The sequence below is a fragment of the Siphateles boraxobius genome, unplaced genomic scaffold, assembly GCF_051911475.1.
Source record: "Siphateles boraxobius isolate OS27281-9 unplaced genomic scaffold, OSU_SipBor_1 22, whole genome shotgun sequence".
NCBI lineage: Eukaryota > Metazoa > Chordata > Actinopteri > Cypriniformes > Leuciscidae > Siphateles > Siphateles boraxobius.
In genome coordinates, this window is record NW_027508833.1 from 18,699,994 (window position 1) to 18,988,351 (window position 288,358).

At 38.8% G+C, this 288,358-nt stretch overlaps 9 protein-coding genes and 1 long non-coding RNA gene across 28 annotated transcripts; 5 read left to right on the forward strand and 5 right to left on the reverse strand.

Annotated features, from left to right (window-relative positions):
- Positions 1 to 2,074: 2,074 nt before the first annotated feature.
- On the reverse strand, positions 2,075 to 105,994 carry mipol1 (mirror-image polydactyly 1). Of its 3 annotated transcripts, none has more exons than XM_077238951.1 (14): positions 105,872 to 105,994; positions 82,756 to 82,847; positions 64,977 to 65,061; positions 64,280 to 64,359; positions 59,565 to 59,778; positions 57,838 to 57,970; positions 54,716 to 54,821; positions 50,975 to 51,104; positions 46,987 to 47,020; positions 36,545 to 36,715; positions 31,021 to 31,128; positions 21,519 to 21,610; positions 9,773 to 9,955; positions 2,075 to 2,621 (listed from the first exon to the last, which is right to left on the reverse strand). In XM_077238951.1, exons 2-14 carry the CDS (start codon positions 82,763 to 82,765, stop codon positions 2,555 to 2,557), a joined length of 1,413 nt encoding a protein of 470 aa, XP_077095066.1. In that variant the 5' UTR covers positions 82,766 to 82,847; positions 105,872 to 105,994; the 3' UTR covers positions 2,075 to 2,554. The 3 variants fall into 3 exon arrangements, with proteins under 3 accessions (XP_077095066.1, XP_077095065.1, XP_077095067.1); XM_077238950.1 differs by having other exon boundaries at positions 21,510 to 21,610; XM_077238952.1 differs by lacking the exon at positions 64,977 to 65,061 and having other exon boundaries at positions 21,510 to 21,610.
- Positions 105,995 to 107,245: 1,251 nt separating this feature from the next.
- Positions 107,246 to 142,730, forward strand: tyro3 (TYRO3 protein tyrosine kinase). The gene is made up of 19 exons (XM_077238940.1): positions 107,246 to 107,574; positions 109,253 to 109,436; positions 127,654 to 127,754; positions 127,865 to 128,035; positions 132,133 to 132,219; positions 132,367 to 132,482; positions 133,740 to 133,920; positions 135,593 to 135,735; positions 136,553 to 136,691; positions 136,900 to 137,026; positions 137,301 to 137,395; positions 137,484 to 137,579; positions 137,799 to 137,879; positions 137,992 to 138,084; positions 138,475 to 138,596; positions 138,688 to 138,797; positions 138,926 to 139,085; positions 139,616 to 139,752; positions 140,791 to 142,730. Exons 1-19 carry the CDS (start codon positions 107,517 to 107,519, stop codon positions 141,209 to 141,211), a joined length of 2,622 nt encoding a protein of 873 aa, XP_077095055.1. The 5' UTR covers positions 107,246 to 107,516; the 3' UTR covers positions 141,212 to 142,730.
- A 933-nt stretch (positions 142,731 to 143,663) lies between these two features.
- Positions 143,664 to 167,316, forward strand: mgaa (MAX dimerization protein MGA a). Of its 8 annotated transcripts, XM_077238942.1 has the most exons (26): positions 143,688 to 143,811; positions 143,904 to 144,044; positions 150,983 to 152,135; positions 152,422 to 154,216; positions 154,684 to 154,756; positions 154,850 to 154,960; positions 155,053 to 155,172; positions 155,281 to 155,373; positions 155,466 to 156,127; positions 156,281 to 156,575; positions 156,770 to 156,960; positions 157,156 to 157,260; positions 157,349 to 157,385; positions 157,806 to 158,224; positions 158,669 to 158,891; positions 159,080 to 159,382; positions 160,979 to 161,281; positions 161,825 to 162,609; positions 162,718 to 162,878; positions 163,070 to 163,115; positions 163,256 to 163,375; positions 163,466 to 163,577; positions 163,959 to 164,540; positions 164,655 to 164,780; positions 164,875 to 164,997; positions 165,084 to 167,316. In XM_077238942.1, exons 3-26 carry the CDS (start codon positions 151,048 to 151,050, stop codon positions 165,968 to 165,970), a joined length of 8,760 nt encoding a protein of 2,919 aa, XP_077095057.1. In that variant the 5' UTR covers positions 143,688 to 143,811; positions 143,904 to 144,044; positions 150,983 to 151,047; the 3' UTR covers positions 165,971 to 167,316. The 8 variants fall into 8 exon arrangements, with proteins under 8 accessions (XP_077095056.1, XP_077095060.1, XP_077095061.1 ...); XM_077238941.1 differs by lacking the exon at positions 143,904 to 144,044 and having other exon boundaries at positions 143,664 to 143,811; XM_077238945.1 differs by lacking the exon at positions 143,904 to 144,044 and having other exon boundaries at positions 143,664 to 143,811; positions 163,070 to 163,109.
- A 3,028-nt stretch (positions 167,317 to 170,344) lies between these two features.
- mapkbp1 (mitogen-activated protein kinase binding protein 1) lies at positions 170,345 to 225,609 on the forward strand. 4 transcript variants are annotated; one of them, XM_077238954.1, is made up of 31 exons: positions 170,375 to 170,814; positions 175,330 to 175,421; positions 188,192 to 188,254; positions 189,274 to 189,331; positions 193,728 to 193,898; positions 194,147 to 194,284; positions 194,502 to 194,684; positions 196,545 to 196,562; positions 198,866 to 199,026; positions 201,147 to 201,336; positions 202,672 to 202,809; positions 204,567 to 204,751; positions 204,986 to 205,077; positions 207,815 to 207,940; positions 208,024 to 208,094; positions 209,713 to 209,834; positions 213,600 to 213,675; positions 213,777 to 213,888; positions 213,964 to 214,027; positions 214,114 to 214,236; positions 214,330 to 214,463; positions 214,645 to 214,691; positions 215,805 to 216,035; positions 216,427 to 216,551; positions 216,964 to 217,103; positions 217,208 to 217,393; positions 217,470 to 217,545; positions 217,663 to 217,952; positions 219,887 to 220,936; positions 222,262 to 222,347; positions 222,453 to 225,609. In XM_077238954.1, exons 1-31 carry the CDS (start codon positions 170,701 to 170,703, stop codon positions 222,705 to 222,707), a joined length of 4,917 nt encoding a protein of 1,638 aa, XP_077095069.1. In that variant the 5' UTR covers positions 170,375 to 170,700; the 3' UTR covers positions 222,708 to 225,609. The 4 variants fall into 4 exon arrangements, with proteins under 4 accessions (XP_077095071.1, XP_077095070.1, XP_077095073.1 ...); XM_077238956.1 differs by lacking the exon at positions 196,545 to 196,562 and having other exon boundaries at positions 170,345 to 170,814; positions 214,642 to 214,691; positions 219,887 to 220,765; XM_077238955.1 differs by lacking the exon at positions 196,545 to 196,562 and having other exon boundaries at positions 170,345 to 170,814.
- LOC143746822 (uncharacterized) lies at positions 213,570 to 215,907 on the reverse strand. Its single transcript, XR_013206618.1, has 2 exons — positions 215,788 to 215,907; positions 213,570 to 214,177 (listed from the first exon to the last, which is right to left on the reverse strand). It is a non-coding gene; the product is annotated as an uncharacterized LOC143746822 (long non-coding RNA).
- jmjd7 (jumonji domain containing 7) lies at positions 223,774 to 239,233 on the reverse strand. 2 transcript variants are annotated; one of them, XM_077238978.1, is made up of 9 exons: positions 239,207 to 239,233; positions 238,968 to 239,038; positions 237,960 to 238,113; positions 237,617 to 237,870; positions 237,450 to 237,506; positions 236,751 to 236,846; positions 236,556 to 236,632; positions 236,244 to 236,403; positions 223,774 to 225,849 (listed from the first exon to the last, which is right to left on the reverse strand). In XM_077238978.1, exons 2-9 carry the CDS (start codon positions 239,014 to 239,016, stop codon positions 225,761 to 225,763), a joined length of 936 nt encoding a protein of 311 aa, XP_077095093.1. In that variant the 5' UTR covers positions 239,017 to 239,038; positions 239,207 to 239,233; the 3' UTR covers positions 223,774 to 225,760. The 2 variants fall into 2 exon arrangements, with proteins under 2 accessions (XP_077095093.1, XP_077095092.1); XM_077238977.1 differs by having other exon boundaries at positions 238,968 to 239,058.
- Positions 239,234 to 239,347: 114 nt separating this feature from the next.
- On the forward strand, positions 239,348 to 241,987 carry tbpl2 (TATA box binding protein like 2). 3 transcript variants are annotated; one of them, XM_077238974.1, is made up of 8 exons: positions 239,356 to 239,375; positions 239,516 to 239,631; positions 239,957 to 240,321; positions 240,608 to 240,695; positions 241,043 to 241,134; positions 241,280 to 241,450; positions 241,569 to 241,663; positions 241,767 to 241,987. In XM_077238974.1, the coding sequence occupies exons 2-8, from the start codon at positions 239,587 to 239,589 to the stop codon at positions 241,841 to 241,843; spliced, it is 933 nt and encodes a 310-aa protein (XP_077095089.1). In that variant the 5' UTR covers positions 239,356 to 239,375; positions 239,516 to 239,586; the 3' UTR covers positions 241,844 to 241,987. The 3 variants fall into 3 exon arrangements, with proteins under 3 accessions (XP_077095087.1, XP_077095088.1, XP_077095089.1); XM_077238972.1 differs by having other exon boundaries at positions 239,348 to 239,631; XM_077238973.1 differs by having other exon boundaries at positions 239,348 to 239,631; positions 241,283 to 241,450.
- A 551-nt stretch (positions 241,988 to 242,538) lies between these two features.
- atg14 (autophagy related 14) lies at positions 242,539 to 253,225 on the forward strand. The gene is made up of 10 exons (XM_077238971.1): positions 242,539 to 242,995; positions 243,610 to 243,672; positions 243,754 to 243,796; positions 243,915 to 243,996; positions 245,739 to 245,976; positions 249,499 to 249,731; positions 250,976 to 251,093; positions 251,262 to 251,352; positions 251,429 to 251,514; positions 252,341 to 253,225. The coding sequence occupies exons 1-10, from the start codon at positions 242,703 to 242,705 to the stop codon at positions 252,636 to 252,638; spliced, it is 1,545 nt and encodes a 514-aa protein (XP_077095086.1). The 5' UTR covers positions 242,539 to 242,702; the 3' UTR covers positions 252,639 to 253,225.
- A 179-nt stretch (positions 253,226 to 253,404) lies between these two features.
- On the reverse strand, positions 253,405 to 271,383 carry fbxo34 (F-box protein 34). Of its 4 annotated transcripts, none has more exons than XM_077238966.1 (3): positions 271,158 to 271,383; positions 260,193 to 260,346; positions 253,405 to 256,543 (listed from the first exon to the last, which is right to left on the reverse strand). In XM_077238966.1, the coding sequence occupies exons 2-3, from the start codon at positions 260,282 to 260,284 to the stop codon at positions 254,452 to 254,454; spliced, it is 2,184 nt and encodes a 727-aa protein (XP_077095081.1). In that variant the 5' UTR covers positions 260,285 to 260,346; positions 271,158 to 271,383; the 3' UTR covers positions 253,405 to 254,451. The 4 variants fall into 4 exon arrangements, with proteins under 4 accessions (XP_077095081.1, XP_077095080.1, XP_077095083.1 ...); XM_077238965.1 differs by having other exon boundaries at positions 271,109 to 271,351; XM_077238968.1 differs by lacking the exon at positions 271,158 to 271,383 and adding an exon at positions 263,071 to 263,431.
- A 1,233-nt stretch (positions 271,384 to 272,616) lies between these two features.
- lgals3b (lectin, galactoside binding soluble 3b) lies at positions 272,617 to 284,524 on the reverse strand. Its single transcript, XM_077238975.1, has 6 exons — positions 284,312 to 284,524; positions 283,074 to 283,091; positions 277,154 to 277,498; positions 274,699 to 274,787; positions 273,524 to 273,692; positions 272,617 to 273,248 (listed from the first exon to the last, which is right to left on the reverse strand). Exons 1-6 carry the CDS (start codon positions 284,507 to 284,509, stop codon positions 273,090 to 273,092), a joined length of 978 nt encoding a protein of 325 aa, XP_077095090.1. The 5' UTR covers positions 284,510 to 284,524; the 3' UTR covers positions 272,617 to 273,089.
- Positions 284,525 to 288,358: the final 3,834 nt, after the last annotated feature.

Consider the following 288,358-nt stretch of genomic DNA (forward strand, 5'->3'; position numbering starts at 1 on the left):
AAATGATTTAAACATCCAAGTTGATTGTACTTAAAAATTTAAGGCAGTTTTTTTACAGTAGCCCTAGCCTATAAAATATATATAATTTATTACTCAATGGCTATTTACAGGTTTTAAGAATAAAGCATTTGAAAGATTAATGCAAAAAAAGCCTTACCATGAAATTCCACTTAGGCCTATGTATTATGATAGCAAATAAGAAGATTCATAGGCAATGGCAAACTGGCCTAAACAAATATTTATACACTGTAAAAAAACATTCATGATTTGTTATGACAATATTTTTTTCTTTTATCAAATCAACTCATTTTTTTCCTTTATCAAATCAACTTTGACAATTTATATGGTTCAGATAACATAACATTTTGGGTTTTTGTTGATTAAACCAATCTCCTTCATCATATTAACTCAATTTGTTTATTTCAATGAACACAAAATTAAGACATCCATGTTATTTAGGCTACTATTTTAAGTTAAACCAAAAATATTTTTTTTGCAGTGTAGCCTATTATTAGCCACACATATAGATTTAAAGTTATGTATCTCAGTCAATTTGATGGTTATCCGATTCAATAATGCATCATTTTAACATCAAAACCAACACACATTTATCAGCTCGATTAGAACCTGGGAAAAAATAACTAACTATATTTGTATAAATAAACAACTATGAGAAGGAGAGAAGCACACAGAGAAAAAGAGAGATCTTGAAATAGTTGGTGTCGTTATAGCAACCGGATCAGTGGTGCTTTTCTCTGAGGGTCATTCAATATGTGCAGCCGAAACACGGTTTTAATTAAAGCGTATAAAAGTTTTTTTGTAAGTCGATGATCACGCACACTGAATTTGGGGGGTGGTAATGGGGCATTTCACTCCACATGCCACAATAAACACAGACTCGAGGCTCCACAGCCACATATCAAACAAGTCACTTAAAACACGCACACCTCAAACAAATCATTTAAGAATGCACATCTCAAAACAAAAGTTTTCGTCTCGAGGAAAAAAAAAGTTGCACCATCAAAGGGCAAGTGTTGCCCATAGGGATGTGTGGGGACACCCAGGTTGTGCCATCTCCACGGTAACCTATAGGAGGAAAATCGACAAGCTTGTCCTGGTGTCTGCGTTTATTTGAGGGGAGGGACACTCAGCGGCACGTCTGGCCTAAACAGCCTTTTCTTTATTCACCGCTGCATCTAACATATTTCTGATTACATAATCGATCAGGCTGAAGAACAGCTCTGCTGAAGGACGGACAGGGAAAGACAACATAAACCATGCTTATATAATTGTTTGGGGTATCTAGTTGTTGGTAAAGGTCGACAGATCTCTTTAGCCCATTTTATGTGTGTAAATTATCAGCATGCAAAGGGACTCACATCAAAGAATTCAAAGAATCATCAGAGTAAAAAAAAAAAGTATTTTATATAGGTATTTTAGTAAATATTTTTTTTAATAAACAGATCTGTCATTCCCACAATATACTGTATATCTGATTTTGTTCTTCAGAAAAATATTTTTGTGTTTTTTTTTAACTAAATATTCAGGTTATGAATTTAAATGGTTTTAACAATAAACAACATACATTTAAGAACATATTAAGAAGTATTGGAATTAAATAATAATTCCAAATATTTAAGATATTCAACTTGAATTAAAAAGCATTATTTACAGGTTTGATAGTTATGTTTAGACAAACATGTTTTTGTTGTTTTGAAATCATTTTAATAAGAAAAAAACACCTATATATATATATATATATATATATATATATATATATATATATATATATATATATATATTTGTCATCAAAAAGACTTGTTTCAAATGAATTCAATTAAAGAATAAAAAAACATTTTGGGGTCATGTAAACCAATTAAACAAATAAACGATATTCTCTATAAGTGGACTGCACAATTTGATTTGATTATTTGTAATAATTTGATGGATCTATTTGATACTTTCTATTTTCAATATCTAATTGATACGGACAAAATAAATGTATCATCAAACAACACTGAACAAGCTTTTCATGTTCATAAATACTGATTGTGTTGATTGATACACAGTATACTGTTGTTTTAACTCCCTTTATTAATTTAGGAAAAAAATTCAAATATCTATAGTCTATAAACAAATTCAATAAAATAAAATAAAAATCCCAGCTTGGTCCAAAAATAGCTGGCTTCATATGGAGAAAAAAGAAGTGTCAGTACCTCACAAAAGTAATTGTCCAATCAAATTTCCCTTGTTTAACCAGACTTAACGTCACACTGTAAGTAAAAATCGACCGAAAGGAGAAGAAAGAAAACCTTTGGATTAGTAGAAAAACTACTGGCAGCAGTAGTTTCATTGGTGACTGCGGAGAGAATGTGGTTAAACATTTACGATGGCGTTTCTGAGCATGGGCTGGAATGAGAACAGGGCTGAGAGAAAGGACGCCACTCCAGCCTGTGTTTGCCCAGGCCAGGCTTCGGCTGTTTGCTCAGAGTTAAACGCTTCAGCCTGGTCACCAGATGTGGCCGTCTGCTAGGGTCGCCCGACGGCCAGTCAGTCAGATGACTTTTCGGACGCTGCCAGTGCCCACTTTCTTCCGTAACACCTCCACCAACCGCTCCAACCTGAGAAAGGGAAAGGAGAAATATGTGAGTAAGTGTGTAAATGAAAGAAGAGGAAGACAAATGCAGGCCAGCTCTTGGCTGTTTTCTTCTCACACAAGGGCGCTCTTTGAGGAACGGAAAGATACGGAGAATGGATGTAGACACTTCTTAAAGTGGGTGAGACATCCATGCTGGTGTCAATGCCCAAATCCTCCAAATATCCGCCTGCCTTTACTCCGGCAAACAGAAGCCCATGTGTGGTGTCATGTGATTGGTCGGGGTGAGTAAACCTGTGCTTATGAGGGTGATGATCCCAGATACTCTGTGGAAATGGAGGGAGATCTAGATGGGTGAAGGGATTCTTTGGGAGCAAATGAATAATGGGGAATGAGAAAAGACCTGCTTCTCTCCATCCAAACAAATGCTGGTTCTGCTTCAAAAAGACACTCTTCTGAATCTCTGACATTACTTAAAATGATGTGATAAGATGGAAAATGATGTGATGATAAAAATAAAAAACAATGAAATCAGACCTTTTAAAATATATAACAAAATAAATTGAAAGTCAGTTACAATACCTAAAATGATTTGAATTAGATTGTTTAATTTATATATATTATTAGCTTGAATATATATAAAAAAATCATATATACAGTACATGTGTGTGTGTGTGTGTATATATGTGTGATTAAAATACATTAAATATAAATTAAATGTCAACAAATCTCAAATTAAAGGTGAAAGACAAAATGAAAACTGTGCATAATTTTCAATTTCTATTAATATAAATTATATAAATAAAAGTAGATTACAATTATATTATTAGCTTGAATATTATAAAAATAACACACACACACACACACACACAACACACACACACACACACACACACACACACACACACACACACACACACACACACACACACACACACACACACACACACACACACACACACACACACACACACACACACACACACACACACACACATATATGATTAAAATAAATTAAATATAAATTGAATGTAAGCAAATCTCGAACTAAAAGGTGAAAGACAAAATGAAAACTGTATGCAATTTTTAATGTGACTGCTTTATTTTATACAAAGCATAAATGAACTAACTAGATAAGTGACTGCATTCACTTTTTTTTCCTATTCTCAATAATATTCCGAGCCATTTTTTCAGTACTTACTCAGTGATCTAAAACCCAGACTTGGAAGTTAAAAATGAAATTAATTAATTATATAAATAAACATAATGCACAACAATAGCAGTAAGGTTGTAGAGAACTCAGGATTGTTAAATCCAAACATTTTTAAATAACAAACAAACTAGGTATTCACAATAAAATTGAGTTCAAGCAGGCTTACAACAACAAAGCGAGCGCTAAAAACAGAACAGCTCTATCAGAGCTGATAAGATGTGCTTAGCATACCCAGTGCTAATATTGTGAGGTTTCTCAGTCTTATCAAGTGAGCATATGGGAGCGGTCTGACCCAAGCCTTACTCCTGCCGAAGTCTCCACCTGTTTTCCCGTACAGAGATATCGAAGAGCAGCCGCAGGACCATATGTATTTCTCAGAGGCTCTGTGGCCAAGAGAAACGCGTCACGTTGGAAGGAAAGGGGGAATGATGAGGGGGAGGGGATGGTTCAAAACCACAGACTAATATTTATAAAAGGTCATTGTTGCTAAATGAACAGGCCACGCACACAAGCATATATACATAGACAAGCAAACAGCCTTCATATCACACATACACACAAACATGCAGACAGACACCACAAAACTGTCTCTCTCTTGCCTCCATAAACATGCACGGAAACACCTTTGCCCCTTGTGTGCAAATTTTTAGCGGTTTAAATATATTCATTAGCCTCCCTGTCATGTTTGCACAATTAACAGGTCTGCCTTTTTCCGTGGCAGGATCTCCAAGGTGTGCCTGCGGGCTGGGGAGGATTTGGTGAACACTGTTTGCAGAGAGTGGCCGTAAACCCAAACATACACGCGAGGGAAGAGCCGGCAAAAGCGCAAATCCCTATTAAGAATTCACAGAGTCGCAAAACCAACAATTCCAGCTCAAATAACACAGAGTAAACAGCAGCCGTGCATAAATTCTAAACAACAGCACGCTTTATGTATGGCACGACAACATATCCGTGTTTCAATGCAAAAAAAAGATCCTGTTTGTAATCTATAATTATCCCACGACCAATGCCTGACAAAAACCCTAACATGAAAGATCTTGCTTATAACTCCAGCGAACTATAGATGGATTTTTAGCATTGCACAGGAAGAATGGCACAAACAAACAAAAAAAAAGGGCCACTGAGGAGGGTCAGCCCTCGCTGTGCCAGACAGAAGAGCCTGCGAGACTGCACCGTGATGGGACACACAAGCCGCAGCCCATTTGTGGGCCGTCGGGCCAATGAAAAGGTCCTTTGTGTGCTTCTCATGGCCAAATTTGATTCAGCAGGTCATTAGACATTCAGCTCAGCTCCTCCGTCAATGGGCCTGCAGGAACGGCACTCAGGTGCCACATTCTGACCCGGCGCTGGGCTTCCTCCTCCCCTGGAGGCCGATCGCATCACCCCTGCATTCTTCTCACAGCCGTGCGACGAGGCCCACGTCAGAGCGGCTTCCCACAGGCCGCCCGGAGCCTGGAGAGTGCAGGGCATCCATCTGAATGTCAGCTAGCGGTCAGGTGTGACCGGTGCTGTTCCCTTCGCCTACTGCGGACAATCCCAGTTATGTATGCATGTAGATGCTCACACTCATGTTATCCTTTGCTCTATAAGAAAAAAATTGCAGTCACCTCAACCCTAAACATCATTATTGCGAGGACTCACTGTAAAAAAAGAAAGTAGTAAAAGTTGTTCCAAATTCTGTCACATTTACTCACCCCATTATTTATTGGGGGACTTTTGAATGATATTTTTTGAATAATCTTCACATACTTTTGCATACAGCTAATAATGCATATTCAACTAAATATTGTAACTTTACGGCTTGTCACTGGGACTACCCTCAAAGGGATGTCGTTGTACCTTATTTACCCCTGAATGGTTCAGTAGTACCGTAAGGTACACTTTATTGCCAAAAGTATTGGGACACCCCTCCAAATCATTGAATTCAGATGTTCCAATCACTCCATGGCCACAGTTGTATAAAAGACTGCTTCTACAAACATTTGTGAAATAATGAGTCGCTCTCAGAAGCTCAGTGAATTCAAGCGTGGTACCAGGATAAGTTGCCATCTTTGCAATAAGTCCATTCATGAAATTTCTATTTCTATTACACGGTCAACTGTTTGTGGCATAACAAAGTGGGAGCAATTGGGAACAACAACTACTCAGCCACGAAGTGGTAGGCCACGTAAAATCACAGAACAGGGTCAGCGCATGCTGAGGCGCACAGTGCGCAGAGGTCTTTCTGCAGTCAATAGCTACAGACCTCCAAACTTCGTGTGGCCTTTAGATTAGCTCAACAGTGCGTAGAGAGCTTCATGGAATGGGTTTCCATGGCTGAGCAGCTGCATCCAATTCTTACATCACCAAGTGCAATGCAAAGCGACGGATGTAGTGGTGTAAAGCACGCCGCCACTGGACTCTAGAGCAGTGGAGACGTGTTCTCTGGAGTGACGAATCACGCTTCTCTGTCTGGCAATCTGATGGATGAGTCTGGGTTTGGCGGATGCCAGGAGAACTGTACTTGCCTGACTGCATTGTGCCAAGTGTAAAGTTTGGTGGAGGGGGGATTATGGTGTAGGGTTGTTTTCAGGGGTTGGGCTTGGCCCCTTATTTCCAGGAAGTCTTAATGCTTCAGCATACCAAGACATTTTTGACAATTTCATGCTCCCAACTTTGTGGGAACAGTTTGGGGAAGCCCCCTTCCTGTTCCAACATGACTGCGCACCAGTGCACAAAGCAAAGTCTCATCAAGTGAGCGAGTCTGGTGTGGAGGAACTTGACTGGCCTGCACAGAGTCCTGAACTCAACCCGATAGAACACCTTTGGGATGAATTAGAGTGGAGACTGCAAGCCAGGCCTCCTCGTCCAACATCAGTGCCTGACCTCATAAATGCGCTTCTAGAAGAATGGTCAAAAATTCCCATTAACACACTCCTAAACCTTGAGGAAAGCCTTCCCAGAGGAGAAGCTGTTATAGCTGCTAAGGGTGTGCCAACTCCATATTAAAACCCTATGGATCAGGAATGGGATGTCATTAAAGTTCATGTGCATGTAAAGGCAGTCCTACCAAAACTTTTGACAATATAGTGTATATATTACTACTTTAAAGTACTAATATGCACCTTTTAAGGGTAGATCATGTACAAAGTTGTCCTTTTAAAGATTCTCCCCCAGTGGCAGAATATAGATACAGATATAATTTTTGCACAAAAAAAAAAAAAAGATTTTCTGAGTGTACACAGATATCAAGCTCTTAGATAGACAAAAAATATATCATTGCATAGATTCAGAAGTCTTGGAATATGGCGCACAAGTCATTCGGACTACTTTAATAATGCTGTTTTTGGAGCTTTACAGCGATGGTCATTATAAACTGCCCTTGTACAAAAACAGAGCTTTTCATAATTTCCTATATAATATATACTATTCAACAACAACAACAACAACATATAGGCTTGAAACGACGTGAGGTGGAGTAAATATTGACTGAATTTTGTCTTTGGGCGAAGTATTCTTTTAAATGGACAGTTCACCAAAACTTTTGATCATTTATTCACTCTCACGTAGTTCAAAAAGCTGTTTGACTTCTGAGAAGAAAAATGTCTCAATGTTTTTTTTTGCCTATGCAATTAAAGTCAGTTCAATTCCAACATTAGTCAAAATATCTTCTTTTGTGTTCCACAGAAGAGAGTAAGTCATGAGGGTGAATAAATGATGAGAGCATGATATTTTTTGGAATATTCCTTTAAGAAATTATTTGGCACTAAGTCAGAGCCTCAAGCAATAAATATAGCATGCTGATTCTCAGAATACATAACTGGTAACTTGTTAACTTCCAGTAATACTACACAGAGTCTCTTCCAGTAGCCCTGCACAGGGGTGAAATGAGAAGTTGGACTCAAATGCTGATTACAGTAGTGACTCACACATCTGAAGCTTGCACTGTGGACGCCACATGGTCAGTACACAAACAAGCTACTCTGACACACACTTGCTGTCTAGGTAAGGACAGTAGCACCGATCAAAGCAAAGTGCATTGTGGGATTTAGAGTTTCATGTCATGCAGCAGAGGCTGCGTGATCTTTCCTCTGTAAATGGAAACCCTTTTAGAGAGGCATGTGTAAACAGTGCACTAAAGTTCTCTCATTGTGATGGGGTGGTGGGGGGTTCTCTCTGTGTTTTGAGCACCCCCTCAGCTCAGCATCTCCACCCCCTTTGGTTAATTCATCATGTAAATAGATCAGCAGGCCAGCCTGTGTTTGCTTTACGTGGGGAGCCCCCTATGTGAGCGAGACAAGAGGGAGAGAGAGAGAGAATATCTACCAGACAACCAGTTTTTATAAATGTATATAACAGATCAGGAGACCAAGGTTAGGGAGACAGAGAGAACAGGCTTTAAGAACGTCCAGGTGCAGGAACATCTCCCAACAGGAAGAGCTCACCTGAAAATTATTGAACGCAAAATTGTAATTTTTGAAGAATGTTCATGCTCTTTTCATTGGAATGAAAGTGAGTAGGAACAGACACTGTCAAGCTCCAAAAATGACCAAAACGATCAATACAAGTATCATAAAATGAGTCCAAATGAGTCATGTGAATTATGGACATAGTGCACGAGTCATATGGACTACTTTTGTAATGCTTTTTTTGTCATTTGACAGCATCTATTCTGTACTCATTCACTGACACTCTTTGGAAAAGAGCAGCATGAACATTCTGGATAACATCTCTTTTTGTGTTTCACAGAAAAAAAGTCATACAAGTTTACAACGTGGAACTAATGAAGGGTTAGTACAAAATTGTCAACGAGTGAACTAACTTTTCTAAGAACCCAAATTAAAATAAATGAATTAAAAGTCAGTCTTAACAGTCTTCAGTGTCACATGATTTGGTGCTCAATAATTAATAATGGTCCTTATTATCAATGTTAGAAACAGTATTTGCTGTTTAATATTTTTGTGGACTTTTTTCAGGATTGTTTGATGAATAGAAAGAACAGTTTTTGTAAATGTCCTTACTTTCACTTTAGATCTATTTAATAATAATAATAATAATAATAATAATAATAATAATAATAATAATAATAATAACAATATATGTCATGATTCCTGTCTTGTGTTCCCCTTTTCATGTGTGGACTTTTGTTGTTTCCTGTTTTGTGCCATGTTTTGTAGTCCTTTGTAGTTTTTCTTGTTTATTAGTCTTCTCAGGTGTCTCTGATTAACCACGCCCCCTTGTTATCTTGTTTAGCTTGTTTGCCTTTGTATTTAAGCCCAGTGTCTAGTTCAGTCTTTTTGAGTTCTTAATGTTGTGATGTTGTATGTTGTTTGTCCCGAGTCCTGTTCCCGAGTCTGTCCTGTTCCCGAGTCTGTCCTGTTCCCGAGTCTGTCCTGTTCCCGAGTCTGTCCTGTTCCCGAGTCTGTCCTGTTCCCGAGTCTGAGTCTGTCAAGTTTTGAGTTTATTTAAATAAATACTACTGCACGTGGATCCTGCTTCCTCCCAGGTTTCAACCGCATCGCTACAATATATATATATATATATATATAAATAATGATGTCTTTACTTTCATTTTAGATCTATTTAATATATAATGGGTAGTGTAATTTTACCAGCATTGCCCAGCACGGCTCATGTCACTGCAAAACAAAACAAATTACATAGAAATGTCATGTTGGCGCGTTATTTAAGCGGACTTTGCTCCTCCAATGAGCATGAGCAATACATGAGTGGAGCGTTTGCATGGGCCAGGAGCAACTGAGCTCCGCACATACATATAGAGGAATATTGAGCAGAACGTCACACCATGCAGTGATAACGGCTAGATCGAGAGTGAAACCTGATGATGAACACTGAGAGGTTCATATTTTCGGTGGCCGAAATTTCAGTGCATCCCTAATATATATATATATATATATATATATATATATATATATATATATCTAAACCTTGCGACCAGCAGTGCACATGTCTGTACCCACCTCTGAACTTTTTCATTGGCCTCCCTCTCTCTCTCCTGGGCCAAACACAGTTGGGTCTGAGCACTCTGATGCTCTGATGTCAGTTGCTGCAGACGGTACAGCAGGGGCTGAATCTGGCTCTGGCTTTGGTTTGAGGTGACCGGACTGTCCGGACAGGTCTCATCAGCCTGATGCTGCAGCACACTGAAAACACAAAAACAGTTTTGACAAGTGTAATTAGTGAAATAGTGAGTGATTGATTGGATGTATCAACTTGGATCATTAAAAGAAGTGTTAGCGCACTTTATATCAGTATTGAAAAAAATCATCCCCAACAAAAGTTGTTGCAGTCGAGCACATTTTTTTTAGTCTGCTCAAGCTGTCTTGTAAAAAGCATTATAACACCCCTTTAAATACATTAAAAGGGCTACATGTAAGTTTTTTATTTTATTTTGTTATTGAAGGGAAAGCACGCAGCACATAATTACATATTCATCTAACCGTCGATATATATTATGCACATTTTCCCCTGCACTAAGTGGAAAAAAGTGGAACAAGTGCACAGATTATGCATAGTCCAAGGTTTAACTTATACAATAAACAGCAAAACAAAATCTTTAATCATTAATCTACATTTTATCAACAAAACAAACATTCTGACAAATGCAGGGCCAAAATAGTTTGATTGTTTATGAATTCAATAATATGAACTAATATTAACTGAATTTGTGACTGTTTACTTCCAGGTAATATCCATTTTAATCCATATAAAAAAAGAACAAACCACATATCTTTGTTGTCCATCACAAACTTCAATAGTTCTTCGGGAAAGACAATAATCAAAATTACAAGAACAAGAACAGTATTACGGCTGAGTGACGGTGTAGCATCAGGCTCATGTTTCATAAACCAGGAGGAAAAATGCCAAAGGTCAAATTTCTAACACAAATATGAAACTTGACCCAGACCAAGAGAGTGCATGCTTGCAGTTTACCTGGAGGTGTGGAATCATAACTCTATATCAATAGACACATCTAATATTCAAATGGAATGTCAGCGCAAGAAACGATATCTGGGGCTAATAATTCCTCGGAATGTCAGTGGAATATATTAGCGCTCTCACAGCGCTGCATCCAACTGGAGGTGAAATTCAGACAGGTGTTTTTCAACGAGGCGTGAGATAACGAAGGTGAAAATAAAAACAGAGGGGAGAAGGCCAAGAATGAGAGATACATATCAGTCTAACTAACGTGCATGAGTGTAGATTGTGCCAAGGAAACCCTGAGCTCCCATGAATCATTCAATGTTGAAATGTCACTAATTGTCACATTGAGCTAACACAAAAACAAATCAACTTCTTTAGAAAAGAGGAGTTGAGGAAATAAATATTTCTAATGAAACATAACGGTGCTTGCATGTGCAAAACAATTCCACCACAAAGGTAGATTGTTGCCAGCAATATCTACACATGGCATTTATGGTTCAAGTGATTATGCTCAAAAACAAAACAAAAAGCCTAGAACTTTCATGCCAATGTGCAAAGATGGCAGCAAGCGTGTTGTTTGCTTTCAGAGCTGCATGCGCCAGTCAAACAATTGCCATTGTGATGAATAGAAATGCTACCAGACTACTTTCTCCAGGTATTATAAACTTCCTCGGGTGCTATGTACTTACTTACTGTACATCTAAAAGATTCAATTGTCCGTCAAACGAAAAGTAATTTCACCTCTCCTCAACAAGCCGCAAGACAGATATAATTTTCTGTGCTTAAAAACAGCTGTCAACAAACTGCAGAGGAATAATATGCTTTAATATGACACAGAGAGCATGGGGATATCAATATCAGCTCTAAATAATGATGACACCTGCTCCTCTTTTCATTCAAGCAGAAACAAGATGAATGGCTGTTATAATGCAGACAGGTACACAGCGCTCACCTGCGACCACAGACATACAGAAAACCACAGCGATATTAAGTAGGCATTCATTTTAGCTAGGGAAACAATGCATTTGGTACAATGCCCCGATTAGCCGACAATACAAAACGTCTGTCTGACTCACATGCTTCCATGTGTCTAATGACAGAGACATCATGATTGATTGCCAGTAGCTTTTGTCTTTTGTGTGTGTGTGTGTGTGTGCTGTTGCCCTACAGTCATATTACTCATTCAGTTTTGCTAATTAGTTCTTCCATGTCAGGATCTTCCTTCCTTCTTTCTTTTTTTTTTGTTGAGGTAATCAATTCTGATGCGATATTGATGGTCGAGAAAGTGATGTAAAGTTGTGTGCTTTGTTTAATTAAATGCAAACATATTGGGTACAAAGGTCCAATGACAGTGACAAACAAGGGCAGAGAAGCATTGCCACACTATGGATTATCTTATCTAAGCCCGGCTACCACTTCAGACACACAGCCGCTTCTCCGTTACACGGCTTTCCATCCTGGCCCCCAATTTATGAGAATCATTATAGTTGGATATATGTCGTACAGTATGTTCTGCTCAGAGGAACTGAGATCCTAATGTGACGGAGTTCCATAAATAGCAACACTGTAAAACATTTTATGATCAATAAGTAATGACAACGTGTTTTTACATTGCTGTAACTCATCAAAAATAAGTTACGCAATGTTATACAAGATTCAATTAATTTTAAGTCAGTTTAATGTAATTTAAGCTAGTGGTTGAATTGGGTACTGCAGTGCAAATTCAAAATATTGAAAAGAGTTGTTTCCCCCGCCCCCTCCTGCTCAGACTCGATGCTCACGCGGGTTGCCAGATTGAGGACACGCAAAACAGGAACGAGCACAATTGACAATGGAATGCGAGGAGACTTGTAAGTTGATATCGCGTTTTAATATGCTCCCGTTCATAGACAGATTTTTAGATCGGTGCGGAGACTTTTTAGATCGGGTTTGTTCGCTGGCTTCCATGGCTGCAATATGCTGTGCAATATTCCGCCAACTGGCAACCTGTGGTGGCGAAATACTAATGGGTAAACTGGAAACATGCGGTATCGCACAGATTAAAAGAAAAACAGATATTCCGACACGGAACGCTCATTTCAAAGTAACATAACTGGCTGTAGCATTGGTTTTTAGAGAAACTAGCATCTTTTCCTAAATATCTGTAAAGATATTGTTGTATTTTTATGCATTAGTTCAGTTGAAAACTTACATACAGCCTCTTTAAACATCCAAGTTGATTGTACTTTTTTTTTTTACAGTGCACATAAACTCAACCTGTCTAGTACACAGTTATCTAAATAGAAGCTGTGATGGATGTGCGAAATAATGTTTGACGATACTACATGGATTTTACGGTTATATTCAGTGTTGGTTAAAGTTACTTTTATAAGTAATGCATTACAATATTGAGTTATTGCCTAAAAAGTAACTAAGAAACTAGTTACTTTTTATGGAAAGTAATGCGCTATTTTTCTTTTGCGTTACTTTTTCTCACCTGAGCTGGGCTTGCTTGTTTGTTTTCTAATGAAAAAAAAAAATTTAAATGCAAATGTTAAGGTCCTTTTACACTAAAAGTAAAATGACACAGGAGAAGAAAGTTCAACACTCTTACTTCATAAAACATATTTAACAAATAAAAAAACAAAAATGTGATGTTTATCAAAAAGTCATTTTTGCTTATTGTATATAGTTGAATTGAATCATCGAAGTTCAGCAGCAAAGACATTGGTTAATAAAGTGAGATTAAATACATAAAATATATTTGTGTTATTGAACAAATTTAATTATTGCATGTTTGCATAATATTCTGAGTTTTCATTTTACTGTTTTTATTCATTTTGAGCAACACTGAATCTGTTTTTGTGCAAGTGAGATGAGTAAATACATGTTTACATTTAGTCTAGAACTACAATAACCATCATGTTCACACGGCACACAATGGCTCTGCACTTCCACTCGATTTCTCTCAACATGGGGACAGGAGAGGTGTAAGTTAATGAATGAGAAGTAATGAACTTGCATTACTTATTTGAAAAGGTAACTCAGATATTTTGCTGTAAATTTAAAAGTAACATGTTACTTTATTCGTAACTTGAAAAAAGTAATCGGATTACGTAACTCACGTTACTTGAAATTGTCACACCTTCAATATAAGTCAATGTTTTTTTTTTTTCTTCAGTTGTTTTATTGTCCACCAGGAGAAAATCAGTATGAATAAGTTTCATTCACAAGATTAGGGGTTTGTTTAACTCACTTATCTTAAGTACACTAAAAAGGGTGTGGAAAAAGTTTCATTTAGAAATTGCTAGTAACTTTTTAAAATTTTAAATCACAATTAATTACAAAGAAATGGCAAGAAACATTGAATTACACGAAACATGAAATTTTGAAGTAGAAAGACTTAAATCGTATTTTCTTGTAAAACATAGTTTTTTTTTACAGTGTACTGTATAAGCAAAAGTAATAGGGACTTAGCAAGAACCACTAATAAAATAAATACTTATAATTCAATGTATTCAACCAAACATACAGTATGCTACTCGTTTAACATGGTTATGTTTCTCTAGTTATAAAGGCCACCCGACAGGCAATCCAAGCAATTTGTTAAACATTAACCAGAACCGTAAGATACCTGATCCCATGGGAGGGATCCCAACGAACCTGCCCTCTAACTCTACAGGCCAGTTAAACATTAACACAGCCACAAAATGCTATCAGATGGGAAATGTAAAATACCCTTTTAATAGAGAGTACTTATCTACAGGCAAAAAAAAGTACATAGAGACCGCAGCCAAGACTGGGACAGACAGGTGTCTATGGCAACCTGTGGTGGATATAAACTAACTAGCGTCCACATCCCACTTTTAACCATTCCTCACACCAATCACTCATGCTGACAGCTGCTGATAAAGCCATGGTAGTTTCTACACCTCTCGTTCCCTCAATAAAAAACAGAAATATGAAACCACACCCAATGGTGAACAAAAAAAAACAACAAAGTTTTGATCACTCGCTAATGAATTTTTTGCCCTCTTTCATTTTTTCAATTTCTTGCGCTGAGCCTGGGCAGGAACGCTGCTGTGCGTTTGGATAAAGGAGCCACTGTTTGCCGGGAGGGGTTCCACGCAATCTACAAAATGTATTTTGCTGCACAGAACGGCAAAGACGGCTAATGCAGTGGACGCAGTTTGCTCTGTTTTGGGGATAAAGTCTGTTAATGCCACAGGCGTTATAAATATCACATAAATTCAAAGTTTTCATCTAGCAATGTGGCATAACTACTGGTGTTATCAACATCCAAGGATTTCTCAGAAATAAGTAATTTCAGCCCAATGGGCGGGGTTTGAATGAAAAGGGGGAAACATAAGAAGAATGGAAATAAAGGCCACTGAAAAATAATCAGTTCGCTGAGAAATGAATGATTAGAAATCTCTGTAAAGATCAGACAATTTGCTGCTATTTTACCTCATAAATAAAGTTAATAATAAACATAAATATAAAATACCAAAATGAGAGAGAGAGACTCCGCAATAGACTGGCTCAAATCTGTTTATACATATATGAATACTTTCGTTCTGTAATGAAGCATTAAATTGATCAAAATGACAGTAAAGACATTAACTTCTATTTCAAATAAATGCTGTTCTTTTGAACATCCTGATTTTTTTTTAAATTACCGTTTCCACAAAAACATTAAGTAGTTAATATTAACTGTTTTCAACAGATAATTTAAAAAAAGATTTTTGGCAGCAAATCAGCATATTAGAATGATTTCTGAAGGATCATGTGGCACTGAAGACTGGGGTAATGATGCTGAAATATACATATATAATTTTGTAATAAATATTTCAAATCTATAATGATAATCTAAAAAAACAATCTATAAAATCTATTTTATTATATATGACCATATAAAAGTATATAATGTAATACATATTAGCATCAACAATAGGAGGTAATGTTCTTGTAATGCAAATCCATAGTAAGATTTATTTATGGATTTCTTCTAACTTCATAAAATATTAAAATATGATATCATAATAAATGATATAATGAAATGTGTTGATGTTTTGCTGAACATATCAAAGTACAAGGATAATTCATTTGCCTATTCACAAAGAAAAAATAAACTGATCGAGCTCTTTGGCTTGCAGTGTAGAGAAAAAGTATTGAAAAAAGAGAGCTCATGTATGTGTACGCTGTATTTACTAATGACTATTGAGCTGTTGACAGGTTGATCTGTTAGCATGTGTGATAATGAGTGATCACTGGGGAGTTGGGTCGTATGGGGTGTTAATACATGTCTATCCAGCGCTGCCTCCTTCCTGGCTGACGCTCAAACAAAGCACCTTAAACTCACAGTCTAACCTCTCCTTCACCGGTCGGCCAATGATAACCTATTAAAACAACCCACCCCAAGTGAACAAAATTGCCTAAGTGTTTTTCTTCATCAGAGGGGAGCGTTGCACTATTCGGAGCAGGCTCTATCAGAGCCAGAGGTTCACACTGCAGGCATTTTTTCTACCACCCGATTCTCTCTCTCATCTGTTCACAGCCCTTTCATGTGACATAGACTGTCTGTTATCCTAAAAGACACAATGGAGGCGGTCGGGCAATCCTGAGAGCAAACACACGCAGTCATACTCTGGCCTTTGTTGGGCCTGGAGGATTCTCCTTTTAAAGGTTCAGCGCTGAAACCACATTGGCAGGGGCTGCGGACCAGCGCTGGACACCCTGACGCTCACACAATGCAGATTGTCTGGGGAAATACAATGTGTTCCTTCTCCTCCTCCTGCTGGGACAGACAAAAAAAAAAAAGACTACAAGAGTGAGAACTCTTCTCAGAGTAAGTGAGTTTGGGCGTGAAGTACCAAACTGAGTCAGCTGAGCTCCATTTACACACCAAAATAGGTATATATGATTATGCGGAGATTAAAAAGTTCCTCAGAACATTAACGATAATTCAGATAAGCAAGTTAGTATCAGGATAATTTCTAAAGAACTAGAGAATAGTTAAAAGGGCCGTAAAACATTTGGTAACCCTTTCTGGTTCAATTTGTTAATATTAGTCAATGCATTAGGTATCATGAATTAGCAATGAACAATACTGTTACAGTTTTTATTAATTTTGTGTCCGGTAAGAAAGGGTACAGTAAATGGATAAAAAGTGACAGTAAAGACATTTATAACATTACAAAGATTTCCATTAAGTTAATGTTTCTTTTGAACTTTCTATTCCTAAACTAATCCATTTTCCACACAAATATTAAGTGGCACAACATTGATAATTTTCTTGAATATGTATTAAAATGGTATTTTTTTTAAATAATATTACTGTTTTACTGTGTTTTTCATCAAATAAATGCAGCCTTTGAACAGTATTCTACCATTGCTCAGTGGTAATTTATGTCTGTCCATAAAACGTTGACTAATGTTAATTTATTGAATTAAAAAAAATGTATTAGTACATTTTTAACAATTTATAAACATTAACTTAAATTAATAAATGCTGGGTCACTTCAGATTCTCACCAATTTTTAACAAAATGTTTTGCCTCAATCTCTTATTTACTGCTTATTCATAGTAAGGTAGTTTTAAGTTTAGGGAGTGGGTTGGATTAAGGCATATAGAATATGGTCATGCAGAATAAGGCAATAATATGTGTTTTATAAGTACTAATAAACCACCAATATCCTAGTAAAAATGCATGCTGCTAATAAGCAACTAGTTAACAGTGAAAATTTGACCTAAACTACAGTGTTACCAAATGCTGTAATAAACTAAAAGACATACTTAACAAACTGAACCTTATTTTAAATTGTTACCGAAAGTGCTCCTATGGCACGATCAGGTGGTAAAACCCTTTTGGAGTGAAACACAAACATGAAATCATGCACAATGAGATGCGGAGGGGATTAATAAGATGTGATGAATGCAAATGGAAGTCCTTGATACACACGGATATACGTCTCGGTGAAACCGGACGCAGCTCACTTAACCAGCACGACCAGTTTATGAGCCAAATGTATTTACTCCATATCATCTATCAAAGCCGTCCTCACTGGCAGATAAACCCCAAGTAAAGCAAACAAGTCCTATGGCAGCAAGACAAGAACCGGGGAGGGCGGGTCTGCGGTAGTCCATCACGACCACTGGGAACAGTTTGATTTGGTTATTTAAGACACCGACTATCATTTTGAATAAAACCTTAAATAAGCATAGAGTTCAACTCGCAGGCCAAAACAATCAGATGTTAGGTGATGCTGAAACATTTGCGGTCGGTACCTCTGGAGACTTTTAAGCTCTAGCAAAACAGCTACGAGGATCTCAATGTGGACAGACCTCTGACAGCGTCTGCAGGAGACATGGCTCGAGATCATAACTTCACGAACGCTCCAATCCTTGAGAACATGAGTTTGCGGTAATCTAATGACTCACTGCACTCAACCCGAGCAATTTATTTTTCCCTGGACAAAGCAAACTAAACACATAAAAGCCAGTTTCAAATGTACATAATCTGTTATAAAACTGGACGGTGATCAGACTAAATGCATGATGCATGCTATGATTTAACTTTTTTTTAACTTTAGTTAGTGTGTAATGTTGTTGTTTGAGCATAAACAACATCTGCAATTATGGCACTCAAAGTTCAATGCAAACAGAGATATTTTCTTTAACAGAAATTGTTTTTTAAGGACTAAAACAAATGGCTGGTAGGGACTACAACGAGCTTCTTCCTGGGTTGGTGACATCACAAACCTAAAATGTACATAAACCCTGCCCCCGGGAACACACAACAAAGGGTCTGAGGCAATGTTGGGCTGCTCTAGAGGAGAGGAAGAGTTGTTGTCGTCGCTGTTTTTTCACACCCCGGAAAAAGTTTGTCCTAAGGCTGATGAACATAGAGAGTTTAAAATGTATTTTTAACACTGTTCCTGAATAGTTTAACCTCAACCTCACCTCGTTTGTCTGTGAGCTGCACTTTTTACAGAGAACAGCTTCCAGAAAAGAGTGCAATGCAGGCTATACGCACAAAAGCTTCTCCTGGAAGAGGTATCCATTCCCATTTTGCGGGGACAATCTGTTGTTTATGATCACAATTTGTAAGTTTGTCTTTTTACTTGTAGTTGTGTTTTCTATTAACAATTCCAATTATAAGCTTTATGTAGTTGCTATGCTATGATGTAAACACAGGGTAAAGCTTTGCCTCTGCTAGCCTGCTAACTAACATTACAGTAGTGATGTAGTGTTTACTTTAGCTTTTGTAAGCTCTTGATTTTGTAAGACTGTTCACCGCCCCATAAGAAAATGATCCATGATTTTATGATCGATTACTGTTTGTATTACCATAGTATTCCAACAAATATGATTAAATGGTGGATGACATCGTATCTATACGAAAATTAATTACAACAAAAAAAACATACCACTCTGACACGTCCTGTGAAATCCGTGGTTACGAAGTCCGTGCTTGAAATCCGTTCAGCAAAATCCTCTTGTTCCTTTACATTGTCATAGATGTAAATGTTAATTAACAATGGTGTCAATTTCAAAACATTTCGAGCCCGATTCAGACCGAGTAGAGCTCGCGGTTATGAAGGGGCGTGACATTTCCCGAACACGCGCTAAGCACTCCCAATCACAACACACTGGGCCAGTCAGTCACAGCACTCAACCAATCACAGCACATTTTGTATTTCGGAAGGAGGGGCTTAATCGAAAACGACCTGACTGGGGAGAGAGGTAACTCTGTTAAATAAAATAAATAAATTTATATATAAATTTATAAAATAATAAACAAGTAAAATATTTGAAAAATAATGCTTTTTTTGAACAATCAAGCACGAAACCATATTCTAGTACACCAAAAAAAAATAATAAAGACTTTGTAAAAGGACATAATAGGACCCCTTTAAGGCCCTAATATACCTCAAGCAAAATCTTACTGTGCGTTCACAACGCCGCCGGCGAGAGCGTCAAAGTGGCCGGAAGTCATTCATTGTCAATGAGAGCCGGCGGCGAGCTCCGGCGAGAGCGGCGCGGCGCGTCTTGGACGGCGAGAGCGGCGAGGAGAGTTGAAGTCAGGTCAACTTTATGGTAATAAGCAATGACGCGGTTCGGCGGCAACCGGCGGCAACCAAACGGAATATAGAGGTGCTCCGTTTGAGAGGAGTCCAGAGAACGCAGTCCTGTAAACTTTGGTTCCGACCACTTAGTTCCCAAGCAAAATTGAGGAGGTTGATCATTTTAATTTGATAAGGCGCGCAACACTATTTATAGGCAATATTTCCGCGCTAGAACGCTTGTTTTTCAGCGGGAATGCAAATTATAATAGCACTTAACCATGAACACAAAAGCCACACCACACAAATGGCTTTTAATTTGTTTATTTTATTAGCAAACATGTCACTATAATTGTTAAGTTTTTTCCATCGATCAAATTTCTGCAAAAATAACGATCGACATGCTTGTTTGCTTTGTGGCCCCTTTAAATACAGTTGTAAAAAAGACCACGCGTTCGATCTACGTCAGAGCATCAGTCCACGAATCTTTCCACGGCGTCGCTGGCAGGGCGTCGAGAGCGAATTTTGCCGCTCTCGCCGGCGGCGGTGTGAACGTACAGAAAGAACACACAGGTATGACATAATTTTGAACAAAATCAGGCCAAAACTAAGTTCCTTTGCTCTGGCTGGTGAACACATTCATACAACCATTGGACTATGGTGATGATGTAATAGATTTATGTGGATCTTAGGCGCTGCCTTCTTTGACATGGAAATATTCTCCAGTTCATTTCTTTTGTTCAGTCCATTGAGGTCATACATGAGTATAAACATGAACACATTGCAGAACTGCTTTATAATAGAAACTGAAGTTGTACTTCTAATTGAACGAGACACAGAAACATTTTAGTGTAAAGCTGCTTGTTTTAATGCAATCTAACGTGCTATATAAATACACGCAACATGACTGGAATGCTGAATTGCAGAGATTGTGCAAACACATCCACATCACTATGATCAGATGGTTTCTTAACTGCTGTTTTCTCAACAGTGTCATTTTTTTTTTGTGCATTTTTTTTCTTATTGAGAGGCAAGCGTGCAGCTCATATTTACATATTCATCTAAACACCGCTCTCAGCAGCGTGGGCGATGTCAGGATATTTTCTAACAGTGATCCGCTGCTCAGGTATTCCAAACATCTTTTTACCCCTAAGCGAAGAAGGAAAAAGAACTTGTCCGTAAGCATATCGGGGCCTTTTTACTGTTGACTAATGTGCTTAGGTGAACAATGGTACATGTAGCCTCAACCTCAAACTACCACTACTCACAGACCTTACGCATATTGCACACAAAAATGGAAGGTTCTCTTCAGATTGAAAGCTTCAATCTGGCAAAATCTGTAAAAAATTTACCAGGTGCCATGTTGCAACAACATACACAGGCTATATGAAACTATGTGACATGCATAAACCTCCAGAATCCACTGTTGATGGACTGGACCACCTCTAAAACAAAGCCCATCTGGTTCCTCTACTCTGGAATGCCATGCAAAGGTTTTCCCCTAATTCCTGCACTGAAATCAACATTTTACCCATAACCTGAATTATTACAATCCTCTAGTCTAGATAAAACACCATGTCCTGCACCTCTATTTATTTGCAAATTCACTGAACACTTAAAGCATGTCACAGCAGGTTCATGCTCCATTACAACTCAAACAAACTGTACAATGCATCAAATGAGTCATTTAAGGAGTTGTTACTGTGCAGTGTAAGGTGAGGTGGTTCACCTGTGATACCTGTGTAGGGTTTGCAGCTCTTCTTCCAGTGTGCGGCTGAGCACCAGGGCTTTATCTCGTTCTCTCTGGGCTTCCTGAAGCTCCTCCTCAAGCTGTAGAGATTGAAGAAATGCATGTCAGATCATATAAAGCTCTCTCACAACACATTGTTCATGTATGGACAGCTCAAATGACAAAACTAAACCTTTAATAAAGACAAAGAAATAGAAAAGAACTAGAGTATGGCTGATATAGGTTTTACAATTGGCTAAATAAAAAAAACAATGATACAAAAACGAATAAAATAAAAAATGAAAATAAATAATGCGTAAAAAAATTGTTTAAATTAAATCATACACAATGTTTCTTAATTATTCTTTACTTTATTATCTACTAACTAAACCTCCAAGAAGCACAAAGAAAACTCCCTCGAAAACAACAAAACAAAAAAATAAAAATGCCAATAAAATATTTTTAAAAATGAAAAGAAACAACGCATAAAACGGACATGATTTATAGCCAGTGCTGGGTCTAAAAACGTTTGAATATTTGGCGATTAATCGGCTGGCGGATTAAAAAATACAAATACTAAAATATTGTAACAGCAAGGAATCAAACCAGATAAACAGAAAATGTCACATGCCCTGTGCTTTCGTCGGTAGGTGAGAGCAAAAGTAAGCTAATATGCAAGCTCAATTTCACACAAAATGTGTGTAAAATGCAATTCATAACAGCATTGCTGTGCGGGCGCTATGGTGAACATTAACGTAAACTGACTTCTTCTATAGAAAGGTTTCTCCTTCTACTGTTTCGTAGAGTGTACTCGTCTAAAGATTTCGTTAAGTTTTTTTTATCCTCAATGTCAGACAGATAACCATCTGAACTCCAACTGAACTTCATTCATTCGTTCATGTGCACACAAGGAGAAACTCACACTGAGGGGGATCCAATTGACTCTATTGTCTTTTAACTCAGCACCTACTCAGCAGCGGTGTGTCGTGAGACCGAGGGATCCCTGAGCCAGTGGGTGTGGGGAAGGCCGGGTAAACAAGGTCTCCTACCTCTCATTGCCTAAACCTGTGGCACAATAAAGCCCTTGCTAATGACCTGCCGTTGAAACAGATGTATTGATGGGCTCATCCTTTCAACAGCTGGGTGAGGAGACAGACACAATGGAGGCTGTCTAAACAAACATGACAACCTGTGCTACTGTAAAGTCCTGCAATATACTCCCTGAGAGAAAGACAGAGGACAAAGACAGGGAGAGATAAACGGAGAAGAAAAGAAAAGAGAGGGGTTTAAAAGAGAAGGAACTAGAGGATAGTTCCGTTAAAAAAACTTTCAAAAATGAAAAATCTGTCATTTACTTTGCCACAGGTTTTTTCAAACAGAGTAAAAAAATATTTTTCAAAGTTGAAAATAAAAGATTATTGGGGTAATATATTTTACTGGAAAACACTGTCCGTTTTTCTACTTCAATATTTCATGTTTAATTTAATGTGTTACTTGCTGGTTTCTTTGAAATTGTTTTTTTTTTTAAATTGACTAGCAATTTTGATAACGACTAAGGGTGTGTTCATACGTGTAGTTCGGTTTGCTTGGTTCATTTGGTCCGGACCAAAAACCCCCAAAAACATTTAGTGGTTCACTTAGAGTTCAGACTAGCATTTTTTTTTATCACCGAACCAAAAGATAGAGAAACTAAAGCCATAGGGATATGTTCACAACCTCATTGGTCGGCTTTTATAATATGTGGGCCATTCAGTTTTTTTTCTTGGACCGTAAACAAACCTGACGCTGCTACAAATATGAAACTAATAGCTACTGAGGAAATACAGAGAATTAAATAATCACATAAAAAAATAAAATACCAACATATTTACCAACTCATCGAAATCATGAAATAATCATGTATTAGACCACCAGATATTAAATGTCTTAAATGCGGTTTTATGATAAATACAGACAAGTTACCATGATCCCACCACCAAAAGTAATGAAATGTGTCTGCTTTCCTATTAATCACATGCTCATCGCGAGCGGGTTAACAGATGCATACATTTATGGTATCAGAACAGTCTGAACTGCAACCGTTGACAATCAATAACTATACAGTAAAATAATAAACTAACTACGACCAATTATCTAGCCCTCTAAACATGAAAATATATTGCTGCATTCTTTGTGGCGAGGAAAGTTTGTATAGGTTAATGTGTAAAGTGTGCCATTCAAACTGTGACTGAAACAGTTGCTATAGCAGCCTAATATTAATGCAAGAAAACCTATGCAGTAATTGTGAGTTTTTTTTAAATATTCTAATTCTATTTCATCATTAAAATCTATATTCACATTCATCTTGACTGAGGGGTCAAAATAATCCTGGTGAGGGGGTGACATTTTAAGGTAAATTATGGCCTGTTCTTCATTAAAAGTTATTGTATTACTTCAGAAAACCCGAAATATAGAGCAAGTACATCAAAGAGTCTCCTTTTGTGTTCCACATGATAAAGAAAGGCATACAGGTTAGGAATGACATGCTGGCGAGTAAACAATGACAATATTTATATTTCCTTGTTGAACTATTCATTCAAAGGAATGCAAGACTTGGAGTTATCATTAGCACTAGAGATGAATGACTCTTTAGTAACTTTTGCTATAATCTGGGGTTTGTCAAATTGAGGTGTGTCGTTGATAGGCTTGAAATTTCAAGTTTACTTCAGAAACACAGGAATGCTGTCCGTGCCTTATCTTCGGGGTGTATCGTAAACTGATAAACCTTTAAAGGTTTCATCTTACTGGACGCATTGTCTGCAAAAAGCATTCGGCTTCTAGGCACCTGTTTGACATCGAGCAGTATCTTATCAAGATGCATTGGATTGGGGAGTTTCTTTTCTTTACTAAAATCAACCTGCAATGCTTCACTGCAACGTGAGCGCAGTGCACCGTTATACGCCTATGAAAAAAATCTTCAACTGCAGAGTAAAGACACATAAGCAAATACAATATTTGCATGTTGTAGATAAGTATGCGTGCATCCTAAACACAATGCATGACTGCAACGGAAACAGGCCTATGACTCGAACACCAGTGCATTTAAATCCCTCTAACACTTACCCATGAGCACATGCAGCTTCCGCTGGTTCTCCAATCATTCTAATTACTGGAGTGCAGGTCTCGAAAGTCAAAGAGAACATCAAAAAGCCTCAAACCTCTAAAGTCAATATGTACTTTTCTCCAACAGGGAGGGGAGCTCGACTTCAAAGCGCAACTCTTTTAATCTTATGTATTTTATCAGCATTCATTACAATATTATCCAAATTAGGTTCCCAGAGTAACGTGTTAACCTGTAGAGATTAAGCCCTGCAAAGGAGGGTCGCAGCCTTGACCTTTATGAGCGAGCGTTTGGTGGGGCAGAGGTGGGCTGGTCGTGGCCTTTCTGACCCAGTGGGGAGAGGAGGATGTGATGGAGGTTATCAGCGGTGTCACAGTCCGCTCTGTCGCTGACTGAAGCTCATTTAAAGCAGCACGGCCCGTATCATGTCAGAGGTCACCCAACGCTTTCTTGCTCTCTTGAAATAAATATATTATAACAGGGTTCGACTTCGAACAGATACTGTCAAATAAAACTTTTGTTTTTTGATTTTCAAGGACTACAATCAGAGATCTCACTTATCAAACAATATCTTTATTATCTTTCAAATTCTAAAAAAGGTAAACGGATAAATAAAAATAAACCATTAAAAATAAAACGGTACAAATAAAGTGCAGCACATGCAATGACTGTGGTAACTTTAACAATTGAAAGGATACTATGACAAAGATATTGCTTTACTTATTCAAAATACATGATTGACCTGAAGAATGAAAGCTGTATCATATACTTTGGGTACTTATATCCAGAATAGTAGTTGATGAAGGTGGTTTAACACTCATAGCCATGCAAAATGGCTCTATATCTATATCGGACGGGCTGCAGCATTAATATTGCGTGAATTTTTTTTTTTAATCAATAAAATGAAACTTTAATTTCATTTTATTGATAATTTTGGGCTTTTAGAAAGCAGGATGGATTCTGATTTGCTGTCATCGTTTTTATTGTTCATTAGCTGAAACAAAATTGTTCTGAAAGTGATTCTAACGATATAATTTTTCTGTGCCATTATCGTTATAGTTGTGGTGTGGACACTGCTATTCTTTTGTATTTAAAATGATTTTTAGAATTATATCTTCATCATTATAATTATAGTTATCGACCTTGGTGTGAACGGGCCTTAACTGTGTGCAGTTTCGATATTATATATATATATATATATATATATATATATATATATATTAAAACATTACATTCAGTTTGCACTTAGGTATATTCTTTAAAAGCATATTATTTCCGTAAAAAGAAAGAAGTACTTCCTTGGGATTCCTCGTGTTAAAAATACTGTTTGCTTTCAGATTACACTCAGATGTCAAGAATGCACTTCTCTGACCAGCTTCTAATAAATGCATAAAAGTATTTGCTAAACTGTTAAGCAAACAACTAATTCTTAGTCTAACTGTTATGAAAGATTAAACACTTTAACACATGTAACACAAATTTGAACTGGACCATTTCATTATAAGGACTAATCCTGTGAAACACACACCCCTTCTCTATTTCCAAGCCTGTCACCTGATGATGTGTGATCAAACATATTCAGCTGTACAGGTCAGAGACAAAAGACTTGCATCCTCGCCTGACAACAAAAAGGCCAAACGCATGAGATCCCTCCTCCCCAGAACACACTCATAAATCTCTCTCGCTTTAAATCGCCAGTAAGACTCACAACTTGTACAACTAAAACATCCCCAAAGAATTGAATGCTCAGAAAGAGATCTTTATGAGGAACCTCCATCATTTATTAGATGTGGAAAAGAACCAGGAAATGATGCAGGCCAGATTTTAATGCATGAGCACCAAGGCTCAATGTGTCCACAGCTTGTGTGTTAGGCCATGGCTCCTTAAAATAGTGCAATTTACTCGTTCTATTGTCATGTGGAAGACAAAAGGAATCATTTTGAAGAATGTCCAGGTTTATCTATAGGACGAAATAGTCAACATGGACTATCAAAGTCGAAAAAGCACCATAAAAGAATCATAAAGATAGTCCATTTAATTCAGAGGTTCTCAACCAGGGGGCCGGGGCCTCTGTAATCTTCCTTGGGGGCCCAATAAATCTTAAAATTACTTTAATTAATAATCTAATTTAAAAAGCAGAAAAAAATACAGATGTAAAACATTAAACTAACATAATATTTTTAAGTTTATTTGTTTTATTACAACAGGAGTACCAGAGGTACATTTCAGCTTATATAGGAGAGGGCCGCAAAACAATTTTACTATTTTTAACTACTTTACTATTTTTAAATATTTTGGCAAATTGGTGACTATTAGTATGAATTTGTACAATGTAAAGTGTACATTTCCATATGATCTGCTTAGACCTTCTTAATTTTTTTTGTACAAAAATAATTTGTTTTCGAAGAAAATGCATACCAAATTGTCACCTTATTAGTTTTCTCATGAGATTAGGTCAAAGGAGCTTTGAATAGTCTTGGGCAAAGAGGGCCTTGAAGTCCAAAGGTTGAGATTGAGAACAACTTATATAACTTGTTCACTATATTCAGAGTTAGTTCATTTAATTAAAACATGACAAGATGTTAGTTTTAATTCATTGGTATTAAATCTGGCATGATGAGCCAGGTTTGAATGCACACACGTACAACGCACACACATTTGATTCTCTTTTGTGTTCCATGGAATAATTTCAATATTTTCCATTTAAAAAGAAATTTTTGAGGCATCAAACAAACATCAATACCATTACAAATAATTAACTAAATGTAATCTCATCCATAGTTGTGGTCCATAAGTGTCACATCAAATGCAGTCATGTGATCAGCTAAAGATAAAAAAGAAGGATTATTGCCAATTACAAACATGCCAATTATTAATAATTAATTATTTTATTTTACTTTATTGAGCTTTTATTCTGGCAGAAACATGCAGGGGGACCCTATCGCTTCTCTTTGTTGACATTACCAATTTTGCAAGATGGGTGTCGAGTTCCCAAACGCAAATTCTAACTGACTCAAACATACAGCACTCGCAGAGTAGCATTTACTGTGAATCAAAACTGAAAATGAACACAGTGCTGCGCTCTGGCTTTACTCTGAAACATGCAGCGCATCAGTCTATATATATATTTAAATATATCACAACCGTTGCGATTTGATGATCGCACAAAGCCATAACACATTCTCTCTCACAACCATGCATTGTCAAAATTCATAAAAAAGTTCAAAGCAACTGGTGAGTAACACCATTCCTACGTCGCTTTAACATTTTTCCATTTATTTAGTAATGGTTTAAGGTCTTTTCATGATTTCAATCATCATAAGCCCAAACAAATTCATGCTGTTCACACTTTTCAGGTCAGAAAATACGTAAATACGTAAAAATCAGATCCCTGAGATGAAATCAGTAAGGGCCCCGCAGAAGAAGTTAAAGGTGAGGTCTGGACAGAACGATGAAGGCCAAGAGAGTGATGGGGGCAGGAGCAGGCGTGTGAGATCCCTTCACTGCTGTCAATGCAGAAGAGAAAAGCTGCAGAGCAAACACAGGTGGTTCAGAGCGAGGACAGAGCTCTTCACAACGGCCCCCGCGAGCCTGTCCACATCCCCCACTCAGCATGTAGAGGGACTTGCACGCTTCAAACTAAAACCAGCCGACAAACGCACATATACGTTGCATCTCTATAATTTGAATGTAAGCTAATTTGAAATATTACAGACTAACTGAAACATTAAAAAGTCTTTGTCCCTTAAATGAACCTTGTTTCCTGTCAGGTCATTCCCAAAAAGGTTTTACCTTTCTTCTCATGAAATTAGAAAACGAAATTGGTTCACACAAACCTGCTTTCACACATTTCACATTCAAGATTTCCCATTAACACATTCCCGCTTAAAAAAAGGCCCAGATTGATTTGACAGACTGCAGAATAGATTTAAATATCTGTTATGCCATTTAAGTTATGCGTTAAACGGCGCTTAAGTCATAATCAAATGAGCTAAAATAACTGGTAAACACACACACACAAGGGGTAAGGATGCAAACAGATTAAATGTGCGTTTGAGAATTATTGCACCTTAAACATGCACATCCTTATATACACCTTCTGGCTGTATTAGATTTTAATTAGACATTATTTAGTCTGTTTTTGTTATGGGGACTGTACTGTAGGCCATTTTTTTTACTGCAGGCAATTGGCCACCACAAAGATAGCAAAGCCTGACCAACAATAACGCTCTTATGGTTGTTGAGCAGGTTCTTTTACATGCGCTGAGGTGAAAATGAGACTGAAGAGATAAGACAAGGAATAGCCCGGGGTGCTATCAACTGACAAAAGTCACGAGCCAAAAAAAACCTTTGCAGGTGCTGTGCTGTTCTGGTGAAATATGATGATGAAATGACAACAAACGCTAAATACGCCCCTAATTTCCATCTTAATTGAAAAGAAAAACAACTGGCCTATCTTTCATAATTATCTTCCATGATAAAAAGAACACCGGTTAACATTCTCTAAAGAGTCTGTCGATTAAAAACCTAGAAATTAATCATCCAAATGAAATCCCTGAAAGTTAGTGTGAGCTAAAAGCTAAATATAAAGATTTCAGAAAAGTCTTTGCTCATCATCTTAAACTCAAATTTTTTTTTCACCCTGAAGATTTTCTCTGGCTTTCTTTAAAGTAAAATGTCAATCGATAAGTGGAAGTCCTGTTCATTTTTAAATTGTTTTGTGGATATGTTCCTGGCACTGTTGACTAATTTTACGACAGCTGTTCCCATTTCGTTTTAAATTAAAAACCCCGCTCTATAATCCCAGGAGTCAATCTATAATTAAGGGGATTTATAGAAAAACCAAGTGCTACATTAATAACAAAATTTAATATATTTCTTAATAAGCCATCAGCCGAACAGTCTTAAATGTGAAATATAATTTTTTATTTTTTGGGGGAAATCTTATGTAAAATTGCTTGGAGACAGACTGGACTTTTTACCAGATTATAAATAATCATTATTTTTTATCTACTGGTAATCGTCGCCATGTGGCACAGACGAATCAAAGCATTTTCACACCACAATCCACATCATCACATCTAAATACAAACAATCCAGTATCCATTTGTTCCTCATCATATGATATCATGAAGTTGGAGTATCATTATCACCAGTTTTGCCCCTCACCATTGGTTTGTTTCTGTGAATCCGACAGCAAATGTTCATCATATGGCTACAGTAACAAAGCAAGTGATTACAGGCCTAGAAAAAGCCTAAATAAATATCTGAAAACTATTTCCTTGAACCACTTTTTAAAAATGAGTGCTAAATTTAACACAAAAAATTAACAAGGTAATTTAACATTTATAGTTAGGAATACATGAAAATAATAAAAAAGTAAATAAAAGTAATTAATAATAAATAATTAAATAAATAAACAACAATTTTTTCTCTTTTCTTGAGAAGGGGTTTCACCCAATAAAACTATCAAAATTTTATATTAGACAATCTACGTCTAACAACTGACGTTTGAACTAGTGAGGTGTATCGATCAAATGTCAGTTGTTGGACAATTAGTTGACTAGTCGACCATCAAAAACCTTTTTTTATAAGCCATGAGCTATTTAGAGATGGTACACTATTTCACTACCATTGCACTGATATGTATGTGATGAATAAAACGGTGTAAAAACTGTTTCACCATGAATGCTAATAATAACACAAGCTCAACCTCCCCTCTGACACCTGCAGCCCATTGGGCGATGACGATGAGGTTAAGTGGATGATTACAACAAATGCAGTTAGTGTGTGAATATATCCAGCTAAGACGCAGGTTAAGTCAGTGTGTTCAGGTACAGGTCCGATCCTGACTCAGCACCCCTGCTGAAATCAGCCCCCTTGCTTGGCCAAGTCTCTCTCAGTGCATGTTTACATAGCTCTATCTAATGACGGCCCTTTTACAGCACTCTGCATTAAACTCAAGGGCTCTGGCTGCATCAGATAAATACAGCAAATCAAATAGGCCCGTGTTTGCCCTGCGTCTCCCTGACAGACCCGCAGTGAGGCATCGCAGCACACTGACCAGCCTGTGTCATCCTAAAACCCTTTCAAACAGACACCCGCGGCCACCAGTCTATCGCTGTAAATCGCTGGAAAACAAGAGCAGGAGAGAGCAAATAGAAGTTAATGAATGATACAGTGGAGAGTGTAATGATGGGCTGATAAAGGGTCCAGGGGTGACCGTGTGCGTGTACGGGGGACTGCTCGTACGGTGAAGGTCGGATTCGAGGATGGTGTTGTTGGCAAACACCCCTGGTGTGTTTCGGCAAGCGTGTGCATTCTGTGAAAGCTGGCGTGGGCTAACCCGAGGGCTCGTGACATTAATTTCCAGAGGCTTCTTCCCACGCGGGAGGTGTGTGTGCGCTTTACCTTGCTCGCTCGTTCCCGATTGTTTTGGGCGGCCAGGTGGCGGGTGCTGTTTGCAGAATTATGGCATGGCTCTTTCACACGAATAAGCTCTTGTTCCAGACGCTTGCACTGGGAAAGAAAGAGAGAGAGAGAGAGAGAGAGAGAGAGAGAGAGAGAGAGAGAGAGAGAGAGAGAGAGAGAGAGAGAGAGAGAGAGAGAGAAACGGGATAACTTGAATGCATTAAATCACAATTTACACAGATGATTAGACAAGCTATAGGAGGCTTGCTTTTACACCTGGTTACATTTGCATTAACCAAACAAGCCAAAAATATGTCAAATTAACTACTGGTGATCCTACCCAGTCACTTTCCCTGTTCGTTTCTGTAGAGTAGGATCAAACACATCTAAAAAAGACATCTCTGATGTTTCTCAGAAATTTCCTCTATGCATTGTACTATATTATATTTACATTCCAAATAACTGGTTAGATATTACATTCTTACAATCTTATGATCTATAATTAATCGTTTTACGAGGAGTAGGGGTCATTTTATTGACAAAATAATTTAAAGTGCAAACACTGGTGCACAAATGATTATAACTTTGTTGAAAGCGTTTAAATAATATTTGCATTAAAGTTGGCTCAAGAATCCTGTGAAAACCAGTTGCATTGCCACATGGAAAAATAGTGTATGTAAGCCTGTTCTATGAGAGGTGAAATCTCTGCAGGGTAAAAATCTACATTCTCAGTTATGACTATATTTACTGTAAGAACCTCAGCACATGCTTGCTGATATTACTCTCAGTTTGTGTCTGTGATCCCTGGAGGGACAGACTCATTTGTGGTATATTTCAAATATAAAATCACTTTCTTTTATGAAGAAAAATATGTGTGCTGTGGAAGGTTCATACAGTGGAAAGAGAAATAGTTTCAGCCACTTGAGTAACTCAACAGCATTGATATATTAGGAAAATGCACATTACAAAAGACTACTTGTGTTTAAGAGATGCCAAAAGAGTTTTTTGGGGTTTCATTATAATTATTATAATTATTATTTGCACGTCAAAGTAAATATTATACAGATAAAATTAATTATATGTCAAACAAATTTAGCAAAAATAAATAAATAAAAATAATAAATTAACTATTTTTAAGTACATTTTTAAAATGTAAAAAATGTTAAATTACGCATTTTCCCGCTAATAGCACTAATACTTTAATTGTATGTTAATGCAAAATTTATGTGTGTGTATATATATATATATATATATATATATATATATATATATATATATATATATATATATATATATATAAATAAATAGCCAGGGGATGAAAACTTTTTAAATTTGATGTTTAAATTAAAATCAAGGTAAATTGTACTTAAAGGGGAACTTAAAGAAAACCAACCTTGCAACATGGGGACTAATGTCCCGGTAAGTTGGAAATAGGAAGTCTCGTGAGAAGCAAGAACGAGCAAGAAACACAAACTGCTTTACGGCAATTCGACATGTTGTGAAATTATACGCCCCACAGCTGTAGGGGGAGCTCGGGGGAGAAAACTTGCGATAACAAAAGTGAAAATCAGCGAAGAAAAGGCTAGAGTTGCCAAGTAACCCCTTTAATTTTAATCACAACACACTGGGCCAGCTAACCAATCTGAGCCCATTGGGTATTTTTGAGGGACTGGCTTCATAGAACCCGGAAACCATCAGATCGTTTTTACAAGGAGGGACAGAGCAGTGTATAAAGGTAAAATATATGAAAAATCATGCAATTTTTTAGAAAACGAAGCATGAAAACATGTTATAGTGCACACCACAAACATAATCAAGCCTTTGAAAAAATGTGTTTTACCACCCCTTTAACAATCAAGGGGACATCAACTTTTGAACGTGGTCATTTTTATAAATTCAGCAATTTTGTTGTCTTGTGGACTATATGTAAACAATTTTTATGTAAAATATCTTATTCAGGTCAGTACTAAATAAAACATTACATGCATTTTGTATGATCGCTCTTATTTTATATATATATATATATATATATATATATATATATATATATATATATATATATATATATATATATATTATGTGGTTTTACATGTAAAGTGGTGCAACTAATGTTGGTGGTACACTTTGCCCTCAAAAACTATTAAATGCTAAAACTATTACAAATACTATTTTAAAATTTTTCAAGTTGTTTCACTCCATTGAAATATGACAGCTTACTGAGCAGAATTGAATAGCACAAGTGCCTAAACATAATTCCCTAACCACAAAGCCTATGTCCTCTCCTCATTTTTCCTTAGAATATGAAACTCTCCGGCAGACTTTCATACAGACAGATTGAGAGACAGACAGGCACTTTAAACATACACTGTTTTGATCAGCTCTTTGGTGGGTATTATTGTAAGTAGGCTTGTTTTCTACCAGTCCATATGTGCTCCTCTCCATGTCCACATTCCAGGATCGACGGACACTTACCAGGAATGTAAACCATCCTCACGGCCTGACAAGTCCCAATGTTTCAACATTCAGCAGTCTCAAAGAGTAGTGCCCGCGCAAACAAGCCTCTCAGCCACCGACCCCACTCCTGTCTCTTTCCTCTGCAGACTAAAATAATACCGCTGCCGTCCAGACAAAACACACAGCTCCTCTTTAGTGTCAGCTTGAGTTATGGTTCTCGGGCAGCAGATGTCTTTTAGGGGGAAACGTATTTTAATCAGAATGCACCACTGCGGTGACGCAAAAGGCCAACACTGCAGTCAGCGCCCCAAAAATAACCAGGACGAAATGGAGCGTAGGAAGTAGGAACAGACACATTAACCTATTTTAACTTTTTAATCCACCAATTAAAGTCTCAGATGTTAATATTAAACAGCACAAAAACACAAGAGTAGAAATAAGAGGTCTGAACCACGTGACAGCATGTTCTACAAGCGAAAAAAAAAAATCAGCGGAATAAGATCTCAAGACAATCAGCTAACCTTAATTCACCATGAGATGCGACTCAATTTCCTCTCTCACTTTAACATCAGCACTCTATCAAGATCAAGAGAAATTCAATAAGCGCTCAGCGCAGGGACATAAGGAAGCAGATCTTATTCTCTGCGTTAACTGTGAGGAGAGGAAGGAAGTGAGAATAAGATTTATTTCTTCCAGCACTTATCTAGCTTTTCGTATTCCGGCATGCCAAAGGGATGTGGCGGCCCTCTGCCTGGAGCCGGGCTCTAATCCCTACGAGATGAGGAGAGAGATGGGTGGAACGGCAGGGGAGGGAGATATCCTTGAGGATAGAGAGAGGACCCATTCCCGTCTCAGAGGGATTAGGCCTGGGGTTTTTGCAACTTATTTCTGAAATTACCCCACAGATTCAGGTTTTTGGCCCCAATGAAAAGCCTTCTAGGGGACGTTTCGCGGCCAATTGCTGCTGTTTTTGGGCGGAGTTGGAAGAGTGACACCTGGCCTTCTGTTCATTTCAGAGAAGTTGACACAGGTTGTCATGGTTGAGCTGTCACTGGCTTTCCGCCTGCATTTATCTGCACGACAGGATTTATTTTATGAATCTGGCCTACCTCCAATAAAGGACTCAGTCGATCAGAAGAATCTGAGCAGTACAAGTACATTTAAAATATATACGGTGCAAAATCTAAACATAAGGTCTCTATTAAATTTTTTTCTTTTCACAATGCTTAAGTTTTTTGGAGGACTTAAAACTCCTTATCTTAGACCCTCTTATATACTTTGGACATTGAAAATTAATTGCTATAATTTAAACTTAATAGCATATAATTTAAAAAATGTCATTAAAATATACACTGCCCGGCCAAAAAAAAAGTCGCTGTTTGGATTTAGATGGTCAGGTGTTCAATTTCCCCATGTAATCAATCAATTATATCCCTTAAAACTAATTTTTAATCACCAAAATGACATATTTAAATGATTTTTTCCCTGAAAAAGCTGGAATGTAACTCTACACCCTTGCCTTACTTACTATACCCGGTTCTATGAATATGTAAATTAGCTCTGCCCCAACCAGCTCAGAGATCCACTTGTTGACGATCACATGTTGGCCTGATTGGTTACAAGGTAGTTTGTGACGTCAGAAACACCAGCGATTTCAAACCGCGTTTTTGAGACAGTCTTTGGTTCAATTTGCACATGGTTTGTCTTAAAGCATACATATAATAATCACTGCATTAATGATACAATGATGGACTTTAAAAGTCCCCCTGTGGTGAAAATGAAACTTTTAAAATGAAGCTTTTAATGTTGTGTATGTCTCTGTGGTGTTATTTAAATAGATCAAAAGTGACAGTAAATACATTTACAAACGATTTCAAATAAAAATAATAAAAATAAATGTTTTTTTTTACCTTTTATCCAACAAAAAAACAAGTTTTTTTAAAAACTATTAAGCAGAACTGTTTTTAACACTGATAACAATAAGAACTGATAATAATACGAAATGTTTCTTGAGCAGAAAATCTGAATATTAGAATGATTTCTGAAGGCTGGAGAAATTATGCTGAAAATTCAGCTTTAACATCACAGAAATAAATTATATTTTAATATATAAGGAAGACAGAAAGCATTACAAACAAAAATATTCCTGCAAATCCAACCATAGAAATATCAGAGCAGATTATAACTTGCAACCACCTACACAGATTAATTTACAATCACACAAAGAGTTTTCATCGTTACTCTATATGCTTTTATCTACACTACATTTCGTAGCAGAAATTCCACTTTTATTGCCAGAACCCTATTTATTTTTGGCAATATAAAAGAGTGTTGTATCACTTTCCAAAAATCCACTTCATATCCAATAAAACTGATTACAGTAAATTACCAGTCTGAAACACTGTTCATTTCTGAGTGTCACAAGTCTGGGAAATCAAATAGTCAGAAAGGCCTCAATGACCTGTACCATCACACCTGATAAAAGTTACAACACACAGTATCCACTGACCCAAAACAACACCGGAAATGACCGTTAGATACAATTACGTGTCCAAATAATGAAATCAAAGACATTATATAACACCAATTATGTAACGTAGGCAATATTTATCAACAAAGAAATCCCAGCAAATACATACACTGCCCCACACTTGAACTCTATGATGAAGCTGAATATCTGGATGTCAATATTTAGCTACCTGCTTGTTTGTTTTCATTTGATTGAATTATGTGTGTAGGAACGATATACCAAATATTTGAGGTTATGCAGCAATATTTGTCCCTACATGTGAATTAGGTAGCTGGTGTGTTGATTCTTAAATCAGTGCAGGATCTGTGAATAAACACAGATGTATGTGCTTTAATAGACCAATAATCAAAGTCATCTCGCAGAGGAGTTCAATCGCAGGAGGAGGAGAGATAGTCAATATTTAGAGAGTCGTATTTGATTTTTTTCTATGGTGTAAAGGTTTCTGGCTTGGTACACAACTACTGTGAGTGGAGTGTTTAGGACTGGTGTGGGTTAGGATTGACCCTTTGTGGAGAGCATGTACGTGTCGTAGGTTTGTACCCTGGTTATAGCAGTGTCTCTTTCCTCTATGACGGCTTTCATCTCCTCTGAGGTGATCTGGGAGCGACGCTCTCTGGCTCTCTGGATCTGCTCGATGATGGCTGCCCCGCTCTGCTCGATAGCGAGGGCAGAGTCCGCGCTGTTAACCCTGTTCAACAGCTCTTCCAGGTCCTGACCAGAACATACAAATAAAATCACAGTTCATCAGCATTTGATCATGTATTAAGAATTATGAAATATTAATTTCTTCTAATTGTTCCTTATCACTGGCATTGGCATTTGAATCGTGTTTCTAGCATCTCTGATTAACAACTGAATTATGGCTAGTCATTTACAGGAGAGGTGTAAAACTCTCTGTCATGATGCAAAGCTCTTCTGAGTGGTTGGAACAATAGATTTAGAATAGAACAATAGAATTGAACCTTTAGACAAAATCTAAAAATATGGTATTTGCATTTTTTGTTAAGTATTATATTTGATACATCAAACTTTTATATAAGTGAGATATAGTGAGAATGTGGAGCTCATACCTGAACATCAATTTTATTCAGAGGTCCGGAATGAGCAAAGATTTGCAATTTGGTGCAGTTGTTAATACAACCCCAAATCAAGAAAAGTTGGGATATTTTGTAACATGCAATAAAATCAAGAATCTGTGATTTTGTTAACTCTATTTAACTGAGAAAAGTACAAAGAAAAGATTTCCAATGTTTTCACTGAACAACTTAATTTTATTTAGTAAATATAACGTCTCGGTTACATATGGTAACCCTCGTTCCCTGAGCGAGGGAACGGAGACGTAGGTCATGACTGACCAATAGGAATATCGCTAGAGAGGCCAATCTACTTCGAGTGAAACTAAACAAGCCAATACACATTGGATCTGAGTTTTAATACTGCAATAATTTGCATCAGCTGCGCGGCCTTGCAGCGCAGGTATATAACGATCAGCTGCTGCGATTCCACTTCAGCATTTTGCTTCAGCAAACCACCCCAGTGCAAGCACTTCGTATGCTGACTACACAGAGTGAATCTGCAAGCCTCTTCTTTACCTCTCCACTTTCAGCAGCGCAAGCGGTCTTCTCTTCTCTCTTCCCTTTTTTTTGTTTTTTGTTTGTTGTTTTAAAAACTGAGCAAAAACAAAGTTTTTGCTGAGGAGCCAAGCCTGATAAGCTGGCCGCCCCGGTGGGTGGCAGCAGATGTGGTGACAGGACCTACGTCTCAGTTCCCTCCCTCAGGGAACGAGGGTTACCATATGTAACCGAGATGTTCCCTATCGGTCAGTCACTTTGACCAAGGTCATGACTGACTAATAGGAATCCCTACCAAAGGGCCACAGCTGCTGCATCCCATCCAGCACCTCGTGCAACCCTCTTCACCTTCTTGCCTGGAAGTACAATAGGAGGAGGCTTACACAGAGTGTACCTGTCACTGTTGTTCTGTGATAATCCATACAGTGAGATATTGGATAACACTGGGAAAGCGTGCCCTTTCTGTTTAGGAAAAAGAATGCTGCGGAAGCCACTTCTTCAAGGAGTTATGTGGAAAATACATATGGACTAGCCCGAAGGTTGTACAACATATGAAATAATGTGTGACTTAGCCCAAGGGAAAGACACGGGCTTCCGATAGGAGCAGCCATGGAAAAATATACACATATGGGATCTCTGTAGGGTCACACATATGGAACCCAGCCCAGATCCGGTTCTCAAGGATTCAGGGGATAAGGGCCTGACGCCAGACGCTCCGCCATGTCCGGGCCGAGGGGTTTTGGAGACTCAACAGGTTTTTACTCTGGAGCAATAAGGGTTCACAGTAGGGTGCAGCAAGCCGACAGAGCCGGACCTCTCTGTGCTTCTACCCATTTAGGGTGAGAACACGGGAGGAGACCGGCTCTACACGTAGGCTATAATATCTAGCGAACGCGTTAGGTGTCGCCCAGCCCGCAGCTCTACAGATATCTGTTAGCGAGGAGCCATGTGCCAGCGCTCAGGAGGATGCAACGCCTCTCGTGGAGTGTGCATGCAACCTGAGCGCTTGTGCTTGGTAAACCAAGGCGATGGCATCCACTATCCATTGGGCCATCCTCTGCTTGGAGACAGCCTTTTCCTTCTGCTGGCCTCCGTAACAGACAAAGAGCTGGTCTGAGGTCCTGAGACTATGAGTTCTGTCCATGTACAAATGCAGAGCGCGAACGGGACAGAGCAAAGTCAGGGCTGGGTCTGTCTCCTCCAAGGGCAGCGCTTGGAGGTTCACTACCTGGTCCCTAAAGGGAGTGGTAGGAACCTTGGGCACACAGCCAGGCGGGGGTCTTAGTACTATGTGGTTGTCACCCGGCCCGAACTTTAGGCACGATTCGTCGACCGAAAATGCCTGCAGGTCCCCTACCCTCTTAACAGAAGCCAGTGCAACCAGTATCAAAGTCTTCATGCAAAGAAGCTTTAAGTCTACTGATTGCAAAGGCTCAAAGGGAGCATCCTGAAGTGCTCGAAGCAGCAGGAAAACGTCCCAAGAGGGTATGGAGGGGGGTCGAGGAGGATTTAATCGTCTCACCCCCCTAAGAAACCTGACGACCAGGTCGTGCTTTCCAATTGTTTTGCCGTCTATGTGGTCGCGATATGCTGAAATAGCTGCAGCATGTACTTTGAGGGTGGAGGGTGACAGCCTTCGCTGCAACCCTTGCTGCAAGAAGGAAAGCACAGACCCTATCGAACATCTTCGGGGGTCTTCTCGGCGAGAAGAACACCATTCGACTAACAGGTTCCACTAGGGCGTAAACACGTCTCGTTGACGGCACCTGTGCTGAAGTGATGGTGTTAAGTACCTCTGGGGCTAAGTCACCTAGAACCTCCGCGTCCCATCCAGGGACCAAACATGGAGTTTCCAGAGGTCTGGAGCGGGTGCTATAGGGTGCCTCCTCTCTGAGTCAGAAGATCCATCCTCAGAGCAATGGGCCAGGGAGGGACTGTCACAAGGAGCATGAGTTCTGGGAACCAAGTCTGGGTGGGCCAATAGGGAGCCACCAGAAGGACCTGCCACTCGTCCTCCCTGACTTTGCACAGTGCCTGCGCAAGTAGGCTCACTGGGGGAAATGTATATTTGCGGAGGCCCCGGGGCCAGCTGTGTGCCAGTGCGTCCATGCCGAGTGTTCCCTCGGTCAGGGAGTTAAACAGCTGGCAGTGGGAGGTCTCTGAGGAGGCAAACAGGTCTACCTGAGCCTCCCCGAACTCTCTCCAGATGAGCTGAACCACTGGGGGTGGAGTCACCATTCTCCCGGAAGCACAGCTCGTGATAGCTCGTCGGCCACACAGTTGAGCAAGCCGGGGACATAAATGGCTCGAAGCGGCCTCAGATCCTTCTGACTCCAGAGGAGGAGATGGCGGGCGAGTTGCGATGATGCCACCCGGTGAGTGCCGTGATGCAACGCCCATCTCGGGACACGGCCATGAAGCCAGTGCTGAAGCGGTCTCATATGAAGCAGGCCGAGCGGAGTTACCCCTAATGCCGCTACCATATGCGCCAGGAGCCTCTGAAAGAATTTCAGTGGGACCGCCGTCATGCCTTTGAACGTGTTCAAGCTGTTCAGCACCAACTGAGCGCGCTGCTATTTGAGGCGCGCTATCTGTGCGATCGAATCCAACTCCATACCGAGAAAAGAGATCCTCTGCACAACTGACCCAACTGGCTGAGGTGCCTGAGCACGAGGTCCCTGTGTTCGCATAGCTGATCTCGAGAGTGTGCTAGTATGAGCCAGTCGTCGAGATAGTTGAGGATAGTTGTTCTCTCAAGGGAACAAGGGCCCCCTCCGTGACTTTCGTGAAGACACGGGGGGACAGGGACAGTCCGAAGGGTAGGACTTTGTACTGATATGGTCGACCCTCGAACGCAAACCGCAGAAACTGCTTGTGTCGAGGAAGAATCGAGACATGAAAGTACGCGTCCTTCAGGTCGATCGCTGCAAACCAATCTCAGGGATGGATGCATTCGAAAAATGCTTCTCTTTGTGAGCATTTTGAACGGTCGCTTGTGGAGGCTCCGATTCAAAACTCACAGATCCAAGATCGGTCGTAACCCACCACCTTTCTGGGGTACAATGAAGTAGGGACTGTAGTCCCCAACCCTCACATCGACTGGAGGGACCGGCTCTATCGCGTCCTTCACCAGTAGGACTGCGATCTCCGCACGGAAGACATGGGCATCGGCTGCTCTCACGGTAGTGGAGTGGATGGCCCGAAACTTTGGGGGACGCCGGGCGAACTGAATCGCATAGCCGAGCCTGATGGTCCGGATGAGCCAACGAGACGGTCTGGGGAGCGCTAACCAGGCTAGCATGGACCGTACAAGCGGGACCAAAGGGACCGTAGGCATACCCGGACTGGGGCAGCGAGGTGGAACACAAGGACACGGCTCGGGAGGCTCTCTTTGAGAGGCGGCCCGTAGCGGGGTGTGAGTGTGCTGTGCAACACTTACCTTGTTCCACGTGGTAAGAGGTACAGGAGGAGGCTCGGTTGCGTTCTCACACCGCACACTGCTGCCCGCTGGCGATAGAAGAGGCGGATGAGAGTGGTAAAGATTCTCTCCTCCCACAGCTCTCCAGGCCCTCTTCAGACCCAGAGATGAAGGAACTGCTCTATTATTGAGAATTTGGGCCCCAATGGTTTTGAGGCCAGCTGTATAAACACAAACCGAAATTTTTTCCACCCGGCCCTCTTCCAGGCAAGGGAGTGGTGAGGGCACTGTCTCCTGGACAGCAGTCCCATCCATCTCCTTCTTTGCGGGGGCCTGGACGTGCGGGGCGGCCTGTCTGCGACTTGTTCCACGGCACCGTTTAGGTGGAGGTTGCTGCTGCGGAGCGGGAGCAGGGGCAGATGCAGTAGGACGCCCCTCGCGACGAGCAGACTGAGGAGCCGCGGGCGGTGGGGTAGAGGCAGCAGCTGACCACAGCGGCAAAATGTGTTTGATAGCCTCTGTCTGCTTTTGTACAGTCTAGATCTGCTGGGCGAAATTCTCGACCGGGTCGCCGAAGAGGCCGGTCTGGGACACGGGGGAGTTAAGGAACCGGAGCTTGTCGGTCTCCCTCATGTCGGCCAGACACAGCCAGAGATGGCGTTCCTGGACCACCAAGGTGCACATCACACGACTCACTGACCACGCGGTGACCTTCGTTGCACGAAGCGCAAGGTCCGTTGCGGCACGAAGTTCTTGGAGAACTTTTAGATCATGACCACCCTCGTGCAGGTCCTTCAGTGCTTTGGCCTGATGGACCTGCAGCCACGCCATGGCGTGCTCGCAGAATAATGGCAGAGGCAGCTTTCCCACAGGCCTTGTAAGCCTCGTTGAATAGGTCCGACGAGAACCTACAGGCCCGGGAAGGAAGACACAGTTCTCCGCTCCAAGTGGAGTTAGGGCACAGCTGCATTGCAGCGGCCCGCTCCACTGGTGGGATACGCGTGTATCCCTTTGCTGCCCCGCCATCAAGGGTGGTGAGGGAGGAGGAGCCTACGAGACGGTTTCTGCCAGTAAAAGGTGCAGTCCACGTCCTCGTGAGCTCCACGTGCACTACCGGGAAGAAAGGCACGGGGGTGGATTGCTGAGAACCAGCGCGCCACCCCGAGATACCAATCATCCAGCCTCGAGGGCTCGGGACATGGTGGAGGGTTCCACTCGAGCCCGATCCTGTTGGCGGCCCGGGAAAGCATGGCCATCATATCTGGGTCCGACTCGGGCACCGCTGGTCGTCGTGGGGAGCACCAAAGGAAATGACTGGTACACACATCGAGGATGGTCCAGCACGTTCGGTTGGTAACTCGACTGGCTGCGGAGTGTGAGAAGGATGAGGGTTCCTAGTGGGTTGGTTCCCTGAAGGAAGCGCACTCACCGTGATCCTTAGGTCTCCCGCGTCACTGTCCGAAGGCAGATGCACGAGGACTCCGCCCCTTTGCAGGAACGAGAGCCTTGACTGCAGCTCCGCGATGGTCATCTTCCCACAATGGGTACATGACTCATCCACGAACGCTGCCTCAGCGTGTTCGAGGCCCAGACACACGAGGCAGCGATTGTGACCATCCCGTCTCCCCAGGTAACGACCACATCCAGAAACACACAGATAGAACGTCATCTTGAAAAAGACACGAACTATCTGTGTAAGCTCTTTTAGGGACTGCTCTCCTTGGTGCTGAAGCACGCAGGGGAACGGTCACCGTGAACACAGACAGGAATGTGCACCTGTCTGTGCGCTGCTCTCTCTCGCTGGCCTTACCAGCCATAAAAACGGCTGCTGAGTGCTCTCACTGCGGACCTTACCAGCTGTGAAAACAGCCTTTTTTGTTTTTGCTCAGTTTTTAAAACAACAAACAAAAAAACTAAAAAGGGAAGAGAGAAGAGAAGACCGCTTGCGCTGCTGAACGTGGAGAGGTACAGAAGAGGCTTGTAGATTCACTCTGTGTAGTCAGTATAAGAAGTGCTTGGCTCCAAAGCAAAAAGCTGAAGTGCAATCGCAGCAGTTGCTCGTTATATACCCGCGCTGCGAGGCAGTGCAGCTGATGCAAATGTGTATTGGCTTGTTTAGTTTCACTCGAAGTAGATTGGCCTCTCTAACGAGATTCCTATTGGTCAGTCATGACCTACGTCATAGTGACTGACCGATAAGGAAACAAATTTTTATTTTGATGGCTGCTACACACTCCAAAAAAGTTGGGACAAAGGCAAAATAAAAGTGAAAAGCTGACAGAATATCCTGGTTAAACTCTTTTGAAACAGTCCACAATAAGTAGGTGAACTGGTAATAGGTGAGGGTATCGTGAATGAGTGCCACATATCATGAGAGTCGATTGTTTAAAGATTTAAGTTAATATTGTGTCCAGTTTGGCCCTGTAAATAAAATGGTATTATTTTTTGACAAAGTGTGTGCGGTTTCGTTTTAAGTACCGTTTCAAGAACCATTTAAGTACCGGAACCGTTTAAAAAATACCGAGTAGGTACTGGTATCAGATAAAACCCAAACGATACCCAACCCCAGGTATCGCGATACCCAGCAATTAAAATCGGTATGATACTAAATTGTATTAGTACCGGTACTTTAAGAGTGACAGCACTCTAAATAATAAGAGCAGTATTTCTTTAATTTGCGTCGATGTGTGACAGCCGGAGTCAGGATGTGTGTGCAGAGCTCTGCTTCCACTGTTTTCATTCACTAAACAACAGAAAGCAGAACAGTAAAATATACACGCACAGCGAAACATGCATGCACGAGAAAATAAAGCGTGGGACGTGCTCGCGCTGCCGGCTCAGACCTGAGGGCACACACACACACGCCTTTCACACAGCATGCGCTCGCGACTTCAGTTCTCTTTCGTGGATTATTTGGATTGAATAATCAAAATTCTAGGTAAAAAACGTACGTCCTGGCAAGTATTCACGTAAACACAGTCGGGTATGTCTTAGGTAAACGTAAACCGTTTGTAAAAATAAATCGTATGTGTTCCATTGGATAGCCTACATGCAGGTCTTAAAGGGCCAGCAGCCTAATATTCTGTGTAAGTAATGTTAATGAAACAAAAGAAAATAGACAATCACCAATGCTTGGCTGAATAAATGTAACTATTTATTAAGAATCAGTCTATAGTTCATTTATAGAGTGAAGACTTTATTTCTTCAGCTACAGCACTAGATCTATTTAGCAGCATTCAAAAAAGAAATGAAGCACTGTTTATTTTATTTGTCTCTTATAGTATTTGTCATATTGTTTGTAATTTGATTTTTGCTTATTTTTAATAACAAAGATACAATTAAATTAAATATCTATATTGTAATTATAAAATTACATTTAAAAAATATTAAATAACTTGTTTCATGAAATAAGATTTTGGTCATCCCAACCTGTTCAGAATTGTGAAAGGTTAGCAAATGTTAACATGATTGATAATAATGTCAATGTTGCAAACATCTTTGTAAGGACGTACACACTGGCACTTGCTAATTATTATTATTTTATTTAATAAACGGGAGGGAATGGTCAAAAAGCAGGGAAGGAAGTTTTTTTAAATTAATTTATAAAACAATGAATTGTAAGTTCTGTCATATTTTTCAGTTACTTTTACTCTTTTCATTTTTTCCCCATGTTATCGAGGTATTTTAGTCTGGTATCGTATCGAAGTCATAATTTTGGTATCGTGACAACACTAGTGTGTTATATGATTAGAATGTTGTGCTGGTTTTAAAATAAAGCACAGCAATGATATTTGAGAGTGTTTCTCCCTTTTCAGGAAAAGTATCGAAAAAGTATTGAAATCGAAATTCTTGACTTGGTATCGGTATCGAAACAATAATTTTGGTATCGTGACAACACTACAACAGAGTGGTTTCGTAGACACCGTATAGTGGATGTGTTTGCCTGCCTGTCTCCTACTGAAAATGTATGGCCCATCATGAAAAGGAAAATCAGACAACGACGACCATAGACTGTTGAGCAACAGTTCTCAATTCCCAAATGATTAAAAAGTGTAATTAAAAGGAAAAGTGATGTGACACAGTGGTAAACGTGCCTCTGTCCCAACTTTTTTGGAGTGTGTTTGCAGCCATCAAAATCAAAATTTGTTTATATTTATAAAATACAATAAGGTTTTTCAGTGAAAACAATGGAAATCTTTTCTTTGTACTTTTGTCAGTTAAATAAAGTTGAATGGGAATTACGAAATCACAGATTCTTGATTCTATTGCATTTTTACAATTGTGCCAAGTTTTCTAGATTTGGGGTTATATTTATATGGTCAAAAATAATATTATGATAGCTTTTAAATCAATGAGATCTTTATATCACTATAGCAGACTACTTATAAAATATAATGTATATAAATATCATTTGTCACTCTTTATCTCCCAATAATATGTTTAAGTAAAATGATTCTTAAATGCTTAGTTTTATGATTATGCAATCATCATCAATGATGATTGAGAGATCATCAAATAATATATTTTCTTTCTCTTTGTAGTTTTATTTAAAATGGTACAAGATTATACTATTCAAATCAATGTGATAAACGAGCTAGGCAAAAGTAATCTAAAAACAAACACAAAGTAGTTCTGATTATATCAACTTAAATGTGTAATGTAATTTTTTCAGTTACTAACTACAAAATTTTTACATGTAATTTGGAATCAATAACCGAAGGCAATTTGTAAGCACTGTTAATACATTTAAGATGATTTTTCCTAAAAAAAAATTATAATAGATAATGGATGATCAAGTAAACCTTAGTTGCTTCAGTCAAGTATGTGTCTATATTAAAATATTACTAACAATATTAAAAAATTTTCTTAGGTTTACATAAGAAAAATCTGTAAAGATTTCACAGCAAAAAGCCACGTGAATCGCAACCTGAAGGGGGAAGTTTTAGATTTATACTAAAAGGCCTTTTACTTGCTAAAAAGTATAAACTAACAATCGTACACAATCTACTACACACCCTCTGTTGTTTTCATCAAAGTTTTGATCATGTTGAGCATTTTGAGATCTTAGAAATTTGGGTAACACTTTACAATAAGGTTTTATTTGTTACCATTAGTTAACTACATTAGTTACCATGAACTAAGAATGAACAATACTTCTTCAGCATTTATTAATCTTAGTTAATATTAATCTCAACATTTACAAAATTTTTAGTATCCAAAGTTGTCTCTGTTATCATTAATTAATGTACTGTGAACAAACATGAACATTTTCATTAACTAATATTAACAAAGGTTAAGGTTGCTGTAAAACATATTGCTCATTGTTTGTTTATGTTAGTTAATGCATTAAGTAATGTTAAAAAATGAGCAATTGTAAAGATCACTCTAAATTGTAATGTGGACTAAAAATGTGTATTGTAAAAAGCGCAATACAAAAAATGTGAATTGAATTGAATTAAAGTGTTTCTGAATTTTGCGCATTAAATATAGGCTAATACAGCAGGCTTTAGTTGGGTTAAATGTGGTATAGTGAATCACTCCTGAAATTGCAATGGTTAACTGGTAACTACAACAAAGTTTTGCAAACTCACTACTTTGAGCAAGAAACATACTCTAGATGGCAATAACCACTCATTGAAATAGTTATTTTCGATGAAAGAGACATCAGTGACTGGAGATTTTAACATCCAGTAAACAGCTGTCAATAGAAGCACATTTCAATGCAAGTCTAAGGGTATGATTTGATTATTATATTGTCCACCAGGTAAAAATCATACGTATGGATTGCTTAGAAAAGTACTAGAAAACCACTCCTAAGCTACATGATTTAAGATATCCTTCATGTTAATGTGCAATAGATGCACCGAAAATTAAGAAACCAGAGTGAGCATCAAAACAAGCCTTTCCTGTGGCTGTTTTTTCATTTAAGACAGTTGGACAAAAAGGGTACACAGAACAATCAGAGATGAAATTCTCCAGTGAGGAAGGCTTACCACATCGCTTTCTTCAGGTTTAATATTCTCCATTCTAGAGAGAGATGGAGAGAGAGAGAAAAAAACGTAAGAGAGAGAAGTAGAGAAATGAAATGTAGTGAGCTTCCTGAGTTTCCTTTATGTCACTCTGCAAAATGAGATCACTTCCCAAATCCAGTAATTGCATTCTGTGGGTTTTGGTATGAAAGCAGAAGACACACTCAGAGATATTAAAAGTGCCACCCGCTCATGCTGTTATTCCACTGTTATGCCCATTCTGCTCAAAACTGACAGCGAATTGTTAAGTTATTAATGTTTACTACTTTATATGACTATTGGGATCAATTGTTCATATATGTGGGGAAACGTGGAGACGGATTAGGCCTGAACCTTTTGTGCCACACCTGCCATGAGCATCTTTATAAAGGCAAAGACAACAGTAATTATGGAGCCAAATGCCTGGAGACACACGGGTCACAAACTGGTGGAAATATTTATGATTTTTAAGGTTTTTCATATATGGACCTCTATAACAAATGCACAGTCACAAAGTTTGCTCATGGCTAATGTGTAGATCAATGACACGGGAAGTAAAATCTTGAGGTTTTGCAATAAATGTATGAAATGGGGTCCAAAAGTCTGAGAGCACACCTTTTTTAAAAGAAATAAACAAAATGATATAGGATTTTGAGGGGGAAAAAACATAAAAAATCGAATATGTATAATATTATTTGAAGTTTAATTAGAAATATTAAAAAAAAAAAAAAAAAAATAATAATTATATAAACACTACGATCAAAAGTTTAGGGTCGGTAAGATTTTTTTTTGTTTCACTGATTTTTAATTATTTTTCATGCTCACCAGGGCTGCATTTATTAGATCAATGAAGTAAACCAGTAAAATTGTAAAATATTATTATAATTTAAAATAACTGTTATATATTATTAACTGTATATTAAAATGTAATTTATCTCTGAGATGAAAAGCTGAATTTTCAGCATCATTACTCCAGTCGGTAGCACTTTACAATAAGGTCCATTAGTTACTGTAAGTAACATGAACTAACAATGAGCAATACATTTGTTACAGTATTTATTAATCTTTGTTAATGTTAGTTAACGTAATAAAAATACACTTGTTCATTATTTGTTTATGTTAGTTAACAGTGCATTAACTAATGTTTACAAATACAACCTTTGATTTTAATATGAACTAAGATTAATAAATGCTAAAGAAGTATTGTTCATTCTTAGTTCATGTTAATTAAGGTAGATAACTAATGTTAACTAACGAACCTTATTATAGAGTGTTACCCTTCAGTCTTCAGTGTCACATGATCCTTCAGAAATCATTCTAATATGCTGATTTGCTTGCTCAAGAAACATTTCTTATTACAGATGTTGAAATATAATATTTTTTTTCGGAAACCGTAATAGCTTTATTCAAGATTATTGATGAATAGAAAGTTCAAAAGAACAGCATTTATTTAAAATTATTTTGTAACTTTTTTTTGGTAACTTTTTTAACATTATATAAATGTCTTTACTGTTGCTTTTGATCAATTAAATGCATTCATGTATTAATTCCTCAAAAAAGAAAAACATACTGACACTAAATTTTGGAACGGTATTGTAAATAAAAAACATAGGGTCTCTTTTGGACTTATATATTCATTTATTGAGAAAGACAGCAGATGAATGGCAGAAATTCGCTCTGCTGGTGCGATGCTCCTTTAAGAGCAAATCGAATTCCTCCATCAGCCACCAGGCAGAAAAAACAACAACCCTCCACTCATTTACAAAGGCATTACATGGATCTCCATCCATTATAAAGGTACATACTCATTCACACAATGGACCCAAGAGTGACCTCTGAAAATAAGGGCTTAGAACACGTGCATCCATATTTCCCAAAAGATAATGGGATTCCACTTGGCTATCAATTATGATTTTTTTTTTTGAGAGAGAGGGGCCAGAATAGAGCCCTCGAACGCAGCAAAGAGAGGGACGCGATTTTATAATTAGATTTTGAAGAGATCCGGAAAATGCATTTCATGCCTCTCAATAATTGCGGTACGTTTGAGAGAACTATCAATAAATCATGAGGCAGACTGAAATATTAAACAGGGTGTAAGGTGACGAATACCCCTGGAAAAGGACATCAAGCAATAAAGAACACATCTGTAAATACATTTTTTAAAATACCTGTTGTTAGGTTCTTCGCTGACGTCTACAAAGCTATTTTTCAAAACCACAACCGGTTTTAAACCGGATATAATTTCTCCCATCCCCTGGAGGGCGGAGGGCAATATTCGCTTTGAAAGGCCTATTATCTAACAACAGCACCAGTTAAACATACAAGGAAGAAGATCATATTAATTAGGACCCAGCAGGCGGGACAGTAAACGGTAAATATCCACAGGCCTAAAGCACATGATTGATTTCCTATACAGTGGAACTTCTGACTGACATGACTAGGATGAGGGGACTCCTAAGAAATGTCACACCCCTCTGATATATTTCCAAACCAGTCGATATTGGATTTCCCCTCAAACCCTTGTCTGTTCATTCAGCTTGTCCTCTAGCAGGAAGAACAAAGCAGCTTCCCATCACAACGGTGGGTAAAGCTGCATGCCTCGCGTGCTTCTCAAACTCTTAAATCCAATGCCTTTAAAAAAAGATGAGAAATCTTTAAGGCACTTGGACTAAGAAGTGTGGAAACAAAACCCGAGGCTTTCTGTTCATCACCTCACAGACGCTTCCAGATCATAAAATGTATGTTTTTGAGTTATCTATTCATCATCGATAAAAAAAAAAGTTTAAAAAAGTAGTACTTTTATATCATAATGTAGTAGTATCATAATGTCACCAAATATAATGCCTTTTCATGACTTAGATTAAGAGAAATAGATAAAAAGAGAGAAATGAGTGTTTTATATTTTGAACTTTGTATGTTTTAAACTCTATTGACTTTATGAGCACTAGGTCTGGGTAATATATTGAATATTTGCAATAAATTAAATATTATTTAATTTTGGTAAAATAAAATATTGCAAAGATTTCACAGCCATTGTTTGTGTACCCATTCAAAAATGCTTTCAAACAGTAAAACATGGAGCTAGCAACACCAAGGTCATGGGAATGTATGAACTGATAAAATGTTAACCTTGAATGCAATGTAGGTCGCTTTGTGTATTAGTGCCAGCCAAATACATAAATGGAAGTTATATGCTTTTACACTACCATTCAAAAGTTTTAGGGGGTTTTATGTTTTTGAAATAAGTTTCTAATGCTGAACAAGGCTGCATTTATTTGATCAAATATACAGTAAAAACAGTAATTGTGAAATATTAAAATAAAATGTTTTCGGTTTGAATATATATTAAAATGTAATTTATTCCAGTGATGACAAAGCTGAATTTTCAGCATCATTAATCCAGTCTTCAGTCACATGATCTTTCAGAAATCATTCTAATATGCGGTGAAAATTCTGTGACTGTAAAAGTATTAACAGTCAATTTAATTTGTACTTGTTGAACAAAAATATTAATTTCTTTAGAAAAAATTTAATGACCCCAAACTTTTGAATGATAGTGTATTTATGAAGACATATATATGACATAAAATTTCAATAAACACTATAGTTTAGCAACACCGCCCAGCCCAAACACTAGGCCATGGCTTTATAATGGAGCTCATTCACATACCAAAAATGTCTGTGTAAATTGTTTGAATTTTTTAAATAGATAATATTCAAGTCAAAGTTAAAACACTAATTTTACAAGCAATTCATTATGCTTTTTTTTTTTCAATATAAATAAGGCCCAACGAGATATCAGCCTAATTTGAGTATGATGGCACTTGAGCATGTGAAAATTGCAAATCGAGATTATAGATTTTCATTATGTGAGGATCTCCTTTGAGAGAAGAGAAATGACTAGAGCAGCATGAATGTAGTTGGACAGGCTGAACTGAGGGTCTGTTTTGGAAGAGGTTTGAACAACACATACTCCAGCGTTGCCTCCTGAAGCTTCTTGGCCCGAAGTAAAGCTTCATCCCTCTCCTCGTTAGCCAGACGCAGTCTGGCCATCACAGCCTGGTCTCTCTCCCTCTGAGCCTTATAGATTTCCTCGACTAACGCTGAGAGAGAGAGAGAGAGAGAGAGAGAGAGAGAGAGAAAGAGAGAGAGAGAGAGAGAGAGAGAGAGAGGTTTTTATCCTGGTATTGCACTCCAGAGCTCCAGCTGCACAATAACAAGGCTAAGCTCCTCGGGAAAGAGGTTATTGCAGTTGAAACACTATGGCATAAGTATTAATAACTCTAATTGAGCCTTATTTTGAGAAGACAGTTTCCCCTGGGGAGGTGTGTGTGCATGTGTGTGTGTGTGTGTGTGTGTGTGTGTGTGTGTGTGTGTGTGTGTGTGTGTGTGTGTGTGTGTGTGTGTGTGTGTGTGTGTGTGAGTGCCCAGAGCAATAAAAACAGCAGCAACACCCTGAAGTCAGAGTTCCAGCCTCTTGGAGACTGTGGATACATTTTATTTATGAAATTTCAGCATGGAAACACTCTGGTTTATCAACATTGTACGGGAACAGTGAGCAATTACACCAGGCTCATGGATGTCAGAAACCATCAGAGAAATATCCTCATATAGGAGGACAAACATGACTGTGTTTGACCTGCAGGGCTCAGAAGGTCCTGACGTATGCAATTCCAAAACAATATTGGAAATGAAGGCCCCTAGTCAATGTATGAATGACCTAATGAACAAACAAATAAGCAAATGAACAAACATATGAACAAACAAACGACGAAGGAACAAAAAGGTCCAAGGGCATATGACGACAGAGTCTCCAAGCAACAATAGAGACAAAGACCGCAAGCAAATAAAATTGACTGAAATAAATAAATGACTGAATGAATAAAGGAACACACAACCAATGAATGAATTAATTAATGAATGAATGAATGAAGGAACGAACGAATGAATGAACATAACCAATGAATGAACGAATGAATGAATGAATGAACGAATTAATGAACAACCAATGAATGAACGAATGACTGAATGAATAGAGGAACACAACCAATGAATAAATGAATGAATGAATGAATGAATAAAGGAACACACAACTAATGAATGAATGAATGGAGTAAACGAACGAACGAACAAACACACAACTAAAGAATGAATGAATGAGTGAATAAAAGGAACACACAACCAATAAATGAACGAATGAATGAATGAATGGAGTGAATAAAGGAACACACAACCAATAAATGAATGAATGAACGAACAAACAAACAATCAAATGAAGGAACACACAACCAATGAATGAATGAAGGAACACACGACGAATGAATGACTGAATAAAGGAACACATAACCAATGAATGAATGAATGAATGAATAAAGGAACACACAACCAACCGATGAATGAATGAACGAACAAACAAACAAATGAAGGAACACAACCAATGAATGCATGAATAAAGGAACACACAACGAATGAATGAATGAATGAGTGAATAAAAGGAACACACAACCAATAAATGAACGAATGAATGAATGAATGGAGCGAATAAAGGAACACACAACCAATAAATGAATGTATGAACGAACGAACAAACAATCAAATGAAGGAACACACAACCAATGAATGAATGAAGGAACACACGACGAATGAATGACTGAATAAAGGAACACATAACCAATGAATGAATGAATGAATGAATAAAGGAACACACAACCAACCGATGAATGAACGAACAAACAAACAAATGAAGGAACACAACCAATGAATGCATGAATAAAGGAACACACAACGAATGAATGAATGAATGACTGAATAAAAGAAAACATAACCAATGCATGAATGAATGAATGAAAGAATGACTGAACGAATAAAGGAATACACAACCAATGAATGAATGAAGGGACACACAACCAACTAATAATTGAATGAATGAATGAATGACTGAATAAAGGAACACACAACCAATAAATGAACGAATGAATGAATGAATGGAGCGAATAAAGGAACACACAACCAATAAATTAATGTATGAACGAACGAACAAACAATCAAATGAAGGAACACACAACCAATGAATGAATGAAGGAACACACGACGAATGAATGACTGAATAAAGGAACACATAACCAATGAATGAATGAATGAATGAATAAAGGAACACACAACCAACCGATGAATGAACGAACAAACAAACAAATGAAGGAACACAACCAATGAATGCATGAATAAAGGAACACACAACGAATGAATGAATGAATGACTGAATAAAAGAAAACATAACCAATGCATGAATGAATGAATGAAAGAATGACTGAACGAATAAAGGAATACACAACCAATGAATGAATGAAGGGACACACAACCAACTAATAATTGAATGAATGAATGAATGACTGAATAAAGGAACACACAACCAATGGATGAATGAATGAATGAATGAACGAACGAACAAACAAACGAATATAGCTAACAAATATAAATGTCTAATTGAGACAAACAAATGGACAAATGCGAACTAATGAGCAAAATAATCCATGAGCATTTCCAAAGCATCATGAACAAAGACCACTAGCAAATATAAATGACCGACTGAACGAACAAAGGAACAAAAGGATTAACAAACAAACATGTAGAAATGAATAAATGAGCGAATAACAAATGAAATTAACTAACAAACTAAATGATCCGTGAGCCAATTTTTAATGAAATTTTGCCAATATAAATGACTAAATGGATGAACAAAGGGGTTAATTAATTAAAATGGAAAAAAGACACAAAAGAATAAACAAAATAATGAACGGACAAACAATGAAGGTTCAAAGAAATGAAAAAACGAAGGAAAGAACAAACTACTGAATAAAAACAAATAAAGAACTAAGCAAAGTATATTCAAACCTCTGATTTTAATTCACGCAGCCAACCTGACCTGCACCAAATTTAAGAATTGAGACAACAATTTGGTAAAATCCAGAGGATTTGGGCATTACCAAACGGTCCTTGGCACCATCTCTAATCTCACCGAAAGCGGCACTGTTATCCATCAAACCACATCAATTCTTTCCTGAACGATAAACAGTCATTCCCACACTAAGCCACTACAAAGTTCACAAAGCAAATCAATATTGCTAGAATTTGCTGATTAAACATCTCCAACCTGAACCATACAAATCAAATTGAAATGAGGGCGGTGAATACATGCATTATCATCACCTTATTAAATGAAAAATTTGGCTGCCTAATTGTGTCATATATGTCACGTGTCAAGTATTTTAGTTTAATTAACAAACTGTGAAATGGCGCTTAACTGCTTAGCTAGTTAAGATCAACCGAAAAGTGAATATCGGCTAAATTTAAATATTTGTTCAGCAAAGGTGAGAAGCGTGTAGATTTCATTGACAAAATAATCAGTTACAGAGAGGAATGATCACTCCTGATGAGGGCGCTTTATGTTAGACATATTGGTTTATGTTTACAAATGTCAAAGTGTGCTTTTCCCGGGTTTTCCTGACATGTACCAACTAATTAATTAAAAAGTGTTTATCTTCGACTGTGTTGGAAGGTCAGACATTTACATTTAGAGATCGATGCAATCTCAGACCTCAAATAAAACGGTTTGATTGTCTGAAGAGTATAAAGGTAAATTTGCCATATTAAACACGTCTACTTATTCTTCATTCTCTCCAACCATTCCTCTATCCATCTCTTCAGCCCACAGTACCTGCTGCTCTCTCGCTGGCTCGTGCCTCCAGCTCGGTCTCCTGTAGCTGAGAGTCCAGGAGCTTGGTTTCCAACTCTTTCTCCTTCAGCGCCAACTTGTCCTGGAGCTACAGATACACACAAAATATTGATAATGATAATAGAGTGACATGTTTGTGAGTTTAGCCTTATCACACTGATGAGGTCAACAAAAATAAATAAACAACGTACCTGCTTGGTAGGTAAACAGAAATTTTTGTTTTGTTCGTCTATCAAAAACTGTATTTTTTTTTTTTTGAAAATATGAAACTGCAAAACTGTTCAACATACAAAAACTTTAGGATCGCCAAGTCATTTTTTTAAAATGTTTTTTAAATTAGTCACTTGTGCTCACAAAAAAAACGGTAAAAATAGTAATATTGTGAACTATTATTGCAATTTAAAATACGTTTTTATTTTAATTTATACGACTTTCCAGTCTTCAGTGTCACACGATCCTTTAGAAATCATTCTAATTTGATGATTTGCTGCTCAAGAAGCATTTCTTATTATTATCAATGTTGAAAACCGTTGTGCTGATTAATATTTTTGTGAAAAATGTTTTTAAAAAAAAAAAATCAGGATTCTTTGATGAATACAAAGTTCAAAAGAACAGCATTTATTTAAAATTCAAATCTTTTGTAACAATGTAAATGTTTTTCAATTTATTCAGTCCTTGATGAATAAAAAAGTATTTATTTATTTCAAAACACTGACCACAAACTTCTGAATGGTAGTGCATTTTGCAGGAAATAAAGGCCGCTTTTATATTGTGAACATTACATCTATTTGTAAAGTATAAATACCATATATGTTATGGCAGAATTTGAAAAAACTAAATGTATGCTTTAAAAAACTAAACAAATTTGTTATACATTTGGACAGAATCCTTTTAACTTCTACATTGCTGTAATAATTAGAGTCATCGTAAAATGTCATCACATATATAAGAAGAATTCAGATGCAAAAGCATTTTTGAATAACGTTTTTCTTTAATATTAACATTTATATCAATATCAAAATCAGGCTCCTATGTATAGGTTTCTACCCAAGTACCTGCATTTCTGAATGGGCTGAGGCTGGGATTGAGTGAGTTTGAAGTGAAAGTATTTGATGAGATTATACTATGTGCGGAGAGCATTCACTCAATATTATTATCTCATTTTTGACAGAGGTGGCTTTTAGAGGCTTTGGCATGGTAGGTCTTCATACAATATATATATTGTTTTACTTTGTAATATATATATATATATATATATATATATATATATATATATTACAAAGTAAAACATTGTAATGGTTCTTCTAAAACAGGCTTCATTTTATTTAGCAGTAAATACGTTTTTTCCCTTCTGAAATTCACCTACTTGCTTGCTTAATTTCAACAACTGCTTAGTTGTGTCTGTACTCCGTCTCATTTGTTACCATTAAATTGCATTATTTATATTATATCCCCCCAGCCATGGTACCCTGGCATATAGCAAATACTTGTTATGGTGCAATCAGATCCTGATAGATTAAATAAAATCCTGCCATCACAGGAATATAAATAAATATCACCCATTGGCCACCCAGCATTTATTGAAAAGCTCAAATCAGTCAACCACAACTTCATAACAACAGTCAAGCTTTTGTATTTGTACCACTACTTTATATAATTCAGGACGTCTTCTATAGAAAAAGAGGAACTGTTGTGTCTTGGCTGTAAATCTGGATTGGTGATATTTTACGAGCATCTGAATGATAGATTTAACCTCCTGTCTTAAATATTTTCATCCCGATTGTTTTTGTCCTCAGGGACTTTGAAAACATGATGTGGCGAGGCCAGAGTCCTCAAAGGGCTCTCTCAGATCACTGCCAGCAAAAACACACTCTTGGGACATGTTCCTGCCCCTCTGTCAGGAGTCACAACTACTTGCAAACCATGGACATCAATCACAGTCGTTTCAGAGGGTCTCCCCCTCTCTCCGGCCCCTTAAACTCCAGATGGGTGTAGATTTGCCAAAGACACTAATACAATTTCAAGGCTCTATTTCTGATGTTTCTGAAAGGACAATGATGCAGCAAGAATATAAAACAGAATGAAATGCAGACATCCCACCTCTCCCGGAAGGTCTGGGAGTCTCCCGTATATTGATAGCGGCTCCCTGATGCTTGCAAATTATACAATATCCCGGAAATCGCCTGTTTCCACCTGGTATTAAGATGAGTTTTTGGTGAACCGATCACAAGTTGTCAGCCAAGACACATTACCGTTATCACATGTTTCAAATGAGTCTTCTGTGACCACTTGCATTCGGAGACCCTACGTTACACTCAACTACATCACTTTCGGTGCATGAATACTATTGAATAAACAAACCCGTGTTATATGGCTTACACTAATGAATAGGCCTAAAATAGAAGCCTATAATTTAATATTATGGTGGGCATTAGGTGCTAACTTTGCTGGGAATTTGGTCATTTTTCCAAGTACTGCACTACCCACAATCCTGAAGCAAACATCACCAATCACAGAACTCACTGTTACAATGGAAACAGAAATTGTTGCAATCAACACAGCATTGAGTTTCAACCCAATGCCGGTTGACTTGGGAACATTAGCTAACAACTAACTAGCTAACTAACTACCAAGAGTTAGTTAGTTAATATGGGATGTATCGTTAGGACACTAGCGCCATTAGATAATAAGACGACCGATTGAGTGTGAAGTAAAGTAGTACATCCATGATTGCTAACTTAAGCAGGGCTACTAAGAAAAGGCACATGTGAAATAAATTTAGCAAAATGTGTTATGATGTGCATCTAAGCCCAGCCTGTGTTGAGGAACCGTAAAGGGCAAATCTGAAAACTAATATCATGATCCTGCCTGACTGATAGAGTTTCCAATCCAAAAGTCTTTGAATGCGGCTTTTGCAACTTTTACGTTGTTGCAAGCTGACTGAAATTAATGCAGCCAAGTAACAATGAAATATGTTGAAACTTTCAGAGTTTTAAAAAATCTTTCAAAAAGGACAGGACTAACCCTGAATTTCAGAAGGAGCTAGTCTAAATGGATAAATGGATAAGCTGAAATGAAATGAACTTCTTAATGTGTGAATTCACCTTCTTATTGAGGCTTCTAAGAGAATCCAGCTCCTTCAAGAGGAAGGCAATGTTTTTCTCTTTATCCAGAACTGGCACTTGCTTTTTGGAGTCACTGGTAACTTTGGAATTTACATGGTCCTCATGAGCATGCCTTCAGAAATGACAAAAGTTCATTAGAAACGCTCTTATATTAGACTCCCAAACGGGCAACAAAAATGAATCACATTCACATTCAGACATTCAATTATCAGATACACAAGGGATGCGGTCTCCCACTTTCAAGAATATTACTGTGACTTATTTACTTTGAGATATTAGTCAAATCATACAGTTGACCTTTAAGGTAATATTAAAGTATTACTGCACTGTATTGCAGGGTAAATTACTTCCCTCTTGTAGCCAGGAATTCGATTCAGCTCTTATTAAGGAGGCAAAGAAAATGCATTGGAATCTATATTTATCACAGGACGATTCACGCTGTGATATAATTAAAATCATCTTACAAAGGACAACAATGCTAAAAGTGAATATTACTGCTATATATACATTCTTTAAAGGCCTTCTCAATAGTAAGAGACAGGTGAAACTAAACAACTGTTATTAGAGAGAGAGAGAGAGAGAGAGAGAGAGAGAGAGAGAGAGAGAGAGAGAGAGAGAGAGAGAGACATGTGCTTCAATGTTATTATTTATTAATTAATTCAATTCATTTTAATTAGTTCGTTCATGTTTTTTTCATAATATTGACAGTAGTAAATGAAACACAAAGTCCTATTAACAAGTAGGCTATAGGCCTATCAATAATTATTTATTTGTTATAGCCTATTATCTGCAATAATTACGAAAACCCGTGCAGCAGGACTATCAATTTATTTATATAGGCCTATTCAGTTTAATTTTCTATTGACTATATAGGGCTATATACTTTGTTTATTAAAATTAAACTGCATTTTTCCATTGATTGTGAAGTTAGACATCGAAAATTGCAGATCAAGCGCATGGGCTGCATTTTTTTTCTTGTTATGAATTGTATCCTATTTTCCGTTATTACAGTTAACTACGCGAAGTGATATGGAACTGTAATGCGGTCAAACCTGCCTGAAACTACTTTAGCCGTGCGTTTCCCTGAAAATAATTGCACACCTTAGAACGTTCTCAACCAATCAGAATCAAGCATTCAACAGCCCTGTAGTATAAATATATTAGTGCTGGGCAACGATTAATCGTGATTAATCGTATCCAAACAAATAAAAGCTTGCTTACATAATATTTGTATGTGTACTGTGTATAATTATTTTGTATATATAAATCAAATATATAAACATTTGTAATAGCTGCTTATTTATATTTTAACATTTATATAAAATAGAAATAACTATCTAAATATCAAAATACAAAATAACTCGGTTATAATAAATATTAATTCATTAATTATATATATATATAATTTATTTATAACTATACATTACTAGAATTAATCATTAAAAGTAGTAAGATCATGTGAAAACAATGAAATATACTACTGTAGGAACATTTACTAGGAACATAGCATTGGAGAAACTAAAATCAACTAAAGAAAACTATCAAAAAACAACATAAAAAGCATAAACAAAAAGGCTGAGGATGAAAAAAACAGCAAACTAAAATAAGAATGAACTTTTCAGTGCAAAAGATTCAATTTTGATTACGCTTCAGGGTAACCGCCTGTGTTGGTGTGTGTATGACAGCAGTCTCTCTCTTCTCCTGACCTCAGCGCTGCAGACCCTGCACTGCTGACGTGAGGTGTGTGGACCGGACTGCTGGCTTTCCCGGTAATATCCTGCTCCTGCTGTGCTGCGGGGCTCTGTGGAGATTGTCTCTCCTCCTCCATGATTCTCACTTCAGCTGCAACTGGGCCTGGCACGGGTGGAGGTGGAGGGGGTCTGAGCGGCAAACCTTCTCTGGGCCTTGGAGTCTTAGATACTGCGTGAAAAAACAGAGCAAGAAAGAACCAAAACAACACAAAAAGAGCAAAAATTATTACCTAACTTAACTTTAATAGTACCCCCAATTGCTAAAATGCTCAATAAAAAAAATAAAAAAACATCATTAAAGTAGTCCTTATGACTATTGCACTACATTATTATTACCAAAGTTGGACTGTATTGACTATTGATTTGGCCCAGGTATACAATATCACGGATGGTGGGGGATTGGGGTTAAAAGAAAGTTTGGGCACCTCTGATTATTATCATTATCATACCTTAGCTCTCTGAGTATTTGGCATGGTAATGGATATGACACTAGCCCATTTCACATATACAGTCTTTACTGGTAAATTAGGTAATAGATCATATGTGAACAGGACCTTTTCAAATATACCGGTAAATTGGTTCCGGCAATTTACCAGTAAGGGAAGTTGTAACATTACCAGCAAATTACCGGTATATGCGCTGTGTGAACGCAGAATTAAATATTACCAATATTTTGCACGTATGAGGCTAGAACGCACTGACGTTAGATGTGATTTGGGCCAATCAGAAGCCGTTGAAAGAGCAACGGCTGGGTTATTCATAAAATTATGACGCAGATGACGTGTCTGATCACCACTGTAAACAGTCTTCAAATTGGAGTGATACCGAAACTAAAACGCTTCTCCTTGTCCGGACAGGTGAAGAGATTTGTCAACAACTTTAGATGTCACTTTCGGTTAATTTTATTTTGTTGCTTGTGTGAATAGTACATTTTTGAATTTAGCGATAAAGTCGTTCTGTCAATTTTACGGTAATTTAAAGTACGGGACTTGCTACTGCCAATACAAACACGACAAGCTGCTGTGAGCATGTAAGACATGCTGCTGCTGTACAATATAGCGTGCATGAATGACCCAAAGCAGATCTATACATGTGGAGCTGGGGAAGGTGGAGGGTCTCTGGAGGCTCACTGCAACTGCTAAAGCAAATGCTGACCAAGTATATGAAGGTTCAGCAGCCAGCTCATTGGCTACTGATACATCAGGAACCAATCAGCTGTGCCCTATAGAGAAAGATGTGACTGCAAGCAGATTGAGTTAAGGACCTATCAGCCTGCGCCATCTAGAGTTTCATGACAGAACTATGTATTTGTCATTCAATGAAAATATTCACTACTGCCATTGCTCTTAATAACCTTATCCACAGAGTCAGATTTGGCATGCTTTGATTGGTTATGAGAATAATTAGAACAAATTTAATTTGGGGTCCTCGACTTAAAATGTAGTGTGATAATTTTTGCCTTGCCATGTCTGAATAAACACAAACATACACGACTTTTAAGCTGCAGTTGAGCGAAGATAACCAATGAAAAAAGAGACAACAACAACAACAACTTCAGCTTTCCTCAAACAAATTATTTATATTTTATGGAGCTTTTATTTATTTTTGGATCTGAACAGAACCTGATCACTACTCGCTTTCACTGTGAAAAAAGGAGCATAAATATGTGAGTAAATGATAGCAGAATTAAAATGTTTGGGTGAAAATTCCTTCCACAGTTTCTTTTATCCAACACAATTACAAGCTAGTGCAAAAGTGCAACAAATAGTGATTGTTCTCAAACAAGTTTTCTGAACATTCACCCTGTATGCCATTTGTGGGCCAAACAGATAATCCTGCCACAAACTAATGCAATTGGTTGTTTCAAGGTTGGGATGCTCAAAGAAATAAAGCATGTTTTAAAAGCTTCCACAGTAAGTACACCACTCAGAGAAATCATCTGACTCTGCATATTAAAAAAGAGAGTATTTTAACATCCAGAAAAAGCATTGGAAGCCAAATGAAAAGAAAATCCCACAAGAAAGACGTTGCAACCATAACACATAAGACTTCCATTCTATTGCTGTGAGATTACAGTCTGACGGTTTGAAAGGCGGCTCTGTTGGTTGGTTTGCGTCAGCTCTCTGAAAAGGAAACTAGGTCTGGCCGTCTTTCACGAGGGAATGTGGCGATCCATGCCGAGTGACTGGCAGGAGGGGGAAACGAGGTCTTCTGTCAATGTTTCTGTAGCGCTCAGGGCCAGAGATGCAGGCGGAGAGGCAAACACAGAGGCCTGTCTCTCTGGCAGCTTTTCTGAAGACGAAAGCTGTATGTAACCCGGATTGTTTGTGATCAGAACTGAAGAGCGACGGCCCTTGTATCAGAGACATTTTAAATGAGTGCAAATTTGTGATGGCAAAACTTGTCAAGATACTGACTTTAAAGATACAAAGGTTGAAATTGTAATGTGAGAAGCAAAGGGTGTTATTAAATGTGTAATTTATGGTACAAATACAGTTATAGTGTCTTTCAAACAGGTTCCTGAACAAACCCCATCTCTGCAATTGGTTTGCCAAACAGCCCCCAAACTCATGCCATTGGTTGAGTCAGTGTTGCTGGGTTGGGCTGGTCGGGATGTTCAAACAGAACAATGTTTTGATAACGCAAACAAAGCCAAAATGTTTAAACTTTTCAGTGGAATCCACCACCAAATGGTTTCATTATATAATTTATTTATGAAAAAAAATTACACACTTCAGCTTTTACATCTACAAGCAAATCAAACAGATAGTGGCGCTAAGTGCATGCACAGGGTCAAGTGCTACACAAAAAAAGCAGAGTGGCTGTCTTCCGATGATAAAATATACATAAATCAGTTCAACATCAATGCAATTCAAATTGAGCAAAACTTAAACACGGAGTGGTTAAATCAAAAGCATCAAAAAAGGGGGAAATCATTCTGCGTTAATAAATGCGTTGTGATGCTAGAGTCTTGCGACCACGATGTCCAAAAAGCTCCAGCTTAGCCGCCACAATTATTTAGCGAAAGGTCAGGTTTTGAAGTCGAGATCAGGGAGGTCTGCCTCATGGCTTTGTTGCTAGGGCTCTGCTCTCAGGATTGCTGGAGACAGTTATTAGTATTCCCCGTAAGACTCACCCGTGCAAACACCAAATTCAAACCATGAATAATAACGCCAAACACACTTATAGGAGCCCTTTGTCACACTGCAAATATGCGACTTTTGGATACATTGTTCCCTAACCTGGGTTACTTCTTTAATTTTATCTCCTTCTCTGGGTGTCTCTCACAAAGGTAACTGCCCCTGAGAATGTGTATTTAAAGCGTCATTTCCCTCACAAATGGGGTGAGCGAGGCTTTTAATCTAAGTGTGCAAAGTAAAGGCCCATTTTCTATGGGAACCAAGCGAGAAAGGACTCTCGTTTTAAACCCATCACTAAGAGCAAATTCAGAACTGAAGAATTTGCTCCCTTTCGATTCACAAGTGTGAATTTGAATTTAATTGGCCACATGAGGTTGAATTGGAATGACAGGAAGAGGAATTTACTGAATTGTAATTCAAAGAAATTCAAAACAGTCCAACTTTTGTCCAAATTAACAAAATGGGAGAGATCCTGGATCGAGATTATTTAGATTTTTTTTTGAATTTGAGGTTATTCTGGGTAATTAAAAAATGTTCCATAGTGGACCATACAATATATGTAAATATATTAAATATAATAATAAAAAACCTTAAATAAATATAACTTAATTAAATATAACTAATATCAATAACAGAACAGAAAATTAAGATAAATAAGCAATTAAAAATGAATTAACACTGATTTAAAAAGATTGAATATGTTGTGTGAATTGTGTTAATTTCTTTGAATTTCCTTCCATTTTAATTAAATGCAAATTTGAATTCTGAATTCTGCTTGCTGCCTCAATTCAAATTCAGTTCAAAACCAGGAACGTAATTAAAATTTAACAGGTATTCTAAGCTCAATTCTGAATGGTGCACAACATCATGAAAATACATTTAACGTGATAAATGGAGCAAAAAATGACCAGACACTTGTATGGCCATTTGCTCCTTTCACAACTGCTAAAAGAATACAACTTCCAACAGTCTCGTGCCATCTTACTAATGTCTGTCACTAATAATCAAACACAGGCTGATTAACCGCCTGCAAAAAGATTGAAGTGTTTCACCAACAGCCCAAATGTATATTTGAGCAGTGAGGCAGAATAAATTTGCATATCAGGAGCGTCTGGTGAAGGGTTGGTAAATACTCTGTTTATCTCTCATTGTCATTCCAACCAGTCTATATAAATAGTGGCTTTTCCACAGCGTTATGGCCTAGGTAAAGTTATTATCAGCCCGGCATTATGGAATAATGTAAACAAATGTTTACGTAGATAAATAAATAAATAAATAAATAACATTTAAACTGTTAATGCATTATATAGAGCATTTAAGCAACGGGAAGCTTGCAAAACAAGTGTTTAGTCATGAAAACAGACACAATCTGGCAGGAAATGGTTATAACACTATTATCTACATAGTAAACAAATGAGGCAAGATATTGGCATTTACAAAGAGTCTTATAACTGTGAAATGACAAAAAGTGATATATTTTTGTTATGACTTTGGATTGTAATTATCATGGACAAATTTATGACGTATTACCTTGTATGAGTTCTTCTTCCAGGGCTTTTGATAAACTCTGACTTTGGGATGTAGCTGAGGTAGTTTCTCCTAAAGAGGATCTGAAAACAGATGCAAAACAAATACATGAAATCAACACACTTTTTTTTTTCCTGGTCTCCTTCGATATCTACCAGCAGTGTACTCTGTCTGACACACTCAGGTGAAGACAGGTACAGGATATTGACAAACTGTACATCAATGACACTGCTTTGAAGGACCTGCATGTTTTGTTTCAAAGCGCTGAGTAAAGCTAGGACATGAAGCAGATATCAAAGACCTTCAAGAGTTCGAGCCCAAACAGGACAGAGCTAACTCTTTTTACAAGTCATAAATAATAACTTAAATACAAAAGCCAGCTCAGTACTGAATTGCTTCGAAAAAATTAACATAAAATCTCTCAATGCACAATAAACTTGCAAGCATTGCACCTATAATCAATTTACATTTGCATTCCACTAAAGATAAACAAACTAAACTAGCAGCCGATTTTTAAATATTGTAACACCGTTTTGGATTTAGAAAACACATCTCTGCGAAGATATTACAGCGTGTAATCATCGCCTGCAATGTAAACTGATAAACATTTCGTACATATTAAAAAATCGTCCTTAATTGTAACATGTGAAAGAAAGCCATTGACAAACACTGTAAAATGAGCCGAGGAAGGCATCTTTACCCAAGTTGTGGTGTGGTCTCTGAACAATGGTGCTTTACAGGGGACGGCAGCCTTTGTTTCAGTTCTTCATTGACTTTAGGATTAGCTGGAAATATATAGAAGGGATATGATTAATTTCACTGGCAAAAAAAAAAAAAATGCTTTTCATCACAGGCTCGAGCTCACTTCTTTTCCAGTAGACTTAGAAAGGTTAGTATTAATTACAGCCTGTCAATATGATCTCGGGGTGCTTGGTGGAGAGCAATCTTTAATAACCTCTGGAGTAGAGGCAGCAAAACAAGACAGGCGGCTTTTAATTTGCCACGTGAAATTATGCTTTAAGACTTTGCGAGGTAAAGCACTGGTACACAGTGGATGAGATAAAGACAGTTTATGGAGGACTAATGAACGCGGGCAATTAACAAAGCGTAATCCCACCATGCAATCATTTTAATGCTTTTAGCTATCAGAAAAGTAAACAGCCATTTAATACAGCTCAAGCCATATCAGATCCTAGTCAGAAACCGCCAATTAAAGCGCCATCTACTCAGGTGTAATTAAATAATGGTGGATAATTTAGTTCCGTGAACGGAAGCTAATTCATAAGCAAGCAACAAACAGACAGGAGGCAATTAGCAGGAACGCTGACATTCAAACGGCAGAGCCTGTTGCTCTCTGGCGGTGGAGAGCTACCCTCTAGTGGTGGAGCTTCTGAGACAAGAACACACCAGCTTACACACATACACTCTTACAGTTTCACTTCTGTCAACCGGAGGTGCTTTGTAGAGTCACATTTTCAAACCAAATGAGTGCAGAACCTCTTCAAGAAACAGTCGGACTGAAACCAGCAAATGCAGAATGTTGTTATTGTGTGTTTTCCTGGTTGGTTATTTTTTTGGGAGGAATCACTTTGTAGATAAGGTAAGGAAAACCTCTAACAACTGAGGGTTTTCCGACAAACAAACAGACCAAAAAAAAAAAACACTCACAAAAAGCAATTACTTGCCAAAGCAATATTTTACAGCTTAACATAATCTACAAAAAAAAAGAAGAAAAAACTGTTTCCCTGACATTTCATATATTATTACATCTCCCACCCCGGAAATGTAAAAATGATCTAATATTTTCTGTTTGAATCCTTTATCTAGATATTCTTGATCGAAACATTTAGTACTTTCTGTGCTGAACTGCTCTCATTACCTTTGGGGTCAGTAAGAATTTTTTTTTTTTTTTACAGAAATTAATTCTTTAATTAACTTTATTCAGCAAGGACACATTAAATTGACCAAAAGTGACATTAAAGACTTTCATAATGTTACAAAAAAATCTATTTCAAATTAATGCTGTTCTTTTGAACTTTCTATTCATCAAAGAATCCTGAACAAAATGTATAACAGTTTCCACAAAATAAATGTTTTCAACATTGATAATAATCAGAAATGATTCTTAAGCAACAAATCATAATATTAGAATGATTTCTGAAGGATCATGTGACACTGAAGACTGGAGTAATGATGCAGAAAATTCAGCTTTGCCATCACAGGAATAAATTATATTTTAAAATATATTAAAATAGAAAACTGTTATTTCAAATTTTAATAATATTTCACTATATTGCTCAAATAAATGCAGCCTTGTTGAGGATAAGAGACTTTTAAAAAACATTCAATAATCGTACAAACCTCAAACTGTTGAACAATATTGTACTTATACTGAAACAAGAAATGGTGGCATGGCATATCGAAATATTCTTTTTTTTTTAAAATAGCCAACATCTTCATATCAGTGAACTATGATTTGCTACTTGCTATATTGAAATCAACTTGCTCAAGATTAGACAAATGATTGCAGGTAATATTTTCCTGTTTTGGAAGAGAAACACTGCCACTCATGGAAGAAAAGGTTCTATAGAACCTTAAAGAGTTCTTCTGTCAGGTCATTTTATGGATTTAGTTTTGATAAATTAAAGTTTGATTAAATTGTATGAATTAAGCAGCTTTTAAAACATACTTTATCACTAGAGTATTATCCAATCATTTAAGACATTTCTCCATTTACAGAATCTTTAAAGGGTTCTCTAAAATTTAGTCAAGAACCCTGGGGTTCTATATAGAACCTTTTTTCTAAGAGTACACTAGAAAAGCATATAAATGAACACAAAACACATGGACTGAAATCCATAAATCCAGATATTTTTTTAAAGATGGTATAGCACAGGACAAATAATGATCAGTTTCTTGGTAGAAGGAAACAAAGGTCATGAAACCGGTATAGGGGATGATGGACAGCCTGAGAGAAAGTTGGCAGAAGAGAGCTAAGAAGACATAAAAAGTGAGTGCTCTTGGGAGGTTGTGCGCGAGGCGGGTGGGGGTGACCCCTGGGGCAGATGCCAGTGGAACGTTATCCCCGCGCTGTAAGCCAGCACACACAGCTCACACCGCTCACACGCTATTCAGCTCAGACACAGTCAGGCGTGAACGGACAACTGGCTTTTTGTGCCAAACACCACAGGGCTCCATTAATCTCAGTGATAGACTCTGAGCGGGAGCTGGCCCCGCGCACCGCACTTTCACAGAGAAAGAGAGGAGGACGAGGATGAAGAAAGACCAAAGATAGTAGGTATGGCTAAGACGCCTGGTAATCCTTTAACACTAACAAGAGAAAGCAGCTTTGGGAAAAGACAGAGAGAGGGAAAAAACAACACAAAGCATACAAACCTGACCTTTTGATGTTCACATCATTTTCGGCGAGACGTGTTAAACAGTTCTCCGAAAAGAGCGCTTTACCAAATAAATTTGGACCGATTCATTGATTGACACCGTTTCCTGAGAGAATCACCCCCTAGAAACTTAATGAAACTGATACTATCCAATAATCCGATATTGAAAAACAGGGAAGAGCTCGTTCTGGCTTAATGAAAGTTTGAATTGTGCTGAGTGCAATAGGAGGCCTGTTTCTTTGCGGCTGCCGCTCCAGATGGTGAATTAGCATCGCATCTACATTTTCTACATAATCTGCAGGAGTTTCATGATAGATTAATGAGCTATTAGCCTTGGTGCTCACAGGGAAGTGCCGAAAACTACATTCACGCCAAAGCTTGCAGAGTGCAACATGCTACAATGAAGCCAATGACCAGTCATTGTATATAAACAGTGGCATTACAGCTAGATGAGGAGCTGATTCAAATCAAATCATAGTTTAATCATTGTTTATGCCTCTGCAATTTTCAACGAGCTAAAATAATTACAAATTTAAAAAAAATCACAAACTTGATAGTTAAATGTAGCCAAAGCTAAGTTACAGTACTTATTTAATAAGTGTGATTTTTTTGAAAGTTAAAATAATCCAGAAACTAAAAAATATGGAAACTAGAATACACGGCACACCGTATCTCTGTCTCAACCAATGGTGTGAGTTCAGGGATAGGGGTTGAGGGATAGAAGAATATACAGTTTGGACAGTATAAAAATCATGTCTATGATAAGACCCCATAGAGTTTGGAAACCCAACGCGCGCGCGCGTGCGTGCGTGTGTGTGTGTGTCAAATACAATGTGAAAATGTGAAAGTCTAAGGCTTTGTGTCCATTAGAGTCACATCTGAGAACACATCTGTCAAACGTGAAAAAGAGGACTATATAATTTTCATCAGATAACATTGAATATTTCATCAATATTCCTTCACAGGGATAAAACATGAGTAAATAAAGAAACATTAATAGGTTAGAAGCACGCATCAAATGTAAAAGCTGCTCAAAACAGCATTTGCCACTTAAAGCCACTTTATCCTTCCTTCAAACTTTTCTCATTTCAATTTGTCCTTTGCTGTCGCTCAGTGATCTTCATTTTCCTGTCTTGTAGACTTTAAGCTAATTGCCTCGGTGGGTTACTTATTATTCATGTACAATTATTGCAGTGTAATGTCTTTAAATCCTTTTAAATGACCATTCATGCGTCGCATTCATTGAAAATGCCTTTGAAGTCTGTCAAAGATGGAATTCTTCAAAAAGAAATGTCTAAGCCCAATTTCAATCGCTCGATGAGGGGGGTTTGGCGCTTCACTCTAATATAAACTAAATTCCATTAATTTTTTAAGCTGCATTTAATGCATTTCCTCCGCAAAAAGTTTCCAGATTCTTCAGGCTGTCATTTGTATTCCAGCTGACTTTATGAATATTAATAACAGTGTTATCCTGATTAAACGGGCTTCATGCGAAATCCCCGTGAATCTACGAGCTCAGGATTCTCGTCTTACTGATTCTTTATGAATTTTGATACGGACATTAATGTGGAGAGAGTCTTAAAGCAGGTTTAATTGTACAGCATGAAAAAGGCAGACATGAACTGATTTGATATGGATAAACAGGCTCTTTTATATGGGGAGGTGCACACAAGCACCTGGGAGCACCCCTCCGTGTAATTTGATTGTCACGGGCTGTCGTGAAGCTTTGAATGGTCTTGACTTTGCCTGGATCAAAAGATTTTATTGACTCGCTGACAGATATTAACAATAGAAACTGTTTTTGTCAATCAGTTACATGTAGGCTGATTCTATCTCACTGAAGGACTGGCGTTTATTTTCTATTTCCCAACTGTTAATGCTGAGAGCCATTACTGACTCACTGAAGGAACGTGGAATGGAGAAAAAAAACCAACTTCATATTTAAAAGTTGAAAAAGTTCAACATTAAAATCATATATAAAATGGGATTCAAATGTCTGAGGCCACTACTGAAATTGCTTTCATTTAATAATAATAAAGTTTAAAAAATATTTGGCCATGCAGGTATATAAGTATAAATGTGTTTGTATGGGTATATGGGGTGTGTAAATGTATGTAATGCACATAGATATGTAATTATGTAGGTATATATAGTTTTCTTTAAATATAGGGGTTTATACGTATGATATGTATACGTATATATTATTAGTATGCATTATCAAGTATTTTATTCATTCATTTTATTTTTCCTCATATGTGTATATATTCATATATTTATGCAGTCAGTCACATACTCATTTAGTTTCTTGGAGTACAATATGTATGACTTGTACTATGAATTAGGACGGGGGGTGGGGGGGGGGGGTTGTTTCTGACACTTATTGAACATATTGTGATTGTTATTAATGTTTCCCTGTTTACGAAATAAAAAAATAATAATAAAAAAATATGTCCTAAAAATAAAGATTCTTAACTTCATGTTAACTAATATCGTTAAACAATGTAAAATACTTCTAAAGCATTTATTAATCTTAGTTTACGTAAGTTTTTGCATTTACTAAGACATTATTTAAATCAAAAGATGTATCTGTTCATATCAACGATATCTAACAGACCGGAGCTTACTTAAATTAACAATGAACAGTTATATTTTTATTAACTAACATTAAAAATGATTCATAAATACTTTAATAAAAGTATTGTTCATCATTGTTAGTTAATGTTAGTTAATACATTATGCATAATAAAACCTAATTGTAAAGTGTTACCAACAATTATATAATAAATTAATAAAATAACTTAGTTTATTCATATTTACTAATCATTTTTATCCATTTGCATGGTGTCAATCCTTGAATCTAGACTGAGATATTATACAAACTATAACTATATTTTTACAATTCAGACAGTACAAATAAAAGTTAATGATTCTTCAAATGCACCTTCTGGATGCTGAGAGCATAGTTAGGCCATTCAACATATGTGGCACAAACAAACTTTGGACAAAAAACAACTTTGTAACCTGATTTCATATTTAGCTCAAATCCCAAAAGAGAAATTACTCAACAATTCTCAACTTGTGGGACTCTTAACTAAAAATATTGATTGGCTCAAGTAGATGATTAACCAATCCCAATCAAAGATAAAACTTGAGGGGGTTTAGACTGAGCTTGTTGGACCTTCAGCAAACAAACCCACTCAAAATGGGCTATAAATCAAAAAGATTGTGTCTTACTCGGAAAGGTTACTTCTATTCAGTCACATCATCATCCACAGCGACAAAACAACACATTTTAATTGGAGCTCTAAATCAACCACAGTCAAGAGTGAGACTTTTTCAAGGCATCCAGATTTTACTGGAGACATGCATAGAATAGTTTTGTAAAAATTCCCTCCGAACACTCTACTGCCAGGTGGTTAGTTAAAAGATTAACTAATCAAAATCAAATCAAAATCCTCCAGGACAGTCGATGTCACTTCATTGAAGGTCTATAATTACACAGTCTCTCAAATGAAAGCATAATTCCTCGCATTACTTGAAAATTCTCCAGGTAGGCCTTATGTTTCTTAGATGATGGAGACGTCTAGCAGGGAGAGTGGGATCTGTGAAGCAACGTAAAGCTCAGTCTCAGAGCAGACGCAGTGATAATTGAATTGAGCCTGTGGGAATGAGCTAGCGCTAGCATCTCAGATCTCTCTGATGGATCCGTCCTCGGCCATGATTCACTGATCCTTTTGCATTAACGGGGGAGGAGAAATGACCCTCCAAATCTGCCAGGATGAGTGCCTCAATTTCCCCATATCCAGCTAATTTGGGTGCGAGAGAAGTGTGAACCATGCTAGGAATAAAGAAAAAGCATCCCCCACCCCATAACTGGCTTTAAACAGCACTGCTTTTGAATGAATAAAAGCAGGCAAAATGCCCCCCAAGATGTGCAGTAGGATAAAGCCTGAATGCTCTGTATTGTGCGTTTGATCCTGTCAATTATCAGTTATTATGACATGAGTGATATGATTCACAAATAATTCAGCCTGGCATTAAGGCTTCACACAAATACTATCTGCAATCATTACATAAGATACACTGAAAATACGATATTAAAACGATATTTGATGTTATTTCTCTGGCAAAACCTTTTACAGTGCCTGCATGATTATATTGTTCTATCTTTTACTGCATATGATAATTCATACTCAGAAAGTAGAACTGAAGAAGTGACATTCATTACAAGATGATCATATTTCAAAATGCACCAAAATGTTTTGCATTTTGAGACTTTCAGTTGAATAAAAGAGTTGATTTTTTTCCAGTCATATATTCCGTGTTAAAAAATCATCTTTGTCTCATTCTCGTGAACCCAATGTCGTGTATCGTTTCATCTCGCGAGCTAAGTGTTTCGTTATACCCTAATAATAAATATACGCATGTTTCATCTTATATATAATTCTGTGCATTGCAATAGTGAATACAGTTTTATTGCTGTATTCACTATTGCAATGCAATAGAATGAGCTATAAAATGAAATCAACGTTGTATTAATCATATCATATTTGGAAATGGTGAAAATTTAATGTCATTCTTTGCATTCATGAAATGACCTTTGACCTACAACCTCAATCACCCATTCAGACCACAGAATGCTGGTTTTGTATTAAGCTCTCTGTTATACTGCCACCAATAACCTCTTAATATAATTCCTAGATTCCAAACAACCAAAAATTCAGGGGTCTACCAAACTCAGTGTATGGTAACATATTTGTACCAATACTTCTAAAACATTAGTTTTACGCCAATGCTTTCATTATTCAGAAAATGATTCATTTCAATCCACCTGGAGCAAATTTTGCAGCTTTCGACAGCTTGATTCACTGACAAAATCAAGGTTGTCACAGTTATTCATCAAAAAAATCATTTTAAAAGGTCTGTATTTGTAAGCACTTAGACAAACAGCACATTTCATTTCAATTCTACAATTCGATGTCAAGAGTGAATATTTCAGCGATTGGATAATTCATCTGCTGAATGTAACCTCAAAATTGGCTGTGTAAATATGGACTAAGCTGAGATTTGCATTGGCTAACATTTGGGAGGGAGAACAGAGTTATTTAAGGATGAGCTTAATGCAGTCAAAGGAAGGGTTCGCTTTCTAACACTGTTACACACTCACAGTTTTTGAGCACAAAAAGGCAACTCAATTCACGTTCTAACTAACGTCTGATTTTTCCCTCAATACTTATTTAAAATCAAAAATATTTACTTTCCTGATGTATTTCCAACAGAGGCGTTCCAAGTGTCATGATAAAAATAATCATTTCATTTGTCACCACCCTTGCTCATGCACCGATCAAAACAAAACACTTCAACCGCATTCCTTTCCACATACGGGTTTAAAAGCATTTTAACTTGGGCACAGAAACATATAGAAAACAAAGCCTTATTGTGGCAAGAAAGATTGTGAAACTAGTGCAAGGTGGCGTCACCAGCCGTGAGACTGTTATTACTCATCGAAGAGACGCCAAACAGGAGAGGTGGGGCTCAGGGAACGAGTCAACTCAAGGTCAGCTGTCTTATGAAAGACATTCCGGCCAAGTGTTTCGCCTTCTCGACTCCGTGTCGTTTCTACCGAAAACTGCGCAAGTTTCGACTCATTATCTTTCTACGTACAGCCATTCTCCAATAAAAATGGACAGATTATAAACTGCTTGCTGTTTCCTTAGAATGAATAGAATTGCTATGAATAATGGCTAAATTAATCAAATGTAATATAGTTTGTATGGATTAGGCATAAATGCAGGTTATGAAATAAAGTGTAATGTGTTTTCATGTGTGATTGATAAACCCCAGTACAAAATGTTGTTAACCACCTTATAAAATTATTAATAATTAATGTAATTACTAATTCAAAAGCAATTTCAATTTATGATTCCCAAATAATACAATCCTGATTAAAACATTATAGATGAATGAACTATAAAACTAGTTTAGCAAATGTATTTTTTAAAGTTGGAGTCAAGTTTCGGTCAACTAAAAAATAACAATTCAAGTAACACTTTGAAGAGGGAAATTGAGTGAATGTAAAAAATCTGTGGAACTAAATAATAATAATTAGTTGAAGCTACATGAAATTATTGTGTGCTATATATATATATACATTTTTTTATTGACATGTTTTGCACATTATACACTGCAATATCTTTATATTACCCATATCTACATTTACGGTCACATTTTTTTATTAACTACTGATTTTTTTTCACTAACTCAAAATGATGCTGAAGACATAATGGTATCGGAAACACAGAATTTCAGTTCTTTAACAATCAATTTACCTTGTCAACCATATATCCACCAAAATATTTTAGTAATATGAGCTGATAACCCAGACAGATGGATAAATAGGACAATATTTGGCTTCTTTTATGTTATCATATCAGCTGATAATCATATCCGCTTGGATGATAGACATACTTACAGAGATGTTAACCTTCAATATGTAACTAGTCACTGGCCATTAAAATGCCCATTTTGGCTATTATTAGCCATTTGAAAAATATTCTGAAAGTTTCTTATATTGTTTGAATGAGATCAATTCATCAATATTACTTCATGGTTAAACAGTAGTAATAATTGCTGTAGTAACTGGCTATTTTGGTGGAAACCTTTCCACTGTAATTTTTGTAAGGAGAATGAGAAAAAAAGGCAAACTACTCAGGTTCTTCAATTCTACTAATGACAACACAAATATTCCCATCATTTCCCTAAACGCCCATCAATGGAAAAATGTTCATATTAAGCAAAAATGTAACCCTAGTTTTTTCAAAGCAACATTGAAAGGGCTACAAAATCCGTTGTGATTGCTGAGCATGTTACCTCAGCGCCCGGCGCTAAAACACACACATAGCTACTAGTGCGAGGTTCCTCAACAAACACATCTTCCTTTGTTCAGGAAATCCTTTCTCCAACACGGCCTGCAAAGCTGAACTTTTGGCAATGCAGAAGCGTCAAATCCAAACAGAGCCTTTCTCTTTTTTTCAACCTTAAGGATGAGTGATGCTCGTGGTTTCGACCGGTCCTTCAAACAAACCGGCTTTAAACAGCGGGAGACTGAAGTGAGAAAACACTCCAGGACATTCCAGGGTTCTTTTCTAACTGGAGAACATTGTGGAACAAACAAAGTTCATATAAATGAGTGATATTGGGATATTGCAGGCACTTGGGCGACGTCGATGCTACTGTGGGACACATGCGGAGAGGCTTGTGGGAGGTATTGTGTGTTCAGGGATGTACATCACTGCAAATATTTACAGAGCAGCTGATGTAAAATAGGGGAACCACATGACTGTCTCTTCTCCAATACATGCTCACGTACATGTGCGCAGTTCAAATCTACGCCAATCATGCTCTTCTCTAAAGAAGGAACAAGTTATGAAGAACTTAGCACAAAGAGGACTAGCTTCACTGACCCACAGCTAGGCCCGCATGGAAACCGTATTTCTGACCTTTTCTGTGCTGATCTTGAGGGAAAATTAGTCAGAGCTCTATACTCTTATTAGCAGCTAAAAACATTATCAAATTTGACTATAATGAATAGATAAACATGCAAGAAATACAGAATTACGTAAATGACAGGCGGAAATCTGTGAGAGCGTATATGGGAGCAAAGACATTTTAATAGACTTTAACACTTTTAAAGGGATAGTTGTCCCATCCATCTATCCATCCAATGGGGTCCATCGACTCTTTGGTTACCCACATTCTTCAAAATATCTTCTTTTGAGTTCAGCAGAAGAAAGAAATTCATACAGGTTTGTAAGGGTGAGTAAATGATGACAGAATTTACATTTTTGGGCGAACTATCCCTGTAATGGCAGGCCATTAATAAATTCTCCAACTCAAGTGCCAATCATCTACTCCAAATGAGTGTTTCTGATTGTCGCAGGTTTATCTAAACATTCCCAAGATACAAGTGCGTAAAAAAGCAGTAAAAATGCCAGTCTGTGAAAGTGGCCGGCCTTGTTCGGCCGGCCTCCTTTGAGAGAGTGAATGTGTTGAAAAGCCGAGGGGAGGCCGGGGCAACAGGACCAGGCACTCCGTCCTCATTACCACTTGATGTTTGAACACAGCCCACAGGAGTGACCGTTTAAATTGCTCCCTGTTCAAACAGTTTCCAAGCATCTGTGATTCACAGCAAAGTAAGCCTTGTTTGTTTTCCTCTCTGCTTCATGGGCCATCACTAGGTCGTCTGGAATCCTGCTCGCAACTGGGTGGCAGGAGTGTTAGCATCATTCGAGCGTTAGTCTGAAATCACAGTTCTTAAGAGTTCATGGATCATCAGAGACCCTGTGATACTAACTCTAACAGAATTAGATTATTTCATAATTACAAAAAAACCAGGGGCCAAAACATTCACTTACTGATTACCAAAGATTAGTTCAAATAAGCCTGACAATATAACAAGATTCACTTGCAGTAAAAACTTCAATGGTAAAACTTTCTTCATATCTCTATAACGGGTTTTATAGTGTTTTGACATGTAAGTAAAGCAAGAGAGTTACAAAATCATTGAAAACACACACACACACACACACACACACACACACACACACACACACACACACACACACACGTCTATATTACTAACAGGGGACTATCGCTCTACACTGGCCAAGAGGGGACTACTGTTTCTGGTCATTTTGAAGAAACAAAAATGACATACAAAATTTTCACTTCACACACACACACACACACACACACGCACACGCACACACACACACACACACACACACACACACACACACACACACACACACACACACACACACACACACACACACACACACACACACACACACACTTGAGAGATGTGTCATATTTCTCCCCAAAATCAAAAGTAAAAAAAAAGAAAATAGATTTAAGAAAATCATTATTTATAAAATCAAATAGGAAAAAATGTTCAGTATAAAAAAAACATTTTTTATGACCATTAATATTATTTTCTCCTAAATAAAAAATACAACAATACAAAACTAAAACTATTTATTTAAATTGTCAAGTATTTTTACATTGACGTATAACATAATTTTTTTTTTTGCTGATTAAAATAAAAAAATAAAGAAAATTCTTACAGCTATTTTTAATATACTACACTGCGATGAGAAAGTAATTAGAATTACATAAAGTACATAAATAATTAATGAAATATTAACATCCATTACATTAGAGAGAATTTGGAAAGAAAACGTGCTTAATTGAAACAACAAAAACAACAAAAACAATTCTAATGATCTTCATGCAAAATATAATTTCTTACTTTATCTTTTAATTTTAAAGTAAAATATGACCTGTACATGTTTTCATAAGATTGACCCAAACATCCACAAAAATTCCTCATTTCGAGACCCTTTCAAGAGATGCCAAACTCTCGTTGGGTTTTATAGCTCGAGTCTTTGTATGTTTGTGAGTGCGTTGGCCTTTCTACTAGGTTTGTTTGGTTTCAGATCACAGTAACCAGGCTTCCACAGTTAAGCAGTGCCCATCCTAGGTCTATTCCTTAAACCAACACAGAAACACAAAAGAGGAGGACAGAGCCCTGAGGAATCCCTCTGTCACTGGTGGACCACCCACTTAGGGAGCAGACAAGCCTGTTCGGCCACACGGCACTCCATTCTAGGGATTTTGAACTTCAATGGGACCCACAAGGAAGCCGCGAATGGGTCGCCAACGTGCCTCTTGCTCTCGGTGAAGCCAAGCACGGCTGAGAGGGAGTGAGACGTGATATCAGGGTGGGTGGCTGTCGGAACAGCCGAAGAAGACCACACTGTACCGGAGTAAACAGAGGCGAGTTGATGGGACCAAACAGTATGTTTCCTGCCCGGACGGCCCGCACAGGGGGAGGGTTATGTGACGGGTTATGTCAAAGGTCGATCAACCTGCTAAGAACAAAGCTTGTTGAGACTGTAGCCCTATTTCTGCTCTTGTAGGGAAGGCCAATTCAACTCCATAGGGAACTTAGCGTGTTTGTTATGATGGACTTGGTGTGTGCATTGAATTTGGACTGCAAAAGGACAGTTTACCCATGCAAGAAAACAATCCACCATCTCAGTTGTAATAACACAACCCAGCCTACAGCAGTCAGCTTATCCCAAACTACGTCAGACAAATAAAATCAGCAGGGTAACAGACACAAGAGAAACAGTCTCATTGGCGTGAAATGGAATTTGGGGTCAAAGATGCATTCAACCTTATTTTACTGTTCCATGCCACTATGAAAACAATCTCAATCTTCAAGAAGGTGAAGCAACTATTCAATGGCTGATATTGATATCTAAAGAGCAAGGAGATCTAAGACTGATAAAATTTAGCTATATAGCTATATTTCACTATTTAATAAGATGTAGCCTATACAATTGCTGAAATTTGAACACTTATTTTGTACACTACAAAAAAAAACTCATATGTGTATTTATAATCCATCTAATGACACTGCTGTTGGTAGATTGTGGATTGTGGAACAAAGCAGCACTAAAACTTTCATTAATTGCCAGCCTTTCAAAGATATTGGCCATGAAAAATGTCAAAATGTCTCAAAAAGCCAGATATATAACACATATTATAATCATCTCGCATATGTAATTAATGTCAAAAAAGTAATAAATAAATATAAAATTATTTAAGATTTGGACACTTTCAAACTTAAAAAAGTGAAATTAATGTAAAGCATTTGAAGTCTGTTCAAAATATCAGATCTAATTAAATTTTATTATTATAACTTAAAGATATGTTATACTAGCTGCAAGAATGAAAAAGTATATGCCTGCATCTGATAGTCCTTCTAAAGAAATATCACTTTTACAAACCAATATTAATGTTTATTTAATGACAGTTATAAAACACAGTTTGATTGACAAGTGGTTTATTTATTCAAACAGCACCTCCCTCCCCTATTTGTCCCACTCCAATTGTTACGGATCACTACAAATAAGTACAATTTTATGATTCATGACATACTTTTATTGGCAGAGCAAAAATAAAAAAAAGAACCAACTGCAAATGTCCTACATTGACATTTTTTCGTTTATGTGTTAAAATCTTCTGAAGGGTAATCATGGAACAACAGTTTTAAAAAGTGATTGTTTTGCTATTATTTACAACAGGATATGCATTTTCATGGATTTAAATAAAAGATTTTTGTTATAAGAGACAATAGAAACAACTTTGTACATCAAAACCACTCCTTTCCTGGTAAAAAAAAAACTTGGCATCAATCAATTTGTGTAATCTGAACATTTTTGACAAACCAAACATGTCAGTCTCTGAGTAACATTTATTTAAGCCACGAAATAAACGTACTTCCATAAAATAAATATAATGAACTACGCAAAAATCATTTTGAACATCTCCAGCATTTTTTATAATTACCCAAAAATCAAACATAATTCACCCCTCACGCATGTTATCGCATCTGTCAAAAACTTAGGCTGGCTGTTGGTTGTAATATTAGAACTAAAAACATAGTTCATGGGCATGGACATTCATGGAGATCAATCATTTCACTGAATAAATAATTATATCTTTACAATCCATCTTTTTTTTCAAATGCACACTATTTGAATATGACAATAATGATGTCTGTCAAAAAATAACATGCACAATACAACCATGGTTGGATTTACGCAAACCACACTACCGGATGATCGCTTTCCAAGAAGAGGAAGAAAATGGCGCCCTGAGCAGCTTCAACATGTTGTCTATTAGAGACAATAACATGCATAATACATAACGCACACGAGTATAAATTTGTTCCTTACTTGCTGAAATTGAATTGGAATGATCTGGGAAATGAGAGAAATACTTCATACTGCATACTAAAGAGAATAAACTGAAAATGTATTGAAAAACTTTACCCGGGATAATGAACATCATTTAGCATGTGTTGGTTTTTTTGACGGACATTTTTTATGCACAAACTAAACATTCTGATTCTGACATTCCTGATTTAAATATTATGTTCTACTCTCGACTGATCTTTTTTTCATAATTTTGACAGTAGATAAACTGTTAAATGACTGACCTTGAGATGAGTCCCTGTAGTCATCCAATTAGATTTTCATATGCTGATGCTTGACAGGTGATTTTTATAAAATGTAGTTATATAACTACCTTCTCAGTTTAAAAGATTACATCAATTATCAAAGTTTGATAAAATGTTTAATTTTCCAATAAAATAGGATAAATTTACATGATTTGTTACATTTAATTATCCCTTAGCTGACTCCTATTCTCTACTACACTCGCAAACAGTGCTGATAATGCTAATCAATCCTTATGTTCATATTCATGATTGAGAAACATTAAATTGTCATAAACACTTAACTAAATGGAATTAAATCAGCAATGTTCTTCTTGTTTTGGAGGAGCATGCACATTGTCATGTTGATGTCGACTAACTGCCACTTGAATCTCCAGTGACTGAACACACTTTCTCAGTAAAGGATAATAACCTTAAAATAAACAAACATTTAAGCTAGCTGAGAGCATAAATTGGGTGTGTTTAATGCTTCATGCTTATCTGATACTAAGGAGGAAGTAAATGGCTTCAATACAGGTGATTGCAATGTAAAACTTCACACAAAAAATTCCCGACAGATCATATTAATGATCGTAAAATATATGCTTGTATCTGTGAGTGGCAGACATAATGTCTGAGCCCCAAAAAACACACAAACCCATAAAATCAGGCATGCAGCCATATAGCCACAGGCGCATATGAAGACACGCTTGGTGTCTCTGATATCAGGATGCATGCTAAGTAGATCCTGTTCCAGGTCTTGGCCTCCACCCATCACTAGGATGTAACTCTTTGGGTTGGGCTCTTCTTCTGCAGGATGTGTCAGCACATCAGAGAAACAGCTAGCCTGGCATTAACTCTAAAAAAACAAACAAGCCACGCAGAGGTCATGCCATGAAGGATCGAACCTCATCGGCAGCCTTTACAGTGTTTGAGAGTGAGTGACTGATGCTCATATGAGGATCGGCGAAGCTTTCCACCATATATGCACAGATTAGACCATACAAATAGTGACTAGACAGGGCCAATGCAAAGCATAAAGGGGAAGCAATATCACTACACAACTAATTAATTATACATGCAAAGTATAAAATTTCTGTCCAAGTACTCTCTGCCGTTCAAAAGTTTGTGGTTGGTAAGATTTTTAAAAGTTTTTGAAAGAAGTCTCACCAAATCTGCATTTGTTTGATCAAAAATACAGTAAAACGGTAATATTCTGAAATATTATTACAACTTCAAACAACTGTCTATTTAAACCCCTTAACTGTCAGTGCCCTTCTAGCGAGCTGCTTGACGTCCTTTTGCCTTTTTGCCTCATATTACAACATTTACGGCACTATTTTATAATCCAAACTTATTCTAATCTTGACAAAAAAACGTATCATTGGAAAAGTCTGAGACTCAATGTTCCATATATGGTGATTGTTTTGTTATAGAAGTGATATTTTGATAGAAATGTATTAATTTGTGACAGGAGAACGCAGCAAAGAAATTGATTTGAATGTGGGTGACACCCGGTGGCTATTTTTGGTGCATCGCCTAAACAGAATCTCATAGGAACTTCAGTTTTTGTGATATCAACTTCAAATTTGGAACACAACATGGAAAGACATGGCTTAGCATATGGCATATCATTTTTTTAGTACAGTACATTTGCTTTATAATAAATTTAAACTTCTATAACTTTTTTACACTTTCAATAATCTGCAGAGTGTCTTCTAAAAAAAAAGTGATGGTAGGTCCATATTCCAAAGCAATCATGAATTACAACCATTTAAAGGGACAGTTCAGCCCAAAATGAAAATTCTGTAATCATCTACTCACCCTCAAGTTGTTCCACACCTGCATGAGTATCTTTCTTCAGCACAAATTTTGAAGATTATCAGTAACTAAACAGTTTATAGGCCCCATTGACTTCCTAGTATTATTTTTCATGCTATGGAAGTCAGTGGAGCCCATCGACTGTTTGGTTACCCTGATTCTTCAAAATATCTTATATCATCTTTTTTAGTGTTCAGCAGAAGAAAGAAATTCAAACATGTTTGAAGCAACTTGAGGATGAGTAAATAATGACAGAATTTTCATTTTTGGGTGAACTGTACCATAAAGTTTGGATAGTGCATTAAAGGGGGTGATAATTACGGTATTTAAAAATGTTATTTATTCCTGTGATTCCTTTATTCCAGTCTTCAGTGTCACATGATCCTTCAAAAGGCATTCTAATATGCTGATTTGCTGCTCGAGAAACATTTCTTAATATTTTTGTATTACATTTTTTTCAGGATTCTTTGATTAATATAAATTTTGATCAATTTAATGTGTCCTTGCTGAATAAAAGTATTATTTAACCTATTTAAAAAAAATCTTACTGAGCCCAAACTTTTGAACGGTGATGCAGATATTCATAGATGCATGCTAAAGAAATGAGGTGTTACACTAACAGCAAGAATCAACAACAAAAATCCAAAGGTTCTTCAGACAGGGTACCATGTTAATACCGTATTCCATAGTATTTACAGTGTACCATGCAAATTTGAATATGGCAATAATTTAGTGTCATTGTATTATCATCTCATACCACAGGGATTTTAGTATTGCCTGTAATTTGTAGGCTTTTCTAAAAACTTTAAAGCTTTTTAAAGTTGACAATCCAAATATAAATATATTTCTTTGGACCCTTGATACTTGGGTGTTTTCAGAAAAAAGACAATGAATACTAATTGCAATATTTAAGCCTAATATTATGAAGAAATACCATAGCACTAAGCAATGAAGACAATGTTCACGGCCATCTGATATGATAAGGATGCCCTCTAGTGCACATTTTTAAGAATGCACTGTCCTCCAGTGGTATGAATATATTGGTCTCACATTTTGAAAGTTACCTTATCAGTAACAAATAAAGATACTGTCCTATTATATTCTCAAATTCAGTTCTTCACTAAGATTCAACCACAGCAAAAAGCAAAAAGACAAAGGACAGCATTCTCACCTCTCACCTCATTCACACTCACCTCTGTACATATCAAACAGTGAATCCTTCAGTTCTTGTTTTTGAATCCATGACAGCTGATGCAGCTCCTCCTCACTCTCTGAGCAGCTCTCCCTTAAAATGAACAGAGGACATGTATCAATAACTCATTACTGTTCAAGTACTTCAATTCAAGTACTTGAGCTCAGTGTTTTGGTTCTGGTCATATGTTTAGTTCTCAATGTGGGTTAGACTAATCTTTTCTACAATGTCCTTATGAGCTCAGGGATTACATACCAAAAGCGGTGTGTGTGTGTGTGTGTGTGTGTGTGCGTGTATGTGTGTGTGTGTGTGTGTGACCAGCCCAACAATTACTTTATTTTCTGCAAAAAAACATCAAAGTATTTGATTCTGATTTTGATTTATTGGGGTATGTATCACCAGTTACAAAAATATTAAAGGTTAAAATTAGCAGATTTTTATAGGTTACTTTAAATTTTACATTAGGAAATTTTTTAAATAATAATAATAATAATAATAATTTTATAGTTATAACTTTTTAACTATTTTTTAAAATATAAACATTTAAATGGTTGCTGTCATAATAACATGATGTATTTAATCAAACATCAAATATTGAAGAACAGGTGAAGTAAAAATACAATGAATATACAAAATACTACATATATTTAGCAAAATGCTCCTCTCTATGGTTAATTTTTCTAGCCAACTATCGAGTTTATGGACATTGAATAAATTTTCTGAAGTAAATGTAACATTAAATGACATTGTTTACAAGCTGTTTTGTTTACGTGTTCCCTTACGAGAGGTTCTCTCGTATTGCGTAAGTTTAGCTTACGCTACGGGGGAAAGATTCATCTTCTCGAGAGACTGAAGCCAAAAAATTATCCTTAATTTTGTATTCCTTGTCAACACAGTGCAGCAGCTAGCAGACCTAGAGCAGGCCATCTCGCATGTTCATTGGCTGCCCTGCGGCAACTGCTGCAGCCTACCAGTGAGCCCGGCGTGACGTCACGCCCAATGAAGGGCGCCCGCGCCTTCATAGCGTCACAGCCCGCCAGAATGGGCGTGGCCTAGTGTATAAAAGTAGGGGCTGTAGGCTGAATTCTCTGATTTTTCGTCTCTTCAGCGAGCTCTTTGCATCGCTGGATTTGAGAGAAGCCACCGCCGCCGTCGAACAGCGAACAGCCAGCTTAGGACAGCGCTGAGGAAGGCCGTCTTCGCCACCTTCAGCCATCCGTGCGAGCTACGCTATCCGGCGACGTATCCTTTTTGCCTTGCAAAAAAAAAAAAAAATTCTAAAAGAGCAGCGAGCGTCTTTTTCAAGATGCCTCGCACTTCCTGCGGCTCATGTAGAGCGTCGCTCAGCGCCGGAGACCGCCACCTGATCTGCGCTCTCTGCCTGGGCCTGGAACACGCAGTGAGGAGCTTCCGCTGTCGACCCTACGGGCTCGACTCGAGGCGTTTAACACCGCAGCAGTCACTCCGCCCTCTGTGGGACCGCGCAGGAAGAAGCGCCGTTCCCTGAGACAGCCGGAACCTGTGGCCACAGCAACGTGCTCGCCGGAGAACCTCCCTCGAGCCTCGCCTTCGCCTTCTCCGCCTCTCCTCACTGACGCGCAGCTGCCGCTTACGAGCCTCACTGCCGTCACATCAGAAGATGAGGCCGAGGACCGCAACGAAGGACTGCTGCTCCATCCTGGCATCGGACAGCGAGGAATGGTCGCTTCATTCCGCCACCTCGTCGATCCAGGAATCTACCCGTACCCGCGCTGGAGCTGATGCGGAACTGATGCGCCTGCTGACACAGGCTGTTGACCGTCTAGGGCTCGAGTGGTCGCTGCCAGAGGAACCCGCGCCGAACAGGCTCGACGGCTGTTTCCTTCAGAGTCGCCGCCGCCATACAGCTTCAGCAACTAGACCCGCTCCATTCCTGCCGGAACTTCATGCGGAGCTGACGAAATTGTGGAGTACACCTTTTTCTTCAAGACTTCAGTCACAGGCATCCGCGTCGCTCTCCCAAGTGGACGGCGCCACAGAGAAAGGATACACAGCTATTCCCCCTGTGGAAGAGGCGGTCGCAGCGCACCTTTGCCCGCCCTCTGCGAGATGGCGGTCACGGTCAGCCCTCCGTCTAAAGCCTGCAGAGCCACGTCCGCCTTGGTCGGCCGCGCTTATGCCGCCTCCGGCCAGGCCGCGTCTGCTCTACACTCAATGGCTGTGCTTCAGATCCTGCAAGCCGACCTCCTCCGTGAGTGGGATGAGAAGGGCCGGGATCCAGCTGCGGTTACGGATCTGAGGAGTGCGACGGATCTCTCTCTCCGCGCCACCAAAGCCGCAGCCCAAGCCATCGGACGAGCCATGGCCGCGTTAACTGTGACAGAGAGGCACTTCTGGTTAACGCTCGCGGATATGAGGGAATCTGAGCGAGCCACCTTCCTGAATGTGCCGCTCTCCCCCACTGGTCTATTCGGCCCAGCGGTGAATGGGATCGTTGACCGCTTCTCTGAGGTGCAGAAGACCACGCAGGCCATGAACCTCTTCCTGCCGCGACGCTCAAAGCCCGAAAACCGTCTTTCTGACTGCACTGTCGTCAGTAAAACGTGTGGGGGACCTGCATGCGCTGTCTATCAGCGCGTCGTGTCTTGAGTTCGGGCCGAATGACTCTAAAGTCATCCTCAGACCTAGACATGGCTATGTCCCTAAAGTGATGGGCACTCCATTCAGAGCACAAGTTATTTCATTGTCAGCTCTCCCAGCATCTGACAGCGAAAGTGATGTGAATCTCCTCTGCCCTGTCAGAGCGCTGAGGGTTTACATTACGCGCTCCACTTCCTTCAGGCATTCGGAACAGCTTTTTGTTTCGTTTTGATGGGCGGACCAAGGGTCTCGCCTCCTCGAAACAGAGCATGTCCAGATGGATAGTGGACGCTATAGCAGCCGCTTATGCGTCGAAAGGTCTGTAATGCCCTCTGGGCATCAGGGCTCATTCCACGAGAGGCATGGCCTCTTCGTGGGCATGGTCCAGTGGAATTTCTATCCATGACATATGTGTAGCGGCGGGCTGGAGCTCCCCGTCTACCTTTGTCAGGTTTTATAACCTAGAAGTTCCTGCCTTGCCGGCTAAACTGTTGTCAGTTTGAAGGAGAGGTGTATTCTGCCCAGATCTCCTGCTCAGATCACTCTCACATGACTCAGCTCTCCTGGTTGAGCTGCACTAAGTAGGGTATGTGCCATGTGCCTATACAGACCGGCGCGCTGCTCTGTATTTCCTACGTCTGCTTATGTACAAGTGATGGCCCGCGTGGCTGGCCACCTTATTTTTTCACTTATGGGGTTCCCCTGAAATTTCGGGGTCTCATGGTGGATGCAATACGAGAGAACCTCTCGTAAGAGAACGATACTCGGTTACTAACGTAACCTTGGTTCTCTCTAGAGAGGGAACGAGTATTGCGTAACCGGCCGTGCTCGTGCCACGAGCGACTTCGCTTCAGTCGACGAAAAACCAGAGAATTCAGCCTACAGCCCCTACTTTTATATGCTAGGCCACTGCCATTCTGGCGGGCTGTGACGCTATGAAGGCGCTGGCGCCCTTCATTGGGCGTGACGTCACGCCGGGCTCACTGGTAGGCTGCAGCAGTTGCCGCAGGGCAGCCAATGAGCACGCGAGATGGCCTGCTCTAGGTCTGCTAGCTGCTGCACTGCGTTGACAAGGAATACAAAATTAAGGATAATTTTTTGGCTTCAGTATCTCGAGAAGATGAATCTTTCCCCTCTTAGCGTAAGCTAAACTTACGCAATACTCGTTCCCTCTCTAGAGTACCGAGTATCGTTTCTGCATTTGAAACATTGTTTGAGCGATTGCATGAGACATTATACAGATATCGGAAAGTTCTTTCAACATGCCATCTGTACAGTGTACATTTTAGGACATCCTCAGACCTCAGTCATATGACGAAAATGCATCATGCCTCAGGATAAAAGGCTTCAGCCATCGGAAAAAATGGCATCATGCCTCAGACTGAAAGGCTGTGTCCGAAATCGCCCCCTTGGCCTATACCTTTAAATACGGCACTATTTGAGGGGACAGACATTTGTAGAGGTGTCTGAAACCATAGTGGATGTTATCGAGTGCACTCATTCAATCCCACAATGCACTGCAATAACAAGTGTTTAAACGATGTATGCTCGCTCAACGGCTAGAAAATACCCATAATGCACTGTGAGAGTCACCCTATCCTAACCCCAACAAGAAGAGTTAGGATGGCAGGAAGTGCAGCAGATAGTCTTACCTGCTGGCAAAACTTGCCCATGAAAATGCATTATCTGGAAATGTACGTATAACAAAAAATGTTTACCACCACATTACGATGTACTTTTTCAGTCAGTGAGGTCCAGATTTTGTAAGTCGTGTCATACATGTCAATTGGCGAGTAAACCCAATCAGAAAATCCTGCCTACACCACTCTACCCTAATTTCAGTTGTAAGTGACTTTTTTTTCTTTTTGTAACATAATAAATGTCTTTACTGCCAATTTTGATCAATTTAATGTGTCCTTGCTGAATAAAAGTATTAATTAACTTTTTTTTTTTTTTAATCTTACTGAGCCCAAACTTTTGAACGGTGATGTAGATATTCATATGCATGCTTAAGAAATGTGGTGTTACACTAACAGCAAGAATCAACAACAAAAATCCAAAGGTCCTTCAGACAGGGCACCATGTTAATACTGTATTCTTTAGTATTTACAGTGTACCATGCAAATTTGAATATGGCAATAATTTAGTGTCATGGTATTATCATCTCATACCACAGGGATTTTAGTATTGCCTTTTCTTGAAACTTTAAAGCTTTTTATAGTTGACAATCCAAAAATATATGTAGATTTCTTTGGACAATTGATGCTTGGCTGTTTTAAGAAAAAAGAAAATGAATACTAATTGCAATATTTAAGCCTTATATAATGAAGAAATACCACAGCACTAAGCAATGAAGACAATGTTCACGGCCATCTAATATGATAAGGATGTCCTCTAGTGTACAGATTTAAGAATACACTGTCCTCCAATGGTATGAATATATTGGTCTCACATTTTGAAAGTTACCTTAGAGAAACGCGACGCACTTGAGCACTTAACTGTTGACTGTGTTGGACAGTTGCCCAAAGCTAAATAGGGACAACAATATATTTTGACCAACATGTGCACTGAGATTTGTTTCCACAAGGCTGTTCCATTATGCACATTTAAAAGCTATGGTTGTGGTAAAATAACTGCTCAAATTCTGTACTACTTTGGGATTGACAAAAGCAATTTGGACAAGTGAATATGGGTCAAACTTTACTTCTAAGTTTTGTAAGCAGTCTTTAGAAACGCTTGGTTAAGCCCCCAAATGTACACTGCATATCACCCTGAATCCCAAGGTGCACTCGAACGATTCCATCAAACTCTCAAAACCTTGATGCATCGCTACTGAGTGGAAACTGGGAAAGACTGGGTTGAGGGTCTTTGTTTCCTGATGTTTGCAATAAGTGAGTATGTGCAAGAATCCCTCGGCTTTAGTCCTGCTGAACTTGTGTTTGGTCAAACAAATCGTGGCCCACTAAATCTGCTAAGAGAACAATTGCTGAATTAGAATTGTAAACCCATATCTGTCGATGATTTTGTCACTTCTATTCGTGAGATGTTGCATAAAGCCCTAAGAGACTTGCTAAGCTTAATCTGTATAGTGCTCAGACTAAGATGAAGGGTAGTTTCGATAAAAAGTCTGTAAAAAGACTGTAAAAATAAAAACGTTCGTCCTGGCGATTCTATCATGGTTCTACTTCAGACTCTCGGTTCTATATTACATACATAATTTTCTGGTCCTTATCTGGTCAAAAGAAAAATAAATGAGACTTAAAACGCCCATGTGTGTCCTCTATTGCCACTGTCGGTGTAGTAGCAAACTAAACCCCCAATCGCTCCACGGCACCACAGCAAATAAAAGGCTGCCCACTGCTCCGGGTGTGTGTCTCCACGGTTTGCAGTGTGTGTGTACGCTACTCACTGCTCCTAATGTGTGCACTCTAACTTGTATGGGCTAAATGGAGAGGACAAATTCCGAGTAGGGTTACCACACTCGGCCTTCACATGTCACTTTCACTTTTTTTCTTTTTTTTACAGAATGAATTCACAGAAGCATGTAATAATGTAGACAGAGGTTGAGTATATGCTGCACAATGGACTGGCTGCGTCCAGCTAATGTCCTTGGAGCTCCCTTGCTTGCTTGTCCAAAAAACCTGATAATTTGCAATGATTATTAGAAGGTCAACAATTTCACACCGGATAGTTATAGGACCTTAGTTATAGGAACTAGCCACCAGGGTGGTCGAAACTCTAAAGTGACATGTTGTTGTGAATTTTATTTTGACGGCGCTGCAGAATTTTTTTTTGGCGGTGCCGAGAACGCCAGACCCTGAGCACACAGCGCTCCCATTCTCAGACTTCATTAGTTTACAGTCTGTTTAACAGTCCTGTCAAATACATTATTAGATAGAACTGTTACACAAAGAAAATAAACAGTATATGAAAAAGTATTACTGTTTCCATGGAGTTGATCCCCAATGTTACTAACAATCATGTTTGGCTTGGTCCCCTCAAAGTCGCATTGGAATTTCTCCTTAGCGTAAAGGTTGAGAGGTCAAATCTATCACAGTTTTCAATGTTTTTAGAGTTAGTTTGTGGAGTAAATATATACTTATATAGGCTATAATCTGTGTGTGTACACTGTTTTTTTTTAAATGGTGGGGGCCGTTTTTTTGCGTGCGCCCGGACAATAGTTGTACACTACATTACATCACTGGTAGTTGTTATTGTGCTGGGTTAGAACTTACTCTGAAGTAGGAGCTAATTTAGCTCCCCCGATCGTGCCCAGATTCTTTGGTGCGAACACGCCAAAAAGCTGGGTATTTCCAACATTAGTTCTAGGAACTATGAAAGGTTCCTCCTCTGCGAAAGCACCTATAGTAACAAAACCTGACTATTTCCCCATTCCCAGAATGTAGGACTGCGTAGGTAGAGTTGGTTTAGCGAACTATGTTAAGAATTCAGTTCTGCCAAAGGGGTTTTGGCAGGTGCCCCTTACCTAACGTGCTTCTGAAATTAACGAGCTTCCTATAGTATAGAATGTGAAATGCACCTGCTATATTTCAGCATATGATGCATCAGAAACTGTTGGATGTGCCAAACTGTGAAGTGTATCTGGATGATACTGTGGAATATTCAGATAACAAATCATGTAAAAACCCTTGAAATGGTTTTCAAATGCCTAACTGCTGCTTCGTTGACACTAATATTGCAGTCTTAAAGTTTGCAGAAGGAATTGTTATGTACTCAGGTAAGCAGGTAGGTCAGGGAGTGGTTAAACCTGTTGAGGCAAAAAATTCCGCCATACTTGAACTCCTTGTACCCTGTAAAAAACGAGAATTGAGACGTTTCCTAGGTATGAGTGGGTATTATCAAGATTACTGTCCCAATTCATTTGCCCTATCTCTCCTCTAACAGACCATACAAATGGAAGGTTTTTAATGGACTGTCAACTTGTTTTTCATGCTGCCAAAGACCTTTCTCTGCTTCAAACTTTAAAATGCCTTTCAGACTACAAGTGGATGCAAGTGGTAAGGGAGCTGGTGTGGTACGATTTCAGGAGGATGAGTACCATATTGACCATCCTGTTTCCTACTTTTCTAAAAAGTTCTCCAAGACCCAGCAGAGCTATAGTGTAATTGAAATGGAAGATTTGGCTCTGTTGTTTGCTCTTCATTATTTTGATGTGTACTCCGGGAGTAGCTGGCATTCCTTTCCCCTAATGTCAGGTTCCATATAAGCGATTGTTAAAGGCCCACTGAAGTGCCTTGGAACATGCAGCTTTGTATGATGCGTTGACGTAATTTCCACTGAAACAGGAAGCTAAGCCAGAACATATTGAATGGCTCCTCCCCCTTCTCAAATTGCCAGTAGCGTTAAGTTTACCTCACAGACCTCAAGTCGTACTTAAAAGTAGGGCTGGGTATTGACAAAAATTTCACAATTCAATTCGATTTCGATTCACAAACTTGCAATTCGATTCGATTTCGATTCCGATTCAATATTGACTATTTTGGATATCAGGTAGGCTACAATACATGCAAATGCAAATGCTCAAGGAAAACAAATCTCTTAACTAATGCTGTAAACTATGGGAGTCAGTTGTAGCCTATAGCTTCATTAGCCTACGTCTATATTGGCATATATTGAAGGTAAAAATGAACTGATTTGTATACAAACACTTAAATTACACTTTTATTTATTTTTTTAATAAGAAAGTTATATGAAAAATATTTAAATGGTGGCTGTCATAAAAACTTGCCAGATTTATTCAAAAATGCATTCAAAATTGAAGAACATTAAAAATAATGATTATGTTATATGGTGCATATATTTAGCAAAATGCTCCTCTCTAGAGTTAATTTTTCTAGCCAACCAACGAGTTCATGGTCACTGGATATGTTTTTTCTGAGGTAAATGTGACGTTACATGACATTGTTTGCAAGCTGTTTTACTGACGTCTTTCCACTTGGGCTGGGTACCGAGTTCGGTACTTTTTAGGTACCGACCGAATTGCCTCGATACTACCGAGTATCGAAACATGTCTTGTTTTTCGGTACCAAGTTTCGGTACCTAAGTGGTTAAACTCGTCAACGTCAGTGAAACAATAAACATGCAGCATGATTGGCTGTGGCGGAAAAACACTAGTTTACGCGGCTGCCCAGAGACGTGCCTCGTCGCACGTGAGGCTTTAGTGTGTGTGTGTGTGTGTAAGCGTAAGCGTTCAACCCAGATAGATAGAAAATATGTGGAAATGATCAAAAGTGTACCTATGTACCCGACTCGATGCCATAAGCACACGATGCAATATTTTCGACAAGATAATTGCTGCCAAGACCGGTAACACGGTAAATCTACACTTAAAAGCGCACAGAATACACTCGAGAGTAGAAAGGTTATCCGCCTTCGACTACAAGAACTGGAGCGCGTCACATATAAACCAAAACTCAGCGTATAGGATACTTGCCTCACAGACATGAGAAATAGTTCTATATATGTTCAAAATATGTCAACTTTTAAACGAAACAATTAGAAATAAATAGTTTGATTACCTAATCCATATAGGCGCGCGCGTGTTCACTACTGCAGGGATGACGAGTCAGCATCGCAAATTCGCAATAATCATCTTTGCAGCCAACACGTTTAGTAAACACTTATTCATTAATAAACAATTAAAATATCTCCTTGCTATCGTTTCCCGACATATCCATAATCATTAGGGTACTTTTGCCAGTGCTTTGCGCAAGCTTCATGTGTGCTGAGCGCGAGGCATATATCCCGCACCCCAGTAGCCTATATTTAATTCAATTCACATTTATTTGTATAGCATTTTTCACAATACATATCGTTTCAACGGAGCTTTACAGAAAATGCATGTGTCTAAATTACAATTTAGAGTGATCTGTTATCAGGGGTGACTGTGTGTAATGCATTTCAATTAATTTTCATTCAGTTTCATTGTTAAACAATGCATTAAGTTAAGGCAGAAACAATGAGCTCATTGAAGTAAAGAATACATGTTGTTAAATGTTTAGGAAAACAGAAAACTTTAGCATTGGTGCTTTTTTACAGACTCAAAATATGAGTGTAAAAAAGTCAACAAACTGAAAAAATAAAAGTTTTTTTTTTTTTTAGGTAATGTTATATTGATAAAATTGGTATCGAAAAAAGTATCGTTCAGGAACCGGTATTGAAGTCAAGGTATCGGTATCGGTACCGGTATCGAAAATTTTGTTACGATACCCAGCCTACTTTCCACGGTTGAAACGCTGATTGAGCGATTCCATCTAACATAATACGGATTTCGATAAGTTGTACTCTATCTTTTAACACACTTTCAGATGCTCATTCATGTTTATTTTATGCTGTAACTGGTATTATTAAGAGAGAAGAGAAGAATATGTGCGCTCCTTGTTCTGCGCCAAAGCAATCTCACGCCACAGCACCAATAAGGTATTTATGTTTTTGAATTTCATAAGAATTGTACGTAATTTGAAATCTGAGACTTTGTTTCTTATCAATAGTAACAAAACAAATATTATTGCGATTTATTGGATGGGATGCACACTGTGCTCTATGCATTCATCTACTGAAAACAGGATGACTAGCCTAATCGATTCCTTGGATTAAAGAATCGATATCAATTCGTAAAAATGAGAAAAATGAGAAATCGATATTTTTTTACCCAGCCCTACTTAAAAGCACGTTGGATTCAATAGTAGAGGTGTGAATAAATTCTAGCCATTTCATTCTTAACAAACATATAGTTGGAAAAAGGAATAAAACTCAACCGTTTGAGCAACCAAACTCACATCTCCAACCCATATTGTTTCGTGACGTGTCGACAGTCAGTTTGATCAGGTGTTTTTTATAGCATGGGGGCGGGACGCTTTAGATTCAAGAGAGCATTTGATTGGACAGAAGATGTGATGAGAAGCTTAAGTCCGCGGTGATGTCATAAAAATCGGAAGTGAGAGAATGTAAGTGTCAGGTTTTGGGTAAGGGGAAGTAGCGAGGACTCAAGTGCAGGAAACAAGGGCTTTTTATTAATAATAAAAATAAAACAAAATACAAAAAAAAACTACCCCGAGGGGGGAAACAACACTGACTTGACAACACACAGGAGGAACACCCGAAGGGGTCATCGGAGGACTGGGGTCTTGGCAGTTTGTGAGGTGAATGGGAGGTGGGCCAAGTGGCGGAAGGCCACCCTCCTCTACACGGTTATATACATACCCCACAAACTGCCAGTATACCCAGCATTCCCACCTCCCAGGCATGGACAGGCTCATTAAGGCTGTTGTTGAAAATGTCCTTGAGCACTGCGTCACTGATGTTGAGCCCCTCTGCTACAAAAACGAACTGGTGAGCAAACTGTCATGAACCTGGTATCCTTCTCCTTTACTCTATCTCCCTCTGTTGGTCATATTTGTTATTGCATCCTCGTACACACACTCATTCACACTCATTATCTAATTCATCTCCAGCCGTTTCTCATTATCCCATCTGTTCCTCCTCTTCTCCGCACCTGTTTCCCACTTTCTCTGATTCTACTCCCTATTTCTAGGCTTTCCTTTTCCTTTGTTCTTTGTCAGATTATTGCCAAATGCTGTGTATCTACCTGCTCATTGATCCGGTGGTTTTGTACTCTGTCCTGTCCGGTCTTGTCTTGTCTCGTCTGCTGTCAGAATTATTCAGATGACACTGTGCTTTGCCTCTGCTTATCCAAAGCCTCGGTAAACGTGAGTGGTCTTCGGTTTGGCGTTCCCGCACTCTCTCTACGGACCCAGCCTGTCTCAATCATCTGGGATTCCTGTTTCGGCTGAAGCCAAGAATTTCTGTTTCATTAATTGAGAGACTTTTGTTACATTTACCAAAGACTGTCTTCTGTTCAAGTTTTGCCAAGCGGCCACCTGTGTTGTTACTCCTGAACTGAAATTAAAGAATAACAGCTCACCTTTGCGTTTGGGTTCTCTGTTCACTCACCTGACAGAATAATCTGACCAAGATGGACCCAGTGAAGGACGCTTCTCTTCAGTCGGCACTCGAGATCCAGGGAGCCATGCTGGGACGACATGAGGATGAACTGGCTGTCACTCGTCATGCCATGGACTCTCTCGCGGCTCGCATGTCAGAGATTTCTCAATAGCTTCATCATCTCCGGGTCGATTCATCTCCGGCAAGGAGTCATGACGTTCCTGAACCTAGAGTGAAAAATCCGCCGTGTTATTCCGGTGAGCCTAAGGAGTGTCGATCCTTCTTAACCCAGTGTGAAGTTGTCTTTTCACTACAGACTGCCACGTACGCTAATGATCGCTCTCGCATCGCCTTCATCATCTCCTTGCTGACTGGCCGTGCGCGAGAATGGGGTACAGCTGTCTGGAGCTCCGAGGCCGAATGTCTCAGCCGATATTCCTTCTTCAAAGAGGAAATGTTACGTGTCTTTGACCGCTCTGCTAGTGGCACGGAGGCTTCCCGGCTTTTGTCTTCTCTCCGCCAGGGGAGGAGGACAGCGGCAGATTTTTCTATTGAATTCCGAACCCTGTCTGCTTCCTGTGATTGGAACGAGTCAGCTCTGGTAGCCCGTTTTCTCGAGGGGCTCAACACCGACACAGGACGAGATCCTAGCCCGCGAAAGCCCTACTCAACTGGACACCCTGATCGACATGGCCATTCGAGTGTAGAGGCGTTTTGAGGTTTGCCGCCGCAGCCGCGGTTTTGATAGGTCTTTTCTCTCTGCTTCTCCGACCCCCTCAGCTTCCTCCGCCACTGCCGAGACCGAACCCATGCAACTGGGAGGGCTGCGTATCTCCGCTGTTGAGCGCCAACGCCGCATTTTGGCCGGGCTGTGTATGTACTGTGGATCTGCCTCCCATCTTGTCGCCACCTGCCCGGTAAAAGCCAGGGCTCACCAGTAGAGAGAGGGTACCTGGGAGCGCTTCTACCCTAGACCCTCCGCCACGCACTCGCACTACTTTTCCGGCCCATCTCCATTGTCCAGGAGTTTCCGTCTCATGTGTGGTCCTTATCGACTCGGGCGCCGAAGGCAATTTCATTGATGAGACCTGGGCTCGAGAGCAGGGGATCCCCCTCATTATTCAGAAGGAATCCTCTCCTCTCCACGCCCTCGATGGTAGTATTCTCTGTCGAGTGCGATATTCTACTGCCCTGGTGAGTCTCACCGTCTCAGGCAGTCATCAAGAGACAATTTCTTTTCTAGTTCTACATTCACCTTTTAATCATGTTGTTTTAGGCCATCCCTGGTTAGTTGAACATAATCCTCAGATTAATTGGTCTAATGGCTCTATTCTTTCTTGGAGTTTGTCGTGTCATGTTAAATGTTTGTTGTCAGCTGTTCCTCCTGTCTCTTCTGTTTCTGTTTTTCAGGAGGAGCCAGGTGATTTGTCAGGGGTCCCGGAGGAGTACCATGATCTTCGAGCGGTCTTTAGTCGTTCCAGGGCCACTTCTCTCCCTCCCCATCGGCCGTATGACTGTGGCATCGACCTTCTTCCTGGCACTACTCCCCCTCGCGGGAGACTCTATTCTCTCTCTGTCCCACTGTCAAGAATCGGTATCCCTTGCCGCTCATGTCATCTGCCTTCGAGATCTTGCAGGGGGCCAAGGTCTTTTACTAAACTGGATCTTCGTAATGCGTACCATCTGATTCGCATCAGGGAAGGGGACGAGTGGAAGACGGCGGTTTCCACCCTCAAACCAATGGCCAGGCCGAACGAGCAAGACTATCGGTCGTATTCTCCGCAGCCTCACGTTGCGTAACCCTGCCTCCTGGTCTGAACAGCTTCCCTGGGCTGAGTACGCCTTTAATTCCGCACCGTCCTCCGCTAAAGGGTTATCCCCGTTTCAGTGTTGTCTTGGTTACCAGCCCCCGCTATTCTCCTCACAAGACTGCGACTCTAAATTACCATCCGTCCAAGCCTTTATTCAGCGTGCTAAACGCACTTGGAGAGGAGTTAGATCTGCTCTTTGCAAGTCCCGTTCCCGTACCCGACGGTTTGCTAATAGGCGTCGAGTCAAGAGCCCTCGTTATTCTGTGGGTCAGATGCTTTGGCTGTCCTCTACTAATCTTCCTCTCCAATCCTCTTTGCGTAAGCCTGCACCAAGGTTTGTCGGTCCGTTCCGTGTCCTTGAAATTCTTAGTCCTGTCTCTGTCAAGCTTAAGTTATCCGCTAACCTTCGGCGCATTCACCCAATCTTCCATGTGTCCTGCATAAAGCCCGTTATTCGCGCCCCTGGTTCGTTCTGTCAGGTTTTGGGAAGGTCGAAGTAGCGAGGACTCAAGAGCAGGAAACAATGGCTTTTTATTAACAATAAAAAATAAAACAAAATACAAACAAAACCTACCCCCAAGGAGGAAAAAAAAACACTGACTTGACTTGATAACACACAGGAGGAACTTAACATTGTAAAGTTACGATGACGAACCAGTACAGGACTGCAAACACAGGGAGAATAAATAGGGAGATCAAACAAAGCAGGTAATGAGGGAGGACAGGTGGGGCAAATTAATCAATAACCAGGTCACAAGATGAGAGGGGCTAGAGCAGGGATGGTATAACTCCGGTCCTCGAGGGCCACCGTCCTGCACAGTTTAGCTCCAACCCTGACAATATTTTTTTTTGTAATCCTGAAAACATTGATTAGCTTGTTCAGGTGTGTTTAATTAGGGTTGGAGCTAAACTCTGCAGGACAGTGGCCCTCGAGGACCGGAGTTGCCCATCCCTCGGCTAGAGTGACAATCGACAGGAGAGCACATGACACAATAGTGCAGGGCCATATGTAGCAAAATAAAGTGTTTGGAACATTTCATATAGATTTTTGCAAATGATGTTTTTTGACTTCTTCAGACCCTATAGTTTACAAAACTACCTGTTTCCGATTTTTTCCCGGGCTGCTCAGGCCCAGAATCCAAGATGGCGGATATATCACCAAAAATTGCAAATAATCGCCTTTTTAAACATTTCAAATGGATATATGTTAGGTATATCATTATATACATACATTTTCTAATTAATTGAATGACTTAGGTAATAAATATGACCATGGGTGATGTTTGGAAGTTTTCCTCTCTGTCCTGCAGTTGCCACGCCCCATTTTTCTTTCACTCAGTTCCCCATCCTGTTCACCACACCTTCAACTAATTAGCTCCAATCAGCCACAGACTTTATTAGACAGCACCTGTACACACAGCCCTTTCTCTTTGTTCATGCCACATGGAAGAATCTTGGTGTGTTGCTGCTGGAAATGCTGTGTCTCATGCCTTGTGTGCGTTATTGAACTCTGTAAGTTCCATACGTTTCTCTTTTGATGTTATGTTAATTATGAGAAAATGTGCACTACCTTCCTTTCAGTCTGTTTAAATGTACTGTTAGATTGAACAGTTTATATTGCTCATGTGACTGTGCTAGTTGTAGAATAAGTGCATTTGAGTATTTATAGGCATTATCAGCTCTTTAATTACGGGGCAGAGGGAATTTATGTATTGACTTTGTTTGTAGACTACCTAGCTAACATCCTGCATTCTAAGTTCTTATACAAAAGTTTGATTGTCATTCAAATGGATTGTGGCCTTGTATTGTGGCATTATGTAGCTAATTGTATCCCAGATCCTTTCCCTCCTAGAAACCACACATATACAAACATACCAAATAAAGAAAGACATTGTGTAATTAAAGTGACTGGACAAGATTGTTCTTACCGACACTTCCACTGGTCTCAAGCCAGCCACCTACACATCCCTCTCAAACCTCCTTTTCATGGTCCTTCGAGCCGGAGCCATTGACGACCAGTGGAGATGCCCAGTCTCCTTGCCTTCGTTACTTCAGCGTCCTCATCGCCAAGCCCTGCGTCCTGTACGCTATGATGACTAGGTCATGGAATATGGTCAGCGGCCACGACAACCTGCTGAAGCACCAGAGCCACCACCATTTCACTCTGCAGACATCTGTGGTGTTGGACCTCAGTATCAACCACAGAGTCTGAGGAGGATGAAGACCCACCTCAACTACCCAGCGAGGAGGATGAAGAGCCGGAACCACCAGAAGAGCCTGAGCCAGCAACAGAGCCTCCCTCACCTGTCTCTTCCGGAAGAGCCCTAGCCCCTGAGTACCCATATGACCCTCATGTAGCCCCAATTCCTGACCCTCAAACTGAGCTCCTACAGCAGTTACTAGAAGTAAGAAATCAAGGTAGACTAATCCAGCGCTGTATGCTTGGTAAAGGCCACTCCTCACGGTCTCGTTCAGGACCATCCCCTGAAAACCTTGGCCCTCATTTAGTAGCATCACAAGCCAAGTATGCTGCAATGCCACCCCAGGCTACCACAAGTGACTAAGCCCTTTTCTTCCCCACCTCGGCAGCACCTTTCTTATCCACCTCCTGTAACATGTGCCCCTGCCATTCAGCCCTTAGTTCAGTCCTGGCAGCACACGAATCCTTCTGACCATAGTCAGTTCCCTGCCACCTGTCAAGTCCCAGTCTCACGTAACCCCTTGCTCCCAGCCTACATGTCGTCACCTCAAATTTTGCCTAGAGCTATGACCCACTCTGCCCAGCCAGCATACCAGCCTCGCAATGTGCAGCCTCACCACTTTACTTCTGCAGCCCAACCAAGCCATTTAGCTCCCCCTTCAGGCCGACTGCAGTCATATAGCAAGATAGAAGGTCTCTCATTCCCTGATCTTACTAGAGAGGATGAAAGCCAGTATATGATGTTGAAGATGGCCCTATCCAACTTGTTGGATCCAGGAGAGTCGGAGCAGTATAAATATCACATCTTACTGGATCACTTAAAGGTAGATCAGGTGAAGCGGCTTGCTTTAGCTTATGTTTATGCCCATGATCCCTACACTCGCTATTCGGGCCCTAGATGAGCATTATGGCCAACCCAGACAGCTTGCTCTGAGAGAGCTCCAGGCTATAATGGAAATGCCTGCTATCCAGATAGGTGATGGTAGAGCCCTAGATCAGTTTTCCCTTAGAGTACAGGCCTTAGTGGGTCTCCTCCAGTCAATGGGCCATGAAGGTCTTTCTGAGCTTGCCTGTGGCTCACATGTCGAGCGGCTATTAGAGGAACTACCCAGTGAGCGTTTTTGTCAGTTTAAGAGAAGCATGATTTTGAGCAGACCAGGTTCCTATAACCTCCAAGATTTCTCCTCCTGGCTGCAACAGGGAACCCGCTGCCAGCCAAGAAGGGAGAGAACCTTTCAGCCCGTCCGACCAAGGCCACCACCCTTTCACCCATTCAGAGCTACAGCTATACTTCATGGTAGCAAGACTTCCCAAATGACTCCCCTTAAGTCCAGATAGCTCCTCCTAGAGCCAGTCAGTTCCTCCCCCACACTACATCCACACGCTGTCCAGTGAGTGCTTACTGTAACTCCCCTGAACATCACGTCAGTAAATTCGTGGACTTCCTCCAGCTCACTGAAGATCAGAGAACTAGTTGGATACAAGGACAGAAACGCTGCTGGCGGTGTGCATGAGACCACTTTGCAAACCAGTGTGATCTGAAGGGATGCTGCAACCAATGTAATGGGACATATCTGCAGGTTCTATGCAACATCAACCAGAAGCAAGTGCAGAATTTCTACCTAGACCATCCTAGCGATTGCAATAAAGTGCTGCTGAAGGTAGTTGAAGTGACCCTACGTAATGGGAACAAGTCCCTAGACACTTATGCCATATTGGATGATGGGTCAGAACGTACGATTCTTCTGCATCCTGCCACCCAGAAACTCCAGTTGGTAGGAGAGTCTGAGAGCTTGAAGCTGAGGACGGTGAGACAGGATGTCCAGACTCTAAACGGTGCCGCCGTGTCCGTCACCCTCATTCCGAAGGCCCATCCAGAGAAATCCTATGCCATCAGGCATGCCTTCACTGCTGATCAGCTTTCCTTATCCGAACATTCTCATCCTGTGAAATCCCTCCAGCAGTGCTACAGTCATCTCTGGCAGATTCCCTTGAAGCAGCATAACGTAAGCCCCCTTCTACTCATAGGAGCTGATCATACTCGCCTTATCACTCCAACACTGCCTGTAAAGTTAGGCCCCCCCGGAACCCCTGTAGCAATCAAAAACTGTCTCGGCTGGACGTTACAGGGCCCTGCTAGAGATATTGTTAGCTCTCCCTCCACCAAGTGTCAATATATCTCCTTTAAATGCCCACCTGATGACATCCACCACAATGTGCAAAAACTGTGGCAGCTGGACACAGTACCTCCGAGGAACACAAAATTGGTTGTACGCTCTAAACAGGACCAAGATGCAATTCACCAGCTGGAGACTCAAACCCTCCGAATTCCTGTTGATGACGTCCTACGGTATAAATACTTGAGTGACAATGACTGACTGTTTTGGAACTCTTCAATAATGAAACAAAATGCAGATTTTTTTCTTCATTTTTTCCAATTGTTTTGGCAAATGATCCAATAAATATTTTGAAAATAGTCTGTGTCTCACTTGTCTGCCTTATTAAGAATACATTCATTAAAAAGTTGTACATTTTAAAGCCTTTATAGAAGTGAAAATATTATATATTTTATTTTCTGCGATTTTTCTGCATATGTTGTCTGCCATCTTGAATTTTGGCACTAAAAATGAAGAAAAAATTGGAAACAGGTTGTTTTGTATTCAGTGGGGTCCTAGCAAGTAAAAAAACACCAGTTGCAAAAATCTATATGAACCGTTCCTAAAATAACACAATTCCCCACACTACAAGGAAACACGTGACAAGCCATGTGCTCACACCAAACATGACATAAAACACAAGCACAGTGTTTTTGTCCAGTAAAACAAATCATAAGCCATGTGCTCACACAAAACGAGACATGAACACGCAATGAGAACACTCATAAGCCACTAGTTCACACAAAACATGACAACATGAAACCACACAGCCAGTGTAAAACACAAGCTGCGTGCTACACAGTTCAAGATAAAAAAATTACATGAAAGCACATGAAACAAGGCACACAGACAAGACAAACAGGAGTGTCAGGGCTCTGTCACAAAACTGAGAAATAGACTAGACAGAAGAGACAGAAACCTGACAGTAAGTTTTCAATGCGTATATCTCCTAAATGCGAATTTTGTCATTGTTTTGGAACACACCAGTTTATTCATAACCTTAAGTCTAACATAGTCATACTAAAAGCTAAAAAACTAAAATTTTGACTTTAGGGGGCCTTTAAGGTGGTCGCTTGCTGTCCAGGAATATAATCTGGACATTCGACACACGAAAGGCACTGAAAATGTTATGGCGGATGCTCTCTAGACTAGAGTATAAAGAGATTTCTCTATTTGTCCCTTGTACCTTCCTTTCCTAATGTAAATGGTAAGAGTGAAAGTATTTTACTACAAACAAACCCAAGTTTGTATTCTTGGTGGTTGGGGTGTTACCGCGTACGTCCTTTGTGGTAGTTTGCACATTGGATTGCTGCAGAGATGCTAAGCTATTCATGCATGACGATGAGTGTTACAGTAGGGCTGCCATATAACATACGGATAACATGTCACATATCCTATCATGCTCTCACACGTTTATTTTTTTTCAGCATTTTGGAAGAAGTAAAATTTACATATGTGGTTTCAACAACCAGATGCATTTAAACTTGTCCAGTTTTGTCTGGAATGTATCTCAAGTGGTTTGAGTGATCGGATTTTGATCAGAGAAAACGTATGAGGTGACCAGGTGTAAAAAGGCCCTAAGAGGGCAGGAAGAGCACTGCTTCAGGGAGGGTCACTTCTACCCTATACCTGACTTGTGTGTTGCAAAAGCTTGTGTTGTCCTACTGAATTTCAAATGGTGTGAAAGGTATTAAAAGGTATTGTTTCTGTCTCTCATATCTGCAAATTGTCTTTTTTTTTTAAAGCTGTGGGGAGATGGTGCCATTTTCTTTTCAAAAATAAATGTTTATCCCTGTTTTTTGTTTAGTTATGGAGTAGAGGGAAGCCTTATGTTGATTTCTTATCTTTTGTATGTATTTACAATGTATTCTTACTATCTATTCTTATCTTTTTATGTATTTCTTAACTTTTTTATTTAGTTCCCCTCTTAGTAGTTAGTTACTCTTTTGTTTGTTGTTTTAAAACACTGCTTCCATTTTCTTTGTATGATTAAAAATAAACTAAGTTTGGGCAGAGGACTGAAGGAAATCCTTTACATTTTCCGTTTCTTATTTTGGTTTAATTTTTACATGTTACTCTGTATCCCAACCCTTGACTGGGGGGGAGGGGAGGATCGTAAGATAATCTACTGTGAATTCCTGTGCCTGACGAGAAGCTAAATCATCCATCCATCCATCCATCCATATTTTCAATCTGCCTGTCCAATGCAGCTACAGTGTAATATCATACAGGTATAAATTACTTTTTAATTGATTATTAATTTGTTTAATTAGGGTTTGACACAGTTCAAGATAAATCTTTTCATCTTGCTACTGGAGCTGCCAGCCAGTTAGCTAAGTTTCAAATAATTATTAAACAGCAAGCACAAACTATTCAAAAGTGACAGCCTCTGACTATACAAAGTCTTCCGCTTCATGCCTGCTGCTGTTTCTAAACGTTTCCACTTTCCAATAATACCACTTAAAGTTGACAGTGCAATATCTAGCAGAGATGAAATTTCACGAACTGACTAATTGCAAAGGTGAAATCCTATCACAGTACCATGCTTGAATACACTGAGCTCTTCAGAACAACCCATTTTTTCCCACAAATGTTTGTAAATGGAGCGGTAGAGGTGCAGATTAAAACACCTGAATTCAATAATTAAGAGGTGTGTCCTAATACTTATAGTGTAGACCTATGTCAAGAAACTGAAACTTTGAACCCGGCTTTATACAATGTTCAGATTTCTGTAATGGGCATTTATGTACATTTATAAACAATATTTGCATAATAACTAAATAATGCCACATTTGCATATTTAAACACAACATTTCCGAAAACCTGTAATACAAAGCAAGTGTATTAATTACTGTGATTAATCAATTGGGGGAAAGTATGGTGATATACTGCTTATTAGTTAAATAAATTTCCCATTTCACCTGTGGTGTCTTGCCTTAAAGAAATATAGCACAATCACACAGTTTATGTAATAAACTACACCCGTGGATACTCAGTCTGCTAGAAGGCCAGTGTGAATGTGAAGGGAAGAAAGCTCTAGCATCATTTGTTTGCAGACTCCACTTTTTTGATATTATATATCTAATAAAATAGTCACAGTTCAAATCATCTAAAGTCCTTTCTGTACCACTGTTTTTGGAAGTCTTACAACCACATAAGCATCACAGAATCATCTGACCAAAACATAAATACAAACAAATAAAACACTGTCTTTCAACCGTCTACGAGACCAACCTAAATGTTAAAAATGTCTCTGATGTATAGGAGACAAGACTGTGGCTATCAGCTGACATTAACAAAGTGTGGCATCCAATTTCTGTTAACTAACATCGTTCCATACACTACAGACATCTTGCTAAATGCACAATAAATATATGTACTAAATTAAAATCTAGACCCCAGGAGCAATACGTTTCAGCCACATCATTGATATTTGCATTATGTCTCACTATGCACATCAATGTAACTGTATAATGACTAAGATGCCATCATACTCACTTTATAGACAACTCATTCTCCAAAGATGATATTTTGTGTTTTGCCCTCTGAAGTGCACACTGTACATCCCGTGCCATGCTTCTGATATTCATGTATGTGTTAGTGTGTGTAGAAAGCCGGCGTTTTCTAACTGGACACCGTATACTTCATCTCAGTTTGCACATCTCATGAATACGCAAGCAACATGATCCATGTGAGAAGACAATGGCTGTGTCTCAAAACCACATTCAACAGGAGTAACTGTGGATGCAAGGGGAAAATGTCTGAAAGAGATGTCCAGGTACTAACCCAGATTGTATCCAGAAAACATAAAACCACAACTGCCCAGCTCACTCTAGAATTAAATGTGCACATTGACTCTCCTGTTTGTCTAGAGCTCCACAGAGTCAATATTCATGGACGGGCTGCTATTGCCAAACCTTTGCTCACTCATGCTAATGCCAAATGTTGGTTTCAATGGTGCCAACAGTGCAAATCTTTGGCTGTGGACAAGTATTGTTCTCTGATGATTCCACCTTCACTGTCTTTCCCACATCAGTGGGAGTTACGGTGTGGAGAAGCCCTAAAGAGTTTTAACACCTGGACTGTTGCTGCTCAGAGTGAAGCACAGGAGTGGATCAGTGATGGTTTGGGCTGCAATATCATGACTTTCCCTACTGTACTTACCGAACCATTCTGGAGGACCATGTGCACCTAATGGTTCAAACATTGTACCCTGAAGGGAGTGCCGTGTATCAGTGTGATAATGCACCAATACACACAGCTAGTGACAGATCTAAATAGTTTTGAGCCACTTTGAGGTGTTCTGGAGGAGCGAGTAAAAAAAACATTTTCCTCCACCAGCATCACAGTGACCTGACCGCTGTTCTGGAAGAGGAATGGCTCAAAATCCCTCTGGCTACTGTGAAGGACTTCTATCAGTCATTCCAAGACGAACTGATGCTGTTTCGCCGCAAAAGGAGGCCCTACACCATACTAATAAATGATTCTTGTCTAAAACTAGGTGTTCGTTTCATTTAGCATGTTAATATCATTGTGTTCTAAGACATTTGTGCAACATCTAAATACCAGGTATATTAATTTATGATGATAATCATTTAGTTACATTGGGTTTATATGGGTCAATGATATGCAAGGATGTCTGATATTACTTTTTTAACATTTAAACCATTTCTCAATGTGCCATTTTCATATTAATAACATTGGCACAGTCATAAAGGTGTCACAGTGACAAATGGTCAATAAATGGTCACAGTGATATTGATTTAGTGGACAAAAGCTTTTCAAATAATATTTTAAATGAGATATGTTCACTGTTTATATGAACAATACATTAATTAAATCGACTAATTAAAAACTGTTTTTTTTATTAATTGCATTTTTCAGTTACAAAAAATAAAAATGATACAATCTATAAGGCTTTAAAAAAAATACCCAGTTCCATGTCATTGACCCATACATCAAAGTACAATATAATTATTACCAAGCACAAGTGCCGAAAACTGCTGTCTAGATAGGCAGCACACTACGTGTTGAGACACGGCCCTTGAATCCATCCAAACCGATCCAAAATGCGACGCACAAGTATGCCTATCACAGTAACACATTACTAAAGCCGGTCTCTTTCAAAACAGGTCTAATGTGTTAACGTACTATTAACATTTCAAGACAAGTCGTAACTAGTCAAAGAAAACGTTACGGCGTAGTGCTTTCACCTTGGTGCCTAAATCCCTCCTTGACTGGCGTCAAAACACAATCATCGGTTTTATCTACTTCAAATTCATTAGTCATTCAGTGAAAGCATGAATAATAATGCAATGAGACATCAATAGGAGTTGTCATTGAAATATGGCCCGTTTTCGGACTTACCATGATATAAGCGCTATAGGGTCGGCTGCTGGTCGAACAGGATTGTTTCCTAAAAGTTTTGGAGGGGAACTTCCTACTACAGTGTGCGCAGTCAAGCTTCATTCCGGCCCAGCGGGACAGACAGTGCTGAGTTTGACCACTAGAGGCCACTAGCTCACCGGTGCTTAACACCATGATACCATATGATAAGATATGATGATATATGAAGTTTGGAAACATTTAAGTCTTTTATGCTCATCAAAAATACTAATAAACTAAATATTAATAAAATAAATATTATTACAATTTAAAATAATGGTTTTCTATTTTAATGTAGCCTACTTTAAAATATAATTTATTTCTGTAATGCAAGACTGAATTTTCATCAGCCATTACTCCAGTCTTCAGTGTCACAGGATCCTTTAGAAATGCTGATTTATTATCAATGTTGGAAACAGTTGTGCTGCTTAATATTTTTTTTATAACCTGAGATACATTTTTAGGATTCTTTGATAAATAAAAAAAAGAAATAAAAAAAGAGGTGCATTTATTTAAAAATAGAAATCTTTTGTAACAATATACACTACCGTTCAAAAGTTTGGGGTCAGTCATTTTTTTCTTTCTTTTTTGAAAGAAATTAATACTTTTATTCAGCAAGGATGTGTAAAATTGATTTTAAAAAAAGTGATAGTAAAGATTTATATTATTCTGAATTATCATGTGACACTGAAGACTGGAGTAATGGCTGATGAAAATTCATCAGGCATCACATCAAATTAATTTTGCATCACAGAAATAAATTATATTTTAAAGTATAAAGTATTAACATATAAAACCATCATTTTAAATTTGAATAATATTTCACAATATTACTGTTTTTTTCTGTATTTTTGATCAAATAATGTAGGCTTGATGAGCATAAGAGACTACTTTCAAAAACATTAAAAAATAATAATTGTAATAGTTATTGTTTCAAAACTTTTGGCCGGTACAGTATATCTATCTATCTATCTATCTATCTATCTATCTATCTATCTATCTATCTATCTATCTATCTATCTATCTATCTATCTATCTATCTATCTATCTATTTATCTATCTATCTATCTATCTATCTATCTATCTATCTATCTAGCCTTTACTACAACATATAAAATAATATTTAAAAAATAGCCTGTATAAAAATCAATTATTTAACTTGGCAAAAAGCATGCCGTCTTCATAATATAATATACGTGGAAATACATTCCTTTCATCTTCAAAAAGTTTGAAACCCCCTGCTGTAAATAACAAGTTGAGGTTTTGTGCAGGAGTGACGTGCAGTGTCGCCATGTGACCTACAGGGGGCGCTTATTCCCGACTCTGCGACTCCTCAGATGTTTCCTGCTGTTTTTCGTAATCGAGCTACTTGCATTGAACGATGATCACCGCGTTCTCACGAGCTCTGTGAGGATTTATCAAAACAATGAGAAGAATGCCATTTATACCGGGTTAACTACCGAAACATGATGTATTAAATGCAAGAGGGTGATTTTGAAGTTTTGAAGCTTCTGTGAAGTCTATGAATATAATGGGATTTACGAACACCTAGTTATTTCATTAATCAGCGCTGTTCAAACTTTCTCAAGGTGAAGGAGAAAACAGCTCTTTAACAGAAGATGTTATAATGGGGCTTTCTCTTTGGATCATGATCTTGTTATTGCACTTCAATGAGGGAATTCACGGTAAGTTTGTTGAACTAACGTTAATCGCAGAGTTTGTGAAGTGTTTCATTAAACTTATCAGCTTATGTGTTGACGTGGACACAATGTTTCAAGATAAACATCGATGTAAAAGTAAATGGGACGTTTATTGTTAACACAAGCAGGAAGTTCTAATAATACTCTTTTATAACTTTTAGCATAATAATATAATTTTGTGAAATGCCGAGGATTGACAGCATTTGTGTTTACAGATTCAAAACTAATGCAGCCTGCCCAAACGTGTTTAAACCAACTCAGCATCTCTGGTTTTGTTCATGTTGTGGTCGAGTGCAATCAAATATTTTTAATAGTTCTAAAAAATATAAAAAAGCCACACTATTTGTTTGTATCATTATTTAACCAAATAAACGTTTGATTTGCTGAGTAGCCTACTGTGGATTGATTCAGTGCCATTATAGATAGACAGACAGACATACAGACAGGTATGGGGATTGGTACCGAAACCCGGTGTTGTGGCGAATTCTGACCCCGCCGTAACCGATACGAATATCGTTAAAGTAGCCTACCGGATGGATAAGACAGTATCGGTAGTAGCTAATTACACCGTTAAAACCTTAACGATACCTATCGCTAGACAGGTAGCCTATGCTATTGATTGTAGAGTTACATCATAAACAGGATACTGTAGTTTACCTCTTTCCTGGGGAATGAATGTGATGTTTGATGGATATGTTCTGGCCAGCTGTGTGTTGTTGTCAGTCACAGTAGATCTTTCAGACACCTGCAGCATGCATGACGTCTGCTGTTCCACAATCAGAGCTTGCACACTGACAGAGATGCCAGAAATGGTCCCAGTACAATAGACGTCTTAGAAAAATGCACAAAAGCCCGTTGAAGGAAATATGAAACTTATTTCCACATTTTTGGGGCGTAGTTTACATATTGCTCATGTCTTGTTCTGTTCTGTTTGTTGTTTTTTTTGATAGATGACATTAAGAGGCAAAAAGCCACAAACAAAGCATGTGATGTAAATTGTGTTTGTTAATTAAGAAAACACTATGCATTTACAATATAGGCTAATGTGAAAAGTTTGGGTGCACCTACTCAATAGATAGATAGATACTGTAGTAGATAGACAGACAGAAGTTTAGTTGTTATGAAAAGATAGACGGATAGAAGTTGAGTTTTTATGAAATTCATATGCACAATTTACGTTTGCACATTTACATCCATACTTTTTTTTTTCTCTGTAGAGAAGTGTACAGTATTTTTTTCTCTCTCAGTGGATTCATAAGATTTCCTGACAAAAAATGTTATGTAACTTTTATGGACTTTTAAACAGGAACAGTTTTAAAATGTGATTTTTACCTACTAGACTTTTATTCAATTTAGTAGACTGAAAAGGTCCCAAAGAGTAAATTACATTGTATCACTCAAACCTGGGCGAATTGCGTGCCAGTCACAGAGTCGGTCATAATTAACAGCTTATTGATGATTTAAAACGTTATCATCCAACATGATGGCATAAGGCATATATGCTTTCCAACTAATGTAAATCTATTTTTATAGTATAGAAGTATAATAGTAGAAGTTTATCTCTGTTTACATATGTCCCACATTGTCCCGCAAAATCACATCTGCTGTCCTGCAACAGAGCAATAACCAGATGGTCACCCTAGTCAAATTGTGTGTCCTCCAGGGGTACGGTTCACCAAAAACCCTTCCAACCAAACGGTGACTCAGGGTAACATGGCTCGTCTGGGCTGTGCCTTTGAAGGTTTGAGTGAACCTGAGATCATCTGGATGAAGGATGGAGAGAAGATCTACAGCACTGATCAGATGTACATCACACTGGATGCACATCATTGGGAGACCTTCCACAGGTAGGACGGTGTGAACCTGGAACTCTGCCCTTGTCCCTGATGTTGTTCAGAATTGTTTTTGCCAGTGGTCAGAAATGAAACATAACTTTTTAAAACTGTTTGCAGGGAAGAACTGAGACATCAGACAGTATGAAGTGAATGTTGAAATTGATTAAAATATATTGTCATATGATCTACCAAATCTCAGATTTGATAGTGTGCAATTATCAAGGTTGTTTACTAAGGCAAGTGCCACTATCCAGTCCCTCCAGGATTTCGCTGGCCTTTTTTCTGATTGTTGCGGCCTAAAATTCCTGATGTTGCGGCCGCTTTTATAAAAAGTTGTGATGAAAGTTGCAATGTTCTTTGGCATTTGTTTTTATAGGTTAGAACAGCAAAGGTAGATAGATTTTTACTTAAAGTGCTCATATTATGCTTTTTTCCTTTCCTTTATTGATATATCTTTTTTTTGCGCATGTTATAGGTGATAGGAGGTGATATACTACAGTACATTAACGTTACCTCTAAATTACCATTCATTGTATGTATAAATATTAGGGGTGGAACGGTACACAGACGTCACGGTTTGGTACGATTTCGGTAATAGAGTGAAAAGCATGAAATGCAGAAGGCATTTTTATAAATGTCTTAAGCCTTGTATTTGTAAAATAAGTTTTATTACTAAAGGCACTGAACCAGTTTATTTTTATTACACTGACAATAGTTTTATATAATTAGTTTATTAATTAAATTAATAAAAAGACAAAAATACCTTGAGATATGTTTGGTAATTGTACCTGATTGAATTTAAATTTAATTTGCTATATTTCAGATCAATATATTTGTTTTCCTTAATTTTAATTAACCTTAACTTTATTCTCATCTGAATTATAAATAATTGATTTCCGTATAAAATAATACTACTATTAAAAACACATTTGATTTTCTTTTTTAATCAATGTAGAATGTGTAACTAAAAATAAACAGATTAGTGCTCCGACTCTGAGGACAAGAAATGAAAACCAAAGCAAAATGATCAATGTCCAAAAGATGGCTGTTTTGAAATGAGGTTGGATAAATGATTTGGTTTTAAAACAGTGTGTGTGTGTGTGTGTGTGTGGTTGGGGGACAGTTGTAGGTTAGCCTACAGTTTGACAAGAGTTTAGACTGTGACAAAAGCACAATGTTATGTTTTATTGCGAGTGTACACAAATATAAGTAAACAATTTGCAGTTTGAATGATGTCCTGTTGTGAAAAAAATGACGGAGCAGCCTATGTTTTTATGTTTCCACTGTTCGATCTCGCTCGCGCCTCTCACACACACACACACACACACACACACACACACACACACACACACACACACACACACACACACACACACACACACACACACACACACAGTTCGATCCGTCTCTCTCTCTCTCCCTCTCTCTCTCTCTCTCACTCTCTCACTCACACACACACACACACACACACACACACATAGTCCGATCGCGCCCGCGCCTGCCTCTCTCTCTCTCTCTCTCTCTCTCTCTCTCTCTCTCTCACTCTCTCTCTCTCTCTCTCTCTCTCGCTGTTTTTGTAGGTAAATGTGAGACGTTGGCAGCACACATGTCTGCTGCGTCTTCTGAACAAAACAAAGAAGTGAGTTTGTGCTTCGCAGGAGACCGCGATGATTGGTCAAAGTTGCAGAAAAGTTGCGGTGATTGGTCAAAATTGCAAGGCACACTGAATTCACGGGGATTTGTTGAAGTTGCGTTAATAGTTGCGATCGCGAAATCCTGGAGGGACTGACTATCTGTTTCTAAAACTAGTGTTAGAGATTTGAACACATAACACACCTAATGACGCATGTCTTGTTGAGAAAAGGTGTACCAAGTGATCAGGTTTTTTATGCCAGGTAGGCAATAAAACACATTAAAAATCCAATAGATGTACATTAAAGGGGCATTTGGCAACTATTGGTAAGTTGGAAATACTCTTTGGCCAGTGGGAAAGATTGAGAAAAACTTTCTCTGAAATGTATTTTACACTATTTGATTTATTTATTCAAAAACAAGGCAAGGATAGGCAAGAATATCGGTAAGTTGGAAATAGGAAGTCTCGTGAGAAGCGAGAACGAGCGGGAAGCACAGACTGCTTTACGGCAATTCGACATACACCCACACGCCGCCCTCAATGTGTATGATGTATTACCCACCTTGGTAGACATGGCTCCACACGATAAAATTGCCCGGCTCCGATAATAACAAATGCACATGAGCACTAGTAGAAAGGGGGAGGAGGGTGCTGCAAGTGAGTTGTGAAATATACGCCTCACAGCTGTAGGGGAATAGGTAGAGTTGCTGAATGCCCCTTTAAAGGTAGGGTAGGCAACTGCAGACTGGCTAGCAATAGCAAGCTAGCTTTGAAAGCATGAGTTCCCACCCTGCCTTCATAGCTTCTCCAAAGCCACGCCTCCTTCAAAACACATGAACACACACAGCCAGAGCAGAGTCTGCAAAGTGTAACTAGACGAGTCTCAGCACATAATATTACAATAATAATGAATGTGCACAACTTAAAGTGCTTTTACTTGTACCACCGGACTGCTGCAGATTCCTCTGCCATTGACAGTGTTGGCATAGAAACGCATCTGAGTTTGAGGGCATGAATAGCTCCAGGTAGAACATCATGGGTTGCCATCATGTAATTTCGGTTACAAGATGGCGTGAACGCAGCATAAGCTCATTGTTTTGGTTCCGGAGGAACTGTAAAAGTCGGCTGCTGTTTGTTTGTTGCGCTCAATGACTGTCTGTCTAGCATGAAACGCGCTGATGGCGTGTGATGTCTGCGCAAGCAGGGTAAGCAGAGGTATGGAAGTACATATGTTGACAGGCAGGTAGGACATCCTATCATTGCATTCGGACCGTAATCCGAATGCAATGATTGTACAATTTTTTTTTGGTTCTGTGTCTTCCACGGAAGATAAATGTGTGTTTTAATATTTAGACCACTTCTTATATGGATTGCTATCAGGATGTGAAGAGAGTTTCAATCAGTAAAAAGTAGGGTTGTTTGAGATGCGCCTTGCCTCGCCTGAAATGTAGTCGAGAGTAGGCGGCTGCAGTGAGAGGAGGAGTGAGAAAAGCGCAGGCAAGCCGGACAGTTCTCGCTTCTCACCGTGGATCTGACACCTGCGAGATCAATGATGGATATCGCGGGAGTCACGCTCGTGCACAGTGTTGCTAATAAACTGGATGTAATTTAAGTTCTGTTGCTTTAATATGAAAATAAATATAATGAACAAGACACCCAAAGTACTTATTATTTAATTCAATTCCAAATAAGTGTTTATCAATAATTTTTTCTTTAATACAGACATAGGCTATGTGTTTTTTTGTTTTTATAATAAAATGACATTGCATAACCCATAGAGATCGAACTGTCCGAGAGTTTGGGAATATTCACACATAACATATACACATAAAACATGATATCCGAGTTTTAAAATCAAACATTTTAAAAGAGAACAATACATCACGATTGTTCAAACCAATCAACATTAAGCTGTGTCGTCAGCAAGTCGTTTCCCATCATGCTTTTGATCACCGCAGTCGGTGGAGAGCAACTGCGCGCGACTGCAGAATCCGACACGTGCGCCTTGCGCTCGCGAGAGCTTTTTGACACACGTCAGCATGACATCAGAGCATGGCGGACTGTACTCGGACACATTTGTAACCGGCATGCATTACGCGCTGATCACCGGTGATCGGTTCTGCGCAGATTTTGCTCATCTCAAACAAGCCTAGTGTTTCTAAAAAAATTGCCTACCCCATCTTTAAAGGAGGGGCTGGAGCCATAAAGACACCATAATGTCAAAGAGACTTGTGGGTAGAGTATTTTGGTTTGGGCAAATAAACACAAAACAAATCTTTGTCTTTTACACTTTTTGTCTAAAAGGGAGCTTGTCCAGTTGTCATGACTGTGGCCTTAAGGTTGTGGCTCACACCATGTCCTAATCGGACGCGATGCGATAAGATTCAATTTGTCTGTTCACACTAAACGCGACGCGAGATGCATAAAAATCAATCAAAACCCACAGCCAATCAGAACAGCGTGTGGGCGGAGTCTCACAGCAAGTGCACAGCACCAGAGAGTAATCTTTTTTTATTTATTTTGTATTTATTTATTTTTTTTGAACAATATTAGTTTACAAACCAAATAGGGAACAATACAATGCCTATTACAAAATATACACTTTTCCATTCATAGGTCCATCCTAAATGTCCACCTGTGTATATAAATGTCATACAATAACATCAAAGAAAACAAACATTCAATAATCATTGTAGAGGGAGTGCAAGGAAAATAAATACATAAATAAGGTTTAAATCTTACCAAACTTAAAAGGAAAGAGACTCATACATTGATTTATACAGTTCTCCAATGGTTTGATTATCTTTGGATAAGTGTTTTAAAGATTCTAAGTATTTTTTTTGCATTCCTTTTTAAAGTAATTTAAAGAGGGTTTACTGTTATTCCACTTACTTTTGTGTATATGGTATTTACCCATTGTAATAATAATATTCAAAGTGTATAACAACTCTTTTGAAAGACCATCAGCATAAATCAAAACCTGAAACAATTTCAGTGATGGAATATCGTCGTTTATATCAATATTTAACCAACTGAAAAGATCCTGCCAGTCCAGAGAGTAATCTTGAAAATTGCAAGAAAATGGATAAGTAGGCTACGAAATCAAATTCACAAATATTACACCATTTAAACATTATTCAAATACATAGGCTACTGAGTTACTAAAACAATCTTTGTCAAATAATACACTTGGTTGTTGACAGTTTGAACGTTCTTGCTTCCATTTGTTTAATTTCGAGATCTGAGGTGAATTATCCATTGTTGCTTTTACGGCTACAAAGCCGTATATTCAAAGTCACATTATACGCTTTTAACATTAAATAAAGCACATAAACAGTACCTGAGATTATCATTGCCACACATAGAATCGTCGCGTGTCGCCGTCGCGGCTGGTTTGGAAAAAAACTCTGATTAACATGGAAAATACCTTTTATCAGTATCATTTTTTATTATCACAGTTTGGGAGCAGAGCTAAAATACCAGGGGCCTCATTTATAAAACTGTGCGTAGGATCCTTACTAAAAGTGTACGTGCGCCAGAAAGCCAAAAATGGCATACGCAAAAAAATATTCAGACTTATAAAACCGTGCGTACGCCAGAACCTGCGCAAAATTCACTTTATAAATCCCAGTTAACGGAAGATTGTGCGCACATGCGTCTCCTCCCCGAAACAACCATATATAGAGCTTACAACGCCTAGTTTTACAATGCATATCCTCATCTGCGTATCATTTGCATATGATTATTCATCCATGTGATAACATGTTTAACGGTATAACACATTAGGAAAATATGAAATACGGATTTGCTGTCACATTAGTTACATTAATAAAAATCATTTAGTAGCCTATCCTTGCCTTGTTTTTGAATAAATAAATCAAATAGTGTAAAATACATTTCAGAGAAAGTTTTTCTCAATCTTTCCCACTGGCCAAAGAGTATTTTTAATTGATTTATATTTTTAATGGAAACATATAGACCTTGTGCATTATTTGCACGAAACTATTTTCTCAGACAATCTGCTATTATCATGATAAGCAATTATCTATGTAGATAAAACATTAAAACACAGCATGCCAAAGGAAAATAGTTCGAAAGCATTGCATCCACAACATCCATCCATCCATCCATCTTCCTCCGCTTATCCGGGGCCGGGTCGCGGGGGCAGCAGTCTGAGCAGAGAAGCCCAGACTTCCCTCTCCCTGGACACTTCCTCCAGCTCTTCCGGGGGGACACCGAGGCGTTCCCAGGCCAGCCGGGAGACATAGTCTCTCCAACGTGTCCTAGGTCTTCCCCGGGGTCTCCTCCCAGTGGGACGTGCCCGGAACACCTCCCCGGGAAGGCGTCCAGGAGGCTTCCGGAACAGATGCCCGAGCCACCTCAGCTGACCCCTATCGATGTGGAGGAGCAGCGGCTCTACTCTGAGCTCCTCCCGAGTGACCGAGCTTCTCACCCTATCTCTAAGGGATCGGCCAGCCACCCTGCGGAGAAAGCTCATTTCGGCCGCCTGTATCCGGGATCTTGTCCTTTCGGTCATGACCCAAAGCTCATGACCATAGGTGAGAGTAGGAACGTAGATTGACCAGTAAATCGAGAGCTTTGCCTTACGGCTCAGCTCCTTCTTCACCACAACAGACCGGTACATCGACCGCATTACTGCAGAAGCTGCACCGATCCGTCTGTCAATCTCCCGTTCCATCCTTCCCTCACTCGTGAACAAAACCCCAAGATACTTAAACTCCTCCACTTGAGGAAGGATCTCTCCACCAACCTGAAGTGAGCAAGCCACCCTTTTCCGACTGAGGGCCATGGCCATGGCCATGGATTTTTTGCATCCACAACAAATATTTATATTTATTGAAGATAAAAAATGTTGTAACTTCTCAGTAATGATTTCATGTAATTTAAGTGTTTAACTCCATTAATCAGAATGGCATATTTAATCTAAATGTTTACATTAGAAGTAAAACATAGTTTAAATCATTGTTTTATTTATTTAAACTGTATATTTAATAAAACTGTGTATTTAAAAAGTTTTGCCACTGCAAGCACCACTTCACATTTTCTTCTGGAAATGTACATTCTAGTTTAAACTGTTATTGTGAACATGGACTGTATTAATGATTAGGACTTAAGATACGGTTTTAGATATGCGTCAGTTTCACTAAACGTCCCAACGTGCTCGCTGGCGCGGACATTTAAGAAGGGATGGATGTTTGCTTCATGTGATAGGCTTGGTGAGTGAAATTATATTTGTATTTTCTTTCTGTATATAATTTTCTTTAGATTTTCTGTCCAAAAGTGACCAAAAAGACATTAAACTCCAGCTCACCATCGGTGTCGCCAAACTGCTCCATCTCCAAAATGTTCGTACGCATGGGTCAGAGTTTGCGAGCAGGTGCACACACTTTCCCGTCAAGTTTGTTTTTATTAATCACAACTTGTGCGTAGGAAGTGGCGTACGCCTCTTTCAGGGCCTGTTTTGTGCGTACGTAATGGTTATAAACGAGGCCCCAGAACAGTTGTTTGTGCTTTTTTTTGTTGGATTTCACTGCAACTCTTCATTACAAATTCATTACTGTCTGTACGGTAAAAGACACCAATGTGAATACACTTTATCAAGGACTTTTTTTATCAAGTCTAAAATGTTTGTTACTGTAGCCATTCTCTGACCTTCAGAGTTATACAAAATTATTTTCAACCGTGTCCGTTTGTAAGTTAATTCTTGAGCACAATGTGAAATTGGACGTGAATACTATGTTTTGTGAGCGAACAGTGTGCCAGGTTCTTGTTTATTGATTCCTGAACTTAACCAGGATAGTTTAGGATATACTACAATTCAAAATTTGGGGGCAGTAATAGTTTGTTTTATAAGAAATTATACTTTTATTCAGCAGGGATTTATTACACTGATCAGAAGTGACAGTAAAGACACTTACAATGTTTCTATTCATAGTAGAAAAGTGAAAAAAAAAGTATTAAGGAGGTCAAAAATATTAAGGAGCTCAACTGTTTTCACAACTGTTATTATTATTGTTAATTATTGATGATAAGAAATGTTTCTTGAGCAATAAATTAGCATATCATAATGATTTTTGAAGGATCATGTCATGTGACACTGAAGACTGGAGTAATGATGCTGAAAATTCAGCTTTGCATCACAGGAATAAATTACATTTTAGAATATGGTTAAATGGAAAACAGAGAAAACCTCAAACTTTTAAATGGAAGTGTAGCTCAGTCAGCTTTTAAAAGCTCGGTTACCTAACGTAGCTCGGTTACCTAACGTAACCTCGGTTCTCTCTAGAAGAGGGAACGAGTATTGCGTAAGTACAGCTTACGCTACGGGAAAGATTAATCTTTTTGAGATATTGAAGCCAAAATTTATCCTTAATTTTTGTATCCATTGTCAACGCAGTGCCGCAGCTTGCAGACCTTGAGCAGGCTGTCTAGCGTGCTCTTAGGCTGCCCTGCGGGAACTGCTGCAGCCTACCACTGAGCCCGACGTGACGTCACGTCCAATGAAGGGCGCTCGCGCCTTCACAGCGTCGAAGCCCACCAGAATGGGCGTGGCTTAGCGTATATAAGCAGGCTCGGAGGCTGAATTCTCTGATTTTCATTGACTGAAGCGAAAAAACGCTCGTGGCGCAAGCACGGCAGGTTACGCAATACTCGTTCCCTCTTCTAGAGAGAACCGAGGTTACGTTAGGTAACCGAGTACCTTCTCTTACGAGAGGTTCTCTCGTATTGTGTAAGTATAGCTTACGCTACGGGAACCCCTTGTCAACGCCGTGCGCGTGAATTCAAGCTCGTTTTGCCACCTTTCAGTTATTTCATTTTCTGCAGCTTTCTGAAATGCCAGTATGTGGGGATTCTCAAATGAAGAAGTGGTCTGTGCACTTTTCAGAAGCCCTTTAATGAGTGGGGGTAGGCTAGAGAGTGTCACATATGACTCCCCACTCAGGTACACTGTAGCACATTCGAAGGGTTTTAGAGCTCTCTCCAGCTCTTCCAGGAGGCTCCATTGTTCTGGCTTGAGGTCAAGTTAATGCTTTGATCTATTTGTGATCCCTGGGTCAGACAGACATGCCGTTATAGGCCATCTTTGCTCCAGCAGACGTCTGATCATGTAATATGTGCTGTTCCACCTCACACTTACATCTTGAATGAGGCTGTTTTCTGGCTGTCCCATTTGTTTTTGCTTTACCTTCAGGTTATTGCTGGCAACCTCACTCTTGTCAAAGTGCTCCACCAGGGACCTTGCAGCACCAATGGCCTTTTGAATATGGGTATTCTTCTTCATAGCATGGTTCACAATTAGCTGCAGAGTGTGACCAGAGCAGCGGACGGAAGAGATCCCATGTTTTTCTTCTAGGATTTTGAGGGCACATACAACGTTTGATGCATTGTCATGAACTATGGCAAGTATTTTATGCAGAGGAATTTCAAATTTGGCAACTGCAGTTTCAATCCATGATGCAATATTTACGGCTGTGTGCCTCTCTTCAAGTGGCATGGTGGTCAAATTAAAGTTCATGAGCTCCCATTCATCATTTATGAAGTGGCAGGTTAAGCCCAAGTATGCCTCTGTGGCCATACTTGTCCACACATCTGTTGTCAGACATATCATGGAGCTGCAGGACAGCGCATCTTTGGTTCGCTGAAGTTCCACATCATATTTCCTCTCCATCATTTTGGTGAAACATGTGCGTTTGGGTAGAATGTAGCCAGGTTGGAATGTTGCCACCATGTTCTTGAATCCTTCACCTTCAACGATGGACAGTGGTCTCATATCTCTCACAATCATTTTCAGGACACTGTCAGTGAGTACTGCTGCAAGTTGTGGCGTGCAGTCCTTCCTGGGAAGGAATTCAATCAGACTACTTTGCCTGCAACTGACAAAAAGAGGAGAAATACACAATTAGCCTACTGATGTAGAGAGCCCATTCCTAATATCCTGTCTGGGCATCCACCTTAACCTTCACATCAATATATCAGCCTACTTTTGTTAGAAGCTCATTAAGTAAACTGTTAAAAGGCATTATGTATTGACAATCTAAGCATAAGTATCTAATTTCCATTGGCTATACCATATTTAGTCCTAATCTAATCCTCTATTAACAAACATGTATGTATTCATTACATAAATTGGTTATTTGCTCTGCCTTAAATTAATACATTATTATCTAACTGTAAATTTGTATATGTACATTTCTGAAATGCATAACTGATAACATCACTCTGAATTTTAAAGTAGAGATGCATGCATTATCTGTAAAGCTGCTTTGAGACTGGACTACCCTGCTATGCTTAGCTCTGCTTAATAATGAATCGCGCGGAAAGCAGGCAGGCATGCACTATCGGGCCCAAAAAAATCAAGCCCGAACCTGCCCGAGCCCGTTGTGTCCGAGCCCGGCCCGACACATTAACTGTAATTATGAGCCCGAGCCCGATTTAAACCCGACCATTTTTTAATACATGGGTCTTTATAATTGACGTTCTCAACTACTTTCTACTTTCTCCCGCCCGCAACATTTATGTTTTGTCCCGCTCCCGCCCGCAAATATACTTTTTTTCTGTAACGTTACCTCCAAATACTCGGTGTGTGTATACTTACAGATACATACACAGAGTGAGTGCATTACCGCAAGCGCTCCATCAAATCTAGTCCCGTGCCGCACTCTTTTGCGTTGGGAGTGCACGTCTCTAGATCAAGGACACGGCCCGAGGATAGTGACGGGAAATATCGGCCCAAGTTCGGGCTCGGGCAGAGAATCTATGCTCAAGCACGCAGCTATGCTGCTCGCGTACACTAATACACATTACACTTGCGTGCATTACGGAGTTTAAAACATAAACATTACTGCCAAAGTCTAAGTAGCCTGTTTAACATCCAAATTCAGTCATTGTACGTCTTAAAGCGTTAATACACGTCATTTCATTAATGTCCATATACTTACGTTGTCTTTTCCTTTTCTGTGGACGCATCTTTAACTCCGATGTGTTTTCTTTTTAGGTGCTTGTGCATCGTTGTTGTGCTCCCGTGATATGCAAGTGAAGTTCGACAGAGTGAACAGACCACTCTTTTGTTACCAGATGGCCTGAAATACTCCCATACTTTCGAAGCTTTTGGTCTAGTGCCAATTCTCTGACTTAATTCGGAGTCTCCTGCCTCTGCCATTTTTCATATCAAAGCAGTGAAGGCGGGGGGAGGGGGAAGAAAGAGAATAGTAGACAACCAGCAGGGCGCGCGCGCCCTCAGCACGCGCAGACCACACAGTGAGCCGTTTGAGACGGGAGACCAAAAATAAATAGGCGGTCAATATTTAACGTTGACTAAAATAATTGCCATAGACTAATTTTCATGGTCGATTACGTCGACTAGGTCGACTAATCGCGGCAGCACTAAATATAAGCGCAGTAAAAACACTCAGAGTGGCGATGCCGGTCAATGTATAAGCATATAGCACATAACCTGATACAGTGCAGCTCAACCAGAAGAGCTAGTCACATGAGAGTAGTTTGCCAACGATAGTACCTGGGCAGAACTGACCTCTTACTTAGACTGATAGTAGTTTCGCCTGCAGGGCGGGAACTTCCAGATTGTAGAATCTGACAAAGGTGGACGGGGAGGCCCAGCCCGCCGCCACACATATGTCATGGATAGAAATTCCACTGGACCATGCCCACGAAGAGGCTACGCTGCAATCGCATCTATTATCCATCTGGATAGACTGTGTTTCGAGGCGGCGAGACCTTTGGTGCGCCCACCAAACAAAACGAAAAGCTGCTCGGGGCGCCTGAAAGGGGCGGAGTGCGTAATGTAAACTCTCAGCGTCCTGACTGGGCAGAGGAGATTAACATCACTCTCGCCATCGGATGCTGGTAAAGCCGATAGCGAAATGACCTGTGCTCTGAACGGTGTGCCAATCACTTTAGGAACATAGCCATGTCTAGGTTTGAGGATGACTTTTGAGTCATTCGGGCCAAACTCGAGACACGCGAGCTAACAGACAGCGCGTGTAAGTCCCCCACATGTTTGACTGATGACAGAGCGATCAAAAAAACGGTTTTAAGTGATAAGTATTTTAGATCCACAGAGTCTAAGGGTTCAAAGGGGTATGCTTTCAGGGCCTCGAGGACCAAAGAAAGATCCCACATAGGACTTGAAGGGGGTGCGGGGGATTCATCCTCCTGGCTCCTCTGAGGAAGCGGATGATGAGCTCGTTCCTGCCTATCGACTGGCCGCGTGTCGATTCTGAGAACGCTGTGACGGCTGCCACATAGACTTTGAGCGTGGAGGGGGACCTTCCCTTTTCCAATAGCTCTTGAAGGAAACTGAGAAACCGCGGAACCCCACATTTCAGTGGGTCAAGATTTTTGTCTGCGCACCATTTAGAGAAAACACAGATCATTTAGACGCGTAGAGCCTTCTGGTAGAAGGAGCTCTAGACTGCGTGATAGTGTTCATTACTGCGTCTGGCAGGGCAACGGTTAACCTTTGGTCAACCATACGTGCAGAGACCAGCGCTCTGGATGGGGATGCCAGATCGAGCCCGAGCTTGAGAGAGGAGATCTGCTCTCACCGGAATTGGTCACGGGGCTGTCTGTGACAGCCGCGTCAGCTCCGGGAACCAAGTCTGGTTCTCCCAGCGCGGGGCTATGAGGAGCACTGATTGGCGCGTTTCCCTGATTCTCTTGATCACCTGTGGTAACAGAGATACTGTGGGGAAAGGGCCAGCGCGTCCTCGTTCTTTGAAAAGAACTTAGGTCAGTGAGCGTTGTCCTGTGACGCAAATAGGTCGACTTCCGCTTCAGACTTCCAAACTGGACTGTTTGAGGGTGCAGGGACCATTCCCCCATGGGAACATTGTTCCTGGACAGTCTGTCTGGGCCGTCGTTCAGATGGCCTGGCACATGCGCCGCTCTCAGTGAGCGCAGGTGGTGCTGAGACCAAACGAGGAGGCGTTCTGCCAGATTGCAGAGATTTCTGGATCTGACACCGCCCTGGCGGTTCACGTAGGACACCACAGACATGTTGTCCGAGCGGACTAGAACATGGTGGTCCTGTATAAGCGGGAGGAAACGCTTCAGTGCATTCTCGACCGCTATCATATCCAGACAGTTTATATGGAGGAGTTTTTCCCGGTCTGACCACAGGCCAAAGACTGGTCTACCCTCGAAGAGCGCGCCCCAACCCGTGTTGGACGCGTCTGTCGAGATGACCTTCCGGTATGAGACCCTCCCCATAACCACTCCCCGCTGGTACCAGTCGGCCACTAACCAGGGCTGCAGAGCTGTGATACAGCGGATTCATACGTAGCAAACCCAGCTGAAGTACCGCAGCAGCTGAAGCCATGTAACCCAGCGTCTCCTGGAATGTTTTCAGAGGGGCGGTGCTGTCCTTCTGGAAAGACGCGGCCAGTTGCTGAACACAGCGCGCGCGCTGAGTTGACAAGCGGGCCGTCATAGCCACGGAGTCCAGTCCTATTCCTAAAAAGGAAATTGACTGACTGGGCATTAATGAGCTCTTGGTCCAGTTGATCGTGAGACCCAGGCTTTCCAGGTGACTGATACCCCTTTTCCACCAAGGCAGAGCTGGTGCTGGTTCGGAGCCAGAGCCTAGTTTCAATTCGGTTCTTTGGTTTTCCACACGCAAAGCACCAGCTCCGAACCAGGAAAAGTGGTTCTTAAGTAGCACCAAATCATTGCTGGTCTAGAACAGAGCCAAGTAAGAACCACTTGCGTCAGGGGCTGGGGGCGGGGTTACCGTGACCAACAAGAGGAATAGAAACTTGTGACCGCCATTTTTAAATAGCAGCTAGTCGAGCTAATAGCAGCTCGATTATAAATATCCGTCTATGTAAGTTACGGCGAGCTGCACAAACGCGTTGGACTCCGATGTATTTTGTAAACCCATGAGCATCCATAGTATTGCAACGTCCGTTATTGTTGATGGCTTGTTCGAGATGCATCGGAGCGGCGCGGACCGATCGGAGCTGCGGGAGTGTTTGGAGAACATACGACTCCTTGTGCTTTTAGATCGCTATCGCAGTGCTTTGATGTCATGCGGAGATCGATCTGCGAGAAGCCGATGCATCTCGAACAAGCCTGGCGTACTGTTTGGCGCTACCGCACTAGCGTTGCTGGGCAACATGAGACGTATACAGTGTCGTAAGATCTGGCTCTGTTGTGGCTCTCTAGCCGGTGGAAAGGCAAATCGGTTCTTATTAAGCTCGTCAGTCGAACCCACTCTGAACCAGCTTTGGCTCTGGCTCTGAACCAGCACCCGGTTCTTGTTGGTGGAAAAGGGGTATGAGGGGCACAGCTCTGTGAGACAGTATTTCTGACTCTGATTGTGCTAGAACCAGCCAATCGTCCAGATAGTTCAGAATTCGCATGTCCTGATTTCTCAAGGGGGCGAGTGCCGCGTCCATGCACTTCGTGAATGTTCGGGGTGCTAAGGACAGACCGAACGGCAGGACGGTGTACTGATAAACCTGTCCGTCGATGGCGAATCTCAAGAATGGCCTGTGACGGGGTATTATCTGAATTTGAAAATAGGCATCTTTCAGATCGAGAGATATAACGTGCGCGAGGAGTTGTCTGGTTGTAATCATTTTGAACAGTCTTATCATAAGAGCTTTGTTCTAATGTCTCAGATCTAGTATGGGTCTGAGACCCCCGTCCTTCTTGGGCACGAGAAAATAACGGCTGTAAAAGCCTGACTCGCTCAGAGAAGGCGGCACCGGTTCTATGGCCCTTTTGCACAGCAGTTTTGCTATTTCTGAGCGAAATAGATGTGCTACTTCCGCATTCACTGTCGTCGTGGTCCGTCCTCGAAAGCGTTTATATGTGCAGCTAGGGGCAGAATGACCTGCAAGTTCTGATCGCCGCGCTGTGCGGACTCGAGAAATTGGACCGGAGGAATGAGCGTGGCGCGTGCGCTCTCTGTGCTTGAATGGGGCAGCTCGCTGACAGCAATAGCAGGCTGATTCATGTATAGGGTCCCGATAGCTGTGAATGGGGAGCGCTTTACAATCACATTGTGATGCGCGAGCGGCGCCGTGGGCGGCGTGTATGTTAGTAAGCGTGGGCACTCGTCAGCGGGCACGGGACTTACATTAATAGCTTGACCGGAATGGGGCTGCACTTTGGGACGCGCATCTAGCGCCGTGGGCGAAGTGCATGTTAGTAAGCGTGAGCGCTTGTAAGCGGGCACGAGACTTACGTTCATATTCTGACTCATGTAAAGCTGCACTTCGTGGTGCGTGCGCGGCGCTGTGTGTGAACTGCTTGTTAGTAAGCGTGAGCGCTTGCGAGCGGGCACGAGACTTACATCCACAACCTAATTGATATGAGTCTGCACTTTGTGAAGCGCGTGACTTGGCCGTGTAACAGAGCGGGCAGAAAGTAGATGTAGGCACGGACATGTGGGCACATCTCCTGCAGTTAACACTCGAGCGGCATTTGCCAGCTTTATGAGAGTGGGCTCTGCGGGTGACACGGGGAGTGCTGTGTTTGTGTGTAGGGGTGAGCACTGTGGTGTGAGCACTATTTCTACACTTAAAACACCGTCGGCATGAGCCGGATAACCAGACATTATGCTCTTTCTGAAATTTCTCTGGTTCGCCGTAAAAACAGCGGTTGTGTGCAGGCGAGCGGGTTGTGTTATCGACTTGTTGGCTGCTAAATAACTCACTGTAGTAGCCTGTGTTAAGGGGACTGACAGGGCGAAAAGCTTTGAAGGTGGTCCAGCCGCAGCAAGACCCAACCGTCTTTTCTCTCTCACTGTTGCTAGGAGGACTTTGCTTGCTCAGGTTTCAGTGTGATCTTTGGCCGTGGCCCACGTGGGGGGTGCGGTCTGCTGCGGTTAGCTGAGCGCTATCTGGGGCGGCCACCCTGTCGCTGCGAAGATTGGCTTTACTGTCTCGGCCGAACTGGGCGCTGTGAACTGCAGCGGAGCTAGCGCGACGGGGCAGGAACAGATTCATAGCCTGAGAGGTTTTCTGAACTTCAGAAAAACGGTCGACGATTCCGTTCACTGCCGGGCCAAAGAGACCAGAGTGGGAAAGAGGAGCGTCGAGGAAGGCAGCCCGCTCAGACTCTCTCATGTCAGCCAGCGTTAACCATAAGTGTCTTTCTGTGACAGTCTGGGAGGAAGGGTGCAGGCTTGGCAGCGAGCGCTCTACGGCAGTGACTCTGGAGAAAGCAGCCATCGAGTCTGTTGTGCACGGGCTCCTTGGGCGGCGACCACTCGAGCCCGAGGCGTTCAACGGCCTGTGAGAGGAGGCGCATCAACTCAGCGTCCACTCCAGTGCGGGCCGTGCCGGATTCCTGGGTCGAGGAGGCGCCGGAGTGCTGAGAACTCGACCATCCCTCACTATCAAAAGCCAGGATAGAACAGCTGTCCATAGCGGCGGGTCTTTCCGCCTCATTGTCAGACGGGGGGGCAGAGCGGGCCGTAGCTGGCGGCTAAGCGTCAGTGAAGGGCGGCGGAGAAGGTGAGGCTCGAGGGAGGGACTCCGGTGAGCGTGTCGCAGCAGCCGCAGGCACCGGAGGTCTTTGGGAACGACGCTTCTTCTTGCGCGGTCCCTCAAAGGGCGGAGTGACAGCTTCAGTTTTGCAAGCTTCGAGTCGAGCCCGCAGGGTCGACATCAGAAGCTCTTCACAGTGCTCACATCCTCCAATAGAGAGGGCAAGAGCAAGAGAGCGCAGGTAACGTGGCGGTCTCCGACGCTGAGAGGGGCTCTGCACGAGCCACAAGTGGAGCGAGGCATCTTGAAAAAGATGTCTCGCGCTCTTTTAGATAGTATAGAAAGGATACTCTAGATCCAGCGATGCGTAGAGCTCGCTGAAGAGATGAAAATCAGAGAATTCAGCCTCCGAGCCTGCTTATATACGCTAAGCCACGCCCATTCTGGCGGGCTTCGACGCTGTGAAGGCACGAGCGCCCTTCATTGGATGTGACGTCATGTCGGGCTCAGTGGTAGGCTGCAGCAGTTCCCGCAGGGCAGCCTATGAGCACGCTAGACAGCCTGCTCAAGGTCTGCTAGCTGCGGCACTGAGTTGAATATGGATACAAAAATTAAGGATAATTTTTTGGCTTCAATATCTTGAAAAGATGAATCTTTCCCGTAGCGTAAGCTATACTTACGCAATACGAGAGAACCTCTCATAAGAGAACTGCATTTTACATGAAGACCACAATAAATAAATACAGATAGGCCATATAAATCAAAATGTATAAAACTAACTAACTCACACACACAGCAACCTTTGGAGATCATTTACAGCTTTCTGTTGAGAAGTCAGGTAAATGTATCCCCTATAATGCAGATGTAATGCAAGCATTAGTAACATGAGCTTGCTTTGCTGAACGCTGTCAAGGCTGATAATCTCTTGCATGTGTCGTGACGCAGTCCAGTTGCCTAGATCTGTTTTAGGCCATTCTTAGACTAAACACAGTTTGGGTGGAAATTTGCTTTTGAAAGTGCTGCCTTGCTGTAAGATTAGGCTAAACAGGATAACAAACGGTAGAGAGAGAAACTGGCTTAGTGAATTATATAGACGTCACGTTTCCTCGCTGCATGCCTTGCCGCCTGCATAATCTATAAATGACTAGTTTCACCTGGTGGGTGTCAGTTGTAAACAAATGTATGTGTCATGCATTTCTTTTATGCGAATGCAATTCATGCCTTTGTTTGCGCAACTGACCTTTGTCTACATAAATCTTACCACTCTTAGACTGACTGGCTCTCTTCTAGTTGTAAAACTTGAGACTGATGTGTCATTATACCATGATCCTTATTACTCAAAAGTTTTGGGATTTGCTACATTTCTTAGTCTTATGTCATGTCAAGTCAAATTACATTTAAATAGCACTTTATACAAATACAGATTGTTTCAAAGCAGCATCACGGTAATAGACAGGAATATAAGAGTAATACGGTTTTTCAATTATGAAAGGAATACAATTTCAGCCGTAAAACAGCTTTAAAAAGATAATAGTGTCATTATTCAGCTCAGTTTAGATAAAAATACAATGTGAATGTTGCAAATATGTGAACATTTGCATTTGAGATTGAGGCACATTTGTTGAGCAGTGTTGGGGAATGTTACTTTAAAAGTAATGCCTTACAATATTGTGCTACTCCCTAAACAAGTAACTAAACTACTTAATTTCAAGTTACTTTTTATGGAAAGTAATGTGTTACGTTACTTCTACATTACTTTTTCGAATGTTTCATCGTGTTTTCACAGCTCGCACAGCTCCTCTGCAGTTACTCTCAATTTCTCTCAACATGGGTACAGGAGAGGTGTCAGGCAATTCATGGGAAAACAAAGTAACTTGTGTTACTTGTTTGAAAAAGTAACTTGGATATTTTGTTGTAAATTTAAAAGTTACGTGTTACTTTACTAGTTACTTGAAAAAAGCAGTCATTACTTTTTCTCATGTTACTTGTAATGCGACCCCCAACAGTACATTTTATTTTGGTTTCCATCAACATAAGAGTGTGTAAATGACACAATTTTCATTTGTGGTTGATTTAACCCTGTGAAGAGTGCCTAATCTGAGTGTTTCTTTGTCTTCAGTGTTAAATCCGTGCAGCAACAAGACGCCGGGAAGTACTGGTGTGAAGTTGAATATCACGGCACAATCCTTTCCTCTGAGCCTGCTTGGATTGCAGTAGAAGGTATGTCATTTTCTTCTTCTGAATCCTTTAAGTAGTGTATTTTCCTGATCATATCTTGTTCCTTTAATTCAAGTATTACACTTTTTGTCTCTTTACTGCTCATATTTTAGGTGTCCCTTATTTTGTGGAGGAACCAGAGGATGTAGCTACATTTGCAGGGGAGCCCTTCAACCTGACGTGTGCTGCATCAGGTCCTCCAGAACCTGTGGTGGTGTTGTGGTGGCTGGGAGACCAACAGAAGGGTGATTTCATGCCCTCCCCCTCAATTCTCTTTGTTAAAGGTGAGAGACACAAAGGGCCTGTCCCAATACCCACACTTGCGTTCTTTGCATTCGACCACTTGTCTAACTATGTTTCTGGTATTTGGACAAAGTGTTCAAGTGGGCGTGAAGACCGCAATTGTGTGTAGAACTTTTGATTAACCGATGGGGCACACTTACAACATAGTGTTATTAAAGGGGTCATATAATGGTACATGCACTTTTTCAAGTTGATTGTACTGAAATGTGTGTTGGCAGTGCCTGTACAAAACCATCATATAATGATAGAAATCTATCCAGTGTTGTTGTTTTAATCTCCTTATATGTTTTCCCCTGCCTCAAATTGAGCCGTTCAATTTGACGTCACAAAATCGGATGCCCCTCCCACGATTGTTGATTGACAGCAGCGTTTCAACAGATCCCTGCCCTGAGCGAGCTGTCAGTCATCATAGTCCGTCATTGTTGATATGCTGGAGCAGAATGGCGTCTAAGCGATTGTGGTGTTCTGTTCTTGGGTGTAATGACGAACACAGCAGTAATTTTGATGTTCCTAAATCCGAACCGCTGAAGACACAGTGGCTGAGTTTTGTTTTCGAAGGGAATATTCCCCACAAGCAACGTCAATGCTTTCATGTTTGCGCGATTCGCAAATCTTTTCTCACCAGACTGCTTTATTAACGAAGGAAGTAACTTATAAAGCTGATTTTGATAAGAAGCTGCTCCTGAAAAAAGAATCGTTACCAACTATTCATGTCTCCCTGCTGAACCTCCAGAAAAAGTAAGTGTAAAATTTTATTAACCTTTATATTAATATTTGCAAATCGCTTCACGATGAATGCGGCTAAGGTTTACACTCAGGGTACATACGGCATGTTTTCTATGTAGGCTACGACGTTCTCAATATAATTCATAATCCCACGTTTATAATGAACAACGCGTTATGGTTACTGTGTTATTACAAACTGAGTACGTATAACTTGCATCAGTAAACACATGGCGTTCGTACATCTCACTAAGTTACTCTACCCTGCCAGTACACAAAGATAGATCAAAGTGACAATATAATAACCAACCATTCAGAAACGTCATGTTCGAGCCTTAATTGTCGAACTTCTTCGGGCCGTCATCTTGTTCCGACTCCGGTTCAAACGGATACGGTTGCACAGATGTGTCCTCCTCAAAGACTCCCGCTGCCATTTTTTTCCTAAACCCTCAACTGTTGTCAAGGAAACACTCCACGTGCGGTGTGGTCATAACGCTGTTATGAACGCCCGCAGAACAGAGGGGCGGAGTGAGCGAAGCTCATTATCATTTAAAGGCATATGCACTGAAATGGCGTGCTGAAAACAGAGCTGTTTTTGACCAGGTAAAATTAGTGTTTTCTTACAATACTAACAAAATTTTTTAATTAAAGTATATTACAAACTTTTCATTTAGACCCTAAAGAATCAAATGAACTTGTATGAAAATGGCATTATATGACCCCTTTAAAATGCAAATATTGTAAGTAAGTTTTATTTACACATTTTGATTACTATCCACTTTAAGGGGGCTTTCACACTGGGCACGTTTGGTATGGTCCGAGAGCGATTGTTCCCGCTGCCCACTGCAGCATTGGTCTTGTTTCACTGTCATTAGATTCTGTAAAATCCTGGTGCATTTGTGCTCATCTTACATCATCACAAATGTGCATTGTGCATGATAAAAAAACAGAACGTGGGTCAATATATTGTGTTTTGTATTAATTTCATGCTATTATGCGCAGCAGAGTGAACGACACTTGGGTTTGCTGTATGTGCTTCACATGAAGGCAGCTTTCTACAGGTTGCAAACGGAATCTTTTGAGGAGGCAGTGGATTGCGAGCCATTCATTTGCTGCTCTGATTGAACTCACTCTGCATGATGACACTAAAAAAATTATCCCATGCATGCGCAGGTTTCTTTACTTCCTGAACAAGTGTGCACCCAAGTACGAGTTGCTTTCACATTCACAGCTCCCCAATGGTATTTGAGATTGGCATTGTGTTTGATTATAGTATTGAGAAAATAATGTGACACAAAAACAAGTATATAATGTGTTGTCACACTACACAACTACCTGAGATACTCTTACGCTACTGTAAATTTAATTAAGTTAGTTACTCCCCAATACTGCTCCTCTATTAGATAACTCTCCTCTATTAAAGGAGATTTGTTTGTTTGCTCACAACAGCAAACAGCTAATTATTCAGTAATATATTAATCACATTATGAATCATCATGTGAAACATCTAAGATTCCTATATCCTCTTTCAAATCTTCTGTGAGATGATATATGTCATGATTCCTGTTTTGTGTTCTCCTTATCTTGTGTGGTCTTATGATATTACCTACTCTGTGCCAAGTTTTGTAGTTTTTTTCTTATTGATTAGTTCCTGATTGTTCCCAGGTGTATCTTGTTTGCCAATCGACCCTTGAGGGTATTTATACCCAAGTGTTTCTCATGTTCTTGGTCTGGTGTTGTCCGTTTGTTGGATGTACTTTTGGGGATGCTCATTCTGTTATCTGTTATCTGTTCTCTGGTTGCTGTGTTTTTATGTTTATTTTGTTATTAAACTATAAAACTGCATTTGGATCCAGCTCTTCTTTTGTTTTTTGAGTTCACCCAGGGTTACAATATATTTGGCAGCTAAAATGTAGAACTGAGTCACTGTTGCTTTCAGTGGATTGGGTGACTTTGCAGATAGGGGAACTGCGTGATGTTTCCAGTGGGGCAAGTTTGTGCTTACATGTAAATAGTGTAAAATTGCATGGAGTTGTGAGACATTTTTAGCAGAAGGGTGACTTTGTGGATATTTTTGGTCTCATTTGAACTATCAAATTGATTTGTTTTTCTCAAACTCTTACAGTTTTTTTGACAGAACCAACAAAATATCTTTTTAACAAATACATTTTGATATGTATTTTGTGATAGGTGTCTGATACGTTGTTTAAATTTCTCATGTTCTTGTGGAGAAAAACCCTCCTGTTACTGGATAATGTCAAGGCCAGTTTCCCACCTTGCTTTTACATTTTGTAACTGGATCTCTTGTTCTGTGAGGGAATGCATTATAGTAATCAATGCTGCCAGTGTGGTAAAGCCCAGTAAAGTAAACTTTCCATTTTAACAGCCTATGCTTAGAAATCATTGAGTCATTAAGTCTGTGTCATGTGTTCCTATTATCAGCAACAAAAATAAGTTTGTGACTCACTCAGAGTTGAAAACTGTTTTTTTTGCTTTGTCATTATATAAAACAATGTGACAGCTGTCATGTCCTTGTTCATGAGGCTAGATGAGATATGAGGAAGTTTTTTGTCTAATGTCTTTGATTTATAAAAAAAACTCTCTGATTCACTATTTCGATTTATTTCAACACTTTGAAAATGTCAATATATATAATTAAATGATATTTTACATATTCATTTTTGGGTGAACTATACTTTTAATGGATGTTTTTTATTAATATGGAAATATGATTTTTTTAATGAAATTATACTCTAAAAAAAGAACTAAAACTGTCAGTACATGGCAGTAAATGTCTAAATGTGTACAAGTAATTGAGTCTATCATTCATTCGTTTCATTCAAATGGTTGATTCTTCAGGAATTAAGTAAATGGCTCTTTTTATGAATGGGTCATTGAATCACTGGTTCATCCGATTGATTTGCTCAAGATTGATTCATTTATTGTCGATAGATTCACCAGATTGATTATATAGGCTATACAAACATTACGCAGTGAGTTGTTGCCCTGCTTAATGTACTTCACCAATCAACTGTATGAAATATAAGATTAACTGCATGTGTGTACTATACTAAATGTACTTAATATTTCATATTTTGTATATTTAAAATATATAAAATATAATATATTAGTATTTTAAGCTATATTTATTATAATCGTCATAAAAACTATGTTACTTATTTTAATGCAAATATATATTCTCTCTTTTGTCCCCTTTAGATTGTAGGATGAAATGTGACCCAGGCATGTTCTTGACATGCTTCATGATATTCCACCCATTTAATATGCATTTTTGCAAACTTATTTGCAGGTGAAGCACTGACCACAGCGATTTGTTTTTTATTTGCTCAACCAGGTGTGAATGACAGTATAAAGTTTTACTGTGAGGCCAAGAACGCTCGAGGCATCTCCGTGTCCCGCACGGGCACAGTGCACATTAAAGGTGAGACATACCACAGTGTTTTTTACTTCCCACTCACACAACTTTTATTGCTGTAGTTCAGCGAAATTGCATTCAAAAGAAAAAGAAAGAAGATAAATATATGTTGTTGTTATAATGTGTTTCTTTAAATGTGATTGTTATGTTCAGTCCGTCCTGATTCCCCCCGGGATGTCAAGGTAGATCATGTGTCTGATCTTAATATAACCGTAACATGGAGTCCAGGTTTCACAGGGCACTCACAGCTTTCCACCTGCACTATACAGGTATGCTACTATATAGTGTTTGACATTATTGCGTTCCTTTTTCTGTTCATTTCCTTGTGGTCTTCCTATAGCCTTACAGTCTTAGTGCTTGATTAATAAAGGAATAGTTCACGCCGAAATGAAAATAATTGATTTACTCTCTTTTCATTCCAATTCCGTATGACTTTTCTCCGCCTGTGTAACACATGGCAGATGTTAGGAACAGGAAAAAATGTTTTATATATGGTCTACTTTTAACCAGACCCTCACTACATCTGGGCCAGATGCATAAACTTAGCCACTATGTTAAGACTGTGTCTTAAAGGACAAGTTCAGTATTTTACACTAAAGCCCTGTTTTAAGATCGTTTCTGATGAAATAGAACGGTTAAGACTGAAATTTGGACAAATGCTGCTGTCCCGAGAATTTTCGGTTTCTGTATTAGCACCCCCCCACCTACACAATGGTTTCATAGGGGCACTGGAACAATCATTCATAAAACGTATTAAACTTTAGTTTACAAAGATGTGAAACTCACCGAGTGGTCTGGGGTGTTCACTGATATGCTCACACAAAAATCGCTGCAAAAGATGCTTTCCAACAGGTTTTATCGTAGTTTTTGTCCAACTCCATTGACTTAAATCAGGACAAAAACTATGATAAAACCTGTTGGAAAGCATCTTTTGTAGCGTTTTTTGTGTGAGCATATCAGTGAACACCCCAGACCACTCGGTGAGTTTCACGTCTTTTTAAACTAAAGTTTAATGCGTTTTATGAATGATTGTTCCAGTTTGGGGGGGGGGGGTGCTAATACAGAAACCGAAAATTCTCGGGACAGCAACATTTGTTCAAATTTCTATCTTAACCGTTCTATTTCATCAGAAACGATCATAAAACAGGTCTTTAGTTTAAAATACCAAACTTGTCCTTTAAGAACTAATTTGATCAACTAAAAATTAGTCAAGAGGTAATTTTCTTACTTTTCTGATTCAAATTAGACCGATCTACCTTTTTATGTAACTGTCTTTAAAAAGTCAGCACCAGTCTTGAAGAAAATAATTAGATGACTAACTTTAAGACTAGTCTAAGCAGTTTATGCAACCGGCCAGAAGAGCAAGTCACACTGCTCTTTTGAGAAAATATTTTGCATGTAAACAATTTTTTGGGATCTCTTTAAAAAGAGTTAGCAAATGTAGTTTTTTTATCTAAATTCTCAGGATTCAAATCTGTAAACTTAAAAAAAAAAAAAATTGAATATCTGCTGTAATCCATTTCTAGGTGTCAAAGGGATCTGGAAAGAAGGTGAAACTTCCTGATCTGGATGTTGTGGTTCCTCCCTTCCAGCATGTGTTTGGGGGGCTCCACAGTTACTCAAATTACAGCGTGAGAATCCGGTGTGATAATGAGGTGGGCTCTTCCCCCTTCTCTCCCTGGGTGGACTTTCACACTCCAGAGGCAGGTATGTGAAACTTTAGATAAGGTAATGGTGCTATGTATGCATGTGGTTTCTTTCTATTGGTCAAATTAACATAAATGGCTTTTTAGCTTAAACAGCATTGCTGTTGATGAAATTACAGACATTTGCATTTGCATTCATGCATTTTGGCCAGACACTTTTATCCAAATTAGCTTACATTGTATTCAAAGTAAACATTTGATCAGCTCTTGCATTCCTAGCAATAGAACCCATGACCTTGGCATAGCTAGTTCCATGCTCTACTGTCTGAGTTTCAGAATGGTAAGGTTCCCACAGGCATGAACCTGCAAATATCAGGGAACTCGAAAGTTATTCTAAATGATTTAATTCTGTTTAATTATTAAAATATTTCTTTGAATATATTTCTTGTTCTTTATGAGTGCAGTTTCTATAAAAATAAAATTTGGTGATCTGTAAGTTTCTTGATGTTCAAACACCCCGTCCAGACTATAAGTAAACTATTTGAAGGTAGAGTCCCCTGAAATACGTGTCCACTGTTAGAAAGTTCATAACTAATGTTAACGTTTGAAAATGAAGCCTATTTTTACGGGTATTTAAGGGACCATTGTGACATGACAATTACAAAAGTATTTTTATAAATGTTTTGGTTACACTGTATTTTGATAGACATTCTTCTAAATATAAGTAGGAAGTAATTCTAAGTAGTAAATAACTTTGCAACTACATGTCAGCTAACTCTTATTAGAATACTAGTAGACTGTTAGCTTAGGGTTCAGGTTAGTAGAATAAAAGAAAGTTGAAATGTACTTGCGAAGTTAATTATAGTCAGTAGAATGTCTGTTGGGGAGCATCAAAATAAAGTGTTAGCAAATATTAAGCAGACGGTCTACTAACACTCTAATCAATGACTGCTAGTTGACATGTAATTAAAGCGTTAAAGTTCTCTACAACATGGTTGCTGCATACGTCACTAAATGACTTGGTTTGGATCAAGGAGGACTATTTAAAGATGACATTTAATTCCAAACTGTGGTAGTTCTAAGTTCTGTGGAGGACAGTCATGAGCGACTAACGTTTTTAAAATTCCTTCGGAAATAAAATCATTTGCCGTTCTAACCAAAGCTTTGGTGGGTTGGAAGTAAACAAACAGCCCAGAGAGTGGGTTCTGGCCAGATGCCTAGGGCAAGGGGGTTTGGAAGGGGAGGAGCTGGTGGAAGAGGTTTGAGGAGCAGAAGGGGTTTCTGAAGTTGTCCCTGTTTGCATGTTTGTAAACTGGTAGCACTGGCAGCAGTCCAGTAGATTCCAGGCTGAGTGGTACAATACGCCATTGTGCGTGTCCCCAATCCATATCAATGCACTGCTGCCACATACAGAGTCTAATATTCCGCCACCTAATGGCCAAAGCAGTCATTGGAACTATTTTAAATGGATTTGGTTTACTTGCGCTTTGTTTTATTTTTCGTTTTTATCCACTATAAATAAGAGAGAGTATTGCACTCCTCTCCACTTAAAATCCATTCCACAGATTCTAGAGGTTGTTTCTCCTCCAAATCAGTGGAAAAAATGTGAACAAATTCCATCTGGGCCTGGCCGTGACATCATTTATTGTCGTGCAGAGGCGCTTGACACGTACTTTTGTCTGTACACTGGTAATTGCTCCCTTTTTTACTTTATTCATATCTTTCATACACAGCACCATCAGCAGCTCCAAAGAACTTTACCTTTGAACTTAGTGAGCAGCAACTCACTCTGTCCTGGGCAGCACTGGAACAGGAAGAGCTTTGTGGAAGGTTACTGGCATATAAAATGCAGTGGAACCAGGGAGGGGAGAATCAGGTACATCATTATAAAGGAAGACACACTTACAGTGGACATTTCACAACAATGACAGTTATTGACCTGAACTGATTCAACACTGAATCTGTATTGAGCTGGATAATGACATTATTGTCTTCTGAAAATGAAAATTAAGTTTTTACCAGACTGATGAATTTTGGAACATTTCACACCTAGAACATAATGTTCAGTTTATTACAAGCACATGCTGCAGTTATGTCGTCTGCCACTTTAAATACTCAAGCTTTTTAAAGCAGGATGGATCCTGATTGGCTGAAAAAAAAAAAAATCCTTCTCCTGTGTCGTTATCAGTACAGTTGTGGTACACTATTCATATAGAATTATAATAATTCTTAAAACTTTATAGTTATCATTACAGTTATTGTCTTTGGTGTGAACTGGCCTTAACTGTTCCAGTTTATTACTGTGAAGCTGCTTCGAAATGATCTGTATTGTATAAAGAACTACATAAATAAATGCGACTTGACTTGAAATATGCTTGATCATAGGAAAAATATGAATAATTATTTATGTTACTGATAAGAGTAAAAAGAGCTACACTAACCACCCTTAAAGGGATCGTACAACCCCCCCAAAAAAACGTTTTGAAACGTCAATGTCTGAGCCTGCGTGTTGCGTAGCTGTCAATGGAGAGTACAGAACTGGCTCAGATTTTATAAAAATATATCTTCATTTGTCTTCTGTCTTTTGGGTTTGGAACGACATGAGGATGAGTAAATGATGACAGAATTTTAATTTTTGAGTGAACTAAACCTTTAACCTTTATGCATATAATTTATGATTTCTGTCTCTATAGGATCCCTTACTGTTTAAGGACAACATTGCCCGTCTCTCGGGTGCAGGCCGATTCTTTAACGCCACCTTCCAGGTTGCAGCGTGCACAAACGCAGGATGTGGCCCATGGAGTCAGCCTGTTCTTGTGATGCCCATGTCAGGTTTGTCCACTCTCATTGTCTCCCTTCCTGCCTCTTTGAAATCAGGATTTCTGCAGTCACTGCAGCTTTTTTTGTGACAGCATTTACTCATAATGCAGCGCTCTAATAGCCTGTGTGTGTTCATTAGCTGCTCATTATGCAGGAATGGCGTAGCGTCAGGCACTTTTGAGCAGAAGTGGTGATTAACACTCCCGTTGTGTCCTTTCAGCCACGCAGGCTCAGACCCAGAGGGGCCACATATGGGTGGGGCTTCTTTTCGGCCTTCTTGTGGCCACCATGGTGGGACTCCTGTTGATTGTACTGGTACGCAACAAAGGCAAAGAGACCCAGTTTGGGTATGTGTTTACTTATGTTTTTACATTATTACACCCTATTTGCTGCCCAAACCACACATTTTGTCTGAGCTAGGACTGAAATCTGGTCTCTTAGTCTGTTATCTGTCCTTTCACAGTCAAGTTTGGATCAACTATGCTTTAAAATCAATGAAGACTGGACTGGAGTTTGTAGTCCAAGAACTTGGTCCATTTTTTAAGTTCCATCCATTCATGTTGTAGTTTGTGTATTTTGCTTTTGTTAGGCAGTTTTTTTCACATTTTGGTTTGTTTGCAGGTCTGCATTCGCAGCTCCAGGAACAGAAGTACCAGTTTCCTTTACAGCTGCCAGGTCCTTCAACAGGCAGTTCCCTGAGCTCCCCGAAACCACATGTAAGTGCATGTGTGACTGCACCATCATTGACATCCCACAGTATTTGTTTTACAGAAAATTATGAATTTTGACTCTGTATCCCTCTAGTGGACAGTTTAGGAATCAACAGTGATTTGAAGGCCAAGTTACAGGATGTTCTCATCTCTGAAAGGCTCTTAACTCTGGGACGAATGCTTGGAAAAGGTACATTATGACCCGGATGCTCATTTTAGTCTCTTTTTGTTCGGACGAGACCTAAAGTTATCTGCTTTGTGTACCAGTGATCTAAATGATTGAAAGAATATATGCTGTCTTAAACCTCACAGTGCATGTCTACCACAGGGGGTGTGGTAAAAATCGATTTTTAAAATTGATTATACTGATACAGTATACAGGGGTCACAGTTTTTACCTTGTTTTCTAGGTGAGTTTGGCTCTGTGAGAGAAGCTTTTCTCAAATCGGAAAATAACTCTGGGCAGAAGGTTGCTGTGAAAGTCCTAAAAAGTAAGTGTACATCTAAAATGATTAGTTTAAAGAACAGTTGGATGCCTGTGGACCATGGTATTGGTGTTGTCATTGTTTTTATGCATTCATGGATCTCTCTGTGCTCTTACAGCTGACATTAACTCATCCAGTGACATTGAGCAATGTCTGAAAGAGGCTGCCTATATGAAAGACTTCCATCATCCCAATGTCATTCCGCTTGTTGGTTAGTTGACACATTTTCCTTGCTAGGCCTTTGGCTCAGAATCTATTTGCTTTAACATCCCTTATGAAAATTAACCATGGTTTTACGACAAACCAAAAAAACATGGTCACTATAGTTAAACCATGGTAACCACAAATGAACCTTGGTTTTGCTACACTAACCATAGTTTAACCATGGAATTTGTTGGAAACTGTGGTTATACAATGGTTACTACACTTTTACCACAATAAAACCATGGTTAATTTTTGTAAGGGATATGGGACAAATTCACATCAAGGCTAATCGCTGAAGTGAGGTCAATGCAGTGTCTTTTCATTTTGATGTGGATATTATCAAGCAGGACTCACTAGAAGATGTTACTTCAACATGGTTGTGAATTCACTCCCACAGGTGTGAGTTTGCACAGGAGAGCCCAGCAGCGGTTACCTGTTCCTATGGTGATCCTGCCCTTTATGAAACATGGAGATCTCCACACGTTTCTTCTCATGTCACGCCTCGGAGATGAACCATTTGTACGTTTTTCCTGTCACTTCCTGTCACTTCAGATTTATTTGGTCCATTCCTCCATGTAAATGTTTGTTGATGTCTCTTGTTTTTTCGTAGAACCTCTCTCAGCAGATTCTTATCCAGTTCATGCTGGACATTGCTCGAGGGATGGAGTATCTGAGCAACAAAAACATCATCCATAGGGATTTGGCTGCTCGCAACTGCATGTGAGTTTTTTTCCAAGTCAGCTCTGGGTAAAAGGAACATGATTCACTGATCATATTTAATGGGCATGTAAACTATCCAAATGATGAGTAACCTTTTATCTTCCCCTCAAATGAATCTTTAATTTTAGGTTGAATGAAAATATGAGCGTGTGTGTAGCAGATTTTGGTCTCTCAAAGAAAATCTACAGCGGCGACTACTATAGACAAGGGTCTGTCTCTAAGTTGCCTGTGAAGTGGATCGCTTTGGAAAGCCTGGCAGACAATGTCTATACAACACAGAGTGATGTGGTAATGAACACTATTTGTCTTATACATTATTTCTTTATTTCTTTAATATTACTAGGTGAGGTGATGTATTGTACTGTAAGTAATGGATAATGTACAATTATCTTATCATTACTGCAGAATAAACCATGATAGGGTGAGCCAGACCCCAATGGGAAGCAACATGGTTATTTACTTCATAAATAAATGATTATGACATAGGCCTATTGATTTAAATTGAAATGCTTTTATCATGAGAGATAGACAAGACCACATTGTTAAATAAGTGATACAAAACTAGCACAGATATGTAGAAACAACCAGTTTCTTGGAATCGGGACAGTCAGTTATACAGTTTAGTGGTCATTATATAAAAATAATTGACCACAAAAGGATCAAACAGAATTTAGTAACCCAGAGAGTCATGTAATAATGTACTACATTAAAATCACACAATTTCTGAAAAAAGACATGCTTATAATTTCTTTACTGGGTTTACCACATAGCCCTTCATTGTTACTGTTCCTAGTACTGATGGGCTGTTTTTTTTTTAGTGGGCATTTGGTGTGACCATGTGGGAGATCATGACTAGAGGTCAAACGCCTTACCCAGGGGTGGAGAACTCAGAAATCTACGAGTATCTTATCAAAGGAGAAAGACTCAAGCAGCCTCCAGATTGCCCTGGTGACATGTAAGTTTTAATTGTTTTTATAATATACAATTTCTTAAATACATTAATTTGGGGGGAAAAGCATCTATTTGATCAAAGTCTGCATTTATTTGATGCAGAAAATACAGTAAAAATAGAAAAGACGGTAATATTATTAAATACTATTATAATTTGAAAACTTTTCTATTTTAATACAGCACTGTCATGTCAAAAAATTATGTTTTTGAAAGAAGTCTCTTCTGCTCACTAAGGCTGCATTTATTTAATCAATAATACAGTTAAAACCATAATATTGCAAAATATTATTACAAATTACAAATTTTCTATTTTAATTTAAAAATGTAATGTATTCCTGTGATTCTAAAGCTGAATTGTCAGCATCATTACTCCAGTCTTCAGTGACACATGATCCTTCAGAAATCATTCTGTTATGCTAATTTGCTGCTCAGGTAACATTTATTCTTATTGATGTAGTGATGCTGAAAATTCAGCTTTGCATCACAGCAATAAATTACATTTTTAAATGTATTAAAAATAGAAAAAATATTGACAATGTAATTGTAAAGCTGAATTTTCTGCATCATTACTCCAGTCTTTAGTGTCGCATGATCCTTCAGAAAATCATTCTAATAGGCTAACTTGGTGCAAAAGAAACATTTCTTATTACTATTAATGTTGAAAACGAAAATATTTTTGCGGCTTAATATTGTTTGTGAAAAACCGTAGTACATTTCTGTCAAGATTCTTTGATGATAATAATAGGAAGTTCAAAAGAACAGAATTTATTTGAAATAAAAATCTTTTTTAATGTAAATGTCTTAACTGTCAGTTTTTATTTCTTCAATTTAATGCATCCTTGTTGAATAAAAAAATATATATATATATATTTATGTATATATATTTATTTATTTTAAATAAATCTTACTGACCACAAAAGTTTGAACAGTAGTGCATTTAATACTAAAGTTGCAGAACTCTCATTTGATTGCTATGGGCTTCTCAAAACCACAGCAATTTTAGGGATTCATTCAGCTATTTACCGTATTTTCTCACTTCCAGTTATGAAATCATGCACAGCTGTTGGTCACCTGTCCCAAAGTGCCGTCCTAGTTTCCAACACCTCATTGACCAGTTGGAGCTCTTGTGTGCGAAACTGAATCCAGCTCCTGTAAAAGAGCCGTTGCTGTATGTGAACCTGGAGGGAGAGGATGAAGAACAGGCCTCTGGCCCGGGCGCAGATGGCGGGACCCGTAGTAATGAGGATCCCTCTTGGGGAGTACCGTGGCAGTGTGCAAGAATAGAGGAAGACGAAAAGGACTGGCTAATGGTGTCATCGGGAGCTGCTTTTGCTATTGGTGGAGACTACAGATACATCATCGGCCCACACGGCGGCGGTATTGATGAAGAGGGCAGGCGCTCTAATGATGGCCTGTCGGAGGATATCGGGGACGAGGAAGAGGACATCATCATTAATGTGTGATTTGTGTTGTCTCTCCACCCCAATGCTTACATAATCTCGTAGGTAATGATCGCACAAGTTGTAAAGACTCTTGTAAAAGAACAGTGAGTCCGTAAAAACATTCCTGAGTTGTTTTACTCGTGAAATTCCAGGAATAATACTTAACATGAAAAACTGTTATCTAGGCTAACTCTTGAGGCATGATATGGACATACAATCAGCTGCTAATACTTTTAGAAACATGATTTGACATGTTTATTTCAATGGTAACTATTAATTATGACTGTAGCAAAGCCAGTGTTTCAACAAACGCAATGTTTAGAGTCAGATCTGTGATTTACGAAGTGTAAAATGTTATTGTTAATCCTTGTGCATATATGTGTCTTTGCTGGTATATTTCCGTCATTATTTGTGTGTTTTGTATGTGTGAAGTGTCAATCATGTCCTGGGACTCACATATTGTTTTATAACAGTTCCTGCACATTTGTTACATTGCATGAAGAAATTCCTTTGGATTTAAAATGCATACTATGACATTAGCTCAGACTGTCGGTTTTATGCTTGTACTTAAATTAATGTTCCGGGTTAAATAGCCTAATTATTTCTATGAAACAGTGTTTTTTGCAGCAGGGAACCCCTGAAAGATTTGTCATCTGTGTCACTGCTGAATAATTATGCAGAAAACATTGCCATAGATAATCATTTTAATCATCATTTTGCATCATTTACATAGAACAATTATACTATAGACCTCCATTTTTGTTTTTTTGCGGGGATTACAGTATTTTCTGTGGTTGTTTCATTTAAACCGGAATATTACGCTTTACCTGTACAGCAAACCCTCATTAGAGCATTTTGAAGGTGGGATATCAAGGGACTTTAGGTTTTATTAAGTGCAAGTTTCATTTTCCTTTTATTATGCAGCAAGCATTGCTGCATATAGAATGACAAGCAACAAGAATGAGCCTGTTTTTGCTAATTGTGTTTTTGAACCTGTTAATAAGTTGTGTGAAAGATATCTTCAGTGTTTGTTTTTAAAATCAGGTTTAAAAAGGTTTAAAACCTTTGTATTTCACTTCATCAGTGTATGGCTGAAACTCAGTTTTGGAGTGTTAGATCATGTAACAAACATTGTCATATGTGTTATGGATAAATCTGATGTATCATTCAGTGTTCTTAACTCTTGTAAAGGGCTGTCTGCTTATCTCAAATCAATGAAATGGGCAAAGAAGATGATGTTTGCATGTGAAATACATACCATGAAGTTAAAACTTTATTCCAGGGAATTACAGCAGAAACCGAGACAGACTAAATGGTTTTATTATGGTTAGAGCTATACAGAGTTCAACAGAGAGTAAACAATGCCCTTAATGTAAGCAAAATGTGGATTTTTAATCCTTAATGTATAAATAGCTAGAATGTTGCTCAGAAATAGCAATGTCTGAGCTCTATATGTTGATCGTGTGGGTGGTGCTTACAACTGTTGTTTTCCATTTTATTTCAGAAACTGTAAATAAAACATCTATTCTAGACCTAAAAATCATCAGAGTTGAAGTTTATTGGAGATGTGGTTTTAAAGGACAAAGTGAAAACGATATAACATGCAATGTCAAAAATATAAAATATTTAACAATACAATATTACATATTTTTAAAATTGCATTTTGAATCAAATCATTATATCATTGGCATGTGTAAGCTACATGATTGATAATTACATCATAATTTGGAAACACATCTAATCAGAACTACTGAAAATTCAGCTGAGAGCCAACTGAATTGAAAGTCAGTTTATCCAGTAATTAGACACAAGTTTACTTCACATATTAGTAATAGTGAAATTTCATTTGTAATGAATTATTTTATTGAGATGGTCTGCTGTCACATTTTCCTGCTGCAATTCACCAAATACTAATGTTCTCTCCAGGTCAACAAAATCCTAAAACGTACTGTACATAAATAGCCCGAAGACAGAGACAAAGAGGAAATAAGACAGGAGATGTAACATGCCTCGTGTTCGGGCTTTGTTAAACCCCTTCAACCATTATACAATTGACTGTCCTCTGAGAATGAAAACAAGTAACGTCAGACAAACGAGTGGAGAGCATGTTCAATGGAGCATTGTAATAAATAAAGCTTTTGACGGCAGAGCACTGAAAGAGAGGGTTTGGCATCACCATGAACAAAACTTCCTTTGTCTCAAAAATCCAGTTGTAGGATTCTTAAGATTAATATATGATGCATCTTTGCCTCGCTGTTCCAAATCAGACGTAAAATAAAACATTTTACGCAACGACTCTTTTTTTATCTACGATTTTCGTCATTCGAATAAAAACCGACGCAGTGCGAGTCGAGGCAGCCATGACGTAAACAAAGGCGTTAAGTAAACGCATGCGCGATACAACCAACGATTCTCATCAGTCAGAGCAGCGCCTGCGCACAGTAGTCACACGAGCGCGTGCAATGTTTTGAACGGCGACGTGCTGACGTCACCCCACGCACGTAAACCTCGGAGGGTGAGACGCACGGTGTAATAATGTGAGAAGGGAGAGAGGAAAAAAAACAACATTAACGAAGACAGGAGAGAGAGTATGCACAATATGCATTACATATTGACAAAAGGTAACAGTCTAATCCGGATGCAGCTTTGTATGTAACAGTAATTGCAAAAGTTCGCTGAACAAGGGTGTTTTTCGTTGTTACTTCGTGGCCAGAGCAGACCATCTCTCAGCGCGCTTCGCCCGCCATTCGAGATGTTTCGACGTGCACGCGCTATCCGCGCCAACTTTTAGATCTCGGGCCTATTAGAGACATGCGCCATCGACGAATATTTCTCGACGCCTGTTTCACAAAAGGTGACTGAAACTCAATTTCTTGACTTTGAATGGACAAATAACATTTATGCACGCCGGTGGTTGCCACGTGTACTCACATGTGAATTAGGTAAAATAAGCAGTCTAGTAATGTTGTTATAGTAACGTGCGCCTTTTCGGTAATCATGCGCACGTTGCGTAATAAATGCGTTTGACGCTATTCTTCAAGTTTTGATTATCATAGATGTGTATTAAAAATGAGACATATTTTTTTCAAAAGCATGTGGCTAAAGTGATGTCATGGCGTTGACATGCATATTTTTTATTATATTTGATTTTATGCATAACAATACGTTTGTGACGTTGCATAAATAACTAAATTATAAATAATACTTTTTTGGTGTCTTAATTGCGTCTTTGTTGACATAAATTGAGTTATTTTAATACGTTTTAGAAGGTTATGCAGCAGTCACACTAGTCTTTAAGCATGAGGTAGCCTATTATTTCGAAACCATATCATTCTAGTGCTTCCATATATTATAACTTTAAAATATTATTTTAATAATATTTATATAAAAAGGTACCCATATTTTACTAATAATGCAGCAAATCTTAAAATATACTGTCTACTCGAAAGACGAAACTGTGTGTTTGCTTGCATTTCTGCTTTTTCGTGTATGCATATGGAATGTGTAGTGACACACCCACCTTGGAAGGTGCACAATAGAGTTCTATAGAAAATGCTTAAATAATGCTTACACGGAATGAATATTTGAGTTATAAGTAGCCTAATGAAAGTTATTTAAGTTGCATAGATTCTATCGCCTCACGAGTTGAGATCACATGACAAGGAAAGTTTTTTGCTATGGTCACGCCATATCGTAAATACCATAGTCTTGAGATGACAACAGGTGTTCTATTCACTGGGGTGGTGTTTAAGTCCAATTTTCTATGCCCTTCCCTCGCTAACTACCCTCCATCTTGTTCACTCAAATGTATGGCATTGCACAGTCCATGAGTGCCCACTACTGGCAGAACCCTTGCAGTGTGTTTAAATGAAACACCATAAGCCCTTGATCGTTTGGAATCCGCAGTGGAGCTGATTTATTATTTACACTTTTTTCCTTATGAATTTGATTTATGCACCATTCTCTAGGCATGTATGCTTGGGCTGTTGGAGAAAATATGCAAATTTACACATTACAATAACAATACAACAAACTATAGTAGTCAGCTTAAGGTAGCTACATGTATTATACGGATAAATTAGGGATGTGACGGTGAGGATATTTTCCCACCGGTTAATCGACGTGTGACAATACCGGTATCACCGGCGGGGGCTTTTAAATCACTAATTTAAAGGCAAACGTAAAATGCGCGCGTTTGCAAGGGCATGCATACATGGTGTGGTCGTGCGGAGTAGCACTGTTTTATTATTGTGCTCTGAATTGGCGCTAATTTTAAAACGAAACTAATTATTTAATTTTTTTACATGCGGCAGCACTTCACTTTCACTTTAGCGTCAATTCATCCTTCGCAGGGAGTTTGATTGACATGCGATCTGACCAATCAAAACCCACCATTTTTGTCCGACAAAGCAGTCAGAAGTAGATTAACATCGGTGGATTTGAATTTGGCTTTAAAGGTACAATATGTAAGAATTTTGCAGTAAAATATCTAAAAACCACTAGGTCAATGTTATATATTTTGTTTAGTTGATTACTTACAATATCCCAAATATTTCCAACTATTTGTAAATCGTGAGAAAATTGCGATTTTAACCAAGGAAACGGGAGGTGTGAGGAGGGGTGAGGAGTCGCCAGTCAATGACGTCATATCCGCGTTACCCTCGGTTTCCGCCAGGTTTGACCTCGCACTGCCATAGTAACCATGGCGAGAGACTTGGACAACTGGGTTATGCCCGTTATGCCTAGCAGTACGCTCACGCTGTTTTTTTTTTTTCAAACATTATGGACCATGGCAAGCAGACTTTGAGACAAAAAAAGGACTAAAAAGAAGCTCATCATCTTTCGGGCTCCACGTCCGCGACTAACTTCAACTTGACAGAGACGCGAGTGTTGCATGTACTTTATTAGACAGGTGAGCAAATGTACATAAAACTAATCAATGTTATTTAGTTCAACATGATGAAATGTTAGAATATGATCTGTATGTTATTCTAATGTTGATCTAGCTTAGTTAGTCTCATACAGCCAACAAACAACCTAACTAGCAACATTCAACACACTCAAATGCAGTTTAGTGTGATAGTGTAACTGTTAGAGCAAGTGAAACAGCGCTGCCTTACCTCAAGTTTAATTCGTCTAATAAACTGACCTGTGTGAGTATTAATTCAGCACTTGCGTGTAGTTCGGTAGAATGAAATGTCCTTATTCCTTTATATCCGCGGGACTCGCGTTGTGTTTGGCGCTTGTATACTTCTAGCAATCGCGCCCTGCTTCACACCACAGTCATGTTAAAAACATCAATGTATTCACTCATCTATAAAAGATCCATCAGCTTGACGACAAGATCCATAATTCAGCTTAATGTGGAATATACGTCATCAATATACGCCTTTGTTATTGTTAGCGACCCCTGGTGGCGAAAAATCCTGCATATTGTACCTTTAACTGAGGCAATCTGACACGACACATTAAAGAGCCACAAAACGGTAGGCCTATTTATTGTGTAATTGTCTTTGACTGACCAAATTTGAAAGTTCAGACTTTGATTCATATTAAATATTAGGCCTACCTGCTCGGTCCTGTCTGTCAGCGTGTTGTCAGTGGCCTCTATTGTTCACTGCTTGAGAACATGGGTTGAATCCGATATCGCCCCCTAAACCCTCATTCACCAAGTTAGGCCTATTCCCTACGTTAGTCCACTAATAGCCTACTGTTCAGTTCAAGGAGTGAATGAAAACGAGCGAGCGATTTCGGACAGCCGTTGAGCGTACATAAGCTGTACACTCGTTAGTGCAGTGCAATGTGCGAATGAATAAGTGCACTCAGTAATGTCCACTATGGTTTCGGACACCACTAAAAATGTCTATCTCCTCAAATAACGCCCTATTTGAGGGTATAGGGGGCGATTTCGGGATTCAGCGACAGTGTGTGGCGTGAGAGTGGCATGGCTTGTCTTGCAACAGTAACTAAAGGGTCTTTGCGAATGACTTGAATGGTGGGTTCGTTATTATTCTTAATGAAAAACCCGAAAGAGAACTCGATACTGACGCTCGTCTTTTCTGTGGGTCGTGTGTGTGTGTGTGTGTGTGTGTGTGTGTGTGTGTGTGTGTGTGTGTGTGTGTGTGTGTGTGTGTGCGCGTGTGTGTGTGTAATAGGCAGGACTTAACGGATACTGTGTAATTGCGTAAAATATTTTTAACGCTTTAAACTTTTTTTTTTTTTTACAGTGTTGCGGTGGGCAAGTGGTGAAACCGGTGTTGCGACTGAACACCGTGTAACACCGGTAACACCGACTACCGTAGCAAGCCTAGGTTAAATGTCAAAATAAATTAAGCGCAATCTGCTGTGAAGTCACATTGACGGTTCTTTTTGGTTTTTGAATCCGCCTGAAGTGTATTGAGTTGGCTCACTCCCTCTGTCAAAATCGATGGGTCGAGGGTCTGTCCCTCGCCCACGCACTTTAAAATGGTGGTGGGGATTCCCTCAAGGGGAAGTGCTTGGAGAAGTGTATGTAAAAAAGTGGAGTTAAACTCAGCCTGGGAATTATGCATTTCTTTGGCAACACTATCAACGGCTAAATTAATCTGATGCCGTCAGGTGGTAAAGCTGTCACGTGGTACAGGTAGGAGCACTCAGAAAATTCCCATTTTACAGATTGAAATTATGAGCTCTACAATCATTTGAACACTTTTTATAAGTTGAAATTTCTTAATTGCGGCAATTACAACATTGCGTGAACGCACATTTTAACACTTTCTATTTGGTACTATGTAATACTGAGTAGACTGTGAGTTGCCCCTGATGATTAGAAAGAAGAAATCATGTTCATTAAATGATTTCTGTGTGCCAGCTTTGGGTTAAACAAATCAATTTCTAGCACATCTTTGACATTTTTGAGGTAAAGTAGCATTACCCACAATTTGGCAAGCTTATTCTAAAAGGGTAGTGAGTGTCATTACACAGCACAAAGACAATGGGTTGTAACATGGACATATTTTAACAATAAAATATGAGAGTTTGGGCTAAATTGTTACTATAGTCACAGCCAGCTAAAGGGCATACAGCAGAATGACTAGCCTATATCCACAATACAGCACAGCCTCAAGGCCTTATTGATTTTATAAAACTTACTAAGCTAGTGGTTATATTTTTATTATTAATTGCCTAATAATTTTATTGAAACGTCATTTTAAGCAAATTAATTGCTTGACATGCTTGCACTATATATTATAGGTCTGAACATTGAATAAATTATATGAATTTGCTTAGTCTCTATCCGCAGGGAATTCATTTAGTGAGTACTGCATCATGCGTTTTTTGAGATAGTGTTTGGAATTTTAATTCTTTTGGAAAGCTATTTAGCAATTCTGTCAGAATTTTCCCAGAAGCCCTCCATCAAAATTTTTTTGTGTAAAAATAATTCTGTTTATCACTATGTTTTCAATTGTTTGTTAGGTAATTAACTGTCATTTAGGGTATCATATGATCAATGTCCTCCTGTTTTAGTACTTCAATTTCTTGATTAAAATATTCTGTATCAGAAGAGCCAGGTCGTGTCATGTCACAGGTAGGACAAAAGATTAACCGGTGTTGCAGATAGAATGCTCAGTTGAGGTAACATTCATAAACGGTGAGTTTAATCACAAGTTACATGAAGGTTTATGCTCTTCAAGAATGAACAATGTGGTATCAATGAGTTTGCTGGTTGTTTATGAAAAACCTGGTCCAACTGTGCAACCTGAAATTAGAAAGGGCAATTATGTGGTTTCTGTAAATGCTTATAGATAATTTAGCCTGTTATGCATGTCCTTGAAGGTTTTGTTTCGTGGCAAATTTAATACAAAATATCAGTATATTATCTGCATGCTCAGTGTGGTGTGCACCTACTTTAGTATCAAATTGCTTTTCAAGAATGTTTTGTCTGGAAACTCAGTCACACTAAGTATTGTTTACATGAAAATGTTTTTAAATTTCTCTTCACTAAAGTAGATCCTTTTTTATTCTTAATCCAGCGCCATCTAGTGGCCCCAATGGAATTGCAAGAATAATGATTGTTTCCAAAGAGGTTTCCCTGTTTATATGCATACATCATTTTACCCCCACTCTTCTATTCAGTGTACATTAATGAACAGAGACCACAGAACTTCGGGGCAGTTTACACAACAGTTTTGTTTTTTAACTGAAAACTTTATGCGTTTTGGTCATTAATTAACACAACAACAGTGTTTTGGGGGCCAAAAAAAGCAAACTTTTGAAAACGGGTTTCAAAGTGCACGTGTTTGAAAATGAATACCGTTATTGTCTCCGTGTAAACTACAAAAACGCAAATCTGTGAAAACAGTGACTTTACGAACATGTGTATTACATGTTTATTCTATAGGCATGCGTGTTCGGGTGCTAGAATGCGTATGTTTGCAGTCTTTCTTTACGAAGTGACATCACCAACATTTTTTGTTGTTTTTGCGGACCCTAACCCTTAAGCTCTAGCATTTGATGACAGTGGAATTTATTTTTTTCTAAACGGTGTCTACCATTGTTGGATTAACTAGTCAATTTTGGGGTGAGTAGTCACGACATTGGTTAAGTCGGAGCCCCTTGAGATGAGATGCTGTTCGAAAATAGTTACACAAAGGCCCTGTTTTTACCTGGTATTAATGTGTTTTCGGTGATCCAAGTGGTCGGTTGAGATGCATTACCGTTTCCACTTGATCATAACATACATCTCCTGTAACCATTTGTGTTCAGATTTGTCAAGACACCCCACAGAGCTCTTTATCAGTTTTGCGGGAGCGTCAAAGGCAGTGCGTGAATACTACTAAGCTTATGAGTGAGAGGGAAAGGAAGCAACTATGAAATACGAAAATATAAGGAGGGCAGCTGGTTTTTTTTTTTTTTGTCACCACACATCCTAGAAATATCATGTAAGGTGATCTAGACGGATAGCGTTCCTGCTACAAATCCAATGTGGTGGTCACTTGCGTTTTGTAGATGTTTTGTAGATGTTTTAGAAACAACTCGCTCTCTTTTTGCCATGGACACGTGTAACAAGTTCAAGGTACCATGACATTTTCTTGTATCAATTCCCCTTATTTAGGCAACAGATCCTCAGTCAATGCTGCATGTACCTCCATATGTTTACAGTTCATTTTTACTTCAATGTAACTAAACACCAAGGCTTTTCATTTACCGTTTGTCCTTTACAGACCCAGAGATGGAGGTAGACTGTTTAGGACAGGTACTCAACACTGTTCATGAATGGCCATCTTCATGCAAAGTTCCAGTCCTTAACCTGCCTATAATTTCCAAGTGTCATGAAGCCTTTGAAGTGTTTGTTAGGACTAAACTGTGTAGCTAGGTGGCCTTACATGAGCAGAGTTGAATACCTCTTATCCAGTATTGCTAGGATATACTTTGTCTTGCCTAGATGACTTGCCTAGATGTCCTCACAAGTATTACCTAGGCTAATCCAATGTTTAGAGGCCTGTGATGGATAACCACAACACTGATGTAGTCCATAAAGCACCATACACTACACACCAGTATTCTTGTTCAGACATTTCTCTAGCAAGGTGTAAACCTTTTGAAAACAGACAAGGTAATGCATTTTTGGAATTAAATTGTTGTCTTATGCATACAGGCCAGGCAGGGATGCAACTTACTAGTAGTTGAATAATCTAGTGAGTAATACAAATAAAAACTGTTTATAATATACTTGAATGTTAATCTTTACAGTTGCTAGTTGTGAAACATGCTTTGACCATGCCATGTCGCGTATGTCTTGTTTTTTTAAAGGATGTAGACATGAAATGCCCTGAGATGAGAGGGTCAGAAGCTATCCAGATGACTTCTTAACTCCCATGGAAGATACAAAGCAGCAAGGTGCAATGGTGCTTCATGAAGAGGGCATGACTGCCCCAACACTGGCTCCTCCCACAACCACTCCCCCTTCCATCTTTGTTGTCCTCAAACAGTTGCAGTCTGGTGATACTGGAAAAGACAAGAGCAGTCTGATGGCTATTAGTGAGGCAAATAAAATGGTGAATTCTTCAATCGGCTCTGCTGTAACAGGCATTCATCCATCATCATCTACATTTGCAGACACCAACAACAGCTCACAGTCAGAACACTTACCAGCAGATGCTAGATGTAAGGGCATCACAGTTACACTGGACAACAACAGTATGTGGAATGAGTTCTATAGGTGTCAGACTGAGATGATTCTGACCAAACAAGGTCGTAGAATGTTCCCCTATTGCCGATTTCGTCTCTCTGGAATGGAACCTTTCCAGAGTTACGTGCTGGCAATGGATATTGTTCCAGTTGATAGCCACAGGTACAAATGGAGTGGGAAAGGATGGGAAACCAATGGGAAGGCTGAGCCTCATGTTTCACGTTTGTTTGTACACCCAGAATCCCCTGCTACTGGCCTACACTGGATGCAGTACCCTGTTTCATTTTACAGACTGAAACTTTGCAACAATTTGGACCAAGAGGACCATATTATTTTGCACTCAATGCACCGATACCTTCCTCGACTTCATGTCATACCTGCAGACAAAGCCACTGAAGACATTCAAGTTGACAATCCCAACGTTATAACTCTAAGCTTTTCTCAGACTGAGTTCTTTGCAGTCACAGCCTATCAAAACCTTCGCATTACCCAGCTCAAAATTGACTACAACCCATTTGCCAAAGGTTTCAGGGAGGATGCAGTCAATGCCCGTTCATCCAAGGTAAAGAATGGTATGTCCACTGAGGAAACTGGGAGTGAACTCAAGCTAAGCAGGGAGATGACAACCTTGAACAATTTGAAAACCTTGTTTATGAAGAGAAATGCTGCTGTAAAGGTCAATAAGGACCAGGATGACCCCAGCCATACAAATGGAGAAAAGAAAGTTGTTAATGGGGATGCTCCTAAAGTAGAAACAAATGTTCAAGGTTTCTGGTAAGTAGTTAATCAACATAAATTTGTCAAACGGAAGCAAAATTTTACTTTAGTTTGAATTAGACTTACAAACTCAATGCAACATACTATATGCAATGTGCGAACGCTGACCAACGTATTTTCCTGTTATGTGCTGTAGCTCGAAGTGTTTGCTTTCACATCATTTTATAGTTTGTTTAAGGCCCTAGGCAACATATAAAACTATTTTCAGATATGGAACATATTTGCCAATTTTGACAAATGTAAACTTTTTTTCTATCTTATTTTCTTATCCTTTCTCTGACAGTAGTAAGAAGCGCCCATCGTCATCAGCATTTTCAGACTTCATTAAAGGTGCTCACGTGAAAGTCAAAAGGTTATCACTTGAGAATATCAAGAAAAATGGTGTGGCCTTGCAAACAACTTGCACAAGTGATCAAAAGGAGGTGATGGACATATCCAAAAAAGAAAATATTTTACAACTTGTTAGTAATGATGAAACTGTGGTAGGTGACATTCACAGATGTGAAAGCACAGACACATCCTCAAAAACAGAGTTATTAAAGACAGATGAGACTAAAACAGAACTATATGAACACAAATCTGACAAGATTACATTATTATCCAGTGACCAAAATGTACCCTACACAAATCAAAAGGGGATGGAGACCCTTTCTTCTCTGGACACTGAGGCCAAGTCTAATGCAAACACGAAGAAAACCTTACCACATAAGCGGCCAGAACGTGTACCCCTACCTCTCCTTGCTCAGTTCCTTAAACAGAGAAAGTCTAAAACAAGACCTTTTACACCCAAATCTGACACTCCCAGCTCATCCTTAGACTCTGAAAAGTCATGTGAACATTTCTTAACCCCTTCCATCCCTTGTGTTACCACTATCTTAGATTCACATCCAGTACTTGCCTCAATATCTCAAAAAGTTACATCATCAACAATAGATGCAATCAACATTACATCTCTGTCCACTGCATTATCATCTTCATCAGCAACTTCATCCCCCGTACCAACAGAAATACAATTTTCTGATGGATTTTCACATTTCCCAGTTGGCAGTGATTCATTCCGTGCCCCCAACACCACCTCTTCTTCCAAATCTGAATCTGACAGAATGTCTAGTGTGTTCCATAATGCTGATCCTGTTTCTATGCCAGATCTTGACAACACACTCAGGCCTCAGTCAGACATTTCATCTCTCTTTACATGTGACACTGTTCATGACATTTGTTTACCTATTACACTTGAAGTTAACAATGACTTTGATGTCACACCAATTGTCCCCTCTGTCACTACATCAGATTTTGGTGTGCCATCTTGTACAGACAACGTTGTTCCTTATCAGGAACTTGCCTCATTGCCTGATGTTGCTGAGAGTGCAGCTATTTCCGATTGTCTTCTAGACAGTTCCAAGGGCTCTTGTCCTGAGCTTTTTTCTGAAGAAGTCCCTCCACACTCTCTGTTCACACATGAAGAATCCGTTTCCTTGCCGTTAGATGACCCATCTTCCCCAGCCTTCTCCTTGCCCAGCCCAGCTCCTTCTTCTCCTGACCCATTTCCAGCAAGTCTATTCTGTGAAAGACCAGTACCTCCTCGAAAGACCCTTGATTCATTTCCAGAAAGATTATTGAATTGCACAGCTTTTTCCTCTCCTGACCTTTTCCCTTTAGGTCTATTCAATGACAAGCCTGTGCCTGCCAGAAAGATCTATGATTTTTTTCCAGAAAGACCACTGGATGCAATTGTAACTTCTAAAGAATCATTGTCACCAAGTGTCCCTGATGAGCCAGAACATCTCAGAGGAACAATTGACTTGTTCTCTCAAAGTCAATGCTCTGAAAGACCAGGGCCTCTTAATGACTTGCAGTCAGCTAGTTATGAGACCAATGTTTCTGATCACATTGTTCCTGAACCAATTAAACAATCCTCTCATGGAAGCACTTTCAAGAAGTCAAAGGCAAAACCGAAAAAAATCGGAAAATTGAAGTTCAGTGAAGATGATGAGGTGTTTGAAAAACCTGTAACTGTTCCAATGCAGCCCAGCCTGGAGGATGTCGACGGCCAGTTGTTTGTCTCCTTCATGTCAAAGGTAACAAAAAACTTGTCTGGTAACTTTAGAATATAGAAAGGAAACTTTGAAGGAAATGACCTCACAAAAATGAAAATGTAGTTTTTACTCGCCCTTATTTTAAAACATCCATATGATGACCAACCTTGATGTCAAATAAGTAATTTACTCCTGTTTTTTTGTAAATGTTTGTTCTTGACATCAAACCTGAGTGAATGTGTCTTCAGTATATGCTGATTTATTTTATTTTTTGTAAAAGTGTCTGCTCTTACATAAGCAAAATATTTTTGATTGGCTTTAGAATATTTGGATTAGAGCTCATTTTAATTAATGGACTACTTTATCTGTATTTGCTTTGCTTTACTACTTTAAAATGTTTTAAACTTTTTTTTTCATTGACCTGGTGTATGTAACATCTACAGAATACTATCTATATACTTACTACAATACATCTATGTGACATTCTGAACACCTTAATCCTGAAATAGAAAGCTCTTGAGATTCACCTCGGAGATGATGCCAAAACGGAGATGGCACAAAAAACCACAGTGTATCCAGACGGTAAGAATTGAACACCTCACCGTGGTTGACGCTAAAGAACCACTTTGAAATCACCTACAGTTTATTTATTTAGTTATTTGTTTATTTAAACAGGTGGCAGTGATGAAAATATGCAGGAAAAGATTGTGGTGCTAGAGAAAACCCTTTTATGTGATCTGAAATTCATGAAGCACAGACAGGTCATTCATCCAGTGCTGCAAGAAGGTTCTAGATTTTGGAATTCTCTGAATCTCTAAATTATATAACACTACAATGTACAACATTACAATAATGTTTAATTTTGCTTTTCTTTGTAGTGGGATTAAAGTTGAATCTGCTTGACCTAAACCTTGAAATTGACCTGCAATATCTGGGTGTGCAATTACCCATTCCCCCTCCTGTTCTGTCACCTGAAGTATGTTCAGCATCATCTCAAGGTAACATATCTTAATAATAATAATAACAACAACAAACAATAAGCATATAGATGAGCTAAATCATTATTTAGGCATTTTCATTGTCATTAATGCTTTTCCCCTTTGTAGTCCAGTTTGTTTCAAGGACAGGAAAAACCACTGACTTCACTAAAATTAAAGGTTGGAGAGATAAGTTTGCTGGATCAGGATCTATTACTGAAGGTATACTATTTTATTTGTGATCTTAACTAATTTGAAATGTTGGTATGATACTGCTGCTAAAAGAATGATTTTGCATTACATTTTATTTGCAGGCATGTCAAGCACAGATGCAGGACAGAAGAACCTCTCTGCATTTTGTAGTGACATGTTGGATGAGTACCTGGCTAGCGAGGGCAAACTGATCGATGAACGAGCTGCTAACTTATCACAGACTGATACTACGCCTGTAGCTTACCAGCTACCCACAAAGAGCACTAGCTACGTTCGTACCCTGGATAGTGTACTTAAGAAACAAGTACCTGCTTCCTTATCCACAACATCCAATAAAGTCAAGCCAACGTTCAAGTCCAAAGAGAAAATAAAATCCCAAAAAAATTTAAAGTCACGTACAGGAAAGCAAATAAAAACAGTCTTTAGTGGGAACAAACCTGCGTTGTGCTTGAAAAAGCCACAACAGAGCAAAGCGTTTAAAAATAAGAAGGAATCCAAAAGTTTGAGTCCTGAAAAGCCTGTTGCAATTGCTATTTTGAGTGCTGAAAAGACTTCTGCAATTGTAGCCTCTAATAAGAGTCCTATGGTTGAAGTTTCTGACTCCGCACAATCAAGTTGCACAGGTGGACGTAGTGTAGGTTTGCCTAAGACTCTGGTGAAACTGATGGATGTGGAAGATGGAGCAGTGTGGGAAGGCAGACATCGTACCTATATTACAGAAGAAAGGGCAGCCATCGCACTGGCCACTCTTGTCACCTCTGAGGTATAAGTCAAAATGAGGATCATCTTAGTGTATAGTTTCTTAGGACAGATATTGGGTTTTGTAGTGATTGTCATTAACAACAGAATTGAGCTATGGGATAATGTTCTCCAAGACACCTTATGCTCTTTCTTATCTCTTTTTCTCGGTTTTAAGGGGGTATCAAAAGGAAACCCTGATGCCATCAGAATTATAAGACGTCGTGCACCACCCTGCCTCAATGTATTCTGTAGGCTTGGCTGCGTGTGTGCCAGCCTGGTGCACTTGAGGCGACATCATCACTGTGGAAAACCACAGTGCATGTTGGGCTGTAGCTGCCTGCGACGCAAAGTTGTTGCACTGAAGATCCCCAAACAGGAAGAAAGTACAGCAGATGAGCCTGAACCTCAAGGAGTTTCAGAGGAGAACAAGGCTAAATGGAAGAAAAAAAACAAAAAGAGAAAAACTTATGGTCAGTTTATTCAATGGATATGTATTGCAATAGCTGTTCCATTGTTATAACTAACATTTGACCACTTGTTATTTTATCGTAATATTCCTGTATCTTTCCAATATGCTTGTATTGCATGAAAAGCTGCTTTGAAACAATGTGTACTAAGAAAAGTTATGCAAATGAAATTGAATTACCTTGACCATCTCCTGCAGTTCTGACAGATCCGGAGACAGCTCCTGAACCGGCCAAACGTGTGAGTACATTATGGGTTCGAAAAAGAGAAGTTTCTGATTCAGAGGTTCTTTTCTCTCCTCCTCCTCCAAGTGCTCAATCTCCAGCACTCTTGTCTCGAGAGCTTCAAAATGACCTGGAAAGCTTTTTCAGTCCTTTAAAACAAAATACGGTGAGACTCAAAGATTTAGAATACATTGCAATCATAACCGATCACAGTTTATTAAACATGCTTTTAATGGATTTATTATTACATGTGCAATTTTTTTCCCGTTATCAAATACTTGTCACATTCTATGTCGTGTAGTTTCATAATTTCATCGTTGTGTACACTTTGATATCTTAAATATTTCCTTACTATATTCAGGTGGAAGAGAAAAAATTTAATATGATTAAGGACAATATGGAGAGCTCACTGACATGTGCTCGTTCGCGACCGTTTGACTCCAGATGTCATGCTAAACAAAAAACGGTGAGATTCCTACATGAAGGATGGCATATTTTTTTGGTTAAGACAAATTTACATGAATTTACACTGTACACTCTTGTACTTTTGGCAGGTTGACCAGCACCACATATCACAGGTCTCTAATCAAGGTCAGTTTTCCTTTACTGATTATTAGTTAGTTTACTGATCATTAGTAGTTATGGGTTAGTTCACACAAAAATTAAAATTCTGTCATTACTCGCTCTCATGTCGTTCCAAACCCGCAAGACATTTCTTTCATCTTCGGTACACAAATGAAGATCTTTTTAATGAAATCTAGCTTTCTGTCCCTCTATTGACAGCTCACGCATCCTCCACTTTCAAGCCCCAGAAAGGTAGTAAAGACATCATAAAAGTAATGGAATATTTAATGACAGAATTTTCGTTTATGGGTGAACTAATGCTTTAATAGTTGGTGTAATCATAGTTTATTGCCAAACAACATAATGTCAAGTTCAAAGGACTTTAAAATGTTTTACAAAGCTGGTCCTTCAATTGAAACCCCTCTTTTTTTCCCCTTTTGCTCACAGATATTGAAGAGGGTGAGCTTGTACCTCTTAATTTGTCTGGCCCTGCAAAACGCCTTGAGATCATATCTGAATGCAGTTGGACAAGTACAGACATCAGAAATTACATTATGCGCGTAGTGTGTGAGCACATGGCTCAGGATCGTTTGAAGCATCCTTTCTGGATTGGCAAGTACTTTATTGAGCCAGTTTCCAAGACTCTACAAGAGACCGAGGATGGTTCCATTGAAACATATAAAGTCACCATCTCTCGACCTGTGGAGAAAAAAACAGAAGATGAGAAGGTTACGCATACTGAAGCTGAACTGAAAAAGCATGTAGAGAAGAGTGAGGTGAAGGGTCTGCCTTTCCTCTCCAGGTGTTGCCCTGCAGGCTTGCTCAAGGCTGAGAAAAAAGCACCCGATGCCCCAGGCCGAATAATGGTAATTGTGCAATTACCTGGCAAAACCATTTAGATGTATTTAGGAATACAAAATATCATAAACTCATATAACTAACATGAAAATGTATTTAAGTTATGTCCCTGGTCGTCTTGTGCACAATTTATCAGTGTATGTAATTCCAACGTTTTCGTCTAAATTTATTACATTACACCTCCTGAAATTACTTTTCTTTTTATCTCACACCACCTGGGCTGCATGAAATGCTCACTTTTCACAATTCAATCAATTCCCAATGAATCAAGTCTTATCCTACATTTTTTTCCCTTAAACAATACAGAACAAAAATGGGTTGGCAGCTTCATTTTTGTTGACTTTAAGAGTAGTAAAGTACTGCCTAAGACATTTCTTTATATTTTAAGGTATGATTATTTTTGAATGGAGTAGGACCAGTCATTTAAAACTTGCGATTAATTTTTTTCGCAGGTCAATGGAAAGCCATACCCACAAGCCAAATTAGAGTTGGGGCAGATGGGAGCTTTGCATCCTGCCAACAGGCTGGCAGCTTACATCACAGGGAGAATATGTCCAACAACATCAACCATTTCAAAGGCCTCCATCACATCCATTCCGGTTTCTACTGTTGCCACAGTAACCACAGTTACCAGCATGTCTACTTCTACAAACACACCCATCATCAAATCTGTAGGTAAGTCATGTAAAGGTTTACAGTGTTCACCTACAGACCTCTCAAGTGTATTGACCAATATAGTGGACGTCCAGTATATTATTAAGCAGTGTGTAACACTGTTACATTTGTGCAGCTGTACTGCATGTAAATATGTGCATAACTTAAGTGGCAGACTTAACCTGCTCCTTAATTTGTTTTTTGCACAGTGACCAAGCCCCCTGTGGGAAAGGTCTTCACCCAGTTTGTGGTCAACCACATCAACTCTCAAAACAACACTAGCACCTCACACTTACAGCCTTCTGCTCTAAAAGTTGTCAACCCCTCCTCAATGTTGACGACTGGCATAGAGGCTGGTGCTCCTGGGGTGGCTCTTTCTCCTCTTAAAGCAGGCTTGGTAACCCAGGTGTCTGAGCCTTCAGACTCTGCAGGTAGCACCAGTTTTCCCACTGTATCAAAAGTCCAAGCCCCTACCATCACCATCCTCCCTAAATCACCCAGCCTGCCTCTGGGTAAGCCTGGCTTCCTTGGTTTGCCATTATGTGTCTGTGTTTCCCTCTCCAACAAATCCTTTAGCCATCCATCTACTGGGAGAATTTAACATACTTGGCCTTCATATGGGTCTGTTCTTGTGATTTAAAGCTTGCTGTTACTTCAAAGAAAGATGCTGGGTTACTTTCATCTTCCTGTGTTGTGTACCCTTCCCATTATCTTCTGTTTTCATCATTTGTGACCCTGGCTGTTATTGTAGGTTGAATAATCTTCCATGAGCTTAATTCAGCACCGAGCTTCACCATCATTGATTTTCACATTACGCAGTATATCTTAATGTTAGATCTGTCCTTTTGCAGACTGAGATGTAAAAATGCGTGACACCGTGTTTACAGTGGTGAAGGAAAATTATGAATATGTTTTGGCTTCTCTGGATTCAGCATTGTAAAATATATGGTAATTGTTATACACAGCCTGAATAAATTGTTTGAAACAAAGCAATCAGATCATATCAAACATTTTAAATAAACAGGCAATATGTGGCCGTATAAGCATCAGAGACAATTTGTGATGCAACTAGGGTGAGCATTGTTCAACTTGATGTAAATGCACAGTGACCTAATGTGCCAACTGCCAATAGGAATACAGGCATTTAATCAGTGTCAGTGTGAATGCACCTTATACTACATAGTAATTTTAATTGCAGTTTGCTATTGTGAACACAATCTGTCACCATCCTTATTCTCCTTAAAGGGTTAGTTCACCCAAAAATGAAAATTCTGTCATTAATTACGCTAATGTCATTCCAAATTCGTAAGACCTTTGTTCATTTTCGGACTCAAATTAAGACGTTTTTGATGAAATTCGATGGCTCAGGAAGGGCTCCATTGACCCTTTATTTAATTAACACATTGAAGCCCCAAAAAGGTAGGAAAGACATAGTTAAAATAGTCCATGTGACTACAGCGATTCAACCTTAATTTTATGAAGCGACGAGAATACTTTTGTGTGCTAAAAAAAAAATATATTGACTTTATTCAGTCATTTATTTTCTGTATCAGTCTCCGACGCTCGTTCATGCGAGCACCATGACGCATGTTCACATTACTTTTTGTGACAAAAAAAACCAATGTGAACATGCATCGTGGTGCTCTCATGAACAGAGACTGATACAGAAGAAAAGAAATTACTGAAAGTCGATATTTTGTTTTTTTAGCGCACAAAGTATTCTCGTCGCTTCATAAAATTAAGTTGAACCACTGTAGTCACATGGACTATTTTAACGATATCTTTCCTACCTTTTTGGGTGTCTTTCTTGCCTTCAAAGTCTTAATTAAATAGCCGTCAATGGAGCCCCACCTGAGCCATCGGATTTCATCAAAAATATCTTAATATTTGTTCCGAAGATGAACGAAGGTCTTACGGGTTTGGACCGACATTAGGGTGAGTAATTAATGACAGAATTTTCATTTTTGGGTGAACTAACCCTTTAATTATGGGCTAGTTTGGTGCTTTGGTTCTGACTTTTACATGCTTCACATTGTCCTTTAATTATTTCACCATGCCACCAAGTTGAATGTTTAAGTTGCCATAATGAATCTTTTCCGTATTTTCAGATGGGTCTGGTCCAACGCCATCAACTACTGTCTCTTTACCTGGATCGACCACTCCTGGGAAAAAGACTGTTTTGATCTCAGTTATGTCCCGTAATACAGGTCTCCCCAATAGTGGTGCTCGGATTACAAAGCCTGTCACACAGACTCGTCCCCCACAGACCCCAGGCCAAAAGATGCTGCTTCAGGTGGTGAAGACGGCTGATGGAAACACATTGTACCGTAATCCTAATGGCCAACTCATGCAGCTGGTACCTCTAAGTCAAATTAAAGCCATCAAACCCAATCTCCTATCTCAAGGCCAACGTAAGTGGTTCAGAAATACCATTTTAAATGGTTCATAAAAAAACAATAAATATATATATATATAAGTATAATTAAATAAGAAGGCTATAAGCACTTAACAGCTTAAAGCTATATTTTATAAGCACCCCAATGGATAAAAATCGCAGCGTCGCAGACAAGAATTATGACTGACTTTGAGAAATTTGTGTAATCTACATTATTACTTTGTTATAATTTTTAGTACAAAGGGTAGAAATTAAATTCCATTGAATTAAAAATATGATATGAGCACATTTAGCCATTGAGTAAAAAATGTAAACTTAAGGCATGGTCACATAATTTTTAAAGTTTTTGAAAAAGCATCTAAATTCCTAGTTTCATTTTGCTACTGTTTTGCTGGCAACCAATGTTGAATATTAAAATGTGGTCATTTTTGTGCAGCATACTCTTATTAATTATTTTACTCAAGTTTGGTGAAGAGTAGATAAACTTGTTGGGGAAAATGTCAAAACAAATGTGTGCTTAACCCAAAAGACATTAATTATGCCTTTGTTTTTCCCACAGCAACCTTTATCCGTTTGCACGCACCGGCTACAATCAGTCTGAATAAGCCTCGGGGTGGCAGCGCCACCATAGTCACATCTTCCAACCCAACGACTCAAATGCAGTCAAAGCCTTCGGTCACTGTACCAGTCTCTACATCTTCATCTATGAGTAGCAAGACAGTCACACTCACTACATCCAAGTCAGCCTCATTGGGCAGCCTTCCTTCTACCCTTAAAGTTGTCCCAGGTTTTCTGGGACAATCTGGCACTTGCACATTAAGAATTGTCTCACCAAATCCTGTCCAAGACACTGGAATTATCAATCCAGCTTCCACTCCTATCCTCTCACAGAGTGGCTCCACATTAAAACATGGAAGTTCAACACTACTGAACAAAGACTCCACTAAGTCTGAGACCACCGTTTCTGTTAGCTCACTTTCAACAGAGGGGCCAATCGGTCCGGTCCATAAGCAGTCTGAGCTGTGTCCTGTTAAACAAAATAGCTGTGATGTTTCTAAACGAATAGCAGGAAATGTATCAGATAGTTTATCTTCTGCTGCCACCTATCCAAAATCCAGACAATTTTCTGGAGATGATTCAGCCCCAACACATAATGAGCATGGAGCGCTGAAACATTTGAGTTTGGCTGAAGCTGATAACAGAGATAATCCCAATATGAAGGAAACAAATTTTGACAAAACACCAGATCCCGAAGAGGAAGAGATTGAATCAGATGTAACAGAATTAACTGATGACTCTGACCTGTACAGTGATGATGACCGAGAAGATACATGTAGTTTTAGTGTAAGAGCTTCATATAATTGATTATTTTCACCTTTTATAACTGAATTTGTGTAGCTCATCGAACTGTTATATTGCTTGTTCAGGCTAGATATTTTTGCTGTTTTTCAGGGTTCTGATAAAGGGGAGAGGATGGAGGATACGGATGGTTTGGACTCTGAGATGAAAGATTTTGCAGAGGTGGTGGTTGATATTGAGACTGTTGAGTCTACAGAGGAAAACAGTATCGCAAAATTTAGGGCATCTGCAATTAGACGGAATCAACATCATAGGTAACGAACACCTGATTGATTATGTGGAACTGTAGTTTGCATTATTTTGATGTTTTGTTTTGGTATTTGACCTGATCTGCATCTATACTATGAAAGCATCTGAAAAAAGATGCCTTGCCAAAGAAAATGAACCAGTTCCTGTGAAAAATCTACAAAATGACTTGCCTTTTAAAAACATTTTGCTCTTGCAGTAACCGGAAGCACATTCATGATGAAAGCTTGGAAGTGAAGGTCAGGGTAGGTTCTATCCTCCCCGTTCCATATGTACATTTTTATTTATTTTTCAAATGACTGACCCAACCCTTTCTATGTAATTTGTAACATGCATGTGTAAGTTTTTATATTTCATAAATTGTGTTATTTAACTCTTTGTGCAGAGAGTGAGGCTGGAGAGAAAAAGGCGCCACACACTCAAAGAGTTATTTCTTAAACTTCATGAAACACTAGGAATGCCCTCAAAGAATCGTGAAGCTTCCAGGTTAAGCATCCTCACCGAGGTTTGTTGTTGGTTTTGCAACAGTTTATGCTTTTAATTTCACTGAAAATATTGTTTTACTGTTTTGACATGTTTTCTTACTTATTTCAAGGGTCGTAAAGAGATCGAGTCTCTGGTTAAGCAGGAGGACCACTTAATAAAAAGAAGAGAGAAGCTGCGAATTAAGAGGGAGTGTTACCTACAGACACTTTCACTATTGTGTGGTAAGGCTGTCCTTCAGACTATGGAATAATTTTTTATAATATCCAAGCTGTTATTAAAGATCAGCAACATATTTTGTATAAATATATTAATCTTGTACACTTACAAATCATATATTAATGCAACCTTTCGGTCATGCTACCATCCTGATGGTCGCATGACCTAAACGTTGCTTTGAAATATGATTTGCAAGGTATTGCAGTGTGTGGGATTCATCTATTTTTGTTAGACTATTTGTTTCTATTTATTCCTAGGCACATGCTTATAGGATTTACAGGGAGTTATGGGGATATTTCATTGATATATTCTGATATAAAATTATATAATTTGAATGTGTTAACATCTGGTTTGCTAACAAAAGTTGTATCTCTTTTTGTCTACAGACAAGAGTACTGAGTCCATCAGCCAGAAGCTTAATGAAATTATAGCTAAACAAAAAGCCCTGGAGGCCCAAACTAATCCAAAAGAGATAAAGTCCCAGCTTAACCAGGCAACGTCTAAATCTAAACCCAAACCTAAACCCAAGCCTAAAGTAGTTGATCTTAATAGTAAACAGAAAGGTTTGGCACTCCAGAACAGTAAAAAGAAAGGTTTGGCACTCCAGAACAAAGTAAAAGATGTTCCAAAACCCAACTTTTCTCCCTCCAAACCAATAGACTTGAGTATTAAAAAACAAAAAAGCCTGGAAGAGACAAAAAGTGTTTTGAAATCCACTCCATCTTCAAAAACTACTGACCTTGATAGTAGCAAAAACACCATTAAAACTCAGGATAAAGAGCAAGGCAGCATGTCTAAACCTACTCAGCCATCTTTTAACTCCAGTCCACAAAAGAAACCAGTCTCTGTCCCAAGTCCTGTAAAACATTTCCCAGTACCTCGTGAGAGAATGCGGCCAAACATTCTCTCCCGTGCTTCATCCCAGGTGATGCAAGGATCTCCAGTCAAAGAGCCTCTTTTAACTAATGGTTAGTCCAAGAAGAAAACATTTACAATACAGTACTTGTGCCATATTGATTTGACTTGGTTTGAAACTGATTTTTTGAGGTTCATACTTCCTGATGTCTGTTGTTTATTTTCAGTGTGTATACCTCAATTATTTCCACTGATGAATACCATGGTTCAATGCAATCAAATCATAACCATAAACAACACACTTCAACCGATTGGCATCACCTCAGTAGGAACACAGCAATCATCCACACCAGGTTTGTCTCTAAACAGGTCAATGATGTTCCAAAATGTCAAAGAAAGTAAGTTAGATAACACACATCTGTGTTTTTGTATTCTTTTTTTAACTAGGTGTAGCATCTGTGTCCATAGTTCCTACAATATCTCATCCGCTTAGAGGGGGAAATTCTCTTCCAGTATTGCAGCCTCAGTTAATCAAAATTACAAACAGTCCTGTTAATATTAATACTCAAGGTGAGTTTCCTCGGCTGATATTGTCATATAAATTGAATCGGATGTCCCTACATTGTTCAGTGATATTCATATTCATACATTTTCAGTGGATTCTGCCAACCTTCCAAACATTACCAATGTTATTTCTCTGGTTTCACCGGTGGAGAATCTGGTAATACCACAGAAAGTTGTGGAAGATGCATCTGTTGCCCAGCCACAGTCAAAATCTCTCCCTGCCCCAGTGGAGAATCAGCAGAATATCTCCGATGTTAAAATATCTAATTTGGAGGAAAGGGCACTTGTTGATGAGCCTCAACCTAAGGATTTCCCAAAACAGCCTGAAGGAGGGGATGAGATCAGTGCATCTGGTACTTCATCCAACCAAGAAAGACTGGAGAAGAAGGGTCAGGATGACAGAAGCGACCCTGAGGATGAAAATCTGATGTCTTTGCTAGACGAACTTGTTCTTCTTAGCCAGCAGCTGAGTAATGAAGACGAAGATCAGAGAATTGTCGTGCCAGACGAGGTACAGCCATGTTCTGACAAGCAGGCAGATGCAGACCGGGATGATGAACGTGCTCTCAGTCCCTTGTTCCTAACTCTAGATGAAGATTTGATTTCTCCAGACTCTAAAGATGAAATCGATATCCCACCCAAAGTGGATGACTTGGTCAAAGTCATCTTTGGGTCAGATTCACCTTCGGTATCATCCGAATCTGGAGTTGCACCATCAACAAGCGTTGAAAGTCCGAATGCCCCAACGTGCAATGTTAAAGGTGATGCACTTACTCCACCACCTCTGTTGCACATGAAGGCTGCATGTGAAGTTACTTCGGGTCAATCTGCGAATGAAGGGACCAATGTGGCATGGCGGCCTATGCCTAAACTGGTTCCTCTAGGGTTAAAGCCCCAAGATGTTGTAAATAAGGTGACTGGCTCTTCGGCTCTCAAACCGGACTCAAATGAGCAAGATGTTAATAGACCACAAATGTGATCTACCAGTCAATGAATCAGGTTTGCTGCTGCTCTCGTATAACTAGTGTACAAAATAGTTTTTTAAATGTATTTATTTCTTGTTTCCTGTGCAAGTCCTGCTGCCATGGGTACCACCTGTTGTGCCTCTGGTATATCCAAAGACGTTTTGTTGATTTGACTTTTTGTTGCTTTTCAATATTCAACCTACTTAACCAGCAAGATTCTCTATATTCTCAGATTTTGCTAGCGATTGTGTATCCACTCTTTGTGGCAATATATGTGAAAGAATCTGTTAACTCATCCTAACCTCCATATTGGAGCATTTGGTTTTCTTTCCAATTGAAGTTCATTAAAAAATAAATAGTTTACTTAATCTTTAAACATAGGATTGTTTCTCCCGTAGCACCATGAAGGTCAAGCTGATTGTAATCGTTTGCTCTGGGGATTTTGTGGGATGGTTAGGGTGGTTATCCAGGTGACCTTTTTAGGAATAATTGAATTTGCCCAGTGACTTTTAACAGTAAAGCTGTTTCATTTGTGAGTGTCTGCTAATGAGGTTACACAAATGTTATTGTCTTTGCATCTCACTGAAACAAACCACTGTCTGTTAAACACATCACATGAATACATGTTAAAGCAATAATAGATGTTAAATTCCCTACAAACCGTCTATGTACTTGTTACAGAAAAGCAAACTTATATACATATGTTGAGTGCCTTTCAAAAGGTTCTAATATATGCATATTGGGACGTAGAAAGGTTTCTTGTTTTAGGGAATAGTCAACCTATAAATAGCATTAGGAATTTAGGAATAAATTAAGGATATAGTGCATCCACTTTCTTCCTTTTTTGTATTTTTGTTTGTTTTGAAAGTAATCTGTGAAGTTTGAGTAGTCAGTTTATGGCTTTTGAATGTTTTAGTTATGAAAACCTACTATTTAACAATGTCTAAAGCATTTCAAAGGGTTTTAACGCTATTGTCACATCCAGCGAGGTGGATAATTTCAAGGGATGCCTCAGTTTGAGCTTAGTTATCACTATGCAATTGTTTTGCGTTAGATTTAGACAAGACTGGAAAAGGAAAAAACTACATAGGAACTGCAAGGCTTCATAAAATGAGATTTGTATATTTGATGTAACACTGGTTTATTTTGTAAATTAGTTAGCTAGTTTAAAGTCTGTATATTGGCTTGTATAACATTTCTTGGCTATTGTACATATGTAAAACTTATTCTTTTTGTTAGTCTGCGAACTGTCTGTTAAAATACTTATTTTTTTATATGCTATAAATCAGTGCTCTCTTAACTTCTTTGTAAAAGAGATGGATATGTCTTTTTAAGTCAATAAATTTGTGCTCATAATGTGTGAAAGTGAACATTTTAATAATCCCATTTAATGACTGAGATTTGTGGTTAATTAAAAAAACCTGGAAATGCGAATATTATTATTTTTTATTGCTTAGTCTATAATGTGCTTTTCTGAGATCATGCATTTTTTATTAATGTTGTAGTCTTAACAATTAGCATTTGGCCAAATTTTGATATTTAATACAAATGAGATGTAAATTAACATGTTAAGTTAAAATACGTGTGGGCATATATCAGCAAATATATTAATACTCAAAATATTAATCTACATTTTGATCTACTTGATCGGCTTATGATGCTTTTGGGAAATTTTTGGGGCTGTTGTCCAAAAACATACCTTGAAGACTCTGAAGTGTTTCATTTGACATTTGAAACAGACTTTAGAGAATTACATAATTATCAAGGTAATTGTAGGTTATTATCTACTAATGGTTTTTCGCTTGCTCGCAAGTCCCAAGAGCAAATACCGATCTATTTCCAGGAGGGATCATGGTTGATATACAGCTGTTGACAAAGAGGTGTAATCAAACCACTTTCAACTGTGTCAAGGTAAGATCCATCCATTCTTTAATGTGCATTTTGCTCAACATGTTTTAAGAGATGAGACTGAAATAGTATTGATTTGAATTCAACATCCAGACCAAAATGGTGCTGGACTGTTAAGAATAAGAAGTTACAAGGGATAGGTAACTAATTTTGCCTCATTCTTTTTAACAGAATTTAGACTAAGCATAAGAAATGTCAGCAGTAAACAATTGGACAGAGAACTGCACCAACTCCAATGATATGGTCCTTCCTTTGGTTCCACACATGGACTGTCCCTCCAACCGCAGATATGCCACCAACTTCATACCTTTTGTCTTTTACATGCTTTCAATCCTTGGAACAATTGGAAATCTCTGGAGCCTGCGGGCTTGTCTGCGGCCATCCCATCCTTGGAGTATTGGTTCCATTGGTGTATTGAACATAGCTCTGTGTGACCTTGCCTATTTGGCCTCTATGGGACCCTGGGCTGTCTACATTAGCTCTGACTACAACTGGAAAATTGGCCGTTCACTCTGCATTGTGGTGAAAATCCTATACTTTGTCGGGTTGACGTCTAGTACCATGTTCATATGCGCCATAAGCACCGACCGCTTCCTAGCAATCGTCTTCCCTCTGGAGTCCCGAATGATCCGCACCCCTCGGAACAGTGCACTGGTTTCGCTTCTACTTTGGACCATCACTGCCCTCTTCATCTACTTCAGTTATCCTAACATTTTCTATTCGGTCAGGAAGGATGGCATCCATGTGTGTGGAGCGGTGGTGATCTCGAAGTTCAGAACCACTGAAGCAACCTACAATCTCATGTCCTACTACTCCATTCAGGTTTCTGTCCCAATGCTCCTCATCATTCCTGCCTATGTGAAGATCATTTCCAGGATGAAGCAGTCAAGGCAGCAGTGGGGCCAAGGCAACATGCAGGGCCTGGACAAGACCATCTGGTTGATTGCCGTTTTCATTGCCAACTTCCTGGTGTGTTGGGTGCCAGGACAGCTGCTTTACATCATTGCCTGTATAATTTTCTTCACTTTGGATCACTGCAAAAATGCTTGCTGGGTTGCATGGGTGGTCAACCTGCTCTCTGAAGTCTCTCAAATACTATACTGTCTCAATGCATGTCTTGATCCTTTAATTTTCCATATGCAGCGGGGAAACTGGGCTAGAAAGTTCTTACAGGTAGGTAAGAAACAAGATTTGGGAGGGCCTTCAGATGAACCTTTCAGTGTGATCCAACTTCATGGGGGTTCCAAAAACAGAATAGAAAAAATGCAGAATAATAAAAACATGAACAAATAATATTTTAAAGACCACCAAATATATAGTCGCACAATTGTGATTTGATGTTTTTAATGTCTTTAATATAACTATAAATGTAAGATTTTTCTTGCTGATGTATTGTTATAAATAAAAGGTGTGACGACTTTGTGGCAAAGCAAGGAAATAAACTATTTTGTATCTGTGTATGTCTGATTCACAGTTTCAAATGTCAAATGAGTTATTAATCTAAATTGAATTTAAATCGAAATTGTTCTAAAGTAGGCCATATATGGGCTGGTCAGATTGAGTTCACAGTTTCATGAAGAAGAAAAAAACAACCTTAGGTAGGCAGCTACTTAGCATCACTAGATGGCAGACTTGATGTGGGGAAAATAGGTGTAGGCTACACAATAATTCTGTCCAGCTTCTACATGTTAACACTAACAAATTACCTTTAAGTTAACATTTGAGTTGATTTTTTTTTTACAACAATGTTTAGGTAATGAAGTGATAAATCTATTTTAAACAGTTCCTTTTATCATTCTATTTTCAGGCAATAAATACCTATGTCCATTGAAAGCTATATATGGAATCACAGAATGGCATTCGGTCTAAACAGGAGATTTGCAACCATGCATTGTTTACATTGGAACCATTGCTGTAAAATGCAAATCTGCCCTGTGCCCTGTATATGATATTACCAGCAGGTAGTAAGTTACTGGTCAATTTGGTCTTGCACCAGCCTAAACCAACTACCCATGTTCTAAAACGCAGTTGTACTCTTAAACTGGATTTCACATCTGTGGAAAATTAAGATGATAATGCCACAATCCTCGATTATACTATTTGTCCTATTATTTGCAAACATAAATAAACACTTCGCCTTAAGTAAACGAATGGTCTACACCTTAGGGAAACACTGCAGTGTCACACAACCGCCCGTATAAGCAGTATAATCCGTCTAGTAGTAATGCCATGCGTAATGTATACTATGGCTAAGGCTATCTTAATATTAATTAGGTCAAGCACGCGTTAATTCGTAACCTTCCCGGTGTTTCAAGGTACGTCATGTCATTAATAATCAGAACTCAAGCATTCCCCCATAGCAGAAGTCGTTCATTGGCCAGTTGACTAGCGTCCACCTCCCGACGTCAGCTTTACAGCCAATCAAAAAAGTGACAGAACAAACTCGCATTCTAAAATTAATATTCATGAGCCTGGTCTTTACCGTAGTAGGATTTGTAAATACACACACTGTACCGGTGAAGGTATCACGGCTGGAGGTGATTCGCGGAGCTTTCAGACCGTCAAACTGCTGACTCTAGACACGAAACATGGTCCATTTAACAAATGGACGTTAGAGAGGATCGCGTCTCTCACCGGCAGGACATCCACACTGGATTTATCGCGATGACGGTTCCGGTGGATTGGTTTAATATAACGTTAATGAAATAAAATGCTATTATCAGACCATGGCTTACTTTAAACGCGTATCTTTCAATTGATCATCAGCTGTGACTGTAGAGCGAAGGGCTTCCGCTTGTTTGTTGGAAACGTTGATTCAAGAGCACACCAAATCAAGATGACAGTGGAAAATACAACTATCAAAAGTCGGCTTAAAAATCTGCTCCGGTCGCCTTCCATCAAATTGAGAAGAAGTAAAGCTGGGATCAACAAAGAGAATCTCAATAATAAGGTACAGTGCGTTTACTGTATGACACAAAGCATGTGTGGAATCTATGCAGTTGCTTGTAAATGTGTCATATCATGTAGCCTATCGCTGTGATTTTCTGCAGTTTAATGCAAGGCGTCAGTGAATTGACACTAATATGTCAGATTTTTTTCCAGGGTTTGTTATGTAAACTTTACAAAGGCATACTGTGGCTCTGTCAGTACAATGCAACAGTAAGAAGGCTGTAAAATGCACTGACCTATATTTGCCACATGTCAAAAATCATTTCAATCGAACGGAAAATACAATGCACAATAATATAATAATAATAAATTGCATTGCACTGAATTGATGTCAAGCATTGGTAATAAATTGCACAGATATGCATTAGGATTTACAGAAACCTTAATCACTCCTCGGTTTTATGTCAGTATAATATAATATTGGGTGCTTTTTCAGTTTAGAGATTAGGGTTCATTTTTAGGACACACCTTTTTAAAATAATTATATTGTAATAATTTGAAGCAATGTTAAAAATGCATGTTGTGTAAATATAATGCACAAATATGCACTAGGATAGGATATACCAGGAGATATGGATTTAGATACTTCTAGGTTTATCAACTCAAACTCTAAACATGGCTTTGTTTCAAACTAAACACTTTGTATGCACGCATCTCTTAAAGTGTGGAATGTATTAGATATATTTATTATTCTTTTAGCATTCATCCTTATTTAGAGCAGTATTGATATATGTGGCCAGTAGTTTGCTGTAAATCTGTGAACTGTTCTTTTGCTCTTGTTATTGTAACTGTAACTATTATTGAATCAGAGTAATCATCCCTGACTGTTGCATTCCATTCAGATTGCCTGTTTACTGCTGCAGACCCTTGGGTGACTGACTGTACTTCCCTTTCATACACAGGAGTCCCTGTGACCGTGTGATTGTTGAGACCGTTTTGCTACTGAGATGAATGCCTTAAATAACTCCTAAGCTGCATATGATTTGTTGCTCATAAATTACACACTGTTGTTCGCACTACCACATGTTCAGTAACCAAATCCATATCTGGAATTTTCCACTAGTCTGTATTTTGGTGTTCATAGTGTTGTCTGAGATAGTATTATTGCTCAACTTTAGAGTTATGCCCATTACTAACATATTAAACTTCACTGTTTGTGCGATAGAATTGAACGATACCTCAGACTGTGTGGTTTGTGGAGGAGATTTTACCTCCTCTATTACCTATTACCTCTCTATGTGATCAGATGTATGCTTTTCTCTTGGCCAGTGGCAAATTTTGTGAGTAAATTACATACTCTTATAATGGAGGCACCCAAGGCTTATTGTAGGACCAGAATATAATAAGCAATTTTAAACATTTATGTTACTTAATGTTTGCAAAGCACTGCAATATTATAAAGACTAGTTTATTATTGCATTGATCAGAGAAGACATCTGCAAATAATGGGCCCCAATTACATCCATTTCATGCATTAAACGTGCAATTCATCATAAAAAAAAACACAATTGGAGTGGTACTATCAGTGATGATCACAGTGCTCCAGAGACAATATCTTGTACAATCCTACCATTTAAGTGTTATGCAGAAGACTCTGTCAAGGTGCCTTTGTTCTGTATAAAGAGCAGATGTGTCTCTCTCTTTCTGCCTAAAGCAGTTGAGGAATCTCTGGTGTCAGAGGAATCTCCGGAGCCAAACAAAGAGATCTGAGCTTTTTGTAAGACCATCAGGTCAGCTCCTAGACTGGGTTCTGTTTTCTAAGTTTTACACGCTGCAACGAAATCAAAGCCATTCCTCCAGGTGCTGTGGAGTTCATTGACTTCTGGCTCAAGGTCTTTGCCTTTCTCTAAGGATTCGACATACAGCGATTGCAAAAAGGTTTCTGGAAAAGCGCATGATACAGCCCAGAAATTCCCATGAGAGATGCTGAATGAGAAATGGCTTAAAAACCGCATGCGTTTGAAAACTAGTTATTTTTCTGTTGTTCCAGCACTCCAAGGCACTAATATACAGTGGACATATGGAGGTCTGTCAAAACATCTTTGGAAAGATGATAAATCAATGTAACAACCTCAATTACAGTGCTTTTTATATCGGTATGTTCAGCACAAATTGTGGTAGTACATTGGGGCTACATTCAGCTTACAGTAGGATAATAAATGTACACGTAGCATCTTCAACTTTGACTTCTTGAAACCTGCATTTTTGCAATAAATGGAAAGACAACCCATATGGTGGGGATTGGGGAAATGGTCTAAGATGGCAGAATTAAGAAGAACCTACTTCATAAACCAGGTGTTGTTCCTCTCATTTCTCCATTGACCTGTACTAAAGTGTTCTCTGCCGGGATGTGACCGTGCTTGCTTTGAAGAGGTGGGTTTCAGATGTGGAACAAACAGGTGCAGATGTTCAGTAAGCGAATTTGTATGTGGTGTATTGTATTGTATTTAAAATGTTGTAAACTAAACACCTTGTGCATGTGCATACCTTAATTTTTGTTAGAATGACGCTGTTATGTGTTCATCTTGTACAGATGTTATGCAATCTTTAATTATAAAACAACAACTTTGTGTAATTGCAGGCCGTTTCACCAAATGCTGGCATTTTAAGCATGTTATTACTCAGTGTGTATGCAGTTGTAATGGACGCAACCACCCCTAAATACCCTAGCAACCACCTGGCAACACCATAGCAACCACCCAGAACAGCATAGCAACTGCCTACCAACCACCCAGAACACCCTAGCAACCACCTAGCAACGCCCTAGCAACCACCCAGAATACCCTAGCAACCACTTAGCAGCACCATAGCAACCACCTAGAACACCCTAGCAATTGCCTAGCAAAACCCAGATTACCCTAGCAACCATCTAGCAACACCATAGCAACCACCCAGAATTCCCTAGCAGCCACGTAGCAACACCCTAGCAACCAGTCAGAACACCCTAGCAACCGCCTTGCAATGCCCTAGCAACCACCCAGAACACCCTAGCAACCACCTGAACACATGAATAAGCCATATCTCAGCAACAAAACATCGTACAGACATGTTAGTTGGTTCGTATGCAATCATGTACCACACTCTAGCAACCGAATGGCGAGATTTGCCACTGCAAGCACCACTTCACATTTTCTTCTGGAAATGTACATTCTAGTTGAATTTGTTATTTTGTTTCATTCAATGTTTTGCCTTGAGTTTATGTAGTTCATAAGGGGTAGTTCACCCAAAAATGAAAATTCTGTCATTATTTACTCACCACCAAGTTGTTCCAAACCTGTATGAATTTCTTTCTTTTGTTGAACACAAAATAAGATATTGTGAAGAATGTGTTTAGCAAAATAAAGACATTCACACAGGTTTGGAACAACTTGAGGGTGAGTAAATGATGACAGGATTTTCATTTTTAGGTGAACTGTCCCTTTAACAAAGTCTCATGGAAAATTTCTAGCTCATACTATTTTTTTTTTAAGATGACAACACCACTTTGGGGCATTAGTTAGTAGACTCATTCTGTACATATTTAAATTCTCTAAGGTTCTTTAAACAAAGTCTTGCATAATAAACAATTTTAATAGGTAAGTGGGATTTATTCAAGTAAATTTGTTGCTGTAATTTACCAACTCATATTTTACTGGCTTAGATATGATGTCCATAGTATAATCACATAATTTATTTGCAGTCATTCATTGACTCTGAATGTTGTTGTAATTAATTATAGAAAAGTTATGTAAATTAACTGACATTTTGCTTAAACCAGAATTGAGTTTGTCTTGCAATTTTTGGTGTCATCTTGTGATTTGTCCTTTGTTTAGATGTTCAATTTAGTATAATTTTTATATAGACTAGGCTATAGTTCATCATTCAAATAATGATATACAATAAAGATATAATTTTATTCAACACAATCTGATGGCGATTCGTAACTATTTTATGTTTTGGCGAATTAATTTGTTTGAATTTGTACTTTGTCATTCATGCGTTTAGTCATGGAGTTAGGGGGACCATGCTCTTTTTAATAATAATTAATTAATACATTTTCATATGTTGTTTAGACAATTTTCTGTTAGTTTATTTTAGCCTGATTTCCCCGTGGAATCATATACTTGTTTTTTTGTTGTTGTTGTTGATAATATGAATGTTGTTTTTTATGTTCTCTTTTTTCTTCTCTTTTGTGTGTGTATTAATATAAGATGCTTTGTTTTTAGGGTGACTTTTTAACATTCTGTCAAGGATCCAATGACAAATAGCCTTTTTGTTTAATCCGGGCACATTTACATCTAGCTATGTTTATTAATGTGCACTGCCCCTGTAAACAAATAAAGTAAAGTACAACTCTCATGATAAGAATTCATATGAAATCGCCACCTCGTAAAATAGTTATGTTTTCCCGTGAGATTGGGTTATTATTACAGGGTTATTATTTCACATTGTGTGACAAAGACTCTTTGTAACTTTTAGGATCTTGTAATGCACATCATAACTTTTGTTATTTCTCATTTTCCATGTAATTCCACAGGTGACGTTGGAGAAAGTTCTGGGAATCACTTCCGGTGGGAGTCGTGCTTTGGCATGTGATCCACACTCAGGACTGGTTGCCTACCCAGCCGGGTGAGTAACTCAGTTTTAAATGATAGACATTTTTAGCAGTTTTATGTGACGCACACTTGCGTAACAAGTAAGGCTATGTGAATGTTGTCAATGGAATGATGATCTATGACGGTGAGTCAGATCTCACCTTGGAGGTAGTCACATAAAGTTGGTTCGATTTGTAGCACATTGCTAAAGACAGAGTCGTGTGAATATCTTCGTTCAAGAAGATCTATGGAGGATTGTGCGAACAAGAGACTACAGAGAGGAAAAGGAGAGAGATAACAGTGTGATAACAAATGAGTGTTCTTAGAGGGAAATAAGGTGTGGTACAAACAGGAAGTTCTGGATCTGAAAAGGATTTTGAGTGTGTGCTTCAGACAGGGCCTATAACCTACTGAGGGCTAGCCTAGCATTTTACAGAAACAATTCAGCTCTCAAAACATCCTGCAGGTGCTCTGTTCTCTCTCCAAATCATGAATGCTGCTTGATTTTAGTGTATTTATGCCATCAAAATGGATTGAATTACCATAGCAATACAACAGTATTGTTTAAAAATACCTTGGAGCGTCATGTTAATGCCATGTTGTATGGATAAGGCTTATCATACAGTTATCTTTTGATATCATCACTGTACAGTTCTAGAGTATTTTTTGTAAAGTCATCAAAGGTAGAACACATTATCAAGACAATCTGATGAAACAGATATAAAAAAAATTTTTTAGAAAGACTTAGTTATTTCACTTTTCATCGATTCAATGGAATGTTCCAAATCAGCAAAATAAGTGAGTGTTGTAAAAGCGGTTCGCTGTTGATAAACTGTGGGACATGTTTGATATTAAACAGTGTTATTAAAAGCTCATTAAGCCGCAAAAGTGATACTGTTTCCCAGCTGGCTTTCTGTGTGCGCACTCCGAGTCGGAGCCAAACGCGGATAAGCAAATGGGCTTCGATACGCTCCTAAACCCTTACACAGAAAAATGCCAAAATGCCTTTTGGAGAGTATACATGTAAATACGATGGGTTATGTCTTATAGTAAACGTATACAGTTGAGAAAGAAACACGTGTGTAACAGTATATTGGATCCATGCATAGCTTTTAAAGTTGTTGTAGGCTATATGATTAGCTCGGATTTAACACCAGTTTAAGGACACGCAAAAGGAACAAGGGCAATTTGTTGCCGAGGAGACTTACACTGTAAGTTGATGAGTTGATTTTTCCGCGTTTTAATAGACCGCGTTTATAGAGATTTTTAGATGATACTGAGGCTTTTTAGGTTGTGTGGAATCTGCAATCTCTGACCCAGTTTGTTTGCTGGCTTCAATACGCTGTGTTTCCTGCTAACTGGCATCCCGGGGTGTCGAAATACTATTGGGTGAACTGGCAGTGGGCGAGATCACACAGACCAAAACAAAAACCCACTGACAACACGGAGCGTGTAAAACAATAAGTAAAATAAGTGGCTGTAGAAGTGTTTTTCAGAGAAACGAGAATGTGAAATTGGCATGTTTCCTAAATATTTGCAAACATATTATGGTATTTTTATGCTTTTGTTCTGTTGTATTTATTTGTCAGTTTTGTTTCTAATTAGTTTCTTTGTTCTTATTGTATTGCTGAATGTTTACTTGTCTTATGTATTTATTTTAAGGACCTGTGATTATGATTTTTGCCATAATCGAGAAGCCCTAGTTCCAAAGCGTTACTCTACCAAGCTTTAGTCAGTGGAACTGCAGCAATGCTGCCTATGTATAGTATATAAAGAAGAAAAACCTTCCTCTTCCATCACATGTTGCTTGTAATCTGATTAACTCGTTAAGTTCTAGTGCTCTGAACGGAATTCCTAACTCTCAGTTGCAATAGCTTTCACCCTTTTCATGGGGAGGAAAAGTTTGGAAATTAAGTAATCAATATACTGTGTGTGCATACTGCATACACTATATTAGATTATATTATATAAGATTTTATATTATGAAAAAATGTAAAATCAAAAGTGCTAAAGTTATTTTTATTCTCAAACTTTTTATTCATCAAAGACTCCTGGAAAACACACATCACGGTTTCCACAAAATTGAGCTGTACAACTGTTTTCAACATTGATGATAATAATAAGAAATTTTTCCAGAGCACCAAATCAGCATATTAGAATAATTTAAAAAAATATATATAATTCTTACAGATCCCAAACTTTTGAACAGTAGTATATTTATAATACCAATATTTATGAATGTGTGTGGCAATAGTGATTGATTCAATGAGTAGCTAGAACACAACAATCAATTGTTTTCTTCATAGATCGTTGTGAAATGATGTTTGAATCACTTCATAGAGTGTCTTAGTTTACCCAGGAACAGGAATATGTAATAAGACTGCTGTATTAAATAAATACTGCTTATTTTGATTTCATATTTTGCCCTGTGGAGCTTTGTTTGGTGGCAACCCTAAAATGTTCCATCCCCTTATTGAAAAAACAAGGCTATCAGGGATAGAAGTGCAATCCCATCAGTGTTGTATTGTTTTATCCCTGGGTGTTGATCGCTCTGCTGATGAAACATTAAAAAATGCATGTTTTAAAAAAAAAAGAAAAACATGGCTTATGAAAAATTAAACGGGACCTGCTGGCTAGAACCTTAAGACAGTATGACATATTTAACAAACTGTACTACTATCTGCAATCCATTGACTGCAGTATAGGAAACTAGGAGCGTTCTTCTTATTTTTAAGGCTCACACAGCTTCTATAACAAACTCCACCCTATGCTAGCTCAGCAGTTTGATTTGAGCCAAGCGAGCATTTGGTGCAGATGTCTTGGCTTGCTATAGGTTGGAAAATTAGCACAGGCTTATGCAGCTGTCACAGATAAACAGACCCCACATGTATATTAGATTGCAAGCTGGTTCTCTACGAGGGGCATGAAATGCTTTTTTATTGTGTGAAGACTGTGCCGTTGCTGTAAACAAATGTGATGTTATCCGAGGTTGCGTTTTATGGTACTGTAGTTCAATCGTGTGAATGTAAGTGGCTCCTGTAAAAAGTAACCAAGTCTGCATTGCTGTAGTTACTGTCCTTCACAAATTATCAGCAGCAGATATTCCCCAGGGGTGTGTTGTTTTGATTTAACCATGACCTCGAATGTCATCTGCCTATAAGAAGGTCAAAGTGCATTTAATAAAGCATCTGAGTTTAAATAAAATATTGGATTAATAATATTAGAGTGACTCAATGGTGAAATTTGAATGTATTTTCAGGTCTGAAAGTGCAGTTAACTCCATCTGGACTCTACCATATTAATTAAAGAGGAAGGTTTCTTTAGGGAGCTGTCCTGCTTTCATGAATTTTACCTAAATTAGCACATTTGTCCAAGGACTAGTTTAAGGATATTTTTGTTCCATCTGAATGATCTGTGTATATGATCTCGGGATATTCACACTGCTGGTAATGAGCTGATTTTTATTATTTGTATCTAATGTTGGAAACTTACTGGCCAGTATGATAAAAGATTTGAGTTACTTTTGCAGAACCATATTTGGTGCCAATTTGGTTATTTATTAATTCCATGATTGCCATCAGGAGTGAATTTAGTTTTTATTATATTATTATATAATGTTATGAATATTTGTTTCACTCTTGTTGGGAATAGATCACTCGTCAGTGATTTGTTTTGCTATGAATGTTTGGTTTCCATGTTTTATGGGAAATTTCTAATGATATACATAATGATTTTTTTTTCATACTGTACAAACTGTATTCTATCCCCTAACCCTACCCCTAAACCTATCCATCACAGAAAACGTTCTGCATTTGTACATTTTCAACAACAAAAAAATCACTTGTATGATTTATAAGCCGTTTTCCTCATGGGGACTAAACAATTTCCCCACAAGGACAAGGATTTTGGATATTGCCAGCTTTGTGGGGTAATGTAGGGTTTACCTGGACTACACACACACCTGGTTCGCTATCCTTGTGGGGACTCTCCATTGACATAATGTTTTTTATGTCCCCTTACTCTAAGCTGACTCCTAAACCCATCACAGAAAACTTTCTGCATTTTTGCATTTTCACAAAAACTCATTATGATTTAAATATAAGCTTGTTTCCTCATGGGGACCTCAATTTAGGTCCCCACGGTGACACGAGTCCCCATGAATAAGTTATTCAGGTCGAAGTCCTGAATACACACACACACACACACACACACACACACACACACACACGACACACAGATTGAGCGAATCATTCCATGAGCTTATTTAAACAAACTGTCATGATTCTTACGATGTTTTTACTCTTTGTCTTGAAGCAAAATGCTATAAAACTCCATATTAGGAATTGTTGAACAGTGTAATGTCAGTGTTATTCTGAGGGGTGAGCAGTGTATGTGTGCTTCAGGATGGACTCTTCCACAAAACCAGGAAAAACAGGAAAAACCAGAAGCTGACAATGCAAGCTAACTGAGACGTCTTTTTCATTTCTCAACCTTTTTCTTGGAGATCCAGAGGAAGTTATGTTTGCACCTGTTGTGTTTCACCGCGAGTTGAAGTCTCTCAGTATAGCTTTAAATACTGTGTAATCACAGGCACAACAAAAAAAAAAAAAAAAAAAAATGAGATTAGAATAATGTTAATGTATGGAACACACGTTCTGAAGAACACTGATCAATTTATTGCAAATCTTACAAGGTCATTTATAATAATAGTGCACCCTGCGCCAATTTATTAATTTCTGCAGACAGGAACTTCAGCGAACTGTATTTGAATGATGAATGAGTTCTGGTGTAATGCGGCGGTCACTGTAGAATAGATATGAGCGTAATGAATAAACGGCCTTCCGTGTTAATCATATATGCATGAAAATGTGTGACACAGTCTCTCGCCCTTGTGCTCTGCGGTAAAGTGGGTCAGTAGAGCTGAACGGACCAATGCGATGAGGGGAAAGGAAAGAAAAGAGGATGACGGATACAAGGAAGGAAGGAAGGGGTGACATGGTGAGTGAAAAATAAAGGAACGTTGTAGGGGAAGAGGTTAGTTTAGCAGCGTTGCTATGGTGTGTGTGGTCGTTCTCTCTGCTGCATTGCAGTATTCAGCACTCGTGAGGCTCTCCGGCTCCACACACACTCTCTAATGACATCTCACACTCTGAGACGAGAGCCGCAATCTAAAGACACCCGTGGGAATACAAAACGAGTAGAAGCCACTCGCGCTGAAGATCAAGTTAGGATAGATGAAAAGTATCAATTTTTACTCTGAGTCTGCTGTCATGTACTTGAAAAAGCCTTTGTGGACAATAATTGAAAATCAAAAACTGTTGGCTACTTGTAAAAGTGTAAGTGAATAAGAACTGAATCCAATCGAACTGAGTATTGATGTCACATTTTCTTTGCATACTGCTGTTAGTCATTAGAGATTGTATATTTGCATACAAATACAAGAATCGCATCCAAAACACAAAGTCAATGCATTCTCTCTCTAGCCATCAGTTTAACTCCCTTGAAGGTCACTGCGGAAAGGGAATGCTATTTGCAGGGCCACGCTATAGCCTACAAAAGTAAGGAGTTGAATGATCCATTTACTAATGGTCTCTTCCATAAGGTTGTTAGTGATCATGGTCACTTTAATGAAGAAATGTTGCCATCTGTGACCCTAGAAGGTGTTTTTATTTTTATTTTGTTTATTTTTTACCAACACTTATCTTCAACCGTTGTGAATTAAACTGGACATAAAAAAGCTGATGTATATCTGATGTAAAAGGCTACCACAGAAAACATAAAGGAACATTTAAATATATATTGAAATTAATACTTTTATTTAGTAAGGATGCGTTAAATTGATAAAAAGTGAAAATACATATTTACTAACAATATAAATCTTTACTATTTTGAATAAATGCTGATATTTTTTACTTTTTATAAGTGAATCCTGAAAAAAGTATCCAAAATACTAAGATATTAAGCAGCAAAACTGTTTCCAACATTGATAATAACTGAGTATCATTTTAGAATGATTTGTGAAAGATCATGTGACACTGAAGACTGGAGTAATGATGCTGAAAATTTAGCTTTGCATCACAATAAATTATATTTTAAAGTATATTAAAATAGAAAACCATTATTTTAATAACTTTTCACAATATTACCGTTTTTTTTTTTTTTAAACCCCAAGACATAAAAAATAGTAATGTAAGATGAAACAAAAAAATAGCTTTTTTAGCAGTGAACACTTAAGATGGGTTTGGTGCACACAGGGATGATAAAGTACCCCATGTGTAAAATGAAATACTCTGCTGTATCTTTAATGCTGTTGGCCTAATTTTCTACCAGAGGTCCTGGACATCTTGTTCAGATACATGGCATCATGGATTCGATAAAATACCAACAGATAAAAAATCAAAACCTGACAACCTCTTCTAGAAATCTTATAACGGTCCAGTGGTCCAAAAACAAACATCAAAATCAATGGCCATCCCAGTCCCGGACCTGAACCCTATAGATAATGAGTGGGCTGAACTGAAGAGAAGCAGCGCCAACATGGATCTGGGAATCCGAAGGATCTGGAGAGATTCTGTATGGAGGAATGGTCTCTGATCTCTTGTCAGTTGTTCTCCGAAAACTCAGAGCTGTTATCTTGGAAAAAGGAGGTTGCAAAAGTATTTAATAAAAGGGAGCAAATAATTTGGAGAAAAACATTTATTTCATAATGTGATTTACCCCCCACTTTCAATTCTTTTACTTCAATGAAAGGTTAGATTTTTGTGATTTTTTTTTAATAATATATCAAAAGGATTAACAATGCAGATTTATTTTTTACAGCCATATTTGATCATATTTACCAAGGGGGCAAATAATTATGACCAGCACTACACACACACACAAACACACGCACACACTCACACACACACACACACAGCAATATTAGGGATAATATATATACAAAAAATAAAATTATCCTTAATATTGCAATTCCATTGGGGACAATAGTGGCACAGGACAGATAATGGGCTGCCTGAGCACAGCGGAGGTCGTCCCTTCAGTGTATAATCCTCTGCCATCTGAAAACGTGCTGACTTCTGGGCACAGACGCACAGGATTAGGGTGTCCTGGTCACCATCTGTCTGGAGCTGAGGAGCGAACAGGCCTGGATCAATGGGGAGGACCTGCTAATAGCCAGACTTCAGCTGGGCTCGGGCTTGGAAAGCAATACTCCTGGAAGTCTTTGATTATGATGGGGAGTGATGTTGCGTGAGAGCCTCACCACCTGTCTCGGTTTTATCCCACTCACCAGATGAAGCAGGACTACAACTGTCCTTATTTACTGGCCTCAACATCTGATCTGCCTCGTCTCGAACTCTCGTCTCAATACACACACACACAGAGAGAGACGTACAATAAACTGTCTACATACAGAACAGTTGTGAAACATGAGAGACCATGACACAAGGATGTGGTTTATCTGTTGATAGGATCTGGTTATCTATTAGCCTCTGCCATACAAAAGCTTTGACACTGAAGATTTTCTCTAGAATGAGTGGACAATCTCTTGCTCTTTTTAAAAAAATAATCAGACTTGATGCTGTTCATAGTAATGCTGACTCAAATATTTAGCACATGAGAACCTGTTAAACTTGTCTTTTAACTGGAATGATAGTTAGTAATGCTTCCTCTTCTTTATGATTAGGAGTTCTTTAAAATTTCTAACCTTAAGCATTAAACTTCATGTACTGTAACTTGTCTCATATTATGTTTTTTTTAATTTTATTCTATTACTTTTCTAAATGATTAGACAATTTTTGCCTGGTGGACAACAAAATGGGTGGAAATTATTTCTTTCATATCTAGAGACAAAGGGCCCTTTCTTACGAAGTATATAATTCTTTTTAACTCTTATTTTCTTTTTATATTCTAAGCTAAGAATAATTTGTATTCCAAAAAACTTCAGAATAGGTTCTTTTGTATTTTTGTTTTCCAAAAACAAGATTTTCTTTTTCCTTAAGATTGTTTCAAAGACAAAATTAAGAATTTAAATTGACAAAAAAAGTTCTTAAAAAGCATCGTAAATAACCTCTTAAACTATCATTTTCAACTTGTCTTAAAACCTCAGAGATAAAATATGTTTAATGAATGTATTGAGTTGCTTCAAATATGAAGGATTACAGCATAAAACTATCTACATAGAATGCAAATTAATATTACTAGTGATGTGCATGAGTTCGACAAGAACCACCATACAATCATATAACACTAAAGTATTTAATTTTATACTTAAGAAAAAAATAAGATGCATGTTCTTTAGAAAATATTTGAGAACTTAAGAATGTTTTAAGAATTTCACTCAGGAAAATCCTTAGAATCTATCTTAAGATGTGAATCTGTCCCCAGAATATCATAGAACTTGGACCAAAGTAAGCAAAACCCTAGCAACCACCCAAAACACTCTAGCAACAGCCTAGCAACACACTAATAAACACACAGAACATCTTGAAAACCGTATAGCAACACCCTAGGAGCCTCTTCGATACCCAAAGCATTGTGTTTGTGAGCTTTGCCTATGAAGCACCACTTATGTCTTCAAAAACATGTACAAATATATTGTATAAGTTTTTGCTCTATTGCAGTTTTAAAGTACTTGACAGCAAGCTTTGAGTTTGAATATTGTCTAATTATTTTGGATATCCATTTGTAGTTTGCTTTTTAGATTAACAAGCTGCAACCAAAATGGAACATTACTCTTTTGTGGAATATGATATGGAGAACTTCATTATAGAGTGTTTTAGTGGCCTGACATCAGTAGTCATTAGTTCGATCCGTGCAGTTCTACACTCGACTTGGCTTATTTGATTCCCTGCTAGGTGAGATAATGAGCTGGATCAGCTTTTTCCGGGCTGCATGGAGCACACGATGGCACATGTGGGCCCTTCCAAGTGTCACAACAACAGCCAATACATGCACACGTAAGAGACAGCAGGATTGCTTACTTGCATGTTTCTTACAGGATCTTATTGTGGTTCATTTAAACTTTGTCAAGTGTGTATGTTTAAAATGAAAAAAAGTACAATGACATTTACAATGTGTGAACTGTGCAGTGATGATACTGTTAATAGTGTGGTGAGACAGTGAACGTGCTGTGTGTGTGTGTGTGTTTGTGTGTGTGTTTATAGAGTAACATGAATCCTCTCATTGGCTCTGTGCATTGAATCTTTAGTCACACTTGAGTAGATAGCTGAGAGTTTGGGCATTCTGTCCTCATTTCACCGGAGAGAAATGGCATTATTATCCTGGTTCAAAACTCCTATGATTTTCCCAAAGCAGGCTCTTGGAAGGAGATGAGTGTGTGTTCAAATGCGTGCCAGTGGGATCTCTCATAATAAAAATATTGACACACAAAAATAGTTTTTGTTTCAGTTGTTGTTGATTCTGTTGATGGAATTTTATCTAGATACGCATCGAGTAAAATGTGAGTCCTTTCAAAGATCTAGATTGATTGTGATTGTTTTCTGGTTAAAGTACAGATAACCAGTTTTGGCTGTCTGAGTGAACAAATGGATTAGTGTTTTAATAGTTATCGAAAAATAATTGTTTTCTGGTATTTTATAGTTGAAATAAAGTTAAAATAAAATATAGATATTAGGTGAAAAACTATTACAATTACAACTAAAACTGAAATGAAAACTAAATAAAAAAATATTTTTAATAAAATTGTAAAAATGACAAAAGTACATAAAAATACAGCTCAAACAATGATATTTATCATATATCATCTCATAACATAAGCACTGAATTGTTTTTAGAGTTTCCCTTCTGATATCTGTAAAAACAAGCTGTGCTTTGGGTGCTTTTGTGGTTTATTTTTGAAAACAGAATCATGTCTCAAGACTTTATTAGACAATTCAATGCCTTGGTGGTGTGTTAAACTGATTAAAGTCTATGTTCTCTTGTTAGGGTTCATTTGCTGGCTCGATTTATTGTAACCTAATTGCTTTCCAAGACAAGTGTTGAGAAGAAACTTCTTGCCCTATTGAAAAAAAAAGTATTTTGGAATTTGTGCTGTTGGCTTATTTATATGACACTTAAGGAAGCTAAATATAAAATTGACCTCTGTAAATCAAAATAATTTATCAGCATGCAGCAAACTAATAGTTCAGAATTTCCATCCGTCCAAAGACTGTATGAAACAAAACTGAAACAAAGCAGAATATACGGTTCAAAGATATCCCAATTACACTTTGCAAAACGATTCAACTTCTGTAGTTCTTCCTCTGAAGTGCACTTTGAAACAACTTGGTACTTCGTAAGCACAGTTATGTTTCCTTGGCCTCCACGTTGAATCCTGTGCAGAAACGGCCAATCGACTGTTTTGGAAATTTTTTTGCCAATATTGAGGTCAATAAAATGTCTGAGTGTGGTTCGAGTGAATGGTGGGTGGACACGTGTAAATACAGGGTCAGGAATATTTGCTGACTGTGCACTGATTCATATCAGCTTATCTTTGTAATGGGATGAGCCGCAGACGCTCTTACAACAGGCTTGCACAGTCATTGATCCGAGCCCAGTCAATCCCATCAGCAGTGTGGCTTATACATAGTGTAGTAGGAGATCCATTAATGGTATTACTTGCCAACAGTGAAGGTCCGTTTGCCTGTCTCTGGCATCAGTGGTTTATGGAGACATGAGTAATGTGCTATTGAAGCATGAGCTCATCTGTTATGTCCTCTCTTCTTAGACGTGCTCGTAAAGCACGGAGCGGGACGACAGGGAGGCTTTGACTTGACGGATTCCAAGCGCTCTTCCAAGCTCTTCTTGTGGTCGGGGGAGACTGAGTGCTTGTGTGGCTTTGTCTCCCTCCTCTCTGCCACTGACATCAGAAGAAAGACTCTAGCAGTGCACTTGGATCTCTTTTTGTGTGTGTTTAAATTTGACCTATAGAGCTGGACCTCAGCCAGTGGAAGAGACCTTTACTCTGAAGGTGTAGTTTCACCACAGCAGACGTTTGATTATCCGTGTTAAACCTGGTCCGCTTTGCACATTAGGTTGTTCGGTCTAAGAATCTCCCACTTCCTGACAAACATGTGAAACTGTGTGACGTTTAGCGTAGAATATATCTGAAATTGATAATGCCAACAAATTTAATAAATATAAAATAATGAAATTCAAGTGGGTAATAAGAACTCAAAGCAGAATATAGGTGTGATTGAGGATATCTCCTGTACTATATACCTGTACTTTCTACTAAGCATCTCAAATAAAACACTTCTTCAATGTCATGAGCCTTACAAATGTGTGTGTATTCAAAGAGCAGCAGCCCAGTCAAAATATGAATGCATCATAAACTGCCAGAAATAGCAGGGAGCCTGAACCTTGCACTTTTTATAAAGTTATTTGCAATTTTTTGATTGTTTGTTTATTTGTTTATTTATTTCCCCTCAATTATGTATAAATTATCAAAAATGTAGATTTAATAAATGTATATATAATTATTTATTTGTTTATGCTATATATAAATTATATTTAATAATAAATTATATAAAATATAGTATGTATTCATAATTGTATATTTAATTGTAATTTATATATTATAATTTATTATTAATTTTTAGTTTTTATTGCAATTAATGTGTCTGAAGGAGGTTGACTCACGGTTGAGGAAACGCATGGCAGGGTGATTTTGTTTTTCTGAAAACTGGTTTAAGCACTTATTATCTGTGTATCAGCGTTTTACCTTTAGTATAGGGACTTCAGTGTTTTATTTATTTATTTTTGCATTTTTTTGTGGGAAGATTTGTGTCTTTGCAGTTTTTACTTATCCTTTGTCAGAGGACTACAGATCTGCAAATGGCTAGCGTAGACTTTATAAAAGTATTTCTATTCCTCAGAATTCTGCACGTGTCATTGACGTATTTCCTCTTGTGTTCTGTTAGTCTCAATGCCTTCCTTTTCTGTCTGCAATACAGCAGGTCATTTCCCCCACCTGACATTGTCTCAGACAGTCTTTATAGGGCCAACTCTACTGTACTTCCATTTAACAGTTTTCAAAAGGTTTGTTTGTTTTTCATTCTGATTGTTCCTGTTTTTGGGAGAAGAAAGACACAGAGGACAAGCTCAAAACCCATACAACACAAAACCCCCAAAAGCACATAAAGCGAGCACACTAAATACAGTTATAAGTAGTACACTTACATATCAGATGGTAATACCATGGTACTTTGATATCATACTCCTACTGAATGTTTACCAGAAACATAAGCCATGATATTTAGAACTCCAAGGTACTTCAAAGAATGCCATGGTACTATCATGGTAACTGCTGATAGTACCATGTTCCAACGTTTCAACCACACAACTTTGCAATGCCATTTGCGAATGTTCATTGGAACTATAGTTTCAGGAAACACCAACTCATTGATCAATACTGATAACGACGGAACCATAATTGGCCAATGATGCTTTCGGGAAACGCAGCCCTGACTGATAAGTTAGACAGATATGATGCTGTGATTACATTTAAATTTGGATCATAAAATCAGATATAATCATGTTTAAATTAGTCTGATTTGTGCACTCATTCAGTCCCCCCCGTTCTGAATTTAGGTAGTAGAAAACACTACTCCCTGATTTATGTAGTGAAGTTTTGGGCTTGTGACTTAGCGGTCAAAGATTTGGGCTGCTAACCCAAAGGTTGTCACTGAGTAAGACTCTGGAGTGAATGTCAGTCACCATAGTAAAATGTTCAATGTTTTGTTGTTTTGGATTGGAAAGTGTAATTTAATGACTGTTTGACCCTTTCTTTTTGTCGTTTTATAGGTGTGTGGTGGTGCTACTGAACCCTAAAAAAAACAAACAACATCATATCCTCAATAGCTCCAGGTGAGACTTTCATACTTTTCTAACCAGGCACGACATGGATAAATGTCACATTCTTTGGCTCATTAGCTCCATTAGTGTGCTAGTACATTCATTCCAGCAATGTTTGTTTATTTAAGCACTTTTATATTTTAAGGGCCGGTTCACACAGAGTAGCAAAAACCGCAAAATGCAGGTCTAGAGATGGCTTTTTTAAAAGATTAACTTCTTAAGCGTTGCATTTTTAGAACGTTGTGTCATGTGCGAGACGCTTCAAAAGACATAAGCGCAATGGTTAAAGAAGTCCATCTAGCACATGTTTACATTGAAAAACAAAAACAATGGAAATGTAGAGCAGTGGAATGGAAAAACGCGTTCTGTTGGAAGTCTGCATGAAATGGAAGTTTCAATAGTATTTTCTTTTTCTATTGTGACGTATATCGAAGTGAAACGGCTTCTCTGACAAGAAAAAATTTAGGGAAGGACTTGATTTTGTCCATGGGGAATTGATTGGATGGTTGTGGTTTGTTATTGCTGTGATGTCATGTGAGCGACAGGTTGGCCCCGGCCCACCCTCATGCCAGTAAACATGTCATCAGAAAATTTGAGATTTTGAGGGTATATGTATTTAAAAATATATAAAATTATGTGCATTGATAAATAATTTATAATAAATACTGCAATATTCCATAAAAAAATACAATTGCCCATTTTGATTTCATGGTGACTTTAAAAAAAGGAAAAAAGTTGGCACACAACGGCTCCAAACATGTGAAAAATGTAATGATACACACACACAGATAGACTTTAAAATAAAGAACACAACCCCATCTGCCATTGGTTGACCAAACAAATAGTCCTGTCCCAAACTCTTTGCTTATGGTTGAGCAAATGTTGTAGTGTCAGGCTGGTCAAGTTGCTCAGACATAATAATTATTGTGATAAGCAATATGTGAACAGACAGAGAGGAAGTCTCTGAACTAGCAGGATACATGTCCTTCAACATTGTCTTAAATACTTCTTTCCACACTCTCGTTTCACAGGAAGACCATCACTACACTCTCCTTCTCTCCTGATGGCAAATATGTGGTCACAGGCGAGGTGAGTGTTCAATATCTTTGCTTTGTGGTTACCCTCATGATCTTAGGATGTCAGGAGCTCTGGAGCAGTATCTCATGCTGTATAAAAATAAAGTTGTGTATCTTGCACTTTCAGGCCTGTGAAGTGTACAGTGTGCTGCAATCGCTGTGAGCAGTGACTATCATTTGTCTCTTGCCAAGTCAAGTACAGACAAATGTGATGACTATTGCTTTCCTTCCGCAATTCTGCAGCACTAATAACGTTTGGATTAGGAGGGATTTATTGCTTTGACTGCCATGTATAAATCATACAAAAGCATGCAAGATATGTCCAGCTTGAAATTAAACACAGACACAAAGTATTACAACCTTCAGAATAAAACTGATTGAAACGGCTAAAAAAGTTCAGCATAACATAAACATAACATGTAATTGGCGACACATTGAACATCTGTTATCTGAGATATTACCAAGTTAAACAGAATATTAGCAGGAAAAAAATTTAGATTTTTATTTGGATTTGATTGGATCATTTGGTCAACTGGATTGATATTATTGATTATTATTATTATTATTATTATTATTATTATTATTATTATTATTATTATTATTATTATTATTTTCCCCTTTATGTAGGCTTGGGTGTGTCATCTGAGTAGAAAAGGGAGGTAGAAAAAGTTATTACATTGTAATCGAGTGCTATAGGGTTTCTGTGATCCTGGAAATATCAGGGCATTTCAAAAGTGTAATTTTTATTTTTCAAGGCTTTTGAAAAATTCATGGAAAAGTCATGAACATTTCTTTAGTCAATGTATATTTTTGTAGCTCTGCTTAGTTGTAAGAGATTTACAAAAATTATGTACTGAGTGCAATCTCAAAATAAAAATATTATATTATGGATTGTCTTTTTTATTCAATCAAACACTCTGTTTGGGAGTAAAACTAATTATTTTGTAATAATAAAAAAAAGTTTTAAGGCTCAAAAAGAAAGAAGTTGATGATAAAATGATTTGCAGTGCGTGTAAATCTTTGAAAACCTTTAATTTGCTTTGTGCATTTCGAACACTTTTTCCATCACAAACACAAATTTTGCTCTTTTTTATGCTGTCTTTTTTGTGGGTCTAAATCTTTTGCTTGCAAGTTGAAAAGTTTTGCTTGCAAGTTCCGCAAGTTTTGCTTGCGAGTTGAAAAGTTTTGTTTGCAAATGAAGCCGTGTCTCCTGTTGTCTGTTAAATATTTAAATGGGAGATTATAAGAAGAGAATAATTCAGTTCACTTGTCACTGAGTTTATGACATTAAATCAGTAATCTAACTCCGTAAACGACCTGTTGCTCAACATGTTACAAGTTTGCTCACTCTTTTCTCACAGACACACTGCGCGGCAGCAGCGGGAAAACGTAGTGGGTGTGGTCAATCAGTCATTTTGATCCAGGGTGACCAATAGAAAAGGGCCTTTCATCGTGGTTGGTAGAGACCGCCCACTGAGACAGCTTAATTTACAAGCAAAACTTTTCAACTCGCAAGCAAACGATTTAGACCCGCAGAAAAGAGAGCAAAATTTGTGTGTTTGTGATAAAAAAAAGTGTTTGCACACAGAAAATGCACACAGAAAAATAAAGGTTTTCAAAGATTTACACGCACTGCAAATCATTTTATCAACTTCTTTATTTTTGAGCCTTAAGAAGACTTTTTTTGCAATCTTTTATTTTTTTTAATTACCAAATAATTAGTTTTACTCTCAAAGAGAGTATGTTTGATTGAATAAAAAAGGCACAAAGGAAACTCCATATACTTTAACCACTATGAAATGTGTTTTTTTTTTCATAAAAGTCTTCATGTCACTCCCTGACTTTTTTTCTGTGTAACACAAAAGAAGATATTTTAAGGAATTTTGGTAACCAAACAGGACACACTTTACTTTAGGGTCCAATTCTCACTATTAACTACAACTTTTGCCTCAATAAACTCTTAATTACTGCTAGTTAGTAAGGCAGGTGTTGTAGTTGTTAAGTTTAGGTATTGAGGATGTAGAATATGGTCATGCAGAATAAGTACTAATAACCAGCCGACATCCTAGAAATATGCATGCTAATAAGCAACCAGTTAATAATAAGAATTGGACCCTAAACTAAAGTGTTATAAACAAACAATTTTGGTGACCTTTGACTTCTATTGTATGGACAAAAAAAAAAAAAAAACACTGAGACATTCTTTAAAATATCTTCTTTTATGTTCCACAGATGGAAGTCAGAAAACGGCATGAAGATCAATATAATTATGACAGAAAAAAAAATATTATATATATTTTAATATATATAAAAAAAAATTTTTTGTGTGTTTTGGGTGAACTATCCCTCAAGAATAACGTGCATTGATGAAGTGTATTTGCCCCGTTTTGCCCCGCTGGCATGACACTAATGACTGGAAACAGTAGTGTGAACAGTGACCAGAGCTGTTTGGGCTTTGTTTGCAAGGCTGAACATGAGCACACATTGTGTGTGTGTGTGTGTGTGTGTGTGTGGGGTGGTGATGGTGCAATGGATAAGACACATGCCTTTGTTGTGAAAGACCCAGGTTCGAATCCACTGTGAGACACCAATGTGTCCCTGAGCAAGACACTTAACCCCTAGTTGCTCCAGAGGCGTGCGACCTCTGACATATCTAGCAATTGTAAGTGGCTTTGGATAAAAGTGTCAGCTAAATGAATAAATGTAAATGTGTGTGTGTGAGAGTGTGTGTGCAAAAAAGTAATCCTTTCGTTTGAGAAGAGTTTCTTACTCCAGCATGTGAAAGGGATGTGTGAATACTTACCAGCTGCCATGGCAACAGGCGGCACGGTGCCAACCTGCACACCGACTGTCAGATGTCATAAAAAGGTGAAAGCCAGAGCGCCAAGAAAGGGCAGGGAAGAGAGAATGTGGGGAGGAAAGTGTGCCTGAAGCAAGAGACAGAAGCTGTCTGGAATCGGCATGTGTCTGCTCACTGTGGTTTGACCTCTGACCCCACATTCTCACTGCGAATCTCCTGCAGCACTGAAAGCAGGATGTTGTGTAAGATTAATCTGAATGGCTTGGTTTGGTTTGCGGTGCATGATCCGTCTTGATTGGAGTTGCTTAAGATGGGATCATTGAACTGACCTGTCTCGACATCTCTGTTAGCGAGTTCTTAATGTGTTGCACAAACAAGCATTGCCCAAAATGTTAAGATTCTCTTGAATGTATTTTTTCCATACATCAAAATAAAAAATCTTAGTTTTCCTGGCATAGAAAACAGGGAATGTTTTTTTTTTTCCAGGGTTTTAAAAGTCAAGGAAATTTCTTTAATATATTGAAAGAAGTCTGTTATGCTCACCAATACTGCGTTTATTTGATCAAAAATACTATAAAACAGTAATATTGTGAAATGTTATTACAATTTAAAATAACTGTTTTCTATTTGAATATATTTTAAAATGTAATTTATCTCTGTGATTGTAAAGCTGAATTTTCAGCATCATTACTCCAGTCTTCAGTGTCACATGATCCTTTAGAAATCATTCTAATATGCTGATTTGCTGCTCAAGAAACATTCCTTATTTGCCTGGTTTCACAGACAAGGCTTAAAGGGATAGTTCACCCAAAACTGAAAATTCTGTCATTAATTATTCACCCTCATGTCGTCGTTCCAAACCCGTAAGAAATCGTTCTTCTTCAGAACACAAATGAAGATCTTTCTGATGAAATCTGAGAGCTTTTGGTCCCTCCATTGAAAGTCTACGCAACTACCACTTTGATGCTTTAAATAAAGAGTTCGTAAAACGAATCCATATGAATTGAGTTCATTGAGTCCGTGGAGCTCTCGGCATCTCAAAAATGCCACGCTGATATTGATCCTCATTTTAGTTCTCCTTTTCTGTCCCAAAGTCTGCTTGCCATGGTCTATAATGTTTGAACGAAACAAGAACAGCATGCCGCCAAACATTACGCACTACGTAGTTGTCCACGTCTGTCGCTATGGTCATGTCATGGCTATGGCAGTATGAGCGGACAAACCGAGGATAGTGCAGATATTGCATCAGCTTTTTTCCGGGACGGCCAATTATTTGAAATTGGAATTTTTGTGGAAAACATGCTACATTTTTTTCCAGGATAGGATTCTTGTAGTAGAAAGTTTAAAAAAAAAAAAGCATTTATTTGAAAGAGAAATCTTTTGTAACAGTATGAAGGTCCATACTGTCACTTTTGATCAATTGATTGCATAAATTGGGAATAAAAATGCTTTAAAAAATCTTACTAATCCCAAACTTTTAAAAAGTATTCTAATATAAAATTTTTTTTGTTTTTCATCTGGTTTATATTGCTCTTGTGTTTTGTGTTTGAGTAGAGTGATACTTGCTGACAACCCTCATAAATGATAACCTCTCTCTCTGTCTCTCTAGAGCGGTCATATGCCGGCAGTGCGTGTCTGGGATGTGGCGGAGAGAACACAGGTGGCGGAGTTGCAGGAACATAAATACGGCGTGGCGTGTGTGGCTTTCTCCCCCAATAGTAAATATATCGTCAGCGTGGGTTACCAGCACGACATGATCGTCAACGTTTGGGCCTGGAAGGTGGCTAGCAATACTTATGCAGTCATAAAACAATCAAGATAGCTTTCATTTAGTTTATTATATCCTATAGGTTGTTTAGATAACTAGATTTGCTTTTTCTGAAGGTAATAAGAATACTATATTAATATACTGTAGTTCCACCTTGCAAACTCTGATTTTCCCCTTATGATTGTTGCACTTTAATCAAACAATTACCCAAACTGCAAAAAAAAGTCATAAATTGAATATTTGTCTTTCTTTCTTTTCAGAAAAATGTTGTGGTTGCTTCCAACAAGGTGTCCAGTAAAGTGATGGCTGTGTCTTTCTCAGATGACAGCTCGTACTTTGTCACAGCCGGGAACAGACATGTAAAGTTCTGGTACCTTGACCACACCAAGTCTTCCAAGGTTCGTTTCTAACATGGTAGACAACAAGTAGCCTTATCTCTTCCAAATATTGCTCTTCTTGATCTTTCTGTCTGGCTTTCCGTCTCAAAGTCTCTAACTCTCACTTGAGACGCCAAACCTGACCTCAACTGAAAATGTCACATAAACTCTCAGTTCATACAGTACTGAATATCAGACAGGTCTTAGATGAATGTCTCATAAATGTCATCTGTCTCAGGTGAACGCCACAGTACCGTTATCGGGCCGCTCTGGTCTTCTTGGAGAGCTGCGGAATAATTTCTTCAGCGATGTGGCCTGTGGAAAGGGCCGGAAGGCGAGCAGTACCTTCTGCATCACTACATCTGGGCTGCTCTGTGAGTTCAACGACAAAAGAATGCTGGACAAGTGGGTGGAGCTCAGGGTGAGTGACAAAGATGCTGATTGGTTGATGTTGTAGTCTGTCACAAATATGCATGAGTGGGTATGTGCAATACAGCTCAACAGTTTGGTTCAAAAAGTGAAAATGGCATTCAAAATCTTCCTTACAGAGTTGATTTTTAACCAATTTTATCTGTAACTTTATGTAAGATAAATAAAACTCAATAAAATCCACATTTTAAAGTCAGCATGAAGCGAAAGCTGCAATAAAAATGACTCTGAGAGTTCACTGTTGAGCCCTGTTCCTTTAAATAATGTGTTTGTGAACATAATGTGAAATTAAAGCTATTTTAGGCAATGTTTACACGACAATGATATACTAAAAATGGAAAAGTTTATCCTCTGCTTTTTTTACACGTACAGACGACATTCACGACAATATTGACAAAACAATCCCCATTCAAATGGATCTTCGAAAACGACTAAAAACTATGTATTCTGCTGCCAGGCCAGTAGTTGGTGATGTCACTTTATAAAGAAACGCTATGCGCCTATAGACAGAACACGTAATACGCATGTGCATGATGTCACCGTTTTCACAAATTCGCAAAAATTTGCCGTTTTTAAAAGTTTGCGTTTTCAGGCCCCCAAAACGTCGATTAATTAAATGAAGGACCAAACGCAGGAAAAGTTTTCTGTTTTTAGTTGAAAATGGTGTCGTGTAAACAGATCCTTAGACATGGAATTTTTATTAAAAAGTTCAGTTGTCACATTTTTGACTTTGTCTGTGTGTTTTGTTTTATCTATGTTAAAGGGACAGTTCTGTCATCATTTACTCACCCTTATGTTGTTCCAAACCTGTATGAAGTTCTTTCTTCTGCTGAACACAAAAGAAGATATTTTGAAGAATGTGGGTAACCAAACAGTTTATGGGCCCCATTGACTTAGTGACCATAGTATTTTTTTCCCCATATTATGGAATTCAGTGAGGCCCATCGACTGTTTGGTTATCCACATTCACATCCACATTCTCTGTGAAAAAGTCAGTATAAAACAACCAGTGAAACACAAATAGCACTGCATTCATGCACAACACACTTGAACAGCAATCCATCCCTGCAACAAACCTTAAACCAAAGTTACATTCAAATAAGTGACAAACTATACCGAATGATACATTACAATTGGTAATTTTTGAGCAGCTCCAACATCTTAAGAAAGTTTTTTTTTGGAAGACAAGCACAAGGCCCCCCCAAAAAAACTAAATCTGTTGTAGGAAACAAAAAATCGCTCTTCATGAATAAAATAGCTATATTCAATGTGTGTTTAGCAGCAAAGGATGATTTGGAGGAGTCCAAGATTGGGCAAGCATTGCCATCAAACTAATTCAAAAAGCTAATTGCCTATGCCTGAGAAAAAGTGTTAACACAGACCCTTTGTGAGCTTTCAAAACATGGAGAAGAGGACATGAGAAAAAACATCCCTCTCAATGGATTGCTGTTAAGCTTTAATGAAAAATAAAAACAGGGATAATGAATTTATCTCCTGTATCGTCTTGGTGGTGGGGAATCGTGGTGTTTTGAAGAGTGTCTCGAAGATTGGCCTGTACTTTGAGAGTCAGCGTCATATGAATTAGCCCTGTGCGTTGGGACTCTGTGTGTTATTTTGTGTTATTTCTTATTTTGTGTTCAGCAAAAGAAAGACATTCATACAGGTTTGGAACAACATAAGGGTGAGTAAATTTTTGGGTGAACTATCCCTTTAAGCTTTTTTCTTTCTCTGATATCAAAGCCCTTGTGCACGCAAGGGTGTTTCTACACTCTGTGGAGTGTGTTAAATAACAATTCTGCTGCCGCTGTCATCTAATATTAGTCTGTTCTGCTTCTCCTCTCACACTGTCCAGAAAAATGACAGTTTCGCAGTAAGTTTCGCATCAGGGCTGCGGGTTCAGCTGTCACGTCTCATTGTAAAACTCATTGATGGACATGTCACAGTTCGTCTGTCAGTCATGCTCACCTGTACATTGGATGTGTGACCACATTGTCTTCACTTGCCAGTTATCACTCTCAGACAAAGCATTTCAAATTATGTATGACCAGGCCCACACAGAATCGATGCTCATAAAACACATACCCATCATTTGCTATATTCACTGCATATGTTGTGTCTGTTTTAATAAATACAATTATTATTTGATATTGTTTGTTAACACACATTTAACACACAGTAGTGACCAAAAGTGATGTCCAGAGGGGATGTTTGTTTCTAATGACCTTACATGTTTGATAAAACCATAAAATAGGATGGTTCAATATCAATATATGAAAATATTTTTTATATATATTAAATATGAGGGATGAATGTAAGACTTTAGTTAAAGTATTTATCTGACAAAATTATTCACAGCTACAAGCTTTATTTTACTATGCAAAAAATGCATATAGAAAAACAAAAAGTTCACAGGAAAAAGCAGACATTGACTACAACATATTATGTTAATATTTTGTTGGTTCTCTCTCGTTTTCGCATGTTCATAATTTTTGGCAAGGCTGTCATACAAAGAAATTATGTCCGCACAATTTGACATTTTCATTGCATTATCACAAATAAAACAATTTATTCAAAGCGCAACTAAACAAGCAATATGCTTACAAAATCTTTAACAAATGTTTAATAATATTTGAATACATGGTGAAGATGTTTATTACTTTTGGCCACTACTGTATTTTTTTAAATATATATATATATATATATATATATATATTGTTTTGTTTCATTATTAAGTTTATAATTATGTATTTACAGTAATTATTTTAATTGATTATAAATCATTAGTTTTAATTATTTAACTGTATTTTAAACGCTTATTGAATAATATTTAAATTAATAAACCAACATGATATTTCATTTATTTCATCGTTTTAATTTACTGCTTCTATTACTATACCTTAAAAGGAAACAACATCAGATCAAGTAGTAATATCTATTGAAAAAAAAAGTCTACTGTGTCTCAGGAAAGAGAAGTAGAGGCAAATTGGTATTTCAGAAGACCTTCAGAAAACCATGAGAACTGGGCATTCGTGTTATGAATGTGAACACATGATTTAGAGCTATATGAGATCTCGATTTGACTCCTCTCGGACTGTCATAGTGGGTCATGGTGAGAGCAGGTGGGTGCTGCACAATTCTGTTTTTGTGGCGACCCTTGTGCCCAATGCACAGAGAAACAAGAAAGAGATTGAAGAGTGCCAGAAAGAAAGGGATACAGGGAGGATGGTAGACGATACAAAAGCCTCTCTGTCTAGCAGTTTATCAACTACAAGAACCCGAGTTACAATTTGATTATCTAAAAATGAACTTTGGGCTCTCGACGTAAAGCTTAGCATTTACTCTCCCCTGTCCGTACCTTATCTCTGTAGATTAAATGATATGTCTGTAAAGGAGGCTCTTACAATCCCATATTAGATTTCTCTCATCAGGAACATCTAACAGCTGATGAAAAAAAGACACAAATGAGCTGTTATCTTCCCACTGTTAACCTTCTCAGGCACTTTTTTGCATTTAATCTCTTCATTGCCGCCTGTTTAATTAAATTGTTATGTTTTATATCTTATCGGCTTTTATTTGCTATTATCAGTGAAACTTAATGAGGCATCTTAATTTAATGCACAGAGCTCTCATTTTTTCCCATGTTAAAATTCATCCAACATATTGGTAGCAACTTGGCCCACATGGCAAAAATGCCTTTGGGTAGTCACATCATTTCAGATTTGATCATTTCTGCCAATTTTTTTAAGAATTTAATTCCCCATTGTTCACAAAATTCTGCATTTCCTCCACCCATTGCATGTTTGATCACTTGTTTTTATTACTAGAATTGCGCTTAAAGGACGGCACCGTCTGTGCTTTATAAATAAAATAAGAAATAAAATGTTTTTGGTTAATTTAATAATATATATTTTTTTACTAATTGAAATGAAGAATTAATTTATCCCCCACAATCAATGCAAAAATGTAGTAATAATAATAATAATACATATATATATTTTAAAAAATTAATGGTTGTGGGCCTAGTGATGACTTGCTTCACTGGGATTTCACTGTTATTCAATTGGATTTCTCTCTCTCTCTCTCTCTCTCTCTCTCTCTCTCTCTCTCTCTCTCTCTCTCTCTCTCTCTCTCTCTCTCTCTCTCTCTCTCTCTCTCTCTCTCTCTCTCTCTCAGACTATAATGGCCACGTCTCTGTCCGTCAGTGAGGATCTGATCTACTGTGGTTGTGCTGATGGCACTGTGAGGGCGTTCAGCCCCACTGACCTGCACTTTATCTGTACACTGCCTCACCCTCACAGCCTGGGCACAGACATCTCCTCTGTTACTGAGGCCAGGTAAGATGAGCCACATTAGGGAGTCGTCGTAAATAATATAACAAAAAATACCAAAATTCCTACAAGTTAGTCTCATTTTATCAATGTATTTGCATTATACTTGAGGTACCATGTACATTGATGAGCCCAAACATTATGACCACCTGCCTAATATGCTGTTGGTCCTCTGTGTGCTGCCAAAACAGTGCCGACCCACAGCGGTATGAATTCTATAAGACCTCTGAAGGTGTCCTGTGGTATCTGGCCCCAAGACATTAGCAGCAGATCCTTCAAGTCCTACAGGTTGCGAGGTGGAGCCGCAGTGTATCAAACTTTTTGATTCAGCGCATCCAACAGACGCTGAATTGGATTGAGATGTGATGAATTTGGAGGCTAGGGCCACACCTTAAACACCTTATCATGTTCCTCAAACCATTCCTGTACAATGTGTGCAGTGTGGCAGTGTGCATTATCCTGCTGAAAGAGGTCACTTCCACAAGGGAACACCATTGTCATGAAGGGGTTTACCTGGTCTGCAATAATCTTTAGATAGGTGGCACAATTTTGCATCCACATAAATGGCCGAATTCAGTGTTTCCCAGCAGAACCATAATTTCCCCACGTATTCGGTGCACACGTACAAAGCCGTCCACGTGATGTAACAGAAAACAGGAGTCATCGGAGCAGACGACCTTCTTCCACTGCTCCAAGGTCCATTTCCGACGCTCACATGCTCATTTTAGGCACTTTCTGCGGTGGACAGGGGTCATGATAGGCACTCTGATTGGTCTACGCTTGGAGCCCCATACGCATCAGAGTGTGGCGCACTGTGTGTTTGTGACGCATTCCTCCCGTAACCATCATTACAATTTTGTGTGACTCCTGCCACAGTAGACTTTCTGTTGGCTCGGAGCCTCGGACCAGACAGGATAACCTTCATTGGCCTCGTGCTTCGATGAGCCTTGGGCGTCTAACACCCTGTCGTGGTTTGTGGTTTGTCCCTCCTCGGACACTGTTGGTAAATTCTCTCCACTGCTGACCAGGAGCCATCAGTCACATTGCCATAACAATTTGGCCCTTGTCAAAGTTGCTCAGATCCTGCCCATTTCTCCTGCATCCAACATGTTGATTACAATAGCTGATTTTTTTGCTTACCATCTAATCTATCCAGATCATAATATGTGCCCTCAACAATATTAGCTTCACCTGTGACTGCTCATAATGTTTTGGCTCATCAGTGTATAATGGATTAACTTATAATACCACAATACAATATATATATATATATATATGTGTGTGTGTGTGTGTGTGTGATTGCTCAGAATCAGAGAAAAATCCCTTTGTCAAATGTCAAAGAGTAGGATGAATGTTTTAACTTGGAAATCTCCAGAGATTTTTCTACTGGATGAGCTGCTGTCTGGTGTGTGGCATCATACATATGCAAATACCCTGAAACCATCCTGAAATCTCAGCCTGTTTTAAGATTCGGAGTGGATTCATGTAGTCTAGATGAAACAGCTTAGCCATTGACATCTGTTTAGCATTCCCTGCTTTCCCTCTAAACTGTCAAACACACTAGACCTCTTAGTCCACCGCTCATAAATATGCAAAGACGCTGCTGCCAGGCTGAGACATGGCAGTTGACCTCTATTATATATTATATTGTTCAGAGAGACTGTTTTTAAGACACTGAGATGTGTCAGTGTCTTTTTGAGTGTAATATAACTATAAAACTATAAAAAAGTAACAATCATTTTCAGTTGTTTTTTTTCTGAGGTTTTGGTTTTATTTGTCTGTAAATGCAGGGCATGGTTTGTGCATGGTCATGAATGGAAATACTGGTCATGTTTACATGTGTCATTTTACAAAATGTTTAAAATTTTTCATTTTTTTCTATGACCGATATGCATCATGAACAAATGTACCATAAAAAAAACGACCCAAGCATTCTAGCAGAGACACTACTCCCAGAATGCACACTGTCATTCTGTCTGTCTCTTTATAATTGGCAGAAAATAGCAGTGGTCTAAGTGCGGGTTCTGCTTGGAAAAATGTTCTCGTGACTCTTCCAGAAGACCTTTTGTGACCTCGGAGTACAGCTGACTTAACTGTCCCACTAATCCATCATCATCTCTCCACAGCCACCTCTTCACCTACAAGGAAAACGTCCGCTATCCTGACGCCGTGGCCGTGTCCTATGACCCCACGAACCGCTGGCTGTCCTGCGTCTACAACGATCACAGTCTGTATGTGTGGGATGTACGTGATCTTCGTAAAGTGGGCAAGGTTTACTCGGCCCTCTACCATTCGGCATGCGTATGGAGCGTGGAGGTGAGGAATAAGATAAATTCATGCTAGGCTGTGACCAAAAGTCAGTGCTGATCAGGTGAATAAAATAAAATAATAAAATAAAATTGAATTGAATGGAATTGAATTGAATAAATACAAATTTATTTAAATTTTCTTTTATTTTATTTTAATTCATTTAAAATTATTTAAAATATAAAACTAAATGTATTAATACAAAGACATAAAAAAAATCTAAAATAAAACAAATTAAATTAAATATAAAATGAAATATTATATAAAATACAACATTAAAAAAGAAATAATATATAAAATACAAATACTAAATATATATTAAAATAATAATTTTCAGTTTTGTAAAAACTATTCATATAGGTTCAATTTACATTCACCTACAAAACTAATTTAAAGCATTTCAAGCAGAAGAATTAGATCAAAAGGCTTTTAAAGTTATGAGAAAATCCAGTCATGTATCCAGACTTCTGACTGAAGTCTATGGTAACATGTTTTTGTCTGATTTTCTCCTTTCATTGTGTTGTGTGTTGACATTTTGGCTGCTGAAATAATGTGAGGCAGGTCTTTTGTATTTGATCCTCATGTTTTTGTAGTATTTTTGTGTGGCCTGATGCGAATAAATAGAGTGTTATTGTATTACTGAAAACCCAGATTTCAGCCTAGCCTGTTACTGATGTACCTTGTTTTATACGTGTAATCCAGTCAGGATCTCAGGAATGTTCAATGTTTGCTCTTTTTGTACCAGACGAAAGGTGTTTTAATGTGTCTTAGTTCTTTATGACATACAGCATACTGTATTTTCTGGTTGTGTCATAGACTGTATGCTCATTTCGGATCACAAGATTCATGACAATGACTTCCCTTTTGGTTTGCTGTGTCTTTCTTTAGTTGTCTGGCATTTTGTGACCTCATCAAAGTTCCTGAAATATGTCCACAAGTACAGGCATGAATAATCATTCAATAAGAAACTGAAATATTGTGAATATAGTGTCAGCAAAAGGGTTTTGTTGCACGATATGCAACAGACAGCTTCAGCCGTGATTATATTCAAAATATGCTGCAAAATGCCTTGTATAATAGAAATATTAAAGACACATTAAATTAAGCAAAGTACTGTGATCCTAATTCTAGAATATACTGTTTAGTGCCTGTGTGTCATTTAGAAGGATATTCTCTGTATGCATAAAGAGGATCTGTTATAACGCCCAGTGCAAAATCCTTGTGGTCTGATTTTGAATGCCACACTAGAGTAAATACACCTGTATTTGTACAGTACGAGTTTGTGTGATTGTAATGCTGTATGTTTTGTCAGGATGAATATCATCTCCTTCCTTTGTCCTGCAGGTGTACCCAGAGACGAGGGATGGAGAGCAGCCACGTTTGTGTCCCGGATCGTTCCTCAGCTGTTCCTCTGACAATACTATCCGTTTATGGAACACAGATGCTCAGAACACCACCCTCAGCCGAAACGTCATCAGCAATGTGAGTTTTGTAAACTCAAGACTTGAAATAAATCTAACCTGTAGTGTCTTTTAGATGTTAGATTCAAAAGTTGTTTTTTTTAAAGCACAGACACATTTAAGGGATAGTTCACCCAACAATGAAAATTGTCAGTATTTACTCACCCTCATGTTGTTCCAACCCCATAAGACCTTCGTTCATCTTCGGAACACGAATTAAGATATTTTTGATGATATCTGAGAGCTGGATCACTCCTCCATACTAGTCCATAGGCTTCTTGAGGGATTGAACTTGCCGGCCTCGGAAAGTTATTAAAGACATCGTTAAAATAGTCCAAGTGACTACAGTGGCTCAATCTTAAGTTTATCAAACGACGAGAACACTTTTTGTGAAAAAAAACAAAAATAACGACTTTATTTCAACTATTCATTTCCTTCTCTCTGGGCCTAGTCAGTAAGGTAGTTGTTAAGTTTACGTATTTAGTGTTAAAGGGATGTAGAATATAGTATAATATAATATAGTATGGTAGAATATTCTATTCATTTTCTATTCATCAAAGTGTCCTTAAAGGGTAACTAAACACTAAAACAACTTTTTTTAGTTAATGATCTGTAAGAATGGAGCTTCATAAATGCTGTTCATTGATTCCAGTAAATTTTATGACATTTGGGTTTAAAGTGTTTTAATTCTAGAATATATGGTTTAAAAAGGTCTGAGTGCTGCCCTCTTCAGGTTGAACGGTGGCTACTGCAGTTGAATTTTGCTATTGGTGGTTGCGGTGGTTCCTGACATAGCGGTTGTTGGTGACGTAGGCAGGTTCCATACAAAGAGATGCATCTCAGGTGCACGCCCCCCTCCGCTGGGCTCTGCCCACTTTTCCAGCACTTTTCAAATATTGCCAGTGGGTGGAGTCAGGCTCTGACCAGGGGTTTAGTTACCCTTTAAAAAAAAATCACAAAGTATTAAGCAGCACAACTGTTTTCAATATTAATACTTATAATGCGAAATGTTTCTTGAGCACCAAATCAGACCCAAACTTTTGACCAGTAGTGTATTTTCTTTGGAAAGACAAGCATCATACTTAGGTTGCTACTGTGAACTGATGCAGACTTTAGCTACTATAGCCTCAAAAGTCATTTAGACATTTAATCCACACTTCAAATGTATGAATATCATTGCATTAGATGATAAAAAATGGGAACACTTTAGTTTGAGTTCCAATTTTCTCACTATTAACTAGTTGCTTATTTGCATGCTTATTACTAGCATATTGGCTTTATTAGTACTTATAAAGCACATGTTAATTCCTTATTCTACATGACCATATTCTACATGCCTTAATCCTACCCAATACCTAAACTTAACAACTTCCTTACTAACTATTAATAAGCAGTAATTTAGGAGTTTATTGAGGAAAAAGTCATTGTTGATAGTGAATAATGTTCCCCAAACAAAAGTGGGACCCAAAATATCATATCAAATAGCATTCATTATAAAAGAAAGTTAAAACAAGTACATTTTTCAAAGCAAAACTATTTAATACTGTTCCAAACTAAAATAGCATATTTGGAAACTATCATTGCATAAAAATTGCAAAAACAGCACAGAATAATTAATTTAGTCCTGAGAAACTAAATTTGCAGTACCACTTGCTGTGATACTTTATTATTTAGTATAACAATCAATATTCATGCATTTTAAGTGACTTAAGTTTCTGTATCTGTATAAATGAAATAAAATGAACAAGTCACAGATTATCATTTCTTTCGCCACTAAAGGACCTCCAGAAGGTCATTTATATGGACAACAACACCTCCACCCTGCTGGACACGGACTGCACCACCTCCAGTAACTCTGAGAAGGTGGACCCTCAGACCTCAGAGAACCGGATGGGCATTAGGACCATGTGTGTGAGCCCAGACGGGCTGCACCTGGCATCAGGGGACCGCAATGGAACACTGAGGTCTGTTTTTCACATGTCTGCTTAACACTTCTGCGCTAATTGATTTTTAGTTGATTGATCCTCTGAGGTTTTAAAGGAAAGGACGATGTGTGTTTGTGCCCATGCATACGGGAAAAATATGTTACCCTTTCTATGAAGACTATATATAATGCAGTATAAAAGTATTTGAATTATACTTTTCTTATGAATTTTTTTTGCCAATCAGACCCTCACTTAACTACTGTTGTTTTCCAGAATCCATGATTTGGAGAGCATGGAGGAAATTCTGGATGTTCAGGCCCATGATTCTGAGATCCTGTGTCTGGAGTACTCCAAACCCGAGACCGGTGAGTGCTGAGAACGCTGAGAACGGGTGTTTTCTTTATAGATCTGTAGCTGATTAAATCCTGCACTGAGGTGCCGCTTAATGCCCCATCAAGAGGAAGTGCCGATCCAGCTCAGATGCTCAGCAGATGCCTTGTAACCTTGAAGTCACCACTTCACACGTATGCCAACAGCAGCGATTACAGTTTAAACTTCACTGCTCGAACTGTAATCATCTTTCTTCTTAAACTTGAAGTCATGTTTTCGATGTTAATATTCTATTCTTTCTCCTGTCTCAGTTTAAATGTGCAGTGACAACAAAAAGCAAGTAATTTGTTGGGTTGATTCCTTTGATGAAGCTAGTGGAGCAGAAGTCAGCTTTAAGCTCTATCAGTCTTTAAGCATCTGTGACATGCTGTCGTTTTCCAGAGAAAATAATTTCTCATGCTTCAGTCCGTATGAACAACAAAAAACAACTATCAATGCTACTATTTTCTGTGGTAATCGACAGCATGCCACAGATGCTCTTGATAGAGCTTTCGTTTTAAATGAGCCTGGATATTCCTTTTCAGAAAAATTAAACGGAAATAAAGAAGGGTGCCCATTAAACTGAGTAGATGCTGACGTGACAAGGTTAGAGGAAACTGACATACCAGTAATAGTTGACTAAACAACAGTTGATCCAAAACAGCAAGATAATATACTTTGGAAACTGTCGGCACTTACAAAACACTGTCCATGGTACAGGGATATAGTATAAATAGAATACCATGGTATTACCATTGTGATAATGTATTTATAATAGTATTTATTATTGTAATATTTAGCTTTTATTTTATATTTTCAGTTTTCATTTAAATTTGTGTAATTTTGTTGAGCTTTTGTCTTTTAATTGGCTTTTTTATTTTATTTTAATGTTTACTTATTTTTTTTAGCTTTTTTGCATTTATTATGACAGGACAGTTAGTTGACAGGAAGTGAAGCTGGAGAGAAAGAGGGGGACGAGATCGGGAAAGGTCCCAAGCTGGGACTCGAAATTGGGACGCCCGATGCAAAACTACGCTATATGTCGGCACGCTGCCCACGAGGCTATTGGCACCAACTTTAATTGCTTTTTTATTTAAAAAACAAAAAACATTTCAGTTTTATTGTAGTAATTTCAGTAGTTCGACTAAAACTTTTTACTTCAGTTAGTTTATTTTTAGCTTTAATGCAACTCCATGGGACATTTTCGCCCTTATTCTTGTCTGTTATGTTAAAAACCTTGCCTCTAACTAGAATAGTGAAATTCTCTCAGGTTCTCTAAAGCTCTTAAGGCTCTATTTGAGGGCCGGGGGTTTAAAACAGGTTTAGAGAGTCATTATCATGCCCTGTAAAGTGTGAAGTTGTGCTGTGTTGCCTTAGCCGGTGGTTTATATCAGGCTCAAGGCCAGACACTGAGTACAGCTCGATGAGAAACAGAACATCTGCTAGAACACACATAGAGGTACACAATCTCGCTGCCTTGCTTTCTTTCTTCTCCTGATAGGGTTCTTTCAGTTTAATGGTCCATTGATCCCACCCACTATAACAAGCCAAAAATGGCTCCACATAATCTGCACAGTATTTTGACGTTTTTTCTGCACTGAACTGTGTGGAATGGAAATAAAAAAAGGTATATTGAAGTGACCGGAGTCTACTAAACGCATTCATTTTCAATATATGTTGTAGTTTAAGCGACAGAGACATGCCTTTATCGGTAGCTGAAAGCATTTAAATAGCAAAGCATGCTTGGATTGTACCTTTCATTGTAACTTTTATCAAAAATCTCATACATGCGATTGTGATAGGAAACAGTAAATAGAAGAATGTGCATGTGCATACTTTTTCCTGTACAGCAAGTGTTTGAATTCTGCAGAAATCTTTCTTTTATGTGGATTCTGTGTGGTCCCAAATATTATTCGATACTTGAAATCTTATATAGTTCAAATGCACTAAACGTTCGCACTGTTATTTCACTTTAAAAAAACAATTGCAGCGGGGAGCAAATGAGATCGTTCTATCTAATGGTCTGGTAGTATCTGAATTCCTCACAAGTTGCATTTTGATCAGCTTTTGCTTTGAAAAACATCACATTATCATTTGTGTTTTTGCTCTGAAGCCATTAGAATATTAAGGGCTTTCTAGAAGGGGATCTCTTGATAGAGATGAACGCTCATTTTGACATGATCTGTCTCTTTTGTTCTGCTTAGCATTGCAGAAACATATCACGTTCTGTTCTCACACTTAACAAGGCATTTGCATTATTTTCTTCGGCGTGTGAAGTCACACATGAACACACTGTGTTAGTGAATCAGCTTGTGGTGCGATACGTGTGAGAACAAACCCAGGAGTGCAGCACAAGAGCCGCTCTCGACACGGCTCACCGGATACTGAACTTTTTAACACAATTTCAGAATTGCAGTTCTGCTGCTTTATCCTTACAGAAATGTACTGAGGGAATACCGGTGATGGTATCAGAAGATAATGCCATGGGATATGGTACTAAATGACTAAATGTTTTTGAAAAAAGTATCTTATGCTCACTAAGGCTGCGTTTATTTGATAAAAAATACAGTAAAACTGTAATTTGAAGTATTATTGCAATTTAAAACAACTGTTTACTATTTTAGCATATTTTAAAATGTAATTTGTTTTTGTTTTGCCAAATCTGAATATTCAGCATCATTACTCCATTTTAGAACATATCTTTTGCTCTCTGTATTATGTGTGTTTCTTTAGGCCTGAAACTGTTGGCCACCGCCAGCAGAGACAGACTGATCCATGTTCTGGATGCGGACCGGGAATACGGCCTCCTGCAAACACTGGATGAACACTCTTCCTCTATCACTGCTGTCCGATTCGCTGGTGAGATCTTGATAGCCTAGCCGAGTTTCATTTAACAACTAATGTTGGAGTGCTAATGTGTGACATCTTTGCTTGTTTTTCAGCTAATGAAGGGAAAGTCAGAATGATCAGTTGTGGTGCAGATAAGAGCATCTACTTCCGCACGGCACAGAAGGTGAGATTCAAACTCAGTTTGTCATATTCCGATTTTTATCCTAATCTTTGCCATAATTCTGCTAGTTTTATTGGCCTCCTCTAATGTTTAAAAGTAACATTTCCCACATTAGTCAGAAGTCAAGTCAGATCACCTTTATTTTCTATAACGTCACGCTTTATACAATAGAAATTGTTTCAAAGCAGCTTCACGGTATTAACAGGAAGGTAACAGAATCAATGATGTAAACTTCATCAAATATGAGACAAATTCTGTTGTAAAGCAGCGATAGAAAAACAATAGTGACATTAAGGGCTGCATGAAATTGGAGAAAAGTGTGATATCCGATACTATAATGTACAAAACAGAAATTGAATAATAAAATTTTAAAATAAAACTGCTTAGTCTTCACTGTATGAATTAAATAAACACCGATTCTTATTAAATCTATAAAAGTTATTCAGTCAAAAGCGGAGTGATTTTCTCTTTGTCTTTTGTTGATTCACGTTAAAAACACAGACAGCAGCAGGTTTATTAGGCTGCTGTCTCTTTAAGAGCTAATGCACAGATCCAAAATACTGTTGCACATACGTTTTATTCCTCAACTGTTTACGTTCACTTAAGACATAATCAACTATTTAAGCAATTATGTAACATAATTTTGTGTGCATTTGGCCATATAAGCTGCTGAAGAGAACCGAACTGAGGATTGCACACTGTCCAAGATGTCCGTGCCAGTGCCATTGAGCTTTTTTTAACATTATGCATATCACAGTCATGTGTCCAGTCTATTCTCTGCTATTTGAGTCAACTTACAATTTTGTACATTTATGATATTTCGATAATTTCGATATAATTTGCAGCCCTAGTGTCATTGATCCAATTCAGTTCAATAACTGTGTAAAATTATTAACTATTAGTAGCTCTACTGAAGACAGTAATGTTGTTGTTCAGCTTCGTTCAGTTTGGTTCTCATCCAGTTCAGTGAGGATGAAACAGGATCCTGAGTCAGAGCTGTCAGATTCCTCAGGCCTAAAGAAACCGTTGCCAATGTTCCAAAGAACACCTGATTTAAAATAGACACCCAAGCACTTAACACCCTCCTGCAAATCAGATACCAACGACCAGTGATTAAGTGTGAAACACAAACAAGCACTTTATTCTGACGTCTAATATGAACACCAAGAAAACAGCTTTGAAGAGCCCCAGTATTTTTCTGAATGAACATTAAGAATTATGTATAAAAGTTAAGATCTACTGAGATTAATCTAGAAAACATGGACATAATTAAATAAATATTTTTCAAGTTAGAACTGATATAAACATCAAAATGGTGGAGAAGATGAAATAAAATCGAAGGGAGGTATGAAAAAATATTATTTACTAATTAGCTAATTGTGAACTTACTCCATATATTCAATTGAGTGTTATTACTTTCTAATTTTGAAAATCAGAATGTGTTGTTCATTAATAATAGTTACTAGAATGTTTATATTGTGTCACTCATATGTTCCTTTGTAGACGGAAAAGTATTCTAAAATGTTACTGTTTTTTTTTACATTATACACAACTGAATTTCGATATGTAGTGCTTGAATCAGTTTTCCTTGCTGAACTAATAATTAAACCCCTCAAAACAGACAGAGGAGGGAACAGAGTTCACGCGTACTCATCACATAGTGAGGAAGACTACTCTGTATGACATGGACATTGACCCCACGAGGAAGTACACTGTCGTTGGCTGTCAGGATCGCAGCATCAGGTTTGTTTGTTTTCTTGTTTTTCCTGTCCCTGAAATTTTTTTTTTTGGCAATAATTTGTATAGTAGTAGTAGTATCCTGTCCTTTTGTGCATCTGCTAGTTAAGCCTGTCTTCCAAGAAATTCCAGGCTATTATTTTGCTAATGTGTTTGTTTCACTGCGCGCCTGTGTTTTTGTATCTATATATACATGAATGTGTTTTGATTCCTGTATTTTTACAGTGTTTTGACTCATTTATGAAGGTATGATTGTACAGACAGGTGTGATGTATATCTCGATCTGCGTTACAGTCATCTGAAGCCAGGCTCAGAGTGTTAGCAGATTATCCCTCAGGTGTTTCCACTGGAGGATGGAATTAGAGGCCCGACTGGTTAATCCTGTCACATTTAGCATGTTCCATTTACCATGTGCATACGCGTGCAGACACACACTCACACAAACACACACTGAGTCAGCCTCTCTGTACTGTCTTAGACACCTGACCAGCCAAAATCATTAGATACAATCTGATTGTCTGATCCTGTGATTGTTTAACTGGGTAACTGTCACAAAAACATGTCCAGGTCATATTTCAGCCTTAAATGAAAACTAAAATGATATTTTGCATATTAAATAAATTTTTTCATTTTTGTATCATTATTGTTTTTTTGTTGTTGCATATTATAATTAACCATTTTAGTGTAATTTTCATTTTTCTGTGAGGATCTCATTAAATTATTATTGCTATAAAACAGTATTTTACCATAAATATTAGAATATTATAATGATTTCTGAAGGATCATGAGACCCTGAAGACTGGAGTAAAGGCTGCTTTACCACAACAGATATACAGACGTGGATACATTTGTTGGTACCCTTAGAGTTCATTGAAAAAATGCTTCATTCCTCCTGAAACTAAAGAAATTAAAAGAAATTGTCTCATGTATATCTGCATGCCTTTGGTATGTCATAGGGGACTGCATAAAAGTGTGAAAATATATGATTTAATGTTTACTCTACAGGGATATTCTAAAATGGTCTGGACAGATTTATATATTGGAAAAGAAAAACAAATAATAGTATTATAGTGATGATTCAAGCTAATTGTTTTGCTTATATTAGTATTACACAACTTCAATGGTCTTTAGTCTTGTAATCAATCATTCAGCCTATTTAAATGGAGAAAAGTTTAGTCACTCCGATTGTGTGCACCATAAACATGGACCTGAGAAAGCAAAGGAGGGAGTTGTGTGAGGAGATCAGAAAGAAAAATTGACCTCCGATTGAACAGAAGGATAGTGTGAATGGTAGACAAAGAGCTAAGGAAAACTCCAAGGTCTGGGTTCATCAGTGTGTGTGATCGTACCATCCGACGCTTTTTGAGCAACAGCGGGCACCATGGAAGAAGACCCAGTTTTGGGGCTGCTTTGCTGCATCTGCCATAGAATCTGTGCAGGGCACTATGAAGTCTCAACACTATCAAGGCATTCTGGAGTGAAATGCATTGCCGAGCGTCAGAAAACTCTGTCTCAGTTGTAACGACCCAAAACATACTGCTAAAAGCTGGCTGAGATCAAAACACTGGTATGTTCTGATGTGGCCTTCTATGATCCCTGATCTGAATCCCATCGAACATCTATGGAAAGAGTTAAAACGTGCAGTCTGGAGAAGGCACCCATCAAATCTGAGAAAACCTCTTGCAGAGTGGGCCAAAATACCTGTTGACAGTTGCAGAAGCCTCATTCGGAACTACAGAAATCACTTGTTTGCAGTGATTGCTTCTAAAGGCGGTGCAACAAAATATTAGGTTATGGGTCCCATCATTTTTGTTTGTTTTATTATTAAAATATTCTGTTGAATCAAAGATCTAAAGCCTTTTTTTTTATTAAATAGGGAATAAACAATGATGGATTCCAATTAGAAAATTGTGGGTTCTTTTTCTCATGGAAGGGTACCAACAAATCTGTCCACGTCTGTAAATTACATTTTAAAATATATTAAAATAGAAAACTAATACAATACTGTATACTGGGTGTTAACTTTGTGAGATTCTACGGATTGGGCTTCTGGTAAACTTGTTTAAAAGATGGTAGAAGTATTGTAAATATAAGGTTTATTGATCAGTGATTCCGATGTTTACAACTAGACTTATTTTTGTTTCAATTGTACTAGGTAACTCCTCATTGGCCTCCTTTGATTTTGTTTAATGTATGTTTCTCTTTTTTCTTGTCCTTTTTTGTTGGTGGTGTTGTTGTCAGAAAACTTCAATAAAAATGAAAGTAATTAAAAAAAAAATTTTTTTTAAAATAGAAAACTATTTTCTTAAATTTTATTTTTCTTAAGTTGTAATACTATTGTATTGTAATAATATAAAACAGTTTTCTTCAATTTAGTTTTTTCTTAAATTGTAATATACACACACACATACAGTATATACAGTATGTTTTTTGTTGTTGTTGAAATAACCCAGACATGCTCTTGCCAGTTTTGTGAGATTTGCTTTTCTGCTGACTTTATCATTTTCAAGTTTTGCACTTTATTCTACAGCATTGGCACTCTTTTCCTCATTGTGTTTTGTAAGTCTGACTTTGCTGCCCCACACTAAAGGGCAACATTAGGAAGGAACCAGCACAGCGCATGACTTGCAACTGTTTTCCTTTGTTCATTCAAACTACGGTCGCAAATTCATTCTGCACTGTGGGCAAGAAAAATCCCAGGAATGTCGTGTATAATACAGCTGACCATTTAGTGCCTTTGTCTCATTCTCACTGGAAGCAGCATCTTTTCTATGCTGTTTGGTGCATCTTAAAAGAAGAAAGCCTTAACTATACAAATATATCAATACAGTCAATAGCCAGTGCTGTATGCCTTTGTACTGGAGCTCATTCTGGGTTTCCAATGCTTCTAATGGGCACAGACTCTTTTTGTTCCTCATGTAAGTCATGTGAAGCCTGAGGGGTTCATTGGTTCTGCTCCTCCCAAAGCTGCCAGTGCCTTGTATGATCTTCTGTAAGGAATGACAGGTGGAGGCATGATGCCATAGCGCCTCCAGGTGTCTGAAAAAGAACAGGGCAAAATACAATTCTGCAGCAAGTTCCAGATTTAAATGGCCAAATCATTTACTTTCAGATATTTTTTTTATCTCCCAAGGCTTTCCCAACTAAACCAATTATTATTTACACTACTGTTCAAAAGTTTGTGGTCAGAAAGATTTTTTAAATGTTTTTAAAAGAAGTCAAATATGCTCTCCAAGGCTGCATTTGTTTGATGAAAAATACAGTTAAAACAGTAAATATAATTACACACAAAAAAAGTTTTCTGTTAATTTGTTTTAGAATGTAATTTATTCCTGTGATGACAAAGCTGCATTTCAGCATCATTACTCCAGTCTTTAGTGTCAGGTGATCCTTCAGAAATCATTCTAATATGCTAATTTGCTGAACAAGAATATTCTTTGATTATTACCAATGTTGAAAACAGTTGCTGCTTCATATTTTGGGGAAACCATGATGCATTTTTTTTCTTCAGGATTCTTTGATGAATCATAAGAACAGCATTTATTTTAAATAGAAATCTTTTGTTGTATATGTTTTTACTGTCACTTTTGATCAATTGAATGCTTCCTTAAAGGAAGCATTTCCAAAATAAAAATCCTACTGACCACAAACTTTTAAACGGTTATGTAGCTTTACTTGATGTAATGTACCATTTCATTTTACACACTTTCTAACCCTCAGGCGAGTGTCACAGACTAGTCATAAAAGTTTCTGGTTCTCGTTTATTTGCAGGATCTTTAACATCTGCAATGGCAAACAGAAGAAGGTCTACAAGGGATCCCAGGGGGAAGACGGGACCCTTATCAAGGTAGGCAGACCCTGAATTAAGAGATTAGGCTTAATATTAGTTCAGATACTGCTTTTGCTCTCAGTCATACAGTTATTGATCCATCTGAATGTGTTTATTAGGTTCAGATGGATCCCTCTGGTCTCTATGTGGCCACAAGCTGCTCAGACAAAAACATCGGCATCTTTGACTTCTACACTGGAGAATGTGTGGCCACCATGTTTGGCCACTCTGGTAAGATCCTTAAAAATGCAATTACGTTTTAAACTTAAATCAAGTCTAATCATTGTGTTTGTTGTCCTCTTTTAGAGATTGTAACAGGAATTAAGTTTACTAATGACTGTAAGCATCTGATATCTGTGTCAGGAGACAGGTAGGTGTTCTGAAATCATGTTTCTCAGAATCCATTTTTGATTTCATACTTGACATATCATATTACAATGTTAAATATGTGTTCAGCTGCATCTTTGTGTGGCGGCTCTGTCCCGAGTTGACCATCAAAATGAGACAACGGCTCTCAGACCTGAAACAGAACAGCAGACCTGTTCAGAAGACCCCACCAAATAAACAACACACACTTAGGTATAAAACATATCACACTTGCAATTGTTTTTGCAATTACACATCACCGTTTTGAAATTTTATAATGTGTTGTTTTGTGTGTGTATGTATCAGCACAAGAAAAGAAATCCACAGCGCTCCAGTCATTGGCACCATGTCATCTGACAGCGACAAAGACGTAGAGGAAGAGGAGGGCGTTGAGGATGAAGATGAAATGTTTCCTCGCCTGTCATCTGGCGAAGAGACAGGTAACGCATCTAACATTCTCCAGCAGTCTTAATAAACTGGTTTGGCTAGTTCTATATCTTACATCCGGCTCTATTGGGTTGGGTAGGATCACGTTGTGTGATTTTATTGGGCGACACTTCTTCCAAATGTTTATTTTAAGCTTTGTGGGCTTCTAATATTAGTGTTTGTTTCTGTTAGAAGGATCATCTGAAGAAAGCCGCAATACTCTCAATTCCCACATGAAGAAGGTAAGAAAATCTAAAGCCCTATTCGGATGGTAATTGTTTCTCGTGTGAAAGTCTGTAAAAAATACATTTGCATGGCACTTCAGTGATTAAACTCGTGCATTCGGATGGCGATTTATTCACGGCGAAGGAGCGAGTTTTGTGATATACGAACTTGAGAAAGCGCTGCTCACGTGGTCAGTCGCATGATTGTCTGCTGTAAATAAAATGTCATGTGCTTGGAATAAAAAGAATAAATGCATATTTAATTTATTAATAGGAAAATAATGTCCTATTTATTATTTTATCAGTTGAATGTCCTGTTTACAAATAGAAAGCTAGATATGTTGTTGTTGATACTTTATTGATCCTTTGCAGGAAATTATATAATTGCAGGAAATTACATATGCTAAATGAAATCTCAAATTGATGGATGTCATTTTGAAAATATGGAAATTAGAGGAAATAAGTTAATGCAGCCTCTTATTTACATGAGGTAAACATAAAGCTCCTTGGTTTATATTATTGCTTATTAAAATTATAATACATATTTAAAAATTGTGTTGCATATATTGCTGCCACAATAATGGCCCATTTCAAATGTTTACGTGCTTTGCTTTCCCTGTCTACTTTTTGTTCTTAACAGCTCCCACTCGCTGAGATGGGGCGGTGATGAAATATTGTTCTTGTAAATACTTTCCAGCATTTTATTAATAAAAGTGTACGGCTTTAAATGCATGAAAATTACAATTAAGCGCAACAGTTATTGTGCGGTGCTCCACAGTGGTCAAAAAGATTTTAACTGTGAATTTCGAAGTGATCTCTTCGAAGAGATATGTGGATTCGGACGTCAATTAAATTACCACACGACCTTGGTGTTTGTCAAAAAACAGTAGGTACTTTTGCCGGGGATTTTAATATGGGTGGTGGGAGAAAAACACTGATATTCTGGATTTGGACAGCAATAAAATCATTAACTAGCCCCTGTAAATGTTGAAAATACCTTACATCCCCATGAGAAACAATTACCATCCAAATAGGGCTTATGACAATTTCACATCATTTTAACTTTGATTTTCTCATTTGGTTTATTTCTTCTACGTGCTGCTCTTTAACACACCTCTTCTCTCTTCTCAGCAATCCAGCAGTTGTGAACTTGAGGGTTCAGGTCCACGGCAAAGGCGGCGCTGGTCCAGGCGAATGGGCAGTATGGATCTGAAGGTTAAGTCCATGCTGGACCTGAGGCAGCTAGAGTCTTTTGCCTTGCCTCTCTTCCCCAGCAAAACCCATGGTGTTCATAAAGATCCTCCACTGCCTAGGAACCAGGAACTGGGCAGCACCATCAGTCTTCAGACCATAGCTGCATGGGTGAGATACAGAATCCTTCAAAGAATAGCAATAGTTTTATAAGAAAATAAGCAAAACATACTTATACATTTGTATCTTTGTATCTAATGTGATATGATGTCCAATATAGTCTCACAGAGCCAGACTTGGGCATAAATCTGCTCCACTTTGCAGTTTGAACTGACCAAAAACAGTTCACTTTTTTCATGAAATTTATAAAATTGACAAATTTATAAAAAAAAACAGGTTGTAGAGACAACAAAGAAGACATGGGTTAAATGAGAATCAAAACAGCTCTGAAATCAATGCCATAAAATTTGTATTTGTGTGCTTCTCAATGCAGACATGTTTGTCTGTACTTGTTCTTGCTCACTTGTTCTTTACGATTTTGACTTGTGTATATTCTCTGTAGGTACCTGAAGAGAATGGACAAGAAGAAAAAACACGCCCTCGTTACATTCAGCTGTCTCCTCAAACTCCAGAGACAGAGGTCCTGTATCCAGAGGGCTATGAAGATCAAATCAGCCTTGCAGGCAGGTTAGTAAAAAAATAAATAAAAAATACTTCTCACCAACTCATTTTTTTTTATGAGTCCGTGTTTAATCCACACAAAAATGTGAATTCTGTAATTTACTCACCCCTATGTAGTCCCAAACATGATTTTCTTTCTCCTGCGGAACACAAAAGATGATATTTTTTAGAATGCTTGGAACAAAAACATTGGAGCCCGTTGGAGACATTTTTCAAAGATCTTTTTTTTTTTATGTACCACAGAAGAAAGAAAGTCATGCATTTTTCAAACATCATAAAGGTGAATAACTGATGGCGGAATGTCCATGTTTGGCTGGATTATTCCTTGTATTGTGCAGTTCAAATACGATGATCTAAAACACCCTGCTGAGATGATCCTCAAATGTCTGTCCGCTCCCTTCTCTTTGTTTGTTCATAGTGAGTATCAGGTTAAAAAATTGCCCCATGGAGTGAGATGTGCTAAAGTGAACTCTTGTCCTGAGAAGCAGAGTCCAGACAGTGCCTGCTCTATGGATTATTCCAGCAGCCATCTCTCTAGCCCCGAGCACCCTGGAGAAGGTAAAGAAAACTAAACTAGAAGACAGTCATTTTTTGTTAAAGCAATAGATGCAATAGGTCCTTCATGAAATAAAGGATTGTGTATTTCTATGTGTTCACTGTAGACTCTGAGCCGACTGAGCCACTGAGTGTAGATGGAAACTCATCAGAACTAGATATGGAAGATCTTGATGAGGAAGAGGAGGATTGCTTGAGAAAGAATGAGGTTCGGACTCCTGTACCTCAGACCCCAGACCAGGAGGCCTTTCTAAAGAAGCATTTTGCAAACCTGTCGGACCTCAACAAACCTGGTAGGGTGTTAGTCATGGTCACAATTTTCTTAACAATATTGTTCTCATACTCATACTTTTTTTTTTTTTTTGGAAGCGAGTCCAACCAGAGTAACTCCAAATATCTCTGACAGCATGTCATCGAAGTTCCTTTCTCAGAACTCGACTAGCAGGTAAGACAGACACCCTGTGAACAAATCCCTTCCAACTGTGACTTCGGTTCCAAATGACATTTAGACTTCTTAGAAGAAAAACATGACTTTGCTCTTCCATTTTTGTTTTTTTACTAGAACTGCATTCTCATTCCCCACAAACAAAAGCACTGATAGTAAAACCACCAGTGGAGTGGTGCAGCCCCTTATCTCAGAGGTACGGCCCCTCATGGAGAATAAGAGTCCGGGCAAACAGCAGGAATCCCAGGGGTCTGAGAGGACAACAGGTCAGCGTTTAATCCAAAAGAAACGCACACCTGTCATGGACTCCCGCAGACTGATCAGCCCCGTTGCTAAAGCTGCCGCAAGTTACAACAGTTCTGCAGGCATGAGGAAAGCTCAATCTATACACAACATCTCATCAGAGGGTAAAGCATCCATGAACTTGCACTACAGAATACAGGAATTTTGTATATATAAGTTGGTCCAAGGAGTCTGTCCCTGTACTGAAAGTTAAAGATAACCTAGTTGGGTGATTCATGTGTTAGTGGCATAAGATTATGCACAAAAAAAGAAATGTAAATATCTTTTAAAAGGAGGGAAAATCTATTTTGAAAATGTCTGAGTCTTAGAAATACATTTTTTGTATTTAGATTGGTTTCAAGAAAAGTTTCAGTTTACTTGATGGTGTAGCCATTACCTAAAAAGTTTTATCTTAAAGGAGAACTCCGGGCAATTTTTAAGTAAATCTTGATCGTTAGACCTTTGTGAGTACTGACTATAGAAAAAAAACGAACCGGATTGGTGCTTGCTACGCGGAGCTGCGACCGCGAATGCCCAGAGCTCCCACCCAGCTAAAACGGCAGTTATGGGGGCATCGACATAAAGAGCGTTTTTGAGCCTCTTAACAGACACAAAATGCAATTAAAATGTCTGTCCAACATGAACAGGGACCCTACATGTGAACAAGATGCGTTTAGCAACTTAGCCATTGTTTCAACTCACCTAAATAGTCTTTTAGATGGCAAGCTGTAGTCTCGCGCTGCAGTCCCGTGCTGTAGCCGGAAAAGGTCAACAATGTCCAGGTGGGAGGAGCGTTGATCATGTGCGACGAGTCTTCGTACATGGAATGGCATTTTTCTTCAAACGGCCCCGCTGTGTTGAGTGTGTGTAGTCATCCTTGTCAAAGTGTTCACTGCAAATGCGGTAATCTTTAGCGCGTAGTACTTCTACGGGAGTTAGCACATCAAGTTGAAATACAACTAGCCACAAACTGCAGAATCTCGAGGTCATGGAAAGGAAGACGATGAAAATATAAGCTCTTATATTTTCGCATTCTGTTGTCACAATTCGGAAAGGCACAAACACGAACCATTTCTTCTTCACTTGTAAGCAACTCTGATCATAACTCGTCGCACATGATCAACGCTCCTCCCACCTGGACATTGTTTACCTTTTCCGGCTACAGCACGGGACTGCAGCGCGAGACTACAGCTTGCCGTCTAAAAGACTATTTAGGTGAGTTGAAACAATGGCTAAGTTGCTAAACGCATATTGTTCACATGTAGGGTCCCTGTTCATGTTGGACAGACATTTTAATTGCATTTTGTGTCTGTTAAGAGGTTCAAAAACGCTCTTTATGTCGATGCCCCCATAGCTGCCGTTTTAGCTGGGTGGGAGCTCTGGGCATTCGCGGTCGCAGCTCCGCGTAGCAAGCACCAATCCGGTTCGTTTTTTTTTCTATAGTCAGTACTCACAAAGGTATAACGATCAAGATTAACTTAAAAATTGCCCGGAGTTCTCCTTTAAGAAATATTTTCCTTACAACTTATAAGTGCACACGTCTTAATAATTAATTCCGAAATAATTTTTTTAATGTATTTTTGAACAGATTATTAGATAGCACAAAACAATTAGCACTAATATTCATACTACCATTGTGCCCTTGAGAATGGTGCTTAACCCTAAAAGCTGGAAAACACTGCAAGACTTTTGCTTAGATTTTTGTCCTTATTTGAAGTCTGGTGGAGTGTATGTTGGGCATTATTTTGAGCCGATTTTAGATCACACATTGTTTTCATTTGTCATGCGTCTTCTAACCGGGTATCCTCAGTGGTTTAGTGTATGATGCTCAGTTTTTCTTTGTTACTATTTAAAAAGTCAGCAAGTGTATGTTGACTAGTGTTTTAAAATCTGTTAAAGTCGTGTAGTGTTTTCCAGCCTTAAGTTGCTCCAGGGGCATTTTCTTTGTAGTACAAATGATCTGCTATAATTTTCAGTAGAAGTGTCTGCTAAATGAAGAATAACTTGGAGATTTTTCTTTTCTCACATTAATCAACTGTTTCCTCCCTCTTCTGATCAGCTGACATTATCCAGACATTGTCCAGTCGTCCTTCTAAGGAAGTCCAGCCACAACCCCAGACCTCTGAAAGACCACGGCGTTCCCTTCCCACCATCCCACCCACCAGCCCCACCACTACCCTGCCCAGGGACATCACTACGCCTACAAAGTCCAAATCCCGTTCCTATATGAGTCCTACCACTAGCTCTATGGCCAAGATTTCCCGCTCTGTTTCAATGGGTGACAACTTGAATGTAGTGGAACTAGGAGAAGACACAGGATCTTCAGACCCACGCAGGAGCTCAGGTTCTGACTGTTCAAACCCTCAGAGCTCCTCCCAGAGCAAGCCCACCACTCCTGTTACCCATATGTCTTCCTTTAATACTTCGGCATCCCCTTTTCCAGGCCCCTACACGCCCCATGCAGCAGTCATACCCACACTGAGCGCTGGCCCAACTGGAAATTCTTCCTCTAAATGTTTCCAGGTCAAACTGACCGGCAGTGCTCGACCCCTGCTCCATACAGACATTCCCAATCCTCTTCCAGATAAACTCTCATTATCTTCCATCTCACCGAGCAGCAAGAGCACCAATCTTGCACAAAAGGAAAAGGATTCCTTGAGTAGAACCCCAACAACCCCTCCTTCACTTCCTGGAGCAGTTCACTTGCCCAACAGTATTGTACAGCCTGGCACAGCTGTTGGTTTGAGCCCATATGAAACCCTAGACCAGATTGAGCTCAGTATGGCACTTATTCCCAGCCAGACCACAAACTTAACGGAAGCTGAACTTCACTCGCACACAGAGCCAAAAGAAGAGGATATCCCTGAGGCTGAGTGCTCTCCCATGAGTCAGTGCAGCACAAATCTTCTACAGTCTTCCTCAGGAGCTCAAGACTCAGGTTTGCTGGGACATCAGTCTTCCCTCATTCCGTCTTCCATTCTGCTACGACTTGGGCTGTCTAAACACTTGTTTACAAAAGGGCTCTGGCCTCTCTCATCCTCCACCTCCTCCATCACTTCTTTCATCTCCTCTTCACCCTCTCCATCCATTAATCATTACCACCTGCAGGGTGAGGCATGCCCTTACTAACACTTGCTGTAACATCCATCCTCTAAACCAGTGGTACTCAACCAGTTTATGGGCCAGGTTTACACATTTAGGCCCGGTTTCACAGACAGGGCTTGGATTAAACCAGGATTAGGCCATGGTTTAATTAGGACATTTAAGTAGCTTTTATAAACATGCTTTAGAAAGAAAAAAAAAACATTACTGATGTACATTTTAAGATATGTCAGTTCAAGTTGCTTTCAGTTAAAACAGCTCAAACATTAATTTTAGTCTGGGACTAGGCTTAAGCTTTTCCTGTGAAACCGGGGGTTATTTTACTTGCTAAAACATTCCTCAAATGATCCTCAAAGCATCAACTGTTATTCATAGTGTAAAGGTGTATGAACATACCACACTTAACATGCATGCATGCAATAAGCTTTGTTGAAACAACATTACTACCAACTAAATATTGCCCTTAGATTTTATATTTAGAGCAAGGAACAACATTCCTATCAACTGATTTTTGTCCTGATTTTAGGGTACTTTTCTGCAGAGTTTAGCTCTATTAAACCTGCCTGCCTAATGATCTTGAAGACTTTGTTTAGCTGTTTCAGGTGCATTTAATTAGGGCTACACCTAAATTCTTCTGGAAAGTGGCCCTCCAGGAGCAGCATTGGACATCCCTGAGTTAGGTCAACGGTGTCCAATACTACTCCTGGAACTACCTTCCTTTAGTGTTTTGCTACAACCCAAGTTAAACATACCAGAACCCGTTAAAGGTCTTTTGAAATTAAGGTTGGAATTGGAGTTAAACTCTGCAAGAAAGTGACCCTCCTAGAGCAAGATTGGACCTGGAACAACATTCCTACCAACCAATCATTAACCTCTGATCTTTAGGATAACGTCCTGAAACAATTGTCTTAAGATCAATCCTTTCCCCTTCAGTTTTAGTTAGGGTTAGGGTTGTTGTTGTTCCAGGAAAATCAAATGATGTGTTAATCCATGTCATACTTCTGTAAATTACTTTGTGCTGAGTACCACTTCTCAAATTATTATCAATGCTTTATACTTCTTAGTTTCACTCTTTTTTATGCAAAGTCAAAATTAGATGGTTTTGTTGCAAAGCTCATTTTAAAACTCACTGAAGAAGGTCGGAAGACCGAAAGCTTGCTATTAAAATTGATTTTGCACAGTGTTTTGAGTGTGCGGCTGCTGTATTTTTACAATTCCTGATGATTTAATGTAGCAGCACCTCTCTACAAGACATTTTTGACGGATGAGCGGTGGTTCTTTTCTATTTCTAAAACTCACTATGACTAACAGAGTTCGGTTTCTCTTTTGCAGACACGTCTCTCAGTGTGGATTCTTGTAGGCTGGTTGCCAATGAATTGCAGAGCAGTTTTAAAAGAGCCTCCTACCTCTACAAAATGGTAGGTTATCATTAGGTCACATTCACATGTAATTGTAGAGTAGGCTGCACTTCAGCCCACACGTCTGACTTGACTCTAACTTTGCATATGTGTGCGCTCCTGTAGCTAAGCAACTCCACCAACTCCAGTGAGGAGCAGCAGGAAATGACACGTGTGCTGGCCGAAGCATTTCAGGCAATGAGAGATGAGCTGAATTGCCTGCCACCATGCACTCCTTTGAGACCGCCTAGCACATGCACAGTGCCCATGCTGGCTAACAGTAATGCAACATTGGGTGATGACAGGACACTAGCCCTTCTAGAGCAGTACTCCAAATTGTTGCTCAGTGCTGTAGAGAAGAGGATGGACAACAAAATCTGACTACTCTGTGCTGTGGCTGCAACAGGATACCAAGCCATGAAGACTGCACAGCAGACTGTTTTAGATAATGAGGAGCTTTTAATAAAGAGAATAAGAAGAAATGCCACTATCCTACCTCCCTATTTAGCATGCTACTATGGCAGCAACACACCCCTGATTTTTCTCACCTCTTTTGTGCCCTGCTACTAAAACCGTATCCGGATATTTTAGCCATGGTAACTTTTGAAAGACCTACATGTCATCAAGGAGAGTAATTGATTACATGGTTTGTTGACTGCATGGTACAGTAATTTGATCACTGTCTTAAAGACAAATTAGCAGTTTTATATGGATACAATATTATGTATATAACTGAAACAGTTACAGAGAAAATGTTGTTCAGAGGAATCTCTGGCAAGCATTATGTATTTGTACATTGTATTTGATATTTTAAAAACAATTCTCAATGCAGGGACCGGTATCCCTGGAAGTCTTAGCAATGGAGATTTGTCACCCTTTTACCTTTTATTATGGAATCATTTTTATACTGTATTTTGTGTTTATGCTGGTACTCTAAAGTTGAATTGGGCCATCGTATTTATTCTCATGTGATAGGTCAATGAGTCGCACAGAGACTCTTCAACGTGTGTTTGTTGTACAGTGTCAATGTCCTGATACCCAGCAGGGTCAGTTGGGTGCCAGAGGAAAAATTTGGGTAAATTTGAAGGATGATTTTGTATTATTTGCAGGACTGTTTTGTACTTGTAGGGTAACTTTCTCATGGATACGGGTGCCTTAATCTTGACCAGCAATTTGTTTTTAAGGAATAAATCCGGCATTTGTAATTCAAGCAGGTTATATATCAAAATGATCAGTGATATTTGTATGTTGTCCACCCCTAATGGCAAATGTTAACAGAAACAAAACTGCCATAAAAACACCGAACTGATTGGATCATTCGGGTGACACTGATGGAGATGCAATAGCCAAGTAGATAGAAAAAGCTTCTTGAACTTTTGTGCACAAATTATTAGAAAGGTTTTGAAAATATCCTTGTCCTGAAATGAAATGCATTTTTACATATTGCTTTCTGGTAGGTATTTTTTTTATTGTCATGTGATGTGCTCTCATTTCCCCAAGAGATAAACAAAACAGTCACTCTGTAATCCATAATCCTTTGCTAACTAGGTTGAGGTGTTGCCTCTCTGACCTCTGCTAGAAACAAATCTTCTTTTCCATAATATTGATAATGTACATTAGGGCACTTTTTTGTAATTAATCTTGTGGCTCTTTTCCCACTGAGCGGTACAGTACAGTATGATTCGGGATGGTAAACCCTGATCCTACTTGAGTTTCCATCGCCGATAGGTGTGACTTGATAGGCGTGGTGTATGCTGTAAAGTGACGATCGACGTCATTTTCTTACGAAGAAGAAAACGACACAGTAAACAACAATTGTGGACAATATCTTGTGGCATATCTTGTTCTTGCTTCTCACATTTTGTTGCAACGGTATTGTGTTTCAACTGTATATTAAAAAATGGCGTGTTGTGTTGTCATTCCCCTTGTAGCAAGCGCCAGCTACAATTCTCTGTCAACTCATCAACGTTTTTCGGGGAGTCTAGACTAGCTCCAACCTTCAGGTATCAGACTAAATTACTGTGCTAAGGTTCGGTATTTTGGTACCATTCACAACTTCTGACAATCGAAACGGAAATATTTGCGTACCGTACTGTACTGCTCGGTGGAAACAAGCCATTAATTCAAATGAAGGCATTGCAATGTTAAATGTACTGTAACTATTATATATGGACCTGCACATATTTTATTGTGTCCAGCTTTTCTACTGATACAAATATAGCACCAAAGCTAGGTGCACACTGTACGATTTGGGGTGCTTAAATATGATTTTTTCGAAGAGCAAAATTGAATATATGATAAATTAAATGACATGCTCTTTGTGAATGAACTGTCAGAATGTTACATGATTAATAATGTAAACACCCAGCCAATGCCATTAGTCATGACCAAAGATGCATATCATCATGACATAAGATACAGGTGATGTCACAGTCACCATTGCCTTTTATCCAGGATTTTACTGGGATCATATTGTACAGTCTGACAAAAAAATTAAAAATTGCACAGTGTACACCCAGCTTAAGTCAACACTGCAACTAGTTCAGTACAGCTACAACTTTCCTGGTGTCTGAGATGTATAAATTCTATTTATTGACTTGTTGCTTAGTTCCACTTCTGTCACATTCTTTCTTCAGGATTGTGGGTACAAATTTATTAACAATGAAAGAGGCAAAATGTGCAATGTTACAACGATGCAAATTTTTACTCAGCCTCAAAAAACTGATATACACCGTATTTCACCAATGGCAGATTGCACTGGCAGTCTTGTAGTAAAATAGATTTATTAAGACTCATTTGGTATGCAACAAATGCTCTCATTTGCAATGAGATTTTTTATTTGCTAGCTTCAGTGATGTAGCAGAAGTGAAAACCGGACAGTAGGACTGCATCAGTAACAAAAGCACTGTGAGAATCAGCATGAATACACTACATATGCATGAAGAACAGCAGAATTTAGGGTTGGCTTGCTCCCTGAACTAGAATGCATGGTTGTACGCTTGAGCTGCTCCTAATAATCATGCAAACCATCAGCTTTTAGCGCTATCTCTGTGGTGGCTAACTCTGCTTTAATGTAACGTATGGCCAATTGATCAAGACGTAGTTTAGGATTACAGATGGACCCATAGTTTCTACTTGTTTCTTTTTGGAAACTTGTGACTTTGTCTTACCTTTTGCTCCAAACCGAAGTCAAGTGTTTCTATTCTCAGTGTTTATACGGTCTATCATATGAAATCTCTTTTTCTCAGTCAAACAAATAAAACTGTATTTATTACATGGTAAACTGCATTGTTAATTGCAATATTTACTCCATATCACTAAAAAAAATAGCATGAAGTCTTTGAATCTTCACATGTAAAGCCACTAGTTGTTGATAATCAAATATATTAACCAAATCTTCACCTTTGAACAGGATATATTATGTGATAACAGTCTCATAGTGACCCCACAGCGTTTGTCAGGGACTCCACCAACTGGAAGTAATTGTACTTGATATCAAATTCCATGTCATACCAGAAATTCACTGCCAAGACAAAAAGAACATGTTAAACATCATTATTAATCCTGATTATTTACATTGAATATGCAAGTAGGGATGCACCAAATTTTTGGCTAACGAAAATTGTTTTTATGGAGGGCCAAAATCAGTGACCCAAAGAGACATTTAATCAGTGCTTCTCCGATGACATGTGTCGACTGTATTCATGCATCTATTTTATGCATACAATGTGGATAAGCTACAACAGTTAAACATTTCAGATGTGTGGACACTAGCTCTAATTTCTCGTTTTTTGTCGGTAATTATATGGTTTCTTAAATCTAAAATCTTTTAGTCTGTACTGTTCCCTTTCAAAGTGGAACTTCGACACGGCGTCATGGGGTGTCAGTGGTGTCTGAACATGGCAAGCTTTGATGACGTCACAAGCATCGCACCTGCGAGTATAAGAGGGCGCCGGCAAAAACTTTTGTCTTCAGGAGCCGTTTGTTTTGAGCACATGGACATTTAATTAATTCACATTTATTCTAAGTCTTAATGCAAAACATTTCATTGTAGCTGAATACAATGAACAAAAATCAACCGGTTAAAGAACAGTTACACAAGGAACTTAAGCCTATGTTGTAAAAATACCATAGCGAAAACCCCATAGGCAAAAACAACTAGCCTAAGTAATATAAATATCAAGCATTATTAAAGACAAGTAAACACTCAGTAATTAAAAAAGAACAAATAAACTAATTAAAAGCAATCACACAAAAAAATTCAACTGAACAAAGATACGATTGAAATAAGATTTTCCAATACAAAAAGTATAATCAAATGTTAAATAACACTGCACTTTATAAATAAAAACAACATTACAAATATAGTTAGAAAAGTTATTCAGTCAAGAATAGCGAGTGAATTTTCTCTTTGTCTTTTGTTCTTTGATAAACGTTTTTATAGAGACAGCAGCAGGAATGTTCGGCTGCTGTCACTTTAAGAGCTGCACGGATCCAATATACTGTTATGCGTTTTCTTTGTCAACTGTTTACTTTAACTAAAGACACATCCAACTATGTTTATAGACTATTTTGACATTTCTGTTTATTTGTCCATTCAAGTGCAAAAAGACACGGAAGAGAACTCAGTTCAGTATTGCGCATTATTCAGTATGAGAGGAGGCTTTCTGTGTGCATGTTCTCCGATTGTGATTGTCTAGTCAACCCTTCAGATGCTGAGGCAGTGCAGCGGCTACACTCATAGGAGTCGTATGTTGAGCTGGCTGAGGAATCGAGGAAGCATTGCCATTTCTTGAACTATCCTGAGGAGATCGGGAAATAGTCAATCTGCTTGATTTAGTGCATTCTGAGGGTTCTTTTGATCAGCCATAAAGCATCTTGCAAGCATCATCCGGTTCTGAATTACTGGATGTGGTTGGAGGACTGTGCAATGATGTCTCTATTGAGTCTAGTCCTCCCACCAGCCCCGCATACGGGTTATTGCTGGATGTATTGGCCCGTGCAATTCACAGGATGAGTTTGTCCTGGACGCATGAGAGATGGGAAGTTGCTCGTAGTCTTTTAGCCCATAGTCTTTCGCTGTGAACCTACCACTTCTCCCTGTTCTTTACACTGATGTGAAGTAATGGAAGAAACCATACTCGGCTTGCGTTTTTCCCTTCTATCATTTGAGTTATTAAAATGTGGAGGGATTGGGTGAGCACAGGTATGTGAAGATGCTCCCTGTGGAGGAACCACTAGTGGGTTATCTCTGAGGATGAGGCATCTTCATTCAAGGCTCCAGCTTTGCCTTTGAAGCCGTGGCAAACCCCCTCGTGACTTGTAGGCAAGGCGTATGCCAGGCTGGAGGTGCTCTGCACACCATGGCAGTGTTGGAAGCATACCAGGACGACCTGCTTAAGGACTTTGACCAGGGACATGGTTTGTCTCCTAAGGCAGTAGCAGAACTGTGCCATACTACAGACCCGGCTCTCTGGGCCACTAAGCAGACTGTTGCGGCCATTGGCCGTTCTATGGTGGCCAACTGGCCATGGTGGTGATGGAGAGACACCAATTGTTACATTTCTTGGGCATTAAGGAGAAATAGAAGTATTTCCTCCTGGATGCCACAATCTCGCCTTCTGGTCTCTTTGGCACCTCTGTCAAGATGGTGGTGGAGAGATTCAAGGAGATTTCAAGGAGATGTATCCCCTGTAAGGTTGAGTCCAGATCCTTTGCCTCATTTAAGCCTACTGACTCATCTCCTGGAGGTTCTTGGAGACAGGAGCAGAAGACTAGTGTGGCTACTCGTGCCCCAAACCTTTGAATAGTAGTGGCAGAAGCGCCTTGCAGCTAAAAAAAGAGGCATGACCTAAGGCAGGTTATTACTAGGAAGCGCTCTGAGAGAATAGCTGATCACTAATTCAATGTTATCCTACCTCCCCCTTCCCACAATTCATCTAAGGAGGATTTCTTTGGGGTGAGTGAGGCCCTTGGAGCACCGACACCAGGATCAGTCATTGACCAATGATTAAGTATGCATTTCTAGTAAAAACCGACCCACAACAGCATAGATCCATAGACAGTCCTTGGAGTTAGAGCTACTGAAGCTAACTGATTAATGTATTGATCACAGTTAGATTTAATTTGCCTTGATTATGTACTGGCTCAGTATGGTGAATAGTTTTGGAAATCCTTATGGCCCTCACCTTTTAGTTGGGGGTTATTGTTACCCAAAGATTGTTAGTCTCCTGCTAGTATGTGCAGCACCTGTCACTAATAGAGACTGAGCAGTGAAAGGGGATATAGCATCAATCCTATCATCTAAAGGTATTGTTTGATTCAAACATTCTTTTGGCCAATTAGTGGCATGTCTGGGGTCATTGGTCTCCTTTTTAGGCAAATTAGATAAAATGGACATTAACTCCCTGTTATCACCTGGGCTGAATGTGCTGCTCAGTCTTTGGGACAGCGGTTTATTGGGTTAAGCGCAGCCTCTCGGAGGATGCCCCCTTGCTAACAGGATGCTACTGTAATGCTAAAGGATTATTTATTCACATTCAAAGCATGAATTAAGTGGTACCTATTCCGCTCAATTATACCCCTATACTATACCTCTTTATAATGGGGTTCAGGTGCCTTAAGGGTTGTTTCAAGGGGTTGAAGACTAGCACCATATGTATATCAGTCTCTCTCACCATTCCCTAAACCAGGGGTGCCCAACCCTGCTCCTGCCGATCTACTCTCCTGCACAGTTTATCTCCAACCCTAATTAAACACTCCTGCCTTTAATTTTCAAGTGATCCTGAAGACCTTAATTGGTTGCTTCAGGTGTGTTTGATTAGGGTTGGAGATGAACTGTACAGGACAGTCGATCGGCAGGAGCAGGGTTGGGCACCCCTGCCCTAAACAAATACTGTGGTTTAGCTCCCACTGACAAGGATGCATAGGTTTTACCTTTTTCCTACCCGATGCTCAGAGCTTCCTATGGTTTCAACCTAGGTAATGAGAGCATGGGACAATAGCGAGTTGGTCCCTGCTTTTACATGACTCTTTGAAGGTGGTGGACTGTAATGCTGGTCTACAGAGACAGCATTTTGCAGGCTCCCTTTAAAGACTGCTTTAAGTTTCTCTAGGATGGAGCAAGGAGGTTGAGATCAGAGGATCGTTTCCGCCTCTTTATCACTTCTCTAGAGAGAGTGTGTTGCTATTCTTGAATGAAGGTGATTAATTAAAGTAGGGATGAGCTCTCCTCCCTTCTAACATTTTGGGAGTTTTTAAGTAGGATTCAAGCTCCCCGGAGGCACCCTTGGGTAGGAGCCAAGGTGATAGTGTTTTTGGGCATACTGAATGCCCAGCTTTCATCTCTCTCTACGGCTAATGTACTGAATGGGCATCCCGGTTAGATGAATATGACTTGGGGACCTTATAACTTCCTATGTGTCGTTTATCTCCCTCCCAATCTAAAAATTTCTGGGTCTTGAAGTAGGGGTATTGCTCTCTTTTGGACAGATGCTCACTGTGAGTCTAATCACTAGGTATTGTGGATCTTAAGTACATTACTGTGGCTATAGGCAGAATATGAGCTGCTCTCCACCAATAACATCTTTAAGTAGGGCCTAAGCTCTCCTGCAGCTCCTGTAGGGTCAAGGCCTGGACGATGAGAGTTACTGGACACCCTGTGTTCTGACCTGCTTTCATCTCCCTCCCTTTGACATAAGAGTAGGGACTTAGGTGTTCCCCTCAAATAGCAGCAGTTCTATAGCCTTGCTTGTCCTTTGTAAAGACAAGTTGCCTGAATATCCACTTGGGTATATAATAAGCCAGAAGTTATAATACAGATTTTTTTATCGCTTCCACGTAGAACCGGAATTATCTCGACAACGTTTTATCTGTTCAGAGGTAAAGGGAAGGAGGCCTTCACAGGGGAGAGACTAGTTGACACTTCAGGAATGCGTTGTCTTTGTGTCCAGGCGCAGTTCCTTCATCAGATCCGGATACGGCCTGGATCCGACGGACTACGGTAAACCTCGGGATAAATAGAGAGACTAGTATTAGCGTAGACGCCATCCTTCTTATGATGTAACAAGTAAATCAGGATTTATGGGAAGTGTTCCTGGTTCCGGCTGACCTAATCTATGCAGCCTAACATTGAATTATAGAAGTCTATAATGTGTTATGTGTATCCTAGGTCAAAGAGATGTGTTTTTAGTCTAGATTTGAACTGACAGAGTGTGTCTGCTTCCCGGACAATGTTAGGAAGACTGTTCCAAAGTTTTGGTGCTAAATAGGAAATGGATCTACCGCCAGCAGTCGATTTTGATATTCTAGGTATTATCAACTGGCCAGAATTTTGAGATCGCAATAGACGTGACGGACTATAATGCGTTAAGAGCTCGCTCAAGTACTGGGGAGCTAAACCATTTAGTGATCAGCAATATTTTCTAATTTATAATTTTTATGTTTTATAGGGAGCCAATGAATTGTTGACAGAACCAGGCTAATATGGTCACACTTTCTGGTTCTGGTACGAACCATAGACAGTAAAAGAAATGGACACAGCGACCCCATTGATTTCAACGGAGGAGACTGAAGCCCGATTATTGCACTTCCTGTCTTATGGCTGAGCGACTGCGCAGGCTCAAACTGAGCGTGACGACAGTCTGACAGTTGTAAATCTTCTAGTAGCTGTGGTAAAACAAATCTGAATCACCTAATTCCTAAAAAACGTTGTTGAAATATTTTGTCCCGTTGTTTTTATGGACTCTCTATCTATGGGCTTCTCCCTTGACTTTATGCCTCTATGTCCCACCGATTGCCTCATAGACAGTAAAAGATTGCATGCGAGTTTCTCCTCCTGTCTATACGGTAATGTCTCTATTGTGCGACATAAAGTTGCATGGTTATGACGCAATCGTTAGCCTGTTTTTAACAAAAACGGCTTCTACGGGGCCATAACGTAAGATACAAAGTAATGGAGCCTTTTATACATTGTCGTGTTTATTTAGAAATAAATAATGGACAAATTAAGTCTTTGGACGCCTCAGATGCAAAGTTATTCGCTGTCAAAGTGACGCCAAAATGAATGGGAGTCAATGGAATGCTAACAGCAGATGAAGTTCTGCTACAATGGCAGCTCCCGCAAGGCTCCAACTTCCGGCTGATGGATTACCCCCTTGGTAAGAACTCTAGCTGCTGCATTTTGTACCAGCTGTAATTTGTTAATAAGCGTGCAGGGCAAACCACCCATAATAGCATTACAATAATCTAGCTACCTTGCTCTACCCCTAATGGGTAATTTAGCAGCTTTGTCCCAATATGCCGACTCATCCCCCTTCGAGATGCATCCCGTAACAGTGATGTCATCATCAAACTTGATGATTCTATTCATACTTTGCACGTGACGTCACAAGTGCTGGCTGGCGGGCAAGAACGTCGTTCTCTAGCAAGGAAACCCAGTAAACTAATCAAGGATCTTGCCAGGACGTCGCCAGTTTTAATATACAAAATTTGGTGTTTTGAGGTGTAAACGAAATGCCAGTTAGTAGTTGTACGATTGGATGCACTATTATTCAGCATAATCGGGTTAAGACCGTGCATGTAAACGCACTTATTCCCTTAAAGTGAAAGTAGAAACGGACTGAGCTTTCAGCATCTGTCGCTGCATTAACGCCGCATTCTCTCAGAGACGACGATGGATATAACGGTATAGCGACTATCTTAATTTACTGGCTTAATATTTCTCTTGTGGACCTACATTAATGACAGTAAAACATTAGAAGAATATTTCTTTTTAAACAAGTTTTTGAAGCTGCTTTTTATTTTCACAGATGGCAGAGTTGTGCTGTTCGTGAACTAAAGACTGCTATTTTGTTTCCATAGCACATTAACAAAACGTTTAATGACACTAATAACACTAAAAACACTACAATTACTAAATATTAATAATATCACAAAAATGATATAGAGCTTGGGATCGTTTCGTCATTTTAGTGATATTATTAATATTTAGTAATTGTATTGTTTTTAGTGTTATTAGTGTCATTAAACGTTTTGTTAATGTGCTATGGAAACAAAATAGCCTCACTATATAATTGATTGTAGGCTAGTATTGGAAATTTGCCATTTTTTCAGCGTTTGTTTCCCACCAGGTATCCATGGTAGTCACGTTACTGCGAAGTATGAATTGCTGGAGTGTGCTGGAATGCAGTCATGAGTATAGAGGGTGTAGAGTAGGGGGTTCAGCACACATCCCTTAGGAGAGCCAGTCTGAGGGCTGAGAAGATATAGGGGCCTACTCTAACCCTCTGGAAGCAATCTGACAAGAAGTCCTTTATCCAGAGGAAAATGGAATGGGATAGTCCCAAGTCTGCCAACTTTGTAACCAGTCTGTGGGGTAGGATGGTATTAAATGCAGAGCTAAAGCCTAACATAGCTCTCCTGCTGCTCCAGGTGGATCAGAGCATTGTGAAGAGCTGTGGCTATGGCATCCTCTTACAACCCCAAATCAGAAAAAGTTCGTACATTTTCTAAAATGCATTAAAATCAAGAATCTGTGATTTGTTAATTCTATTTAAACTTTTTTTAACTGGCAAAAGTACAAAGAAAAGTTTTCCAATGTTTTCACTGACCAACATAATTGTATTTTGTAAATATGAACAAATTTTGATTTTGATGGCTGCAACACCCCAAAAAAATTAGGACAGGGACAAAATAAAAGTGAAAAGATTATCCAAATTAGATTATCCAACTCTTTTGAAAGTCCACTATGAGCAGGTGAATTGGTAATAGTTGAGGGTATCGTGTTTGGGTGTAAAAGTGCTTCTCAGTCTTTTTAAGCAAAGACGGGGCATGGCTCATCACTTTGTAGCAAATATCATGAGAGAATTGTCAAACAATTTAAAAAAAATCACATTTCTCAATGCAAGATTGCAAAGAATTTATGTCTTTTATCATCTTCCATACATAATATTGACACAAGATTCAGCGGAATCCAGAGAAATCTCAGTCTGTGTTGGGTAAGGCAGTAGACCTCTGTTGAATGTGCGTGACCTTTGAGCCCTCAGATGGCATTGCACAAGATACCATCATGCTAATCCGTTAAATACAGCCAAGTGCTCAGGAGTAATTTGGAAAACCGTTTTCACTGAACACAGTCTGACTCTGCATTAAGAAATACCACTTGAATCTCTGTTACGCAAGGAGAAAGCTTTACATCAGTTCTATGTGGAGATGCCGGCGAGTTCTCTGGGCCTGAGCTCATCTCAGATGGTCTAAGACTGTGGAAATGTGTGCTGTGGTCGGATGAGTCCATGTTTCAGCTTGTTTTTGGAAAAAAACGGACACAGAGTTCTCAGTCCCAAAGACAAAAGGGACCAACCAGACTTTCACCAGCGACAGGTGCAAAAGCAAACATCTGTGCTGGTACTGAGGTGCATCATTGCAAACGGTATGGGTAACTTGCATTATTGTGAAGGTACCATTGACATGGAGGCATGTATTTGGATTGTAGAGAGACAAAAACTGCCATCAAGAGGACATCTTTCCTGGGAAGCAAGACAATGCCAGGCCTCATTCTGCACATGCTAAAACTGAGTGGTTTCTAGACACTCTGCACCATAGAAGGGATGTGCCTGCCTGTTTACTGCAGTCCAGATATGTCTCTTATGGAAAATGTACGACCCATCTTGAAAAGGAGAATCAGGCAACGATGACCACAGACTGTTGAGCGGCTGTCTTGTATCAGACAAGATTGGGCAAATATTCCACTAGCAAAACTCCAACAATTAGTATCCTCAACTCCCAAATGATTAAAAAGTGTAATTAAAAGGAAAAGTGATGTGACACAGTGGTAAACATGTCTCTGTCCCAACTTTTTTGGGGTGTGTTGAAGCCATCAAAATCAAAATGTGTTCATATTTCAAAATACAATTACGTTGGTCAGTGAAAACATTGGAAAACTTTTCTTTGTACTTTTGTCAGTTAAAAAAAGTTTAACTAGAATTAACAAATCACAGATTCTTGATTTTAATGCATTTTACAAAATGTCCCAACTTTTTCTGATTTGGGGTTGTAGATCTATTTCCTCAATATGCAAACTGTGTGTGTGTGTGTGTGTGTGTGTGTGTGTGTGTGTGTGTGTGTGTGTGTGTGTGTGTGTGTGTGTGTGTGTGTGTGTGTGTGTGTGTGTGTGTGTGTGTGTGTGTGTGTGTGTGTGTGTGTGTGTGTGTGTGTGTGTGTGTGTGTGTAATTTGGGTGGAAGGCAGGAAATTATATGACTCTGGACCAGTTTCTCAAATGCCACTAGCAATAATCATTTAGCTTCCTAACGGTAGGCTTTTTTTTCTGTGGGACTAAACATGAGGACTTCGGACAGGGAAGAATGGTGGACTGGGATAAGGACTGGTTGAAGATCTTAGTAAAGACCCCCGCCAGCTAGCCCGCACAGTCTTTCAGAACCTATCCAGGGATGCCAATGGGTGCTGCAGCCTTCCTCTGATTCACAGCCCTCAGTGTGCGCCTGACCTCTTGATCCTCCACAATGAAGGTGTGGCTCCTGTGAGCTGGTGGATATAATGGGGTGAAAGTCTGGAATTCTCTTGTCATCCAGTGCGTCTGGTTGGGATAGACCCTGATATGCCTGTACCCAGTGTCAATATCCTTTTAATACTTAATGTAGCCCAGGACAGCTGCAGTGTACTTCTCCAGGTTTTGGTTTTCAAAAACATCCCAGTTTGTACTTTCAAAACAATCATGCAGGTGATGAAAGGCATCTTCAGGCCATGTTTTAACAATCCTAGATGTAAGAGGATATTAGGAGCATTGGCAAGTGCTCAGACTGGCCCAGGTGTGATGGTGGTTAAGCCTTGTAGACCTGTTTGACATTGGAGTAGAACCTGTCCAGTACATTTGCAACTCTAGTAGCACACTTAATGTGCTGGTGGATTTAAGAGAGCACTGCTTTCAATTCTGCATGATTTAAGTCCCCTGCTATAATGTGAACAGCCTCGGGATACCTGCTCTGTTGGCTGCTAATGGCGTCATATAAATATCTCAGGGACAAGCATTAGAATCAGGTGGAATATACACCACGGTTATCGTGACCACAGCACAGTAAACTCCCGAGGAAAATATATGGGCCTACATTTAACAGTCACATACTTCAGGTCTGGGGAGCAGTGACTGTCTACAGTCTTAGTGTTAGTACACCAGCTGTTGTTAACATACACGCACAACCCCCTCCCTTTGCCGTCGGCCAATAAGTATTCAAACACCGGTGACACTGAGGGGCGTCCCCATAGCGTCTATAACCTGAGATGTTTTCTGTAGATGTTTGAACAAAACTTGTCATCCAATAATCACAGAAAGCCTTTTGCTTTATTACTTTTAATATGAAGTGATGTTTTAACTTTAAAATTCTGTCGAAATTCAAACCATATATGTAATTTTGGCACTCTTTTATATTGCTGTAGCACCTCAGTTCAAGCGGCATGTGAACCGATCATCTTTTCCTTTTTACTACTAGGTAAGGCACCAAATAAACATGAATGAACATCAGAAAGAATGTTGAAAGATACAGTACAACTTACTGAAATGAACCCTGTCTCAAGTAATCGCTCAATCAGTGTTTCAATCAGGGGAAGATGTCAATAAAACAGCTTGTACAAACTGGAGTAGAAACACTTATGTTATTAAAAAGTTGATATAAAACTGCCTTATGTTTAGCTGGTTTACTGTTTTCATGTTTAAGCTATTTGAGTGTTGATTATTGAATACGTTTGTTTAATTAATTTATTATTCATTTATTTCTTATTTTCGGTTTTCGGCCAAATGCATCTTGAATTTTCAGTTTCGGACCAGAATTTTCATTTCGGTGCATCCCTGCAAGTTAGCAAGTTAGTTATTGATAGCAATCTTGTTGTAGGTCACATCACCAACCCGCTATGCATCCGTGAGACTGTCGCACATGGTGGAACCACAGGGAGGGCAGGTACAACATCTCTCCAGCTTTCACAGTGCAGTGCAGAGGTTTAGCCAGCCTGTAGGAGGGATATCGCTCATAATCTGGGTTCAGGGGGTCTAGTGGGATCCAGGGAACCTGAAAGAGATATACAAGATATGGAAATATATTGAAAAAAATATACATTTTTATAAATGTTATCAAATTCATTTATAACATTCATAATTATAAAGTTAATAGAAAAATATAAAATTCAATCTTAATAGTTTAATTTTAATAAACTTAAACACTTTGCTTGAATCTTCCTCATCCACTATTTCAAAGATGCCATCTTCTTTCTGTCTGTATGTCGCTGACTGGTAGAGCTCTATGCGGAGGAAATAAAACAATGCCAAAAGTCAGAGCCATGAGCCCATTTCCTAAAGCATTTAATGTTAAGCTAAGCAAGCAAAATAAAAGATTAGGATAGAGAAACAACTCCTTACCATATGGTATGAAAGGTCTATCAGTCGGAGGAAGTAAAATAAAATCTTTTTGTCCAGAGATCACGCAGTATAGATTCTCATAATGATCTTTATGCACTACAGATACAACAAAACTGCATTCACTCACAAAAATGGGTACATAAATAAGCAGTGGTTTCTCAATCTTTTTGACTCCAAGGTTACTGTGCACAACAATATTCAAAGGCTCTCCTAGATTTATTTTTAAGATAGATTTCAGAAGTTTTAAGGTTCCTTTTTAAACAATGAGTTTGCATGACTTTTCTAGTCATTTGTTATTTGCTGGATAAGGATAAAAATAAGAATGTTTAAAAATCTTTTTACTCACAATTTCTACACAATATAATATTTTAATGCTTATTATTAAAATGCCTATGGCATTTTATGATCTTATTAATTTACATGACTTTTCTAGGTTTAGAAAACATACTTTTAAAATTACTCGTCTAATTTTTAAAACTGTGGAAATCCTGGTTCTTTAAAGGAAACAAAAAGTTGTCGAGGGGGTAAATTAAAATAAGATTAGTTGTTTTGGCAAAATGTAATGCTTGTTTGTCTTATTTTAAACAATTTAAATGATTTCATCTTGAGGCCCCTTTAGAAGATTGGGATCCTGTTTGAGAACCACTGGTTTAAAGTTTACAATATTTTATGTTTATGAACAAGTGAAGACAAACTCACTTGATGTGACAGCGCTTTCCTCCCCAAGCCAGAAATTTATAGCATCAGGCTTTTTTCCTGAAAAAAACAAAAACAATTTCAGAATCCACATTACACATTATTTTGCCATTCTCCAACCAACCAACCATTCTCCAGGTAGAAACTGAATGTCAAATGTGTGGACATACCAAGTGCTTCACTCATCCAGGGAATGTGAGTCTTTACGTCTCCCGTCAGCTCCGGTAACTCCTCAGTCAGATTTGAGCATTGCTTCTGAACATAAAACACACCACTCCTCTTCACCTTCCTCTCTACGATATCCAGCAGAGAGGTGAAGGTCATCTGACGTTCCTCTGGCATCACAAAGCGATTCCCATTTATGGCATCTGCGTATCCATTTGGAGTGACGGCCACACTGATAACTTTGGAGCCCACTTTCTCTCTGCACATATATGAAAAGAGTTGCATAGAAACATTTTCAGGGAATAGGGTTTACACGTTAGAATTCTCTGGCTGATCTGATTGGCTTACCTGAGATAAGTGGGGTTCCATTTAGACAAAGCTGGCCAATCACTGAAGGCGTTCCGAATGATGCAGGGCTTATTGGGTCCAATCCAGTCACGATAAAACTGAAGTGAAGAGAGGGGCTCATCTAGGTATGGCACTGCATCATTAAGATAAAGCTCTAAGGAAGAAAAGACATAACCATATCACTGATATACAAGTCATTACAAGGCTTTCAACAAAAATATTATTACTAATGTTTTGGAATATTCTGGGTTAAAATCTAATTTGTAAAAATAAAAACTTATTGTAAATGTTTTCTTAACAATTAATCCCAATTATCCTAAAATATATATTGAGTGCTAGGGGGTCTGTGGAAAAGTTTAGATAAAAGCAGTATTTGTTAATTTATTTTAAAAATAAATAAATAAAAATAAGATTAAACTTAGTAAATAAATAAGTGGAGTAAAATAAACGAAATGTGACTTATATATAAATAAATAAATGATATTTTTTTTTATTAAAATGTATTTTTTATTTTTGATAAAAAGTACAGTACATGAATAAAATCTAACTTACATCTGCGACTTACAGAGAGTAAAAACATAATGATATAATGAAGGCTAATAGAAACTAAATTGTTTACACATTTATAATATAACATTTTCATAGTATTAATTGGGTCTTTATACATAAAAATATATAGCTATCTTTTACATTTTTGGATGGGGGTTCTTCACATGCGAATCATCATATTTAGAGGGTCTGTGGCATCTAAAAGATGAATAAACTCTGTGTTAAAAGATATATTTACAATAGGTGCAACAAATATTTTTGTATATAGACTATTCTGTAATTGGATACTGTGTAGATTCTCTATTGCATGTAAATGATCAATCTATCTATCTATCGGCATATATATATATATATATATATATATATATATATATATATATATATATATATATATATATATATATATATATATATATATATATATATGTTCAGATGTCAATAGACAGCAAATGAACTCACCCCGAGCTTCTTTAGGAAAATCCCTCAAGCATTCTTGAACTGCATCCATAACGTTAACCCTATCCACGTTTCTATGGAACCAATATATTGTCTGTTGGTTTTTCACAAGCCTCCGTCAGCTTAAAATACACATAATATACTTTCTTTCCATGCATGCCAAAGTATCTATACACGAAAAACTATACATTTGAACTATATCCATTAATAGTTTGAAATTATTTGTGACAGCTCATGCACACCTCACGTTCAACGTTGTTAAAATTATATCATTTGTCTTCCGCTCATGCGCGTAAGAGAATATTTACAGCGTTGTGTCTGTCTCCCTCTACTGTCCGGAGATTGTGTTGCATGAAGATATTTTATTTTTCAAGTTTTTATTTTCTGTTAGCGCAAAAAGCCCAAAAAATTGTAAGCTTGTTGTTTTATTACACAAATATTTTATTTGAGCTTACTAGAAAGAACTAACTCCTCAGTTTTGATGGCATGATTTGTCACGCCTCTGTGAGTACCTCCACACTTGATGCCAATTAAATCACATGTATCCACAGCTACAGAAACACTGGGGCTGGGAAACTTTACTTTATGGAAATCCGTTTTCTTCCAATGGACCATAAGGAACATGGATGAGGAGGCAGCCCTCGAAAATTACTTTGACCATACTCTTGTAAGTTGTAAAATGAAATGCTGAAATGCTTGTGTTAAGTTAGGTGAGTAGCCTATAATTTGTTAGCTGAAAACATAATCAATATTAGCGTAATGCACATTTTCCTATTACAAAAATAAATGAAGCAATTATAAATAAGAAAATGTATAATGAAACATATGAAAGAAATACAGTAATAAATACATGTGATATGTTACAGAAATGAATGAACAGACAAATTATATATTGCTAAGCTACAACAATGAAATGTCTGTTAAACTTAATGCTTGAATAGACGCTATTAATGTATTTCTTCTTCTTTTTGTTCTTCTTTTTTTTCTTTAAGGGTTCATCTGATTACATCTTTGAGGGGGATCTGGGCCTACAGAGTCCTGCTCCTCAGCTCCAGGATTCCTCTTTCGTGTCCTCTTTAACCTCTCAGGAGAAAGATCTCACTGAGGACTTGGACTTGAGCTTCTTACCTGATGAATTGAGCACTCAAGATGAGCCGCCACAGGCTGAGAATGACAGCAGAAATGAGGACAGTGGCGTTTACACCGACTGTCCACCGAGAGAGTCGACAGAGGCAGATACTGACACCAGTAATTTTGCCAAAAACACCTCACAGTTCAGTCTCCCTATGACTCCCATGACTCCTATGACCCCCATGACCCCAGTGACAGAGAGTTCAGGCATCATCCCACAATTACAGTAAGACATTATATAGGGAAAATATGAAGAGTGTGTGTCCGAGATTCTTTTTACCATCTTACTTATGGCATCATATAGGCCTAGAGCTTTTTCAAGTGTTGCAGAAAAGGCTGTAAAATAATGACTCCATAATTTCACCAAAACAAATGTCTGTTAGTTACCTTTGCACATGTAAAGAGTGATTACTTTTTAACCACCCACCACTGGATGCTAGATTGTTAGTGAGAAATGCATCTGTTGACCAATACGAGTCTATATTTCCAAACCAGTTTTTGATTATACACAGGAATATTGTGTCAACAGTGAATCTTGCTTGTCCTCTGGATCTCAAATCCATTGCACTTCAAGCTCGAAATGCTGAATACAACCCAAAGGTACTTTCCTACTGAAGTTTATATGTACAACGCTGTATAGAACTGTATTAATCAAAGACAAACATTATGTAGCTTTCAGTTCCTGTAAATTCTGTCATTGTTTACTCTGTTGACATAAAGATTGGTAAAAAATAAATAATATATATATATATATATATATATATATATATATATATATATATATATATATACACACATATATATATATATATATATATTTTTTTTTTTACCATATATATATATATATATATATACACATAATCTTCATGTTTGGGTGAACAATTTCTTTATGATAAACTGTTCCAGGTATTTTCACTATCATAACTCCAAATTTTGCTTATGTATAGCGTTTTGCTGCCGTTATAATGAGGATCCGTGAACCAAGAACTACCGCTCTCATTTTCAGCTCTGGAAAAATGGTCTGCACTGGAGCCAAGAGGTATACATGATATATATATATTCAAAACTCCTAACAATGATGCATTAGGGTAGTACGGCTGTAAAACAGACAAACTTAGCTCAGAAATGGTCTTAGATGTGTCCTTTACCCTATATTTTCCTTTTCCTTTGTTTATCTTTCCAAGCAGTGAGGAGCAATCTCGCCTTGCTGCACGGAAATATGCTCGGGTGGTACAGAAACTCGGTTTCCCTGCCAAATTTCTTGACTTCAAAATCCAAAACATGGTTGGAAGTTGTGATGTCTGCTTTCCTATACGCTTAGAAGGCCTAGTCCTCACTCACCAGCAGTTCAGCAGGTCTGGACTGGCGTCTGTCTATCATAAATTAGTTTGATGGTTACTGGCCCACAATATTATATGACTTGACAACATTGTAACATCTGTCTTTAACCAGTCCACCATTTTACCCCTACAGCTATGAGCCGGAGTTGTTTCCTGGTTTGATATATCGCATGGTGAAGCCACGTATTGTGCTGCTGATTTTTGTATCTGGAAAAGTTGTGCTCACAGGTAATTCCCTAGCATAATCTAACTTAGTGCATTCTTAAAAACATATTCGGCAGCCATGCATTGAAATAGTTTAATAAATCTATTTATGTTATTATGATTTTAGGTGCGAAAGAGCGGGCAGAGATCTATGAAGCTTTCGAAAATATTTACCCCATCCTGAAAGGGTTCAGGAAGCAGTAGAAGCACTGCACGTAATGTGAATATTTGTCTATAATGATGTGCTTTGTATTTGTTTGTTGTACTTCAAAGGTTTGAATGCAATAATTGAATCTCACTTTTGTTATTGCACTTTGTTTATTGTCTTTGTTTACTTTGTAATGTCTGCATTAGTGAGGGTTGCTGAGATAACAGAGCATCCTAAAAGTGTACTTTAAAGAGTAAATGTTTTGTTAAAATATTCAGCTTTGCCCTATGTGGACTCTCGAATGGAGACATAAAGTATCCTCTTCAGTTATGACTATGTTTTTTCCCTCTTGTATGTGTTGAACTGCTTCTTGCTTATGCAGGTAAATAAACTTGAACACTTCTCTTTTGGATACTATTCATGTGTGTGATTTAGTATTTTGAAATAGTTTCTAATGCAAACCAAGGCTGCTTTTATTTGATCAAAAATACATTAAAAACAGTAACATTGTGAAATATTATTACAATTTTAAATAACTCTTTTTTCCATTTTAATCTATTTAAACTTATCTAACAAAATGTATTCCTGGACAAAGCTGAATTTTCAGCATCATTACTCCAGTGTTCAGTGTCACATGAGCCTTGACAAATCAATCTAATATGCTGCTTTGGTGCTCAAAAAACATTTTAGATTCAAGTATGGTTATGGTAAATGTTTCCCCCACCACCACACAGCACACACGTGACAGCACATACACAAACATACGTCACATGTTACGTAGGGCAGACAGCCATCATCACACACAGCTGTTTATAGAGACCAGAGTTTTATTTTAATATTTTCAACCACAAATCATGTCAATCTCACAGTGAACGTTACTAATAGGCTTTTATTCTTCATAGTGCCTGTATCATCATGGCTTGTACCTTATCAGGCGAACCCCGGTCTTCGGGGCCTGGTGAAGAGCATCCAGAGTCTGGATCAGAAGCCCGGGCGCCCGCACGACCCCATCCGCCTCAGCAGCAGCTTCAGCCGGCGTGCGCTGGCGCTGCTGCCGCGGTCATGGTGGAGGCGCTGGATGATGCAGAGGGGCTGTTTGTTGCCGTGGAGAGATGTCCGCTCTGCAACACCGCCAGACGCAGACTGACCTGTGCCCGGTGCATTCAGAACGGGGATTTCGTGTATTTTGACGGGAGAAATCCGGAGAGGTGTGTTTTAATTATTTTCCCCCCTCTTAATTATTTACGATGAATGCTAATGCAGTTTAGCATGCTAGCATTTTTTGGTATTATCCCTTTCGCATCTTTTTATTTTATTTAAGCTCACGTCCCCCTTGATTTTAAGTGTTTTCGGGGTTAATGTGAGTTCTGTGAAGACACCTATAATAGTATTTAGCTAATTCATGGCCCTAGCATGCTAACATGCTAAGCGCTAATAATGTAAACAAACTGTCAGACAAACAAAGATGTACACGTTTCAGCTGTCTCTTTCATTTCTTGTCAGATGTCAGTGGCGTGGCTATTTAAATATGTTCTAAATCCATAATTAAAAGTGTTGTCATGGCTTATTTAAGTTTTGTAAAGGAACTTTGTGGCAATATTTGACGTCAAATGTGTTGACCAAGGTTTAGCTGAGGCATGTTACCAAATGTGACATTATCCTTATTAACTTAAGCGTTTGTTTGTTTGTGTGTGTGTGTGTGTGTGTGTGTGTGTGTGTGTGTGTGTGTGTGTGTGTATAAAATTAACTTCCTTGTTGTGGAATATTCTGTCTATTCACACTATTTCTCACTGTATTATTATTTTTGTATTACTGCTAACAGGTATTCAGAAAAGCTTGAAAGACTCCAAAAGCTGAAACATGAAAAGGAGAATCTTCAACAGAGGTATGATATCAGTATCATGTGGTGCACAATCCAACATTGTGCACTGATAATACTCAAGTCTGAGTTTTCCTTTTGTTTCAGTGTCATCAAAGCCATGGACAAGAAAGTCGAGGCAGACCAGCTTGTAAGTATTTTTGTTCATGTTTTAAGTGCTCAAATTTAAAGTTAAAGGGTGATAAAAGATATAAACCTGTTTTTAAGCTTTTTCTCAGCATCATGTCTGTGTGTTTTGTTTAACACAGAAGTGGAAAATCATGTCATGCAGGATGAAGATCCAACAACTCAAAGAGGCCATCTGCACTAGCAATGAAGAAGTCAAGAGTGGTGTGTATCACAATAAAAATGATCCCATGACTAAAGTGTGTAAACATGCATACATCACATTGAGCTGTGGTACTCCTACAGTTGTGGTCAGAATTTTTGGCACCCCTGATAAATATGATCAAATATGGCTGTAAAATAAATCAGCATTGTTTATCCTTTTGATTTTTTAATCATAAAATTTGCAAAGAATCAAACTTTAAATTTCATTAAAGTAAAAGAAATTAAAATGGGGGGAAATCACATTATGAAATAAAGATTTTTCTCCAAAACACGTTGGCCATGATAATTATTTGCCCCCTTTTATTCAATACTTTTTTCAACCTCCTTTTGCCAAGATAACAGCTCTGAGTTTTCTCCTATAATGCCTGACGAGTTTGGAGAACACCTGACAAGAGATCAGAGACCATTCCTCCATACAGAATCTCTCCAGATCCTTCATATTCCCAGATCCATGTTGGCGGTCCTTTTCTTCAGTTCACCCGACTCGTTTTCTAAAGGTTTCAGTTCAGGGGACTGAGACGGTCATTGCAAAAGCTTCATTTGGACACATTTTTGTGTTGATTTTGATATTTGTTTTGGATCATTGTCCTGATGGAAGATCCAACCACGGCCCATTATAAGATTTCTAGCAGAGGCTGTCAGGTTGATTTTTTTTATTTGTTGGTATTTGCTAGAATCTATGAGAGCATGTATCTGAACAAGATGTCCAGGACCTCCAGCGAAAAAATAAGCCCAGAACATTAAAGATCTAGCAGTATATTTAACCGTGGGCATGGGGTACTTTTTATCCCTGTTTACACCAAAATCATCTGCTGGGTTTGCTGAGAAAAGTTCTTTTTTTGTTTCATACAACCATAAAACCAGGTCCCTTTTGAAGTTTCAGTCGTGTCTGACAACTAAATATGCTGGAGTTTGTTTTTGGAGGAGCGAGGAGGATTATTCTTGAAACACTCCCAAATATATAGATATATATTTTTAGGCTTTCTGACCCCAATACTCAAGTAATCTCTGCAATTCTCCATCTGTGATCCTTGGAGAGTCTTTGGCCACTCAAACTTTCCTCCTTACCATACGTTAGGATGATATAGAGTAGACACACGTCCTCTTCCAGGCAGATTCGTAACATCTTTAGTTGATTGGAACTTCTTAATTATTGCCCTGATGGTGGAAATGGGAATTTTCAATTCTTTAGCAAATTTCTTACAGCAACTTTCTATTTTGTAATGCTCAACAATCTTTTGATCAGAACTATATTCTTTGGTTTTACTCATTGTGATGGATGATTAAGGGAATTTGGCCTTTATGTTTCCTCATATTTAAACTCCTGTGAAACAAGAAGTCATAGCTAGACAGTTTCATGTTCCTAGTCACGCTGGTGTGCTAAAAAAAGGTAAATATTTATGGTAATATACTTCAGAGATATTTTACTCGTAAAAAATTCTAGGGGTTCCAGTAATTGTGTCAAACGTGTTTTGGAGAAAAACATTTATTTGATAATGTGATTTACCCCCAATTTTAATTCTTTTACTTCAACTTCACATTTTTTGAATGAGAGATCAAAAGGATAAACAGTGCAGATTTATTTTTACAGCCATCTTTGATCATATTTACCAGGGGCGCCAATAATTCTGACCACAACTGTGTGTAAGTTCTCGTCCTTTGAGTAGAAAAAGGCTGAATAATAATAATAAAATAGCAGTCTGTTGTATGATGTCATTAAGGTTTCTTTTTCTTGACTTTAGGCAGGGAGCTGTTGTTGCGTTCCCAGGAGGAAGGGCAGCGGCTGCAGCGCAGGGCCACCCGACATCAGGAGAAGAGGGACAAAATTAAGCGACACAACCAACGTCTGGGCGAGCTCCTGGAGAAGAGATCTAGAGAGCTGCAGGGGAGGCTGGGTGCCCTGGCTGAGGTGCGGAGAGAGCACATCCTGGAGCTCACCACTCACATCTTCAACGTCCAGGAGGAGAAGCAGGGCAGCAGGTCAGAGCAGAGCAGATGAGCAGAAATATACTCCAATCAACATCAAATTATATGCATAAGCATACAATACATGTGGATGAATATTTTAGCTGAGCTTGTTGCAATGCATTCTGGAATGGTCAATACTACTGTAGATTTTGCCCAAAACATGTAAACTAGTAGGAGTATGTTAGTGATATGCTCCATAGTCATATCGTCCTATCGTCAGCCAGTGAGATCGCCGATACACAATGTTATCACGTGCGGGTCAAGTCAGGTCACCTTCATTTATATAGCGCTTTTAACAATATGGACTGTTTCAAAGCAGCTTTACAGTGATAATAGGAAATTAAAGTAACAGAGATTGTTTTGGCTTTACAGCAGCTCTAGAATAAAGGTATTGTCCAGCTAAAGTTAGTTTTGATTGATTCACTTCCGTCACAACGATCATTAGTTATTAATGATCGTTGTGACGGCCACTCATTTGCATAAAACAGTGTGGTGGCTCTGAGAATTTTTTATCGCTTCCGCGTAGCCACGTGAATCGGAATTATCCCGACAACGTTTTATCAGTCCAGAAGTAAAGGGAAGGAGGCCTTCACAAGGGAGAGACTAGTGACACTTCAGGACTGCGTTGTCATCGTGTCCTGCGTTGTCGTCGTGTCCAGGCGCAGTTCCTTCATCAGATCCGGATACGGCCTGGATCCGGTGGACTGCGGTAAACCTCGGGATAAACAGAGAGTCAAATATTAGCGTAGACGCCAACCTTCTTATGATGTACAAAGTACATCAGGATTTATGGGAAGTGTTCCCGGTTCCGGCTGATCTAAACTATGCAGCCTAACATTGAATTATAGAAGTCTATAATGTGTTATGTGTATGCTAAGCCAAAGAGATGTGTTTTTAGTCTAGATTTGAACTGACAGACTGTGTCTGCTTCCCGGACAATGTTAGGAAGATTGTTCCAAAGTTTTGGTGCTAAATAGGAAAAGGATCTACCGCCAGCAGTCGATTTTGATATTCTAGGTATTATCAACTGGCCAGAATATTGAGATCGCAAAAAAGACGTGACGGACTATAATGCGTTAAGAGCTCGCTCAAGTACTGGGGAGCTGAACCATTTAGTGCTTTGTAAGTAATCAGAAATATTTTAAAATTTATACGATGTTTAATAGGGAGCCAATGCAGTGCTGACAGAACCGGGCTAATATGGTCATACTTCCTGGTTCTGGTAAGAACTCTAGCGGCTGCGTTTTGACCAGCTGTAGTGTGTTTATTAAGCGTGCAGGGCAACCACCCATAAGAGCATTACAATAATCTAGCCTTGATGTCATGAACGCATGGACTAATTGTTCTGCATTTGTCATTGAGAGCATATGAAGCAATTTAGATATATTTTTTAGATGGAAAAATGTGGTTTTACAGATACTCTTCATTTGACTTTCAAATGAAAGATTGCTAAATCTAAATCAAAGTGCACACCCAGGTTCCTAACCAAAGACGAGGACTTGACAGAGCAGCCATCAAGTGTTAGACAGTATTCTAGGTTATTACGTGTGGTAGTTTTTTGTCCAATAATTAGAATCTCTGTTTTTTCAGAGTTAAGTAGTAGGAAATTACTAGTCATCCAATTTTTTATATCAGCTATGCATTCCGTTAATTTGGTGAATTGGTAAGTTTCGTCAGGGCGTGAAGAAATATAGCTGAGTATCATCAGCATAACAGTGAAAACTAATGTCATGCTTGCTAATAATATCTCCTAATGGTAGCATGTACAGAGTGAACAGCAACGGTCCTAGTACTGAGCCTTGTTGTACGCCATACTGAACTTTTGATCGATAAGACATGTCTTAATTTACTGCTACAAACGAATAACGGTCAAATTAGTATGATTTAAACCATGCTAATGCAATTCCACTAATGCCAACATAATTTTCAAGTCTATTTAAAAGAATGTTGTGGTCAGTAGTATCAAATGCAGCACTAAGATTGAGTAACACTAATAGCGAGATACAACCACAATCGGATAATAAGAGCAAATCATTTGTGACTCTAATGAGAGCTGTCTCAGGATTATGGTACGGTCTAAATCCTGACTGAAAATTCTCACTGATACCATTTCTTTCTAAAACGGAACATAGTTGTGAAGATACTGCCTTTTCTAGTATCTTTGACAGAAAAGTTAGATTTGAGATCGGCCTGTAATTGACTTATTCTGTAGGATCAAGTTGCGTTTTTTTAACAAGTGGTTTAATCATAGCCAGCTTAAAAGTTTTCGGTACGTATCCGGTGACAAAGGTGAATTAATGATATTAAGAAGAGGATCTATGATCTCTGGAAGCATCTCTTTCAATAGTTTAGTCGGTATAGGGTCTAACATACATGTTGTCGGTTTAGATGATTCAACGAGTTTAGAAAATTCTTCCTCTCCTATAGCAATGAATTAATAGAATTTTTCGTCAGTGAGACTACAATGCACTGTGTCTGTTGCGATACTGTAGTAGACGGTTGCGTAGTTATAATTTCTTCCCTTATATTATCAATCTTATAAGTGAAGAAGGTCATAAAGTCATTACTGTTTTGCTGTTTGCAAACGTCTGGGCTTGAAACTTTATTTTTCGTCAGTTCAGCAACTGTTTCGAATAAATCCCTAGGGTTTTGTTTATTTTCTTCTAATAGGGTTTGAAAAATAAGCAGATCTAGCAGTTTTTAAGGCCTCTCTGTATGCAATAGAGCTCTCCTTCCATGAAATGCAAAATACCTCTAATTTTGTTTTCTTCCAGTTTCGCTCCATTTTTCTGGCTGCTCTCTTTAGGGCCTGAGGGTGTGGGGGTTGAAGGAGGAGTTTAGGGGTGCAATAGTTTACGTATTCGATCATTCATTTACTTATTTACTTACTCATTTATTTATTTACTTTTTTCGTTTTATTATCATAGGAAATGAGAATTTTGTGAGCAAAGATGGAGTTGATTATGAAGAAAAATCTTACGTTGCATAGAAATACTTCACCCAAAAAGCTGAATCTACCTCAGTGCTGCTAATCACGATAGCCTTTATCTTAATTTATTGGCTTAAGATTTATTGCAAATAATACACTACTGTTTAAAAATTGGTGTCAGTAAGTTATTTTTTTTAAGGAATTAGTACTTTTTATAAATTAATACTTTTATTCAGCAAGAACGCATTCAAATAGAAAACAGTTCTTTTAAATTGTAATATTTCACAATCTAAATATTTTGATCAAATGCAGTCTGGGTGAGCACAAGGTACTTCTTTCAAAAACATAAAAAAATCTTCCTGACCCTTAACTTTTAAACAATATTGTATATTTTTTTCCACCAGATATACCCACCATAACCTCAAATAATCATACTGAATTCTCGCTTATGAATGTGTCCTGGAGGTGGACACATTATTTCACTCGGTTGCTCCAGGGTCACTGTAATTGGCTTACTATCACTTGGCATTGATACATGATCATGAACTAAACTTTTTAGGCCAGTTTTTGAATGCGTCATGATTACAAGTGTTTGTATCCTTCAGGGACCCAGCGGATCCAGCCTCGGCTGAGTATGACCTTGCTCTGACCTCCAGCACCGTCAGTGAACTCGCAGAGGCGAGGCGAACCACCTATCACTCAGGCCGCTGGATCTGGGACGATCAGAACGGAGAGACCAGCATCAGTATCACTGGGCCACACGTCACACTTCCCAGTAATGGAGACTGCTCAGCCTATTACAGCTGGGTGGAGGAGAAGAGCGGAAACCAGGGGCCAGGTACAGAATTCCCAGATCATCACTGTCACATCTCTGTTTCTCAAACAATTTTAAAGACATTTTTCAGTCAACTCTAACCCACTTCCTAACCCAATACTGCATTAAACAGTTTTTATCCAAAGCAAACTTAGTTTTTCTAAGTTCTTAGAAAAAAAAGTTTTTCAACTTGTTACTTGGTTGGTGGTGTTAAAACGCCATCCAACCAAATGTTATTTCTCAGTGCAGTGTTAGTTAACCCAATTGATCTCAACCTGTTTTTGAGTTCTTTGTATTTTTATTCTTTCATTTGAAATGCTTTCAGTTCCTCTTTATAGGAAAGAAAATAATATGTATAACAAATACAGTATAATGCCACAATCCACCAGCCATATTCTTACCATGCTCTCACCATACTTTAGACATGTTGAGTTTCATTGATAATTATTTCATTTTACAAAGACTGGAAACGACTTTAGGTTTAAGAAGAGTACAGTATGGATTTGATTTATAAAACTGTAAACGGCTAAACATTTAATTAATCTCATAAGTCAACACTTTCTTTGACATGCTTATTTGTGACATTATAGAAGTCATTTTATGAAAGGAAAAATGTCTGATGTATTAAGCATGTTGTTTTGAAATCATTATTTTGCTAACACTTTACAGTAAGGTCTCATTTGTTTTTAAATGAAGTTCTATGTAACAAAGTTCGGGAGGAGCACGTTCAGGTAATCATCCAATCAGCTCAAGAGGAAGCCGGTATAAATAAAGCTTTTCCTCACCTCCTGTCTCACGACAAGTGTCTCCCTCCACCACCCATCCCTCCACCACCCCATCACCTCACACTCGGCTGGGTCTACCCCAGTATAGGGGGAATACTCTGGGTTCAGGCAAAATTCCGAGCTCGGAGCCGTCCCCCGGACAGCAAGCCAAATACACATAAATGCAACTTTAGATTTCATGTATGTGTGAACTCGTGAAACATTAACATGAACTAACAATGAGCAACATATTTTTTTTTTACAGCATTTATTAATCTTTGTCAATGGTACTTCATTAAAATGTTAATATTCATGGTATTTCACAGTACATTAATGTTAACAAACAACTTTTGATCTTAAAAACATATTAGTAAACATTGAGATTAACATGAGCTAAGATTGATAAATGCTTTAAAAGTATTATGTTAGCTCATGTTAACTGATAATAACTAATGTTAACCAATGAAACCTTATTGTAAAGTGTTGTCTTTATTTTTTGTGTAGAGTTGGACCACATCAACCCGGCACACACCATCAGTGCCGCCCTCTGTTATGCCACACAGCTCGTCAATATCCTGTCTCATATTCTGGATGTCAACCTTCCGAAAAAGTTGTGCAACAGGTTACAGCCGCATGTTTATTGTCAAACCTTCAGTTAAAAACCTCAAAGCATCTGTATTTTTATACAAGAATGTGACAGAAAAATCTTCAGTATTTAAGTTTAATTTTTAGGGTTGTTCAGCTCAGAGACGTCTGATGAGTCCTGTATTCTGTTTTGTTTACTCTGCAGTGAGTTCTGCGGAGATAATCTGACTCGCTACCGATTCACCCGTGCCGTAAACAAGCTCAACACCAACATCCTGCACCTCTGCTTCTCACAGGTAAAAACTGAAAACACGGAGTCTGATCTGAGAAGTCATATTCTGCACATACCTCATGTTTATACTTTCTTCTTAGCATGTTGACAGCGAGCTGGTTCATCCTCACCACACTTTGAGGAATATCATGTTTCTAGTGTCTCCCGCAAACAAGAACCTTGGCAGGTGAGAAATTACATTGACCTATGTACTTTCAGATTGTTCATGTATGTTATAGCCGACTATTCATGATCAAATTCTAATAGATAAAATCAGGTTCCACCATAAGTATTTGACACTGATTTTAAACACGCATAAAAAACGTATGCACTCAATTGAGGTGGATACATTTTTTATCCGCCAAGACATGCACATAAACTATGACGTAAACACGTTTACTGAATAAATCCCTCAATGCGCCACAAGAAACTCACGTGACTTTGCTTCAAACAGAGGATGTGATATCCAGATTGGATAACTGCACTTACCGGCTGACCAATCACATCACACAGCATCTCAAATGTTGAGTTGATCATTCTGAAACACCTGAGCCAAAGTCTGTCATCAAAATGATTTGGTATAATGATCTCCCAGTAGTGTCTCACATGATTTGCATTCACAAACACCAGGCATCCAAACACAAGATAACAAGACAGCGTATGTTGCATTTCGTTTGTGCCCTCTAAGGTGCAACTAATTTATGATGGAGGAAAAAAGAGCTACAGTTTATTCCCCGATTGCAGAAACTTCTATTTTTATTACAGACATTTTTCACCAGTTTCCCAAGAAGTGACGATTTTTTTCTTTTGAACACATTGGATGGAAACTCTACTTTTTGTAAATTTTGGTGCAATAAGTTAAATTCGCAACTTTGGGTGGAAAAATAGCTACTGGAGGAATGGCTGCTGAAAATTCAGCTTTGCCATCACAGGAATAAAAAATGAGTAGTATGAATATTAGTAGTATGAATATTAGTGTATGTCAGCTTTTCACACTCTTGTTCACTGCATAGAACGGGGCCGTTTGAGGTGAGCGCTGACTTAGAAGACTCTATGGAGTTTGTGGAACCAGAGGAAGCTGGACCTGTGGAGGAGAGCGGAGACGAGATAGTGACGGATGAAGAAACAGACTTGGGCACAGACTGGGAGACGGTTCCAAGCCCTCGCTTCTGTGACATCCCCTCCCAGCCTATGGATCTTTCCCAGAGCGGCATGCAAGCGTCCCAGCCAGTTGGCAATGCAGGGGGCATGATCTCCTCTGCGGCCGCCTCCGTCACGTCCTGGTTCCGCGCCTACACTGGGCAGCGCTGAGATCTGGTGGATGTGGGGGTGGTTAGAACTATGCAAACATCCTATTACTGTCACCCACATTACTTGTCAACTTGCCTGTTGGGGGAAAATAAAGGGAAGTTTTCATCTGACTGCTCATACTGAATAAAGTAGAAACCAGAGTGAAGCATGTGTTCCTCAGAAACAACATTTTTGTGTGGTTTTCTTGCAGGATGGAAGAGTGTAGTGAACTACTTTTACATTTTTGATCTTTTGTAGCTCACATTATATTGTAGACACCAGTCAACTTTATTCAGTGTATATTGCCAAATATTTTTGTGAATCAGTGAAGAAATTGTATGTTCAAACCGTCATTGCTTTTAGAGTTTGAATGATGATCGCAAGTCCTCACCAGCTCGTCAAAGAACCTTACTGTATAAATGTTGCTGGACTTGTCTGAGAATGGCAAATATTATTGGTTATTTTTTTTTAGTAGATTATACATTTACAAGAGGAATTGTTAATAAAGAATAGATTCAAAGTTTGCAAATTAAATTAATGTGCCTTTTCAATAGTTCATTTACAAAATGTAAAATGTACTATAAATTAAAATGTTCTATCAAATGAAATCTGTCCAAAATTAATACATATCAGCTTGCAATTAACCATTCAGTGTTTACACTAACCATTCAGTGTTTACACTAATCTAAAAGAAAATGTATGGCTAACTGGCATACTGTGTAAGGTTGTTTTCTGTGGATTCAAAATGTAAACATAAAAAAAAGCAAAAAAGGAGAGCAGAACATGGTTTACAAGTTCTTCAAGATATACTTTATTGAAGTAAAATGCCTTAACAGGCAGAGCACAGCAATGTCATTAATAATCTTTAAAAATCTGACACTTTGGAAAAACAGTATACTGCAATATTCTTTTTTTCAGATGGTGTTCTGTTAGTCACTGTCAAAATGGAGAAACTCTCTTCCCACATTCAAATGTTTCCAGTCAAGAAACAATATATCATACATATCAATACTTAAAAATTGATAATACACTACCTGTTCACAGGGGTTAATCAGAAGAGTCCCACTGCAGAACAAGAGTGACCATTTCACATAGATATCTTTATACACAAAGTTAGCATAAAAAGTACAAGGCGTTTTACCCCATATTAAGATTAAATGCATTTCGTCACACTCGTGCCATCATTCATCACCGTTATGATATATAGGATTCTGTGCTATGTACAATGTAAACATCTGGGCTAAAAACAATCTCAAAACGTAAATCACATCAAGTCGTGAAGCCATTGCGCCACCTAATATCCCAGGAATTACAAGAGATGATAACGGAAGATGGGGAAATGGAGCAAATATCATTAACTCAATAACCCTACTGGCCAAGAGTTCATGTTTGCAAGTACACAGGAAGATAAACAGAATGAATTCTCAAAAACTGTTTAATATTGCAAGGCTAGGTCAACATCAGTGCAGGAAGTGCCAGGGTGTGTCATGAAGAACCGAAAAAGAATGGTGGGTGGATTGAGAAAATAAGTTAGTCATTAATGCTTACTTGAAGTAAAAATCATCAAGCAGTACCCAGATAGAACTCTGCAAAGTTCAATCTTAAAAGGTTAAAGTGCAGACCAACATTAAAGACCTGAGAAGGGATTTTGACAGGAGAACTGCTGATTGGTTGGCAGAGTGAAAGTACAGAGACCCAGCAATTTCTTATTAGTTTCAGCAACCTGGTTGTAAGCAATGTACATCAAAAGCGCATAGGCTCATTGACAACCCACAGGCACAGAAAGCGCATTCAAACTAGTCACTCTTACATAAACACACACTGCATGTGAGAACTATGAGTCCTCATCAGTGTCCCTGTTTTTCTTGTAAATTGGCATGTTGATGCTATGAAAGGCAGGGACCCAGCGGTTGTCATGAACTCCCACGTTGCATCCAGGTGAGTCTTTGTGAGATTTGCGGCAGCACATCCAGTACCCTGGGCCATATGGTAGTGCCTGGCAGTAGGGCTTATGATGCCAACGGCAGAGCGAAACATCACCACGGTCATACCGCTTCTTGCACTGCTTACAGGGATCGTCTTTGTAACGTGGATCACTAACCCAACGAGAATCTGCTGGCCGTACGCCATAACTCTCAATGATAAATTTAAAATAATGGCAGGTGCACTTGAGGGCAGCCAGGCTCTCGGTAGGCAACAAGCAGAAGATCTTTACAATGATGTGGTGAGGCAGGAAAGCCATGTACTGCTGAGGCTCCAAAAGTAGCTGGATCTTGAAGCGAGTTTCTAGGAATTCATGAGACACTAGGCGGCGTAATGGAAAAGGCACAGGCTCCTGATTAACTACGCAAGTCTCTACTCCCTTTGTCTCCTCAAAGTTTTGATGATTTTGCTCACCCTCAAGTCCATCTCTGCTCTCCTCTCTGAAAGATACTGAAGTGTCCACAGAAGGCTCAAAATCCTCGATGTGAGAGGGCTCTTTGTTCTGAGATTTGCTCTTTGATAAGATTTGCTCCTTCAGAGGCTGAGAAGATTTGGCAAAAAACAACATGCCTGGTAGCGGCTCCTCATTGCACTCTGAGCTGGCATCCTTTGGCGAGGACTGCAGGTTATTTGCCATCTCAACAGCTGTGCTAGTTCCCTGTCTCGCAATACAAGAACTTTCTTCCTCCTTGAGGGCACAGTTATCAAGCCCACACTGCAAGGTCTCTGTCACCTCAAGGGTCTGAGATGGGTAACGCAGCTTGTCTAAATCACTACCCAGTTCCAGTGGGACACTCTCAGCTCTACAGTCCTGAGGGACAGAGGGCGACACTGGCTGTGATGGAAGCAGGTAAGGTTCTGACCCTGCTAGAAGCACACGCCCCACCTTCCTCTGTAAGCTGTTGCTTCGAGAGATGTTTCCTCCACCTTCCCGAAGGTTTTGTCTGCTCAGGCACTGAGACTCTAACTTGGCCACCATATCCAGAACTCGAACAGACTCACTTTCCTCCTCCTCCTGGTCCTCCAGCTGTTCTGCAACCTTGGGCTGCTGCTCTGCAGGCTGAGGGATGGTTCCAACTTTGGACAAAGTGATGCTGCTGGTGCTTCGTAAGGATGGGGGTTTAGAGCTAACCTGCTGGTCGCTTGCCCTTTGCTCCAAGTATGCCACCATCTCCACCACAGAGAGAATCTTTTCATCCTCTTCTCCTTCCATCCTGACAGCATCCTCTGCAACTTCTTGGCATGGATTGATGTTCTCATTGAGGGCCTCTTGTTGAGTCACTATCTGTATTTCAGGTTTTGGTACAGGAGGTTCTACACTTTTCAATTTTTCCGGGTTTCCAGACCTCCTCCTGCGCTTAGCCACAGACCAGTCACCATCCCAGCAGCCTTTGTTTTTCACAGAGACAGTCCGCAGCTCTGGAGCAATGGCTTCCGTTTCTTGAGGTGTTGAGGTGTTGTCAATAACACTATTGCAAGTATTGCCGCACTTCTGAGCTGCAAAAATGGCAATTTTCTCTTTTGTGTTCCCAGGTTTAATGACAGCCCATATATCCAAAGATCCCTCTGCATCCTCTCCTTGGTAGATCCTAAGTGTTCCATCATTCTCCAAACCAGTCGAAGGTGAGAGCAGAACTAAAGAAGTAGTAAATGTTGTGACAGAGGATGCTCTGCTCTTGCGGGTTCCACTAACTCTAGTTGGCACATTGCTCCCACTGTTGGTGCTACATCGGAGGGTGTTGGTGGAGATGACCCGGAGGGGACATCGGTTGGCTGTACCGTTGCCAGATGAGCCCATGAGGCCACACGACTGGCGTCCCCACTCTTTCATAAACACTCCCTGCTGGTCGACATGGAGGCCTCTTGTTCCATCGTGCACAGATTCCCGATGTATCTTCTTATCTTGTGGTTTGGGGTATGGCTTGAGATGCATGGTAGTAAACCTAAACAAAAGGGATAAAAGATACAATTTCAAAACAAATCCACTAAACTGTTCCACTAAAGGGCAGGTAAAAGAGAAATGGCAAGAAAGATAAATACATAAATAAATTAAGCCCATTCATTTAAACTAAAAAAAGACTTAAAATATGGGCCAAGTTGAAGGAACTGCTACAATGGTACATTTTGTGGCTTGACAGTCCATACTCACTACATGTTTTCCCTGTATGGACAAAAAGCAGCATATTCTGTTAAACATATGAGGTGGAGTAAAGTGCTAATTTTCCTTTTCAGGTTAACCATTTCAGTGGTTTCCAACCCTGATCCTGGAGTAACCCAACACTGCACATTTTTTATTTCTCTCTTATTTGGCACACCCATCTGGGTTCTTGGAGTCTTTCCTAATGAGCTAATATGTAGAATCGGGTGTGTTTGATTAGGAAAACATCCACAATATGCAGTGCTGGGGGTCCTCCAGGACAGGGTTGGGAACCACTGAACTATTTTTTTTAATATGCTCAATTCATAGCATTACAACAGTGGATTTCGTTCGTTAGCTGTAAACTACAAAAATGATTAAAAAATAAATTCTAGAAATTGATCAAAAGTCAGTGCAGCAGGTTCTTAGGAATGCGTTTGGGTCTGATGATTCCGTTTGTTGTAAAACGTATGGAAAATGGCAAATAACTCCTCCGCCAGAAGTAGTTTCACAGTGAGCACAAGGGTTAGCTGTTCCCTCTGGCCCTTAGGCTGACATAATGGGAGCAGAGCCACCCAGGTCCAGACACAGCTGGGCTCTAACACAAGCACTCAGCTGACACAGACACAGCTGCCCTACAAAAAAGCCTACAGCACCACTACCAAAGACACAAGTGCATATAAGGCATTCTTCTACTGCAGATTCAGACCTGATAAAGTGGTACTAGGGATTCTCACGTGACAACATGGGATGGCATTCGGACAGTGTGGACAGCTATTTCAGAGCCAAAGTGAGAGTGGGAGGCGGCAGGCTTGCTCATAAAGGGAGGAGGTATGTGGGTTGAAGCCATTTATTGGATGGCAAACATGTCCATTGAGAAGAGAGAATAGCATTTGGTGTGTCCGTAGAAAGCTTGCATAGCCCAGAACATCTCCTCCTGTGCCAACCTTCCTTTGTGGAAAACAGCGGGAGAGGCCAATCTCTAAGGTCAAAATCGTTTAGTTGAGCTGTTGTCTTGGATAAAAAGAGGGACAACACAAAAGGCAAGTCAACAGTGTACCCATATCCATGGACAATCGAAGCCACTCACATTTCCTGGTACAACCCTGCTTCGGACTTCCTGTTCTTACAACATTTTTTTGTGCTAGCAAAGCTCAAACATAGATGATTCACTTTAGATGTAAATAAATTCAACAGTTGGAAATAACTTGACCAGACATAAAAGACAAGGTAGTCTGATTAAAAGGTCATCACTGAAAAAAAAGCTAAGGGATTTAGATAGATAGCTAACTTTCCCCCTTTGTTCATGAAATAAACAAAAGTTAAACATCTAATTTGACTTTTGTATAAACCTTATTCCAGAGGTGGGTCGTACATTTCACACCTAGGCCTTCAGTGGTGCCCTATAAGGGAATAAGGGATTTTTTTCCGGTAGGTTTGACCTGCTGGGGGTCGAGGAGGGGAAGAAACAATTTGTGGTTTGAAAAAATATTAAATCTACAGGAATATATTTTAGTTTACGCAGTTCGCTACAGTTGCGGATACTGACTACCAGTAATAGTATTAGCTCTGAACACCCAATCAAAGGACGTGAAAATGATGATGTTTTTGTACGCCTGCTAGATGGCCCCAGTGCAGTTAAATCGAAATCTGATTGGCTCATTAAATATGACTGATTATCTGATTGGTTAAAGCAACAGTTTCATTGCCATTCATTTTAAGCTACAGGCGCCGCACTATTGATTCTGAAGGCCTCAAGGCAGATTTCTTTGACCCTGACAATACGATAGCTTAAATATGATTGGATAAAAGCTCTAACATAAACATACACTACTGGAAGCAGCGCAACCAAGAGAAAAGCTATGAAATTAAGAGAATGAACTATTGGGAATAATTTAATGCACTTTAATGTATTTGTTCCATGAATGAGTAAGTCAGTGATTCTGATAGTGTTTAGGCCAGCAGAGAAGGCCTTGCTGGCCCTAACGGCCCAACACTGCCTTATTCACAGCAGCGCCATCTTTGATTTCTAACGGGAATGAAAACGAGGCTGTGAAGGATTGGCATGCATCTCTTCAGTGGGTTATACAGTTATTTAATGTGTTTTTGGGTTGTTCTACTGACGAATCACTTCAAAAATATCTCTTCAAGAAATGTCAGTAGACCAAAAAAAAAAGACAATATGAGCTGTGGAAAATTATAAGTGATCGAGGAGCTTATACAGCTTTTTACAGTGGATGCCATTGAAAACACGGTAAGTCTTTGCCTCACAACCTCGGTTTCATACCTTCTCATGGCGCTGCTCTGAATAAGGTCTATTAATGGATGACAAAATAGCACATAAAAGAGACTGTAGCACTGTACGGATTACTTCAAAACCTCTAAAGAACCTCCCAGTTTGCACAGAAACACACTGCAGCACCATTGCTAGACAGGAGTATGCTTACCCTGGAGGCACGCCAGCTCCTATCTGGCACTCAAATGCTGATTTTTACTCATTACACAACCTGGCAACAACATGCAGCTGCCGCCCAGCTCTTGCCCTCAACGCACTCACAACTCAGAGTTTCCTTAAACCATGGGCCAAAACACATGTGTGAGCTAATGATAATTTAAGGGCAAAAAAGCACAACAAAATTATGTAAAAAGAAAACAAATACCCACAAGTGAAAAGCAAAACGTCAGATTGAGTAATGTAAAGGATGACGTCTTGTAAACGCTCATGACTTCCTCTATAATGGGTCTGCCAGAGGACCTGGTAAACTGATTGGGGGAAAAAAAATTTGAACAAGGATGAGGTCACGATTCTGAAGACTACATTGCTCCAATTATGTTGCAACACTGTGTTCTTCCTAAAGAAAAGGCTGAGCATCTGGGTATGCACACTTCACCACATGTGTCGCCGCAGTCTATAGCTTATGTAGTCGTAGCTTAGCGAGACAAAAAAACTGAGCGGTAAATATTGGTGAGATGCGAACAGGATCTCAGTTTTTTTGTGTAGCTGGACGCATACAGAAAAGCTTGTTTTCTCTACCCACTGGATAGGACAATATGCTAAAACCTACGTTTGTTTGCCATAGTAAGACGGGATGGAAAATTGTCAACATGAGAACCATGGCTCAATGTGTGCTAACAGGTCTACCACCGCTCAGCACAAAATTCAATATACACGTTCTAAACCTCTTTAAAGTTTTTGTTATGAAAACAATTAGCTGAGGGCTGATGTTGGCTGTTGTGTCCAAACAAAATAATGAAAAACATCCCTGAAGGAGGTCGACATCCGTGATGATGATGAACAGATGAAAGAGAGTTTATGTTGTTTTTCTGGAAATGAACAGCAGAAACCAAAGTGGATTCAGTCTATCTAAACAAATGTAAGTGAGTGAATTACCATCAAATTACCCTCAAAATGTGTGATGTCATGTATAGGCTTGAGTGCAGTAAGTACTAATTACCTCCAGACTGATGGCGGATTGGAGGCTCGTAACCGTGGTTCCCGGTAAGGGGTGGGGTTGCAGTAACTGATAGTTTCACATTTCTGAGGCATTAGGCTCCTCCCTCCAGTAAGAGCGATTTCTCCCAACAGAAGAGCTCAGGACTCCAGCCTCACTGCAAAACAACATTGATGGACAAAACTGAGAACAGCTTTTCTTTCCAACTTGAATACACATGTACATTCTATATAAGGACAGTTTTGAAACATAAGACCCTAATAGTATAAACTTACTACCAACTGTAGTGTTTTATTAGTATAGTTAATTTATTGCAGATATCTTTATTTGTAGTTCTAGCAGTAGTAAACGCATCCATTAGAACAGCTGAAGCTCTCTCTACCAGAAAACTTCTAAAAACTCTTCTGTGAGCACTTGACTCTTAACTATTGAACTGTTAACTATTAAAACACTTAACTCCTCTCAGTTCTCTTTCTGTGGTCTCGGTGTCTTGCGTAGCCTACATCTCTGTACTAGCTCATATTTGGGACTTTTCTAAGCAGTTCTGGAACTTTTTACTGCAGCACGTTATTTGTTACTGTGTCCCTAGGTTTGTAAAGCTTTTGTTGTAGTATTCCTAATTTGCGAGTCTTTTTTTTTTAGCATAAAATAAGGCAAAATATTGATGTAATCGAGTGTGTTTATATGCATAATCTTACACAGATTATTCTTAATAAATGTGTAGGTCACAAACAGCTAAAGCAAAATCCAATCTGCACACATCGATTTATGCCAAATAACCGGACCGATTTATTTCAAAATCTGTTCTCTTGCATCATCTGGTTTCTAGGAGCTGATTTTTGACAGTTAACAGCAATATGCTGTACACACTGAATGACCACTTTATGTTTTAAAAGGTTCATCACACTGGTTAGTGGTGAACAAAATATGCCCTATAGTTTATTTAGTACCATTTTGTGGTGATAATTTTTCTAACCACTTGCAGCAATGGCTACATGCTGTGTTTCAACAGAACAAGAAACTGTAAATTTAAAAAAAAATTAACAATACCAGCCTTTCTGCAGTACCGGTAGTGTTGAGTACCGTGTCAAACTGGTACCCTCTGATAGACACTACTTTCAAATACTCCTGTGTGTATTTGTGCAAGTGCTCTGTGAAGAGCATCAGAGGTTTCCATTTACTGTGTTTTTGCAGCGTTGCACATTGTAGCCAATCATAGACATGTTTGTTGAGTGTGTGAACACAATGCCCAATCAGTGGCATTTAAGTTAGTCAGAATCCGCTCAAATATACCAGTTTGTTCAGCATGAGTTCTGCACGCTTGCGAATCGCTTTGTTATAACCAACAACGTATAAAGATGATGTAAATAAGAGATTCATTGTACAGTACAGGCAGCATTTTAACGGCTGCAGCTGAACTTAAAGGACAATACCGGCCAAAAATGAACCTAAGGCTAAACACATGGATACCGAGTCGATCTTTCTCTGATTCTGATAGTGTTTAGGCCAGCAGAGAAGGCCTTGCTGGCCCTAACGGCCCAACACTGCCATTTTCACAGCAGCGCCATCTTTGATTTCTAACGGGAATGAACGGGAACTATTTTGAGCCTTTTTAGTGGTATTAACTAGCGATTTTTATTTTTACTTATTCGATGCCCCATACACTAGCCTTATAAGCTATCTGTGATCAAACTAAAATTAACGTTAAAACTGGGTACATTCGATTATCAAAACGCATCCCAGAGAACGGTCGACTCGGTACACATGTGTTATTTAGCCCTAGGTTCATTTTTGGCCGGAATTGTCCTTTAAGTGATATCAGCTTTGGTTAAAGGAAGCGTTCATTGCTCAGTTACTGTATAACCTATAATCATTTAAATTGGTGTACACTGCAAACTTTCAGAAGTGATAACCCAATTAAAATGTGGGATTGAATCTGAAATTATGATGTTTGACAACGAGTGGACACAAAAATCATATGTGTCAAAATAGATCGGTGTATTAAGTCTGCCAATTGTTATGTTAACTGTAATGCAGTGTTAATATTAAAAAATAGTTACAATAGTTTTTGCGATGGTACCAACTAAAATTGTTAACATGACAACCCTACATTAAAGCATCACAGATTGACCTCTAGACTGTATAAAGTAATTGTGCATCCTCAAATTATATTGGAAACCGTTAAGTTTACCTTAAATAGCCTATGAGGTCTGCAGTAACCACTTGTGAGGGTGTAATTCCAAAATAACTAGGCTATCACAAAAAGAGACACAGAAACCTACATAAGAGACAGGGAACATTGATAGGAAGAAGCTTTAATAAGCTGATTTGGTAACAAACTGGGCCACAGCACCATTTTATACATGCACACACACACATATATATATAGCCTATAAACTGCATGCTATAGTAGTATGTCATGTAACATGTCAAATGATTAAAAAAAAAAGATTCACATTCTGAAGGTCAAACTACAGCTCTACTGATTATGACAGACAATCTCATCTGGAAGCAGAAATAAAATAGAAATGTGCACTATGCTGAACAGAACACATGGCTCTGAATCTCTTATGCCCATTCCCTCTCCAGGGGCTAGAAAATCATATGCGTATGTCTCAACATACGTCCTCAACAAAACGCTTTCTAATAAAACGGACACTGGCTGAGCTCACCAGTGGACAAGACTACATAGTCTCAACGGAGAGACCAAAACAAAGCAGAGATAACTTCATTTCCTCTTTCTATCCATGTGTTCCGAGTACTCATGGTTATGCAGCTCCTGGGGCGGATCCACAAATGAGCAACTGCCTAACAGATAGCTAGAAGTCTTTCTCTGAACTATCATTTTTTTTACACTTAAATGACAAAAAAGTATACTTACATTCATCCAAGCTATTCCGCAAGTCAATACATTGTAAATTCCTCCGGTTCAACATTTGCACAGTATTCCATTACAGAGGATAGTATGTACACAGTCTTCAGCACAGCACGTGGTTTTATTGGTCTGACTGACACCATCCAGAATTTCACCTAAGCAGCTGTGATTGGCCGGGACAGGAGGGCTCCGCTTACAAGCACGTGTGCGCCTGCCAGAGGATATAAACGCAGGTCTGATAAGGAGCCAATGGGCTATTCAAGATCCTTGCATGCCTATAAATGGCAAAGATAATCAATACTTTTGGACCTTCGCTGAAGAACGGGGACTGAGTGCAGAATCTGCGTGCACAAACTTTGCAAGCAGTGATGCAAGCAAAACAAAATGCAAGACAAACAGTAGGCCTGACTAAAATGAAATATACTAAAATATACACACAACTGCACAACACATGGTGTCCTTTAAGGGCCAGGGAACTTCTCATATCGCACTTCCTTTACCTGATCTTGCTCAAGCTTTTCCAAAAACAATGGCACTCATTCAAAAGGAGAGGTGGGGCGGCTCCTAAGCTTACACAATGCCATTTCCAGACCGTCTAAAACAGACCAGCTGCTACAATGGCTTTCATAGATCTTTCCAGATCTCGGACGCTGTAAAAACATAAGAGCATAAATCAAAGAGCCACGCACCTCTCATGGTACAAACAAGAATTTCCAGCTGCTCTCTTAAACAGAGGCGCCTTTGAGTTTGTTAAAAGTGTCTTTGAGCATCAAGTCCAAACAAAAAGGGATAAAGGTATAGTCCATGGTATACCATGGTATCGTCATGTGAACTCTAAAATACCTTAAATACAAAAAAAATACTTTGCACACTGCAAAGTAAGCTGACAAATATTTATCAAAAATGATATGCAAAACAGTTAAAAACATTTCAAAGAGTAGAATGTTACACTGGTGTCACATGACCGTGTCATTAAACTGCATGCTTAAAGTAACCCTGTGTTGAAAATCAAGCTTTTAATGTTGTTTATGTCTATGTGGTGTTTTTAATATGCTTTAAAACAAACCATGTGCAAATTCACAAGTCAACACCATTTTTAAGTATTTTTTCCTTAAAAATGCAATGAACCAAAGACTATTTCACAGTTTGAAATAACTGGTGTTTCTGACGTCACAAACTACCTTGTAACCAATCATGTAAACGTGTGATCGTCAACGAGTGGAGCTCTGAGCTGGTGTGAGTGAGTGGAGGCGGGGCTAATTTGCATATTCATAGAACCACGTATACTAAATGAGGCAAGGGTGTAGAGTTACATTCCAGCCTTTTTAAGGCATAAAGAATGTCTAAATATGTCATTTTCTGGTGAAGGGATAAAACTATTGACTACGGGGGACTTTAAATTAGTGATTTAGTCATTTTTAATTTCCAAATTCCAAATATCTTAAATAAAGAGATTTAACTGCAGTTGATAATAGTTCCAGTGCATTTATCACACATGAAATATTAAATGGTTAAGTTGAGCGCTTTGCACTGAGGGATACAGTCACCCAGTGATTCTGTGCAGCCAGATAATTCAAAAAAAATTTTTTTTTTTTACAATAAAAATCACGGATGGGAAAAAAAACAAGTGCAAGGACTTAAAACTATACTGTAAAAATGCTACAGTAAAAACATGTTAATGGTTAACTTGGTTATCTTACTATATACGATGAAAAACTGTAAACTGTTTAACATCACATTATTTTACTGTAAAATGTATGGGTTTTGCAAATAAAAACTTTGCACAAAAAAAAAACTCAAAATCAAAAAACTTTGAATTATTTATTTTTTATATGGTAAATGTAAAAGTTCCAGATATTTCAGCATTGATATGTATTGAAATATCAATATTTTTTGAAAACACTAGAGTGCCCTGATGTAGTTGTCTTAAAATTTAGCACATCTAAGTACATTTCACTTTCAGCAGAGTTCACTTCTCTGTTCTTCAGTACAACTTCCCTTCTTCAAAAACTTTTGAAGTAACTCTGTGGTTTTCTATTTCAAATCCAGCAAAGGGAGTTCATGTATTTTTCAATGCACAGAATCTGCTTTAATATTTGATTTGGTCCCATTTCAAATGAAAGCACTTGGGAGTTTTCTTTCCCATAACTGAGCTGCAGATGGGCTGTGGTGCTATTGTGCAATGACTTGCCTTCTCAAATTGCCTTCTTACACGTTCTTGGGTCACAAACAAGCTTGTGATTATCTTTGCCCTCTCTGTCCTGTTATTTTGTTTGCTACATGGTTTTCAAATGTGCTGATATTTAAAATTCAATAAACGTTTAGGCTAGAAGTTAATAATCAGACTTGTATGTCCAAATTGATTACAAATTCAATAGTCAAAAATACTTAGAAATATAACTGCAACATACTGAATCTATAAAGAATCAATTTTAGCATAAGATTATCATGACGAAGGAGTGTTTGAGTAGATACAAGTCTGTTTGAGAGCAATGTTTGCATATGATATCAGAAGACTTTATTATGATCCATGAACCAACCAGTGTTAACCACTCAGCAGATTGAACTCCTTCGAAAGAGGTTAACAGTAGTTCAGTTGGATACAGAATAAGACATCAACAACTACCAGTAAAGCCTCCGATTACCCAACAGCCCCAGCTCTGAATTTCACATCTTGATAGAAGTTCACACATGCTCTATAATTGCTTCTGTGGCACTTTGAGGGACCGTGCACAAAAAGGGTGCGTGCATGTTGGAAGCGTCCTGTTGCCAAATACTATGCTGCTATTCTGACACCATACTAGGAATAGTTAGGTCAGGTCAACAAGCATATCAACGGCCCAACCCAATGCAACCAGCAAGCACAAGCAGCATAAAAATACAGCACCGATATACACGAGGTCCATTGCATGACCTCAGACAAAACCAGGCCTTTGAACTCTCAGCCAGCTGAAACCTGATAGGCTGTGCACACCTTGTGCAATCGGCGTTCCAAAACAAATCTGTTACCATTATAACTGCTATCTGTCTTCTCTCTCGCTCCCCTATTAAATCAGCCGGTGTCATAAACGTCTGTAATGAGCAGACATGTGAACAGCCGTATGACCTCAATAAGAAGGTGTTCCAGCTACGCTAATGTTCATAGTAGGAATCAGAGTCACTCCCTGTGAAATGTGAGTTTAGCATGCACAAAAAGTACTCTAATGTGGGCTTGTGTATGAAAGAGGAGTCAAATATGACAACTTTGATTGACTTTTTACATAAACTACAATCAAAAGTTTGGGATCGGTAAGATTTTTATTTTTTGAAAGACGTCTCAGCAAGGTTACATTTACAAGAAACATTTATACAGTGATACATTACAATTTAAAATAACTGTCTTCTATTTGATTATATTTTAAAATGTAATTTATTACTATAAATATGTCTATATTTTCAGCATTAGAACAGTCTTCAATGTCACATGATCCTTCAGAAATCATTCTAATATAATGAATTGCTGCTCAAGAAACATTTCTGATTATCAAATGTGTGGAAACATGTTCCTTTTTTTCAGGATTCATTGATTAATAGAATAGAAAGTAAAAAAAAAATGAATTTTTAAAATGGAAATCTTATTGATGTTTTTACTGTCACTTTTGATGTGTTCCTTACATAAATAAAAGTATTAATTTCTTGATTAATTAATTTCTTCTTATAGTGTCTATCGGCACATACATCATATTTTGTCCACATATTGTCATCAGTCCACTACATTTCGAGTGACTAATACATCATAATCCATGAGTGAGGTCAGCTTGTTTAAGTGGATTTTTTCCTTTGCCCAATTATTCAGTACATTAGTCATTCAGGCAAGCCACAGACTTGCTGAATTTTAAAAGCATGTAGTTTAATACATCCCCGTTGTGCATTTGTGCCCATAAAACATTAAGCAAAACCACCATGTCAAACCAGAACAAAAAGACTTGGTCAGAGGTAGACGAGAAAACAGCATTTTTAACACTGCATTATTAATTGTGAAAAACAAAGGTTCTGGATTTCACATGCCGTCCCCATAATACAGAGTGTGTCAGCCACGGTTTAACATTCTGCCACACAAATACTTCAAAGCATTTCAAGCTTGATGAAAACACACTAAACACCAGTTCGAAAGAAGGCAATGCAATCCAAACCACACACTATTCTGCAGACTTGTCTATGTTCAAGACAAAAGCTTGTCCCAACCTGCTGAGTATTTCTTCCCTGTGAGAGGCTTGTATAAAAGCTTTCAGTGGTTTGCAGAGTGAGGTAAGATACACCTTTCTGCTTCACACTTCCCTTTCGCCTGCCACATGACTCCAGGACAAGTGACCAAACAGGTTCTTAAGCTGTGGAAGCGGTCCACTTGTCTGACTTCCCTTGCAAGCGCTGCAGGGCTCATTGCATTCAAACAGGTGGCTGTGCTCAATAGTGCTTTATGAACCGTTCACTTAAATGGGTATATTCTCACTGCATTGCATTAGGCAGACAGAAAAACGCCAAAGGAGGGATGCTGCTGCAATTCTGCACATTTCAACATGACACCACTTACTTAAATCAATACTTTTACTTGCCAAATAAACTTAAAATGCCTGCCAAATAAACAAACCTCTTGAATGGTCTGATAATGGGAATTGTTTAAAGTACTCATTAGACGTGGTCTGAGACTATATGCTAGATATCTGTGGCATAACTAAAATAACTTGACAAAACACTAAAAACTTCATTTGCATGTCATCACTATACAATGGTATGCCTCTGCATCACACAAACCAGTCAAGAGTCATTAAGCATGTGTTGGTGTTGGACTTTCTGGGTTGTGTATTGTAAAAGGTATGTTTGCTTTACAACAACTTCACAGGCTATTCTGCAACTCAAGTTGTTCTCTAAGGCCCTGTCCACACGGAGACGCGTTTAGCTGTATACGTAAAAATGTTGTATCGTATCAGGATTTCGTCCAGACCGATCCGGCTATTGGGACACTGAAACTGCCATTTTCTGAAATCGGGTCCCTAAATCTGAAAACGACACCCTTGCGCTTTCGTGTGTACAGCCAATCTGTATATTTTGTGAAATGATGATGTCATCACCCCACGTGTTGACTAGTCAGACACCGCTAACACATAACAGCAACAACAACTGCGACTACAATGATAGTGTTCACTGAGCCTCTTTTATTTCTTTATTTTACTTCTTTCTTTATTTATGTTTTCTTACTTATGCTATGATGCTTGTCTGTTGTCTGATTAAGACATTTCGTATTTTGGGATGGGGATGGGCACTTCAAGCAAAAATAATATTCGACGATCGCTGGGAATTATTTGATTATTCTTCAAAAAAACGCCCCCCTCCCCCCATGCTCACCGGTAACATGCGTTTGCTCAAATTCCACTCTGACATTAACTTTCTCTGTACCGTAGGCTAGGCCTTAGCCACTAAAGAAAATGTATTTAGTTTCATATTTATGTTTAAATAATATGTTATTTTTTAATTGCATCTATGTTGATTATATGAAAAGTTACGAGTAATCATAAGCTGCGCAATATATCGGGAAACATAATTTTGACCACATTCAGTTTTGTTTTGTAAAAAGCCTTTCTTTAACATGAATTTCGTTTTGTATAAATTGTATCTTAATTTTAATCAATGTTTCATCAACCAATTGCCTGGATTTAATAAATAAGAAGCAAATATAGCAGACAATATAATCAGAACATGGAAGCGCCGGCGTGATACTTGCATTGCTCGTGAACTGGAGCTCGTCTCATAAATGAAATATTCATAATAACGTGGTAATTTCATGACTTATAGGCAACGAAACTGCAACGTCACGGGCCCGTAATTTCATTACCATCTTATTTCTCCCTATAGGCACGTTCACTACAGAGAAGGTGGCGAGTCTGCATCGTCAACATCTTTGCATCCGAGACTGACACAGAAAACACTACTTTATTAATAAACTTTATTAATTATGCGCATGCTATTCGTCTTCTCCATTTTTAGTGTATCTGTGTGGCAGAATTACAGCGCCTCACACTGGTCTGGCATGTATACTACAAAGTTTTGAGTCTGTTTCAGTGGTTTCGTGTGTACGCAGATATTTCTTGAGATGCGCCGTGTTTATGGAATTTTTTTTAGAACGAGAAAATACAACAACAACATTGGATGGGGAAAGCTCTGGCTTCGTGTGGATGTGGCCTAAGATATAATTGAAATCTAGATTTAAAAACCTTCTAGAAGAAAAAACATTAGGTTGACACCTTGATCTTATTGACCCAGCTGAAATAAAAAAACCTGAAAAAGTAAATTAAAAAAACAACAACATGGTCTTCCAGATAACAAAAGGACAGCAGAAAATTGCTCCGAACACAAACAAAACTACCCCACACCATCTGGCAAATAACCGTGAGAACATTTATCACGTCTAAAACGGGATGTATGGCCTGGTTTTGACATGCCACATAACAGCTGACCAGCAAAAGATAAAAGCCACTCTTTGCACTCCTGATCTGCAATTACCAAAACTATAGAGCTTCAAAATGCTCATTCCACCTCCCCCCATTATGGAAAAACAAGGCTTGCAGATCAGCACAATGTCGGTAACAACTGACCCGTTAAAAACAAGCCAGGCTTCAGATCAAAATTTGGCTACAAGCATGTCTTCAGGAAAGCAGACTTGTACCAACTACAAAAAATTAGAGATTGATCAATATTATTTTTTGTTTGACCATTTTCAGTAAAGGTTTATGTTTCTTAGTGTCTCATATAACCAAGGCCTATAGTGTACAAAAAATATAGTTTTAAGTAATTTTTAATTTAGACAGACAATGCATTTAATAAGCAAACAAATTTATTTAATATATCTGGTAAAATCAATTAAATACTTTCTGTATCAGGTATAACTGAGCTTGTATCAACACCTTACACGGGGGCAAAGTTCAGATATCTAATTAAGCTAGTTAAACATTATAAGTTCTTTGCTTCTTTAGCGTCTCGTTCACAGCCTCACATCCAATATCTTACCATGTTTTCTCAGGTCAACTAATACACATAATGTGTCCATGTTTGTGTTAAATGACAGCAAGTAGATGCACATATTTGCCAAATTCAGCATGTTTGCCAAATTCAAGTTTGAAAGATCTCTACAGAAGTCATACAATCAAATCCATAAAATTAGCATGTTGTAGTGATTATATCCTTAAAATAGTCTTATGATGGGTATAATATAATTCAGCATGTTTGCCAAATTCTCATTTGTAGGTCATCTGAAAGAGTTCAAGAGGGTCAGAAAGTAATTTCAAATATGACTTCTTTAAAAAAAAAAAAAAAAAATTATAATAAAAAAAAAAATTATAATTTAGTATATCTGACAGTATAGGACACACTTCATAAAAATAATAAAAACAAACCTGAAAGCTAAATGGAAAATAAACAACATGGAAAACAGAAAAACTTGAACTAGGAACAGGCCATTGCACCAAAAAAAAAAGTCGTCAACAAAGTTATTCATTAGGGACTACAAGATAAACACGAGTAATCTGCACTTATTTACACCTTTTTAAAACGACGGTACTGACAAATATATACACATAACTCGAAAAAAATAACTCATAATATTAATAAGTGTGATAGTAAGTTAACGTTAACGTTACTGGCTTCGTCTATCCCCATTAGCACTAAAGCTAACTGACAGAAACGCCATGACATACAGAGAAAAATGGGAGTACGTAAACGATTATATGCATTTAAATATACAATAGAATCTAAATTACTTATTTTTTATCATTTATTGATTATGCATAAGGATATATGATGTCCTGTTATGGAGGTGTTTAAATGCTAGTTCCGCTCAGTATTTGCCAAACCAAGTCAACAGGGTAAAACACTGTATAAATGCTACATCTAAATAATTTTAGATGCCAAATAAATCCATTTAAACTCTGGTAACGACACAGATAAAGGTATTTATGACTGACACGTAGGAGCAATAAGCCTAACATGAGGAAATAGAAGAATAAAAACTGACCTGAGAAAAAATAGAATAAAAGTCGAAAAGGAGAGGTGAAATCCCTTACTGAAGGGGAAACTCTTCGTCTTCTTGTTCTTCTGTCTTTACTGCAGTGAATTCATATGATTTGTCATAATTTTCAGTCGTGTGTCCTTCAGGACTCAACGCTTCGCTTCACTTCTCTCACTATGTGTGTGTGTGCGATCAGATCAGATGAACGCGCAGCGGGCACTGCCTCATTTATTACGAGCACGCGCATACAGGCACGCTAGCGAGCGTGCACGCACTCACCCAGAAGAGAAATATAGAGCACAGCTTGGGATGGGCACAACAATGTAGGTTTTTATATTACATACATTTTTACATTCTTAACATTTAATAACATATTTCCTTATTGCCAGTAACTTTTCTGTCCACTAGAATGACTTGAACAATTTTTGTAATCGTTCTGATTTTCAAGGATAGATTGGAATATTTTTGTATTGTTTGTTTGTAGTGCAATTAATAGTTTAATTACTTATATATTTTTTCATTATTATAGTGTCCAAAAATAGAGAAATTCTATAAAATAAAATAAATTAAGGCATTCTACACATTTATACTAGGCCTATTTCACTTTTTGGGCTAAATTTAACAATGAACATACATACTTACATATAGAGTTGTGGCCAAATGTAAAGTCTGGCCTATAGGAAAATCGACATCTTCACCCTTTATTCAATTATTGTTATTATTATTATTTTAAATGTGTTAAAGATATTGTAAGCATACTGCATAGTTGTGCTTGGAGTCAAGCGTTTTGTTGAAACGTCAAATTGTGCGGACATAATAATTTTTGGTCGGGTTGTCATACAAAGAAATTGTGAACACATGCAAAAACACAAGAGAACAAACAAAATATTAATAACCTATTATGTTTAAGTCGTTTGCTTTTTCCTGTGAGCTTTTTGTTTTTCTAAACTTTTTTGCCAGATAAATACCTTAACCAAATTTAGTGTTTTGTTATTAATTCATATTTAAAATATATATATATAAAAAAGACTTGTAGGGTTATTGAAAACAAATATATAAAATTGTAAAAAAAAAAAATAAAAAAAAAATTGTATATATATATATATAAAATCATCTTCTTGATTAACTTGATTACATGCATGTATCCCTAAGTCTGAAAAGTACAGACTGAATGAGGCACATTCACAAACCAAGGGAGCATTCTTAAAATGTTTTCACATTATTAATACAATGTTGGAGGTTTCATCTGTGGGTTGCAACAGGGCTCAACTCTTTGAAGTCATCAGGTGCTTCAGGCACTATAATAGACCTCTGCATAATTGAGGTCAATTCTATTAGATTTCTGTCAGGGCGTCTCTGACAACAACTCTGACAAGACTGTTTCCATGATTAAAAATGTAACACTGCCTTGACTTCAGTTTACACTGCTGTTATTTTATATATTAGGGGCTGCCAGTAAAAGTGTACTACACAGATCTCACAGAGGATTGTAATTACATGCCCAGAACCCCATGTTTACATCAGTTGTTGTTTCTTTAATCGTGCAATCTTTATACAAAGAAGAACCATCTTTGGCACTGGTTACAGTTGAAGATAACTTATATTCATAAAGTTATTCCAGTTCTAATTTCACATTAATTATGCATTATTCTTGATTGGCCACTATCACATTCCCCACTATGACCTCCGCCATTATCCTCATCAGTATCATGTTCATGTAAAATATTTATTCCTTTTAACCCTGCCACTGAACCTTATTACAACCCAATCCTACCCAGATAACAGACCCACATAGAGGTACCAAAGCGAACTACAGCACTGAGAAAAATTTGCATGCAGATGTATATCACTCTAACATTTGTAGTTAATATAAACTCTTGTTGACATACATAGTGTTTAAAAAATGGAGATAAAATAACTTGCACATGTGGTTGAATAGGTTGCATATGTCATGACATGAAACCATTACAGAATCAGTGGTATGATTTCACTGCAGTGTCTCCACATTTACAGAACTGAGGGTGACATCATTGAAGATACTAAGACCTCTGATCTGGTTGAGCTCACGGACACGATGTTTGAACTCCAGAAGGTGTGACTTGTTCACAGCCACTTTGAATTCAGTGTCAGTGCATAAGATCTTCATCTGAAATTCAAAGCAATTTTAATCAGTTGCAATTCAACAGGCATGGAATTGTTTTGACCAAACGTGGCTGGAGACAAATGCATGATCTTGTTTTGTCTGCTTTGTTGCAGTACTTTTTAGTGATGCTATTTCAGGACCTCCTTTTCTGTTCTTATCTGATGTTCTCTAATGTCTTTAAACACAATGAGGGCCGAACAGTAAATATTTAAGACATTTGTTTAATCAAAATAAAACCATTGAGATGAAAAAGAAACTTAATTGTTTGCCACGCTCACCTCAAAAGGCTTTCCTGGGGCAAAAGGGAAGGAGGGAAGCTCTCGCTCTTCTCTACCCCATTGTTTTCCAATCATGCTGTTTCGCACAATCACTTGCTTTCCACTTTCATTGAAACGGGGGTTTAAATGGAACGCAATGTCATTGCCTCTATTAAAATTAATTGTGAAACTAATTGGAGGAGAAAAAAAATAAGATTACACACATGAAATACACAGGGATGTCACAAAGAAGGAGAATTTAATGTATGTTCTAGGTAACAATAATTCATCAGTGTACATTATTTACAAGCCAAATGCTTGTTTTTTTAACCAAAATGTGGTGACAAAACAAAATGTATTATGTAATTTATGATGTATATTACACTTAAAAAGTATTTAGGCCTAAATTTCAGATTTATGTATTTAAATTGCATACAAAAATTTACAAGTTTATATATTTCTCATCAATAAATCAAAATTTGTTTCAATCTCATAAATTTTAAGCTGAATATTGTTCCACGGGCTAACCATATATTAAACATGCTCATCCTTTATGACTGAATAAATGTAACTTTTCACAATAAACAGGTTTATGCTGATTCAAAGAAATTTTAATAAATGCATTATGAAAATATGATTTAAATACATAGTTAATAATAAACTCTGCAATGCTTTTTTTTTTGTTTTACTGAAATATATTATCAAATGAATTAACCATAATTACGCAATGGTACCCAGTGGTGTTCTACCTGGAGCTGTTACGCGTTTAAATGCCAACAACCCTATCAATGGTGAAATGAATCTCCAGCAGTCGGTGGTACGAGTCAGAGCTCTAAGTTGATCATGTTCATTATTATTGTAATGTTATGTATTTTGATACATGAAGTAATTTAATGCTGTCTCTCGTGATGCTTTGCAGACTCTGCTCTGGCTGTGTGCATTGTAGGATTTGGAGACGTTCTGAAGGGAGGTTGGGATCTTATGCTTTCAATGCTAGCTTGCTATTGCAAGCCTCTCCAAAATTGCCTAACCCTACTTTAAATTAAATAGTTTATGTTAAAACTGTAATTTTGGTGAATTTTATAATTATGCAATTCAAAACATGGATGTTAAATTTAGGCTTAAATACTTTGAGTGTATGAATAATATGTCAAAATTTGTCATGTTTTTATGGGTGTGTACATTGTTGTTTTTACTTTTTAGGGTTGGGTTTGACCTCTCCAGTGATGGTGATGAGCATCTTGTTGAAGGCTCCATTTTGTAGCGGGAGGTCAAATGGCACAGTCTTGTAAAAAAGAAAAGTAAATGTTGAGTAAACCCTCAGAAACCAAGAACCATTAGGGTTCAACAGGGCTAAAGGCACACCGGAGTAAAAGGAGCATTTTATTTTATTTTCGTTTTAACCACTAGATGGCACAAAAACTTGCCAAAGCACTTTACAAAACATCCGCTTTACACAACACCTGTGGAAGCATGTGGTATGGATAAGATAGCTGCTAAACATTTAAAATTTGCGAGTAGAAAACTCCTTTGATTGCCACTTGTTTTACTGGGTTTTTAGTTCATTGTATTTTACCAGATTCTATTTTATATGTTATGTTAGTGCCTATTATTAAAGACAAAGCTAGCAAAATAAATAGTATGGATAATTACTGGCCAGTATTTTATCCAAGGTTATGGAGAGGACTTCACTGAATAAGTAGGCAAAATTTTTCCTGACCTCTGACAACCAGTTTGGTTTTAAATCTTAACATGGCACAGATATGTGTATTTTTGTTTTAAATGATATTTTAGATTTGTATAACAGGCATAATACCACATTATTTGTGTGTTTTATTGATGCCTCTAAAGCCTATAAGTTCCTAAATTTCTGGTGAGAATTCGGGCTTTTTGGCACGCTTATATATTCACCGCATGTAAAATGGGGTAACTCTGTGTCTGCTCTATTCAATTTAAGCAATAGAGTTAGACTGGGAAGTATTTTGTCTCCCTTTCTTTTTAATGTTTATATGCTATTTTATATGCTATGCTATTTATATACTATTTATCGAAGCTGCTTAACTGCTGTGGAATAGGGTAAATGGTTGGTAACACTATCATCAACCACTGGATGTAAGCCAACGATTTGGTGATTTTTTTTGTCCATATAGTGCTGGCCTTCAACAGTAACAGAGTTACTCAGACTTTGACATTAAATATAATGCAAAGGAGTAATTATTATGATTGTTAGGGGACGAAAAATGTCCTTTCCTGACTTCTCTCTTTCTGGTATTGTCATTAAAGTATGTAATGAAGCTAAATACTTAGGGCATTATATAACTGATGACCTGTAGGGACATTTATAGACAGTGTCATATGATGTTTGCACAAGCTAATATGTTGATTCGAAAATTTAGTATGTGCTCAGACTCTGTGAAGTCTACACTTTTTAGAGCATATTGTGCCCCTATGTATACTGCCAATTTGTGGCGGCGCTACAGAAAGAGCAGCATGCAGAAACTCAATGTAGCATATAATGATGTGCCACGATGGAGCATTGCAAGCTGTTTGTAAGTGTTGGTGTGCCAACCTGTTCTGCTGTACTGACAAAAACACTGACAAACCAAGCACTAAGTTGAGCCAGGTTCTTCTCCAGTATGTGGAACCATTGGCGTTTTAACCTATTAAACCTATGTTTATGTGATATTGTGAACTGTTTGTTTTTCTGTATTTGTCTGTTTTATTGTTTGTGTTTTTGGACAATGTACGTCCTTAATAAAGCTTTGATTATTTAGCTTAACTATTTGTATTTATACTGGGTGCCTTTTACACCTAGCATAGAAATCTAGACGCACCCCAGCGGCAGCAAAATTTATTATAGTCTAGCAACACTCCGTTGGCTTTCAAGCTGGAAAAACCAAACTCTAGTCAGGCCTATCACATTGTGTATAGAGTTGGTGGGCGGGCTTTACATAATGACTGCAGAATTGTGATGGTTCAGCGTGAATTCCCTGCTACTTGAAAACAAAGAAGATGACCGCTGCTGCTGGCGAACAGCGGTCTTTCGAATCGGCTTTGGCCGCGACTCTGGAGGACTTGGAGTTAAGCTTTTCTTGGAGAAAAGAACAAAGAATGGAACTTAAGTCATTCTTAAAAAAGGAAGATTTGTTCGGAGTTTTGCCGACCGGATACGGCAAAAGTTTAATATATCAGCTATCTCCGCTGGTGGGAAAACGCATGGGTTTCACTCAGCCACAACCGTTCGTTGCTCTGGTTGGTTGTAGCGCTATCCTATTTTGTGCAGAGGGAATTTGAAAGACAATCGTTTATCCTGCACCTCGGATTGAGGCATGCCAATGGTGAGTTCCCAGACCTAATATCTTGATGTCGGTCTGGTTTACCAGGCTATTTTACACCAAGCATGGGGTGTAAAATCAATGTTCAATAAAAACATATATTTTTATATATATTCATGCACTATGGGAGTTGTGAAAAAATTTTCCTTCAGGTGTGCCTTTAGTCCTGTTGTACCCTACTGTATTTAACACAGACCGTTCACTTTAACAAGATTCAAATATTTAGACATTTACTAGCCCAAGGTATTTAAAATTTATTCTATAGAACAAACTCCATGATGGTTGTACAAATCCAAGAAAAGTGAAAACATCTCACTAGTGCTTTTGGAGTTTGATTAGGAGCACCATAAGGGCCAGTTTGTGGTGCAGGTCCAGGCCACCCAGGAGCTGTAGGCTGCCCGGGCTGTCCAGGCCATGTTGGTTGGTTTGGCTGCCCAGGCCAGGCAGGGTTAGCAGGCTGTCCAGGCCAAGCGGGGTTAGCAGGCTGTCCAGGCCAAGAGGGGTTAGCAGGCTGTCCAGGCCAGCCAGGATTGGCTGGTTGGCCAGGCAAGGCGGGGTTAGTAGGCTGGCCTGGCCAGATGGGGTTGGCTGGTTGGCCAGGCCATACTGGGTCTCCTGCCTGCTGGTTGCTTTGCTGTGTAAAATCGAGGGCATCTGAAAGCTGAAACAGATTATAATAGAACTTATAGCATGATACTTTTTGAACCAAACTACACTGGACAAAATGATAAACGCAACACTTTTGTTTTTGCCCCCATTTTTCATGAGCTGAACCCAAAGATCTAAGACATTTTCTATGTACACAAAAGGCCTATTTCTCTCAAATATTGTTCACAAATCTGTCTAAATCTGTGTTAGTGAGCACTTCTCCTTTGCCGAGATAATCCATCCACCTCACAGGTGTGGCATATCAAGATGCTGATTAGACAGCATGATAATTGCACAGGTGTGCCTTAGGCTGGCCACAATAAAAGGCCACTCTAAAATGTGCTGTTTTATCACACATAGGGCTTGCACAGACTAGTCGAGTAGTCGAGAGATCGACTACTTTAACCACTAGTCGACTCTGTCGTAACTAATCAACTACTCGAGCGTGTATTAACCATAAATTAATTCAAAATGGCGAACGTCACCAGCAGACACACACATCAGTATTTCATCAAGATGACAAAAATATTGTAATTTGCCAACTCTGTAAGGGGCCGTTCACATATCGCGACTAAAAACGCGTGGATAGCGCGCATGAAAACTTTCTCCTTTCCACAAGTGCTTGCACTGGCGTCTGTCGTTGCTATGCAACCTTGAACTGCTCTCCATGATGACGAGGAAGTATTGGCAAAGGATTAATTGATTTCAATTAATAAATAATAAAAATAAAAAAGCAATAAAAATGCAATAAAAAGCCGCCCTGTACAGCTGTGATCAGCTGTTCAGCCGAGCTTTCGATGTTACAGAAAGGCCGAAGCTGATCGTTTGGTTTTGTCACATGACCTGCGGCGTGCTTGCGGTATTCTGAAAAGTTGAGATGCGGTGCGTGTCCACTGGCACGGAGCGAGCGTAGCGGACAGAAAGATATGCGAATGACATCAAACTACCGCGACCTGTCTGTGAAGTGCCGGTTCCAGTCGAACAAGCCTGCTTTCATTTTGCCGCGGGATAGGCGCGCCTGGAAAAATGAGCGCGCGCGTCGCTTCATTATGAGCGCGCTTGCAGCGCGCCTACATTTGAAATAACGAATTTGCACGTGCACAAAACGCAATATGTGAACGGGCTCTAAATGCGGACATTGCGTCTGAAATGAAAGGCAAGAACGCTATTTATTTGGCTTTACTTTGTTACATGGAAATTTAAATATGTAATATAATGTTTTGGGAGTTTACTTATGTAATTGTTGCATTAGGTTATGAATTAATAAACATTTATTGTAAAGAACTATTTCTTGTCTTTTCATTTACAGAAGCATGAACCACGAGTAGTCGAGTAACTCGAGTATTGTTTTGATAAGAAATCCACTAGCAAAAATCAGTAGTCGTGCAACCCCAGCACAATGCCACAGATGTCGCAAGTTTTAAGGAAGCGTGCAATTGGCATGCTGACTGCAGGAATGTCCACCAGAGCTGTTCTCGTGAATTGAATGTTCATTTCTCTACTATAAGCCGTCTCCAAAGGCGTTTGGCAGTACATCCAACCGGCTTCACAACCACAATCACCAGCCCAGGACCTCCACATCCAGCATCTTCACCTCCAAGACCGTTTAAGACCAGCCACCCGTACAGCTGCTGCAACAATCGGTTTGCATAATCAAAGAATTTCAGCACAAACTGTCAGAAACCGTCTCAGGGAAGCTCATCTGCATGCTCGTCGTCCTCATCGGGGTCTCGACCTGACTGCAGTTCGTTGTCGTAACCGACTTGAGAGGGCAAATGCTCACATTCGATGGCGTCTGGCACTTTGGAGAGGTGTTCTCTTCATGGATGAATCCCGGTTTTCAATGTACAGGACAGATGGCAGACGGCATGTATGGCGTCGTGTGGGTGAGCGGTTTTCTGATGTCAACGTTGTGGATCGAGTGGCCCATGGTGGCGGTGGGGTTATGGTATGGGCAGGCGTATGTTATGGACAACGAACACATATTTTTTATTGATGGCATTTTGAATGCACAGAGATACCATGACGAGATCCTGAGGCCCATTGTTGTGCCATTCATCCACGAATATCACCTCAGGTTGCAGCATGATAATGCACGGCCCCATGTTGCAAGGATCTGTACACAATTCCTGGAAGCTGAAAACATCCCACTTTTTGGATGGCCAGCATACTCACCGTACATGTCAACCATTGAGCATGTTTGATGCTCTGGATCGGCGTATACGACAGCGTGTTCCAGGTCCTGCCAATTCCAGCAACTTCCCACATCCATTTAAGAAGAGTGGACCAACATTCCACAGGTCAAAATCAACAACAGGGTATCTGCACACTTTTTAAAGTAAAATTTAAGGCTTTTTATGACCTTTTTAAGACCCGAAGAAATCAAAATAATACCTTAGTTAGGGGTGTGCAATATTTACAAAAATCTATTTCGATATTTTTAAAGTTTTGTTAATAATAATTAGATGATATTTTACTGATTGTGTTTGTGTACTGGTACCATGGCAGATTTAGGCCTGTTGTTGACAGCTGACTCACGAAGATATTCATAATTTTTTATATTCTATGCAGTGGTCAGTTCACAGCAGTGACAGAATTTTATTTTTTTTAACGGGCAATATTTGCAACCTAAAATTGATTTCCAGGGGCATTTTCACCTATATATGGATTTTTTTTACACTTAAAATTTGACATAAAAAGGTTATACGCATTCCTCTAACATTCAAATTAAATTATATTAGAATAATAACACAATACCACTGTTACCAGATAAATTAAATCATTAAATCAAAATCCATCTTTGCAGTGCAGAGGTGAGAAAGCAGCAACATCCGAACTGGGATTAATATAACGTTATTTACACTCCATTTACAATTGCATAAATAAAGCTATGAGATAGTTTTTTTAATTCAATATTTAAATATGAACTGATTTCTAATTCTAACATTTTAATTAAAGGGTACTTTAAATGTGAAACAGTCACTGTCTTAGGCCCTATCCACACTACTGCTTTTTAGTTTAGAAACGGAGAATTCAAACGAATACGATCTCTGTCCACACCATAGACAGTAAAAGAAATGGACACAGCGACCCCATTGATTTCAACGGAGAAGACTGAAGCCCGATTATTGCACTTCCTTTCTGATGGCTGAGCGACTGCGGATGCTCAAACTGAGCTTGACGACAGTCTGACAGTTGTAAATCTTCTAGTAGCTGTGCCAAGAAAATCTGAATCACCTAATTCCTCAAACACGTTGTTGAAATATTTTGTCCTGTTGCTTTTATGGGCTCTCTATCTATGGGCGTCTCCCTTGACTTTATGCCTCTTTGTCCCCCCGATTGCCTCATAGACCGTAAAAGATTGCTTGCGAGCTTCTCCTCCTGTCTATATGGTAATTGCTCTATTGTGCGACACAGAGTCGCATGGTTATGACGCAATCGTTAGCCTATTTTTTACAAAAACGGCTTCTACGGGGCCATAACGTAAGATGCAAAGTAATGGGGCCTTTAATACATTGCCATGTTTCTTTAGAAATAAATAATGGACAAATTAAGTCTTTGGACGCCTAAGATGTAAAGTTATTCGCTGTCAAAGTGACGCCAAAATGAATGGGAGTCAATGGAATGCTAACAGCAGGTGAAGTTCTACTACAATGGCGGCTCCCGCGAGGCTTCAGTTTCGGGCTGATGGATTACCCCCTTGGTCCACACCAGCGTTTTAGTTGCGTATTAGAATTGATCTCCGTCCACATTAAAACGACTGAAAACGCGGATGAAGTGACCATTCACCTACACTGGGCATGCGTGTAAACAGGAACCAGATTGACTATTCCTCAGATTTCCCTGAGGTTGATAAGTGCCGATCTGGACACTCGAAAGTTTTCGCACCATTCCTCAGGAACTATAACTTCATTGATAAAATTATCCAACCCATGCGCTGGTTCTTCCCGGCTTAACCCAAAACTGACGCTCCATGTACGGTCGATACCTCCGCTGTACACGGGAATTGTCACAGATTGTTCAAATGCTTGCCTCCGGCGCATGTAGGCAGTTATAGCATTGTAAAATGCAGAATTTACTTGCACTAATGTAAGTGGTAGTCCAGGCTGTTGTTGTATGTTTTCTTCCGTTGTATGACACCCAATCAGAGAGCCGAGCGTGCGCCTCTGCGTCATCGTTTCTAAAGTCCTCCGTTTTGACCCGTCTTCACTAAAACGCTCTCCGGAGATTCAAAACGCAAAACGGGGTCGGCAGTGTTTCTAAACTTCTCCGTTTTAGGTCTTCGTTTTTGCCGTTTTAGTCTGGACGGGAGGAGCAAACGTAGCAAAAGTTCTCCGTTTAAACTAAAACGTAGTAGTGTGGATGGGGCCTTAGGGAGTCATTCATTCAACCGATTTGTTAAAAAGGCTGATTCATTCAGGAAAAATTGTTCATTGAATCGTTAAAATTATTTGTTCAAAACGCAGATTTCAGTCAAAAAAAATAATCGCTGTCTGTTGCATTGAGACTCTGCTATGGTTTCATTTTCAAATTCTCGTCTGCGAAATACAAGGAAAACAAACAATATTGACATTATTGTTTTATGTAACTTAACTGTTAAGTAATTTAACTGTTATATAAAATAAATATCACATTTGCTATTGTGCACAGGAAAACGGCCCTCTTGTTGATGTGATTGTATGATAACATAATATGATATAAATATAAGACAAAAACTCTATTTAGGGACATACCTATAACTGCACTGACACATCACGCAGTGAAAGCAAGCGTGAGAGACAAATGCGATGTCAGCTTGCAGTGCCAATGATTACAATATCATAGACAATACACATCGCACACCACTACGCACATAAAGAATGAACTTACAATTGAACTGAAATTAAACAACATTCTTCACCTTCTCTCCCGCTGTTTCAGATACAGACGTAATGCTGGCTCGAATGTGACGCGAAATGTCACGTGAACAAGCAAATCCACAAAGAACGAATAATAAATAAAAAAGTACGCTAATTAGTTTTAATTTGGAATTTTTTTTTATATATCTAAGTCAAATTGCCATCGAAAATGTAAAACCTTTCATTAGTAAAAAGAAGACTTTTAAAGATTTTTTATGGCCTTAAATTAAAAAGATCTAATTTAAGACTTTAAGGATCCGCGGGAACCCTGCTACAACCTGATCAACTCTATGTGAAGGAGATTTGTTGCACTGTGTGAGGCAAATGGTGGTCATACCAGATACTGACAGGTTTTCGGAACCCCAATACAGTAAAACTGCACATTCTAGAGTTGCCTTTTATTGTGACCAGCCTAAGGCACACTTGTGCAATAATCATGCTGTCTAATCAGCATCTTGATATGCCACACCTGTGAGGTGGATGGATTATCTCGGCAAAGGAGAAGTGCTCACTAACACAGATTAGGCAGATTTGTGAACAATATTTGAGAGAAATAGGCCTTTTGTGTACAAAGATCAGGCCTCAGATCTTTGAGTTCAGCTCATGAAAAATGGGGGCAAAAACAAAAGTGTTGCGTTTATAATTTTGTTCAGTGTAGATAGAATTATTGAGGGGATAAAATGTACTTACATCCATGATCTCTGAAATCTAAACAGAGAGATTACATTGTTAATTTGACAGAAAATAATAATTGGCCATGCTATAATGTTAACAGACAAATGTTTTTTTAAACATTACTTTATTAAGCAAACCCACAATCTTGAATGCACAAGTTCAATCCTTCCATTAGAAGATATACACACTGCATCCAAAATCTAATAGTACTTCCCTACGATATAGAATGTGAAAAACACATGACACATGGTGGATGAAGTACATCCGGATTTCATTCATACTACCCACATTGGGGCTGTCATGGTTAGAGAGTCAGACTGGTAACCGAAGAGATTGCAGGTTCGATTCTCAATACCAGCAGGAAATGATTGAGGTGCTCTTGAGCAAGGCAACTAACCCTCAATCGCTCCCCAGGTGCCACAGCAAAAATGGCTGCCCACTGCCCACTGTGTACCTGCTCAGACAGTATGCTATTTAAGATGCAGCGATAGCCTCTGACATAAAACTAATATGAAATACTAATACTGAAAAAAGTAATTTGTCTTTATGGGTGCAGTTGAATGATAAAGGGTAAAAAAACTTCTCTTTGAAAACACCAATAAATTTGGTCAATGTTTGTTGTAAAAACTACATAAATTGTTACTGGTTCCCTGCTCGTACGAGTTGATGACTCACTCTTCCAAGAAACCAACCACCCCACCCATTGCACTGTGTGAATGGTGAGCCAGAGTGGATGCATGATAAAATGACATTAACAAGTAACACTATGTTAAGCGTAATGAATGCACGCTCTTCTTAACAGAAGAAATCAAATAAAGTTCCTAAGAATCGGCTTTGGGTGCAGAATAACTTTTACAACAATTTATTATTGTGCGATCTGCACTGAATGAATTTGAACACTGCAAGTTCAGACTCGTCAACAGGCCTGTGGATTTCACCGTGCCTGTGAATCACATGAAGGCATGTGTTTAAAGCTAGCAAAAGTTATAAATTAAAGTAGCAAATTAAACTCTATATTTCTTTCAAAGTTGTCCAGTTATTTGTTTAATATCCGTAAGACTCTAAAGATGCCATTCATGTCACCATGACATGGCTACTTACTGTTTGCATTAGGCAAAACACATCAGCCACATAAATATTTACACAATTTGAATATCACTATGCAAATACATACACTGAAGTTAAATCTATTAACCTTGAAGATGCTGACAAAGTTTTGAAAAAGAGAAAAGAGGCTAAAGATAGGCACATACCTGTTTCGTGTTGTTAATAGCACAGTGCTGTTGTGTAGAGGCAGGCAGTATGTAGACAGGCCGAAATTCTGGGTGGAGTTCATAAAAACACACTGTCACGCCCCTGAAAACCCTCCCCAGGCCTGTACTTCTGAGAAGAGACCGCACCCAAACACAATACAAACACATGGCCTGCTTTCCATTGGGGAATATGATCATGTAAAGGTGATACTATGAAAAATCTTTTAACAAGTATGTCGAAACATTCTTTTCGGGTTGAGTCAATATTGGCTGAAGGTTATGCAGTTTATCTGAAGTGCATAACCTGCAGATTACCCTTGTGTTGTAAGGATGGGTGTCATTTGGAAAAAATTTTTTTTTAGTTTACAAAATAAATAACAAAAGCCAATGGTTGCCTTGGCAACTTGGTAAGGATTGGAAGAACTGTTCATAGTTTAAAACATATGTATTGTTGCATAGTAACTGGCATTGCATGGCTGTTTACAGTGGACACACCTATTCATTCATTATTGTTACTATTTTCCACAAGTTAGAATTGTAGTGAAATGATCTAAAGCTATGAAATAACAAATGGCTGTATTGGAACAGTATTGTGAGCAAAAACTTGACAAGAGTAAAAACTAGACAATATTAAGCCTGTTTAAATTCACTACCCCTAGATTCCAGCTCTGCTCTCTCGTGTTAAAGGACAATTCCGGCCAAAAATGAACCTAGGGGTAAATAACCAGTGTTGCCAACTATTTTCAAAGGCAAGTAGCTAACCCCTATGGCAAGCCATTTTAACATTTAACAAATATCTGTAATTCAGTTTTGCCTAGTCAAAATGAACATTTCAGATATCCGCAACTACATTCTTCCTATCCATTATTGTCATTTCAGATGTGTGACGAGTTGAAGGTCGTTTTCAATGACGTCATTTCAGATACCTGTAATTCAGTTTTGCCTAGTCAAAACTGAATTACAGATATCTCTATCTGTCCTTTCGACTAGTCACAATTACGTTACAGATATCTTGAATGACAATTCCAACTATCCAAAATGTACGACTAGTCAGAAAGATGTTGTTGATATCTACAATGTGAATTCCGGATAGTCAAATTTTTAAAGCTTTAAAGCTTTTAAATGTTAAAATGGCTTGCCATAAACTCCTTCCCAAAAGTCCCTAAATGTCGCTAGATGACGCCATGCGCTAATTAGCATATCCGTGACGTCATCGCGTCGTACTTGGGTTCTACCTGCCTAATGTGTTTTCTCTCTAAATTCATTCTCACATTCTGTATTTTAATATAATAGGCTATAGCCGAATGTCCAATAAAGCTGTTCTCATTGCCTATATTATTTTTATCAGACAATAGAACAAGTAGCTATGATAATATGATGTAGTGAATGACTATATTTTTTTAGCCTATATGTGTAAAATTATCTGAATTGAGAGAGTTCGGGAACTGGGTGAAAGCTCTGTGATGGTGAGTAGCCTATTACAAGTAATAAGCACAAGAAAAGAAAGGAAATTAAAATGGTCAAACAAAACTATTTAAACAAAAAACAAAAGAGAAGCAGATAAGTGACAAGTCCGTGGAAAAACAAAAAAACTGCCGAGCGCTCAACACATAAATGTGCTGCTGCTCGTCTCAGCCATTCACTGAACAAGTAGTTAGAGAGAGTGACGGCAGGGAGAAAGCAAGACCTCGCGCTCGCAGAACAGTACTGGCAACATCTGAAGGTTACTGATAATAATTTTCATGATAATCGAATGTACCCAGTTTTAGCGTTAGTTTTAGTTTTACAACAGATTAATCTATAACGCTAGTATATTGTCACGGGTGAGAGACGAGACACGTGGATTCAGTTGCAGAGTGATTTATTTGGATGACAGACAGGTAAGGTACAAACTCCAAAGCTCAGAACAAACGGGAAGGTACACACGAAAGACGTAACATGTACAACGGACCAGCACAGGACTGCAGACACAGCGAGATAAAATAGGCCAACAAACGAAAGAGGTAACAAGGCGGGCAGGTGGGGTAAATTAACCAATAATGAGATAACAAGAAGGGCGGGGTTAGACAATAGACAGGAGAGCACATGGCACAAGAAATAACTAGACAGTCATGTGCTCACAACAGACCAGAATAAACACAAACACATGACAACATGACATAGCCCCCCCTCTAAGGAGCGGCTACCAGACGCTCCAAGACCCACAAAAAACAAACAAAACAAGAGTCCAGGAGGGAGGTGGAACGGTGGAGGATCAGGGGGAGGGATGGGGGGCCAGGTCCATGGAAGAGAACAGAAACAGGGGGTGATGGTTTAGCCGGCGGCCAGGGCGAAGCAGACAGTCCATCGGGCGGCCAGGGCGAAGCAAATAGTCCATCGGGCGGCCAGGGCGAAGCAGACGACCCATCGGGCGGCCAGGGCGAAGCAGACGACCCATCGGGCGGCCGTGGCGGTGAAGACCCCTCGGGCGGCCGTGGCGGTGAAGACCCCTCGGGCGGCCAGGGCGGTGACGACCACTCGGGCGACCACGACACAGGAACAGAACCCGGTTCAGGAACAGCAATAGACCCCTGCTCAGGAACAGCCCCGGCTCAGGAACAGACACCGGCTCAGGAACAGACACCGGCTCAAGAACATACACCGCCTCAGGAACAGCCACAAACACAGACACAAACACAGAAACAAACATCGGCTCAGGCTCAGGAACAGACACTGGCTCCGGCTCAGGAACAGACACTGGCTCCGGCTCAGGAACAGACACTGGCTCCAGGAACAGACACTGGCTCCGGCTCAGGAACAGACACTGGCTCCGGCTCAGGAACAGACACTGGCTCCGGCTCAGGAACAGACACTGGCTCCGGCTCAGGAACCGACACCGGCTCGGGAACAGCAGACACTAGTTCTGAAGGGAGTCTCCAGTATCCGAGCTAGACGCTCTAAATAGCCGATCAGTGCCCCTCCAGACACGAGAATGGGCATCTCCCGATCTGTCTCCGACTTGGCAGACGTGGCGTGAGCCGTCTCTGTCTGGGCAGATGTGACGTGAACCATGTCTGGCTGGGCAGACGTGACCTGAACAGTCTCTGACTGGGCAGACGGGACGTGTACAGTCTCTGACTCGGCAGACGTGAGCGGTCTCTGGTACGACCTCCGGAAATACGGCGGGCTGCTCGGGCACGTTCTCCGGGTTCTTAAGGCGGCTGGAGGTCTTCCCCCTCCTCCACCATCTCTGACGGCGATTTGCAGACTCTGGGCTGGACGGAACCATCGATGAAGGCCCTACGCTGGACGGAACCATTGGTGAAGGCTTTATGCTGGACGAAACCGGCGGTGAGGGCTTTGTGCTGGACGGGACCCGTGGTGATGTCCTCATGCTTGAAACCAGCGTTGGATAGAACTCAGGGTCGAGGAGAGACCGATGTGAAGAGTGATGCTATCCCTGGGATCCAGTAGCCACGGGATCTGATTTTGTTTATGGTGAAGCCTTTTCCTTGGTGTTTTACTTTGGCTGGCGGATGGCGCTGTTCTGAGGCGACAAGCAGCTATAGCTTGTGTCCGTGTTATTGTGTTTTAAACGTCTTTTAGGGTTTAATTCCCCTTTGTGGTGTGCTGTTTAATGTTGTCTGAACATTGCTGAATATCTGTTGAATATCTGAGGGATGGAAGTCACTTTTTACGCCCTATTTTTATTGACTGTTTTAAATTTCGTTTGGAGCGACCAGCAGCACACGTTCCGATACACCCGCAAATTCCTATTGGGATTACAATGGTGTTATTCTGCCGTGACGGACTTCAACATCAATTCACTGGCTGGGAATTTGCCTCTGGAATTACTTACTGGTAGAAACATTGACTTTACAAAACAAGGCCAAACCAGGAAGCGAGGGAAAAGGGGTGGTGTGAAACAGCGAACCAGGAAGCTATTGAGCAGGCTTTTTTCAGGCTTTATTCAGCAAGCTTTCTGTTGTTGGGTAAGTGTGGCCTTTGTCTGAATGGCAGAGGCATCTCATAGTGTCCTTGTTCGTTTTTCCTTATTCCCTCCTTGAG

Excerpts from the sequence above, each read along its gene's own strand:
- tyro3 (XM_077238940.1), top strand. The coding sequence starts at position 107,517 with ATGGGGCTTTCTCTTTGGATCATGATCTTGTTATTGCACTTCAATGAG. Across the intron at positions 137,880-137,991 it reads TGCTGTGAAAGTCCTAAAAA|CTGACATTAACTCATCCAGT; the intron begins GTAAGTGTACAT and ends GTGCTCTTACAG. Across the intron at positions 138,597-138,687 it reads GCCTCGGAGATGAACCATTT|AACCTCTCTCAGCAGATTCT; the intron begins GTACGTTTTTCC and ends GTTTTTTCGTAG.
- mapkbp1 (XM_077238954.1), top strand. The coding sequence starts at position 170,701 with ATGACAGTGGAAAATACAACTATCAAAAGTCGGCTTAAAAATCTGCTC. Across the intron at positions 201,337-202,671 it reads CATGCGTATGGAGCGTGGAG|GTGTACCCAGAGACGAGGGA; the intron begins GTGAGGAATAAG and ends TTTGTCCTGCAG. Across the intron at positions 204,752-204,985 it reads GACCGCAATGGAACACTGAG|AATCCATGATTTGGAGAGCA; the intron begins GTCTGTTTTTCA and ends GTTGTTTTCCAG.
- tbpl2 (XM_077238972.1), top strand. The coding sequence starts at position 239,488 with ATGCCAATTAAATCACATGTATCCACAGCTACAGAAACACTGGGGCTG. Across the intron at positions 241,135-241,279 it reads GTCTGCACTGGAGCCAAGAG|CAGTGAGGAGCAATCTCGCC; the intron begins GTATACATGATA and ends TATCTTTCCAAG. Across the intron at positions 241,664-241,766 it reads TGGAAAAGTTGTGCTCACAG|GTGCGAAAGAGCGGGCAGAG; the intron begins GTAATTCCCTAG and ends TTATGATTTTAG.
- jmjd7 (XM_077238978.1), bottom strand. The coding sequence starts at position 239,016 with ATGGATGCAGTTCAAGAATGCTTGAGGGATTTTCCTAAAGAAGCTCGG. Across the intron at positions 236,847-237,449 it reads GGAAAGCGCTGTCACATCAA|TGCATAAAGATCATTATGAG; the intron begins GTGAGTTTGTCT and ends TTGTATCTGTAG. Across the intron at positions 225,850-236,243 it reads GTCTCACGGATGCATAGCGG|TGAATTTCTGGTATGACATG; the intron begins GTTGGTGATGTG and ends TTGTCTTGGCAG.
- atg14 (XM_077238971.1), top strand. The coding sequence starts at position 242,703 with ATGGCTTGTACCTTATCAGGCGAACCCCGGTCTTCGGGGCCTGGTGAA. Across the intron at positions 245,977-249,498 it reads GAGGAGAAGCAGGGCAGCAG|GGACCCAGCGGATCCAGCCT; the intron begins GTCAGAGCAGAG and ends TGTATCCTTCAG. Across the intron at positions 249,732-250,975 it reads GAGCGGAAACCAGGGGCCAG|AGTTGGACCACATCAACCCG; the intron begins GTACAGAATTCC and ends TTTTTTGTGTAG.
- lgals3b (XM_077238975.1), bottom strand. The coding sequence starts at position 284,509 with ATGATCATATTCCCCAATGGAAAGCAGGCCATGTGTTTGTATTGTGTT. Across the intron at positions 273,693-274,698 it reads GTCAAACCCAACCCTAAAAA|TTTCACAATTAATTTTAATA; the intron begins GTAAAAACAACA and ends TCCTCCAATTAG. Across the intron at positions 273,249-273,523 it reads CCCCAGGAAAGCCTTTTGAG|ATGAAGATCTTATGCACTGA; the intron begins GTGAGCGTGGCA and ends TTTGAATTTCAG.
- fbxo34 (XM_077238966.1), bottom strand. The coding sequence starts at position 260,284 with ATGCCTCAGAAATGTGAAACTATCAGTTACTGCAACCCCACCCCTTAC. Across the intron at positions 256,544-260,192 it reads AATCCGCCATCAGTCTGGAG|GTTTACTACCATGCATCTCA; the intron begins GTAATTAGTACT and ends CCTTTTGTTTAG.
- mgaa (XM_077238941.1), top strand. The coding sequence starts at position 151,048 with ATGGAAGATACAAAGCAGCAAGGTGCAATGGTGCTTCATGAAGAGGGC. Across the intron at positions 152,136-152,421 it reads ACAAATGTTCAAGGTTTCTG|TAGTAAGAAGCGCCCATCGT; the intron begins GTAAGTAGTTAA and ends TTTCTCTGACAG. Across the intron at positions 159,383-160,978 it reads ATCACCCAGCCTGCCTCTGG|ATGGGTCTGGTCCAACGCCA; the intron begins GTAAGCCTGGCT and ends CCGTATTTTCAG.
- mipol1 (XM_077238950.1), bottom strand. Across the intron at positions 54,822-57,837 it reads TTAGAAGCCTCAATAAGAAG|CTCCAGGACAAGTTGGCGCT; the intron begins GTGAATTCACAC and ends GTGTATCTGTAG. Across the intron at positions 21,611-31,020 it reads ATCGGGAACGAGCGAGCAAG|CTTGAGGAGGAGCTTCAGGA; the intron begins GTAAAGCGCACA and ends CAATCTCTACAG.